Here is a 250,138-nt window from a genome sequence, read left to right on the forward strand (position 1 = left end):
GCCTTCGTACTGATCCGCACTTGCATAAACTGCACCTCGAATGTTCTCCGTTGACCGTCTTTGTTGACTGAACGCTGCATAGAAGCCTCCGTTTACGCGCTGCATTGACCGCGTATTCAGTGCCTACTGCCGCCGCTGACGTGGGCGAGGTTGCCTCCAGAGAAGTGTTGCACGTGGACAGCGCATATTTCCGAGACAAATCCCTGTCTCGGCCGAGCCCCTGTGCTCCCAGCCGTTGTGGAATATCTTCTTTTTTGAATATTGTGAATGAACTGGCTGAATACTTCGGTAAGTGTCGATTTCTTTTCTCTTCACATCTGGCAAAACTTGTGTGCTTTGTTTTATAGACAGACAATTTTCGGGTTCTTTTTTTGCGATAGCAATTGTACGGACTTTGGAGGTGCATTCATGCTGTCGGCGCCGTCGTGATGCCGCCCCGCTGTTAACAGCGATGTGGAGTGCGTCTCAAAAAAGAAAAAAAAAAAAAAAAACGCGGAGTTGCATTGAGTAGGAGAAACGACGAGACCAAGTGGGCGCACCGTTTCGCTCAATAGGCTCGGTGGTAGAGCCAGGTTCGACCGTCCGCTGTTGGCTTGAGCGCTGCGGCACACTGTAAGCAACTGACGTTCCCGTTGAGCTGCTCTGTGCATGCACTAGTGTCAGCGTAAATCACACTTGACGCATAGCTAATTTTCTCTAAAATTTCACTCGGCGTTCGCTAACGGTGGCGGGCAGACCCGTCGAGGCGCGACTATCCTCCTTGTGCCAGCATTGTCAGGCGCCTGGCAGATGCACTGTAGATGTTATTACACTGACGGAACACCTCTGCGCATTGCGTCAGTCGCGTGGGACCCATCGCTGTCGTCACTAAGAACAGCCAGCCTCGATAACGCAGGAGCTGCTTAGTTCGACCAAGGTCATGAGCCAGCAAACATAGTAGACTTCCGAACGGTGTGAGAACTCGCCGATACGCATTCGCTTTCTTTGAAAGAGAAAAGGGTCATTCACCCGTACGTAGCACGTAGCTACAAAAGAAGTCCGTATGGGTTTCTGAGAGCCCCCTTTACAGTTATGAAAAAAAAAAAAAGAAAAACATCCGGGCCCGGGGGATCAAACCCGGGACCACAGTTTTCCGGAGCGGTTGGTGTACCATTTGAGCTAACCGGGAGGCCAGCAGATCGTAACGCGAGCGCGAATAATCGACAACCTGAAACAATAACGTCCAGTCTCCATCCGGTCTCTAGAAGAAACGCCCTCGCACCACCTAAATTTATTATCTACGTGCGCAGCCATTGCCGGAGAGTTTTCATTTTTCCGGAAGGGGGGGGGGGGGGGGGGGGGGGGGGGGGCTGACCAGCTTTCCGAAACCTACCCATATATACCCTCTGCTAGCAATTTTCTATTGCTAGCTTTATGGCGAAAGCAATTATATCGACACTTCAGGCAAATTGTCGCGGTAGTCGTCACTGTGATGTTCCGCTTTAAATCCAAAAACCATATGCATGAGCGACCTATAAGCTGTGGGTGCGGGAAAAAGCACGTAACAGTGAGACGAAAAGGATGGCGGCTTGATGGCATTATTTCCCACGCGCTCAATATTCGGGTTAGTTGTAGGTCACGTCATCAAACGCAAATGGGAAGGAGAGCACGCGTCTTCTCCTGTAGTCCTGCCGTAGCTGTGAATGTCTGTGCGCGGCTCACGCTTATGGGGCTCGCGTGCCATATCTAATTGTTGGTAATCATTGGTGGGTGCAATGATAAAGGGCGACCAGGGATGGCTGCTAACTTCATGCGCGCTGTCTTCCTTGTCGGGCTCTCTTTCTGCGACCCTAGTGTTGCAGAGTTAAGAGACAGAAGTCATCGCAGATCACGCACAGAGGCCGTCAGTAGTGCACATAAGAATAAGCAAATAATGATGATGGATCTAATTTTCAGAGTTGCGGTGAATCGCGCGGCTGTACGAACCGTTCGCCTCCGCTGCCGGCGTTCTTCACAATGCTTGCGTTGTGAAAGCGAGTGCTCGAGGTTATCCAGTGAGGTATTTACAGGTTTACATGGTCCGTGCTTACTATGACCACTTTGTCCACTATGCTTACTATTTTAATTTTTGGTGAATGTTTACTACAATTCATATAATTTATATGGCCGCTATAACTAACGTATAAACTCGTGTAAGGGCCACACTGTTCTGTCGCGATTTTGACGAGCCTTTCATGGGACCGGGCCGTTTTACCTCATTTTTCCAGCTACCAGTATGAAATACGCCGTAAACCTCCGCAATCGCCTCCTCTCGACATCCAGTAGCGACGCGCGAAAGTACGCTGCGCGCGACAATTCACTGTTGAGCCCGATCAGAATCAGCGCATGGAACGCGAGTGCTTCTCGTTTGGATGTCTTTTTTTTAAATATTGGCTGTCAAGTTATGGGTGCGGCCCTTACAAGGGTGCGATCCTTACACAGATTTACACGGTAAGAATCTTCCTTCGTGTAATTGTCTTCTACTTCGCTATCACGAATACTACTTCGCCTTCCCGGCCAAACTACACTCTTTTTTATTTTTTTAGTACTTTGAGTCCGAGTATAAGCGCTGCTGCCCATGACTTCTAGACTTCTATTTATTCTTATTTTGGGTGAATCTGGCTTTGCATCATTTCGGTTACTGAGTCAATTCTACATGCAAAGTGTTTCAGCGAACAGTTTCCAAAATTTTTAAAGATGGCCTGTGGCAGATAGTACAATTCTAGTTCATGAGCTCGCTTACTCGAAGAGGCGGGCATTACTTGCACAAAAAATTGAAATGCATAATCGACTAATAAAAAAAATTAACCAATTAAGTTTCTAGCTAATTACCTTATGGCCCATGTTGCAATTTACAAATTCTAGCCGTGGAGTGCGGATCCACTTGAACTAAATCTCAGGCTGACACCAGTGTCGAGATATTAATTCTCTAACTTTGCGGATAAATACAATGGCATGCCAGTCACTTTCTCAACAAAACGTCGTTTTATGCATCAAAGCACAAAAGTATGAAACGAACAAGGTATGGGATTTTACGTCCAAAACCATGATCTGATTATGAGGCATGCCGTAGTGGAGGACTCTGGAATAATTTAGACCACCTGGGGTTCTTTAACGTGCACCTAAATCTTAGTATACGGGTGTTCTAGCATTTGGCCCCATTGAAATGCAGCCGCTGTGGCCGTGATTTGATCCCGCGACCTCATGCTTAGCAGTCCAACACCATAGCCACTAAACAACCATGGCGGGTCAGCGCAAAAGTAACTGGAACGCCAATGCATTTTTCCGCAATGTTCGGGAATTAATATCTCGAAACTGGTGCCATCCTGAGAATTGATTCTTAGTGCATCCGCCTTGTGAATTCCACGGCTAGAGTTTGTAAATTGCTACACGCACCATAAGTTAATACGTTAAAAACCTAATGAGTGATTTTTTAATTAGTCGATTATGCATTTCAATTTTTTGTGCAAGTAATGTCCACCTCTTCGAGTAGACCAGATCATGAATTAGAATTGTGCTATCTGCCAGAGGCAACCTTAAAATTTTTTTGAAAGTGTTTTCTGAATCCCCCCGTATTTATGGTCTCTGCATGCAAGAGGCGATGTCTTCATCCCTAATGCGTAAATGTTGTAAATTATTGGAAGAGCTTTTTTTTTCTTTTATTTTGTCGCCAGGCGTTAGCATTGCCTACCGGAAATAGAATAAATACTGAGACACATATCACTCACGTGCTTTTCACACGCCGTTAATAGAAGACTCTGCCGAAGGGGTCACTGAAGTCCGCAGGTTTTTTTTTTTTTTTTCAGAGTCAAAAAAGCACGCAAAGTAATTTGAAGTGAGGTGAACATACATCAACATATTCATTCTCTAGAAATAGGCTATCCATTTAGTTGGCTAGCTCCTTCTCTTTAAAAAATATAATAAACTTTCTCCTTTGTATATATTTAAATATATTCTTTCTTTGCGTGGTGCGGAAATTGTCTCAGCGGAAGTTTTAAAAAAATGTTAAAGTGAGGAAACACGGATGAGGTAACCGCCGCTGGTGCTTCTAATGCGCTTGTCCTCCTATTGTCAAGATTTGACGAAATAAAGCGAAAGTATAAATTAAAAGCCGTGCACGTCCACGCCAACAATTGTGCCGTAAGCTTTGAGCCACAACAAAATTGAAAATGTGGAGACAACGCAAGAGAATCCTCAAATTATGTGGGTAACAGAACTCCGGTAATGACATTTTAGGGGCTATGGATCTCCGGGGACTTAGCCCCCGCGGGAAAATTCCGGAGGGGGCTCGAGCCCCAGAGCCCCCCCGTAGTCGGCATCTATGTGCGCAGCGCTCTGTTGGGAAACGTAGTATGAGCAAGTGCGTTACATTTGTAACACAGCCGCAGTGCTTTCGTACAGGAAAAACGCTGTCAGCCCCCTCCAGTGCACCGAGGCGTACAGTGCAGTGAACATGTACTGCGGATGAGAAAGGGTGCGTTGAGCAGTCACCCTGCTTTGAAAACCTTTTTCGTTTGTAATACTTGGCGGCATATCCATTCATCGGAGTAGGTCGCCAGCGACGTCACTGCGATTATCAATTAGCAATGCGATTACCCTATAATGGGCAATCGGGTATGAATTGTGTTATGCGCTATGTGTGATAATTGTGATTATATTGCGATGATTATGATGATAGAAGTAACGAGACAGTGACAGAGTTGTCATATGTACAAGTGCACAGTGTTTAAAAACAGCTTGACGGGGTAGCTTTAATTGCTCTATACACATACGTACTCAGTGACCCCAAGTAGGCCAGATAGCAGCAAGTTGTCTATTCAGGCACATCCAAGGCGAGCCATGTTGTCTGCTGAGTAATACAGAGGGTAGCACATACCTAGTTTAGTAACGTCGGTCTTGTTGGTACATGACTGGAAATGGTTTTAGGCGCAATAAATGACACGGACTAGCCAGTCAGTGTCTTTTATTATTCTGTCGTTCGTGTCTTATTTATTGCGCCTAAAGTCATTTCTAGACACACTTAGTTGCCCACGCTAGTAGATAACTTGACAACCGGTTATGTGAAATAGGTCGCGTACGAATGGACAGACAAACCTAACGCAAAGCGAGTAATGTTTAGTTAAGTTAAGAATACTTTCATTAAGCTCCTCCTTATAAATAAGTTATGTGTCGCGCTGCCTAACGCTCATATTTTTAGATGAACCACGGCAATGTGCTATTTACATCAAAACACTCGGCGAAATAGCCGTTTTTTTTTCAATTTCGGGCCCGTTTAACTCATCCTATTGTCTTTGTTGTACAACGAAGCATTTTCATTCATGTATCATTTTTTACTAACTTATCTCACTTTGCGGTACGTCTGTATGCCTCTATGTATGTCCGCGCCTAACCTTTCTCGCCAACTTGGGTCACGAGGTGGTCAAGTGCCAGGCTGCTGTGCTCAAAGCGAGCCGTTCGTCAAACGTGGGTCACTGGCTGTGTGGTGCTCTTCGATTAACCACTTTCACGTCGGTAACTGGCTGTGTAACTCTGGGTATTCCGCCGCTCATCTCTGAACCACGCAGTGTTGGGACACTGGGTCTGTCCCACGGTTAAATAATCATACTTAATGACAAGCTGGGTCACTCGGTGTGTGCCGTATTTCATGAGTCATTATATAGAGCATGTCAACTATTACCCACGAACCATACGATGCATTGCTAATAGCATTAAAGTCCTCAATCACATCTAAAAGATGGATGCGCCACCAATTTTTATCCCTAATACTGCGAATATCAAATGACAAAGCGACTGTCATAATGCTAAAATATCTATAAACTCTTTACCATGACCGGGATGTGCTTCTAGATTCAAAAATAACTACAGAAAAAGTAAAAATGAAGGCTAATATAGTGGACGTATATCATGATGTAATTTCTCTAAATTACACAGGGTATGTTTTTGTATCGTAAAACTAACCGGTTTTTTTTTTCAATATTTTTCTAACACCATGTCTCGCATTGTGAAATTTCATTGACGCTGAGGCAGACAAACATTTTTTTCGCCAGAATTATTTTTGCAGCGCACATCGTAGTAGTTAGCCAGAACTTTTTAAATATGCATTGAAGTATGTCGACTTAATGTCTGCTTTAATTGACGTGAAATGACCCTTTGCGTTGATAGTTGAAAATTACAAGGAATATTCGATGTGAGATTGACGAGCGGGTTCTCATCTGATAGACCTATACGATCAGTAGTGTAGCCAGTGGGGGGCAGTGCCGCCTGCCCAGGCCCCACTTTCTCCCTCCCCGTCCCGGGTCGAAGACACCCCCCCCCCCCCCCCCCCAAAGAAAAAGAAAGAAATCAGAGCCACTACTGTGAAGATGGAAGCCAGCGAAGCTGTGACTATGGTGGGTTTGCTGTAGGCAATATTGCCTCCACGATGAGGAGGGCGTATCATCATTGGGCATCACTTAACCGCACATGTCTATCATGAACGTTTCGATGTCTTTCGTAGGCGTTGCAGGGGAACGTACACATACGCGATCACCGTACCGTCAAAGCGTTTTATTAAAGACGGCTACGCCATTCGCGGCACGCACACAAGCGCTAACGCACTCACGTGGTCGCCAGGGTGACCTACGTCACGTAATGAAGAAGCAAACGTAAGATCCTGCAAAAACCACGATATAAAACGCACACTTTCTTACAATCCTAAGTTCGAAAACGCCGCCAACCCGGCGTTTTCATACGACTCTACGAGGTGGCGTCGAGGCGGAGGGAGGCTTGGTGGCGCGATTCACCACCCCGTTTCAAAGGGGACGCTCATAGCATCCATCCTTGCATCCACTCAGCAAAGAAGAGCCTCCCAGCAGGGCTCAACTCTAGTCGGGCGCGGCTTCCAGCAGGCTTGCCGCGCTAGCCTCGCAGCCGGGCCTAACTCTACTCGGGGGAAGGCGGCATAAAAGAAGGTAGACTGGTGCAAGAGAGATAGCGGGGGCTCAGCCGGCCGGGAAGGAGGCGGGGTCGTGCGCTAAAGAAGACGACGACGCTCGAACGAATGCTGATGATGATAGTTCTTTTCTACACGCTAACACGCTAACATGATATTGCCAGCTTTGCATTTCCAAAAGTCATTACAAACTTAAGAAAGCCGCAGTTACGCCCGAAAGGCGAAGCATCGATTGCGATAGTAAATTAGTAAGCAGCTATACGAAGTAAGGATAGCAGTCTTATCAGGCATATAAACCAGTAAACATAGGCATACTAACTCAATGAACAAGTATGGTGTCACGCTCGTACAAGCAAACATGAACACATCTCACTCGATGGCCGCGTAAACTCGCTGTAAGAACGCTGGAGTGAGGAAGCGCGGCTGCGAGCGAATTCACTTTAGTGCTGCGTATCGCATCAACGCGAACTAAGCAGCGAAAACACAGCGAACTATGTCCCCGACGCAGATGGCTTGCAAGCTACAGCGTCCCGGGCGGGCGCGCGCGGCCACCCGGAGTAGTAACCCCCCAACCTCTGCCCGGAGTGTTGCGCGCGACGGAAGCCGGCGCGCATCCTTCCCGCTGCTCCCTTGCGTGTGCAAGATGAAGCCGTGATCGCGGGCCCACCCTCGCACGCTTTCACTTGCACACACACCATACAGTGCGTGGCGACGATTTTATCACCGTTTCACTTTATATAGAACTTCACGGCGACGGCGACGACGACGGCAGGAACGCGTCTACATGGAGTGTCCATATAATTGCTATCGCAATAAAACAGCTGCTGCCATATAACTCAACTTCGTTTAAGCTTTGAATGTCACAACCTGTTGCCAAACCTGTAAAGAGCGCATTGTTTTTAATGGGACCTGTCGAATCTTATACTATTAAGAACAATTTTCTAGTGAAGTCTTGCACGAAGATGAAGATGTGGAGTGGCTATGTGTACGTTACGAACTCTGCTTTCATTAGTATCAAACAAGTTTCTTTGATGTGAACTTGAAGGTTAGCCTCCGCTGCTGTCCTTGCGTTTTAGCAACTGATGGTTGATTCCTTCATTTTTTTTTTACAGGATACCAATATGCTTGCGACTATATATTTTTCATCAGACAAGCAGGAGTAACTTGGCATTTTTTGAGCTCTCGACATCCAGTTGCTTCGAAACAGGCATGATGCCGATTATAATCTGCATCCAGTGATTTGTGCCAAAACACGTTCTAAGAGAGCTAACTGCGAAAACAACATGACTTCGACCGGCTTCGACGAGTCCTTGATGACACCGTACCTCGAGCCAAGTGTGGCGAACGCCGAAGAATGCGAGGCCCTGTACCTACAGTCAGTGTACCGCCTGGACACCCTGGACCGAGCCTGCAACGAAATGCGCTATCTGCTACGCGACATGGAGGCGACAGAGCAGTGGCTGCGTGAGTTGCGCCACAAACATTCCAAACTCGCCAAGCAGATCAACAGCGCCCAGATAGACCTCGACAAGGTCGACGAGCGCCAGCGAAAATGCAACGTGGTCGTCTTCGGACTGCCGGAGACCGAAGTGGATCCGGAATGGTGCGGTGAGCTTGTGCTTAAGCTCGTCAACGACCACCTCAACTTCCCTCTCACAATGGACCAGATCGTGAGCGCGTATAGACTGAAATCTGCTTCGTGCCCCAGACCTATTCTGGTGAAGCTTACTGGGGAGCCCAAGAAATGGGAACTGCTCAGGGCAAGCGGTAGGCTTAAAGGAACGGGCATCGGGATGCGCGAGGACTTTTCCTACACTGTGCGTCAGCAACGCAGGCTGCTCGCCAAGAAGATGCACGAGGAGCGGCGCGCCGGCCGCAGGGCGTGCCTGGACTGCGACACCCTCAAAGCAGAGGGTCGTGTGTTTGTGTGCGACAAGTACTGCGAGAACGTGGTCGAGGTGTCAGCTAATGGCGTACGAGTGCAGGGCGTCGCCGGGGCTTCGGAGCTGAAGCTAGACGCGCACTGCCTGAGCCGCGACTGGCTCGAGAAGCACTCAGAGATCATATCGGAGAAAATGCGGATTCTAAATGGCAACTGTGGGTGAACGTGCCACGCCGTCGTCCTTGGACGATAAACTTGTGCTTAGTTTATTATTTCAGTGACGATCATGACGCCGGTGTTGACGCTGTGTAAGTAGATCGGATCTGCGCAATTGGCACATGTTTCAATAAATGGTTACCACACGATAGCGTCCGTACCATAGTATCACTGGTTGCAAAGAGATTCCACTCAAATAACAAATTTGTAGCCATTTATATTTTTAAATGCTACCATTAGGATCAAGAATAGATCCCAAATGGAATGAACTAAAGCCAATTGTATTTGTATGAACCAGTTGGACTGTCCAATTGGATTCACTTGAACGAATTGGAGAGCTCAGTTATTTATAAAATTTCTAGGGTGCAGCTCAGTTCCAACGGCATCCACTCGGAATGTAGTGGGACTCTAAGGCAAATATTAAGTCAAAATAAAGTATTAGGTTAATGCCTGAATACGATTGAGGCGTCTACCGAGAACGGAGCTTTAGTAAGCGAGAAATTGAGGTAAACATAACACATGATTTGTGACTCTACCGGGACAATCCACTAATAGCACGATGACGCCGCAACGCCACGTTTTAATGTTGTCACTAATGCTCAACCACTAACAATAAAAAGATCACTTGGATTATTAGATTTTAGTAGATTGCATTATGAGATGGAAGAAAACGCTGCTTCTCCACTTATGTTGCATTCTTAGAATAAAGACCTCATTGGACGATACCCTTGACCATGACTCGTGTGGTCAAAAGGTTTGTTGTCGCTCGAGGACGAGCCGCTAGCACTCTCACGTTTTGGTAAATTTGGTATAGGGCTCCCAATTACACGTTTGCCACGAGACGCCAGCACCACTCCTTCCCCTAGCGGAGAGCCGCATCACCATTTGTCAGCGCGAGTGTGACGAACAACCGACGTCCGTCCGCAGAATCAAGTAAGTAGGAATGCCAAATTTTGCCGTTTTTCTGAATGTTTTGCAATGGGGATGTTTGCCTAGCAGCACTCGATCTGGCGTTTGAACGGTAGACTGAAACAAGTCAAAAGGGAGCTATGGCGAAGCGGGTGAGCAAGCGTTGCTTGTCTTCTTCCTTCACCAGCACCATGGCCCAGTCCCTTCAGTACAATCACTCCCCACCAAAAGAGGAGCCATCCTGGCGACCTAGAGGCAGGAGAAGACAGGGTGGTCGTGGCACTGCTTTAGGCGGGAGACGTGGACAATTTCCTGGCCGCGACGACGCTGGTCGCAAGACGCGTCCATCGGCTCGATGAGGTAGTTGACTGCCGATGTTTGTCGCAGTACCCGATAGGGACCATGGTACTTGGAATGCAGCTTGGAGGAAAGGCCCGGTGGAGTAGACGGCACCCACAACCAGACCAGCGAGCCGGGATTAAAGGACGTAGCTGTAGTGGACGTGTGGTGGCGATGCTTTTGGCGCCACTGGTCCTGGGATGTGAACGAGCTAGCGAGCTGGCCACATTCTTCCGCGTATGCAGCCGCTCGGGAAACAGTCGTCGACTCCGAAGCATCCGGCCGGTAGGGTAGAATTGTGTCCATTGTGCATGAAGGTTCGTGTCCGTAAAGAAGAAAGAAACGTGAAAATCCAGTGGTGTTTTGCGTTGCAGTATTATGTGCGTACGTTACGAAAGGCAGAATCCGATTCCAGTTCGAGTGGTCAGATGGAACATACATGACCAACATGTCGCCAAGGGTGCGATTAAAACGCTCTGTTATGCCATTAGTTTGGAGATGGTATGCCGTGGTAGTGCGGTGAATGATGCGACACTCCTTTAGCAACGCTGTAATGGCGTTAGAGAGGAAAACGCGACCGCGGTCGCTCAGTAATTCTCGAGGTGCTCCATGCCGTAATACCAGGTTCTGAAGGATAAAACGAGCAACGTCTTTTGCCGTGGCAGATGACAGGGCTGAAGTTTCAGCGTACCGCGTAAGGTGGTCGATAGCAACAATAACCCAGCGGTTGCCGCTGGGAGTGCTGGGAAGCGGACCGTATAGGTCAACGCCAACGCGGTCGAACGCTCGAGCGGGGCATGGTAAAGGCTGCAAGGGGCCGGCAGCATGTTTAGGTGACGTCTTGCGGCGTTGGCACAGGGGGCATGACCGTACATACTGGCGAACGAAACGATACATACCGCACCAGTAGTACCGAGAGACGCGCCCCGCAACGCGGTCGACGGACGCAATTCTGATGGGCTGCGCCGATTTCTTGGCTTCACCCTGGACAGTGAGATCCTAGCGTACGTTCATCGATGTCGCCTGCTTCCTAACGACGAGAGGATTCTAGAGACACCAACCAGAAGTACGTGTGACGACCAGTGACCTTTTTAAGGCTAACATTCTCCTGCGACGACGCCGGATGCTTCGCTAGGCCTACCGCGTCGGGCCGAAGAGTACGGAGCTCCGTGACGCAGCTGTGCGTTCTCCAGCTGCGCCGCGTCGTCGGCCGAGTCCGCACGCCGTAGTTCACCATGAAGGTCGCAGTAGAGGGCATCCCAATTTCTCGGGAGGAATTAGCAGCCAGTGATTGGTTGACTAAAGTTAACAAGCTACGGGTAGCGCGAACACCAGGGCAAGCCGTACCCGATTTACTCGGAGACAAAGCGGGACCGGATCAACCGCCGCAAAACAACAAAGGCCAGGCCTCGGGTGCACCTGCGAGGAAGAAGGCATCTGAACCAACGCCTCGGCAGCGAGGACGCTTACTAGCCAAGAAATCTGTAGCTTCGAACCAGCCTCGCTTACCCAGCAACGCCCTCAAGCTGATAGTGCGCCCACGCGGCGGACTGCTACTCTCCAAGATCTCGACCTACCAACTACTGGAAGCGATCTGCATGGCTGCTCGCTTCACCAGGGACGCCGTGCGTCACCAAGACCTAATACAAGCTAACCTGATTCAGAACACCTTCGCGTACTGCACCCCAGACGTCCAAAGAGCTGAACAGGTCCTACGACTCAAAGCAATCACCATCGAGAACAAGAAGTATGAGGTCTCCGTCTACTGTGCTCCAGACGATAGCTCGGGCCGCGGTGTAATTCGCGGCGTCGATCTTCGATTGGACCGAGATGCAATTCAAGCAGAATTGCAAGATGACCGCAACCCAGCCATAGTGGACTTTCGGCGGCTCGGGAACACCACTGCAGTACTCATCACGTTCGCTCAGCCCCAAGTGCCGACCTGGGTCTACTTTTGCAACAGTCGACACAGATGTAACTTATTCAAGAAAAAGTACGAAGTGTGTTATCACTGTGGCCAGCTCGGTCATCGAGCCGACGTCTGCGCTAGCCCAACGACCAAATGCAGAGGCTGCGGGCTATCAAATCCGCCAAACGACCATACGTGCAAACCAACCTGTCGCCTGTGTGGGGAGGAACATTTCACGGGCGATAGTCGCTGCAAGGAAATCTACAGGATCCCCTACACGGTCAAGCGCCGGCAGTGGGAGAATTACCGACAAGCCGAGGCGAACATACTCAAGGCCCAAGAGCCTGCAAAGCAAGTCACGCTTCAGCACACCAGCCTATGGGACCGCCATCGCTCCGGCAGCCGGCAGCGGCAGCCCCGAGACCGCTCGAGCTCCTTTCCATCGCTCGAGTCTACCACTCACCGGGGGCGGTCCCGGACTCCCTCCCGGAGCCGACACGGGCCACCTGCAGTCATCCAGCAGCCCCGAGCCTCTTCTCCTCCTCCGCGGCAGCCACCTGGGCCACCGCCATCTCCGCCCATCCAACAAGAACATCAACTACCGGTGAGTACGCAGGAAGGGACTCCCAGTACTCCAGACACACACAAAGCGATTGTAGAACTGACAGCAGTCATCCAACAACTCATACTCCGAGTAGACGCTCTCGAAAAGCGAACCGCTTCACACACCCCGTCTCCGCCCGCTCCGCAGGTCCCACCTACGGCGGTACCTATGGAGATCACATCCTCCAGCAGAGCCACACACAAACGCAAAGCCCCGGCCGACAACGACCCCACGGCGGAGGATTGGCAGGCACGTCTCGACAGACTCGAGCAAAAATACGAACTCAGTCAAACTCACATCAGAGCTCTAGAAGCACACATCGAACGGTCACTCCACACAATCGGCTCACAGATCGCCCAACAAATTGAGACCCTGAGTAAAACTATAGAAGCCCAGGGAAAACCCGTAGCGGTCGCTGAACTCGCGGACTCGGCGCCGCCACTCCCTCCAACCCCAGAACTTTCCCAGGTCAGTCATGGCGGTCAGCTCGGGTAACACCACCGTCTGGCAGTGGAACTGTCGTGGGTTCGCACGTAAGCGTCCGGTCCTCCAACAGTTCCTCACCGCGAGTGATCGCCCCGAATTGATAGCCCTTCAAGAAGGTGGCAAGAACACGCAACTTGCCGGTTTCAGTACATACCTATCGGAACGAGTAAAGCCTCAAGTAGCCACTCTCGTCAAACGTAATCTCACTGTCCTCCAACACAATTTAGATCCTACTTTTCCCGAACACGTATTCTTAGAAATATTACCTCGACCCTCGCGCAAACGTCGCACTAGTCTGTTTGTGCTAAATGTTTACAGCCCTCCCCGGGCCCATAAAGACGTTTTCGGGCCCCTTTTCCTCAAAGCCCAGCAGCTAGCGCAAGGGCGGCCTCTCCTCATCATCGGTGACTTCAACGCGCATCACCGCGCTTGGGGCTACCACTACGACTCGGCCAAAGGCAGACGCCTCTGGAATGACTGGAATACGCACCAGCTCACCCTCATCACAGACGTCTCCTACCCCACTAGACTCGGTTCGGGCCTACACCGAGATACAACGCCGGATCTCGCCTTTACCAGCTCTGGAGTCAAAGCTACTTGGTGTCACACTCACGAAAATTTTGGAAGCGATCACTTCATTCTCGAGATCGTGATACAAGAGCCCACGAGGCAACGTATGCGGCCGACTCAGGTGATTGACTGGGACTCCTTTCGCACGCACAGGAAAGAGCAGGCCACACCTCCCGTTATTACCGACATCAAAGCATGGACAGCCGAAATCGTCAAACAAGTGACTGACGCCACGCAAACCGTCGAGGTTGAGGACACAGTCCCACACTGCGACCGTTAGTACGCCCATCTCTGGGAGCGCAAGAAGTCGCTTGAAGCTCTTCTCGCCACTCGAAAATGGGACCGCGATATCCGCCGTCGGCTGGCGCGCGCCCACACGAACATTGAGAACTATGCAATAAAACTCACCCGCCAGAGCTGGCACAACATTTGTGACCAGATGAACAAGACTCCGAACGCTCGTAACACGTGGAACCTGCTCCGACATCTAATGAACCCGGCCGGAGGCGATCTCCGAGCACGCCAACAGCTTGAGCGAATCTTCCATCAGTATCCTGGGACACCAGATGAGCTCAAACAAGAGCTAATTAACACCTACATCCGCCCCGAACCGGCAACCACCCTTCCCCCCTATCAGGGCTCGGCCAACCCTGGCCTAGACGCCCCGATCTCTTTAGCGGAGGTCCGTGCAGAACTCAATCGCCTCAAGACCAATTGTGCGGCCGGCCCCGACCGCATTTCTAACACGATGCTTAGGAATCTAGATGACGCCTCTATTCACGCCCTCACCGACTACCTTCAAGAGTGTTGGGCGAGCGGTACCATCCCGCAGGAATGGAAGTGCGCCAAGCTAGTCTTCATCCCCAAGCCGGGAAAACCACCCACCTTGGCCAACCTCCGTCCCATCTCTATCACGTCCTGTGTTGGGAAGTTAATGGAACACGTTATCCAGTCCAGACTTCTTCGCTACCTCGAAGACAACCACCTCCTACCAGACACGATGTTCGGTTTCCGTCCTCACTTAGCAGCCCCCGACATAATGCTTCTTCTCCATCACCAGGTAGTCATGCGTCGCACACTAGACACGAAAGTCATCGTCGGCCTCGATGTTGCCTAGGCCTTCGACAATATCCTCCATGAAGCGATTCTTCAACAACTCCAGACTCTCGGCGTCGGACATCGCACGTATGCATACGTCCGAGACTTCCAGACCGACCGCAAGATACAACTCAGCGTCGGCACGGGACATCCCTCCATCATCTCTCCTGGCAACCGCGGCACGCCGCAAGGCTCAGTGCTCTCGCCGCTGCTTTTCAACGTTGCACTGATAGGCCTGCCCAAGCTTCTGGCTGACATTCCCCACCTACACCACAGCGTTTATGCTGACGATCTTACTCTTTGGATCACACACGGCAGTGACGGCGAGATCGAAGAGACTCTCCAGACCGCCATCGATCGGGTCGGAGGCTATCTGGATACAGTTGGCCTCAGCTGCTCGGCGACTAAGTCAGAGTATATAATCATCCCGTCCCCAGGACGACGCCCACCAAAAATACTTCCTGAGATCAACCTCCAGGTGCAAGGAAACCCCATCCCTCGTACAGATCACATCAGGATTCTGGGCCTACACCTACAGGCAAACGGCAGCAACAATATATCGCTCCAACGCATCGACCAGTCGGTGCTACAGATCGGACGTCTTCTCAAGCGAGTCTCCAACAAGCACCGAGGTATGCGAGAGTGCAACCTCCTGCGCCTCGTCCAAGCCTTCATCTGCTCCCGCATCACCTACTCGGCACCTTACTTACGTCTCATCCGCGCCGAAAGCGAACGGCTAGAGGCGTCACTTCGAAAAGCATACAAGACGGCCCTGGGTCTTCCCATGTCAACAGCTACTCACAAGCTTATGGCTCTCGGCATCTCCAACACCGTGAGCGAACTGATCGAAGCTACCCTCACCGCCCAATACGAGCGGTTGTCACTCACACACGCTGGCCGCGCGGTACTGCAGCAAGTTGGGATCTCACCAACGAGGGCGGCCCCCAATTATATTGACCTTACACAGGAATATCGTCAAAATCTCCGAATACCACCCATTCCCAAACGGATGCATCCGGAACACCACGCCGAGAGACGGGCCGATCGTGCACGACAGTTCGAGAAACGCTTCAGTGGACGTCCAGATGTCACGTATACGGACGCCTCTTACCACCCCTCGAAACCAGCGATGGTGGCGGCAGCCCTCGCCCCGCACCGTAGCTGGTACACAGCCTGCAGCATTCGCAACGCAGAAACAGTCACCGCAGCAGAGGAGGTTGCCATTGCGCTTGCGCTAGCTGATCCTATTACCAAAGTCGTCATAAGTGATTCTCAACAGGCGATCCGCAACTACGATGCCGGCCGTAACTCTCGCCCGGCATCACACATTCTGCATTCTACTCCCCCCTCCTCCACATCCCGCTTACTCCTGTGGGCTCCAGCCCATGAATCGCTCAGGGGAAACGTCCAGGTGCATACACTTGCTCGAGATCTTAGCTGCCGAGCCGAGTGTAGGATCCACCGCCCCGATTCCCCTGACACCACTATATCGCGCGATTCTCTACTCACCACTTACACGGACATCCTCCAGTACTACCGACTCGGGAGATGCATATATCCTCCCGCACACCGTGATCTAACAAGGCGCGAGGCCGTCCAATGGCGCAAACTACAAACAGGTAGCTTCCCACACCCCCTCTTATACAGTAAAATCTTTCCGCAACAAATAACGCCTCGGTGCAAACACTGCTCAGCTCCGGCCACTCTCATACACATGGCGTGGACTTGTACGCACGACAACACAGACAAAACAAACACCCCAGAGTCGTGGGAGTCCCTCCTGCGTAGCTCCGAGCCAGCAGACCAACGTCGGCTCATCCAGCGTGCGGTGGAGGCCGCGGAATCCCAAGGGATCCCCGCCGACCTCCTCTAAGCCAGCGCAACCGGTCCTTGGACTGGTCCCCTCTTTTTGGGCGAAATAAAGAATTCACCACCACCAGTAGTACCGAACCTGGAGGCGAGAGTATGTCTTCAATACCCCAGCGTGGCCGTATTGTGGGTCATCGTGGAACGTGGCGCAGATGTCGGAGCGGAGATGTCGGGGAATAACAAGCAACCACTTGTGACCGCTGGAGTTGTAGTTGCGGCGGTAGAGGAGGTTATCCCGAATAATAAAGTGCGTGGCTTGGTGACGGAGCGTCCGAGAGATCGGCGCTGGTGACCGGCTAGACAGGAAGTCGAGAAGCGAACAGATCTATGGGTTCTTGCGCTGCTCTGATGGCATGTCGGAAATGTTGAGGGCGAAGGCACCGCAGGCGGAAATAGACGAGCAGATAGGATCAGGTGACAGGGGTGACCGGGAAAGAGCGTCTGCGTCTGAATGCTTGCGGCCGGAGCGATAAACAACAGGGATGTCGTAATCTTGTAGGCGTAATGCCCAACGAGCCAGCCGACCAGTTGGATCTTTGAGTGAAGACAACCAGCATAGGGCATGATGGTCGGTCACGATGTCAAAAGGGCGCCCATACACGTAAGGTCTAAATTTTGCGATAGCCCAAATAATGGCCAAACATTCCTTTTCAGTAACGGAGTAGTTCGCCTGAGGTTGGTAAGGCTGCGGCTGGCATACGCTACGACGTACTCATCGAAGCCATTCTTGCGCTGTGCAAGAACAGCACCTAGCCCGACACCACTAGCGTCCGTGTGAATCTCAGTTGGAGCAGAGGGATCGAAGTGGCGCAGTACTGGCGGTGAAGTGAGAAGACGGCGCAGTTCTTGAAATGCGTCGTCACATGCCGGGGAGCAGTCCGGTAGCTTGGAACGGCCGGTAAGAAGCGCGGTCAAGGGGGCGATTATGGAGGCAAAATTGCGGACGATCGAAGTGGCGGAAATAGGAGCATAAGCCGATGAAGCTGCGAAGCTCTTTCAGGGTAGTTGGTTTGGGGAACGCGGATACAGCACTGAGTTTCGTAGGGTCCGGGAGGATACCGTCTTTTGAGACCACATGGCCGAGGTTAGTAAGCTTGCGAGCGCCGAAGTGGCATTTCTTCAAATTTAGCTGCAGTCCTGCAGCGGTGAGGCACGCAAGGACTTGCTCGAGGCGGCTGAGGTGTGATGCAAAGTCGGTAGAAAAAACTACAATGTCATCTAAGTAGCAAAGGCACGTGTTCCACTTCAGGCCTCGGAGAATGGTGTCCATCATTCGTTCGAAAGTGGCAGGCGCATTGCAGAGGCCAAAGGGCATGACGGTGAATTCATTTAGGCCATCAGGTGTTACAAAGGCTGTCTTTTGGCGATCGGCCTCTGCCATCGGCACTTGCCAGTACCCGGAGCGCAGATCCAGTGAAGAAAAGAATTCCGCACCCTGTAGGCTGTCCAAGGCGTCGTCGATGCGCGGCAGAGGGTAGACATCTTTGCGCGTTATGCGGTTAAGGCGGCGATAGTCGACGCAGAACCTTATGGAGCCGTCTTTCTTTTTAATGAGGACAACCGGAGATGCCCAGGGACTGTTAGAGGGCTGGATGATGCCACGCTGCAGCATGTCGTCAACCTGCTGGTCGATGATCCGGCGTTCAGCGGCCGACACACGATACGGACGCTGGCGCATAGGGGTTTGTTGACCGGTGTCGATATGGTGAACGACTGCTGACGCTCGACCCAAAGACGGTTGGCCAATGTCGAAGGAGGCCCGAAAACGCTGGAGGAGCTGGATAATTTCCTCGTGCTGGACAGGTGTGAGTGCCGAGTCGACGGCATGAGCAAAGACGTCCACAGGGGCATCGGTCGCGCCAGGAGGTGTGACGGCGCAAAGCGGAAGCGGTGCCGCATCGTCAAACATGGTGGCTGGGAGGGTGCAGTCGAAATATTCAGAGCTCCCCAAGCACTCGCCGCGGAGTATGGATGAAGGGCACGCGGAGGGATCGCACACGTAAAGGGCAGCACAACCGCCGCAAAAAGTGACGATAGCAAAAGGAAGCAGAAGGTTGCGACGGCACGCACAAGAGGCTGACGGCGTAAACAAAACAGATGAGTTCGCGACAGAGTCACACGACACAGGGACCAGAGCGGCTCAGAAAGGTGCGATGTCGATGTCCGTGGCAGCAACAACTTTAGTAGAATGGTGGTCGTCAGGGTCAAAGCACGGCACTGATAGCGCAAGTTCGGCACGAGCGCAGTCGACAACAGCTTGGTTCAGAGATAGGAAATTCCATCCAAGAATGACGTCGTGCGAGGAACGGGATAGAACGACAAATTCGACAACATACAAAACGCCTTGAATGACGACCCGAGCTGTGCATGATGCTGAAGGCTGAATGCAATGCGATGTTGCCGTACGCAGCGATAGATAAGTAAGTGGGGTGGTCACTTTGTTCAAATGGCGGCAAAGCTCTTCCCTAATAACAGAAATGACGGCTCCGGTGTCAATAAGTGCGTGTACGGTGACGCCATCGACGGACAGTTCAATTTCGTTCGCAGGAGAAAAATGAGGCCTTGAAATGTTCGACGTAAACGCAGTTCTTGCCTCGGGAACTGCGACTGTTAGTTTTCCTCGCGGGCAGGACTGAGTCGACTAACCATGGGGGAAAGGGATCGACGACGTGGGGGAGGGCGACCGGCGTGAATTGAAGGGGCGGCGACTAGAAGACGAGTCCGGAGGAAGATTAGACACATCATGACGCGGAAGTCGAGCAGGCATGTAGCCGGAGGCGCTCCCACTGTCAGGGAAACGGTAGTTGCGACGGCGGCAGAATCGTGCTACGTGGCCCGGGAAACCACAGGAATAGCATATTGGCCGGTTATCAGGTGTGCGCCACGGGTTGACGACAGGTGCTCCAGCGGCCGAGTAAGGAACGGGAACCGGGCGTGAAGGTGGTGGCGGCACATGGAAAGTTCCACTGGTCCGGTAGGCGTCAGGAGCCGGAGGAACATAAGGCCGGGCGACAACGTTAGCGTACGTCAGTGGCCCAACAACGGGCTACGGATGAGGTAGCGCCTCAGCAACTTGCGTTTGAAGCACCTGACGAAGCGAAGGAGCCAAGGAAGTCACCGGCTCAGGAGGGCTAGTCGCCAGAGACAGTTGCCGCGCGACTTCCTGGCGGATGAACTGCTTTATTTGCGGCATTAAAGCAGAAATGTCGGCAGCGTCGCGGCTAAAATCCAAGGGAGCGAGATCCGCGGTATCCTGCTGAGCAGCACAACGTGTTGTGGCACGCTGCTTGCGCAGCTCGTCGTACTGCTGACAGAGCTGAATTACCTCGGCAACAGTCTGGGGACTCTTGGCGACGAGCATCTGGAAGGCGTGGTCATCGACGCCTTTCATGACGTGCTTGATCTTGTCAGCTTCGTCCATGGATGAGTTGACGCGCCGGCAGAGCGAGTGCACGTCTTCAATGTAGCTGGTAAAGCTCTCGTCAGTGCGTTGAACGCGACTACGCAATCGCTGCTCAGCACGAAGGCGGCGAACGGCTGGACGGCCGAAAACCTCAGTCAAAGTGCTTGTGAAAGCGGACCAGGTGGTAGCGTCAGCACTTTTGCTTCGCCTTGTAGCTCAGTGATGACAGTTTGCATGTGACGAATATCGCTTCAGCTTTACATCGACGTGTTTCGAGTAACGCATTGAGGGCCTGCTGTGTTGCGCGTACGACGCACAGTGCGCTTTCACGTGCTTATTTGGCAGCGCGCGCGGGATCTTTGGACAACACAGCTAGTGGGGCGAGTTGATTCAGCATTGCAGCAGGCGTGTAAATTCACCTAAGAGACAAGGACGAAAGAAAGCACAAGACACTCGTAGCGCATGCCTTGAAATTATTTATTTGAACCCCTGTCGTCATATATATATGCTCACAAATGCGACGCTTGAGCATGCGCACTGCACTCATGTAGCATCCAAAAAGCGAAGTTCTTTTCCGACAACATCATGGAAGCTACACTGACACATTATCCCCGCAAGGGCGTCTGCGTGAGCAGGCGTTTGGTGTGTTGCGACACCACGGATCATACATAGCACAAGGGGTTCGGACCTTCCGGCGTCTCGTGTGCGCGGCTGAGCCGCGGTTGGGCAAAAGGGGATCCTGGGGGTTGAGTCAAAGCCGGTTGTTTGGTCCTTTAAGGCCCCTCGGCGGGGCAACACACCAATTTCGCCTCCACTCCACGTAGATGGGAACCCCGCGGACTGACCCACCCGGGAGAAATCGATAATTGCCTTTTCCTGTCCTCCTCTCCAATCTTCGTCTTATCTCTTTAAATCCTTCCTGTCTTCTCTTTCATTTACTTTCATTTTTCCAGGCAACAAGGGTTAACATTGTGTGGGTGGCCAACCTTGGGCATAGCATATTTGGTTATAGTAGTGTCATTCAGCTGGCGTATGCTGGACTTAGCTGTCTTTGCAAGGTCCCGCAGCATCCCCTCGTTGGGCTCCATGGGGAGTGGCTGGCGCTGCTGCATAAAATTCGACGTGGAACTATGGCAAGTTCTTTCCCCCCACTTCCTGATCGCCCTCGGAAACGAGGGCACACTGAAGAAGTATTTAAGTTTTACAGCAAAGCTGTTAAGGGCTGACTCTTTGATGGTCGCGTCCGGCAATAGAAAAAAACTCTAATTGGCCGTATGCTGAATGTGTGAGTGAAAATACGCGAGGGCGAGGGACGCGCGCTTTCACGGGGAGTGAACGCATGGCGTAGAGCAAACGGCGAGGGCGAGGGATGTGCGCTTTCACGGGGAGCGAACGCACGGCAGAGAGCAAATGCGACTTATGTGCGAGTGAGAGCGCGCGAGGGCGAGGGACGAGCGCTTGCACGGGAAGCGAATGCACGGCGGAGAGCAAACGCGACTTATGTGCGAGTGAAAGCGCGCTAGGGCGAGGGACGCGCGCTTTCAGGGGGACCGAACGCATGGCGGAGAGCAAACGCGACTTATGTGCGAGTGGCGAGGGACGCGCGCTTTAAGGGGGAGCGAACGCATGGCGGAGAGCAAACGCGACTTATGTGCGAGTGGTGAGGGACGCGCGCTTTCATGAGGAGCAAACGCATGGCGAAGAGCAAACGCGAGTTATGTGCGAGTGAAGTCGCGCGAGGGCGAGGGACGCGCGCTTTCACGGGGAGCCAACGCACGGCGGAGGGCAAAGGCGACTTCCCAGTGGAAGGGGAGCGGTGGGCGAGGAGGGCACCCTAGACTGCGCGTGTGCGTGCCCGCTCTCCCACTGCGGCGCATGCTTGCAGCCCTGCCGGCCTCTGCCGCCTGTGCCGCCGACTCTCTCTGGGTACAGTGCCTAGAATACTTGAAGTGTGATTACCGCCAAGCGGCGCCTATGGGAAGCGTTGACGCCGCTTGGCGATGCTTCCGCTAGATGGCGTGCTCACCCGCATACACGTCAGGCCGCCGCGTGTAACGCATGCTTCTGTGTGCTTGCATCCCCGACGGCGTACGTGGTGAAGGCTTTTTGCGTTGTTTTTCTGTGTGTAAATGCTGCTTTGACGAGGCGCGATGAGCCGACGGCAGAGTCACTGTTTTGTACCCGGCTGCAAGAGCGGGTATAAATCATGCAAGGAAAAGTTGTCGTTGTTCGGTGTGCCGAAAGAAGAGCAAGTATTTCAACAATGGCAGCGTAATATTCCAAGAGCGGACAGGCCGCTTGAGCGCAACGCAGCCGTCTGCGAGCTGCACTTCGATAAACAGTTCGTGTCGCGCCACTTCGAACATACCATTGACGGCAAAACTGTGCGTCTTGAGCGAACGAGGCCGGTCCTTCTGCCTGGGGCCGCACCTACCATTTTTCCGAATGTGCCTTCCTACCTGTCAAAACCAGTTCCCAGGAAACCAAATCCTAAGGAGAGGTTGTGCCCACCGCTTGCTGTGCCAGAAAAGCGACAACGGATGAGTAACGTGCTGCAGCCACTGCCAGGTGAGGAGTCTGATGAGTCCGCGACAGCTACTTCAATACCTCGACTTCCTTTCAACCACAAGGACATTGCCCTCCCGTCCGACAACTGGGGAAAGCACGTGTTCAGTGGTGTACCATTGAAGGTCGCGTACAGTGTGTGCTTACCCGGACCTGACATGAGTCTCCTGTGCGCCGAGAAGCTTGTGCTGTTTACTGTAACAGGTGACACGGTGACGAATGAAGTGTTTGTGCGCGGAGTGAAACTTGTCTTAGACGAGCCTGGCGATCCAACTTCCACTCTTCAGGCTGTTGATAGTATGCATGTATGTTCAGGTGCAGGATTTGTTGAAGAGTTTCCGTTCGCATGTTCCAACTCTAACTTGACAGTGTGGAATGGGAGCCTTTATAACAAGAAGTGCATAGGAACCTTACTTGAGCGGTGTGTAGCCTGCAAGTATCTCCGGAGGATCCTAATCAATCAGAGATGCCGGAGAAAGAAAACACAGGCAAAAAGAAATGTTTCTAGAAAGGCGAAAGCAAAAACTCAAGCTGTGCGGCGCTTGAAGGCCAAAGTGAAAGCATTAGATGAGATAATTTCGCAGATGAAAGCGGAAAATGCGAAGATTGAGGAAGTAGCACTTCTGAGAAAGATTGACAACCTTCCTCCTAAACAGAAAGCTGCCATCCTTCAATGTTTCGAAGCTGCAAGCCGAAAATCACTAAAGGGAATGCGCTACAGCTCTGAGTGGGTTTTGGAATGTGTGATTATGCGTATCAAGAGCCCAAGGCTGTACGAGCATGTACGCAGAGAAAAAATTCTTATGCTTCCCAGCCGCACTTGCCTCAGGAATTTTATGAAGAAGTACGAGAGCAGCTTCGGTTTTAACTCCAGTGTTCTCTCGGGAATTGCAAAAAAAAACCGAACAAATGGATGAGTTTCAGTGCCACGGCGGTCTCATAATAGATGAAATGAAACTCGCCGAAAAGTTTGGAGTGGCACAAGGTACTGGAAAAATTGATGGCTTTGTGGACCTCGGTGTGTTCACTCCTGACCAAGAAAAGACCGTGCCTTGTGACCATGGCATGGTTGTCATGTTTCAGCCCTTGTCCGGGTCCTGGCACCAAATATTAGGTGTTTTTGCAGCTAGAGGGAACGTGAAGGCCCATTTGCTTTCCAAGATTATTTTGGAAGCGGTTGTTTTGTCAGAAAAAGCAGGGCTGAAAGTTGATTATGTCACTTGCGATGGGGCATCATGGAACCGTGCGATGTGGCATCAGTTTGGCATACATGGTACGGCTGCAGCTGTGACGCCATCAGTACAACACCCTACTGGAGATGGCAGACGCCTTTTCTTTCTGTCAGATTTTCCGCATTTGGTTAAATGCGTGAGAAATGGTTTCATAAAAGGGGGCTACAAAACGCCAGAGGGTCACGTTGACGTGCGACCAATCAAAGTTGCCCATCAATTGGACAAATGTGCAACAACGCTTAAAGCGATGCCTAAGATTACGCATGTACACTTAAACCCAAATAATTTCGAGAAGATGAAAGTAAATTATGCTTTTCACCTCTTTAGCACTGAAGTCCTGCGTGGGCTTTTTTTGTACAAAGAGGAAATTTCGAAGTCCTGCACATACAGGGCACCAACGGAACAATTTATTGCCTTTATGCAGAAACTGATTTCTGTAATGACTTCAAGAGTGCCTTCAGCAGCACTGAGAAAGAACTCTGAAGAAGAAGTAGTGCTGCAAAATGCGCTGGACTACATCAATAGGTGGGAAGCCAACACAGGGCCCATAAAGGCAGGCTTTTTGTCGCACAGCACAGCTGAAGGCCTTAGAGTCACAACAAAAGGCACACTGCAACTTCTTGAATATCTGACTGGATGTGTTGGATATAAGTATTTGCTAACCTCACGTCTCAGCCAAGACCCCATTGAAAAGTTGTTTGGAATAATTCGGCAGTTCTCCGGCTGCAATGACCATCCTACGTCATCTCAGTTCCTAACAGCAGTTAACTGTTTAAGTTTTTATAACTTGGTGAAAGCACTGGACACGGGAAACTGTGCAGGAGGTGCTCTCACGTCCCTAGTCGGAGTGGATGAAGCCACCAACAATGTAGACACTCTAATTGACAAGGGAAAGCTCGATGAGGCTTCAAGTGTCCTCGATAAGTCCGAACATGGTGACCATGTCTACCCACAGCAGACCAGCGATGCCAGGTTAACATATTACCTGGCTGGATATGTTGCTCGAAAGAGGGTGATGGTTACGAAGTGTCGGGAATGTTTCGATCAGCTTTTAACATCTTCTGAAGACGCAGATGAGGGTCTCTCCTCCTTTACAGCTTTTTGCGATCAAGGAGGTCTGCTGTATCCTTCAGTTCAGCTATTTGCATTTGTGGAAGCTTTAGAAGATGTGTTCACAATGTGGTTCAGTTGGAACAAGCTTCACCGAGACAGTATGATGGAAGTTCTTCACATCATGCAGAATGTGCCCCGTGTCGGGTGTCAGGCACACCAGGAGGAACTGACAAACAACATAATGAAGTTCTTTCTTCTCACTAGGCTTCATTTTTTTACCAAGTCTCTCAATAAAGATCAACCTTCAGCAAGCGAAAGAAGGAAGCACCTGAAACTAAGAAGAACAACTTGAATGGCAGTAACTCATGTTGGATGTACCCCATTTCCTTACTTGTTTGATGCAGAAAGCCAACCTTTTAAAAATAGTGTGCACTATGTTTGTTCCGATGGAAAAAACCCAAAGTGCTAGCTGCAATTTAGGATTTTGTTCTATATTTTAGTGGTCAATTATTTCTATAATAAAAATGTTTTTGTTCTTTTTAAGCAGAAATGTGTGCTTTGATCATAGAAGAAAAACAGCAAAAGCAAAAACAATTCAAGCAAATAAACATTTAAACAAATATACAACTGTCACCAGATCGTATTTCAACAGTTCGCTCTTTCCGAAACGAACTTGCCAGCTTTTCCTTCTCGTACGCCGCGTACTCGCCAAAGTGCGTCACTCTTGATAGAGCCATCGTTCGCTCTATCCGAAACGAAATTGCCAGCTTTTCCTTCTCGTACGCCGCGTACTCGCCAAAGTGCGTCACTCTTGATAGCGTCATCGTAACCCCACTTCGGCTAAACGCCACAAATTTCATTGCGCTTGCAATCGATTGCAGTTGGGCTTGGAAATTGTTCTGTATCAGCATGTTAAAGAAGCCGCGGGGTGTATATAAAGAAGCGCGAGATGCGAGAGCGATCTGCAAAAACAAAATTCACGGCGAAAAATAAGATCGCTTTACAAAAGTCTTCATTCACATTGGCACGACACATATGGTTGGCAAATAAAAATGATGTATGCATGCGCAAGTCACAGAAATAACGCAGCGGAACTAAAGACTCGTCGCCAAGCTCGGCCGATTTACTGCGCGGTGAGCAGACGATTTCGCGGCGAGCGGACGTGTAAGCGGGTGTCAGCGCCCCCTGGACCTTTCGTTTCGGCGCATCGCGGAGCGGCCTCAGAGCCAGCGGCGCGGTCTGCACACTTCCCTATTCTAGACACTGTACTCTGGGCTCTCGCCCGCCTCTCCCCTAACAGTTGTCGTGTCGACAACGGCGCTTAGCAGTTCCGTCACGTAGCCATGTTGCGCTGTGTATGTGAAGAGGGAACTCCTTCAGGCAGAGGTGAGCGTGACAGACCTTGTCAGCGGCCCCCTCGAGTGCTATGCTGTTCGAGTGCGCCTCGAGGGTGCCGACACCACCGTGGCTTGCATCTACATCAGGCCGGGCCAGCCGTGGGATCCTGCATGCGTGCGGCAGCTGGCCCACCGTCTGGGGAGGGAGCCCACCGACTGTGCGGGGACGTCAACGCCCACCACACGGCCTCGGGCAGTAGAGGGAAGGGGTTGCAGGACGTTCTCCAGCAACTGGGCCTGCAGATCCTGAACACCGGTCTACTTACCTTCCTCCGACGCACTGGCCGGGCAGTCCGCTCGGTCATTGACATCAGCATGGCCACAGAGGGCTATCGGTACTCCTGGGCACCACTCCCGGACACCTGGAGGTCTGACCAACTGGCTCTCCTGCTCTCTCCATTCCAAGGCAAGACACCTAGGAGTCGGGAGTGCCACATCGTGGACTGGCGGGCCTTGAGACGACTCTGCGATCAGGACACCTCCGGCAGAGACTTCCTCCAGCTGGTGGTCGACAGCGCCAGGGCCGCAACTGTCACCACGACAGCACAGGTGGTCCAGTCGGTTCCGGATCTGAGGCACCTGGCCCTGCGAGCGGAACGGCGCCGGACAGAACACCAGGCACTGCGCACTTCCCGGCCGGAGCTTTGGACCAAGTACCACCGCTTGGATGCCGTCTGCAGACGCCATGCACGGAGACGCCGGCGCCAAAGCTGGGAGGGTGTCTGCCCTTCTATCAGCCGCACCCAGGATGGTCCCCGTGCGTGGCGCCTGCTGAAGTGCCTGCTGATGGTTCCACAAGCCACACGCCAAGTGCTATCAGTTACCGTACACCTTGGAATCAGCGCTGCTGCCCTGGCCAAGCTCTTGGCAGATCGGTTTGCCACCAGAATACCTACCCTGCTGGCCACACCACCACCGGCTGCTGCTCTGCCATATCCTGCGTCCTGCCATCATCCAGTTGGATGGCTGGCTGCATAGATCCAGGAGCTGTATAGTGAGCCCATCCGGATTCACGAGCTGGAAGCAGCACTCAGCAGGACCAAGCGCCGGAGCACGCCTGGAGCTGATGGCATCACGTTCCAGATGCTGCGGAATCTGGAGGAGCCCGGTCCGCAACGGCTCCTGCAGTACTTCAACGACATCTGGAGCACAGGAGACATACCAGAGAGCTGGCGAGCAGCAGTGGTAGTGCCGATCCTGAAGCCTCGGAAGCCTGGAACAGCACTGTCTTCCTACAGGCCGGTCTCTCTCACCTCTGCGGCCTGCAAGGTGCTGGAGAGAGTGGCCCTGGCGCGATTGGAGTGGATTGGAGCGCACCTGCAATTCTTCCCAGAGCAACAGACGGGCTTCAGGCGCTACCGCTGCACGACTGTGTCAATCGCGGACGTCGTCGCCACTCTCGAGGATGCCAAGAGCTGCGGGGACGTGGCCATGCTGCTGCTGCTGCTAGATGTGGCGAGTGCTTTTGACGGCCTCCCTCATACAGTCGTCAAAGCTGCCATGGACGGACTCCGCATCAGCGGGTGCCTCCATGGCTTTGTCACCGCATTCCTGTCGGGAAGGACCTTCCGTGTCCGTGTTGGAAGAGAGCTGAGCGAACCCAGAGACATCACAGCTAGCAGGTGTCCCACAAGGGTCAGTGCTCAGCTCCCTCCTTTTCAACATGGCACTAGCAGGATTGCCGGCATCACTCCCAGCCGCCGCCCGATTCCCGGCCCGCTGCTCCATCTATGCGGACGATGTGGCACTTTGGGTACAAGGACCGAGGCGGTCGATCCCGGCCGCGACTTTGCAGTTCTTAGTATAGGTACAGCGGGGGCGTGCCACTGCGGGTCACGTGACTTCCGCTTAACACGTGTTGTCATGGCAATCGTGGAGCTCCTAGGTACCTAGGGACATAATCGCTTAGGGACCTTTGAGGCGCTAGCCTGCACGGCCGCGCGGCGGCTGCTAGTTACTGAGCGTGGCTCTCTTATCTTCGGGACCGGGCGCAGCGACCTTGCCGAGCACAGCTCCTACGTGCGTAGGGAGCGAATCGTTTAGGGCGCATTGAATGTCAGGCGGTGTCTGGGCCACGGCGGACGTGCTTTATTATTGTAGCGTTTGTTCTAGTGGCGGAAATCCTTGCAGTAGAGGTGGTGTGGCATGACGGCTTTTGATCTCGGTGCATTGTGGAGGTGTAAACAAGCGGATACTGCTCGCGTTTGTACCCCGGTGCTGCGGCGGAAGCCGCAGTGCCGGGCGCCGACGCGAAGCGGCGGTGGTTGAGGTGTTGCAGAGCGCAGCGTAGCAACATCCCAAATAAAAAAAATACTGCTCCAGTCAGGTAGACTTCTCCCTCCCTGATAGTGAGATTATATTTGGCTCATCAAAACAGTGATGCGTTTATTCAGGAATACCACCGTTTCTCTCTCGCAGGCGCAAGGACCAGCGGGTGTGAGAGAGAAACGATGATATTCCTAAATAAACGCATCATTGTTTTGATGATCCAAAAATAATCTCACTATCAGGAAGGGAGCAGTCTATCTGACTGGAACAGATGGAACAGTATTTTTTTATTTGGTGTGTTGCTACGCTGCACTCCGCAACACCCCAACGACCGCCGCTTCGCGTCGGCGCCCGGCACTGCGGCTTCCGCCGCAGCACCGGGGTACAAACGCGAGCAGTATCCGCTTGCTTACACCACCACAGTTCACCAAGATCAAAAGCTGTCATGCCACACCACCACTCCTGCAAGGATTTCCGCCACTAGAACAAACGCTACAATAATAAAGCGTGGCCGGCGTGGGCCAGACACCGACAGACATTCAACGCGCGCTAAACGATTCGCTCGCACGTAGGAGCTGCGCTCGGCAAGGTGGCTGCGCCCGGTCCCGGAGATAGAGAGCCACGCTCAGTGGAGACCTGTGCCTCAAAAGTCCCTAAGCGATTATGTCCCTAGGCCCCTAGGAGCTCCACGATTGCCATGACAACACGTGTTAAGCGGAAGTCTCCGCTGTACCTACTAGCAATTGTAAAATCGCATCCTGGCCATCAGGAGGTGGCTGTAGGGGGCCCTGGATGCTGCCGTCTCCTACTTCGGAGGCATTGGGCTCAGGGTCTATGCTGCCAAGACGGAGGCCCTCCTGATACACTCGCTGGCCTCGGCCCGTCTATACGTCAGGCAGCTGAAGGTTGGTGCCAAAGCACTACCATGGAAACCGGCGCTCACGTACCTGGGGCTCACCATCGACCACCGGCTTACTTGGATTCCAGCTGCCAAGGCGGCCATGACCAAAGCGCGCTGAGTCCAGTGGGCTATCAGCAAGCTTCAGCAGCATGGTCGTGGATGCACCACGAAGTGGGCACTGCGGCTCAACCAGGCCGCAGCAACATCTGCTCTCCTCTATGCCCTCTGTTGCGACACCGGTTCCTTCAAGCTCGACCGGCGTTACTGCTGGGTAGCGTGGCGTTCTCGGCAGACTCCAGGCGTCCGGTAGACCATAGCGATCAGTCAGGGGCAAGACGATTTCTTAGTGCGCAACTTGCACAGTTTATTTCATGGGTGATGAAGGTTAACGAGAAGAGAATGAGTGAATAGAAAATACATGGTGGGGCCGCTTAAATAGGCCTGCTAACCTCGTAGGTGAAACTTCGCTCACCTCAACGTCACGTACGTGACAGGCACTGAGTCCAGTCGGGGGTGCGGCAGCAGCTCCCTCTCTCCTAGGCGACGTTTCTGGGGCTTGATTCTGTCATGCATCGTTCGCTCTCTGGGCGCTCTCTGGGCTTTGTGGGCGCAAGTACGCAAAGGGTGGTAAACAATGCGACACGAGGCCTCGGTGGTACACAGTTCGGGGAACGTTCACACACACACACAAAGGGGGCCATAAATCAGTGCGACTCGCCCGCCAGATTAAGGGTCACTCGAGACAACCATAGCTAATCAGGGATTCACCTTCTGTTGGTTTAGGCATGGGCCTCCGATAGTCCCCCCTGTAGGGCGTCACATGTCAATCGTAATGAACGGGCGGTCATACGTCCATCGTAATCCTTTTTGACACGGGGTGTGACATGTCAATCGTAACACCTCCCATTGGTGAACCTGTCTCCAGCCAGGAAGCGCAATCAGGAGGGACTGCACAGGGTTGCCGTGAGGCCAACACTCGCCGAGGCCAAGGAGTGGCCTCTCTCTCTCCGAATGCACCCGCGAGCGCTGGGACACCTGGACCGGCCACACCGGACAACTTATGCCAGGGCCCTCCTAGAACGGCTTCGCAGCCTACCATCTTCACGGATGGGAGGGCTCTGCCTTCTCTACGAGCAGATGGTGACTCACCCAACAGTGGCGGTTGCCTCACCACCACCAGACCACCGGCCACCAGAGGTCCACCTCTCCCTCGATGGGGCTACAAAGCGCCGGACACCTGTGGCCGCTCTGCAGCAGGCAGTATCCTGCAAACTTCAGGAGCAACGGGAGGGTCGGCTGCAGGTGTTCACCGACGGATCTGTGATGCCGGATGGGTCAGCAGCAGCGGCGTGCATCATCCCTGCCAGAGCCATCAGCAGGCAATGCCGTCTCCCATTCTCAGCGAGTTCGACAGCGGCGGAACTGGCGGGGCTTCACCTGGCTGCTGACCTCCTGGCTGAGGACCCACCTGCACAGCTGGTCGCTGTGCTATGCGACAGTAAACCGGCGCTGCAGTCCCTTTCCAACTGCCGTCGAGTTGGACTGACGGGGTCCCTCTTGGCCGCGAAGTTCTCGGCGCTCGCCTCCTCCGGAGTGTCCGTCTCCTTTCACTGGCTGCCCTCCCATGTGGGCATAGCTGGTAACGAGGAGGCGGACACCCTCGCTAAAGCTGCCCACCATCCAGGAGTCACATTCACTCGAGCAGTGGTCGCTTCAGACTACTCGAGGCTACGACTGAAGCAGCTTCTACTAGCGATCCACCCTGACCCGAGGGTGGCAGATGGCAAGGGACCCAAGCTGCTCCCCGAGTCTGGCCTCACCAGGCGAGACAGGGCCACCCTGCTGCGACTCCGGACTGGCTGCATATGGACAGCAGCCAGGCTTCAATGCAAAGGCGGCATCGCCTCCACTTCGTGCTGACGATGCGGCGACCCCGAGACACTCGAAAACCTCCTCTGCGCCTGTCCGGCCCTAGGACAGGAACGTTCGAAGGTCATCCGAGTCCATAGACTGCAAGGACTTCCTGCTCACTCGCTCACCAACCTGATGTTCCCATCCCGCTCCCATCTCCCCGCACTACACAGCCTCGTGGAGTTCGCGGAGACGAGCGGGATAGCGGCATACCGCTGAGCGTACCTTACGTTGCCGGTCCCTGCCGCCTCTGCTGCATACCCATGTGCGGACGAGCCCCCTGAACTATCCCTCTCTCTTTCCTCTTTACCTCCTACTCCCCTACAACGTTTCGCCGTGCTCCCTGATGGGCTGCAGAATTGAGCGTGTATTCCTTATACATAATAAACACCAGGTGTAGTAGTAGTCAACGTTTTGACAGCGGTTATGTGCTGTTGTCGACGGCGGCGGCGTTTTGCCCGCGTTCGCAGCGAACGCGCGCGGCGTTGGTGACGTGTTTTTGAAGAACGTGCCAACCTTTGCCGTGCACCCTATGGCGGTGTACCGTAGCTACCATAAGGCCATGGTCCCTGTGGTCACTAAGTATATGAAAACCACCGGAACATATATATTTCTCATGCTTTAATAGTTACAATAGCCAATTACACCAGCACATCTTCGTGGTCATAATTCGAAATACATAATTCCCACCATAGCACAGCTTGGCTTGTCTTCCATCTCCACCCCTGTGGAAGGGCTGACAGTTTGGAAGGGCTGGAAGGGCGCTTCCACCCTTGTGGAAGGGCTGACACGTAATTCAAAATATTTCTGGAGCTTCGTGTTCTGTCATTCTTCTAAAGAGAGTGCCAAAGAGGTGTCTTCTTGATGAAAATGGCGAAGATGTCTTGAACACTGTTGATGCCTTTGCAGAACATTTCTGTTGTGTCTAAGGTGTAAAGGATACTTCAAGTAACCTTCCTTCTCAGCGTGGCAGATTGTTTATGCTATCAGTCAATGAAGACCTTGTTTTCAAGTGTATGAAGTGCCTCAAACCTTCCCTTTCTTGTGGTGTTGACGGTATTCCTGCCACACTGCGTAAGATGTATAGAAGCATCCCCGTTGTCCCAATCATCTTCCATAGTTCCCTAAAGCATATTTTCTAGCACTTGGAAGGTAGCATGGATATTGCCCGTGCACAAATCGGGTGCTACGAGTGCAGTTACTAACTACCGGCCTATATCTATCTGCTGCATTGAGTCAAAAGTGTTTGAATCGGTATTGCATCCCCTGGTTTCTGTTAGTGCTAAGAACATTTTAATAGATGGACAGCATGGCTTTGTATCCAGATGACTTAAGGATATTTAAGACTGTCAACAGTGTTCACGACTGCATTGACCTCCAAAAAGACATTATCTCACTCTCAAGCTGGTGCAGAAACAATAATGGTACTCTTAAATGCTTCCAAATCTATGGTATTAAGTTACACGCGCAAAACACACCATGTACAATTTTCATACGCCTTTCGGGATGCTTCACTTCCCAGGGTCGATGAAATCAATGATATTGGTGTGTACTTCAACAAAACACGAAGCTTCTGTTCACACATTAAATATGCACAACGTGCCCTTCACGCTCTCGGAATTGTATGTCGTATATTGCATGATGACCACTCACCTGTTCTGTTTCTGAAATCGTATGCTGCTGTGTGCCTTCCAACTAGAGTATGACTCTCTAGATTGAGGTGCAACCTGCAAATCTAGACCTCACTGAATGCGTCCAGAATAAATTGATATCTGCCTTCAAGCACCACTTTTGCCATTTTGGCGACCATAGTCCAGCACTCTCAAATGTACGTCAACTCGCACCTCTAGACTCCGTTAAATCTCACCCCTTCGATTAATAAAGTTGTTAGTCACTCATTCAAGACTTATTAAATCAGACCTTTTCGTTCCTGTATAAGGTGGTCCATGGCATTATACTTTCCCAAAGCTGTGCAATTTTTCGCGCTGCAACAGTATACCAGGTAACATTCCTCATTCTCTGCTTTGGCCTTGTTCCATTAAAGAGTGTCCTATATATGGCTCTACTCCAAAAAAACGCAATAAGAATTGTGCCTGCATTGACATATTTCAGAGTTCCTTTCCTATCTATTGTATATAGTTAGATAATCATGTTGTATGATTAACTGCAGCTTACGCTTCCTTGTTCTTTTTCCTTATTTGTTTCTCTATATCGCATTGTTTTGTCTTCCACATTTCTGTTCTCTGTACATTTTGTCTCGCATATTGCTTTTTAAGTGCACCAGTACGAAGGCTCTCTAGCTGTTCCTGGTCCCTATAATAAACATTCGATTGATTGGTTATTGTTATTGTAGTATTAAATTGATCTTTACTTATGTACTCGTATATTAGTTTAGTTCAGTAGCTTTTGTGCAATGTTGTTATAGTGTGACAGTTTTTTAAAGCATCAATTAAGTGTAATAAAACTTTAATCATATGCATTGTGCCATTAATTTCTTCTGAGGTTTAATAACGGTTGGCTACCATGTCCAGTGTTGTGCAATAAAATAATATGGCACAGCAATTGTTACTTGCCTCACACAATTGAATGTCTTTCTCAATCAAAACATCATTGTAGGCTGAAAACAATAAAAAACTGGTATTTTGTTTTGTGTGGTGACTTGAAGTGCATAAATTTTACAAATAACCTGTTTACATATATTTTTCTTATTGTGCAAATGAGCTGCCCCATACATTTGAATAAGTGCTTCAAGAGTACGACTTGCCAAAGGGCAACAAAAGACACCTATTAGAACCCTGCAATTCTCTGTTAATAGTATTTGACGGTATGTTATTTCGTTAATGTCGAGAAAGACAGACTTCACATGTTGAAACCGCGCGCTGAAGCGTGCCGACAAGCGAACGCGCCGCTTCGCGTCGGCTGGAGGAAAAGGGCGCGCAACCACAGGATACTAGCTCTGACGCGTGCCGGCGCTCGCTCCTCGGCTGCGGTGCACTGTTGCTTGACCATTTTGTCTTCAACTGTCCAAGTGCGGCCTAAAACAGCCTTCTGTAAACTGAGCTTGAAACAATAAGTCAGTGATCTGTATGCTATTTTAGATATAAAAAAACACGTTTGATTAATGAATGTACGCCTGCCGCAACGGTTTCCTTGAACATAACTGCACAAGCTATCGACATCAGCGATTGCGTTCGCGTTGTCGTCTGCAAGATCACTTTGCAAACACCTGCACGAGCATGGCATGTCACATCAATAGCTCTCGTACGATCTTTTTTTTTTTTTTGTAGTTCGTTGCACAGCCAACTATGTAAGAATTACCTAAGAACTACGTAGGAACTACGCAAAGTATCAGTGAAAAATCTGTATTATAAATATAATTATGCTTGTTGGTGCATGAATGACACGCGTAAGTGGGTTCTGAGAAAATCAGCAAAAAAATAAATAAATAAATAATTTAAACACTTGTGGCGCTCACAAAGAGACATTTCGAACAGCCAAAATTTACCAGTTTCGTAGCTTGTCTCCTGATTCTTGTTTGTCTAATCTTTCCCATGGAACCTTTAATTTTTCTAGGTTGTTTTGAAGCATCAACACCGCATCGGGAGGCCTTGAAGCACTTATTCAAATGTATGGGCAGCTCATTTGCATAATATGAAAAAAATAAATGTAAACAGGTTATTTTTTTTTAAAATTTATACACTTCAAGTCCCCACAAAAAAAACGGAAAGAAATACCAGTTTGTTTATTGTTTTCAGCCTACAATGATGTTTCGAATGAGAAAGACATTGAATTTGTTATGTGAGGCATGTAACAATTGCTGTGCCATATATTGCACAACACTGGACATGGCAGCCAACCATTATTAAACCCCAGAAGAAATTAATGGCACAATGCATATGATCAAGCAAACAGCGTTTTATTACACTTAATGGATGCTTTAAAAAACTGTCACACTATAATAATATTGCACAAAAGCTACTGAACTAAACTAATATACTAGTACATATTTAAAGATCAATTTCATATTACAGTAACAATAACCAATCAATCAAATGTTTATTATAGGGCCCTGAAACAGCTAGAGGGCCTCTGACTGGTGCACTTAAAAAGCAATATGCGAGACAAAATGTACAGAGAACACAAATGTGGAAGAGAAAACAATGCGAGATAGAGAAACATATAAGGGAAAAGAAAACAGGGAAGCGTAAACTGCAGTTAATCATACAACATGGTTATCTACATATATACAATACATAGGAAATGAACTCTGAAATATGTCAATGCAGGCACAATTCTTATTATGTTTTTGGCGTCGAGCCATATATAGGACAGTCTTTATTGGAACAAGGCCAGGCAGAGAATGCGGAATGTTACCTGGTATACTGTTGCAGCACAACAAATTGCGCAGTTTTAGGAACGAAAAGGCATGATTTAATAAGTCTTGGATCAGTGACTAACAACTTCATTAATCGAAGGGGTAAGGTGTAAGGGAGTCTAGAGGTGTGAGTTGAGGTGAATTTGAGAGTGCTGGACTATGGTCGCCAGAATGGCAAAAGTGGTGTTGGAAGACAGATATCAATTTATTCTGGATGCATGCAGTGATGTCAGAATTAGATTTGCATGTTGTACCTCAATCTACAGAGACATACTCTAGTAGTGGAAGGCACACAGCAGCATACGATTTCAGAAATAGAACAGGTGAGTGGTCATCATGCAATATACGACATACAATTCCAAGAGCGTGAAGGGCACTTTGTGCATATTTAATGTGTGAACAGAAGCTTAGTGTTTTGTCGAAGTACACACCAAGATCTTTGATTTAATCGACACTGGACAGTGGAGCATCCCGAAGGGCGTATGAAAATTGTACATGGTATGTTTTGCGCGTGTAACTTAATGCCATAGTTTTGGAAGCTTTTAAGCGTACATACCATTATTGTTTCTGCACCAGCTTGAGAGTGAGAAAATGTCTTTTTGGAGGTCAATGTAGTCGTGAACACTGTTGCAGTCTTAAATATCCTTAAGTCATCTGGATACAAAGCCATGCTGTCCATCTATTAAAATGTTCTTAGCACTAACAGAAAGCGGGGAATGCAACACTGATTCAAACACTTTTGACTCAATGCAGCAGATAGATATAGGCCGGTAGTTAGTAACTGCACTCGCAGCACCCGATTTGTGCACGGGCAACATCCATGCTACCTTCCAAGTGCTAGAAAATATGCTTTAGGGAACTATGGAAGATGATTGGGACAACGGGGATGCTTCTATACGTCTTACGCAGTGTGGCAGGAATACCATCAACACCACAAGAAAGGGAAGGTTTGAGGCACTTCATACACTTGAAAACAAGGTCTTCATTGACTGATAGCATAAACACTGTGCCAGGCTGAGAAGGAAGGTTACTTGAAGCATCCTTTACACAATAGACACAACAGAAATGTTCTGCAAAGGCATCACCAGTGTTCAAGACATCATCACCATTTTCATCAAGAAGACACCTCTTTGGTGCTCTCTTTGGGAGAATGACAGCGCACGAAGCTCCAAAAATATTTTGAATTATGTGTCATGCTGGCTTCAACACCGTCAATGTGGTTGTAGGGATCATTATAACTATAATAATAACAATAATAATAATAATAAAAATAATAATAATAATAACAATAATAATAATAATAGTAATAACCTTAGCAGTACCATGGCACTATAGACAGCTCGCAAGGCTTTTTTAAAAAAGTAAGGCTCATGCCTGCACGCTAGAGCGTCTGATAGTCAGCCATCTAGAGCAGGAATTTGCTCTAGATGACGCGCTCGCTCGCTCACACACACACACACACACAAACACGCTTGTTCACTTGCAGAACACATCACACGCACATACAAGCCAATAACTGGGAAGTCGACGGTGCACAATGCACAGGAGTGCCGTTTCACTATGGTCGCAAGGAATGGGAGTCCTAATGGAGAGAAAGCTCTGTATAAGAATGGAGTTGCGGCGTTGGACTGTACAGGTGTGATGGGGCTCAGGCTGTCCTGATGGCTTGTTCAGACGGACAGAACAAGAAATATAAGTGTTTCCAGAGAGCCACACAGCGCCCTGCAGAATAGACGGACAAGTGCAATTTTGCGCTGGTATTGCAGGGTGCGCCACTTAAGAGCTTTGAGGTGATCCTTGTAGGCTGGCATGAGCGAGGGTGTGCATTGCCCGGCGCTGAACAAGCTCAAGTTTGTCAGCGAGATGAGTTTGGTAAGGGGACTAAACTGATGAAAAATTAAAAATGATGAGCAGTACTCAAGCTGTGGTGGTACGAGAGAAGTGTAGAGTGCTCTGAAAACCTCAGGTCCCCAGGGAAGGGAGAGACAGGTCACAAATCCCAGAATGCGACGAGCCTAGTGACTTGTGTGGAAAAGTCGAGAGAAGGGCTGAATATTACACCCAGGGTGGGAAGGGTCCGAACGGTCTTCATGGGGGTGCCACTGAGGAAGTAGGTTGGGTGCACAGAGGTTGTGGTGTGGCTGATATACATGGCAGCACTTATTTCAGTGCTAACACAAAGTTTGTTATTGTAGGCCGAGTCGTCCACCTTTACAAAATGTATTCATTTCATGCGCATATGCTGCACTGCATATTGGCATAATGTTGCAGTGCAAGTGTTAACTAGTGAATTAAACACATTCTGCGAAGATGCATTAGGAACTTGGTTTTGAGTTAATCTTTTTCCCGACTACAGTTTATAGTATCACAGCGAGATGCATATTAGTGCAAGCTGAAGAGGTTTGGGCAGCTTAAGCATACAGACTGCGAAATGCACTGATGACACCTTTACCCCTTCCCTGCAATGCATGCACTCACACCACCTGCTCTTTCCATAAACAAAACAAAAAATATATCAAAAGCCAATTGCAGTTTCACTGACTCAGTACGTGCTGCTTGTCAAGCAGGCATCGAAGCAATCCTGCTATACGCAGTAGCATGCATAAGGTCCTCCTATGCATTGCACACGGTGCACATAGTGCAAACAGATTTTTTTTTTCCAAGTGCTCAACTACAAGAACACATGACAGTGTTGTATCACGTTTCCTTCAGTGTGTCAGCGTTCTTGAGCGCTGCACGAGCGATTTATCGCCAACTAGCCCATAAGACACCTGCACTTGAAAGAAGTGAGTGAAGGAGTACTGTGAACTTGTACTGAACTAGATTTCACACGCCGAATCGAAGAGTGCACTTTCAACTAAACGGATGGCATGGCTGAAGATGTACGCGTATTTCCCATTGTTCGGCTACTAGTGTCTTTCGCTTTCGCAAGTTATCTTTGCCGCTGGAAACAGCGCAGAGCTCGCCCGTTAAACCCGAGTCCCGAGACCACATAATTCACACACGAAACACGCCGCGGTTCACCACCTGAAGTTCCACACGGTTCATTTACACCACACCACACACAGCACGAAGTCAGGAGAGCCATATTTCAAATCACAGCAGCGCAAAACGTAACTGAAATTTCATTTCTATCGGTAGAGTTTCTCAGCTGGGCTCGTTCACCGCCGGTCGAACTCGACGGACGCGCTAGGCCTACGCGTAATGTAAACAACATCAGCGGTAGATGAGTGCTGATTATCCAGACTTCGCACTTCGAAAGCAAGTTTCCATTCGTTTCGAGCACAAGAAAATATACATACAACAAGCACAGGCGTTGCCGCAATCGTCTGCAATCGTGATTAGGTTGGATGTTTTAGCAGACGATCGCACTGAGATCAGCGGAATCCAGCGGGCCGGCAGGTTGGGTTCGGCGGCGTCGTTCGAACGCGGCACGAATTCTCGTCGCACTTCCACCACCCACGGTCGTGGGTCGTGTCGGCCTAGTATCACAACACTGTCTTTCAGAAACACTGTCGCGCGCGTCGAGCGTCCGAGGCACTCGGACGCTCGTTGGTGTCGGCCACGACCTACTGGAACTCGTGGTGTCGGCGCCTTCGCATCGGCGGCCATCATCAGGCGTAGCAGCCAGAGGCTTCGCGGACTCTGATTGGTGGACGCCGGCGACGGTTTGCAGGCTCTGATTGGTGGACGCCGGCGTCGCGTCGGCTCGCGCCGCTGGTTTTCTAGCATCGGCAGCTGGCAAAATCTCCGCGCGCCCGCACGCGCCACCCCGTTCGCGACTGACGCTTTTGACGCATTTGACGCATTTGCGCGTGCCGGCGCGTGGTGAAGCTTGCCTGTGGTTGGGCCTTTAAGGTCGGCGCTCGCGGCCGGCGCTTTGGGGCCGGCTGGGGATGGCGAGGAGAATAAAGTTGGGCGGCGCGTGCTAGCGGCGGCACAAGCACGGCACGCGCCAGTCCGTTCTAAAAACCTGGTCTGCTTGTACACTGGCGCTCCGCTGTGACACCTCGGTTCCCGACAAATTAGTGAAATTATGTAAAATCGATTATCAAATATTTGCAAAAGTACTTACAAATAGGTTACAGACAGTCATTGCTAAATTAGTAGGTGACCATCAAACATGCGGAATTCGAGGACGCTCTATACAAATAAATATTCATATCGCACGTTCAGTCTTTGAGTGCTTAGAACGCAGCATGGATCAAGTAGCTCTTCTTCAGAATGACCTCACCAAAGCCTTTGATAAGGTTCAGCACAGTTTTTTGTTCCGATTACTACGACATCTGCAGCTATAGGTGATGCATTATATAATGGTATAGCACTTTGTTATAAAGAGTGCACTACAAAGTTAATTGTGAACCGTACCCTCTCAGGTAAAATACAAGTACAGTCATCCGTCCGTCAGGGTTGTCCGCTCTCGCCTTTACTTTTCGCAATATACTTGGAACCTCTTTGCTTAAGCGTGCTTTATAACTCAAGCATATGCAGATGAAGAAATTCTAATTTATGCGGATCGCATTGCCTTCTTTTGCGTCGATAAGCCCACTATTACTGAGACACTGCCTGGCGTTTCTGTGAAACGGCAGGTGTAAATTTTGCTAAATTTAGGGGGTTTTGGCTATAGGCATGTGGGCTCTACCTCCCTGTGTGTTCTCGAATATTCATTGGAATCAGTCTTCGCTGCGATATCTTGGTGTGCCTCTCGATAACTTCCGTAATAGTGGACCTCATTGGACATCCGCGATAACCACTACCCGTCGAAAGGTGACAACCTGGCAGGGATGTGACTTCTCCATTTTCGCAAGAGCTAAGGCGTGTAATATAGTCCTTGTTTCTAAGCTTCTTTATGTTCTGCAGGTCTTGCACTGTTTCGCATCCGTGTTCAGGCATTTCACAGAATATTTGCATGTTTTATTTGGCATTCATCACGGGAAGCCATGAGAAGGGACAATCTTTTTTCTTCCACTTCAGAAGGGAGGTCTCAGTGTTGTGCATTTGTTTGTGAGACAATTAGTCATGCGATTATTTTAGCTTAAAAATGTCCGTCATTCTTTCCTTCTTGCAGTTAATAGAACACATCTTGCTTCACACCTCCCTTTTCTTTTACTCACGACAAACTCTGCTCAAGAATTGCCTTTATGGGGCTTCCTAAAAGAACTCGTGGATACTATTTCTCTTTATTGCGATAGCAATTATATGGACACTACAAAGCGGATTTCTGCCGTCGGCGACATCTTCGCCGTTGCCGATGCCGTGAGGTTCCGTATGACGTCAAGGGCGATGAAATCGTCGCCGCGCTCCGGATGTCGTATGTGCGAGTGAAAGGGCGCGAGGGACGCGCGCTTTCATGGGGAGCGAACGCACGTCGGAGAGCAAACGCGCGTTCTGCGCCATGCTCCCTGAAGGGCTGCGTCTCTTTCCTCCGTTACTATCGAGAGCAAACTCGACTTCTTCCCTGGTGCGAAATGCCGTGGGGGGACGGGAGGGAGGGAGGGAGGGGAGGTGACGTTTAGCTGCCGCACCAAATGCGTAATTATATAAAAACGTTGCGAGGCGAGAAGGTAGGCAAGATTTCCGATGCTGCTCGACGAGTGTCCCATTCTGATCTCGCCGAAAACCTCCGAGCCGCCCCCAGAGGCACCGGAAGAAGTCACCAACGCCACGCGATTCGGTGCGAACGCGGATAAAACGCCGACGGCGTCGACAACAGTTCTGCGCGTTGCTGCTGCTGCTGCGTGTCCAAGTTTATACAGCTGATAAAACTGCTATCCTTACTCCGTATAGCTCTCTACTAATTTGCTATCGTAATTGATGCTTTGCCTTTCGGGTGAAACTGCGACAATTTTTTAATAGCCAGGTTCACGTTAGAATATTAATTTAGCGTTGATCGAACATCGCTAAATATAGCACTTGTAAATAACCTTTTCCCTGCACCTGTGTATCGAAAGCCGTATCTGTCTCTATTTGGTCAAGATGTTCTTTGCCATGTCCGTCGAATGTAGTAGCGGAAACATTTTTCTTTAAGCTGCACACTTGCACCCTGCCAGTTAAAACATGGCTTCGTCAAAAAGGATTATGTGTAGCCGGGAATGCAAATTGTATACTTTGCAGCCAACCTGAGACAATAGAACATTGCTTTATTCTTTGTCGTGATGCATTTTATTTTTGGGACATTTTACAAAGAACTATAAAAAAAGAATTTCCTCTCACACCTGCACTTCGCAAGCTTAACGGTCGTTCTGCTCCAGGCCCAGACGGGGTCACTAACAAAACCCTTCGCAATCTCGATGACGAGTCCGTGTCCCATCTAACTGACTACATCAACGATTGCTGGCGCAATGGCGCCATCCCAGCTGCCTGGAAGACTGCCAACGTTATCCTATTCCCAAAGCCTGGCAAACCATCTAGCCTGAACAACCTAAGGCCTATCTCACTCACTTCATGCGTAGGCAAAGTGATGGAACACGCCTTCTTAGCATGCATCAACACACACCTCGAAGACAACTCTATCTATCCCCACACCATCATTGGATTTCGCCCTCACCTTTCTACTCAAGACGCTATGTTGCAGCTCAAACATCAAGTACTAAACGACCGTTCCCGTAACGCGAAAGCCATCCACGGACTCGACCTCACTCAAGCCTTTGACAGCATTTCCCATGAAGCTATCCTTGACCAGGTCTCCCACCTCCACCTGGGAGAGCGATCCTACAATTACATCCGTGACTTCCTCTGCAATCGCACAGCCACCCTCTCGGCCGGAGATTTACGATCAGACCAGATTCCCCTTGGCAGCAAAGGCACCCCGCAAGGTTCAGTTATCTCTCCCATGCTTTTTAACTTAGTCATGATTGGTCTTGCCCAGCAACTACAACGAGTCGACAATATCAACCATACCATCTACGCCGATGACATCACCATCTGGGCGTACCGAGGCAGCGATGGTCAAGTGGAGTTGAAGCCTATCTCCGGTTGAAGCCTATCTCCAAGGGACCGGACTGCGCTGTTCGCCGGCTAAATCGGAGCTTCTTCTCTACAAGCCCATTCAACGGGGACGCCCTCCAAAACACCAGTCTGAGCACCGACCCTGTGACTATATCGCCTTACGCCTTCAAGATGGCAGTCCTATACCACACGTCCCTAGTATCCGGGTCCTCGGTCTCACCATCTCTACCAACGGCTCCAATGCCTTGGCTCTCAACAAGATCTGCGCCCAATCTCAAAACACCCTACGGCTTCTTAAACGCATCTCCAACCGACGAGGGGGACTCAAAGAAGAAAGCCTTCTCCGCCTCGTGCAGTCCTTTGTCATATGCCACATCACCTACGTTGCTGCGTACCTCAACTGGTACCGGGCTGAACAAAACAAGCTCGACACCCTCATACGAGGGGTCTAAAAGCACGCACTTGGCCTCCCGCATTACACCAGTACTGAACTCTTCAACCAACTAGGAGTTCACAAACACCCTTGCCGAACTCATTGAAGCGCAACGCTCTCAGCTTGAACGGCTCACCCTTACTGAAACGGGGCGCTTTATTCTATCTACGCTTGGCTTTACTTACCATCAGCAGTAGGGCCCCAAACAATCGATCCCGACTGACATCCGTAGCTGGATCCACACAAACCCTATTCCTAGAAATATGCACCCTGAATATAACAGGGCCTGGCGCCAAGCTCGGGCCGAAGCAATCATAAAAGCCTTCGCTCGTGTACCTGGCGTTACATTTGTTGATGCAGCCCAATATTACCATGGCACACGATTTGTGGCCGCCGCCACACGCGATGGAGTCCTACACCACGCCTCCAGCGTCATTACCCCCACTGCCGAAACGGCTGAAGAAGTGGCCATCGCCCTGGCCACTCTAGATCCCACCTGTCACACCATCGTGTGACAGCCGTCGCTCAGCCGTCACTAACTTCAGCAAAGGCCGTATTTCTCCTCAAGCTATTCGTATCCTCCGCCAGGCACCACACTCTAAAGAAAGCATGATCTCCCTGACATGGATCCCGGCCCACGCGGGCACTGTCCACCCACACCTCCCCAACCTCAACGAGGTCACCCACTCCATTGCGCGAGGACTAGTCAACCGCGCCGGAGACACTGGAGACGAGTTGGACACCAGGGACAGTCTGACTACTTACAACGATCTCGTTAAGGCATTTTACCTTAGTCGCCGAACCTTCCCCCCACCTCACCCCAAGTTCAGCCGGGCGCAGGCTACCACCCTGCGTCTGCTACAAACAAATACGTACCCTTCACCCGCCCGCCTCCACCTTATATTCCCTGAAGTTCACAATACCCCCAACTGCCGGTGCTGTGGCACTCACCCGGCTACGCTTTCGCATATGCTGTGGGGGAGTGCCCAGCACAGTACACACACATTAACACCACAACCCTCTCGTCGAGTTTCCGTCGAGTTTCCGCCGCCTCACGGGCGTGCTGGGTCGCCCTCGACGACCAAACCTGGGCGACCCAGCACGCCCGTGAGGCGGCGGCGAGGCAAGCCCTCGACGTCCCCTCATGGGAGGCTTAGGCCCGGCCATCTTAGAGTGCTGGTTCCGCAATAAATGTTTATTCCTCTTCCTCACACCTTTCGGTATTCGGCTCCTTCCTTTCAGAAAGACAATCAATAATGCACCATAGGATTTGTTTATGTTATTAGGACTGTATTTATTATGCAGAAGCCGAATGATCGACAGACATGCCGAGCCACCTCCCTCGGCAAGGTTTGTCTTTCGAGAAGAGGCTGCTCAAGTGTGATCCCGTTCCTGAATGGATTTGGTATCTGGACGCTTGTGTTTGTTTGCCCGAATTGAGAACTTTCGTTGGACTGCCTAGCGCGTGTGAACTTGTTTTAGATGCGAAGCATCTTATGCACGGGGCTATGTCCCTCCCTGAATCCGCCATGCGGCGTCCACACCCACACTGCGCATGCGCATCCTCCTCCCGCTCCTCTCCTCTCCGGATTGCTCAACGAATGGCAACACCTGCGGCTCCGTGCGCGATAATGCGAAGCAGCTTAGGTTAGAGGCGCGACGGTAGGCGCCCCAGAGGCACCGGCAACAGTCACCAGCGCCGCGCGCGTTCGGTGCGAACGCGGGCAAAACGCCGATGACGTCGACAACAGTTATGCGCGTTGCTGGTGCTGCTGCATGTCCAAGTTTATAGAGCTGATAAAACTACCTTGAGTCGACCCCATGGCTGCTTTGCATACTACTTAGGGTTCCCCTACGGGAAGATGGTGTAATTTTTTTCATGTGTGTATAAATGTAACGCAACTAATTTTCGCATGTAACTACTAATAATTCCATGCAATAAGGAAAACAGAAGTGGCTGTATAGCCTAGTGGTTACGACGCTCGCTTTGGGAACGGGGGTACGCGGGTTCGAATCCCGCCTCGGCAAGAAAGTTTCTTTCTTGCCAAATTACCTCTGGCTTAAACAGCTTCCATGTTAAAGAAATTCCGAAGAATTTTTTGTACCACACTTTCTGAACCGCTATTGGGAACTTTGTTTTTGCACGCATCCGTTGTTAGTCGTGTCCCCACTTCCACCAATAAACCAATCGCCTCTTACTAATCTCTATTGCGGACATGTTCACTTTCCCCACGCTATCCCTGAACCCAAGGAGGCCAATGGTTCCTAAATCTACCGCTGCGCAGATATCTCCACATACTAATAAAACGTGATCCATCGTTTCCCTAGCTTTACCGCAGCAAGCACATGCTTCTTCTTCAATGTCGTATCTCGCTTTATAAGTGGCGTTCTAACCATCCCGATCTCACTTCGAAAAGTAAAGAGCTTCCCTTTGAGTTTTCATAAATTGTTTCTTTCCTGATTTCGTTATTTCCTCTTAACTAGTTACTCATAGAAATTTTCTTTTCCATGCCGCCACCCATGAAACTGTCTCAGCCACTCTGACTTTGTGCTTGACATTCTTTGTTAGCACGTTACTTACTATACCGGTGGCATACTTGCTGGTAAGTTTCGTAGTTCTTTTCCTCCACTGCGAATCAATGTTCTTCCTGTACAAATACCTGAATACACTCTTGCACCCCATCTACTTTCTTCCATATTCCTCAGTCGTTGTTCATAATAAAAAAAAAATTACTCTGAATTTCCGCCACTTCAAAACTTGTCCAGCCCATATCACCCTGCACAGTTTCATTAGTAGTCTTCCGGTGAGCGCCAAATGCGAGGCGTCCCCCTGACCTTCGGTTGCCATCGAGTCCTGATCGTACCCCTGACTTCAAGCAAACAACCGCATTTCCAAATGTAAGTCTGGAACCAGCATACCCTTACCCCGTCCCTATTGTATCCCCATAGGGTTTCATTATGACCGCATTTCTCTTCGCCTTAGCTGGTATTATTTTTTCTTTGTTTACATATATCTATTGCCTTCGTTTATCCATATACAAATATATTTATATTCTTTTACCCGAGGTATTTCGTGGCCCTGTATTTACACTGTCTGTTGACTGTTTTCATTGAATACCCTAAAACCTGATTTTTAACGCCAAATTTCAGACCTATATTATTGCCGTCCTGCCCACAGATATTAGCCACACGTTGTATATTAGACTGCTTATTTGCTAGCAATACAATGTCGTCCGTATAAAACAAACCTCGAATTTGCTGCTCTAGTATTACTGTATCCGCCTTTTTGATTTGATTTGATTTACTTTATTTGTCTTTCCAAGAAAGAAAGGAGCAGTCACAAAAAGCTGCTACAATGAGTAGCTTGACGGGGTGACAGCCCCCTTAGAATGACAGCAAGGGACAGTGCGTAGGAGAAAAAAAAATATAAAAAATGAATAAGATCGGAGAAAACGAAAAACAATATATACACAGGAATAATTATACTTGTTGGTAGAAGATTGTTAAACATTGGGTTAACAGGAACCTGATATAAACAGTTTTAGCTACATTAAGAAAATTATGAAATAAGGCAACATAGAGAAAAAGCGGGAACGTGGGAAGGATTGGTGCAAATACACAGTCGAATGAACTCAAGTAATGTTATAGAAAATTTACAAGAACAAGTCACGCAGCTCTTTCCATGTTATGTTTGCTATTTCGACACCATTTTTTTAACCGGTTCAACAGTGAAGGTAGCTGGTATTGAAGCATCTGTTTACCATAGTCAGTACGATTTCGTGCTACCTCCCACTGTTCCGGATTACGTGTGTTATATGCAACTGCGTTGACCTTAAGATTGGCTATGTTTTGCAAAGCGTTGTCCTGTTTTTTTTTTTTTTGTACATAATTTGCAGTGGCGGAAAAGCCTGTATTCGAAAAGTGATGGAACCCTTACTATGCGTAATTTCGCAAACAATTCAGCTGTATGGGACAAGCAGGGCATCTTACAAGTTAATCTAATAATTCGCTTTTGCAGTAAAAACAATTTCATAATATTAGCATTTGTGGTTGTGCCCCACACAAGAGCTCCATAGTTTAGAGTGGAAGAGAATAGCGCGTTTTAAAGAAGGAGAAGGAGATTTTTATTAACCGGAAACACTGCACAATTTCGCTGCAGGAATCCAATAGTACGTGAAAGTTTTTTGAACAGGAAATCAACGTGTGCATACCATGACATGGTGGCAGAAAAAAAAGACGCCTAGAGTTTTGAAGGACTGAACGTATTCAAGCGATATACAATTAATAAATAGCGGATGCATGGGGCACACCTTATGACGCAGATGAAACATCAAAGCTTTCATTTTTACGACATTTAAACCCAGGTGGTTTTGTAGGGACCATTCGTGAATTGATGCATGATTTACTAAATAAACAGCGAAGCGACCAGACAAGAAAATGCTCGTGTCGTCAGCGTAGATAACGTACTTTACCGTCTCATGAACGCTGACGATGTCGTTGATGTATAAAAGAAATAAAAATGGCCCCAGGATGCTGCCTTGTGGAACACCTAAATTAATCTGTGTTGAGGAAGATGCGTGCTCGATAATTTCTACATATTGTGAGCGGTGTCGTAGGTACGATGATATTAAGGAGTGTGCGTTACCCCTAATACCATAGTGATTAAGCTTCTGGAGAAGAATGTGATGACTGAGGCATCAAGAGCCTTTGTGAAGTCTAAAAACACACCTAGAACTACGTTGTGATTTTCGAAGTTTTCAAGTATGTACTCTTTTTGTGCAAGAAGTGCTAGTTCTCTTGATTGATTGTTTTGGAAACCATATTGCACTGGGTTTAGAATGTTATATCTGTTAACGAAGGATGCGAGTCGTTTAAGTATTATTTTCTCTAACCCTTTTGAGAAAATTTCCAGGATGGAAATAGGACGATAATTGCAAAAATCGTTTCTGTCACCTTTCTTGTATATAACAGTAACTTTCGCACAATGCATCTTACGTGGGAACACTCCGGTTGTTAGGCACATATTAAAAATATGAATTAGACAGTTCGCTATGATATCGATAACGTATTTAGCTGGTGTAATTTGTATTCCTGATGGATCGAGGGACTTGCTGTTATTTAACTTAATAAAAGACGAAACAACCACGCTTTCACTGACCGGATCTAGGAAAATGGTGTGCTCGTTAGGATATTTGAATGTTGGGATATAATTATTCGTCGACAAAGAGGTGAAAGAGACAAAAAAGTTATTAAATGCGTTAGAAAGCTCCGAGCCTTCTAACTCCATTCCGTCCTTTACTAGTTTCGTAAGCGGTTCAGGAACATGACCAATTACCGATCTTAATTTTTTCCAAAGCTGTTCAGAACTTCCTTGAGAAGAGCTGAACAGATCGCGTAATATTCCTTTTTGGCTAAGCGAATATTGTTGTTGACGCGGTTTCTGAATGCTTCATAAATTTTCAGTGCTTCGGCAGACCTTACTTGAACAAACTATCTGTAAAGTTGTTCGCGTTTTCGTGTTTGGCTGAGCAGTTCATGATTCATCCACGGTTTTCTACACTTTCTAGACCTACCAGATGCTTTGTAGGGGAAACATTCAGCATAAATTCGCGTGAATTTGCGTAAAATCTTTTCATAGGCTGCATCTGGGTCGCTTTCTTTTAAAACATCGTATGCGTGTACGTTAGACAAGCAGTCCCAGAATTTTAACAGTGTGACAGGGTTTATTTCACGGTACACGTAAGACTGCTTCTGCTTTTGTAAAGTGTTAGTTTGAGAGAGTGAAATGTAAACAGGCAAGTGATCACTTATAACATAACTAATAACGCCTGCCTTAATGTAAGAGCTGTTATAATTGGTTTTGAAGACATCTAATGTTCTGGCTGTGTTTTCAGTAATGCGTGTAGGTACAGTTATTACATTGTGACATAAGTGAACGTTTAATAATAATTCCAAGTCTAGTTTCATGGCGCTATCAGCATAGATATTAAAGTTCAAATCCCCTCCGGTGATTACTGTACACTTGTAGTCATCAACAAATTGCAAAAGTGCATCCAAGAAGGAAAAGAAATTGGATATGTTTCGTCCCGGTGGGCTGTAGCAGACGCAATACACAATGGAACCACATTTTAGGGTAATCACTTCGTAATCGGGCGTGACACATGTAAACACTGAAAGAATTTCACAATTCATTTCCCTAAGCGTTAAGATGCACACTCCACCTCCTCGCCTACTATCACGGTTTAGGCAGTGACAATTATACGCTGGCAAATAAAAAGCATCCGCATCATTACGAAACCAAGTTTCCGTAAACATAAGAACATGAAATGGGAAACGTATATCACTAAAAAAATATTCTATGTCGTCATATTTGTTCCTTCCAGATCGCATGTTTAAGTGAAAGCAGTTTATACTCTTGTTGAACTTCGCTATAACCATGATTTCGAAGCTCAGCCGGGTCAATAAGATAAGGGGCAATAAAGAAACCATTTTAAGCGGGGGCTCTATGGATGCAGCAGAGAACTATCAAGCAGCTACCTCCAATAGGTCATCTTTACTTCTGATTACAACAGCACGTGCGCCCTCTGCTTTCCGAACTAGAACTTTCCCATTCGAGTGCCAGGTGAAACGATAGTCGTTTTCAGCCGCCCATGTACGCGTGCTGTGTAAGAGGTCCCTCTGTTGTTTGGTCATATTTTCAACAATAGTCACTGTTGATTTCACGTTATTTAGGACTTTTCTAGCAACAAGCCATGCGTCACGTTGCGATTGCCGCACAAATCGAACTTTGATGCCAGGCTCTTTCCCTGTTTTAGCAGGGAGCCTGTGAACAGCGTCGACGTCGTTTACACTCAATTCAGGAAGATTAGCGGACTTCGCAATGCCATTTAGTTTTAAGAGCAGGTTTTCATTCGGAGTCCTGGGAACACCATGCACTTCAATATTATGGTTCCTGCTTTGCATCTCGACATTATTTAGGGATGATTCTAGTTCTTTGACTTGTGCATTGTCACAGCAGGGTTTCTTTTCCAGAGTTTAGACGCGCTGTCTTAAGCTGCCGATTTCCCTATCTTGCTGCACCTGCTTATTCAGAATTTCATAATATTTGTCAGACATTAACTGTATCGATGCTTTAATCTGTTCTACCTGCCCTGGCAGACCCGCCAGAGCGTCAAGCCTCCTGGCAATGTCAGCCAGACTAGCAGCAAGCTCAGGTTCAATACCCTGCCTTCCGGCGCCTTTCGGTTTCGTATTGCGACATTTAGTGCACCGCCAAGTACTGCGCCCTGTCTCTCCCTTGCTCTTACACGTGCTCTCTGACCATCTCGAGCCGTTTCCCAAGTGGTAGGCGTACTCACATTCGATGCACTTCAACAGACGCCCATCAGTTGACAAGGCCTCGCTTCAGGCGGGACACGCACCGCTCATACGCATTGTGGCAGATAAAGGCACGTACGCGCAATATACGTACGCACAAACAAGAAAACAAAAACACGGCGACACAGAAAACACCAGCGGTAGGAAACGGCAAGGCAGCAGCGGTGGCAGTGTAACGAAATAAACTGATTAAAAGTTAACTTCGAGATAGCGATATCACCAACCTGGGAAAGGAAGATAAACAGAGTTGGTACCATGGGTCCTTCCGCCACCGCCGCCGCTGCCGTATTGCCCCGATTGCCAGGTAGCCGCCAGGAGCGCAAACAGAGTCCAGTTCATGCAATGTGTGACGTCAGATCAGATGGCTTCGGCGGTATCTGGGAAAGGAAGTTAACAGAGTTAGGACCATGCGTCCTTCCGCCACCGCCGCCGCTGCCGTATTGCCCCGATTGCCAGGTAGCCGCCAGGAGCGCAAACAGAGTCCAGTTCACGCAATGTGTGACGTCAGATCAGATGGCTTCGGCGGTATCTGGGAAACGAAGTTAACAGAGTTAGGACCATGCGTCCTTCCGCCACCGCCGCCGCTGCCGTATTGCCCCGATTGCCAGGTAGCCGCCAGGAGCGCAAACAGAGTCCAGTTCACGCAATGTGTGACGTCAGATCAGATGGCTTCCGCGGTATCTGGGAAAGGAAGTTAACAGAGTTAGGACCATGCGTCCTTCCGCCACCGCCGCCGCTGCCGTATTGCCCCGATTACCAGGTAGCCGCCAGGAGCGCAAACAGAGTCCAGTTCACGCAATGTGTGACGTCAGATCAGATGGCTTCGGCGGTATCTGGGAAAGGAAGTTAACAGAGTTAGGACCATGCGTCCTTCCGCCACCGCCGCCGCTGCCGTATTGCCCCGATTGCCAGGTAGCCGCCAGGAGCGCAAACAGAGTCCCGTTCACGCAATGTGTGACGTCAGATCAGATGGATTCGGCGGTATCTGGGAAAGGAAGTTAACAGAGTTAGGACCATGCGTCCTTCCGCCACCGCCACCGCTGCCGTATTGCCCCGATTGCCAGGTAGCCGCCAGGAGCGCAAACAGAGTCCAGTTCACGCAATGTGTGACGTCAGATCAGATGGCTTCGGCGGTATCTGGGAAAGGAAGTTAACAGAGTTAGGACCATGCGTCCTTCCGCCACCGCCGCCGCTGCCGTATTGCCCCGATTGCCAGGTAGCCGCCAGGAGCGCAAACAGAGTCCAGTTCACGCAATGTGTGACGTCAGATCAGATGGCTTCGGCGGTATCTGGGAAAGGAAGTTAACAGAGTTAGGACCATGCGTCCTTCCGCCACCGCCGCCGCTGCCGTATTGCCCCGATTGCCAGGTAGCCGCCAGGAGCGCAAACAGAGTCCAGTTCACGCAATGTGTGGCGTCAGATCAGATGCTTCGGCGGTATCTGGGAAAGGAAGATAAACAGAGTTAGGACCATGCGTCCTTCCGCCACCGCCACCGCTGCCGTATTGCCCCGATTGCCAGGTAGCCGCCAGGAGCGCAAACAGAGTCCAGTTCACGCAATGTGTGACGTCAGATCAGATGGCTTCGGCGGTATCTGGGAAAGGAAGATAAACAGAGTTAGGACCATGCGTCCTTCCGCCACCGCCACCGCTGCCGTATTGCCCCGATTGCCAGGTAGCCGCCAGGAGCGCAAACAGAGTCCAGTTCACGCAATGTGTGACGTCAGATCAGATGGCTTCGGCGGTATCTGGGAAAGGAAGATAAACAGAGTTAGGACCATGCGTCCTTCCGCCACCGCCACCGCTGCCGTATTGCCCCGATTGCCAGGTAGCCGCCAGGAGCGCGAACAGAGTCCAGTTCACGCAATGTGTGACGTCAGATCAGATGGCTTCGGCGGTATCTGGGAAAGGAAGATAAACAGAGTTAGGACCATGCGTCCTTCCGCCACCGCCACCGCTGCCGTATTGCCCCGATTGCCAGGTAGCCGCCAGGAGCGCGAACAGAGTCCAGTTCACGCAATGTGTGCCGTCAGATCAGATGGCTTCGGCGGTATCTGGGAAAGGAAGATAAACAGAGTTAGGACCATGCGTCCTTCCGCCACCGCCACCGCTGCCGTATTGCCCCGATTGCCAGGTAGCCGCCAGGAGCGCGAACAGAGTCCCGTTCACGCAATGTGTGACGTCAGATCCGATGGCTTCGGCGGTATCTGGGAAAGGAAGTTAACAGAGTTAGGACCATGCGTCCTTCCGCCACCGCCGCCGTATTAAACCCGAGTATGCGATATTAAACCTGACAGCGCTTCCCTCTAGTGCCCTTTCCATCCTTACCATGTATGTACATCATAAACAGCAGCGGGGATAGAGGGCATCCCTGTCTCCCTCCCTTGTTGGAATCAACTTGCTCCTCGCTCCTCATCCCTTCCCATTCAACGCAAACTGTATGTTCTAGGCAGATCTCTCTCAAAAGCTGTATACAGTCGTTGCCTATGCCTTCCTCTTCCGAATATCGCACAATATGTGGCATTTTACGTTGTCATACGCTCCGGTAAGGTGTAAAAAAAACATATAGCGGTCTCCTTTCTTCTCTGGGTATTTCAATGCACTGAGTAAGGACAACTAAGTCATCATCCAGACGATTATCGATTCTGAAGCCTTTCTGAAGTTCTCCCAATATGCCATTATTATTTGTCCATGCTTGCAGCTTCAATTTAATCGCCTGCATCGCTAACCTGTATATCACCGATGTAATGGTCAACATGAGTGAATCTATCTTATTCCCTCCCTTACCTTTATAAGTTAAATTCATTCTACTTTGTCGCCAACTGTCTATCTTTTAAGTTTTTTTCTACTGCTTTCATGAGAGCTTCCTTGCTTTTTGGTCCTATTTTTCAGCCTAGTGGGAACCTCGTCACGGGAACCCGTGGCTCTGCGCTTAGTATTTTTCTCTTCAGCTTTCTTCCATTGAAATTTGTCAGAACCAGCTCCTTTTAACAGCGGAGCTGTTTAAGGTCGAGGTTGATCCCTACGGAGCAATGGTATGCAGTTTCGAGCGAAGTGGGGAGAGTGTGAAATGAGGAGAGGAGGTGCAGACAGACAAAGTCGAGAGACAAACAGAGAGAATTAAACAAATAAAATGAGCTTCATTGGTGAGGTGGGATGCGAACCCGGGTACCCACGGTCCGAAGGCAAGCGTCATAACCACTAGGGTATACAGCCACGCTTGCAGAACATATATTTATGGGGTTGCGTTTTACGGATGATTGTGACACAAGTTGCTATAGGAAAGAGAAAACGAGAGAGAGGGGGGCTCACGGTCCGAAGGCGCTAGACACCCACGCTTGCAGAGCTCCGCTGTTTCATCACGAGCGTGGAACTGGCTTAATTTTTTCATCTGGTTTTCTTTGATGCTGTTTTTTTTCCTCAAATACAACCTCGTCATTGCCTTCGAAATATTCGGCTGTTATTTTTCGGGTGTAATTTAATGCCGCGCGCCCCTTACAGTTCGTTTCCATCTTCGTCTAGAATATGTTGTTGTATTGCTCCAGACTTCCTGCCTAATACGTTTATGTGGTTTATGTGTAGCAGGCCAGATGCTCCATATTCCGGCCGACCTCTCTACATTTTCAAATCAATAAACTACTTCTTATGTGGTTCAAAAATATTCTAGGTGCGGCCGTTTTTTTCCCGGACGTATTTCTGACAACCAACGTTCACTTTCACCTTTAATCTTTGCTTGGACTAATATTTGAACCATGTTTTTTTTTTCCGCAGTATATTTCCCATTTTCTGTCTATTTCATCCTGCGGCAACTGTGAATTTTTTGCCTGTCCGTGTTCTCGTGACGCTTTCTTTCGTTCGTCGATCGCCTCCCGTATGTCCCTGTTCCACCAGCTTTTCGGCTTCCTTTTTTCTTTTCAACAAGCATGTTGCTTCTCTTTCCTCATTTCTTTCGTCATTACACATACAAGCTCACCATAATCCCACTCCTTGCTTGGCCATTTGTCAAATTCTTTCTCGACTCTTCTGGATATATTTGCTATTTGTTCATCGTTCAAATTTGGACTGGTCATCCTTCGTTCCTTGCTCTCTTTCCCAACTACATATCCCATTTTCAAAATGATGCGTTTATGGTCACTCCCTATGCTGCTATCCCCTGCCTCGTCAATGACCATTTCTCTCAACTTATCATAAATTCATTCTGCCATCAGACAGTGATCAATGGCCGATTGTCTATTTCCGCCTTCCCACGTGGTCTGTCCACCACACTTAGCCCTGTATTCACGATAACGAGGTTATGTTGCTCACAGAGATCTAGCATTGACTTTCCGTTGTTGTCGGTATGGCTATCTAGATCCTGTGTGTGGGCATACAATTTTATGGGCTATTTTTCAGCAGTCATTGTCATCAGGAGTGGTGCCGGAAGACTGGAGAGTAGGCAAGATTGTTCCAGTTCCCCCCCCCCCCCCCCAAAAAAAAAAAAAAAAAAAAAAAAACTTACACCATCTCCCGCTAAAGGGAACCATGTGTGGATGCGAAGCAGCGGGGAGATGGTTAGCTTGAGTGGGAGATGGTTTCCCGTCCCATGTCAAGGTATATGTACTCGCCACAGAGTCAACGAGAGTACTGCCGCCGTCGTGGCGGCTCTAAGTTTTATCTCCTCGGTGACGTCACGGCCAAGCTGTGGCTGGTCGAAACCTGCCGAGACGACGCCAGAGGCGCCTGCTGCATTCACGGACAGCGCGAGCGTTCGGCGCGAACGCGGGGACACGAAGAGAGAGAGAATAACATTTTATTGATTGGATTGGAAAGAGGTGTTGGGAGCGGGTGGGTGGGTCCCTATTTTGAGACTCCACTGGCCAGAGCTCCTCGCCGGGCCTGGTCGAGTAGACCCCTCTGGGTCTCCAGGTCCGCGCCGGCGAGGATGGTCTCCCACTGCGCTCTATTAGTGAATTTGGACCCCAACAGGGGGGAATTGAATTTTGGGGGCCTACTCGTGCATTCCCACGTTACGTGGGCGAGAGTTGGCTTCCCCCAGCACCATGGACAGTGGCTTGGATAGGCCGTAGGCCAAATGGCATGCCACAGCCCGAGGTGCGGGTAGGTATTTGTCTGAATTAGTCTCAAATCCCGGGCATCCGCTCCGCTCAGACTCGGATGGGGCCCCGAGTATGTTCTGCGTTCCGGACGCTGATGCTCAAGGATGTCGCGTGGAGATGTCAAATGATCGAATCGGGGTTTCTCGGGCTGCACTCCCGCTCGGCAAGCCAATTCTCGAGCGAGAGCATCTGCCCTTTCATTGCCCGCAACCCCCGCGTGGCCCGGGCACCAGATGACACTGTGCGTTTCCCGGAGCGTGTGACCTAGTATGCGTAGGGCACATGCCAGTACTCTGCCTTGCATGAACAGGCGACAAGCCACCTGTGAGTCCGTGAGGATCACAGAGGGCTGGCCGGCTGCATCTTTGGCCTTAATTGCCATTGCAACGGCGGCTGTCTCCGCCGTGCCTATGGATTTGTTCCTAATTGTCGCGCTAATTTGGAATTTCGATCGATCCATCGAGCTTGTGGCCACTATTACATGGCCACCTGGCACCGGAGCTGCATCTGTGTACAGCGCTTCAGAACAATTTCCAAATATTTTTTGAAGTTGGTGTGCCCGAGCCTTGCGCCGGCCCTGGTGGTAAAAGGGGCTCATGTTTTTGGTAACTGGGGCCACTATGAGGTTTTCGCGTATCGCTCGAGGTAGAGCCACTAAGTCTTCCTCGCAGTAGTGCGGTCGTACGGGGTAGCCTAATGTTTCTAGCAGCTTTCTCCCGGTTGGGGATAAGTTTAGGCGCTCTCATTGCGATATTAATACCGCTGCCTTAAGTTCTTCGAAGGTGTTGTACAACCCTAGTGCACATAGTTTAGCCGTGGAGGTGCTCATAGGGAGTCCGATGGCAGCTTTGTAGGCCGTTCGTATAAGGGCATCTGTCTGCTCCAGATCCGTTTTACACAACTCCTGGTAAGGGAGGCTGTATGTAATGCGGCTGATGACGAAGGCGTGAACAAGTCTCAAAGTTTCGGCCTCGCTAAAGCCGCTACGATGCTTCGTCACTCTTCGTATAATTCTAGAGATTTGTTTGACTGTCGTTCGGAGAGTTCTGATTGTTTTATCTGCGCGCCTGTTACTTTCAAGGCGAAGGCCGAGTACGCGCATTGTTTGTGCCTCTTTGAGCTCTTCGCCATCGAGCCGGAGCGAGAAATGTGGTTTGCGGTACCCTCTGCCGTGAATTCTGATGAATTCAGATTTCTCCGGCGCGCAAGCCATACCGCCCTTTACTGCAAAGTGGTGAACTGTCTGTATTGCTTCTTGTAGCACGCTTTCTTTGTGCCCCAGGGATCCTTCTGTTACCCAAAGCGTGATATCGTCTGCGTATAGCGCGAATTTTAGGTCCGGTATTTTTTCCAGTTCTTTAGCTAGCCTGTTCATGCCCATATTGAAGAGCAAAGGGGATAATATTGAACCCTGTGGGGTTCCACGATTGGGCATCTCGAGAGTTTCAGATCGGACTTCTATACCTATTGTGGCTTTTCGGCCCGTTAGGAAGGATCGAATGTAGTTATAGGTTTTTTCTCCGCACGCCGTTCTTGCAGAATTAGGTCGTGTGCTATGGTGTCGAAGGCGCTTTTCAAATCTAATGCCACCACTACGTGTTCTGCCCCTGTTGGGATGTTGGTGATAACCTCGTCATGCAGTCTTAGGAATATGTCTTGCGTGGATAAATGCTGCCTAAAACCGTACATGCTGTCAGATAGGTAGTCGTTTTCTTCTAGGTGGTTAGTTAATCTATTTAGTATGACTTTTTCAAATAGTTTTCCTAGACATGAAGTGAGAGATATGGGCCGAAGGTTATACAGGCTGCGGGCTTTCCCGGCTTTTGGTATAAGAACTATGGACGCTTCCTTCCATTGCGTCGGTAGTGTTCCCCTGTCCCAAACCTGCCGGTTAAAGTAGTCTGTAAGCTTTTCTAGATGCTCGTCGCTAAGGTTTCGTAGCATTGCGTAAGTTAGTTTGTCTGGACCGGGGGCGGTGTTCCGTCGTGCGGATTGCGCCGCTGCGAATAGTTCGGCCTTTGATATCGGAGCGTCTAGCGTCCCATTTGCGGGGCCATTGTACTTCCGTATGACTGGAGCCATGGTTACCGTGCCGATGTACTTTTCCCGAAGTAAGCTTATGAGGGCTTCGTTCGAGCCCTTGAACTCCTCGGCGAGTGTTATTAGGGTCCTGTTAGTGAGCGTTTTTGTATTCTCCGGCTCCAGCATGCTTCGCAGTATTGCCCATGTTTTGGCTGTCGTTAGTGTGCCTCTCATGGAGTCGCAAAACCGGACCCAGTTTTCGGCTTCCAGTTTCCTAGCATAGTCGTTCGCGTTTTCAGTAATTTCACCTATTTTTATTCTCAGTTTCCGATTTAATCTCTGCCTTTTCCACCGTCTGGTGAGGCCCCTCCTGCAATCCCATAGGTGCAGGAGATGGGTATCAATTACGGGGTTTTCCGTGGTAAGGGTGATTTGTTTAGAGGTGCGGCCGTGAGCCTCCCGAATGTGAGCAACCCACTCTTCCGCGTTATCTAGCCCGTTGTCGGGGAAGGGAATGTTTCGATAAACCGACCAATCCGTGATTGTTACTTTCCCGATGGTGCGTCTGATTTTTGCCGAGTCCATTGATAGGCTGATAATGTAGTGGTCGCTCCCTAAGGTTTCGTCGAGCTTTTGCCAAATCACATTGTCCGAGTTGAGGGTAAATGTCAAATCGGGGAAAGTATCTCTGCTGACGCTATTTCCAATGCGTGGTGGAGCCACTGGAAGCGTTTCTAACTGCAAACCGTATCTCTCTGTCACCTGTAATAGTAGCGCTCCCTTGGTAGTGTCCCGTTTATAACCCCAGGTTGTGTGAGGGGCGTTGAAGTCACCTAAAAAGACTAGTCGGTCTTTCCGTTCTAGTGAGGAGATCGTTTCTGTGAGGATATTTTCAAAATCCCCTCCTTTCTCTTTTGGCGGGCTATATATGTTTACTATGATGGTTGTGGCCCTACCTCGTTTGTTGGCATGTATTTTTATAATTTGGTGCTGCATGGCACAGTTTTGTGCGTAGTGGGTACTCGTTGTGACGCCCCTGGCCACCAGTGTTGCCACACGTGGATAATAGGGGTTAAAAATCGTATAGTATCCTCGTAACTTAACTGGTCTGGTACCGATTTCTTGTAAGCATATGATATCTGGTTTGATCAAAGCCGCGTTTGTAAACTGTTGCATGGCCGCCGCTTTTTTGTTGAAAGTGCGGCAATTCCAGTGCCATAGTTCGAGTCGGTCTGATGTGCATGTTAGGCTACTCGCCATTGTTCTCGCTTTCTGTTGTATTCAGTTGACGCGGCCGTCTGCTCGATGGGGCGCCCGGGCTTCCACTCGTACGTTTACGCACTGTTTGTTTGAAGCTTGAGATTGATTCGTCTACATAGCTTTTAAGGTTTTGGAATTCTGCGTATAACTGCTGTTGGAAATTCTGCATACTTCGCATTTGTTGCGAGATTTGCGCCAGCACGTTTTCGATCGGAGTCTGAGCTTTTGATGCCGGTGCCGGGGATGTCGTTGCCGTGCCCGCTTTTGCGGTGCTTTGAGAAGTGGCAGAATGTTGTTGCTTTAGGGACGCCAACTCTCGTTTGATTTCCTGCAGGCTCTCTCTTAGGAGTTTGTTCTCGGCTATAATTTTTTGATATTCTGGATTATCTGTTATGGGAACAGCAGGGGTTACCACTCTCGCCCAGCTTACCTTCGATTTGTCGAATTTCTGCGAGTCCTCCACCCTGTGTCCGGGAGTCTCGGGTTTCGGGGCCCTAGAGGATTGGAAGGTGGGAGGATCTGGGTTTTGTCTTCTTCTTGACCTAGATCTGGACCTGGAACTGGATCGTGATCGGGATCTGGACCTGAGTCGATGTCTTGTCTGGGAGTCGGGTTGTGTGTCGGTGAGGGTCGGCCATGAGTTTCGTTCGGCATCTTCGGAGCTGAACCACCTTGGTGGCGCGGGCAGTTTTTGCTTTGCTGCGTCTATTCTGGATTGTCGTTGCTTTCCGGTCTTGAGTGAGCGGTTGCTTGTCGGTTTTAGCCTTTTCTTGCATTCGCGGTCTCCCATCAAATGTCCTTCTCTGCATGCTTTGCATATGGGGGCGCATTCGTGATCAGGTGCTGGGTTCTGCGTTCCGCACGTGTGGCACACCACTATGTCCGGTTGAGGGCATACGTCCGAGCGATGACCTATCTCGTGACATATCTTACATACTTGTGTGGTATTCTTGTAAGGATAGCATGCGAGCTCCCCACCTTTGTAGTAGACGTATCTCGGAGTGATATCTCCGTAAAAGGTGATCACGGCTGTCTTCGTGTCGCCCAGCATTCGCGCGTGAAGTATTTCTACTCCTTGCGTGCGTATTCGGAGATTGGCCTTGAGGGTATCGGGGGGCGTACGTGGTTCGAGGCCATGTATGACCCCCTTATTCGTTCCTTCGCTGGTCACCACGTATGTGTTTACTGCGTACGCGCGGTCATTCAAGTTCAGTTCAGCGATTCGGCGAATTTTGTCCGCCACTTCTTGGCTTGGCGTTGACACAATAAAAATGTTCGACCCGGGTTTGATTCGGAGTAGGAACTCGTCTCCGCTTACTTGACCATTGCAGGCCGCAGTCACTGCATCCGCTAGTTGCGGGCTGGTGAAGTTTTTGACGGGCAGTCCTTGGTGTGGACGCATAACGATCTTGAAGTCATCTCTGGGAAGAGGGGGCAGTCGCCGATAGTTAGATTTCCGTTTGGGCTTTCCGGGGGCCGGTGTGCTCGACGTGTGGTGAGCCGTCGATGTTCCGGCGTTTTCCGAGTAGCGTTTCTGGTTTTTTGCTTGTGCTAGGGCTTTCTTCTGCCTGAGCGTGAGCACTGTTTGCCAGTCCCCATCCGTCTGCTTGGCGTTTTCCGTCCTGTGGGTTTGCGTCCGAGGCTCGTGCGAGCCGGGAGGGTCGTGCGCATCAATTTCCTGGCATTCCATGCTGTCCCGGCTGTTATCCGGAAGCTCAGAAAGCCTGGTGAGTATCGGTGTCGTTTCGGGAGCCGCCGAAGTCGACATGTGCACGCGCGAGCACCGCACACTCGCCGGCGCGTCGATGGCCGCGTTCCCGGCGGCGTTTGGGTTAGCGAGGCGCGCACGTTGGTGAACTGCGTTAGCGCTCGGAAAATAAAAAGTTTCAGTCACTCACAGGTCTGGTTGGTATCGTCTTATACTGGTGAACTTCACGGATCCATTGGGAATGGTGAAAATGGTCGTACTTGCAGAATTCCGCTTGAAAAGCTGAAAAGGTGAGGAGCTCATCTGAGCGCGTCCGCGCTCTCCCGCAAGCGACAGCGTTCTCTCGACGAAGAAACGCGGGCGGCGTCGGCAGCAGCTCTGCGCTTTGCCTCGTTGGTGCTGCTGCAAGTTCTTTCTCGCCATTCGTTGTGCAATCCGGAGAGGAGAGGAGCGTCGGAGAGGAGAGGAGATGAGACAAGGAGAGGAGAGGGGGGGAGGAGGATGCGCATGAATGCCGAGAGGAGAGGAGATGAGACAAGGAGAGTAGAGGAGGGGGAGGAGGATGCGCATGCGCAGTAGGGGTGTGGACGCACGGCGGTTGGATGGATGGAGGGAGGTAGGGAGGGAGGGAGTGACATAGCCCCGAGCATAAGATGCTTCGCATCTAAAAGGTCCTCCATCATTGTGCACTAGTTATCGTCCCATTTCACTCACAGGTGTCTGTTGCAAACTAATGGAACACGTTATTTACTCTCACATCGTAAACATTATAGTATCCAATAACCTATTTCATCCAGCTCAACATGACTTCCGTAAAGGTCTTTCATGCTCAACTAGCTTTATTTCTTCATGATCTAAGTTCTAACCTCGACTGCAACATACATGTAGATGCAATTTTCTTAGACTTGGAAAATGCATTTGACAAAGTTCCACACCAACGGCTACTCCTAAAACTTTCCCGTCTCAACATTAATCCATTTGTACTAGTCTAGATACGTAGCTTTCTCACTAACCGGCAGCAGTTCGTATTTGCTAACACGCAGTCATTTTAAACGATCTTCTGTACTTTCGGATGTACCACAAGGCACAGTTCTCGGACCAATACTCTTTGTAATTTACATTAATGACCTTCGTACTGATATATCTTCTAATATTCTATTGTTCGCAGGCGATTGTGCAGTTTATCGACGCATAACTAACACTTCCGACATAGATTTGCTTCAACCTGACCTAACACGCATTGAATTATGGTGTAACGAATGGTTGATGTCGTTAAATACTAAAAAAAACCTCACTAGTTTCTTTCCATCGCAGACAGCATCACCAGTCAGGGAACTACACCATATACGGCTCCGAAATATCATCCCTTGACTCATACAAATACCACGGCACCAACTACCCTAACTTGGTCACATCATGTCACTAACACAGCCGCGAATCGAGCCCTCGCTTTTCTCCGCTGCAAACTAAGACCCATCAGTAAAATGATTAGCTTACGTTACATATGTCCGCCCTAAGTTAGAGAGAGAGAGAGAAACGTGGTGGGAAAGGCAGGGAGGTTAACTGGAAAAGATTCTGGTTTGCTACCCTGCACTGGCGGAAGGGGAAGGGGAAATGAAAGGCGGAAAGAATAGGGAAGAGAAAAAGCAGTCACGAAAAAAAATTCAAGGAACTAAAAAAAAAAGAAAAAGAAAAGGAGGAGGTTGGAAACGTCTGTGAGAACTATAGTCTGTCAGATAGTCCACTCGATCGCAAAAACTTCAGGAGTGCCTTGACTGAGTTAGAATATGCAAGCTCTGTCTGGGATCCTCATCAATATAACCTATCTAATACACTCGAATCAGTTCAAAATCGTGCAGCCCGGTTAATTTACTCTGAATATTCTTATCATGAATGCGTGTCTGAACTAAAGACCTGTGCTGGCCTTACTAATCTAGAATCACGACGTCATATTTCTCGACTGCGTCTTTTTCACAAATTCTATCATTCACCACTCCAGATTTCAGCTATATTACCAGCTCATCGTCAGTCCAGCCACATTAACCACAGAAAAGCAGTGTATCCTCCCCCGGCGCAGACTACGTCCCATCTACGATCATTTTTTTGTGAAAACTGCAAGGGACTGGAACAGTCTGCCGACGTCACGCACCACTCCGACGAACATCACTTAAAGGCTGCTCTCGAATCACTATTTTGTTAAACTAAGCCCATCCCTCATGTAATACCCTATCTCTGGGGCCTTTGAGGTATAATAAATAAATAAATAAATAAATAAAAAATGTCGCAGTTTCGCCCGAAAGGCGGAGCATCGATTGCAATAGCAAATTAGTAGAGAGCTATTCGGAGTAGGGAGAGTATTTTATCGGCTGCATAAACTTGGACACATTGGCTTACTAACTGAATTAACAATCGCGGTGTCAGCGCGCACAAGCAAACATGAATAGATCACACTGAAACACCGCAGCCAACGACTGTCAAAACGCTGGCAGCAAGCGCAGGTTCGCGCGGTCTATCGCTTTAACGGAAACTGAGCGGCGAATGCACAGCGCATACAAAGGTCAGAGCCGTGTGGAGATAAGAGACGGTGCGGACGACCGGCATCCCCGGGCAAAGCGCAAAGGAAAGTTGTTGGCAGAGGAGAAGCTGCCCCCCCCTCCCCCCTCCCGCCCTCTTCCCGCGTTGTTGCTTTCGCGTGGGAGATTGAGTGGCAAGATACGCCTTTGGTGCCGGAGCACAGCGCCGCCCCTCCTCCCTCCCTCCCATGCCCCCGCGGTGTTTCGCGCGATGGTCACGTTTGCTTTCCGCCGAGCGCTCGCTCTCCGTGATAGCGCGGAAGGGGGGGGGGGGGGGGGGGTCGCCCTCCATGATAGCGCGCGTCCCCAGCGCGTTTTCGCTCGCGCATACGGCGCGCGGCGACGATTTTATCGCCCTTGGAATCTATACGGAACCTCACGGCGACGGCGACGCCGACGGCAGACATCCGGTTGAAGTGTCTATATAATTGCTATCGCAATAAAATAAATTCATGTCACCTAAAAGGATAATTTGGGCGTCATTCACGATTTTCCCTAATATCAGCGCTTAGGCATTTCACTAATTCATCATTCGTCTCTTTGCAATAATTTTCGGTCCACAAATATGTTACGCCCAGTCAAGTTCTTTTTTTCCACTTATTGTGCATGATAACGAAAGATGCTCTTGACATGTTGAATTTACTCTTTCTCATTCGGCTCCCTGATGCATGAGCATTCCGGCTCCCCCACCCTTTCTTTCCGATTTAGTTCTGTTACACCCTTCCCAAACCTAATTTTCAATCACTGCCGGCTGTTCCGCGTCTCTAAGGTGCGTTTCTGTAAACATACACGGCTATTTGCTCTCAATTTAACTGCTCTTCAATCTATACCCACTTTTCCTTTCTTCTATCGCACTGCGTGTTTATGTAGCCTATTGCATGGCGAGCTCTCTTTCTTTCTTTCCTCCTTTTTGTCTTATTGACTGCGATGCTATTCTGAGCTTCCCCTAAGGGACCTTCTTCATTACTAGTACCCTGGCCTACTGAGCGCACGTGGGTCCCCCCAAAAAGCAACTGCGCGACCAGTAAGTCACCAGCCCACTTCTCGTCCATCCCTGTGGTCGAAGTGGATCCCGTCTCCCTGAAAACCACCATACCTGCTCACTTACCTGTTTACTTCTACGACCTCGTAACCTTTTTTTTCGGCTCAATCTCCATATAGCCTCATTTGCAGCCACAACAGGTCTTTGTACGTTGCTGTTACGTAAAGGCACCTCCTTCACCGTGCAAACCCCAATCTGCACCTGAGGGGACATCTCGCGCAAGTCGTATACCCTCTTAGCCAAGCGCTGAGGTAGTCCTGCCCCTTTTTCCAGCGAAGCTTCTATACGCTAGCCTTCGCCGGCGATGTAACGCAAAAAAAAAAAAAAAAAAAACTGGCTGCTCTCAGAGCTGCACGGGTGGCTTGTGCTCGGCACGTGCTCGTGCCACTGCTCCCGCGTTCGAAGTTCTGCTTCCACAGCTGGCTGGGTTGCCGCTAATCATAACAGCGTAGAACTTCACTTCTGTCGTCGTAATGGGGAAGCCGCGTTTACGGGGATATGAGCCAGTCACTGGCTTACGTAATGGACAGATTTAACTTTAAAGAAATTTCATGAAAATCCATCCAGAATGAGCGCGCTCGGGAAAGGGCTCGTTGTCGACGTGCCGATTATAGCATGAGGGCTTCCGAAGCCGAGGCGAAACGTCAGCGAAGAGCCGCGGACCCCGAGTGATGAGAAAGGCGTAAAAGGCTTTCATGAGGTTGTCTTCTTTCAGACCGTCCCTTGTGCTGGCGACCCGTTATATGACGCTGGTGAAGTTGAGGGTGCTCTTTTCGATGCGTTTTACTGCCTCCGGGTTGTCATTGCTGTAAGCCCCAATGACCATGCCCAGGACCTTGATTGTGTTACACCTGGGGATGTTTCCTCCGTCCCTGGTATGTAGGTGAATGGGGAGGGGGCTAAGGGGCAGTCTCTGCCTGGGGCCTTGTTTGCACAGGAGGAGCTCTGATTTGCTGGGGGAGAGCTTCAGCCCCGTGTTTGTAAGGAAATCCTCCGTGGTGTCCAGTGCTTGCTGTAGGTTGTGCTCCAGAGTGCCAGCGGGCCGCTCGCGGACCAAACGGGGATGTCGTCCGCGTAAATCGCGGGCCCTACCCCAGGGAATTTCGACAGTTTGTTGGAGAGTTGAGGAAATTTACTCCGAAATCTAAAGAGGAGATTTCGTTGAGGATGTGTTCGTGCCTGACGGTGTCGAAGGCCTTGGTTAGGTCGAGCGCCAGGATGCCTTTTACATCCCTGGATTTGTTGTCTATGACGGCGCTCCTGACGAGTAGCATGACGTCTTGGGTGGTTAGTGATTTTGTGAAGCCTATGAGATTGTAGCGGAATAGGCCGTTTGTTCAATGTGCTCTCCAATTCTATTGTGGGTGGCATGTTCCGCGACCTTCCCGAGGCACGACGTAAGGGAGATGGGTCTCAGATTCTCTGCATGAAGCGGTTTTCCGGGTTTGGGAATAAGGACTACATTGCCAGTTCGCCGTTGGTCCGGCACCCGGCCTTCAGCCCGTACCTCTTTAATTTTGCTCGTAATGATTTGTATGGCTTTGTCATCTAGATTTTTGAGTAGTTTGTGAGTCCATCTGGGCCGGGGGCCGTGCGTCTGTTTAGGTCGTGAAGGGCGTGCACAATCGCCGAGACTTCAAAAGGACGATCGAGCGAGAGTTGAGGTTTCCCCTTGTACTCGCGTGTCGGGTCGTCTCACGGGACAGATTTGCGCTCTACCGGCAGGTAGATGTCTGCCAGGTAGTCAGAAAAGTCCAACGGATTGCTGCCTTCTTTCGTGTGAAGATGAACGAGCCTTTCGATCGTTAGTCGGGCATTACTCTTGGTCGGTTCGTTGCTGTCGGCGAATACGTTCTTGAGAAGGCCCCACTTGCTGCCCCTTCTCATTTTACCATCCGCCTCATTACGCACCTCGTACCATTGCCACGCACTCAACTTTCTGGAGTGTTGTTCTTCAATCTCTTTGTTAATTTCCGTTAATTTAGACCTCAGCCTCCTGTTTAGCTTCTGCTGTTTTCATCTTTATCTTAGCGCGTTCTTGGCCTCCAGGAGGTGTACGAGTCTGAAGACCACGGCTGGCACCTCCAGATCTGTGCTTATTGCTTTAGTGGTGCGGGCCGCCGTAATTTTTAGATTTTCCAGAAGCTTTTCGAAGGTTTTTCCTTGTCTGTTCTCATTACCCCTCATTCTTTTGAAGAGGTCCCAGTCGACGTAGGTGTACGTCTTGGTAGAAGTGGGTGTGATGCGGACGTTGATTTCGAGGATAAAATGGTCACTGCCAAGGTCCTCTTGCAGGTTGTCCCACGACCCGTCCGCGTTTCCGAGGAACGTCAGGTCCGGGGTGGTATTCTTCTGAACCGAGTTGCCTCTGCGCGACGGGAACCTTGAGTCCGTGATGAGTTTCATGCCTATGGTGTCCGCGCACTCGGCAAGGTTAATCCCTTTCCTGTCATTGGTAGCGTAGCCCCAGACGGTGTTGTGCGCGGTGAAGTCTCCGGCAACGATCAGCGACCTGTCCTTGGCTTATGACGCGGCCGATGTGAGAAGTTTGTTAAAGTTCCTGAGTCTGTCAATCGGGGAACTGTAGACGTTTAGTATGTAAAGGTTGGTCTTTAGGGCCCGACTGGGAATGATTTCTGTGAGCATGGATTCCAGGCCTTTCTTGTATGCCGGGTTGCCCCTTTCCAGAAAGCTGACGTCTTTGCGGATGCCTCTGGCTTGTTTGAACTCGGGGTCCAAGGTCGGCCTGGAAACCCTGTACCCCGAGAAGGACATGTTTTACTACTATTTAAAGGAATTACTATTTAAGCACTCAGAGCTCGCGCATCAGCATGGGGATGTGATGTGTGCGCAAAACGAGCGCTTTATAAAGAGTTGAGCGGAGCCGGCTGGTGAAGACATTTTCATGGGCCATAGGCTTACCATTTTTTTTTTCAGCGAGATCCCATTTTCACATATTTGTGTACTCATGGTGTTAATCGACAAGAGCTCGCGCATCAGCTTGGGGATGTGATGTTTGCGCCAACCAGCGCTTTATAGAGAGTTGAGCGGACCCGGCTGGTGACGATATTTTCATGGGCTATATAGGCTTACCGTTTTTTCAGCGAGATCCAATTTTCACATATTTGTGTACTCAAGGTGTTAATCGACAAGGGCTCGCGAATCAGCATGGTGATGTGATGTTTGCGCCAACCAGCGCTTTATAGAGAGCTGAGCGGTCCCGACTGGTGACGACATTTTAATGGGCTATATAGGCTTACCGTTTTTTTAACGAGATCCAATTTTAACATATTTGTGTACTCAAGGTGTTAATCGACAAGAGCTCGCGCATCAGCAGGGTGATGTGATGTTTGCGCCAACCAACGCTTTATAGAGAGCTGAGCGGACCCAGCTGGTGACGACATTTTCATGGGCTATATATATAGGCTTACCGTTTTTTAGCGAGATCCAATTTTCACATATTTGTGTACTCATGGTGTTAATGGACAAGAGCTCGCGCATCAGCATGGTGATGTGATGTTTGCGCCAACCAGCGCTTTATAGAGAGCTGAGCGGACCCGACTGGTGACGGCATTTTCATGGGCTATATAGGCTTACCGTTTTTTTCAGCGAGATCCAATTTTCATCTATTTGTGTACTCATGGTGTTAATCGAGAAGAGCTCATGCATCAGCATGGTGATGTGATGTTTGCGCCAACCAGCACTTTATAGTAGAGCACTGCACGGGCCTAATTTTTCGGCCCGAGCCCGGCCCGGGCGCGCTTTGCGATGCCCGAGCCCAGCCCGGGCCCGTTATACAAAGCCCGAGCCCGGCCCCAGGCGTACATGACCGAGACCAGCCCGGGCCCGGCCCGGGCCCGTGGTTCCAAGCTCGGGCCCTTGTTACTGAGCCCGGGCCCGGGTGGTCATTACTAAGCTTAGCTAGGGCCCGCGTGTGCATGACCAGGCCCGGCCTGTAAGAAAAGAATTATTTTTTTTTATTTACAGATTGTACCGTATCTGTCAGCCTCACCTTATCGAGGTTTAATCAGCTGCAGTATATAAGCAATAAAAGGCCGAAATCTTTGTTTCTCCCACGGGAACATCAGTAATCCGGCCCATTCATTGCCTGTGCTACTATTTTTCTGGTGGTGCGCATGCACTTACCTTGATTTGCACGATATGGTTTTATGATGTCATTTAGCATGCAAATATACAGGGCATTTCATTTTAGCTGAACCAAATTTTTAAAGATTGCCTGTGGCAGATAGCACAGTTATAATCCTTGATCTAAACAACTCGATGAGGCGGCCATTACTTCCACGAGAAATCAAAACGCCTAATTGAAGAATTAACATAATTATGCTAATTAACGTTTTAAATAATTATTTTATAGCATATCTTTCCGCTCTACGAATTATAGCGGCCGAGTTCGCAAGGCGTATCCACTTGGAACGAATTCTCAGGACTAAACCAGTTTCGAGATAATAGTTTTCAATGTGTCCGACGAAATCAATCAAATCAAATCAATTTATTGTCCAGTTTACATGCTGGACGGTCATTTTGGACTAAAAGCTACATATCTAGCTTGACGTGACCCAAAAGACCAGGTGAGCCAATAGTACAGCAAACAGTGTGCACACATGCACAATAATTCACATATATGTCCACCTATCGCTGGAATTCCTCATAGACGAAATAGCTATGAACTGAAAGACAAAGAATATTTGCGTCAGGGCGAGTTAACAGAATTGGAAAAAGTTTTAACAGAATGCATTTTAAACAACACTACAATAACAATACTAGCTATACAAAACCATGCAACACCAGCTATACGACATAGCATGAGACTGAATTTTACAAGATCAACATTTCCTAAGAAAACGAAACAGGATTTACATTATATACTTAGAACCATACACAAAGACCGAATAATAATCACATCAGATACATTACAAGCGACCAAAATGCCAGCTGAGTTCTTTCTTACTGAAATTACCGCCATTTTTGTATCTGTTCAAAGTGAATGGTAGGTAATGTATTAACGACTGATGCTTATAGAGTGTTCTGAAGTATGGAATTGACCATATCTCAGCATTTCTTGTGTTCGCATTAATGCGACGACGCTCTAAGGAAGCTAATTGTTTTATGTAGTTCCAAGCTAATTCTGACATGGATGGCCTAATGGATGGTCAAAACGCCTAATTGAATATTTAACATAATTACGCGAATTAACTTCTTAATTAATTATTTTACGGAACATCTTTCAATCTACGAATTATAGCCGCTGAGTTCGCAAGGCGTATCCACTTGGAGCGAATTCTCAGGACTGAACTAGTTTCGAGATATTAGTTTTTAAAGTGTCCGACGAAATGCATGGGCGTTCCAGTTAGCTTTTTGAGGAAAACGCTGTTTTATGCATTAAGCACAAAAGTAACTTGCCTTAGCGCAAAAATAATGCCATAGTATTGACACTGATAATAGTGCGATCGCAAAAGCGGTAACATGGAAATGGTTTGAGGAGTGGTGCTTTGTATATAATTTATTTTTCCTTACGCGGAAACAATGTTCGTTTTTGCGGAAAAGAAAAAAAAATTATCGTACATTGCACTGGCGGCGCAATGCTAAAGAGACAGCGGAGATGACGGGCACCTAGCTAGTCCTGGCTTTTGGGCTAGACTAAGCACTACCAAGTCATCCCCAGCATTTCCAGGAATTTATTTATTATTGATTGATTATCGATTAGCTATTGATTGGCCATCGATTGTCTATTACAAGATATTGGCCACGTACTTGGGATAGGCTAAGCACTACCAAGTTATCCGAATTTATTGATTATTGATCCATTACCCATTAGCTATTATTGGTTGGCTGTCGATTGGCTATCGTAAGGTATTGGTCACGTATTTGGGCTAGGCTAAGCACTACCAAGTAATCCCCAGCATTTTCGGGAATTTATTGATTATTGTTTGATCATCGACTAGCTATTGATTGGCTATCGATTGCCTATCGATAGGCAATTAGTCCCCACCATTCTTAGCTAGACATATCCAGGCTCAGCTTTGATAGTTCACAGGTGTATGTGCCATTGCTCTTGGACCCGAAATTTCGGCACTGCTGCCAGGATCGGCGCACATTTTAGGGGCGAAGCTCCTTAGGGTGTGGGTCGTTCCCTCCTCTGTAGTAGTAGTATGTAGCCACCTGTAGTTTTATGAAGTGTTCACTAGATGGCGTTCCGGTTCCGCTTCCACTTTCGGTTCCACTTCCGGTTCCGGTTACACTTAGCGCGTTCGGTGCGAACGCGGGCAAAACGCCGACGGCGTCGACAACAGTTCTGCGCGTTGCTGGTGCTGCTGCATGTCCAAGTTTATACTGCTGATAAAACTACCTTGAGTCGACCCCATGGCTGCTTCGCATACTACTCGGGGTTCCCCTACGGGAAGATGTAATTTTCTCTCTCGTTCCAGACGCGCGCTCTCTTTATCTCTCGTCCGTAGCTGTGGTTTACCCGAATGATCCCCCGGTGCTTCGCCCACTCACCATCATTCACTACGTGGATATGCTGTGACTTTTTAGGGGCGAAGCTCCTTAGGGTGTGGGTCGTTCCCTCCTCTGTAGTAGTAGTAGTAGTATTATGTAGCCACCTCTAGTTTATGAATTGCTCAATAGATGGCGTTGTGTGTCCGTATATGTATGTATACGCATATATGCATATATATGTATATGTATAGTATAACCGGAAGCCAACTTCCGCTTCTGTTTCCACTTCCGGTTCCGGTTCCGGAAGCCAGCTTCCGGCTTCCGGAGAACGCTTCCGGCGTTTTTCTCTCTCGTCCGTAGCTAGCTAGGGGCGCTGCGGTGCACAAGGGCGTTCGTTCCCGACGCGCGCTCTCTTTCTCGTTCCAGACGCGCGCTCTCTTTATCTCTCGTCCGTAGCTGTGGTTTACCCGAATGATCCCCCGGTGCTTCGCCACACTCATCATCATTCACCCCGTGGATATGCTGTGAATTTTTTTGCATTCAGCGGACACATGAGGCTCGGCTGAAACAGCTCCGCTGTTAAAAATGAGCACTTCATCTGTTTTACTATTTTCTTTGATGAGATATAGTCATCTGATAAGATATTCAGTCAAGAGAGCGGTGTGGTTCTGAAAACAAACGGGGATAACCGATATTCTAGTTGCCATTAAGCGGAAAAAATGGATCTGGGCAGGCCATGTAATGCGTAGGATGGATAACCGATGGACCATTAGAGCTACAGAATGGATACCAAGAGAAGGGAAGCGCAGTAGAGAACGGCAGAAAACTAGGTAGGGTGATGAAGTTAGGAAATTCGCAGGCGCAAATTGGAATCAGCTAGCGCCAGACAGATATAATTGGAGATCGCAGGGAGAGGCCTTCGTCCTGCAGTGGACATAAATATAGGTTGATGATGATGATGACAGTCATCTTGCACGTGTCACTTCAGCTTGGCACAGAATGCATTGAACTATGCAATGCATAATGATCGCGTGTGCTCGAAGGCCTACTTAGGCCCTTCAATGAGCGGGCAATGAGGTGGCTTCAAGCCCGAGTCCAGCCCGGGCCCGCCGATTTAAGCCCGGGCCCGGCCCGAGCCCGCCGACAAACGCTTCGGACGGCCTGGTCCGGGCCCGTGCAGTGCTCTACGTTATAAAGAGCTAACTGAGCGCACCCGATCGACTGGTGACCACATTTTCATGCACTACATAGGCTTACAGTTTTTTTTTATCGAGATCCAATTTTCCCATATTACTGTACTCATGGTGGTTATCGACAAGAGCTCGCGCATCAACATGGTGATGTGCTGTTTTTACCAACCAGCGCTTTATATAGAGTTGAGCGGACCCAGCTGATGACGACATTTTCATGGACCATATGCTTACCGCTTTTTTTTTTCAGCGATATCCAATTTCCACATGCCTTTTTATTCATGTTGTTAATCGACAAGAGCTGGTGCATCAGCATGGTGATGTGATGTTTGCGCAAACCAGCGCTTTATAGAGAGCTGAGCGGACCCGACTGGTGACATTTTCATGGGTTATATAGGCTTACCGTTTTTTTAGCGAGATCCAATTTTCACGTATTTGTGTACTCATGGTGGTTATCGACAAGAGTTCGCGCATCAGCATGGTGATCTGATGTTTGCGCCAACCAGCGCCTTATAGAGAGTTGAGCGGACCCGGTTGGTGACATTTGCATGGGCTTATAGGCTTACCGTTTTGTCAGCGAGATCCAATTTTCACATACCATTTTAATTCATGTTGTTAATCGACAAGAACTCGTGAATTCGTATGGGCAATGATGTATGCGCCAAACCATGCACTTTCCAGGCAAGTGGTGAACCCAGCTAGCGGCTACATTTTCATAGGATATAGACTTACCTTTTTTTTCGGTGATAATCAATCTTGATATATTCGTTTATTCATGGCGAGAATTGACGATAGTTCGTGCATTAACATGAAGAGTGATGTTTGCGCCAAACCATCGCTGGGCAGAGATGTCAGTGGACCTGGCTAATCGTGGTTAAGACTTCCGACGCTGCTCGACGAGTGTCCCGTCCTGATCTCGTCGAAAGCCTCCCAGCCACCCGCAGCGGCACCGGCAACAGTCACCAACGCCACGCGCGTTCGGTGCGAACGCGGGCAAAACGCCGAGGGCGTCGACAACAGTTCTGCGCGTTACTGGTGCTGCTGCCTGTCCAAGTTTTACAGCTGATAAAACTACTATCCTTACTCCGTATAGCTCTCTATTAATTTGCTATCGCAATTGATGCTTCGCCTTTCGGGTGAAACTGCGACATTTATTTATATGAATACGCATTTGGTGCCGCACCTAAATGTCACCTCCTGTCCCCCCCCCTCAGCACTCCCTTTCGCGCGACGGAAGAAGGCACCGTTTGCTCTCCTCCGTGCCTTCGCTCCCCGTGAAAGCGCGTGTCCCTCGCGCGCTTTCACTCGCACATACAGCATACGGCGCGCGGCGACGATTTCATCGCCGTTGGACTCTATACGCAACCTCAAGGCGACGGCGACGACGACGCAGACGGCAGAAATCCGCTTGGAGTGTCTATATAATTGCTATCGCAATAAAAGAAACGACAAAGCATGAAAGTGTCACACTCAGGAAATCAGATAGAATAGGCTGAACTGTCAAAACTGATCAACACGAAAAACGTAAGGGATATTCGAAAGTATAACGTGGGAAAGATTGTGGAAGCCGTAAAATGTGGACGCAGCTATAAACCTGTGAGAAGAAATCTTGGCATAGGACAAGGCGAGATGTATGCACTGTAATATAAGTAGTGTAATATTATCAGCAATTTCGATGACATAATAAAATCAGCAGAATTATTCTATACTGACCTGTACAGTAACCCAGAGTAGCCAAGCTACTTTCATTCGAAGTAGTGATGACCAGGGTACAGAGGTTCCTTCTATAACTAGCGATGAAGTTAGCAGAGCCTTGCAAGACATGACCAGGGGAAATGCGGCTGGAGAAGATGGAATAACAGTGATTTATTGAAGGATGGATCATGCTTGAAGAAACTTGCGGCCCTTTACACACAATGCATCGTGACTTCAAGTGCACCAGACAACTGGAAGAATGCCAACATTAAACTGACCCATAAGAAGGGAGCAGTTAGAGAATTGAAAAATTATAGGCCCATTAGCTTGATTTCAGTACTGTATAAAATAATCACCAAGTTAATTTCTAATAGAATCAGGGCAACACTTGACTTCAATCAACCAGAGAACTGGCTCGCTTCAGGCAGGGATATAATGGATCAAATAAATTCAATTTTTGTCAATTTATTTCAGCATTTCTTTTGTACAAAATCAGAAGAATGCTAGGACAAGCACAAATACTGCTAAGCTGCAGCTTGACTACGTGCTTGGACGATATTGATTAATTGGCAGAAACAAGAGACAGAAAAATACATTTGAGTGAAAAAAAAATTTTACACATTGCAGATGGTCACGTGAAAAAGAAAAAAGAAAAATAAACACAAAGCACATTATATAAAATACTCAAAATCTGCAGCCACTGCTCTGTTATAGTATGTCACTGTATAATATAAAATGAACAGTAGCCCACAGAACAGCAGCCTACAGAAAACGGAAAGCACATGACGTCATCAATCAGGTAATCGAAAAATCTGCGGAGTACAATAAACATCTCTATATGAATTTCATAGATTATGAAAAGGCATTTGGTTAAGGTGGGGTACCAGTTGTCATAGAGGCCTTTCGTAATCAAGGAGTTCAGGGGGCATACATGAATATCTTGGAAAATATCTACAAGGATTGCACAGCAACCTTGGTTCTCCACAAGAAAGTAGAGAGATGCCAATCAAGAAATGAGTCAGGCAAGGATGCAGAATCTTTCCAATGCTATTCACTTCATACTTAGAAGAAGTGTTCAAGCTCTAAGACTGGGAAGGCTTAGGAGTGAGGATCAACGCTGAATATCTCAGCAACCTTCGGTTTGCAGATGACATTGTCCTATTCAGCAACAATGGAGACGAATTACAGCAAATGATTGAGGACCTTAACTGAGAAAGTGTAAGCGTGGGGTTAAAGATTAATATGCAGAAGACAAAGATAATGTTTAATAGCCTGGCAAGCCTCTAAGTCAGCCTCTAGAGTCTGTAAGGGAGTACGTTATCTAGATCAATTACTCACAGGGGACCCTGATCATGATAAGGAAATTTACAGAAGAATAAAATTGGGTTGGAGTGCACACAGCAGGTATTGCCAAATAATAACTGGGAGCTTACCACTGTCGTTGAAAATAAAAGTGTACTATCATTGCATTCTACCGGTGCTAACACATGGGGCAGAAACTTCGAGGTTAACAGAGAATCTCGAGAACAAGTTAAGGACCGCACAATGAGCGATGGAACGAAAAATGTTAGGGCTAACATTAAGAGACAGGAAGAGAGCGGTGTGGATCAGAAAGCAAATGGGGATAGCCGATATTCTAATTGACATTAGGAGAAAAAGACATGGAGCTGGGCAGGTCATGTAATGCATTGGATGAATAACCGGTGGATCATTAGAGTTACAGAATAGAAGGGAAGCGCAGTCGAGGACGGCAGAAAACTAGGTGGGGTGATGAAGTTAGGAAGTTGCAGATCCAAGTTGGAATCAGCTAGCGCAAGACAGGGGTAATTGGAGATCGCAGGGTGAGGCCTTCGTCCTGCAGTGGACATAAATATTGGCTGATGTTCATGATGATGACAATGAATGAAAGAACAAGCTAGAGTAAGGTGACTTCAGGTGGAGTAAAGTGAATTAGGGTGAAGTAAAGTGAATGAAAGTGAAATAAAGTAGATTAAGGTGGATTAAGGTTGGTACACATTATAGCAAGGTGGATTAAGGTGGAATAAAATGAATTAAAGTGGTTTAAGGTTAGTAAAAATTATAATAAGGTAGCCTTAAAGTGGATTAAGGTACATTAAGGTAGAGTTGTGAAGGACACGTGACAGCGTATGACGTCACGTAAGGATACTTAAGTGATAGTCAATTTTTTAGCTGAAATAGTCGCATTATTGAAAGCGTTCTTTAGGTGCGAAGCACCTTACGCGCTCGGGCTGTCGGCGTCTCTCGTCATCGTCGTCACGGTAAAGCACGCGGCTCGTGGTCGCGCTCGGCAGGTGCTCGCGCAACTGCTCCCGTGTTCGTCGTCGTCTTCCACAGCTGGCTGTGTTGCCGCTCATCATTCCAGCGTAGAATTTCACTTCTCTTCTGTCGTCGTAATGGAGAGGCCGCGTTTACGGGGTTATGAGCTTCAGGCTGTATGAGCCCATTAGCGTTGCATCACTGTATGCTTCACACGTCCCCAGGTTTCAGGTTAGTGGAGCTGCATTGCGCTCAATGGCTCAATCTGAAACATAAAATTTAATTCCCCGCTCAAACCGAGCCTATGACTTCATTCGTGCTAACTGTAATAACTAATAAAAACTAAAACAGTGCCCCAGATAGACTCCTGGCGCGCTGCAGTCGCCCGCGGTCTGCTCCGTGCGCTCGTGGCGCGCCGTCGCAGCCAACGGCAATGGGAGGTGCTGCTACAGACGACAGGCGCGAGGCCGTTTCACTAAATGGGCCATTTGACGCGTCAATAAATCGCCATGTGTACCGAGTCGCAGGAGAAGGTTGCAATGGTGGAAACGGCTTGAAACTTTTGACGGGTGGGTGTGCAGCGAAACGCCTATTCTGGCGGACGCAGGAGCAAAGAGGCACAACTACAGCCAGCCCTTTGTTGCGGAGCTGCAGGGTGCAGCGCCTTGCACCACTGAGTCCAGCAGTGGAGTCTCGCTGATGCGCTCCGCTGTCACAGCGAGCTTGTCTGCCTCGCCAGCCTCGTGCACAGTCGGCAAGGGGGGCGCATCGCCGTTGTCCTCAATCTCGGTGCTCACCTGGTGCTCGAGTTTCTCCCTGCACAAACAACAGTTGGTCAATTTCCGCGTGTTGCCTCTCTTATACGCAACTCAAATCAACTGCACGGGGCGCTGCGAAAACTGGCCGCGTCTGGCTACACTGTGCAACAAGGCGGCTACACGGAGGTCCCCGCGTCGCCGCAACCGCTGTGTTTGATGTACAGTACACTGTAGTTTGATGATTTTCGTGCAGTGTGGTGCCAGTTTGCACTTTTTGTGGAAGGAAAGCGAGTAGCTAGCTTACGCCGACCAAATCAGCCGATCTGAGAGGGGCACAGTGGGTAATGAGGCTCAAGTGGTCGCACGGTGTGTGCAAACATCTGGCGTGACAGCGCACCCACACGAGATTCTGATGAAAATCACCGATGTATTCTTGAACCCATTGGTCCTGGAACCGAAGTACTGGTACACTGTTGGAATGTCGGAAAAGTACAAGCAAGTTTCTGCTGCTTTGATTCACTGTTAAGGCACGGATAGATATTCCGGCGTTTCGAGCGTGCGAGACAGCGGTCGGCGAGGTTGGATACGTCACGCTGGCCTCGCCAGGATTGCCGAAATCTTACAACTTGCTCAGTTTGGCACGTTTAACGTGGCCCACAGCAGCGCACCGACTTGCTCGATCAGCTGTTTCCGCTGTACATGCGGATAAATTCGCAGCCAGCCCACACTTTCTCATTGTCGTTGCCTTAACCCATTTTCGCTCGGCGAAGGCGCAAAATCTGCACGCTCTTTTCAGTCCAGAGAGCAAGCTAACCTAAAATCAAGCTTTGCATTTTCTCGATAGCTTGCACTAGAAATCGGTGGCGAACCTTTCCCGCTACTTTTGTGTTCCTGTTATCTATTTTACATTCAAAATTTGCGCTACGTGACTGCTGCTTCACTTAGGTGTAGTTATTGTAGTAGTTGGAGCATTGTTTCTCTCGTAGAGAACAAAACAATAAATAAGAAACCGAAAGATCTGCTTACTACAATAAAAACACATTTGCACACCATGTACAGGTATGGCTTGTGCTGCGTGGCCTGACCATGACTGATTACTCCCCGCTGTCTACGAACAGGTCGCTAATGGCTGCTGTGTAAACTAATGAAATAAAACAAATGTTTCTGTCTAAATTAATGTTAACTAAGCTATACTGCATTATGAATCCAATTAACTTAATTAACTCATTTTATTATATAATTGACGTATCCTGCACTTTCAGTGGCCAAAACTGTGTTCTCCTCTGAACTGCCAATTTTCTTCATACACTGATAAGGGATACAATTGTGTTGCTAATTACGCACTTTCAAATAAGTGCTTACTAATTTGCACTAGTTACACGGGTAGCGTGTCCAGGACGCAAGGAAGGCATTTTGCACGCTGACGCGTACATGTTGTGCATACATAGAATGATTTACTGATGTTACCCGGGAGCACCTGAAACTCAGATGTACCGATTTTCACTGATGTACCATACGCGGTAGTTCCACGTTGTGCGCGGCATGTATCCGATATAACAGCTTTCATCAAGAAAAGCTTGAGTACCGCTGCGACATTCGCATCATAAACTGCATTACCACATGTTTTACCTGTTTACATGTTTTACCACATTAACACGCATTTCATGTGCATTATCACATCAAACTGCATGTTGCAGCACGCATACGCTGAACGTTATCATGATGGCAGTAACAACCTCAACGCCAACTTCCTGAAGTTCGCTGTAGCGCTTTACTGCAAACGTAGTCCAAGCAACAGGATCACGTTCTCTTCACACAAACAACAAACCGACCCTCGCCTGAAAAAAAAGAAAACTTCTTCGAGCAAGATGTTGAGAACACAACTAACGCCGTTGTCACAGCTTATGATAAGATTCGCAATCCATGTGGCTCTTCGGCGCCGCAAAACTGCAAAACGCAGCATAATTGCCCGGCTGTGCGGAGTTTCGTAGATGGTGGCTCCATCGTATCGTTCTAGAAGCGCACCCGATCGCAGCACGAAGGCTACGGACGGAGCGTCTGCTCCGACGCTCCGACCCCCGTGTGAGGTTTTAGGCGCTCCCCGCTAGGTGTCGCATGAACTGCTGGAGTCGCGAATAGAAGAAGTCGCAGTTTCGCCCGAAAGGCGAAGTATCGATTGCTATAGTAAATTAGTGGACAGCCATACGAAGTAAGGGTAGTAGATTTATCGGCCGTATAAACTTGTAAACATAGGCATACTAACTGAATGAACAAGCATGGTGCCACGCGCGCACAAGCAAACATGAAAACATCTCACTCGATGAACGCGGAAATTTGCTGCCGTAGTAAGGAAGCACGGCAGCGAGCGAATTGAACTTTGCGCTGCGTCTCGCATCAGCGCGAACTAAGCCGCGAAAACACAACACACGGCGGACTGTGTCCACGACGCAGATGGATTTCCAGATACATGGCCCCGGCGGCCGCCCATTCCTCCCAACCCTCCCCCCAGAGCGTTGCGCGAGACAGAAGGCGGCGCGCTTCCTTCCCGCTTCCCTCCCTTGCGTGCGCGAGATTGAGCCGCGATTGCGGGCTCACCCTCGTGCGCTTTCACTCGTACACACAGCATACGGCGCACGGCGACGATTTTATCACTGTTGTACTTTATACGGAACCTCACGGCGACGGCGACGACGAAGGCAAAGATGCGCCTCAAGTGACCATATAATTGCTATCGTAATAAAACAAACGCCACGTTAGAGTTGACGAATATCAAGTAATGCTGATCTTTGTGTCACTGTTATGATTTTCTCTTTGAGTGTAGCCACGCCTAATATATTCCGCAACTCATGCGCTAGATGGCTGGCCACTTGGGCGCAACATTTGACCGCGTCCATCGACGCTTTCTTTCTGGGTCCCTTGCGATCTGCAAACACTGCAAACGCCGCAAGAATCCTTCGTTGATTCCAGCGGGACGCCCTTTGACACCGCTGCGTTTTTCCGGGGCCTTGATTTTGGTTGATTTTGGCCGTGATTTTGTTTTTCGCGACGTTCATCATGGTACGTAGTTTAAACTGGGCTTGCTTGCTCAATAAGTTTATTTTGCTTTTTCGATACAATCGCCTTTTGACACGATCGTTAATCATATGGATGAAAGGGGGTAGGTTGTAAGAACTAGGGGCCTTTAGATATCGTGAGCTAAGTAGCAAATGCGTACATACAGAAGCACGCTCTCCAAGAATGCTTCTTGAATGTCAGGACTCTAGGGGGGCATTTAGTTCATTGTTGACACAGAGGGTGATGCAGCGCAATAAAGACGGAGACGGAGGGGTTGGTGCAAATTAGAGCAAGGTGGGTTCAAGTGGATTAAGGAACTTTTGTAAAGGACACGTGACAATGTATGACATCACGTATCATGGACGTGACCAGTTGATTAGAGAAGTCATAATGCTTTCACATTCAAATCACGTAAGGATACATCAGTGACTGGTAATTTTTCTCACTCTATATTGCCCTTCGTCCCTTCTGCTCACGACTCCTTGCGCAATGCCGATTACACATTTTCACACTTCTTGAATGGTCGTCTTGCTTCTACCTGATGACTACTTGACGCTCCTGGTGTCATTGCTCGCTCTGACACTCCGTATAGTACATAATCGTCGAATGCTTTATGTCGGGCGTTTTTACGAAGTATCATTTAAATGTAGCCTTTCTGAAATAAAAGGTCGGTTCCTTCGGACGACCCGTCACCCCGTGGTCGCTGCCACCACTTACGGAATGTCTCCGAAGTAACCGTTCTTTTATTTTAGAAGGGCTATTTTTAAACAATACTTAGTCATCGTAGAAACACGCGCTATACTCGAAGAACGATTGCCGCCACCGAGACGCCCACTTGCACACTGCGCCCGTCTCGCCGCGTGGACCAGGTCGGCATACATACGACATCTCGGCTCCCTCCTCCTCCTTGTCTGCAGCCGGAGCTTGTTCACGTCGTCAAGCTCGATCACTTGTCCCGCACACTGTGCCTTAGGCATCTACGGGACGCCACATCTATGGAGAGATTTATGTCACCGTGTGGTCTAAGCCATGACACCGAAGACGAGAAAAATCGGCTTGGCTTAAATGGTGGCCGCGTGCAACGCTTGACATTTTGGCGATTCTAGATACTGCCGTGCGCTCCGCACTTGTACCTGGCGTTAAAAATTGGAAAAAACCCAGGTGGTGAAAAAAAAAAAACTGCGTACAGCGCGGTGTGCCCCAATGTCTGTACGTTGCTTCGGGAAACTCTACAGTTTGGTTGTTGTCTCTCTCTCTTTACACAGCGTATTCTGCGCCTAACGTGATTCCTGTGCGTAGCCACTGGCTCACCTGAGCAGCGAGGTGCGTGCGGGCGCGGCCAGGTTCTTGCTGGTGCCGATGGGCGACACCTGCAGCGCCTTGACCAGGTCCCTCCAGCGCTGCAGCGCCCGGCTGTAGCTGGGCCGAGACTCTTCCTCCTCGTGCCTGCTCACGTCGGCACTGCTCGAGTGGCGCGACAGCAGGTCCGGGTCGGAGGCGTCCATCAGCGTGATGCTGAAGTCCTTGAGCAGCCGCCGCTCACGCACACGAACCTTCTTGTTCGGGATGGCTGCACCAACGCGTGGCGCACCGTTCGGCCTCTCGAACAGAGCGGGCACTTCATTGCACGAGATCGCACTTCCGAAGTCGCACTTTTGCCCAGACCGTCCCGCAAAAGTGGATGCACCAATAACCTTCTGTGCCAGTTACTCAATCAGAATTTTTGTACGCTGTCATTACAATAATAATAATAATAATAATAATAATAATAATAATAATAATAATAATAATAATAATAATAATAATAATAATAATAATAATAATAATAATAATAATAGCTTTCTTCGTCTTAGTTGGTTAGGGTATAGCTGTATATATTAGACTTCAGACAAACAGCTACAAAAAAATGGTTTAAGGACATCTGGGGCCCAGAGGACAAGCACAGTTCTACATCAGTCAGCGGCGGCACGTAGGCACCGCGTCAGCATGCAATGACGCTGTAACATTTTATCTCTTAAGGACGCAAAATGACATTTGAAACAGCAGGGGATGAAAAAATTACAGCAATATTAGACACAAAAAATAATTTAAAGAAATCGAATGGTACAAAACAGAATTATTGAATACCTTTAATAAAATACAGGGTGTGTCAGCGAACACTTTCAAAAATATTTGAAGGTTTGAAGGTTTGAAGTTCGTGAGCAGGTCTACTCGAAGAGGTACACAATACTTCTCAGCATGTCACCAGCTTCGAGATATTAATTCCCGAACTTTGCGGAGACTCCACGGCTAGAATTTGTAAATTGGAATATGGGCCGTAAGGTAATTAGTTAAAACTTTATTTAGTGAAATTTTGTTGATTACCCGATTATGCTTTTAAATTTTGGTTTGCAAGTCATGTCCGCCTCTTCAAGTAGACCAGCTCATGAGCTAGAATTGTGCTATCTGCCACAGGCAACACTTAAGCAGTTGGACGAAACCCCGGCTGGACGAGGAAGCGGCATAATTGAAATAAAACATACACTCGCCAATTAGAAATAAAGTAATGTCGATTGACGTTTCGGGGCCCATGTTCACAATGCAGATGCAGATTCTGTAATCGCCACCGAAAAAATGCTCATCGGCGTGCCTGCTATTATTTATTATTTGGTTTGCACACATAAAATCAATCACCGACAAGAGAAAGAGAGCTAGCTGCCACCGGGAGTGGCACTGCCGGCTCTGAAAGAGAAATAACAGTGAAAGAAGAACAGATCAGGAAAGGGCCGAGAGAAAGACAACACATGCATGTGCGTCACACACTCATCGGGAGGTACAGAGGTCAACACTCATGCCTAGAACGACGGAACGTCGCGCTCGGGGATCTGCAGTTTGAAATAGGTCACATCTGAGCATGCGCGGCGCCAATGACGCGCCTGTCTTGCATTTTCTCTCCTCGTTTATCTCCGCGGCTGCAACAACTGATTTGGCCGTCAAAAGTGCTGTTAACGGTGTAGCTCAAAAACAAACAAGGAAAAAAAAAACGCAGCGAATAGTTCTCCTGGGCGCCCGATGGAAGCCAGGCTGCAAGCTGTGTTCGCGGTCTCCATTTTGCGGCAGCAGATTTGCACCCTCGCATCAGCTGAATAAAGTTTTCTGTGGTTTTTCGCGCCAGGCTGCTGCTCGGAAGAGGATATGCTTGACCACTCCTGAATTTAGCGTTCGGGGCGTACGGGAGTGAGGCAGCTGCTGCAGCAATGGCTATATATTCTTTATGCGACTTTACTGGTGCTGCATTAGAACTTCAACAATGGCACTCGCTGAAAGAAAAGCCATCACGGTAATGGGACGTACGATGACTCAAAGAGCGATATCGGCGGCTACAAGACGTCCATTGGCAACTGTTAACAGAGTGCTCCAAGCTTTTTACAATGAAGGTCGGCTTGCTGATGCTGCCCGTCGTCGCCCAGAAAGAGCTACAACCAATGAAGAGGACCGACTGATCGTAGCAGCGTCTGTTGAAGACCCCTTTCTCAGCGCCCGGTAAATTCGGGATATTTTGGGATTGGAGGTTTCCACCCAAACCATACGTCGGAGGCTTCATTCAGCCGCGATAAAAAGCAGAATTGCTGCTCAGAGGACCCGGCTTGAAAAAACGCACAGGGATCAGCCCATGGACTTCGCTTCCGTTGTCGAAAACTGGACTCCAGACAACTGGTGGGCTGTTGTGTTCAGCGACGAAGCCACCTTCTATACACGCTGGGACCACAGACAACGTGTGTGGCGTCCAGAGAGCAGCCGGTAATATTGGTTTTCTAGCGCGTGTTATGCTGCAAATATTCCATTGGCGCGCAAAAATGGTCCGCATAATGTTCTAGACACAGAGAGAGAGAGAGAGAGAGAGAGAGAGAGAGAGTATGTTCTTTTATACTCACTCCTTATACTCACTCTTTTTCAATGTATTGCTCACTCCTGCCTAAAGTCTGGCATTCAGACTGGCAGTATTTTCTTAAATAAATAAATAAATAAATAAATAAATAAATAAATAAATAAATAAATAAATAAATAAATAAATAAATAAAATACAAAGATTACAGCCATGCTAGCAGCGACACTTAGTCTTAGTACTAACTAGGGCAACTAATTGATATTTCACAATAATGACAGTATATGTGTTTATGTTGTATTTGGGTTTGGGGATGGGGAATTCTCATGTGTACGCCTCTGGACAAGAGTATTGTAGCAACGTTAATTTAATGCTTGGCATTCGAGCTCCTTCCAATGCCGCGCAGAGGCTTATCAGTGCAAGTTTTTTTTTTATTGTTCGTCTTCTTAGGCATGTGCGGTTTTATCACGCAGGTATGACGAAAAATACATCTGGAATGTTCGCTCCAGTGGGCGCACGTTAGCCACCGTGTGGGGCGCAGTGAGCTATCAAGGCCGCTCCACAGGTTTAAAGGACGGATGACGGCAGCAGCCTACACGGACGTAAAAGAAACGGTTCTTTTATCTTACGTACTGGACGACCCCTTTCCAAACGGACTCTACCACTTTCAGCAGGATGGGGCGTCCGTCCCCACAGCAACTAAAGTTCGAGAGCTTCTTGACAGCCTCGGCGTAATGATCTTAGACTGGCCTGGCAGACGCCCGGACCTCAATATTATTGAAAATGTAAGGGGTCTGATGAAAAAAAAAAAATCTCGCCAAACAGCCCGGCCTGACAAGATGCAGTTCCGACGATCTGTGGGGCGCTGTTGAACGACCCCGCTCTTGTGGACCACCTTTAAGAGTCTCTCCCTGCGAGAATTCAGGCGGAGCTGCAACGCGATATTAGTTTGCCTCACTGCAATCTCCTGCGGCACCACGACGAGGGTTCTGCAGTGGCTAAGTCGCCTCTTCCTCAAACTTTGCAGTACTGTCAGCATTTACAATGTTCGCTCCCGAAACGCACGAGGAAATGCTTCCGCTTGCCACTCATGAATGATGTGCTTACATTTGACAGCGTTTTTGAGGTACCTACTTTTGTTGATTTCTATGAATCTCATAAGTTCAGGATATCTAGGCAGCATTTTTCGGTGTGTGATCTAAACCTACAATTATTCGCAATTAACGCATCATTGGCAGGTTGACGACCAATAAACTATGAAAGTAGGTTTGTAAAAACCCGCCATGGTTGCTCAGTGGCTATGGTGTTGGGCTGCTGAGCACGAGGTCGCGGGATCGAATCTCGGCCACGGAGGGCCACATTTCGATGGGGGCGAAATGCGAAAACACCCGTGTACTTAGATTTAGGTGCATGTTAAAGAACCCCAGGTGGTCCAAATTTCCGGAGTCCCCCACTACGGCGTGCCTCATAATCAGATCGTGGTTTTGGCGCGTAAAACCCCATAATTTTAGGTTTGTAAAATTCACTCCTAGCAGACGGCATAAACGCAATGCGCTATGCAAAATTCACGGCGCGATACGCGAGATACATGTGCGACGGAATGGCGGTATGATGATACCTCGAACTGAGAATAAGCCTGCAGTATAAGGGCGCGAAGATGGAATAACAGTAGATTTAATCAAAGATGGAGGAGATATCATGCTTGAAAAGCTTGCGGCCCTTTATACGCAATGCCTCACAACTTCAAGTGTACCAGAGAGCTGGAAGACCGCCAACATTATACTTATCTATAAGAAGGGAGACGTTAAAGAATTGAAGAATTATAGACCCATTAACTTGCTTTCAGTATTGTATAAAATATTCACCAAGATAATTTCCAATAGAATCAGGGCAACACTTGACTTCAGCCAACCAAGAGAACAGGCTGCGGCTTCAGGAAGGGGTATTCTACGATGGATCATATCCATGTCATCAATCAGGTAATCGAGAAATCTGCGGAGTACAATCAACCTCTCTATATGGCTTTCATAGATTATGAAAAAGGCATTTGATTCAGTAGAGATACCAGCAGTCATAGAGGCATTGCGTAATCAAGGAGTACAGGAGGCATACGTGAATATCTTAGCAAACATCTACAAGGATTCCACAGCTACCTTGGTTCTCCACGAGAAAAGCTGAAAGTTACCTATCAAGAACGGTTGCTATTCAAGTCAAGAACGAATGCTATTCACCGCATTGTTGCGTCCCGAATCGGCCGGGTGCAATCTTTGATTGTTTCCCTAGCATTCTTTGAATGCTATTCACTGCATGCTTAGAAGAAGTATTCAAGCTCTTAGACTGGGAAGGCTTAGGAGTGAGCATCAACGGCGAATATCTCAGCAACCTTCGGTTTGCAGATGACATTGTCCTATTCAGCAACAATGGAGACGAATTACAGCAAATGATTGAGGACATTAATTGAGAAAGTGTAAGAATTGGGCTGAAGATGAATATGCAGAAGACAAAGATAATGTTCAATAGCCTGGCAAAGGAACAATAATAATAATAGAAACTTTATTGTGGACCATTAGGGTTACAGAATGGATACCAAGAGAAGGGAAGCGCAGTCGAGGACGGCAGAAAGTCAGGTGGGATGATGAGGTTAGAAAATTCGCAGGCGCAAGTTGGAATACGCTAGCGCAAGACAGGGGTAATTGGAGATCGCAGGGAGAGGCCTTCGTCCTGCAGTGGACATAAATATAGGCTGATGATGATGATGATGATGAAACTTTATTGTAATGGAAAAGATATTAAGGAGGGGTGGTCGGAGCCTCTCAGTCCAGGGCCCCACTGGCCTCTGCCGCCTGCCTGACCTGGCTAATTAAAGACTTTTGTCTTGCCAGGTCGGAGCGGGCGAGCTGTGCCTCCCACTGCTCCATTGTGTCACTGGTATTTGGTGGCAACGGAACAAGAATTCAGGATCGCCAGTCAGCCTCTAGAGTCTGTAAAGGAGTACGTTTATCTAGGTCAATTACTCACAGGAGACCCTGATCACGAGAAAGAAATTTACAGAAGAATAAAATTGGGTTGGAGTGCATACGGCAGGCATTGCCAAATCCTGACTGGGAGCTTACCACTGTCGTTGAAAAGAAAAGTGTACGTCTCACAGTACAATCATTGCATTCTACCGGTGATAACATATGGGGCAGAAACTTGGAGGTTCACAAAGAAGCTCGAGAACAAGTTAAGGACCGCACAAAGAGCTATGGAACGAAAAATCTTAGGACTAGCTCTAAGAGACAGGAAGAGAGCGGTGTGGATCAGAGAACAAACGGGGACATCCGATATTCTAGTTGACATTAGGCGGAAGAAATGGAGCTGGGCAGGCCATGTAATGCGTAGGATGGTTAACCAGTGGACCATTAGGGTTACAGAATGGATACCAAGAGAAGGGAAGCGCAGTCGAGGTGGGCAGAAAACCAGATGGGATGATGAAGTTAGGAAATTTGCAGGCGCAAGTTGGAATACGCTAGCGCAAGACAGGGGTAATTGGAGATCGCAGGGCGAGGCCTTCGTCCTGCAGTGGACATAAAATATAGGCTGATGATGATGATGAAATTTAAGTACATGGGACGGGTGTTTTCGCATTTCGCCCCCATCGAAATGCGGCCGCCGTAGCCGGCATTCGATCCCGCGACCTCGTGCTCAGCAGCCCAACACCATAGCCACTGAGCAACCACGGCGGGTTTATACATACATACATACATACATACATACATACATACATACATACATACATACATACATACATACATACATACATACATACATACATACATACATACATACATACATACATACATACATACATACATACATACATACATACATACATACATACATACATACATACATACATACATACATACATACATACATATACTGTACATGTGTACAGTAAATACAGCGCTTATATAGCCCTTGTGCACAGCAGCGCCCCTAGCGGTCTCCATGCAAACCAGAGCTACGGACAACGGGCAACGAGGGACAACGCTCGGCCCTAATTAAGGTGCTTCGCCCCTAAAAATACCCCATTGTGCTACTCGGAGCCGGCACCGAAGCCTATTTTTCGACTACGTAGCGAAGGGGTCGGTTTATCCTTTTGCAGCTAAATTCAACATAGCAAATCCCCATATAGCTAAGTCCCAACACAGAAAATCCTACCAGAGCGCCAGCTTCGCTGGACTTCCCTCTTCACAGGGTGGAAGGGCTCCGACGATATATATATATATATATATATATATATATATATATATATATATATATACGTGACTGGTTTTCCACACTTCATACACATGCACTGTTTCCCGCTTTCACACTCCTAAGGTTAACGCATTAATAATAATGATGACACTCTTAGCCATTCATGTTAAAGGCTGCCAATGTGATCCGCTATTTAGTGACGTTATACAGCCCTGGGCCGGAGAAACACTGGAGCCGTTTTGTATTATACTGAAGAATGTATCGTATGCTTCTTGTAAGCTGCTCAATGTGTAATTTTAGAATGAAATTTGTAATACTCGGGTGCGCCCCGTCGCGTCCCTTGAGGTACCCGCTTCATACATAAAATATTCTACTGGTCTAAATAAAGTTCACTTCGTAGCGGAGTCTGTTTGTATGGGAGTGTGTTTGCATGCGAGTGTATGCATGTGTTGGTGTGTCTGTTGCTTGTGTGCAGTTTTCACGCCCGTTCTACCATGGGCTCCATACAGATCCAATACATAGAAAAGCGCATGCCCTGTTAGTTTTACTATGGCACGAGTTATTCCGCACAATATTGGCTGCATTACTTGGCGCGTGTCCACTGCGGGAGCGTATACCTTCGCCTCGCTTGCGTTGCACTTTGTTGATCTTCATGCCGTTGTCCTTGAGCACGTCGAGCAGGTCGTACCGGAACGAGGTGATCTGCTGCTTGAGCTCATTCACGTCGTCCTCCGTAACGGGCGCCTGCTCGTTCTTGCTCTGCTCGCTGGTGACGTAACGCCACACGAGGCTCTTCATCACGTCCTGCAACATACCAACATGCACCTAATACAATTTCAATTCCGAGATGCACTACGGAAGTCTTGTTATGGCCATGTCGTTAACCGACTCAACAATAACAGCAGGTCATCCTCTGGCGTTTTCCTTCACGATTCTCATCTTACACGACCTGTCCAGCTCAGTCCGATTGTTCTCATACACTCTGGTTGCAAGGGTTTCTTCGCAAGTTATCCTCCAAGCCCTATAGGTTAGCGATGGTTGAATGCACAGGTTTTCGGTAGTTGGCCTCTTGTGATTTCTCGAAAAGAGGTTATCAAACACAATCCTCGTGTAAGCATAACATTATTGCTAACTAACCAGCTTTAATGAACCATGGACTGGTGAGGCAACGTTGTGCAGATCGAGTCTACAGACACGATCACTGGCACTAATCGCCTATAAAGAACGATCTTAAGGGTCTCTGAAACGGTTCAGACAAATTTTGTAGACGCGTAGGGTAGAGCTGCAGTAAAATATTCGCACAATAATTTGTGTGAAGCGTCTCATACTAAGATACCTACGGACGATTACAGGTTACCCTCCTCCATAGCTATGCTTTTTCTCCTCAACTCGTTCGACGAGTGACCGGGGCTAAGCTCCGCCTTCACTGGCTCTACGTCATGATATAACATCGTGTTACCTACTTCCGGTTATCTTGGAGCCAGCGTCCGAAGCCTATACAACCTCTCAGCCAGCCGCCAGGCACTCGATCCCAAGCGAGAGCGTCTAAGTAGCGTGCGTTGCGAACATTCTGTCACAGCGCCGACGCGTCTGGTATTCCGGTAATCACAGTCGCGCTGGCAATTTTGACGGATGGGTGGAAGCGTAAACTAAAGCTCCTCCATAGTACTATTGCTGTGATGACGGAGCTTCAATCAGAGCAGACGTAAGTGAGCCGAGTGAGCAGCCTGATCGGTCTAAAGTCGATCTGCATGGTCCAGTCACCTGGTGGAGCAGAGCTTAACCGACCAAACAAATAGCTAATATTGCTGTAACCATGGCTTGCACTGACGTCAATTCCGCCAACGCTCGGTTAGGTTTTCGCCATATCGGAGCACCACCATATGACACCCCGCTGTTAGTCGTATGCGAATGGCACTGTTTTGCAATGGCTATTTGCGCAGTTGTTGGATGTTGTAATCGCAGTAAAAGCAGCTCGAGGAAGAAGTCGGCAAACACGAAGCTTTTTCGGCGTCCGAAGGTTGTGGAATGGCAAGACGAACGAACGAAAGCACTTAGCTCGAAGCGGCGCAGCCTGTGGCTTGCGCGTATCAAGCGTGCTGATCTCAAGGGCGATCTCCCAAACACTCGAGCGTGCGGCGCCCACTTCATAGCAGGTAAGCCTGCGCAATACTACATAAGGCGCACTTAACCCTGCGCTAGAATCACATTTGTTTGCATTTGTAGGGAGACCGTCCAAGCTCTGTGAAGAAACGAAGCCGGACTGGGCGCCAACGCTTTTGCTAGGCTACAAGGCAAATAATGAAGGCACTGCGCGCTACGAGCGTGCTGAAAGGCGATGGTTCAAGCGAAAGACTCCCGAGGTCGACGCGGTGACCGCTGCACCGGCAAGAGCTTTTGGAGTCGCCGCAACGCCACGCGAGAATCCCTACGATGGCGGTGACGACGACCGCACATACGCAGACAGCCCGTGACTGCCGCGAGCCGAATGTGAAGGCCAGGCTGCCGAAAATGAATCAGGTCAGTATCTTCATTGCTCCTTTGTTTAAGTCTGAAATGTACATCTCGTTATATAAATTTTTGTTGGTTTGTTTACATCGCTGTTATGAAATGTCTGCATGCTGGTGAACCGCTCTGCTTTGGTTCCTAGGTTTGCATTGTCAATTTCAGGAGCTGCTGTACAGGCAGAGACGACCATGACAGGCATTGCAGCATTGGAGCAACAGTGCACTGCACTAAATGATAACCTGTATGCCCTGCGTGCTCAGATTGACCAACTGGAGTAGACTGAAGCAGCGTTCAGAGAGAGTAAAGCCAAGGTCGTCTTCTACACAGGGATGGCAAACTTTGATATTCTGTATGGCATACTTAAAGTTGTGGAATGCTATGTCCCACACGGCGTGAAGAACGGTATACCAAAATTTCAAGAGTATTCTGTTTATAATGAAGATGAAGCTGAATTTGCACAACACTGACCTTGACTTCAGATTTGGAGTTTCAGAGGCTACAGTGTCGCGCATTTTTGATAAGTGGCTGTGTGTTGCAGATTGTCGATTGAAACCATACATTTCATGGCCAGACCAAGTCTCACTGCAGCAGACCATGCCGCAAGCTTTCTTTGATTCCTTTGGTGCGAATGTGGCCACAGTAATTGACTGTTTTGAAATAAAAATAGAGCGGCCATCATCGTATGAGGCAAGAAGTGAGACATGGTCGCAATACAAAACACTGCTAAGTTCCTCACTGGCATTGCTCCTCAAGATGTTGTCACCTTCATCTCAGAAGGTTGTGGAGGGCGCTGCAGTCATAAGCATATCACAGAGCATTGTGGCACTCTCGATAACCTGCGTCCTGCTGATGTTGTGCTTGCTGACAGAGGCTTCAATATCTGTGAGAGTGTTGGCTTCTATTGCGCGCGTTTGCATGTTCTAGCGTACACAAAATGCAAAAAACAACTGTCGGCAGAAGAAGTCTTGAGCACCAGAAAACTTGCTAACGTGCGTATTCATGTGGAGCGAGTGATTGGGCTCATAAGAAAAAAGTTTACCATCTTGAAAAGCACTCTCCCCATTGAGTATGTTGCCCGCCGAGAAGATGATGATAGGCCGCCACTGGATAAAATTGTCACTGTATGCTGTGCTTTATCTAATCTGTGCCCATCAATTGTTGCAGAGCTAAGGGAAGCCAATGGTGAAGTGACTTCACCTACCCCAGAGCTTCATTAGTGTGTAATGCTTTCACAAGTTTTGCCCGTATTATACTATCGAATACTATTGTGATTTGTTTTCATGCAGTTTTTTTAGTTTAAACATTAATTTCACTCTATCGACACGTATGCCGGAGGTGGAACATTTGTTATGAATAAAGAAATGTGGCTACATTATTATGTAACGCTACAATCTCTCAAGTGCCTTGCTGGTTTTCGAATTGATAGCAGAGTGCCTCAGTAATTAAAACATGCTTGTATTGGAGCTTGTACGTTTGTTTATTTACTAATTGAATTGATTGCTGGTTATTCAACAGATCAGTCTAACAGAATAACACATGAATTTCAAGCGAACTAGTTCTCTTTGTCTTGCTTGTATTGTGGACAACGCCACTTCTTTGCCTTTGGTGCCCGTGTGATTCCCACACACGAAAAATGAAGCCATTTAAATGTGCACGATGGGTTGTCACACGCAATCATCTTTCCCGTCTCGGGTCCTTTACAGAAGCAGTAAACGTTTGTTGGTGGCAATGCCTTTTCTGGAGCCGTGTGAAAAACTTGCTGAAGAGCTCAGAAAGAATTGCTCTTACGAAAAATTCCCTTGCAGTTACAAACATCTGATTGCAGAAATGTTCGTCTCTTAATTTTTTGTACACGGAAGAGGTTTGGAGCCCAGACAATGAAGTCGCAATAGTCAACTTTGCATATAGTCATCTGGGCTTGAACTTGGTAATAATACTCGTGTTGCTTAGGAAGCTGCAGAGTTCCATTAATGCCTGTCAAACATGACCTAGCCTCAGTAAATGAGGTGGCATTACACAGCAAATAGGGGCATTTCACTTCAGCTACGCCTCTGCCACAGTATGAGAATGAAATCAGTGCATCTGGTGTCGCTCCAGCAAATAGATACGAGACACTGAGGTGAAGACCAGATCTGGAACACTTGAAATCATCGTGCTTTTGCTTGTGATGATCTTCATAGGTCTTGAGTGCATCACGTTCATGCTCCAAACCCCATGCAATGGTAGGAGTCTTAAACAATTTTTCTGGGTAACATATCAATTTCAGTAACGACAGGCTAGGGTTATCCAGAGCTGTTCGGCAGACTCTTTTAATTACAGATGCTGTCACTCTACCAGCGCGGTAAAGGTACCAGTCAGGTGAATTGTTCTGGTTTTTTGTTTTAGATTCAATCAACTTCACTGTTTCGTCAGTGACATGAAGTGTGCTCAAAAATTGGTTGGCCGTGTCAACGAGGGTGTCGAGTCTATCTGCCAAAGCATCATTCGTATATAAATTTTGTAGGTGTACTTGCTGTTTGGGCACTGGTTTCTTGAAGGCACTGGAATGGCCATGCAGCATGGAAAAAATCGCAGGAACACCACCACTTCTCATGAAGACACTGCATACGTGTTCCATCTTTGCTGGTGATGCTGGTGGCACATGAAATCTCTGTTTTATCACTTTCTTGTTTGTGGGCGTGCTCTCAATCCTATCATCAAGCTGCCGTTTTTTCCCTTTGGCAGATGCAAAATCAATCTCTTTCAATCTTTTGAATTGAACCTTTTCCACATAGGTAGGGAGTCAAATGTTTTTTTGAGTGCAGCTAACCGAGTTCCTCATTCTCACGCCTGTGTTAAAAGCAAACAAACAGGCACCGACGTGTGAGCAAGCTTCTCCCGCACCTGCCACGCGGGTACAGTGTGCAGTCAACACGGTACCACTGTCCTTACAAAGAATCCACACTTTCAGTGGACGTTCACCCAGTCGTTGCGAGTGGTTCACCTGCAAAGGGCAATCAAGGGAAAATTAAACTGTTGAGATCATGGACACAATGCAGAGATATATACAAAAAAAAAAAAAACCGCATGGCAAGCACACACACTGTAAAGCCAATAAAGGAAAAAATTAACTGTTGAAATCAAAACATACACGATGTAAAGAATGCAGAAATATCCAAATAAAGCATAGAAAGTACGCACATAATTCTCCCGGCCACAAAACACTCGCGCAAGCTGCATATCTTGTTCAAAATTTTTCAGACCCTAGCACATGAACTCTGTTTTGCGTGATTGTTAAACGAACAGTATCAGTTCGTTTCTTCTCTGCACCTAGCTCCAATCTTGCGTGTCTCCTGCACGCACCACTGACTAACCAGGGAATGTCTCTGAATGTTCTACACAAAATGCGGCATGGAAAATGGCGGCTGCAGCTTACCTCTCCTAGTAGGAGCACCTTTTCTCCTTGCAGCCGCTTCGCCGGCAGTGTTTTCACCCAACCGCCTGTGAAGTAGTTGTGGGATTCAAGCGATTTATAAGCCTTCATTTCCTCCAGTGTCGCGAAGCTTGAAGAGAAAACTAGGTAGTTTACAATGTCTGCGTGCGAGACCTCGGGGAAAGCGCTAACGTCCATCGTCGTATCCGCACCCGGTCGGTCGCAACGTGTACGGGTCCACATCGTCGCACAGTTTCACTTTTTCTTGATATCGTGAACGCGCTGACCCGATCAGTCCTGCGTAATAAGCCTCGTTAAACGCAGGCATATTGTAAACGGGTGGCTGTTCTCGTGAGGAGCGGTGAAATCCACTTAAAAACGCAGTGAGACCGCAACATAAGCGCACGCGATCAGATGCGAAGGCGGTGCGCGCGGTACACCAGCATCACGCGGACGCAACGGCGCGGGCGGGCTTGACGTCACGTGCAAGCCACGTATAAAACATTTTGAACATCCAGAAAAGCAACCTGTTCACGATTACGCTCCTTCCAAAATTTACACCAGCATCAAAGTAGAATACACTTGATTACTGCTATATTAGTTTTGTGTTTGGTTGAGCTCTGTGCCACCAGGTAGCTGCACCACCCAGGCTGTTCACATTTGCGTCTCCGCTCATCCCGTAAAACGCGCGGCTAGAGTGACCTAGAATACTAGCCCGGCGGCGTATATTGCTTTCCGCGGATGATTGCACACGTGAGAGAGAAAAAAAAAGGAGGAGGATGGCAGGACCTTTTTTTTTTCGACGACGACGACGATGCTCGAACGCAATCATGTGGTTCGTATGAATGCATACTTTTGAAGCGTGGCTGTATTAGTAAACACTACCTTGCGTTTCTGTGAAATGGCAGGAGCTAGTAAAAAGTAGTTTGATAAAAGTAGGGGGTTTTGATTAGGCATGTGGGCTCTAACTCCCTCTGTGTTCTCAAATATTCATTGGAATCAGTCTTCGCTGCGATATCTTGGTGTGCCTCTCGATAACTTCCGTAGTAGTGGACCTCATTGGACATCCGCGATAACCACTATCCGTCGAAAGGTGGCAACCTGGCAGGAACGCGACTTCATTTTCGCAAGAGCTAAGGCGTGCAATATATTCCTTGCTTCTAAGCTTCTTTATGTTCTGCAGGTCTTGCACTGCTCTCACATCTATGTTCAGGCATTCCACAGAATATTTGCATGTTTTATTTCGCAGTCATCATGGGAAGCCATGAGAAGGTCATGCGATTATTTTACCTTAAAAATGTCCGTCATCCTTTCCTCCTTGCAGTTAATAGAACACGTCTTGCTTCACACCTCCCTTTCCTTTTTGTCACGACAAACTCTGCTCAAGAACTGCCGTTATGGGGCTTCCTAAAAGAACTCGTGGATACTATCTTATTTTTAAAAGCCAGATTCACGTTAGAATATTTATTTAGCGTTGATCGAACATCGCTAAATATAGCACTTGTAAATAACCTTTTTCCTGCACCTATGTATCGAAAGCCATATCTGTCTTTATTTGGTCAAGATGTTCTTTGCCGTGCTCGTCGAATGTGTATAACGCCAGCAGCGAAACATTTTTCTTTAAGCTGCACACATCCACCCTGCCAGTTAAAACATGGCTTCATGAGAAAGGATTATATGTACCGCACGTGGAATGCAAATTGTAGACTTTGCAGCCAACCTGAGACAATAGAACATTGCTTTATTCTTTGTCGTGATGCATTTTATTTTTGGGACATTTTACAACGAACTATAAAAAAAGAATTTCCTCTCACACCTTTCGGTATTCGGTTCCTTCCTTTCAAAAAGACAATCAGTAATGCACCATATGATTTGTTTATGTTATTAGGACTGTATTCATTATGGAGAAGCCGAATGATCGACAGACATGCCGAGCCACCCCGCTCGACAAAGTTTGTCTTTCGAGAAGAGGCTGCTCATGCGCAAGTGTGGTTGCAATCCCGTTTCTCAATGGATTTCGTATCTGGACGCTTGTGTTTGTTTACCCGATTTTTGAACTTTCATTGGACTGCCTAGCGTTTATGAAATTGTTTTTCATCTGTGTATATATATATATATATATAACACAACTAATTTTCGCATATAACTACTAATTTTTCCATGCAATAAAGAAAAAAAAGTGGCTGTATGCCCTAGTGGTTACGACGCTCGTTTTGGGATGGGGGTTCGCGGGTTGAAATCCCCCCTCGGCAAGGAGTTTTTTTGGTATCACCATTTTCTTTTTTTTCCCTCTCTGACGGCGCGGACGGTTGTGCCGCGGTGCCGGGCGCCGACGCGAAGCGGCGGTCGTTGGGGTGTTGCGGAGCGCAGCGTAGCAACACGCCAAATAAAGAAATACTGCTCCAGTCAGGTAGACTGCTCCCTCCCTAATAGTGATTATATTTGGATCATCAAAACAGTGATGCGTTTATAATACCACCGATCCCAACAGCAGGCTAGTCACCACCATCCCAGCGTTTTCTCCATCAACGCCTCCTCCGTTCCAACGGCGGCGGCTAGAAACATGGTACGCGCGAGCGGCGCAGCGTGGCGCCAGTGGTCGAGCGCTGTATCTACTAGCAATTGGAAATACGCGCCCTGGGCAGCCAATCGGATAGCTGGCCCTACTGGCGTGATATGGTCAAATTGCGTGAAATGGTCAGGGGCGGCTTAATGTTTATCCGAGTCGCGAGCTGCGATCGGTAGTGATGTGCCTTTTTAAAACCTTGTAATACATTACACGCTTTACGCAGAGCACTTAGATGCGTCAATTAATGAACAGATGGGCCTACCCTAACGACTTAGTAACTTTGTACAAAATCGTCAAAATCGTCTAAGGGTCTCTTTAATGGCAGGTCTTACTGATCTTCCTATTCTTTGGAAAATCTCTGACGACATGTGCTTTGGACACTGCTTAACCGGTTCTAGCCGGTTTTTTGCAACCATGGAGAAACGGCCCATATTCTTGTAGTGGAAAGTGACGTTTGAGAAGTGTGGTGCTTTTTAAGACATAAAGGTCGCAGAAGTTTCTCTTTATGTTCTTCGGGTTTTATGCCAGCCGCCAACTGTCACACACCACCACGATACCCAAAAGCAGCCTCTAAATTCGTACGAATTCTGCTAGATCCCCCACGTCCTAATGCTGCACATTTGCGCGCATGTCCAGTTTGTTGCATCATTTACATGTATGCCTTGAAGCAGCATGCTCTCAACCTTCGTTGCCACAGTCATACCACACTGGTAACAATACAGACAAAGCTTGTGCGGGGCAGCAGGCACGCACGAACGCATTCACATACAGACGCAAGGGCCGACATAAAGAAGAAAGGGGGCGGCTTATGCGAATAATCACTTATACACATTCTTTCATGTAGAGACAGTCCACGTGCGCTTCACGCATTAAATGTCCGCGCTTTTTTATATTCTGGGGTATTACGTGCCAAAACCACCATCTCATTATGAGGCACACCGTAGTGGAGGACTCCGGTATAATTTTGACTACCTGGGGTTCTTTGAAGGGGCCCTGAACCACTTTTTATCGAAGTGGAGAAAGGCATTTGAAGTAAAGATAGGCTATTTCAGAAACACTTTGCCGCAAAAAGTACTTCAATGTGTTCAGCAGAAGCGGAGTCAGTGGCAATCAAGCACGGCTTCCGCTGTGCTCCCGTGCCTTGTTTACTGCGAAGGCTACGGCGGAGTGGGGCGTGGCCAGAACGCCCGTCTTCCAAATGTCACCGTGGCACGCAGTTCAAATTTTGTTTTGAATGTTAACGTACACGCCAAGACTTCCGATTTTTAATGCATACGACCATGGAGGAAGGAAAAAACTAGAAGCGAGCATCACATGACAATCTTGAAGCCTAGTCATAAAAATTTTGAGAAATGGGATGATGGGAGTTAGGCCCTCACGTGATAGCAAACGGTATATCTAGTCGGCTGGCTTTCGTTGCGTTTGCTGCGGTTGTTTCGGAATATGTGCACATTGTAGGCATGGCAAACGCACGCAGAAGTTGAGTGAAGGAATTCGAGTGTGTAAAGAAGTCGAGTCTGTGTTATGTAATCAGGTAACGCACCGAACCAGCACGCGGCTCGCTGCTTAAGCAGCAGACAGGCGCCAAGGCTGTAGCGAACGAAGACGTCGGGCAATTAACCGGTATTGTGCCCAACAACTCGCGAGGGCCACCTCAAGGATGACTGGTCGCCTTTCGGGGCGGTTTCAGGGAAACGAGAAAACATTTCGCCCTGCGAACGTATGAAGGCAACCAAGCCGACAGCGATTCGTCGCGTTTCGGGGCATCTTCTGGGAAACAATGATGTCTTTCGCCCCCACAAACATGTGCAGGCGATCAAGCGAGCATCTAGGATCCGCAGTGACTGCTTTCCCGTGTGAAAAAAAGATCGTCCCATCTTGTGCCCAACGATGGACACTGTCGACAGTCGACACTGTCGTTCTGCTCAAAGGCTTCTGCCTCTCATCAGACCCGCGAGAACTCAATAGGCGCGTCTCAACAGCGCAGCGACGCCGCAACACACAATGCTACAAAATAGTGTACGTAAATCTCAAGGAAAGGCGACGACTTCGGCGTTTAGAGTGAAGGCTAATGCTATTTATTTCTTTCAGGACGAAAGACGCAAATCAGATCATTTTAAATAATCAAATACGCGACAAGTAACTATGCCGCAAAACATCTAGTTTCATCCTATAGATATATAGGTGCAAGACAGCGCAACAAAAATTTGCAAGAAAATACGCACCGCGGCTTAAGGTACACAACAGGTGATATGACGAAACAATCGACCACGCTCGTGCGTACTCTGGACGGGTTTCGAGGTGAGAGCGCTGACTAGCGGAAGTGATGCTTTGAAAATTATGTCGTCGTGGGTCTGGCTCCCCAGTCTTTCTCCACGTTTCAAGGCAATGCATTTGAAGCGAAGAACGATGCTCGTGGTAGCAGAAACCCACGCGTTATACTTACTAATCGTTACCACCTACCAAACAATCACAAATGGTCCGGCAACCATGTGGGCCTATTCCTACCCAAAAGACACCGCGCACAAGGCCCCGGAGAGCGGGAGGGGCGACTTCATAGTGCCACGCGTTAGTAACGCTAGAGGACGAGGACGAAGAAGTGTTGTTGGCTGCTGCGGCCGAAACAGTAAACAGCTGTGTCCCAGACCGAGGAGGTTCAAAATTTCGACATCTGAATTTGTAGAAGTTACCATGACAGAATTATTCGATGTCATCTTATCTGCACATCAATCGGCTCCTGGACCGGACCGTATCACCATTACTATGATTAAATTATTGTTTAACTCTTTCCCAGATGAGCTCTTGAATATAGTTAACTGTTCACTCCAATATACATGGATTCCGACCTCTTGGAAAATTGCAAAAATTGTGCTTTTGCTTAAAAAAGAAAACCTCGGATATATCTTGGACAACATTCGGCCAATTGCACTTACATCGAATCTAGTCAAAATTGTAGAAAAAGTAATTCATGTGCGGCTCCTTGAATTTACTTCTTCTCGTGGTATTCTGTGCTCGAGACAAATAGGATTTAGGCCTCATTGTTCCATTTGGTCAGCTCACGTTGATTTAGAAAGCCGCATTCGACTCGCAGGACAATCAGGAGATATATCGGCATTGGTAACTTTAGATATTGCAAAAGCATATGACAGTGTCGAACATGAAATTTTAATTTCTCGATTAGTTAGCTGTTCTGTTCCAGACTATTTAGTAGCCTGGATACAAGAGTTCCTTTTCGATAGAGAATTTTTTTGTGTCAAGGATGGGGTGACATCGGATACGTATAAACAGACGAGAGGCGTACCACAGGGATCAGTTCTTTCGCCACTTTTGTTCAATATTTTGTTATCTTCTGTGCCAATCCATCAGGATGTACAACTCTATCTCTATGCTGATGACATTGCATTTTTCTCATCAGCAAGGGATATTAATACGTTATACCAAATTTTGCAATCTTATTTGTCTGAACTCGAGTCCTGGCTGGACGGCCTGTCTTTTTCGCTTAACGTAAAGAAATGCGCTCTACTGGTGTTTCCATTGTCAAATCCTGTCTCCATTTCTCTTCATTATCGTAATCAGCCGATTCCGCAAGTTGCAACATTGAAGTACTTAGGGATAACTTATGATCGTAAGCTAAACTTGCAGCAGCAAATAGAAGCAAATGCTAATAAAGGAGAACGTGCAATGGCGTTGTTGCGCCGGTTCAGCAATAAAAACACAGGGATGCGTAGATCTACGTTGCTGATGATTTATAAGCTTTACGTCCGCCCCATTCTAGAATTTGGTTGTGCTCTTTTTTCAGGATGTGCAGCATACAAGCTAAGACCTTTAATTCTACTGGAAAGGCAAGCGCTGCGTCTCTGCCTCGGGCTGCCAAGTTTTGTGGCTAATAATGTTCTTTATCTGGAGTCTGGAATTATTCCGCTTGATTCCAGATTTAAGCAACTTACTGCGCTGACTTTCCTGAAGCTTTATGATACACCCCTTTCCAATTTGCAACCCGTTTTCATCAATTCACCAGAACCATTTTTCAGAACAGGATGGCGGCGTTACCGACAGCCACAAGTTATTTTTGTTCAATCACTGTTATCAAAACTTCAAGTTAGCCTACCGCGCCTGATTTCTCCAAAATCTAATTCATTCAAAATAAAAGTCACTTTTGATGATATTTTTCCAAAACACGCAAAACTTCTTCCTGCGCGCATACTTGAAGGTCTCCTTCAAGACCATTTTAGTCAATTTCCTTCTGATTTGGTTATTTCTACGGACGCATCACAAAATTTAGAGAAGGCTGGTGTTGGCATCTTTTCGAATCAACTCAACTGGTCTTTTGCTCTCCGTCTCGCTGATTACACTCCAATATTTCTTGCAGAATTTCTGGCAGTTATTCTTGCCATCCGAAAATTGGGTCCACAGAATTCTAAGGTAATAGTTGTTACAGATGCGCTTTCGGTCTGTACACATTTAACTTGCAATAATCAGTCACACCTACTGAGTACATTTTCGACTCTTGCCCCAGAAAATTTATCCAAAGTCCGCTTTGTCTGGGTCCCCGGACATAGTGGAATCTAATGAGGGCAGCATTGCGGGCAAGTTGGTAGTCCATTACTAAGGTGTTATTGCGCAACAAAAGGACAAGGACGGCAGAGAAAAATACACACACCAAGCGCAAACTTTCAACTAAATTTATTGTGCCACTGAATCAGTTTATATGTGTAAGGCAGAATAGACTGCGCATGCACTTACATGAACTAAAAGGATTGCGTATTCGTGTAACATAGTTACGAGTCAAGTGATGCCGCCTCCAAGAAACTTAGTTCTTTTTCTGTGAGAGCCAGTGAAGGGAAACTGACACACTTATCACCCAGTTTTTCAATCATCTGCGCTTCAGTTATTTCCCGGATAAGCTGCGTCCTACCACGGGACACAATCATGCACTCGTCCTCGATAGGCTTGAAGCCATGATCGCGACAATGAATCGCCAAGAACCCACCGGTGCCATTTTTTACATTATTGCGGTGTTCGCGGAGCCGATCATTGAGACAACGCCCAGTTTGCCCGATGTATTGCTTTCCACATGAAAGCGGCACGTTGTACACCACGCGGTGAGCACACTCTACGAACTTTTTCCGGTGGTGCTTCGTGCACTTATCGGGCGGGGGGGCGGCATTTGGATCCGTCAACTTGCAAAGCTTGCCGAGCTTGTTGGGAGCAGAAAAAACCACTCTTACATTTGCCCTTTGGGCCATCTTTTTCAAGTTGTGGGATATCCCGTGCATGTAAGGTACAACACTTACTTTGGGCCGTTTGCCGGGAGAGACATCGGCAACAGGTTTCGGCGTGCTGGGTTCTCGTAAAATGCGTTCCGCGACAGACACCTGCATCTGCTTGGGATATCCAGCCAGGGACAAACGTCGAGTTTGCTTCTCAAAACTTGCGTCCACTACATGGCAGCAAGATTTGCTAAGGGTATTCTTGAAGCACAAACTGATAATGGCCCGCTTAACAAGCTTAGAATGTGCGGACGTATATGGCAGAAGTGGCTTGTTTGCTCGCGGCTCATACGACCAACACGTGTGGCTATCCTGAAAGCTCAGGCGGAGATCAAGAAAGCGAATAGACCTCTCCACGGGCAACTCATGAGTGGTTTGAAGGGTAACTAGGCACTTTTGAAACGTTTCTAACGCTTTCTTTGTTTCCAGGATGAAGGCATCAGAAGAGCAGTCAATAAAAATGAGAAAATCATCAACATATCTAAATATCTCAAAAACTGCAGTGCCTTGCACTTTTAACGAAATGTAACGGTCTAAATAGGATAAAAACAGGTCACTAAGGATGGGAGCAATGCAGGAGCCAATACAAACTCCGCTCTTCTGCAAAAAACATTGGTTATCCCAAGTGATGAAAGTGGAATTAAGATAAACCTGTAAAAGTTCTAAAAATTGACTAGAAGAAATGCCGGCCTCGTTCTGGAAGGGCAAAACACCATACTCATCAATACATTGTTGAACACAGGCCAGTACGCTACTATGCGGCAAAGAATAATAGAGGTCCTTAACATCAATAGAGAACGCATGAAGGCCACGGCCAGAATGTAACTTCAAAAAATCAATCACAGCAGATGCAGGTGTCTGTCGCGGAACGCATTTTACGAGAACCCAGCACGCCGAAACCTGTTGCCGATGTCTCTCCCGGCAAACGGCCCAAAGTAAGTGTTGTACCTTACATGCACGGGATATCCCACAACTTGAAAAAGATGGCCCAAAGGGCAAATGTAAGAGTGGTTTTTTCTGCTCCCAACAAGCTCGGCAAGCTTTGCAAGTTGACGGATCCAAATGCCGCCCCCCGCCCGATAAGTGCACTAAGCATCACCGGAAAAAGTTCGTCGAGTGTGCTCACCGCGTGGTGTGTACAATCAGCCGCTTTCATGTGGGAAGCAATATATCGGGCAAACTGGGCGTTGCCTCAATGATCGGCTCCGCGAACACCGCAATAATGTAAAAAATGGCACCGGTGGGTTCTTGGCGATTCATTGTCGCGATCACGGCTGCAAACCTATCGAGGACGAGTGCATGATTGTGTCCCGTGGTAGGACGCAGCTTATCCGGGAAATAACTGAAGCGCAGATGATTGAAAAACTGGGTGATAAGTGTGTCAGTTTCCCTTCACTGGCTCTCACAGAAAAAGAACTAAGTTTCTTGGAGGCGGCATCACTTGACTCGTAACTATGTTACACGAATACGCAATCCTTTTAGTTCATGTAAGTGCATGCGCAGTCTATACTGCCTGATACATATAAACTGATTCAAAAAAATTAATTAAATTATGGGGTTTTACGTGCCAAAACCAGTTCTGATTATGAGGCACGCCGTAGTGGGGGACTCCGGAAATTTGGACCACCTGGGGTTCTTTAACGAGCACTTAAATATAAGTACACGGGTGTTTTCGCATTTCGCCCCCATCGAAATGCGGCCGCCATGGCCGGGATTCGATCCCGCGACCTCGTGCTCAGCAGCCCAACACCATAGCCACTGAGCAACCACGGCGGGTATAAACTGATTCAGTGGCACAATAAATTTAGTTGAAAGTTTGCGCTTGGTGTGTGTATTTTTCTCTGCCGTCCTTGTCCTTTTGTTGCGCAATAACACCTTAATAGTGGAATCTTTTTAAAATGAATCAGCTGACTCGCTCGCTTCGACATCACTAAATGGTCCGGTCATAAATATTCTTCCTGATTTCTCTTTTATAACAGGAGCTAGATTTAAACGCCTTTTATTGCTGAGTTGCCATGACTCGTCCATACTTTCTTCAGACGATTTTCAACATTTAAAATTTCGGTGGAACACGAGCAAGTGCCTTTCACGCCAATGTGAGGTGACGCCGTCAACTTTACGCTGCAGAGTTCCCCGCCTAAATTTTTATCTCCATAGACCCGGTTTATCAATCCCTGACCTCTGCTCGTTCTGTAATCAACCGGAGACTATTGACCATTTCTTTCTTTCTTGCCACCGCTTCTCCTCCCTCCGTAGAATGTTTCTGTTATTTCCAAGCAGTAACCTGGGTTTGGCACTTACAACGCCAAACATTTTGTCTTTTGGGGCCTGTCAATTAGGCACAAGTCAGGGTTCTATGATCACTGCTGTTCACAAATTTATTGAAGCATCCGGAAGGTTACGCTGCTAGGGCACCGACCGTGGGACATGTTATTTTATGTTTATTTTTGTAGTTAGTTTTCTCTTAATTTTTATTTAGTTAATTTATGTATAGGACATCTTAAAATGTGTGTTAAGGAGTTGCCAAAATCTTAATTTTGATTATTCACCTTTACCATTTTGTTCGTTGTTAGGTGTATGTTTTATTTTATCCAGTGTGGCCAATCTCCCTTCGTGGGTACGAGCCATGTTTTGAGGCAACAACAACAACAACAACAACAACAACAAACAGCCGTTCGCTCGGAACTGACTGCCTGCCATTTCCTCTGGCGACAAACTGGTGGAGTTGCTGGGTACACATACGCCCTATGCCTGCTGGTCCTGAACCAGAAGCTACCAACGCCAGTACCTCAGAGACTGCAGAAATCCATCGAAGCAGCCATCGCCTCTAAGGTCTTCCACCGCAGTACAGTCCCGTGGCAAACTCTGCGAGTAAAATGGCAACTACAACCGCAAGCCAAACCCAGGAGATCACAAATGCTGCTGTACCTTGCATTGTCAACGCGCCTCGCACGCCTAACCCGTTCCACGGCGACGCCTTTGAGGACGTAGAGGACTGGTTAGACCATTTCGACCAGGTCGCCACCTTTAATGACTAGGATGCTCGCCGTAAGTTGAAGAACGTCTACTTTTCCCTTTTAGACGCGGCAAGGTTATGGTACGAGAACCACGAAGCTTCGTTTACCAGCTGGCAGGAGTTTTACCGCCTGCTTCGTGACGCCTTCAGTACCCCCGAAAGGAAAGAAAGAGCCGAACAGGCACTATCTTCCAGGTTCCAAATGCCGAACGAAAACGTCGCCATGTTCGTGGAAGACATGACACGATTGTTCCGTCGGGCCGACCCACTAATGCCAGAAGACAAGAAGGTGCGCATGTTAATGCGAGGCGTAAAAGAACAGCTTTTCGCGGGCCTCGTGCGCAATCCTCCTACAACAGTGTCTCAGTTCGTCCGTGAGGCAACAGTCATGGAGCGCATGCTTCGGCAGCGGCTATCGCAGTATGAATGCCAGACCACCATGACTGCGGCATGCTCGCTTGTACCTGCAAGGGATGACAGGGAGTCCCTTACCGAACTAATACGGCAGGTTGTTCGAGAAGAACTCCAGAAGTATTATGGATCGGCACCTCCGAGTGCCGCGGCCCTTACGGACGTCATTCGGGACGAAATCAGGCAGGTGGTTCATCCCTCGCCACCAACGCGAACCGAACCTCCGACGCTCTCGTACGCCGATGCTCTTCGGGTTTCTACGCCGTCGACGGCCCGTTTCCCGCATCCACCTACAGAGCCTCCTCAACGCTTCCCAAGCCCAAGCCACCGCACGACTCTCCAGTCAGGCTTTCGTCCTGGTCCGCGGAAGTCAACGGTATGGTGCGCTCCCGACAACAGTCCGTTGTGTTATCACTGTGGGGAGGCTGGACACTTCTATCGCGACTGCCATTACCGACGGATTGGTTTGCGGGGATACCATTCGGATGTCCGTTGCCCACGCTATGGCGAACGCCCACACGAAATCGAGGAGTACTTGGAAAGCAACCGTCTTCCTCCTGTCCCTCAGCGAAGGCAGTCGCGGTCGCCGTCATCTCGTCGGCACACATCACCAAACCGCGCTCGACCCGCCTTTGATTCCACTGGAGTGACCGGCGGAAGCCTGCGCCGGGGAAAGTGAAAACGGCGACCTCCGGGTAGAGCACTGCACGGGCCGATTTTTGCGGCCCGGGCCCGGCCCGGGCCCGTTTTTACTTTGGGCGGCCCGCCCGAGCCCGATCAAAACATTTATGGCGAGACCCGGGCCCGGCCCGGGCCCGGAAATAATATACGTTACCCGCCCGGCCCGGCCCGCCACCCCTTTACCTTAAGCCCGAGCCCGGCCCGAGCCCGACTCGAAACCGGCCCGAGACCGAAAAATACATGTTTTTCAGAGTTGAGAAGCCCGAGAATAACTCGCAGAAAGCCCGAGCCCAGCCCGGGCCCGCGTCAAAAAACCCGAGCCCGGCCCGGGCCCGGGTCAAAAAGCACACGCCGTGCCCGAGCCCGGCCCGAGCCCGTGAAAAAACTGCTCTACCAGGCCCGGCCCAGCCCACGGGCCGGGCCGGGCCCGGGCTTTCGGGTAAGCCCGAGCTCGTGCAGTGCTCTACCTCCGGGGGTGAGGCTGCTGTCATGCGAACCGTCAAATATCCTCCGCCGACGCCACCCCCTCGCGACGTACCGCTGATGCCTTCCTTCGAAACCGCCAAAAGAGCTTCTGCTGCTATTACTGTTTCCGTCGACTGCATGTTATCCGGTAACTGCACTTGTAGATACGGGAGCTGATTACTCGGTTATGTGTGCCTCACTGGCCAATCGGTTACGCAAAGTGCTGACAGCGTGGGACGGCCCACATCTGATCACGGCTCGTGTCACCCATTGGACGATGCACCGCCAGACTTACAATTTATACTTCGACCTTCGTAGCGTCTTTCCTTGTGCTGCCCAAGTGTTCTCGACTGGTTAAATTGGGCATGGATTTTCTTCAGGAATATGGGGTGATCATTAATCTGCGTGACTTGTTCGTGACTTTTTCGAACAATGTTTCTTCGGATTCTGCTGTTAAGGATGAACATCATCGCGCGGCTTTACGCGTGGTCGATGACTGCGTAACGTTACCACCTCGAAGTAGCATCTTCGTCCTTGTTGAGTGCCCTCAAGACCACCTAGATATGGGCATCGCCGAAGGTAACCTCACCATTTTGCTGGATCGAGAAGTCGGCGTCGCACGAGGTCTCGTAGAGCTTTAAAATAGGCAAACCACGATCCTAGTTACTACCTTCAGCGGCGAATACAAGCACTTTGCGAAGCATACCACCATTGCCTACTTTGAAACAGTGGACGAGTCCAATGCGTGTGCTTCGGTAACGACAATCTCGATGCAGGAAAACAGCAATGTGGACTTGACCAGTCACATCAACGTCAATCCACAGCTGAAACAACCCGAACAGGAGAGGCTCCTCAGCCTACTATCATCATTTACCGACTGTTTTGCCACCACGTCGAAGGTCAAGCAGACTCCTCTAACCAAGCACAGAATCATCACTGAACCGACCGTCCAACCTGTTCGCCAACACGCTTACCGCATGTCACGGAGAGAACAGGATGCTATTCGTCATCAAGTTAAGTAAATGCTGGATGATGATGTCATTCGACCATCGACAAGTCCTTGGGCATCACCTGTTGTACTAGTAAGAAGAAAGACGGTTCACTACGATTCTGTGTCGATTATCGCAAACTGAACAAGATCACGAAAAAGGACGTTTATCCACTTCCTCGGATTGACGACTCCTTGGATCGTCTGCGGCATGCCCGTTACTTTTCTTCAATGGATCTACGTTGCGGGTACTGGCAGATTGAAGTTGACGAACGGGACCGGGAAAAAACGGCATTTATAACACCGGACGGCCTCTATGAATTTAAGGTCCTCCCTTTTGGACTGTGCTCCGCTCCGGCCACATTTCAACGCATCATGGATACAGTTTTATCTGACCTCAAGTGGCACTCGTGTTTAGTCTACTTAGACGATGTAGTTGTTTTTTCAACCACGTTTGAGCAACACATCGAGAGGCTTGAGGCTGTTCTTCAGGCCATCCGCACCGCCGGCCTGTCTCTGAAGCCCGAAAAATGTCACTTCGGATACGAGGAGCTTAAATTTCTGGGTCATATTGTCAGCAGCACCGGTATTCGCCCTGACCCTGACAAAGCCACGGCAGTTGGTTTGTTCCCGATACCGAAGACAAAGCACGATGTACGCCGATTTCTGGGGCTTTGTGCTTATTACCGCCGTTTTGTGTCAAATTTTTCTGAGATTGCCGAACCTTTGCAGCGACTCATCAAGAACGACGTGTCATTTATTTGGGGCCCGGCTCAATCCGCCGCTTTCCACGACCTTCAGCGACGTCTAGAGACACCACCGATCCTTGGGCACTTTGACACAGAGGCCGACACAGAAGTGCATACTGATGCTAGCAACGTTGGACTGTGAGCCACACTCGTACAATTTCAAGCTGGTGTTGAGCGCGTTATTGCCTATGCCAGCCGCACGCTGTCTGCTGTTAAAAAGCTACTCAGCAAATGAAAAGAATGTCTCGCGGTCGTGTGGGCTATCCAGAAGTTCCAGCCATACTTGTACGGACGCCACTTCCGAGTCGTCAGCGATCACCACTCTCTCTGTTAGCTGGCGAATCTCAAGGATTCTTCGGGACGTCTCGCAAGATGATAGCTACAGGAATTTGACATGACAATTGTCTATAAGTCTGGTCAGAAACACACCGACGCCGATTGTCTCTCCCGCGCCCCCGTCGAACCCGCACCAACAGATACTATCGAGGACTGCGGTTTTCTTTGTAGTCTTCCATCTCTAAACCTAGCTCAACAGCAACGCCAGGATTCAGAGCTGCAACCCCTGATTGAATACCTTGAACGACGCCGCCAACAACCCCCGCGGCAGTTCGCGCGTCACGTGTCCTCTTTCTGCCTACGCAGCGACATACTCTACAAGCGGAACTTTCATCCCACGGAAACCGTTTTTCTACTCGTTGTTCCCGCTTCTCTCCGCGACGACATTTTACGTGCATGCCACGACGAACCCACGTCCGGGCATCTTAGTTTCACGCGTACTCTGGCAAGGATCAAGAAGAAGTACTACTGGCTAAAACTCACAAAAAGCGTGAAGCAGTACGTCCGAACTTGTCGTGATTGCCAACGTCGCAAAGTTCCACTAATGAAACCAGCCGGTCTGCTTCAGCCTGTCCTACCTCCTTGCTCACCTTTTGAACAGGTCGGGATGGATTTACTCGGCCCGTTTCCCAAGCCTTCAGCTGATAACCGCTGAATTGTTGTCGCCACCGATTACTTGACCAGATATTGCGAAACCCAAGCCGTTCAGCGAGCTACTGCTTCGGATGTGGCCAACTTCTTCGTCAAAAATATCGTCCTGCGACATGGTGTTCCAGCTGTCGTCATCACAGACCGTGGTACGGCCTTCACCGCGCAGTTGGTCAGAGATATCCTGCAGCTGAGTGGTACAACGCACCGTACGGCAACTGCATATCACCCACAGACTAATGGGTTAACTGAGCGTCTCAACAAAACGATTGCAGATACGCTTTCCATGTATGTCGCCACGGTCACAAGAATTGGGACGAACTGCTCCCGTATGTGACATTTGCGTATAACACTGCGCTTCAAGAAACCACCGGCTTTCCTCCTTTTCGTCTGGTCTACGGACGCGACGTCATCACTATGCTCGACGTGATGCTTCTACCAACTTCGTTTGATACGACCGCCCCAGATACAGACGCTTTTGTTCAGCGTGCCGAAGCAGCGCGGCAGCTTGCACGGCAACGAATTCTATCTCGGCCAAGTCAAGACGCTCGTCGATACAACATACGCCACCGAGTCGTAACATACAAGCCAGGAGATCTCGTGTGGATTTGGGCCCCTATACGTCTACGAGGCCGCTCAGAAAAATTATTGCGGTGTTACTTTGGGCCCTACATAGTTCTTCATCGCATAAGTCAAGTCAACTACGAAGTTGTTCCAGCAGAATCATCGCACCAATCGCGTAGACCACGGTCCTCCGACATTGTTCACGTCTCCAGGATGAAGCCCTACCACTCGCGCTGACGCCAGTTCACAAACTTTGTGGTGCGCTGCCTGTCCTCACGTCCGTTGTCTTTTTCATTTCTTTTATTTTCTCCCTGTGCCCACTTACACCACTTTCACCCGTCACCCACTTACGTGGCTTAACTTTCACTGTTCTTTCGTGCAGTGTCATCGAGACGATGCCTCTTTTTTCTGGAGGGAGGGGTAATGCTACGCGTTAGTAACGCTAGAGGACGAGGACGAAGAAGTGTTGTTGGCTGCTGCGGCCGAAACAGTAAACAGCCGTTCGCTCGGAACTGACTGCCTGCCTTTTCCTCTCGCGACAATAGGAAGCTGGCTTGCCGAGGCTGGCGGAAGCACATGACGCTCCCTCCTTGTTTTTTTTTTTCTTCCTTCATGCCTAAGACACGCTAAACGTAAGCCAAACGCGGTTGTCCTCAGCGAGCCGCGGTGCGCTTAGCCAGTGGACTCGTGGCACCTCCCCGCGACGGCAGCGGTATCTACGCTGCGTAGCCGACCGCAGCTACCAATAGCAGCCGCGTATGGGAATCCGCGTTATTACGAAATGAAGCATCAAGCGGCACGGAGAAATTTTTCCAGGGCCAAAATTCACATAGGCACATCGCATTCTGAGTGGAGCGCACCAGCTCCCACCATACATACAAATCGTGTGGACTCCGAGGCATGAGTCTGTAGCGCCCCTTGCCTAGGGCCCCGGCCACAGGCCACAACTCGCTCCGCGTGCAGCGCCCGTCAACGAAGAGGAAGTTAGCTCCCGGCCGCGCAGTATGTGCGGCACGATATTAATTTTTTTAATTTAGAGCCCTTCCACTACTGTGGAGATGGAAGCTGTGACTATGGTGGGTCTGCTACAGTGAATATTGTTATAATGAATTTATGTTATCATTATTGACTATATTGAGCATCCTCGGCATGTTCGTCAAAGAGCAAAGACACCGGCGTCTTGTTTTCGCATGGCGCGATGGCCAAGTATTGCGTTTGCTGCGCCAAGTCCGCCCTATCGTCATTAGACTAGCGTATGAGCCACAGCGTTCATAGCCGCGGCACATTGCACGGCATTGTCAGGATCCTGACGGCAGGATTCTTGAAGATGTGGTGAAACGAACGTCCGTCCCTTAGCGAGTCCAGAGGGCAACTGCTGATAACAGCGCTAGCGCGATCTCTACGTCACGAGACAAAGGGGCACAATGATTGATGGGACGTGCCACCGCCGAGTATCGCGACACTTGTGAAAGAGGCATCGGCGGTGGCGAGGGGTATAACAATGTGCCATCCACCATCCATTTAAGTCCATATTATTTAACTAATATTTCAACGATTTATCTAATGTAGTGAACGTCAACTTATATCAGTATGCTGATGACACTGTCCTTGTTTCATACGCTCGAAGTTACTCTGACGCCATCTCTTCTTTACAAAGGGCAACAACAAAAGTTATGGACTGGTTTCGGAATAATGTAGTCGATGTCAATGCGTCCAAAACTCAACTAATCTCTTTCCACAACCCTGTGAGGCAAGTTACCCTATCGTCCCCATTATATTTGCACACATCACATTGCAATCCCTGTTCATGTGACCCTGTGCAATACACTCGTTCAATTAAATACCTTGGCGTTGTTGTTTCTTTTTACAGCGATTTATCCTGGAATTCTCATTTCGCACATATTTGTCAAAAACTTCGCGCAGTGTCTTGTGTTTTGTATAATATCAAATTTTTTGCATGCCAATGTCTGTCCGAAAGCTTGTAGTACATGCCTTATGCTACAGTGTAATCCGGTATGGCATATCTACATATGGTCATGGCGCTCAACATTAGGTAAACCGGATCAACTCCGTCCTTCGTGGTATTCTGAAGCATGTTGCATATGATGTCTCCCCCAAATCTGATGTGTTTAAAAGTTTGTCTTTACCTGATTTCAATTCTGTGCTTAAATTCTTAAAGCATTTTTGGAGAAGCCAGTATAAAATTCCTTATGTTCCTGTTCGTTGCCTCAGACCGAAGAATCCGTATGTTACACCCCGCTGTAAGACGAGATACGGTCGAAGACTCCGTAACTATTACGTCCCCGCAATGCTTAATTCAATTCCGCAAAGCATACAAGACATGAAGACGAAATGTGGTCTCAGAAAGGCTCTTAGACACATTAATGCGTGATAAGAAGCCTGTGGTGCTTTTTTTTTTTTTGCCTGTCTGTTTTTTTTTTTGTTTTTTTTCACTGTTGTCTATAACCTAACAACTTGTTACTGATGGCTCTGTCGCTGTCTTCCAGGCACTAGAGCACTGCACGGGCCGATTTTTTCAGCCCGGGCCCGCCCCGGGCCCGTTTTTACGTTGGGCTGCCCGCCCGAGCCCGATCAAAACTTTTATGGCGAGACCCGGGCCTGGCCCGGGTCCGGAAATAATGTACGTTACCCGCCGGCCCGGCCCGCCACCCCTTTACCTTAGGCCCGAGCCCGGCCCGAGCCCAGCTCGAAACTGGCCCGAACCCGGCCCGAGACCGAAAAAAATCACAGCATATCCACGAGGTGAATGATGGCGAGGTGTGCGAAGCTCCGGAGGTTATGGGTGATACCGTTAATCCTCCGAGAAGTTCGCCCGATAAAATCATCATGCAAACACGTGAGGTACGGTGAAGAAAACTTTTATTGGGATTTCAAGTTACCTTTATATATTACGCACTTGTGGTCGGAGAAGTGCACAGCTAGGGGTTCGAGTACCGGTTTAAGGGGAATGTGCGCCTTCTCGCCACCGGGAAACTCGCGGCGGAGAACGGCGATGGCGGCGGCCCGACTCTGCTCGTTCCTGATGCCAGAAACCGCGGTGAGGTTATTATTGAACCAAAGTAGATCACACACGTCACAACTGTGGCCAAACGAATGAGCGAGAAATTCCCGCTCGAACCGCGCGTCGGCTCCTTGAATGTGAGACCGCTGCCGCCGCTTGGTCACCATTTCGCGCTCACGAGCACCATCCGGGTCTGCCCGGCGCCGCGCTCGCTTAGCCGCCGCTTCCCGCTCTCGCCTTTCGGGGTCCGCTGCTCGCAGTGCACGTTTCGTTGCGGCGTCATTGGCGCGCTCCGTCTCGGGATCCGCCAGGCGCCGCGCTCCCTTGGCGGCAGCTTCTTGAGCTCGCACCGCGGGATCCTGCCGACGAGCACGAGCCGCAGCGGCCATCCGCGCCCGCCGCTGCGCATCGTCCATGCTCCACCAACGATCCGACACGTACGGCGACGATCCAAGAAATGAGAGAGGCGCTCGCTCCCCGCGCATCCCCGCGCAGCAGCCAATCGGAGAGCAGCGGCACTTCCAGCGCCATCTAGTGTCGATTCACACAAGCGCCATATTGCACACAATTCTATTGGACCAACGCCATCTAGGAAATGAGACTAGAAATGGTGATGACGACACAGATTGTGTACAGCGCCATCTAGAATATCGTCCCTGAACTGCAGTTTGTATGTACTCCTATGAGACAGCGCCATCTATTGCATTATACGGGAGATACTGCCGTTTACTGCCGGGAGATACGCCGGACAACGGAGACGTGACAAGGTTAGACTAAGAGGAGCTACGCCCCTAAAATACATGTTTTTCGGAGTTGAGACGCCCGAGAATAACTCGCTGCACGTTACGTGCACACCACCAGAAAGCCCGAGCCCGGCCCGGGCCCGGGTCAAAAAGCACACGCCGTGCACGAGCCTGGCCCGAGCCCGTGAAAAAACTGCTCTACCCAACCCGGCCCGGCCCGTGGGCGGGCCGGGCCCAGGCTTTCGTGTAAGCCCAAGCCCGTGCAGTGCTCTACCAGGCACTGCCGTTCAAGCCCACTGCGGCTTTGGCAGGCCCGATTCTTGTATTGTACCATACTCAAGTCATCAATAAAGTATTATTATTATTATTATTATTATTATTATTATTATTATTATTATTATTATTATTATTATTATTATTATTATTATTATTATTATTATTATTATTATTATTATTATTATTCGTTTTGACACCTGTGCTAACGCGCAGCTGGCGGGAAAGCGCCACGCACATGGAGCCGAAAATTCTCTACCTCTGGTCTATCTGTCTACTTACAATGCCGGACGCGATCTCCTGGAACCTAGCCTATAAGAGCTTCACTGTAAAAAAAGATAAGAAGAACAGATCGAAACTCAACGCTGTCGGAGCTGGGTCTTCCTCGCATTAGATTCGACAGTTTTCGCGACCCGGAAAAGAACACGCAGCTGCAACCCTCCGACATGGATCCTGCCGGTGCCGACACCCACCCAGGCAGCATGGGGCCAACTAGAACCGATGGTGGTTTTCAGCCGGCACTGGCTGGGCCGCGAAGGCCCGCCGTTGCCTCCGTAATGCCAGTGCTGGCAAAGCCACTGTAACAGACATCCAGAGCTGGCCCTACCGTGCCGGTGAATGCCCGTTAATGGCTAGGCCGGGCGATGCAACTGGCTATCCCGGACCTGCTTTGCCGTTAGAGTGCCCTCATTGGCTGTACATCTCCAAACATTGGTTAACAACGTCCGTTCAAAGCTATAGGCATAGCCACATTGTTTAGCAGTAATATAGGCATAGCCACATTGTTTAGCAGCAGGGACATTGTTTAGCAGTTTAGCCCGTCAAACAGAAAGGCATTTCAATATTATTGTTCACGCAGCATTCGCTGGCTATTCCCGATTATATATGTTTACAGCACGCAATATTTATTTGAATTTTTCACCGCTCACGCCAACTGCAACAAGATCACTCTGGTAATTTTTTTTTTGTTTCTCACTAAGTTATTATGCATGTTCTGCATATTTTTTTCGTTTAATTACAAAGGCTGTTAACTTTCGCGTAATTGTATTTATTGTGTTGAATCATTCGATCGGAGATTATTTACAAGTGGCACAAGGGCACTCCATTATAACGCAGCAATGGGCGCTTGCCGTGTGCATCCTCGATAGGCGCAATAACAAATTCAAGGGGGTACGTATATAATTAAAAAGCATGTGCGCTTACATTTGCGTCGTTTATAAGTAGTGTTGCGGGTAGTGAATTTCAAAATACTGCATAAATTTATGGTGCAATCATCTGTACCACTTGCCAGTAATGCCGTGGCTAGCTGAACTTCTGTAGCGGCTGTAAATTTTATTGCTAGTACAATACAAGTCGTTTTGGATGACTGCTCCCTATATTATTTGTCTGCATAGAGAGCATATCAAACCAGGTAGTAGTTTCTCCTGCGGCCCGCTTCATTATAATCTTAGGTGCCTTTCCCGGAAAGCCCTGTCGTGCGTGTTTTTTTTGTTCAGATTTTTTTTTTTTGATGCCAGATGATTTTTTCTGACCAACGGGCACAGTAGGCATAAATTCCTCCCCGCAGCAAGAATCCGGGACAAAAAGAAGTGGTGCCATGTTGAAGAAGAGGTTTCTGCTGGGCTATTGGTGCATATTTCTAAAACAAAAATAAAACAGCAAATAGAAAGGACAAGGATGTCAGACAAGCCCAACGCTACCTTACAATGAAATGCTTATGTTGCACGACGCGAAATATATCTGCACTGAAGAGAAAGGGGAAGGCGGAGAACAGAGACAACGCCACAACAGATAGACGGGGGTGGGGGAGTGAAGAGAAAAGGTTTGGTCAGACGACCAAGACGACTATACACAAGGCGCTCTCCGTTGGAAGGGAACAGAAAATGAAGAAAAATAAAAAAGAACAGGAAGATGGCTGAAAGAGTTGAAGTTACCGACCTACTACTGAGAACGAAGAGCGAGGCTAATATTAAGGAGAATACAGGAAAATAGAATGGGAAAAGAAAGAAAATGAACGCTACTGGATAAAAATGTAAGTTACTGAATAAAATTAATTTCTGATTAAAAAGTGGAACAAGCATAACGAAAAAAACTACTAAAATATATATACATTTATCAAGTAGGTGAACTCTTTTTGTGAGAGCAACACAGATTTGAATAAATTGTTCGCTGACGTTTGCATCTTATATCAGCTAATCAATAAACCTATCGTTGTTTTGACTTTTCAAAGAGGGATACATAAGCTTCCTTATTCCTTATTAAACTCCCACCTACACCTCTTCTTCCTCTTGTAGATATGTCGGGATACACTCCACACGCAACATTTTTGAAATATGTATGTTGACTTTTCAATTTACCAATGCCAACCACATGTTTGGTTTTTTGCTCCGAAATTTTCTTCATGGGAAGCTTTTATTTTATAAATCCATGATGGGGTCAATCTTCGAGTGCACCAGTTCTGTCTGGAATCCATCAACTGCTATACCTTATCGCAAGCTCTCGAAAGTGTCCAAAACCTTGCCGTCCGTGTTTTGATACATACAATTACTCACGTGTAGCCAGTGCGCCTTCTATAAAATCATCGCTTGGTTTAGCTTGTCGCCGTATGCGATCTCGCTTGAGTTTGTTTACGTTGGCAAACTGCATTTACTGCGAAATAAACTCGATTATCGCAAGGTAAGTACAATTGCCTTATTTTTATTCTCAAGTATAATGTTTGAACTAAGTGCATTGCCTAATACGTGTATTTTTTTTTTTTTTACAGAAATAATGTACGGCCACTTTTTATTACGTACGTAGACGGTGTTGCACCGCTTCAGCGTCAGCTGAAACGCACTCTTTGAAAACGCGCAGCACGGCACATTTCGGCTGGTACACTCTAGAAGACCAAAGTTGGAAGAACAAAGTTGGAATGTACTTCCCTACTGAAGAAGTACATTCTGCGAGCTGACTGGCGTTCAGAACTTCCTGCAAAACTATAATCTATTGAGTTGTAGCTTGCTTAGCTGTTTATCATGAAATAATGCACCCTTTCTTTCCTACCTTTGTTCTAAAAGCTTACGCATTGCCAAAGGCTAAGTACAGCTACCTACAAGCACTTAGGAGAAGTCTTGTGATGAAGGCATAATGTATCATAATTGGCTAGTTAGAACAAAAATTGCATATTTTGATGAAGCGGAATTTCCTACCCAATTTCTGTGTATTTCAGCTTCTGTTTTTCAGCTTGAACAACTTGTTTGAATGGAGGAATCATGTCTGTGGGAGGTTGCCTTCAATATAATGAACGCCATCATGGGCCACGCAGTTCAACTGCCGTACAGCCTGCATGGAAAGAAAAGCAAGAGACTGTTTAACATGCGGCTATGCAGAGTGGGAACAGGTGATACGCGTTTAATTTCTGTTTTGTGCCTCTTGCTTATATTATGCACTGCTGGTAGTGTTGGGATAATATAGGTGTATGCATTGTATGCAGATGGTGCCTGTGAGACGCAGAGATCGACATCAATCAAGCGCAAGACTTCATAAGAATGCTGCCAGGCGCCGTCGACTGTGTTGATAGCAGACGGCGGCGTTACGCCGAAGCGGCTCAACCCGTTCAGCATCTTCAAGTGCCCCTTTTGCGAGCCCAGCCTCAACCCCCCGTAGCATCATAAACGAAGCTTTCGTAGGTGGCCCGCAGGATTGGGGATACGACCGACAATCTGTATCAACCTTTTTCAGACCAATAAAGAAATTATGTATCATTATTTGGTGATTTTATAGCAGATCATGGCATGTTGCATCGAGCTACCGTGCAACATTTGCGCAATTTAAAATCGTAGGAAATAACGGCATCGCCCACATACATCACAATATGGCCATGCCAGTGGGTAATGAGGGACAATAAATTGACTAAAAGTGGCAGAGCCGGCTATTGACCAATACCGGCGCTGCCAGTAGGCAATGTACTGGAATGGCAATGAACGGCAGAGCCGACTGCCTGCCTGTATTGGCGCTGCCATACGATGGCCGAAATAGGCCCTTTAGTGGCACGGGCACTCTGGGTCATTCCTGACGCGGGTAGCGCTGCCGGTTTCGGGCCTATATTTGTGCCGGTGTTTGCCGTGATATTACCGTGCTGGGGCCAGCCTGGCTGTGCTGCCTGGGCAGGGGGACGCCCGACCTAGCGGTACTGCGGTGGTCGCGTTCCAACACAGCAACCTGCCGCCATTTTTGCCCAACAGCCCCAGCACCTAGCTTCTGCTCGTCGAGGCGCACTTTCGTCTACGTTAAATCACGAGCCAATAGACCAAGTTCTAACACCTTACCTCCGGACGTCGCTGAGGACTTAGCGGATGTTATCACCTCGCCGGACCCGACCCATCCCTTCGACACGCTGACGGCGGCTATCATTTCCCGCAAGTAAGAGTCCAAGCACAGCAGACTCCAGCAGCTCCTCACAGCTACAGAGCTCGGTGACAGTCACCCTTCGCATCTCCTTCGACGCATGCGGCAGCTTCTTGGCGGAGTCTCCGCCTTTCAGCAGGGCAAGGTGCTGCGTGATTTGTTCCTCTAGCGCCTCCCGCAGAACATGGTCCCACTCCTCGCGGCTGCGGGTCATGTGCCGTTAGACGAGTTCGCTGAACAGGCTGACCGAGTTGCGGAATACTGGCGGGCCCTTAGTCTCAGCGCCGTTACCACTCCGCCTCCGGCTACAGCCGCAGCCCCTACGTTAGCGAGCATAGAAGACCATCTGGACGCCCTTGTCAGACGTCTCGATGACCTCGCGCCCTTGTCACGCCGATCTTCGTCGAGGTTCCAGTCGCGCAGGTGCTCCCCGACGCCCCCGCGCTCTCCGGAGCTTCAACCATACGACGAGCGAAGATAGAGCTCGTCTTCGGCTGTGTGCTAGTACCACCGCGCATTGGGCACCTCTGCTCGCAAGTGCACCCGTCCGTGCTCCTGGTCGGCAAATGCTGCTTCCGGCCAATGAGGGCGGCAAGTGGTACTGGTCGAAGGACATGACGCCTATTTCTGACAGGATCAGTGGCGCTTGCTTCCTTGTCGACACGCCCAGTTAAGCGTGATACCGGCCTCGTGTGCAGATCGCCGTCGCAATGAGCAGACCTGCCCGCACCAAGCGATAAACAACTCGGCTATCCGCTCATATGGCCAACGGTCTCTTACACTTAACCTTAGATTGCGCCGTACGTTTCGCTAGATTTTCATCCTTGCTGATGTCTCGCAAGCTGTTCTCGGCGCTGACTTCCTCAGTTTCTTCAACCTTGCGATAGACATGCATGCTCATCACCTCATTGATCTCAGCACGCGCCTCTACATCAACGGCGTACTCTCCACCATCTCGCCGACGGGACTTCGAGCTCTGGCACCCGCTTCGCCGTACGCAAAAATCCTCGATGATTTTCCCAATTTTACGAAACCGCATACCAGAGAGTCACCGGTGAAGCACTCAATCACTCGCCACATCGTAACCACTGGACCTCCCGTCCTTACTCGGACGCATCGACTGTCTGGAGACCGCCTCGCCATCGCTAATCGCGAGTTTGAACACATGCTTGAGCTCGGCATTGTGCGACCTTCCTGAAGCAACTGGGCATCGCCACTCCACATGGTGCCAAAGAAAGATCCTGGTGACTGGAGACCATGTGGGGATTATCGCACTCTCAACGCCCACACCTTACCAGACTGATATCCACTTCCTCACATACAAAACGTCATATCGAATTCGGCTGGGTGCACGATCTTCTCTAAGATTGATTTAGGGAAAGCTTATCATCAAATTCCTGTGGAGCCGGCTGACGTTCCGAAGACGGGCACTACCACCCCTTTCGGCCTCTTCGAGTATGTGAGAATGTCTTTTGCTTGCGCAACTTTGCACAGACTTTTCAGCGCACTATCAATGCGGTCTCGACATCGTGTTCGCCTACCTTAATGATCTCCTCGTCGCAAGCTCATCCGGCTCCGAGCATGAAGCTCACCTGCGCGCCCTTTTCCACCGACTTGATGATTACGGTCTCGTCATTAATCTGAACAAGTGCCTCTTTGGCGACGCTACCCTCGAGTTCTTAGGCCACCTTGTCACCCCAAAAGGTATCCGGCCTCTCGCCAGCCAAGTGAAGGCAATTCAAGACTTTCCACCTCCAACTTCACTAAAGAGACTCAGAGAATTCCTGGGCTTACTGAACTTTCATCGCCGCTTTCTGCCGAAGTGTACCACTTTCCTGAAGCCTCTGACCGGCCTACTGGCATTAAAAAAAGATCCGGCTATGCCACTTGAGTGGACTGAGGACGCTACATCTGCCTTCGCTACTGCCAAGGAGGCGCTGGAAAACGCCACCGTGCTCATACATTCCGTTCCTGATGCCCCAATTCGTCTCATCACCGATGCATCGAGCGTGGCAGTCGGCGCAGTTCTGGAGCAGCGCGTATCTGGTTGCCAGATTCTTGTTTTTTTTCTCGCAAACTGAAGCCACCTGAAGCAAAATACAGCACATTCGGTCGAGAACTCCTTGCGGTGTACCTCGGCATCAAACATTTTCGCCACTTTCTGGAGGGCCGGGACTTTCACGTCGTCACAGACCATAAACCCCTGACGTTTGCCTTCCATCGGATTCCCAGCAACTATACTGCACGGGAGATTCGCCCGCTGCGCTTTATCTCCGAGTTCGCAGTGGATCTCCGTCACGTGCATGGGCCGGGAAATGCTGCCGCTGATGCACTCTCCCGCGTCGATGCCCTGGCGGCCCAACCACCAGTAGACATGGAGGAGCAAGCAGCCGCCCAGCGCAATGAGCCTGAGCTGCATCGCTTTCGTTCCTCATCCACGTCCTTGTCCTTCACTGAGTGCCCGCTTGCGTTTTCTTCCTCGTTGATGACGTGCGAGTCATCCACTGGTGTTCCTCGACCCTTCGTGCCTTTGGCTTCTCGTTGCGCAATTTTTGATCAACTGCACAGCATGAGCCACCCTGGTACTCGTGCGACCGAGAAGCTAGTCACCGCTCGCTTCCTTTGGCCAAGCATCGATGCAGACATCCGGCGCTGGGTGCGAACCTGCCTTCAATGCCAGCGTGTTAAAGTTCACCGCCATACCGTCACGTCAAACTCCCCATTTCTACCTCCAGACGCGAGGTTCTCCCCCATCCACCTCGATATTGTCGACCCTCTCCCGTTATCACGTGGGGCCTGTTACCGGCTCACATGTGTGGATCGCTTAACCCGATGGCCAGAGGGGTTTCCCATTACTGACACTACGGCAAAGACAGTTGCTACGGCTTTCGTAAGCGGCTGGGTGTCCTGTTTCGGATGCCCTTCTGTCGTCACCACCGACCGACGCCACCAGTTTCAATCAGCCCTATTCACCATGCTTGCCAACATTCTATGCGTTCGAAATATTCATACGACCACCTACCATCCTTCCGCGAATAGCATGGTGGAACGACTTCATTGACAACTGCAGGCAGCCCTCACCATTAATCAGCCAAGGGAACGTTGGCTCGTCCACCTTGCCTTCGTCCTTCTAGGCATCCGATGAGCACTGAAGGCTTACCTAGGTTGCTCTTCGGCTGAACTCGCCTATGGCGTTCCCCTGCGCCTTCATGGAGAATTCTTCGCGCCGTCGTCACCACCTTGCATTCATGATGCTTCCACCTATATCTGGGAGCTGCGCACCATGTTTCGTGACCTTGCTCCTGTAATTCCTGTTGCCAAACACCCCCGTTCTGTATTTGTCAGCCAGGATATGGATTACTGCAGCCATGTCTTCGTTCGGCGTGACCGCGTGCGTCCACTCCTCCCCCCGGCTTACGATGAATCTTTCCGCGTACTCCATCGTAAGCCTAATTTCACGCTGGACTTCACGCGAAGACGTCGTGGCTGCCGATCGACTGAAATCGGTCTATGCCGCCGCTCTTGCATCCGCGGTGCCTCCACTCAACCTAGCCTCCATCCCTTCATCATTCTGGGTGGTCGGATCTAAGCACGTTCACTGGGCGCCTCCTCTGGCTTCCACTCTGTGGGGAGGGGGGGTAATGCGTTCAGTTTAGCGCTGTGCACACATGTGGGGCATTTCCTTGTTCTCATTCTGCTGATGTGTCAAGTGCTTTACTTGGAGCCACTCTTCCACATCATGGCTGTCAATGCCGCTGAATACAACACAGTGTCGCTGCCTTGACACGCCAGAACAGGTGATATCTGGGGGTGAGCTAGCATCTCAATTGCTGTCCCTTGTCGTCAGGCATAGTCAAGGCTGCAGGTGGAGTCCGCATACAATGTTCCAGTTTGTACCCCAAATGTGAGCACAAATTTAGCGCTAAGCGTGATTTAACCAAGTAATAAAGATTCACGAAAGGGGCTCGGTCAATGGCCAAGTAGATTAAGCACGAGCACCAACAATTGCTTTCTTTCACATAATTTCTGGCACTAGGCTTCGTCGCTACATAGAAATTAATTAGTAATTAGTTTGCTAAGCTATCCACAACTGAGAACTCGCTCGAGCATAGAAAAAGCACGACTATAGGCATCTGTGTTTCTCATATTTAAATCACAATTTTGAGGTATCAAACACAGCGTAGCATAAATGATACATTGGGATTTCCAACCCTGTAATGTGCACATGGAGTGCCTTTTCGCTTCTTCGGAGGGCCGCGGCTGCCGCATTTCGATGGAGGCGAAATGCAAAAACGCCCGTGCGCTTGCGTTGTAGTGCACGTTAAAGAACCCCAGGTGGTCAGAATTAATTCGGAGCCCTCGAATACGGTGTTTTTTTTTTGTTTTTTTTTTTTTGATTATGAGGCACGCCGTAGTGGAGGGCTCCTGATTATTTTTGACCATCGAGGGTTCTTTAACGTGCGCTACAACGGAAGCACACGGGCGTTTTTGCATTTCGCCTCCATCGAAACGCGGCCGCCGCGGCCGGAATTTGATCCCGCGACCTCTTGCTCAGCAGCCCAACGCCTTAGCCACTGAGTCACCGCGGTGGGTTCTTCTGAGGGTGCTCGATATTTCTGGTTGGGTTGGCTTAAATGTGTTAGCGCATTAAAGGTATTCAAAGAGGCTCCTTAGATGCCTCTTTGTTAAAGTCAAGCCGCTATAGACGTGTCCTCATTGTTCAGGCTACGTCTGACGATGGTGAACATTCTTGTGGCTATGACATTAACACGTGTACTTGTGTATCTTCCTCCGGTGTACGGCGTTTCACTCTCTAACAAGTGTTATCGCTCAGACGCGCCTGCACGTATCGAAAGTTTCTCGAATGTTATCGATGGTTCCATCCCCTGTCTCTTGTCACCGAACCTTGTGTCATGTGATTGAATGTTTGCGCGACGCCGGCACCAGCGATTACTCTGGAACCTTCGATGTACAAAAGCCGACGCGCTCGACCCGCTCATCAGATTTTCGACCACATTCGAATATGTTTGCCGCTATCGTTGTTCTTTGAGCGTAGCCTATTTTTGTGGGCAAAAGTTCGCCCAATAAAAAGCTAGCTTCGTCATTCACAGTATTGCTGCTGTTTTCTTCATCGTCACTACTACGTGACAATATGATGCTTTCGGACACACATACATCTATATATTCATGGTGTTTAATTGTTAATTATTCTTGGCATTCTTTTCCACGAATGGTTTTAGTAACATAACTGCCTAGGTGATGCAAAATGAGGCGTAGCATATGCTTCACCTCCGACATGTTCATATTCACCGATGGTGTAGAAAACAGTGATGCAGACCAAGCATCACAAATAACGAATGTTGTCTCTTTCTTACAGGCTGCTGTATTTCAGCTAAATATGATTTTCCTCTGTCCAGTGGCCATGTCGCTCAATCAGTGCTTGCCAGTTTCCGTTACAATGCAACCCATTAAAAATATGAAATGTTAAAACATGATGCCTCCCCTCTCTTTCCTTGTCCTTCGGACCTTTCACTCTGCTGCAAGCTTTTAGATTTCATTGCTGAATCATTAATACAAAAATCGATGCTACCATATTATCTGATGGCTATCATGACGGCATTAATTTAGGTGGACCTGAAAATATTGAGAAAACAAAATAGGCATGTGTGAGTAGGAATGACTGTTTCCGGTGACCAAACTAGCTCAATGCTAAACTAGAGGTCTTTGCCTGAAGGAAATGGTTCTGAGGGTCACGTACCCTTTTCGTGATATCGTGACTGGTTTGATAGACAGGCACGGAAGTTGCACGAAAAGGAGCGCCTTTCTCTTGGGGAACTGTTTTTATCACAAATGTCCTAGACGGCGCCAGTTTTGCTATCAGCAGGCGGGTACAAACTTAGCCTCTACTTTAAAATAATTTCGAATCTATTTGTGAACTTCCCAGGGCACTCCACAACTGCAAGCTGAATCTGATGTAGGCTGTCTCGGGATCATGACCCATGTTTTTGGTGAACACTCAAAACGCATCCTGTGACTGAAATTTCAGCATTTTGAGCACACCTTTTGGAAATGCTTTTCATGTGCACCCAGTAAGAGGCAGTTCTCCAAGCTTCTTGACATGATTTGTATTGATACTAGAAGCAACACGTATTGAGTTGAGTTATTATGCTAATTTTTCATATTTTCACTAATTTACTGTGGTCATCATTACACCGCACTGTTTAAAAAGTGTTGAGAACAAAAAGCTACTAATTTGTCCTGATATAGAGTAGAAATGGGCATCCCCCAGTTTGCAGAGTAAAAAAAAAAAAAAAAAACCATTATGGTCGAACATTCACAACCACTTTAGGTGCTTATAAAATCATTGAAGTGTATGCAAACAGCCTCTACGTTTTGTCGGAAAAACATCGCTCCATCGTGCTGCAGCATTATGCACCTTAGCTTTGTGTAGAAGCCACGGCCATTGTAACGTGCTGCATGGCTATGCACCTAGGGTATGTGGAAAAGCCGCCGTTGTGGCATTGCTCTGTAGTGTTACGCGCTAGAGACTTGTGGGAATGAATGCTTACTGAATATTGCATGTGCTGGATTTGGGCATTTTTAAGGCAATAAATTATTTCTTTCCACCAGACACTTTGCAGTAAGCAGCTTTATGTCCCGGCTCATTTCGGTCTTCTCCATATGTCTGACAGTGAGCCCGAACCTGTCTCTCAACATAACAACCCGACGCTCTAAACGTTATGTCGCGCACATACTTTTCGCTCGCCAATGCGTAGCTCAGTGCATGAGACGTGCATTACGGTGCACAATATGTGTCAGAGCATGTGTGCAAGTTGCTTATCGAAGTGAGAGAATGTCAGTCTCTCTTCTTTTGTAGCAAACCCGCCGTGGTTGCTCAGTGGCTATGGTGTTGGGCTGCTGAGCACGAGGTCGCGGGATCGAATCCCGGCCACGGCAGCCGCATTTCGATGGGGGCGAAATGCGAAAACACCCGTGTACTTAGATTTAGGTGCACGTTAAAGAACCCCAGGTGGTCCAAATTTCCGGAATCCCCCACTACGGCGTGCCTCAAAATCAGAACTGGTTTTGGCACGTAAAACCCCATAATTTAATTTAATTTTAATTTTTCTTTTGTAGCAGGACTTTGAGGTGCGTAAACTGCACCACCTTTGGGATTCGCCCACATTTCCCAGTCACTTCATTGAAGCAGCTAGCACAGCATGTGCGACATTGTACTACCTTTAGGGTCAGCGTAGGTTGTAAGGTTTCTTCACTGGAGTAGAAAAAGGAATGCCGATCCGACCTATATGTTAGAATCTTGCATGTTGGAATATTGCGATCTAAATGATGGAAAGCTTGTTTGCCTTAGCGAGCTAGCAGTAGCGAATGTCACAAGCATGTTATGTGGGGAAGCCGTCTCACCACCTGTTGCCTGTGCAATGAGGATATATGCTTGTTGAGTGAAGAATGCATGGAGAAGTACGACACGTAATAGAAGGCGCCTATACTCCTTGTGTCACAGTGACACACACCCATTCTAGGAGACGGGCCAAGAATGGGCACATTTGTGTATACCGCATTAGCCATGTTGTCCACTTGGCAAAACAGCAGCCACCACAGTGTAGGCGGGAAGAGGAAACCTGCAGACTCACTTTCGCACTTGCGTTTGTTTAACGCATTCACAGTCCCCTAGACGCTGCCACTAAAAAGGGGTCGTTACTGGCGTCTGGTCAAGTTCGGATTATCCGGCGAATGCCAAATTTTGGATCGAAATAATGAACGTTTTGGCCCATAGAAACGCATGCGTGCCGGCCAGTACCTCCAGTTGGGATCGAATTAAACGAAAAATTTAATTAACTGGAGTCGGATTAACGGAAGTCTACTGTATACACTTTTCTGTTCAACAAGGAGTTGTCATTTCAATATGTAGTTTTCTTCTATGAATGTGGCAGTTGTGCTAAGTTTAGCCTTTGTTCACGTTATCTATTGTTCAAATCAAAATGACAAGTTACAAAGCAGGGGCACACTGAGACTTCCACATATACAGGCAGGACACATTAACAGCTGTCCAATAACGTAAGTTGGCTGTATTATGTGCATAGCGTGTGCGGCTTTTTGGAATGTGGTCATTGTGCGAAATAAAGCTGCACCTGTTTCAAATAAATTGCTGAATCTACTACTTGTGTGTTTTCTGTGCTCTCTGTTCTGATTGTGCTTTTGAAAGCGAAGTGAGTGACTGTAGTCTGAATGGCACAAGGCTTCGCTTTATCATGCCAAGAAGCATTTTGGCTTTATAAAGGAGCCTTAACCCCTTCCACGCACACACACGTTTTAACAGCGGAGCTATTTAAGCAGGGAGTAATGTGTCTGCTGAATACAAAAATTTGGGCCGATCTTGGCGGTAGTGCAGAAATGGTGCAAGCGCAATGACACATACACCTGTGAACTAGCGAAGCTGAGCCTGGCTAAGTCTAGCTAAGCATGGTTGGGACTACTTAAGCTTAGTCAGTCATCAATAGTCAATCGATAGCCAATCAATAGCTAATCAGTAGTCGATCACTAATCTATAAATTCCGGAAAATGCTGAAGATGACTTGGTAGTGCTTAGCCTAGCCCAAAAGCCAGGACTAGCTAGGTGCCCATCAGCTCCACTGTCTTCTAAGCATTGCGCCTCCAGTGCAAGCTACGCTAATTTTGTTTGGTGTATTAACAAGTCAAACGAAAGAGACCGAGCTTTTCTTGTGGATTTTAAAACCTGGTAGTGTTAAAAACTAAGTGAAGCTGCAGAAATGCCTTTTACTCTATGTATTGCAGCTAAAGCCTATTGCGTGGGCATAATATGTGCATGCAGTGCTGGCTATGCCCTGAAATAGCTCTCACCCTACTGTTTGCTACAGCATATTGCTGTGTTTTTCATCCTGAGAGCGGAACTAAATTCATCTCTAGAACTTCAGCAGCATGGTCGACAGCTACATGTTTGATGCGTACGCCTGGCCTTTTGTCCTGTTGGCAGAACAGATGGCCGCCTCGGGAACAGCCTACTTCGAAAGCACCTCGCACTGCTTCGCCAGCTGGTTTTGCCAGCGAGACGGCTACAATAAGTTGACACTGTATGGTGCGGCATACAATGCCTTGCAACGCTGCTGCTTCTGGGATCCATTTACAATGCCATGCTTGTGGACATCAACATGGAGCAACCCAATTTTACTACCATTTACTTGTGAATTATTTTACAAACATGGTGTGGCGTGGCTATCTGTGGTCGCTGTATAAAGCCATTGCACGTCTAAAAAGTACATAATTGTAATGAGTGTTCTGCAGTCATCCGAAATGTGCACAATCAAAAGAATGGGTCAAGCTCATTTAAAAAATTGTAGAGTTTAGGTAGTCCTGGCAAAAATTTTTCTTAAGCGTGTGTCAGCTGTGGCTTTCAATGAGTTAATTACGCTATGAAGCTTTAAATTGATTCTGTGCACAACAAATGTAGTATCCTTAACTCAAACATTTAAAAATGTGCCAAAGGTAGTGTTGGCTCCATGGTCTGGTGATATCATGGCATGGTAGATCACAAGCAAATGATGCATGTTCCAGTTGTTCACGAGTAATTCATGCAATTCATGCTAGTAAAAGGCCGTTGAAAACCGAGCGTGTTAGGCCATCGCTGCACCACAACATCGGTCTTTCCTTTCTGTCTTGGTGCAGAAACCCCTACACCAATACAAAATTAGCTCACCAAGAAGTACGCCAATGCAGAAAGTGGTGAAGTAGCTCCTCCCATCGCAGGTCAAATGTGCCTTGGTGCAAATATGACATGTGATGGGAGGAGCTACTTGGAAGGTAAGAGAGATGCTCCCTGAGAAGTGGCGGTAGAAACGTTGCCGAATGCGGGAGATGGAAATTCAAGACGATGAGCAATACGAGAACAAGGGGAAAGCAGGAGCCAACGTTTCCACAAGTGGCGCATTATACTTCTTTTCAATTCCACACCCTGTTCGTTACCTCACCCACCCGCCTTACCCTCTTTAGAAGAACCGTACCCCTATAGACACTGTACCGAAGAGAGTCGTCTTGAAAAAGACCAGTCCACTCGTCGAAACGTTGGCTCCTGCTTTCACCTTATTCTCGTGTTGCTCATCGTAGAAAAGTTTGTAATAGCACGTATCGTGTGCTAAATGCAAAGAGAAGCAAGGTCGCGGGTTCGATCCTGGCCGCGGCGGTCGCATTCGGATGGGGGCGGAATACAAGCACGCTTGTGTACTGGTGCACATCAAGTGTTCAGAATTAAGCTGGAGTCCTCAACTATGGCAAGCCTCGTAATCGTATCGTGGTTATGACTTATAGAACATCAGAATTAACATAACTTTAATTTTGATGTTTGAGAATGTTCCATGTTTGAGACGGGCCATGTACGCTTGAGCGTAAAAATAAAAACTACGGCTACATACAATCGTTTCTGCAACATCACACGACGTCTGCTTATAGTTGCGATTGGTCATGTGCCAGCATGGTGATTTATTTTTAGGTCTAAACAAATGACCGCCACCCACGTCGTCGTACAGGGTTGCGGCCATAGTTCTTCTGCAAACACCAACTACGTCAAGTAGCAATTCTAATGAAGAGCATTTCATTAATGTTAGCTTAGCCCCACTAATACAATAAATGAAAATACGGTTACCGCTTAGTACAATAGAAAATCGCTGTGTAAAATATTTCATCTTATCGCATTTCACCACCGTTCGGTGATGCTATAAATCGAATCAACGAAAGAAGTCGTCTAAAAAAATCGTGTCGCAGTAAACCTTTGCCCGCACAAACCTGATATGTCATCTCTTCTCTCTTCGTACGCAGACCATTCTCTTCCAAATAAATCTGCAAAAGTAAAAGATACCATTTAGACAGGGCACAATAACGACGACGTCGCTGGAATCAGCTGTCTCAAAACACAACCCGCTAATCAGTTTCTCGCGGAACCATTCTTTAAAGTCGTAAGCATAAATGCTTTTGGCTCCCATTGTCAGCGACCTTCGAGTGGCCTTGAGCCAAAAGCCAGAGCCGTTATTCGGGCACTCAAACGAGAACATCCGGGCATTCAAACGAGATCATTCGGGCACTCAAACGTGAACATACACGCATCGTTGCGAGAACAAAACGAGATCATCCGCGCAACCAGTCAAAAGTTAAGAAAATGTGGTCTCTGGCCCCCAACGTTTTGTATAGGACCGTATTACATACGGTAGATACTTCCCAAACAAGTCACAAAAAAACATTGATTTCTTCTTAATATTTGTTCACAATATCACTCAAGCTGTAACTTCTAGTATGCTGAAGTTTTATTTGTCATTTCCAATCGCGACGTTCCAAAGGCAGAAAGTGCCAGTGGTAATTTGAACGCCAGCGGTCCGCGACACGAAGTAGCGACAGACGCTGAGCGCGCTGCACTGTTGAAAGAAAAGCGGTAGAAGGCGGCGACACCACAGGCAGCAAAACACGCCATATTGTAGTCATTTCATGCTTACATCTACTCTCGGTTACGGGATAGCCAATATGTTTTTATTTTATAAATAAGTGCACAATTTCATCAATTTCTAACTAAAGACATAGCGCAGTGATGCCGCGACCACAATTCAGGAAACATTGATCGATTGGCTCAATGATTTGTTTGAGTGAAGAGACGCCATGTGGAAAGCAAATTGTGGCAAATGTTTGAAAGGTATTTCGCACGGCCGCATTTTTTTGCAACATCGAAGAGGAAAGTGACAGATAACGGAAGAAAAGAAAAGTAGAAAAGCGGGCTATCTCGACGTCTATGTGAAATATTTAATTCTTAACGCCGGCGTACATAGTCGCACAGCGTGGACAATCCTCAGGTTCGTGTTTTACCTTGTCCTTCCTTTTGGGCCTCTTGCAGCCGATTAGCTTGGTGACGTGGCGAATGAAGTCCAACAAGTTGAATGGAGGTGGCAGTGTCTGACCTGGCTGGAAGTACTTGAGAATCAGTTTGGCCCGACCAAATTTCCATTCCGTGTCTGCGCGTTCCTGCACGGCAACATCAAAGGAATTGGCTAACGGTCACTTTTAAAAATACTGGAACAAGCGCACTGGACGAGGGCTGAGGGACGTTTTACGGCGAAGCTGTTAAGGGCTCAGTCTCCGATGGTCGCGTCCGCGTGTACAAAAAAAAAAAAAAAAAAAAAAAACTCTCATTGGCCGTATGCTGCAAGTGCGAGTGAAAGCGCGCGAGGGACATGCGCTTTCACGGGGAGCGAACGCACGGCCGAGAGCAAACGCGACTACTTCCGTCGCGCCCCCATAGACCAAATACCAGTAACACAATGGAGCAGTGGGAGGCACAGCTCGCCCCATCCAACCTGGCAGGACAAAAGTCCTTAATTAGACAAGTCAGGCGGGCGGCAGAGGCCTGTGGGGCCCTGGACTGAGAGGCTCCAACCACCCCTCCTTAATATCTTTCCGTCGCGCGAAAGGCCGTTGGAGGACGAGAAGGGGGGAGGGGAGGCGACATTTAGCTTAGGCACCAAATGCGTATCTTGCGACTGGGCGCAAGGGGAGCCTGGCGACTCGATCACACTCTGAGAAGATTTAACATAAAAGGCATGCGCTGCCGGTGTTTTGTTTCATGACATTTGTTTATGGGCTGTCATTCTGAAAATTCTGAGTAACTGTATAAACTTGGACATGTAGGAGCACCAGCAACGCGCAGAACAGCCCGGCGTTCTGCGTGTGTTCGCACCGAACTCGCGAGGTGTTGGTGACGTGTTTATGAAGAACGTGCCAACCTCTGCCGTACACCCCATGGCGGTATATACTGTAGCGACCATAAGGCCATGGTCCCTGTGGTCACCAAATAAAGGAAAACCACCGGATCATATATATATATTTCTCACTCTTTAATAGTTCTAATAACCAATTACACCATCACATCTGAATAGTCTTAATTGGAAATACACAATTCCCACCATAGTACAGCTTTGATGGTCCTCCATCTCCACCCCAGTGGAAGGGCTGACAGTTTTGTATGTTGAAAAACAGCAAATGAATACCAGGAAGCCACAGGCGCATAAATGCAAGCAGCGGCAGCACTTTCGAGCAAATATATTTTGTTACATATATACGAAGAAGGTTGGTCCATCGCTCAGGTTCCTCCTCAAATCCACGCATTAATCCTTCGCCTTTTTTTTAAGCCGAAACGTTAGCAAAATATACTGTGCAAATCCAACGTACGTCGTACTCTCTTTGCCTGCGTGATTCTCCTCTCCCTCTCTCTCTCACACACACACACACACACACACACACACACACACACACACACACACACACACACACACACACGGGTCCCGCTTAAGTGTGAAGGAACGGGAAACGGAGGATGAGCAAGAAGAAGAGTAAAACAGAGCTTTAACAGGCAACGGCGCTCCGTCTCGTTGCATCATTACATTACACGCAGCCTCAAGCCCAAACCGCATGAGAGCGATCTTGTGCGCGATGTTGACGAGCGACGACGGCGAGCTACGGCTTTGAGCGACGAAACGGGCCGTCGCGCGAACAAATCGCTCGTTCTTTTCGCTCGGTTCTGGAAATCTAGAATTCGTCGCTCCTCGCCTGGAAGTGCTATGAGCGACTAGCCAATAGCGCGAAGCCGGAATGACACGTACATTAGTCATGTACTACCAATTGTCGCACGGAACGAGCACACGCCAAAATTTTGATACGTGCAAGGATAAGAACCTAGTGCAAGACCTTTAGAAATATTTATGCGGCTCTTTACACACAAACACGTCAACTTGAATTAATAAAGCACGCGTCGCGCCAGTTTCGGCGCTTATTTGATGTCCTCATACCGGCAACACCGGGGAGGCATCGCTCAAGGTCGTCGCTCGCGTGTGGTACGACTAGTAGGCGACGAGCGAACGCGACAGCCCTCTCCATCGCGTCGCTTGTCGCTGTCACGCGCAAGATCACTTGCACGCGATTTATACTTTAAGCACACAGCTTCGGAAGCGTCTTCCCACTCCATCGCCAGGACTTCAGGGACCACACAGTGGTTCCACGGATTCAAGTAGCGCCCGCTGTCCTGACCATGGGTTCCCAGACGAATGCTAGTGCCCGGCTTGCGGGCGTTGTCGGTGATTCGCAAGTGGGCGAGTGATCCACCACTCGCATCCATCGCCGGAACCCGTAACAGCGCCCGGGGATGGCCTCCAGTCCTACACGGCAGCTGTCGGTTCGAGCAATAGTGGACACATTATAACAGCTGCAAGATATGGCCAGCTGTTTTACTTCAGCCGTCGGTCGGCCAACTATTACAACTCCTGCTGAGACAACAGTTCCCAAATTACACGGATTCCAGGAGAACCCTACGTTGTGTATATGGACTGTTGTCTCCTTAGGTGAGCATTATGCTTCCTCCGAGGACGTCAAAAGATTGGTTTCCGAACAGAAACTTCGGGATGCCGCTAAAGCCTGGTGAGCAGTGGCACTTAAGCAGTGGTACGAGGCTAACACCTACTGTTCGTTGGCAGAATGAAGTACAGCTCTAGTAAGTGATTTCGGCGGCCTTCCTTCCCACTATGACGATGACTTCACACGCATGCGATCTCGACGTCAAATCCCAAACGAATAACATAACTGCATACGTTTACGACAAACTGCGACTCCTAGACGAATGCAACCTGTCATAGCCCGCACAAGCTGCTAGGCAGTACGTCGTGGATGGATTGCTGGATTCTGTTCACGCTGCCGGCATCCCATTCTGCAGAAGCAACATCCGACGCCTTTGGCCGTAAAGCCGCAGAGCTAGGGCGCAACGCAAGTCGCCGTCTGATGACCACTGTGCCAACAGCTGGTTCGTTGCAAAAGCACCAAAGGGGACTCGCCAGCTCCTAGTGCGACAGTCACCCGCGCCGCTACATCGACTACATGCGTTCGCAACAACACAGAAAACACAGAACAGACTCGTTTCCATTGCTACCAGATTATGCTACTGGAATCGGTGACCTTTCTGCCCTTGTGGACACAGGCGCAGAACGGTCCGCAATAATTTGCTACCGTGCCCCATCCCACTTGAATTTTGGACACAGCCTGCATCGCACTCTATCAGATACAGGGCTCTATTAGTCGGTACGTTAGACAACGATACGTACAACAACTGGCAGCAGGTTCCTCCCTGCTGTGCCAGTCTTCGAAAATCTTCCTGCTGACTCACCTTGGGGAACTACAATTTGCTACACGATGATGTGTGATCACCATTTCACAGGGCCGTATATAAGTCAGCCGTCCCGACTTCAGCGCTGCTTCAACTAAGAGCCCGGAGGGCGAGCATTCTGATTGCCACCAAGTTGAAGATATCAATCATACTGCCAAAGCTTGGTAACACAATACTCATGGCCACATCTCACAAAACCGCGGGCCCTGGAACTTATTCTCTAAACAGAGCGTGTCCAAAGTCAAACGAGAAGACGGGGACTTGGTGTTATTTTTTGCACTCCTTGACAAAGGAGGCAAGCACTCCAAATTTGCTCAAGAAGAGATTTTGTTCTGAGGCCACTGGAGCAAGTACAAACATGAGGAAAGTCACCTTCTCGTAATTCCCGCTCTTGAGGCTCCTGTGTTTTAAATAGCACCCACGAGTCTCAATATGGGGGACACATCAGTCGGCGAGCCACGCTTCTAAACACAGAGCTGCGATTTCGGTGGCCGAAAATACAGTCACATCCGTTATAACGTCGCCCATTGCGACGTGTGTCGGCCGTGCGAACAACTGCACGGGGATGGCCGGGCAGACAGCCAATACTGTGTACTGCATCCTACTGAGAGCAACTGGTCTCAGACAAGTTGGCCGAAGTTTCAGATTCCAAGGTGTGGTATCGTCGCTTCTGGAACGCTGAAACGGGGTACAAAAATCGACACATTCACAACAACAAAGAGATTTAGACTTCCGAGAGAGCACAACAAGAAAGCAGATGCTCAATGTCCTGACCGAAACCTTCGTGGTAAGTTCGAGGGCCCCTTCGTCGTAGCCTTCCGCCTCATGAAGAACACATTAACAGTCGGGAGGCATCGTACATAAGCCTAGACGAGACGAAGATTACCAATTTCGTGGAGGAAGAGCAAAACGGAGCTCTAAGAGGGAACGGTGCTCCATCTTGTTGCTTCATTACAATATATATATATATATATATATATATATATATATATATATATATATATTGTAAGGTAGATCCAAGACGGAGTCTTGAAAAAATAGACGCTTCTCTTTAATGGCGGGCCAGGAGAAGAGCGTGCAGTTTTTTCTGGTGGAGATGCTGGGTACATGCTATGCTACCGCTTCGAGATCAAACCCGACTTCGGTGAGGCGACTTCTGGCCTCACCGCACGCCATTCATGGCTGAAGCACGACCACCCCGCAAGAGCGACGTATGGCGCACTGCAGACCGGAGGCCCTTGTGTTTTCATTGCAGTGAAGCCGACCACCTCTACAGGGCATGTCCTTACCGCCGAGCTGGGCTCCGTGGATTTTCACTGAATGCGCCGTGCCCGCGCAATAGCGAACGCCCCCTGGAGATTGAAGCCTACCTCGCGGACGCCAGGACCTCGTTCCCGTTACACCCGGTCACCGTCACCCACCCGACACAGGTCTGGTCACGCCTAGTGCAACAAGTCGTCGCTCACGCAGCCCTGCTTCCCGGGAAAACTGAGTCCAGCGACCTGCGGAGGTGAGGTCGCTGACGTTGCGAACGCTGGAGAACCTCCACTACGAGGACCGCGATGTGACGCAATATAGACGCAGAGAAATCAGTGCAGTTTGGTGTCAGTATCTTGCGACGTACCAGTTACCATAGATGACCACGAAGTCACGGCGTTGATCGACACGGTGCGGACACGTCTGTTATGAGCCAGAATCTCGCACGTATACTGAACAAAGTTTCGATGCAATGGGCCGGAACTCAGATTCGTACTGCAGGAGGGCACCTCATAACTCCAATGGGCCGGTGCACGGCACGAGTGAACTTACGGGGCTTCACGTACATCGGCGACTTCGTCATTCTTCCTGAATGTTTTAAGGACATTATACTCGGCATAGATTTCCTTCAGGCGAACGGTGCCATCATCGACCTGCAAGAGTCTAGAGTCAGCTTTGCTACTACACAAGCCATAGCGAGCAGTAATCACAACGACCGTGACATCGCGCTTCACGTTGCCGACGATCACATCACGTTGCCACCCAAGAGCAGCGTGCTTACCCTTGTCGGACGCGACATGGAGGACGACGCCGAAGGAATTGCTGAGGCAAACATCACCCTGCTTCTTGAGCGCCACATTTGCATAGCCAGAGGGCTTCTTCAGGTGCGAAACAGATGTTCAGCCGTGTTGCTAACAAACTTTAGCAACGAGTATCGGCATGTACCACGAGGAACGACAATCGCACTTCGCGAAATCATTGATGTTACTTACATTGGCACATTGGAAATCGCATCGTCTCAACAATGTGAGTTACCCAGCCTGAAAGAACGGATTCACGTTAACGCTGCTCTGCCAGACCATCAGAAAGACCGTCTACTGAGTCTCGTGAATGAATTTGCCGAGTGTTTTTCAACGTCGTCCAGAGTACGGCGCACGTCCATCACAAAGCACCATATTATTACGGACGAATCCGCACGTCCTGTTCGCCAGCATTCTTACAGAGTGTCTCCAGTGGAAAGGGAAGCGATCACGCAGCAGGTGAAAGAGATGCTCCAAGACGACGTGATCCAGCCGTCCACAAGCCCGTTGGCCTCCCCTGTAGTGTTAGTCAGAAAGAAAGACAACACACTACGTTTCTGTGTAGATTACGGAAAGTGGAACCGTGTCACCAAGCGCGATGTTTAACCATTGCCACGCATCCACGACGCATTGGATCGTCTACAACATGCCAAGTTTTTTTCTTCGTTGGATCTTAAATCCGGGTATTGGCAAATCGAAGTTGATAGCAGGATCGTGAAAAAACAGCGTTTGTGACACCTGACGGGCTTTATGAGTTCAAAGTTTTCCCCTTCAGTCTGTTCCACACCTGCCACCTTTCAGCGGATGATGGATACCGTGCTTGCTGAACTCAAATGGCAAACCTGCCTCGTATACTTGGACGACGTCGTCTTGTTCTCGAGAACGTTCGACGAGCACCTCGCACGACTCGAGAGCGTCCTCGCTGCGATCCGTACTGCCGACCTCACCATCAGGGATGAAAAATGCTACTTCGGGCTCCAAGAGCTCAAATTTCTTGGCCATGTCATTGGTCCTAAAGGCATCCAACCAGACCCCGTTAAGTTAGCTGCCGTTGCCGAGTTTTCACCACCAACAGACAAGAAGGCTGTCCAACGCTTCCTTGGTTTGTGCGCCTATTATAGACGCTTCGTCGAGGCATTCTCGAGAATTGCTGAGCCTCTCACACGGCTTACGCGCGACGATGTGCCTTTCATTTGGGCGGACGAGCAGCAGCAGTCGTTCAATGAATTGCGCCAGCGCTTGCAAGCTGCCCCAATACTTGCTCATTTCGACGAAGACGCAGACCCATAAATCCATACTGACGCCAGCAATGCGGGTCTCGGTGCAACGTTGCACGGAAGAAAACAGCCGGGGCCAGTAATATTTCTGTCATATCCTTGCTAATGTCTTAGCAAATCCCAGGTGTCCCGCGCATGGCTCATCATGGCAGGCTTGCAAAATGTCTTGTCGCAGCGCCGACGGCACGACAAGGAGGTACGTATTTGGACTGCTTCTGCAGTTTTTCCTGTAAAGGACCTTCTTGTGCAAACAGTGCGATGATAAGCCGTGCAAGAGCGAGCGAAGTAAAACACCTTTAACTCCTTGAAGGTACTCGATCAGCGGCAGCACCTCAGGGTCAGCGCACTGGTGCTCAGCCACCTTTACCGCGTCGACAACGCCGACAAATGGCAAGTCATCGTCAGGGTCCGATGATGTCGTAGGGAGCGGTGCGCGTGACAGACAGTCAGCGTCGCTGTGCTGTCTTCCAGATCGGCAGACAACGGTAATGTCGTACTCTTGTAAGCGTAGGCTCCAACGGGCTAGTCTGCCTGAAGGATCCTTGAAGTTGGCAAGCCAGCACAGGGCGTGGTGATCACTGACAGCCTTAAAGGGTCTACCGTACAAGTAGGATCGGAATTTACTAATTGCCCACACAACCGCTAAGCATTCTTTTTCAGTGGTTGAGTAGTTTTTCTCAGCCTTGGTGAGACTGCGTCTTGTATAAGCACTGGTACGTTCCCCACCATCTTGCCACTGCACAAGAACGTACGGTACGTAAAGACCTGCCGCGATTGTCAGTGTCGCAAGAAACCGCCCTTTAAACCGGCTGGCTTATTTCACCCTGTGGACCCTCCTGAAGCACCGCTCCAACAATGTATATATATATATATATATATACTGTAACGACGTGGGATCGACGAGGACGCGGAGCAGCACCAACAAGGACACGTTATCAGTCGTCAACAAAATCAACAACGTCGTCGTCTCTACGCTTAACCTAAAAGTCCGCGCTACTTCAACCTCGTCCCCACTGGCACATACCCGCGGCAATACAGGGTGTTTCAGCGAACACTTTCAAAATTTATTTAAGGTTGCCTGTGGCAGATAGCCCAATTCTAGTTAATGAGCTGGTCTACTCAAAGAGGCGGACATTACTTGCACAAAAAATTGAAATGCATAATCGACTAATTAGCGAAAATTCACTAATTAAGTTTTTAACTAATTACCTGATGGCCTATATTGCAATTTACAAATTGTAGCCGTGGAGTTCGCAAGGCGGGTCCACTTAGAATTAATTCTCAGGATGACACCAGTTTCGAGATATTAATTCCCGAACTTTGCGGAGAAATGCATTGGCGTTCCAGTTAGGTTCTTAACAAAACGTCGTTTTATGCATTGAAGCACAAAATTAACTGGAACGCCCATGCATTTCTCTGCAAAGTTCGGCAATTAATATCTCGAAACTGGTGTCATCCTGAGAATTAATTCTAAGTGGACCCGCCTTGCGAACTCCACGGCTACAATTTGTAAATTGCAATATGGGCCAACAGGTAATTAGTTAAAAACTTAATTAGTGAATTTCTGTTAATGATTCGATTATGCATTTCATTTTCTTGTGCAAGTAATGTCTGCCTCTTCGAGTAGACCAGCTCATGAACTAGAATTGTGCTATCTGCCACAGGCAACCTTTAAGAATTTTTGAAAGTGTTCGCTGAAACACCCTGTATAGTTGTTCCATTGGCTCCCCCCATAGAAAAAAAAATCATCGTCCCGATGACAGAGGCTTGGCAAACTGCGATAAAGAAAAAAAAACTGCGCAATCTTGTCAGTCTTCATAGTACGGCTTCATACGAAGCACATGAACGACCTCGGGTAAATGCCGTCGGCGCTTTGAACAGTGAGAGGCGTCCGAAACGACTTCGTAGGTGACGTCACTGATGCATCGAAGAACTATGTAGGGCCCGAATTATCTGCGCAGGAACTTTTCAGAGAGCCCACGCTGACGAATAGGTGTCCAGACCCACACTTTGTCGCCGATGTTGTATGTTACGGATCTCTGCCGAACATTGTAGCATCTGGCGTCACAGTCCTGTTGTTCGTGGATTCGCCAACGCGCAAGCTGCCTAGCTGCTTCTGCTCGCTGTGTGATCTCTTCAGCACCCGTCTCGTTGTCATCAAATTCATGAGGGAGCATTGCGTCTAATGTTGTCGTAACCTCACGGCCGTACACGAGGCTGAAGGGTGTCTTGCGAGTGGTCTCTTGACGAGCCGTATTGTACGTGAAGGTGACATAGGGTAAAACTTCGTCCGAGTTCTTGTGCTCTACATCGACGTACATGCTTATCATGTCAGCCATTGTCCTGTAGAGTCGTTCCGTCAGCCCGTTTGTTTGAGGGTGATAGGCCGTGGTCTTCCGGTGGGTGGTACCACTTAAACGGAGAACGATGTCCAAAAACTTGGCCATGAACGCAGTACCTCTGTCCGTGATGACTATTGCGGGAGCGCCATGTCTTCATGTCTTCAAAAGATGGATTCAAGAAAAAATTACGCCGCTTCATCTGCTGTTCCCCGTCGCAGAGCACCTGTCTCGGCAAATCTAGTGAGATAATCCGTGGCGATGATTAACCACCTATTGCCGGTAGTAGACGTTGGGAAGGGGCCCAGAAAATCCATGCCTACTTGTGTAAATGGTGTGGCAGGTACTTGAACAGGGTGCAGAAGGCCGGCTGGCTTGACGGAAGGCGGTTTGCGGCGCTGGCAATCCAGACATGTCTAAACATAATGTTTAACGACCGCAGCAAGTCTCGGCCAGTAGTAATTCTGCCGAATCCATGCCAATGTGCGAGTGTAGCCCAAGTGCCCAGCGGCCGGCTCGTTGTGGCAGGCGTGTAAGATTTCACGTCGAAGCGATGAGGGAACAACGAGTAAGTAGTTGCTGCCACTAGGGGAGAAGTTATTCTTGTAGAGTACATTGCGGCGCAAGCAGTATGACGCCAGCCCTCTTGAACATAGCCTCGGCACGCTGTTGGTTCGTCCTTCCAGGTAATCAATCGGCGGCAGCAATTCAACGTCATCCCGTTCCTGACGTGAAAGATCGGCAGTGTTCACGAGTCCTCGAAAGACCGTGTCGTCATCTTCTTGTGCTGCCGTCTCAACAGGAGACCGAGAAAGGCAGTCGGCGTCTGCGTGCCGTTTTCCTCACTTGTATGCGACAGTAAAGTCGAACTCTTGGAGTCGAAGACTCCAACGTGTGAGCCGGCCGGAAGGATCTTTCAAATTAATGAGCCAGCAGAGCGAATGGTGATCGATAATAACGGTGAAAGACCGACCGTACAAATACGGACAAAATTTCAGAACTGCCCATACCATTGCGAGGCATTTTTTTTCAGTGGTGGAATAGTTAGCCTCCGCTTGGGACAGTGTCCTACTGGCGTAAGCGATCACCTTTTCGCTGTCATCCTGCCATTGTACGAGCACCGCCCCTAGACCGACATTACTAGCGTCTGTATGCAATATCGTCGGGGCGTCTTCATCGAAGTGCGCAAGCACGGGAGGCGCTTGCATGCGTTGCCGGAGCTCGTGAAATGCCCGCTGCTGGTCTTCGCCCCAAGTGAAAGGGATATCTTCTCTGGTGAACTGTGTTAACGGCCACGCGATGCGCGAAAAATTTGCAATAAATCGCTGGTAATATGCACATAGTCTCAGAAAACGTCGCACGGCCTTTTTGTCTGATGGGGTCGGGAAATTAGCGACGGCAGGAATTTTATCCGGATCAGGTCGGACTCCTTGGTTACTGACGACGTTACCGAGGAATTGGAGCTCTTGAAAACCAAAATCGCACTTTTCAGGCTTCAACGTGAGACCGGCAGATCGTATTGCTTCAAAAACAGTTTTCAGCCTTCGTAAGTGTTCGTCGAACATTGCGGAAGAGACAATCACGTCATCCAGGTACACCAGGCATGTTTGCCATTTGAGTCCACAGAGCACAGTGTCCATTAGACGCTGAAATGTTGCTGGCGCGGAACACAAACCGAAGAGAAGGACCTGAAATTCACAAAGTCCGTCAGGCGTCACAAAGGCGGTTTTCTCATGGTCTTTCTCATCCACTTCGATCTGCCAATAACCGCTTTTGCAGTCCATTGAGGAAAAGTAGCACGCGCTTCGCAACCTGTCCAAGGAATCATCAGTACGTGGCAGTGGATAAACGTCCTTCTTTGTGACCTGATTGAGCTTCCGATAGTCGACGCAGAAGTGCAGGCTACCGTCCTTCTTTTTCACTAAAACTGTAGGTGACGCCCAAGGACTATTAGATGGTCGAATAACGCCATCTTCAAGCATCGTCTTCACTTGTCTTTGGATTACCTTGCGTTCCTTTGGGGCCACGCGATAAGGGTTTTGTCGAATAGATCGGGCGTCGACATCAGTAATGATGCGATGTTTGGTAAGTGGCGTTTAACCAACTCTTGACGCAGATGAGAAACAGCCCTGGTACTGGTTGATGATCTCAAGAAGACGGTCTCGCCCTACAGCCGTTAACGTCGAACCAACATCTACAATAGGCTCAGCTGTGGGGGTCGTAGATGTCGTCTCCTGCGCTAAGTGACAGTCTTCTATCGATATTACTTCGTCGAAATAAGCGACACCAGTGCCTCTCACGATGTGTCGACGCTCCTTACTAAAATTCGTCAGCAAGAGTTAGGCGCTTCCGTCGATTACATTGATAAATGCTTTGGCAATGGAGATGCCGCAATTCAGTGCTAGTGCCTTGATGTGTTCAGCGACTCCAGTCCCATTCTGCAGGCTGTCACAGCGCACGGGTACGAGAGAGCAACTCCGCGGCAAAAGTATCACGTCGTCTGCAGCTATACCTAAGCGACGTTGTGGATGCTCCTCATGGGAGGAGCGCTCCTCATGGGAGGCGATTAAGAGTCGGGCTGTGCATTTCCCGGCAGGTTTCATCTACTGACCTTTGGCGGCTCTTATGTTGGGTCCGTGCCATGGCGTCTTCACCTTCCTTAGTTTGTCGGCGACCTGTAAGCTTATGATTGAAAAATGGGAGCCAGTGTAAACAAGAGCGGCTACTTGGTGGCCGCCAATGCGAACGATGAGGTCGGCGCTGACGACGTCAGTTACGTCATTCGTAGTTGAGTCCGTCGTATTCGACGTTGCATTCGCCATGTTCGTGGTATTCGTCGTTGCATTCGTCGGAGTCTTTACGTCGTCGTATGTCGATAATGGCGGAAATGGAGAACTTCGAGTACTGGCAACCTCACCCCGGAGGTCGCTGCGTCTAGTTTCCCCGTCGCGGGCTGGGATACCTGCCCCTAGTGACGTCGGCAAAACTGCGACGATTCGGTGAATTGTAGCGCGCAGGAGATGGCGAAGGAGAACGTGATCGGGGCGTCGTCGTATTTTGCGGCTGGACGTTCACAGGAGCGTCGTAGGCGCGTCGACCGTCATACGGAGAATAGGCGCAGTTGGCAGGAAAGCTTGGGTATTGGGCGGCGCGATAGTTATTCCATTTCTGGCAAACTCGATAGACGTGTCCAGCTTCGGCACAATGGTATCACACTGGTCGGCGGTCAACTGTGCGCCACAAATGGGTTTTCCGACGCTGATAGTTCGGTGGCCACTCTTCATGGAGCCAAGGATTCGCGTGCGTGTGTCGAAGATATGGCATATTGTTTGTGGTGGCGTGATCGGCGAGGTCGGTAGAGTCGACGGGGGTGACGATATCGACTCTGTTTGTAGCGTAGGTGATGGTCTAGTTGTGGGTGTCAACGGCGGTGAAGTTACGTTGACTGGACGGCGAACAGCCTCCGCATAAGTAAGGCGCCGCAGCGCGTTACCACAGTCTGGCGATGAAAAAAGCTTGCCGGACGTCTTCCCGGACCACATCAGCTACAAAAGATACCGCTGGCGCCGGTTCCGTACCCGTACTAACGAATCCAAGCTGCCGAAGCTCTTCTCGCACAACCTCTCGGATAACTTCTCGCAGAGGCTTGTCGTTACCCGTAGCCAGTACATTAGTGTTCGCCGCCGAGTTACATGTCTTGCTGGCGGTATCGTTGCTGCAGGGCCCGTTCGATGGCTGTGGCCTCTTCTGAACTCCGCCACTGTTGTCGGTGATTTTCGCACAAGGCCGGCAAACAGTTGTTCTTTCACTCCCCGCAAGAGATACCGCAGCTTTCGCTCCTCTGGCATGTCAGGCTCTGCTCTACGGAAAAGACGGGCCATATCTTCTGAGAACATAGCAACGCTCTCATTGGGTTTTTGAATGCGGATTTCAAGGCGACGCTGCGCATTTTTCTTCCTGTCGATGCTTGTAAATGTACCGAGCACCTCCACCAGTGTAACGACGTGGGATCGACGAGGACGCGGAGCAGCACCAACAAGGACACCTTATCAGTCATCAACAAAACCTACAACGTCTTATTCGTCTCTACGCTTAACCTAAAAGCACGCGCTACTTCAACCTCGTCCCCACTGGCAAATACCCGCGGCATTATAGTTGTTCAATTATATATATATATATATATATGCTGATAAGGGGCTTTATTGAGGGGCGTGTGAAAACCAAGCACAGCATCAAGAAAGCACCATCTTGGTGCCAACAGCTTGTGATATGTGCTCGTGCCCCATATGTCGATGGCAGTGCCCCAGTGCTACATGCTTCTGTCTCTTCTTCACTACAATATCCCCGGCGGGGAAGGGGAACCATCCTGGTGACTGAAGGCGATGAGAGAATGAGAGGACTGCGATATGGCTTTAGGCGGCTGACGTGGACCGTGTCACAACCAAGCCGGCGCTTGTCTGAGGACGGCCTGACCGGCTCAGTGACATAGGTGATGGGACACCAGCACTCGATGACGTGGTAGGGGCCATGATACTTGACAGTAAACTTCGGAATGAAGCCTTCGGAGTTAAACGGTAGTCGGAGCCAGACGCGGCAGCCAACGGCGAAACTCTGCACAGACTCATCGCTGTTGCGGCGATCGTTCTGGAGGCCTTGATTGTCGGACGTGAATGAGCGGGCCAGCTGACGGCACTCTTCAGCATGCTCTTCAACTTCAGAAACTGGGTTGAATTCGGAAGCATCCAGTTGGTACGGTAATATGGTGTCAAGAGTGGAGTATGGTTCAAGGCCATATAAAAATGGTGAAACGCCTGTTGTAGGCTGTGCCTTGGTGTTATATGCGTACGTCACAAAGGGGAGAACGGCGTCCCCAATCGGAAGGGTCAGAATCAACTTACATCGCGAACATGGCTATCAGCGTTCGGTTGAAGCATTCCTATAGGGTGGTAGGGTGAGGGTGGTAGGCAGTAGATGTGCGATGAACAGCACGGTACGAGCGGAGAAGCTCTTAAATGACGTCGGACAAAATCACGCGGCCTCTGTCACTCACAAGTTCCCGTGGTGCCCTATGGCGGAGAATGGAATGGCGTGAGATGAAGCAAACGACGTCAGGAGCAGCAGTCGCAGTGAGTGTAGCTGTTTCTTCGCATCCCGTTAGATGGTCCATCGTGACAACTATCCAGCGATTGCAGCAACAACATGGTCAAAAGGAAACACTTAAGCACATATTTTGGTCATGCCCAGCGTACGCGCCAGAACAGTTGAGCCTCATTTCTACTATTCGACGAGTGACTAAAAGACCAATATCTGACGAGATTGTATTAGGTCCTTGGCCTGACGCCAACAGCGCAGCTGTGGTCATCGAAGCGACTATAGCTTTCCTTCAAGCCACTGGACTCGATGCACGACTCTAGTATGACCTCAACGTGATGGACATGTATATACGCACCTCCTTATCGTATCATCATTCATCGCTCTTTTTATCCCCCTCCCCCCTCCCCCAGTGTAGAGTAGCAGGCCAGAGCAAACTAACGATCAAGCCGACCTCTCTGCCTTTCTTCAAATAAACATCTCTCTGAGCCAGTGTATGCACACACATCGCATCACAAGTAGCTGGATATGATTAGCGGCCACTTTTGTACATCAGCCTGACAGTTGCGGTTGTATAAGAGTGCATCTCATATTGCGAAAGGTATGGCATGGCGGCGAAGGTCACGGGGGTATGCTATGTTGAAGAGACAGAGATAACTTTGAGGAGGAATGCGATCCACGTGTATTTGTGCTGAAGGCATGTATTTAACCGTGAGAGTAGCCAGGAGTAAGTCGGCCATGGAAGGTGATTCGTTGTCTGACTTCAGAGTTGATCGAGAGAACGGATCCGTGTCAGAATGCTTCCGCCCGGATCGTTAAACAACGCGAATGTCGAATTCTTGTAGACGATAAGCTGAATCACCGAGGCGAGCATAGATATTTATAAGGAAAGCCAACGAACGTGGTTGCCCGTCAGCACGTCGAAAATCTGGCCGTATAAATATTAAATTTGCCTAACGCCCCCACCTGCGAGACACTCTTCTTCGGTGATCGATGAATTCGCTTCCGCCTTGTTGAGGGTGTGGCTCGCATGGGCAATAACATATTCGAAGAAGACGGGCTTGCTCGAGCGAGAACGGCACCAAGACAGACGCCGCTGGCGTCCGTATGTATTTGGTGGCGCAGTCGGGTCATAACGGCAAAGCACGGGTGGCGAAGTAAGTATAGACGGCGAAATGTCGCATCATCGCAGGCTTGTGTCCAGTTAGATAGGTCGCCAGGGCCAGCCAGTAGCTTTGTTAGCGCTGCTAGGATGGGAGCAACATCTCTGCAACATCTGCCAAATCGATGAAAATATCAGCACAGTCCCACAAAGCTCCGAATTTCTTCGACGGTAGACAGCACGGAGTTTGTCAGGTTCAGGCAGAATTCCGTCTCTTGAGACGACGGGACCAAGTATGGTGAGCCGACGAGCCCCGAAGTGACATTACTTTAGGTTAACTTGAAGGCGTGCGCCTGTAAGGCAGTGAACAATCGTGTGTAGACGGGTAAGATATGTACTGAAATCGGGGGAGAACACGACGACATCGGCCAGATCACAGAGACATATCTTCCTTTTCAGGCCACGCAAAATGACGTCCATCATTCGGTCGAATGTTGCGGGCAGATTGCAAAGCCTGAATGGTGTGACTGCGAATTCGTGCAGGCCATCTGGTGTGACTAACCCTGTCTTTAGACGATCACAATCCGCCTTTGGGACTTGCCAATAGCCCGACCACAATTGCAGGAAAGAAAAGCATTCGACACCTTGGAGACAATGGACGGCGTCGTCTATTCGGAGAACAGGATAAACGTCTTTTCTGGTAATATTGTTTAGGCGACGCAGAATCAAATCAAGCCGTCTATCTTCCTAACCAGTACAAAAGGAGAGGACCGATGACTGCAAGAAGGTTTGATGACCTCCTGCTGGAGCATGTCGTCAACTTGCTCCGTAATTACACGACGCTCCGCAGGTGACACACGGTAGAGGCGCTACCTTAGTTCGGCCTAATGACGCCTGAGGGAAGTCGAACGAAGTGCGAAACCCGTGCAGAACAGCAGGAATCAGCACCCGTTCGAACGCATCGAGGTCGCTGTCGATGGAACGTTCAAAGAAATCTGAAGGCACGAGGTCGGATGCAAGGTGAGGAATCAGTGCGTTCAGCTGGGGCATTGCGTATGCTTCGGAGGGATCACGGGGCGCGATCAAGGAGGTTGAAAATTTTCGACCTCCTTGGGCACGATAACCTCACTGTCGACAGGCTGCACGTGGCCAAGTGTCTCATTACGGTACAAAGCCAGAGGGCAGGCACAGGGCAGATATACAGTGAACCAGCGCAACAAGTACATAGCATGTGGAAAGGGAATTGTGTACGTCGTTCCTCGGTCGTATGGTAAGGAATATGTTGGACATACAAAGCGCTGTGTTAACGTTCGTCTTACAGCTGTTGCGATGCCGGTTACTTCAACCTCGACCGGCGTTACTACTCGGTAGCGTGGCGTTGTCGGCAGCCTGCAGGTGTCCGGTAGACAGGCAGGGGCGAGACGATTTCTCGTGTGAAACTTGCACGATTTATTACATGGTTGGTGAATGATAAAAAGAAGAGAATAATGATAAATACATTGCTGGGCCGCTTAAATAGGCCCGCGTAGGCAGGATTTTGCTCACGTCATGTGACATGTACTGAGTCCGGTCGGGGATTGGCGGCTGCCCCCTCTCTCCTAGGTGACGTGGCGGCAACCCGTGGGTCCCGTTTGCTTTGGGGAAAAGAGTGTCCCCTTGAGTCGCACAGTTCGCGGAAGGCGGCCCTCCCTCCTGTCACGCACACACACAAAGGGGCCCGTAATCACTGCGGGGCGCCCGCCAGACCGGCAACCACTCAAGACACGCATAGCAAATTAGGGATCCATCCTCCGTTTCGATTAGGCATGGCGTTTCGATTAGGCATGGTCTTTCGATCCTCCTTTTTGCATGGGGTGTTACACGCCATTCGTAACACAGCGCATGAGTTGTCTCTACAAAGGGCTGTACCGCTACACATCCTTCTCCATTGCAAATCATGTGGCTATGTTCCTATCCTTAATAAAATCTATGTTATCTACAATACGCAAGCCAGATGGCAAGATAAGTAGCAGACGCATGCAATATTAAGATTAGGGGTGGGCACATGCATAAGTTAACCATCGGTCATTCTTCACGGAAAGAATTTCGCTATTTTTATTAGTCTTGATGCTTGCATTATTGAACCGTCCCATGTGTCCTGCGCATGTCCGGGTTCTTTTGGTCTTCGGGTCCAATATGCGTGTGAACTTCCTGAAAAAGTTATCAGTAGTGAGTCAGCGCCGTGTTGTCGTGCTTTTCTTCCTTTTATCCGTGTTGCTTTCACGCTGTTACCAAAAGTACGACGAATCCTAATTCGCTCACCTTGCTATTTGTTTAGCATTGTCATCGCCTGACATTGTACATCGTATCGTTGCAGAAGGGGGAAACTTTAATTGAATTATGACACTGTACTTGCCAAAACCACAATCAGATAATGAGGAGCTCCGGGTTAATTTTGACACCCTGGGCTGCTTTGACGTGCACAAAAATCTGAGTGCACGAGCGTGTTTTTATTTCGCACATGTCCAAATGCCGCGGCCGGGATCTTGCCTGCGACCTCGACCAATGCCATAGCCGCAAAGCTACAGTGGCGGACACACAAGTGTGGCGTGGGACCGCTTTCTTATAGTGTCGCCGAGACGCTACGGTGCGGCTTTGCGTCTGCATGCCCGGGGTCAGTTGTCCGTTTGACAAACTTGCAAGGTGTTTATTTTTCATAAATGGCAGAAACGTATCGTACTGTACCTTCAGTTTGCCCACAACCGCTCTCGTCTCTAGCAGTAGCGTTTCCTTGCCTTCTTACGTAGTCTTTTCCATCTCCCACCCTCTCCCATGTGTGGTACCTGCGAGAACTTGTTTTGTGACTGCGTCGATTCTATCCTTCCTCTACCTCCTCTCCTCCCTTCTCTCAACCATTCTATCTACCGGCCCTCTGGACTTGCGCCTTAGTATAAAGGTAAGCGCTGCAGTTTGTGCAATGCTATTGCGGGGGTCAAGGATAATTACAGCTGTCAAGAGGGTATTGTGGGGATGTACAGGGAGCTCCAAAGGACATTGTTCACATGCGACGCGATGATAACTTATTCAATACATTATTTCAAAGATGACTTATTTCTCCTTACTCATTGTATCGAAATATCCAGAGATAAAAGGAGATCGCTACATGTGGCTTTTTTTAGACATTACCGGAGCCTATCACAACGTAAACCGCAACATATTGTGGGATATTCTGGAAAGGGAAGGCATAGGCAACGACTGTATACAGCTATTGAGAGAGATTTACCTAGAAAATACAGTTTGCGTTGAATGAGAAGGGATGAGAAGCGAGGTGCAAGTTGCATCCACAATGACTGACTCTTTATTCTATTTATTCTCTTTCCTTCTTATGTATTGTTAACCCTTTCCACTTCCCAAGTTTAGGATAGCCGACCGGGAACGTCCTCGGTTACCCTCCCTACCTTTCCCTCTTTGTTTCTCTTTCGCTATCTGCAAGCAAGCTGCCAGAAGTCGGTTTCAATGTCACGTGACAAACAAAAGTATCAGTTTCGTCCGAAAGGCGAAGCATTGAAAGCGATAGCAAATCATTAGGCAGCTACATCAAGTAACGTTTATAGTTTTAAATTACTGACCATGATGTCAAGCGCTCACAGAAAGACGTGAACATATCTCACTCGATAACCACGAACACTCGCTGGCCACGAGCACTCGGTGATCACAATGCTGGCGTCACGAAAAGCGCCGGCCGCGGTAATCGTACGCTTCGCGCTGCCTTTCGCACAGCTGGCTGCGTTGCCGCTCATCATTCCAGCGTAGAATTTCACTTCTCTTCTGTCGTCGTAATGGGGATCGACAGGCCGCGTTTACGGGGTTATGAGTCATTGCTTAAGGCAGTATGAGCCCATTAGCGGTGCATTACTTCATGCTTCGCACCTCCCCAGCTTTCACGTTAGTGGAGCTGCATTTCGCTGAATGGGTCATTTGACACTTACGCATAAAATTTAATTCACCGCTCAAACCGAACCTATGACTTAACTCGTGCTAACTGTAATAACTAATAAAAACTAAAGAAGTAAGACACGGGTACATAATGGTCATATTGCTGAGGGAGTTAAATAAAAAAAATAATGTGGTTGATCCCTCTTATATAGGAATCGGTATAGAACACGAAAGTGAAACGTGTCTTCACAGAAGTAGTGTAATGTTTATTGCACATTGATATATAATGTCTATTGGTGTTTTGTGGCTAAAGCGCCCTTAGGCGTTGATGCACCCACGCTGACGCCTGGTGGCACGTCTCCTCCATCACGACTACCAACGTCGATGACCATGAGCAACCGTCGTGCATATGGAAGCTGCACTACGCTGCACACGCTAGCACAACGCGAAAGACGAAGCACGTAACTGACACACTAATACAACGCGCAAGACAAAGCACGTAACTGAATCGTCACCGAGTCAAATCAGCGCGTACAGCGCGTCGTAATTGCAGCCTCCGCGATCAACTTCAGAAACATTTTCAGAGCTAATTGCGGAGGCCACGCTCCGCTGTGCTGAGTACGGTGAACGCCACCTAGGTGGCGTTGGTAGTGCTTCTTGATGCCAGCGTCCCTTCGAATGCTGGCATCGAGGCGTCGTAGTGCTGAGACCACCGAAGCGTTCACTGTCGGTGCGCGTTAGTGTCATAATGCAGTACTTCTCTTTTCTGCTCGTAGGCGGCGGCACCGCCCCGAGCAAGAGCGCGGGTACACGGAGGAGTGTTAGATATATAAGGCGCGTCTGTGTAGCTCGCTGCAAATGCGTTTGTGGCGCAATGGGTTAAACGCTCGGCGATCTATCGTCGCGGACCGAGAGGTCGTGGGTTCGATTTCCAAATTTTGCATGCTTGTGGAACTTTTTCTTCTGGTTTCTTTCTTTGTATTATGTTCGTGTACATTGTAAGCTGACGTATTTCCGTGACGGAAATACGTCAGTGAAGTCCTGGTGGACCCCGGCATAAAACACTTTGGTGTTAAAAAAAATCACAGCATATCCACGGGGTGAATGATGATGAGTGGGCGAAGCTCCGGAGGGAATCATCGGATCTCCCGCCTAAGGGGACGCTAGCACAAACGCGTTAGAAACGTGCAGTACTCTCTAGTAAGGGGGAGCGGCCACAGCATCTTACGCAGCCATTTACACATGCCGGAACGTGCACCGCGTTTGCCGACGCGGTGCATCGCCTCCGCACACCACGCAACGGGTGGCACCTTGGGAACCAAACGTCGACGTGGTTCCCACGGGAATGCTCGACGCTGGAGGGCGGCGGCTGTTGTCGTGTCGAAAGGAGGCTCCTGGTTTGCGCGCCAACTTCGGCGCCGGGCCTCATCGTAGTTCGGGCGGGCTCTGGTGCTTCACGGAAACACACCAAGAGCGACGTTGCCGGTTTAGCGACGGCCGAGGCCGATGACCCTTTGCAGCCTGGGGACTAATTGTTCGTCCATCAGTCCCAGGTGACGGTGACGCGCCCCGGCCGCGAGAAACGACAAGCGTGAACAGCACTCCACAGCTGCACGTCTGTCGGTGAGGCCTCCTTTGTCCATAAGGACCGCCAGGCACAACACCTCGTTTTCCCCAAACGAGGCATGTTTGCCGCACTCCTACCATGTTGTTACGAGCGAAAGCAGACGACGCTTGGTGCGTACGTGTCTTGCGCCTTCGCGCCGAGAAAACAAAAAAGGTCAGCGCCAAGCTGGCGCTCGCGAGAGGGGCTCGAGCAATAAAGAAGGATCAGGCAGTCCCTTCCTGGTCTCCACCGTGTCTGGATGCGTCTTACGCCACCCTGGAACCCATAGAAACCGACGGCCACAACGGCACGTCACATTTGACGCCCAACGGCTCGGGGTGAGCTATAAAGACGTTTATTTCTTTTTGATGTGGAGTCGTCGCTCGCTGCGCGTTCCTTTGGTCGAACCACTGACTTCAGGACAGCGTCGACTCCGTAAACCCAACATGGCGACCGCCCAGTGTTCCATCGATGTGTTCGAACAGTTGGATGACACCGCCCGGGTGGAAGCCTACAGGGCAGCAGTGTCCAAAGCAGGTGCCCTAAGAACCGAAGTGGATCAGCTCCGGCGCGAATTGGAAGGACTGAAAATAATGTTTTCGGAGGGACACGACACCGCCAAAGAAGTCCACGCAGCAAAGCCACCTCTTCACCCGCAGTTGCAGGCAAGTCACGACTTCTTTTGCAACTTACTCGCTCTGATTGTGGAACGCATCGAGTGCTTGGAGTCGAAAACGCGTGAGGACTCGGACGCCGAATTTTGCCAGAGTACGGAGACGAGCGCTGCGTCGATAAATCTTCAACGCGGCTCGGGAAACCAATGCGGCAAAGCTAAAGACGAAGCTACATTATGCATCTCAAACAGCTTGGGTGAAGATGCTCGCGACCGACTTTCAAGTTTCGCGTCTAGCTCCTTACCGCATCTTGGGAAAGATGTCATTGCTTGGTTTCATCAAGTTTATTTTTGGTTTAGAACCTTCAGCCTTCATGAAGAGGTCGCGATATCCTTCACTAACTCCAGGCTCCCAGCTAAGAATTTCACATGGATGCGCCACCACGCAAAGATGGCCAATATTGCTACTTGAGCTGATTTGAAGGCAGCGCTCCGTCGCCGTTACAACATTGATTGTGATGTAACCTCTAAGCAGCGAATGTTAGGGGCTATACAACGAGCTGGAGAGTCATGTACAGACTTCGCTTACCGCAAGTTGAACCTCATGGACCAATGTAATTATCCAGTATTGCAAAAGGAGAAGTGTCAGGTCATCATGGCTACACTTTGAGAGAAGGCGAAGAAACACTTCTTTGACAAGATCGAGAGGGAAACAGCGCGAAAAAACACGACAAGAAGACAAGAAGCGAGACACACACCAGCGCAAGCTCTACGGTCTTGCAATTTAGTTCTTTGACAAGAATTTTGAGAAATTAAGTGACATGAGAGACTCTTTTCTGCACTTTGACCAGATCACCAATTCCGAGGAAAACGTTCAAGTTCTGATGACGGTTGAACCTCCCACACCGCAGCCCGCGCAACGCCTCGTTTTGGCAAAGCGTTCGTCTCGGAAGTCTATGCGGAATCGTCAGCGCAAGGAGAGCATAGAATCAAGTGGTTCCTCAGAAAATGAGCTACTACAGAAAAACCTACCTCAAAGGGAACATGCAAACGTGCAGCCGCCTCCGAGGAATCCGACTTATTATACACCGTGTGTTTTTGACAGATCTCTAGAGAATACCTCCAGGATTCGTAAACTATGCTCGAACTGCTCTAGAAGCGGACATTTTGTCACATAGTGTCGTCTGCCATTAACTGCAGAATTTTTTAAGTGTCCGGAGGAATTTGAGTCCACCAACCCAAAAGAGCAGGGATCGAAACGATCAACTGGTGACGTCAATGCCCGCGAGCAGTCATCAGTGATTGAGCAGGTGTCTTGTTATAAAGAAGCGGGTATTTTTTCCGTTCCTGTCATCATCAACGGACAAACGTTTAAAGGCATATTGGACGCAGGTGCTGTGAAAATTTTGATTACAGCACCACTGGTTGAGAGATTCAAGCTAATCATTGGGCCTTCGTCCCAGCGTTTAGTAGGAGCAAGCGGCCATCACTTAGAAAACTTGGGTCAACTCAAAACTGTTGTAACAGTCGACGGCCAAACATTGCAGCATGAATTTGTCGTGGTTTAGCGGTTACCCCATGACGGAGTGCTTCTAGGCGACGACTTCCTACGGGCCTCAAGCGCCATCATTGACTGGGGTTCGCAAAGCTTTGCCGTGTCTCATCCTCAGGTGTTACAAAAGGTCCACCTCATTAGGGAGCAAACACTACCTGCTTTATAGCGGAAGTTAGTTCCAGTGGACTGGCATCGCATGTCTAGAGATAAAGGTTGTGTGATGGTCATCACAGAGACAAAGCTCTTGTACGACCGCTATTCGGTCATTGTGGAGCCCATGGTTGCAGATGCATCCGAAAAAATAGTCAAGGGTTTGCTGACGGACTGTTCATCCCAGGCCATCGTGCGTCCATCTCAGATGACAGTTGGAGTCGTAGGGGAAGCAAGGGGAATAGAGGACATTGAACTCTCTGTGGAAGACTCTCAACAGATCCTCCAAATTTCATGCCTGCCTTCTCCTGAGGATTTTGATGAACCACCAGCCTATGCAGTTGTTGACCCGCAGCATCGCTCACTCCAAATTGGTGACGTGAACTTGAACGCTGGCACAACATTATCCTCAAGTGAGCTGCAGGTCGTGAAGGAGTTGTTGGCGCAGCATGCTGCTTCCTTCGCACAATCAAGTACGGATGTAAGCTCATGCAAAGTTGAGCAACATTGCATTTCAACTGGGAATGCAAAGCCTATCTCCCAACGACCTCGCAGATTGTCTCCTGCGCAACGTGACCTCGTCAAGAGTCTGATCAAGGACCTCGTCGATGCCAACATAGTCCGGCCTTCATAGTCCGGCCAACATAGTCCGGACGCATTCTGCGCTAAAGTCCTGGATCTGCTTAATGGTGCATTGGGCACAAAGAAGCAACAGAAACGGGCTCAAAAGAAATTTTTTATGCACAATGATGTGTTTTACAGGAAAGATCAAGGTCCGGTCAGCAGTCGATTTCTCCTCTGCCTTCCTTCTCAGCGACAGGCCGAGGCACTTCGAGAAATGCATGAAGGAAGGTGTGGTGGCCACATGGGCATCAGAATAACATTCGAAGCGCTGAGATCCAAGTACTACTAGCGAAAGCTCTATACGGATGCCTAACGGTATGCGAGTCACTGCGACCTTTGTCACAGGATGAAAATGTCGACATCGCTGCCTTATGAATTACTACAACCAATAGAAGTCCACAGCCCTTTTCATACAGTTGGAATGCACATAGTAGGACCATTCAAGAACTCTACAGGATATAAATATATCATCGTAGCTATTGACTACCTCACAAAGTTTGTTGAGGCAAAACCCTTGAGGAATATAGAAGCCACGACAGTTCAAAAGTTCATTGAGCGCAGAATTGTCTTGAAGCACGGATGCCCAGCCACGATTATAACAGACCGCGGCACTCAAATGATGGCACGATCTACTGAAGCTTACCTCAAACATCGTGGCATTACACATGTTGCCACTACCCCATATCATCCTGCAGCAAATGGCTTGTGCGAAAGGGCTAACAAGACTATCAATCAGATGATTGCCATGATCGACTACCCTCGGGGGAAAAAAGTGGGCTGATCAACTCCCATATGTTGTATTTTGCTACAACACTGGGTACCAGGACACGGTTCCCCAAACTTCATTTTTCTTAGTTTATGGTAAAGATCCAGTGCTTCCACTAGACGTTGTTTACAGCCACCGAGAACTTCAAGAACTGAAAGAAGATTCCAGTTATGGCGCGGTAGTGAGCGAAAGACTGCAAAAAGCTAGAGAACTTGCGGCCGCGTACATCAGACTGGCACAAAAAAAACAAAAAAAAAAAACAGAAGGACTACTTCAACAAGCACCGCAAGGACGTTGTGTTCGAAAGAGGACAACTAGTGCTTCTTAAGGCTCCACCGTCCGGTGTTAAATCAACCACATGGTACAACGACCCTCAAAAGGTAGTGAACAGACTGTCTCCCGTGAACTACAAGATCGAACTCGCCGATAACATGGGAACGGACATTGTGCATGTGGAGAAATTGAAGCCCTACCAGAGCCCAATTGCCGAGATGGAACAACCTCGTGCATCGGACTAAGCCGTACATGTGTCTGACACCGTTTGGATGCAGTGAAGTGTGTGGTGCAGTATAGTGCCAGTGATTTCATTTATTTTCGTGTGTAAAAATGGGACGACAAAGCTTGCCCTTGTAAATAGTTACTGTTGTATGATTTCTGTTTAAGTTTGCTTATGTTTTAGCTAATTCCTGTTGTACCATTGCGAATGTTATGTGTTGTGTTTTTAGCGTTGTATGCAGTCGGGACGACTTGTCTCAAAACCCGGCCATGTCACAAGCAAAATTAGACGACGCTTGGTGCTTACGTGTCTTGCGCCTTGGCGCAGAGAAAACAACAAAGATCGGCGCCGAGCTCGCGCTCGCGAGAGGGGCTCGAGCAAAAAAGGAGAAGGGTCAAGCAGTCCCTTCCTGGCCTCCACTGTGTCTGGATGCGTCTTACGCCGCCACGGAACCCATAGAAACCGACGGCCACAACGGCACGTCACACGTGTGGTCTGAACCACCTCTCGACGTGGCGCGCAAGATAGCGACAGCAGTAGCAGCTGTGCAGCAGTAGAAACGTCGAAGGAAGATACAAAAGAAAGCTTCACTTTAAAAAATGGAGTCACGGATAATTACGCAATTGTTGGTTTTCGCTTGGGAAAGCCAATGGGCCATTGTCTCTCCATTTCGTATTCAACGTGATGACTACCATTGACATAGAAACGGTAGAAATATTTGCGTCGGTCACACTGTAAGCAGGCATACTTACCGATATTCGTTGGTAGGAGTTGCTCATCATGGCAATGAGCAGGTTCAGGAGGACGACAATGTTGATGACGCTGTACGATCCGAACATGAGAAGGCCCCAGAATCGCGTATAGCTCTTGATGCCCGTGAGCTCGAAGTTCGAAAGGTCCACCAGACCGAAGCTGGCCCAGAAGAGGGACTGCGACGATTCGAACAGGCTGCACAAAGGGGGATTTCAGGTTACGTAAGTTATTTTCACAGGCCACAGGAATGACGAGAGCGAGTGCAGGTGTACACAGAAGGAAGAGAGGCTCACAGCATCAATGTCACCAAGGACAAAGAAAGACATAGGCTTAGAGGGAATACGAAGGAAAAGAACACGGCACTGACATATCCCCGCCGTCTGCTCGCGGATGAATCGCTCACTTGGAGAAGCGACGCCACGTGAGACAGGAGGAATCCCTGATGTTGTTCGGGTCGCAGTTGGTCTGCTCCAGGTCGGCATAGTACCAGAGCAGTTGGTTGAGGCCGCAGGCGAACGAGAACAGCACCAATGTGTAGATGAAGAAAAACTGGACGATGTCAATCACCATCCTGCCCAGCGATATCTGCAGGGGCCCCAGGTGGGGGTTCATGGAGAACAGATGCACCAGGCGCAGGGCTCTGCAATGTGAACCGCACGCAGTAGAAAGGCGCCATTTCACTTCTAGGCCCTTAATTATGACTGTATAGCGCGTTGCTATGCAACCCTCTTAAAGACATACGCATAAATAATTAGTGCGCCGACTGAGGCGACCGGTCTCTCGCACGGCAAGCACTTACGAGAAGACGTTTCCTGCAGCGAATAGGCCATCTGCGATCAGCATGGGATCAAATGGGTCCCATTCTTCCCTCGGGAGGAACGCAAGCAGGGGCTGCTCCCCTATTTCTTGCGTCTCCTGTGGAACCAAGAGAAAAAGAGAAGCCGTTCAGGCGGCATGCACATACAGCGTGTGCAGACGGGAAAGCTATGCAATGACGTCAATACGCGTGTCGCGAACCATTTTTGTAGAAGACGAGGAGCCAGGCTTCACAGCGGGAACTCGGTAAATGTTGCTAAACAGCGTAGGTACCATCTTGGGGTGTTGTGCCGGAAAGCCCGAGTTTAGCAAAGTATACGGGATCTCCAAGAGCTCTGGTGACATCCTCAGATGAATGAGGTCGAGTGGTATGAATACATAAAATTAAACCCTCAGCACGCCTGCAGCTTCATTCGCTTATGCAGCTCTCGGGTTATCACTTCGGTGTTATCTCATGGGCGACCGAAAAAGGAGTCACGTGGTCACACCGTCGGTGCCTTCTGTCATTTGTTTATCGTTCCACCAAGTGCATTGCGTGTAGAAGAAAGTTATAGAAAACATGTTATATTTTAATGTATTCGAAAGAAAAGAAAAGGTTCACGTGAGATTGCGCCTCGTCTGCACTGTTTGCATTCGATGGTAGATAGATAGATAAGGTCCGAAAAAAGTCGCAGTTTCTCCCGAAAGGCGAAGCATCGATTGCGATAGCAAATTAGCAGAGAGCCATATGAATTAAGGATAGTACTTTTATCTGCCGTATCGACTTGTAAACGTTCGCTTGCTAACTAAATTAATAAGCATGGTGTCAGCGCGCACAGCAAACATGAACAGGTAACACTCGATGACCGCGGACACTCGCTGTCAAAACGCTGGCGTGAGGAAACGTGGCGGCAGCAGCGAGCAAAGTAACCTTCGTGCGGCCATATCGCTTCAACGCAAACTGAGCGCCAAGAATACACAGCACGTATAAAGCTACGAGCTGCCGACGCACCTAGACTGCGCCTCCAACGCAGTTTGTCGCAAGATACGGACCACACGCAGTTGCGGTATTAAGTTGTAGCCAGTCACGGGCACGTTACCAGTAAAAAGTACCAGTATTAGAGTTAGCTAAGCCAAAAACTAACTTGTTAGAGTTGCTGTGAAAAAGTAACGTCGTTACTTTTCCGTTACTACTAAAAACTTATGTAATTGATAGCAAACCAAATGATAGAGTTTATTTAATAGAAACGTGCGTCAAAATTGCACTTGGTAAAGCCCTAGACGAAGGGAACCTAAAAGGGGGCACACTCAAGCCAAACACCGACAATTTGACAATTGTTGTGTACGCCTCATTTTGTAGTCCGTGTTGTGGAAAGGTGAAAGGTGGAGAGAATATGGGAAAGAAGAAAGTCCGAAAGAGTGGAAAGCGCAAACTGTACGTCGGTCTTTAACTAGCGTTGCTGTTGGATAATTTATTATAAAAAATGAAGTAACTGTTACGGTATTTCTAGTTACAGTTTATGTGTAATAAAGCAACAGTGATGCAGTTACAAGTTACTCTAACTTAAAACCTAGTTACAGTTACTGAAAAAAGTAACTAGTTACCGGTAACGCGTTACTAGTTGTTCCAGCTGCAACTTGCTGCTGGAGTAAAACGTCGCCCCCTTCTCTGCCCTCCCCCCCGGTTACAGCGTACTGTACCCCGGTGCCTCGCAACGATGGGAGCGTGCGACGGCTCATTTGCTGCCCTCCCTTTGAGCTACGATCGCCGGCTAACCCTCGCACAGTTCGCGCATACGGCACGCGGCGACGATGTTACCGCCGTTGTACTTTATACGGTGCCTCACGGCTGAGAGTCCGCGCTGGTCGCTAGGAGGAGAGGCGATGGTTATCAGAAAAGGTGTTGCTGTGCGGCGCGCCGTTTCGGATAACGCGCAACGCGCAGATCTGCTGCCGACGCCGTCCAAGACGCCGTCCGCGCCGTCCGCGTTCGCGCCGAACGCGCGCAGGGTAATACAAATCAGCTGGCGCACAAGTTAAGGGACTAATACTTCTGCTCCACCCGGGACTCCCGCGGATCGGCGTATTCCTATGCAGGTTTGGAGAACGTTCAACTAGATCGATCGTTCCAGCTTTTCGATCTGCGGAAGGCCTTGGCTAAAATGAAACGTGGCACCGCTCTGGGTCGGGACAAAATTACTGTCAAAATGTTAGCTAACTTTCTCGATCCGGCATATGAAACACTATTTTCTTACATTAATTCAATTTGGTCAGGGGAAGTGCCACTCCCCTTAGAATGGACGACCGCCCTGGTCACATTTATTCCAAAACCTGGCAAGGCCGTGAACACGGACAACCTTCGCCCCATTTCTCTCACATCATGTGCGGGCAATATGATGGAGACGATGGTGCAGATCGGTTGTCTGAGTTCATGGAAAACCAATCTATTTTCTCAGAATCAATGCACGGGTTTCACCCGCACAGATCCGCGCAGGACATTCTGCTTCAATTCAATCGGGACATCCTTGACCCCGTCGAATGCCCTCACAACGACAAGGTCGTACTCGCCTGGACTTAAAGGGGGCATTTGACAATGTAACTCATGAGGTAATTCTAACACACCTATCACAAACTGGCTGTGGCTTGAGGGCGTTCGAATACATTCGGCAGTTCTTAACCGATAAACAATCTTACATCTGCATACAGGACAAGGAACATGGCCCTTTCTCCTTAGGAACTAGAGGTACACCACAAGGTGCAGTGCTGTCTCCTCTATTATTCAATCTGGCTGTGATGCACCTGCCGGCTCAGCTGGCTGATGTCCCCGATATAGAACACGCGTTGTATGCTGATGACCTCACCATCTGGGCCCCGCAGGGCTCACTCGGTGACATTGAGGCAAACCTGCAGTGAGCCGCGAGCATAGTCGACCGCTATGCCCGCCAGTGCGGCCTCCAATGCTCACCCTCCAAACCAGAATTTGTGCACGTACGCCCTTCGCCAAAGTGCACGGCCAAAATTGAACTCTTACTGGAGACGGGTTCAATCCTTGAACAAAACGAAGTCCGGGTACTGGGGCTCGTTATTAATCAAAACAGACGGTCTGACACTACATTTCAACTTCAACTTTATTTTCGCATTTTTCCTCCCTTTCTTACAAAGAAGAAAAAAAAAAGGACAAACTCCATAAGGTAGGAGACCAGGTGGGCCGCATGGTCCGCCGGGTCTCTAACAAACGCGGGGGGTTATGGTGCAAGGACGCCTTGCGGCTGGCACATGCATTTGTAACCAGTAGAATTTTGTATTCTACTCCATTCCTCCACCTGCAGAAGCAAGACGAGGATGCACTTGAAGTCACCCTTCGTAAAATTGTAAAGCGGGCCCTCGACCTCCCCGTGAACACCTAGAATCAGCGCCTTCTGGGCCTGGGCATGGTGAACACGTTTTGAGAGCTTCGAGAGGCCCACGTCACAAATCAGTACACTCGTCTCTCCAAGACGGTAGCGGGTCGCCGCCTTTTAGCCCGCTTACACATCCAACACAACATCACGGAAGATCGCGTACAACTTCCATTCCAGTTGAGATGCGCCCTCCACGTGCGTCCTCTTCCAAGCAACATGACAAAAGAAGACCATAATGGTCGGTGCCTGGCGCGGGTGGAAGCCCTGGCCCACCACTATGGACCGAAAGCCCGCATGTTTTACGTAGACGCCTCCAGGTCACACCATGGGGGATGGTATACGGCCGCTGTCGTCCACGAGAACCGAACAGTTAACGGGCTCACTTTCCGAGCCCGGAACATAACACATGCGGAGGAAGTTGCCATTGCATTGGCAGCTTGCCATCCAACATCGCAAACTATCATTTCCGACTCGAGAGAAGCCTGTCGGAATGTCGAACACGGCTGGGTCGCGTACCTAGCCTATCGATTATTGAAACATGCCGACTATCAGGGGAACCCCGCAACCCACAGTACAGTCTGGGCTCCTGCTCACGTGCGACTAGAAGGGAATGAGGCAGCCGACGCCACCGCCCGCGCGATCTCTTACCGGGCATTCCCACTCGACTCCCTCGATCAGGCTGACCTAGAATTCAAACCGGTATATTCTTTCCGCGAAATTGTTCACCATTACCAATCTGACCACAGCCATTATCCACGCCCGTGTAAAGGCTTAGGTAAAGCGGAGGAGCCGCTTCTACTCCGACTTTACACAAACACTATGCTGTGCCCGGCAGCTCTGCAACACTTCGATCCCGCCTTCTCCGGCAGTTGCTCGCACTGTGGGGAGAAGACTTCGGACCTCTACCACATGGTGTGGGCCTGCCCCTCCAATCCTGCTATGCCACCTATCCCCAACCCAACCCGGGAGGACGCACGCTGTATGTGCATGCCGCCTGAACGGCTTCTCTTTTTCTCTTGGTTCCACAGGAGACGCAAGAAATAGGGGAGCAGCCCCTGCTTGCGTTCCTCCCGAGGGAAGAATGGGACCCATTTGATCCCATGCTGATCGCAGATGGCCTATTCGCTGCAGGAAACGTCTTCTCGTAAGTGCTTGCCGTGCGAGAGACCGGTCGCCTCAGTCGGCGCACTAATTATTTATGCGTATGTCTTTAAGAGGGTTGCATAGCAACGCGCTATACAGTCATAATTAAGGGCCTAGAAGTCAAATGGCGCCTTTCTACTGCGTGCGGTTCACATTGCAGAGCCCTGCGCCTGGTGCATCTGTTCTCCATGAACCCCACCTGGGGCCCCTGCAGATATCGCTGGGCAGGATGGTGATTGACATCGTCCAGTTTTTCTTCATCTACACATTGGTGCTGTTCTCGTTCGCCTGCGGCCTCAACCAACTGCTCTGGTACTACGCCGACCTGGAGAAGACCAACTGCGACCCGAACAACATCAGGGATTCCTCCTGTCTCACGTGGCGTCGCTACTCCAAGTGAGCGATTCATCCGCGAGCAGACGGCGGGGATATGTCAGTGCCGTGTTCTTTTCCTTCGTATTCCCTCGAAGCCTATGTCTTTCTTTGTCCTTGGTGACATTGATGCTGCTTGGCTGCTCTGACCTTGAGACCCAAACGGCCTTGGTCGGACGAGCCCAGGCAGCGTCCGACGCCAATGGGGTCCCGTACTAGACATCCCGACCTAGTATTTGTAGAGGGCGTCCTCTTAAGGGGTGGTCCCTGCATACCTCCTGTATTCTCATTAATGGTACCTTCGGCTGACGGCACTCGTGCCGTTTTCAGTGCACTCGCGTGGGGTCGCACGTTAATCTGGGCGCCACGCGTGTGGTGGCGCACGTTCGGCTGGGGCGAACACGACACGGGTGCACGCCACCGTGCCACCACGCAGATCGACGGTGGAGCGCGGTGCGATACCGTCGCGCAGCGCGCGGCAGCAGACGACCAAAAGCGAGCCGTTCAGTTCAGGCGCCATTTTGTAGCAGGCGGTTACGATGTAAGCCGTGTATCTGCGTGTCTCGCACAAAACTATTTTCTTTGCTAGAATCGAGTAGCTCATCGGTCAACGAAGACCACGCAATTGATCTGCGCTGCTAATCAGAAGCTCTCACGAGAGCAGCCGTCGAAGGCGAACCGCGCGTCATACCGATGTAGCGGTGTCATACGATAATGAGGTACATGAAGCTGCAGCATCATTTTCTACGTTTGATGCTGTAACTTTCGTTTCCGTTGTTGCTTTTCAGTTCCGAAACACTTAAGGATAAGTTGGAGTACATGCAAGGGGCTGCCAGCGCAGTTTGCAGGTTCGTCCCAGTACCCCCAAAATCATTCGAATGGCAAGAGTCATTCGTCACTTCATATTTCAAGCATCTGTTGACCTTGTTCACGTCTGCAAATCGCGGCGAGACCAAGGGATAAGTGGCCTGTGTAATAGAGCGTCGTCTGCTTAACTTCACATTCGGCATGTATCTCGCAGAGGGCGCTACAGTCGCAAACTCCCGTTTGGTGGCTCGCACGTTCGTCTGGCAGGAGCGAAACGTGAAACTCAGGCGGTGTTTGGCGTAATTTCCGTTGGACTGCCGCGGTGCCAGGATGGCTCAGCTGAACGTACCATAAGAGACTCAAAAAGCGTTTTTACCACCACCACCACCACCACAGAACTCGCGCTGTGTCCGCGACTGCAGCCGATGCCTCTGGCGGCGGCTCCGCAGGTTTCGACCAGAGAACTGGACACTCGGCGAGTGGCGTCGGAAGTCGCTGCCTCTTCTCGTCTCCAAACGTTTCAATATAAATTTCTTTTGTAGATCTATGCTTACTTGTGTTTACGCAATTGCATGCATCACGTGCAACACATGCACATGTAACACTCGTAACACTGGGTGTAACTAACACAGCTTCGCTGTTCGACCATCTTCACGGAGTGGAAGGGAGGTATAATTTTTAACACTTGCCCTTCGTAGCAGAGAATAACAGTATGAAAGTGCCACAATTCACTTGCAAGGAGCAATGATAAGGTGATAAATGATGAAAGCTAACATGTACCAAGTGACAGTCATGAAATTATACGCTTATCATTGACTACATCCTGCGATAACTATATGAGCGCTTGAGATTTTTTTTTTAACAGCGAAGCTGTTTAAGCCAGCCGTAATTTGTTGTGCGTAGCAATGAAACTACCAAAAAAGAAAACAAAACTTCTTGCAGAGCCGCGGGATCCGAACCCGCGTACGCCCGGTCCCAAAGCAAGCGTCGTAACCACTAGGCTATAGAGACACTTATTTTTTCTTTAATGCATGGAAAATAAAACTGAAGGTATATTACAGTGCAAACATAGCTACAGACTTAAAACTCGGGCAAACACACACATGCGTCCAACAAGTGCATCCAGTCAGGCGGAGGTTCCTGCGCAGCGTATATAGCAATGAAACTACCAAAAAAGAAAACAAAACTTCTTGCAGAGCCGCGGGATCCGAACCCGCGTACGCCCGGTCCCAAAGCAAGCGTCGTAACCACTAGGCTATAGAGAGTACTTATTTTTTCTTTAATGCATGGAAAATAAAACTGAAGGTATATTACAGTGCAAACATAGCTACAGACTTAAAACTCGGGCAAACACACACATGCGTCCAACAAGTGCATCCAGTCAGGCGGAGGTTCCTGCGCAGCGTATACACTTCTTATACAAGCTGAACTTTCTTGAAAGAATGATGTTGTAGATCGGGGACTTTCGGCATGGCGATAACACATTCTAGCTCTCATAGGCTGTACAAACCCAGTACTATGAACATGTCATAGGGAGGACCCCCAGTAATCTTAAACGGTAGGAACCTAATTGCGTATGGAGTGATGTCAATGTCCTTTTTAAGCGTCCGTTGGAGAATGTCCCAGCAAAATATAGCATCCGTACCTAGGCTATAGAGCCACGCCTTCAGAACACGCATTTATGCGAACCATATGACTGCGTTCGAGCGCCGTCGTCTTCGTCCACAGCTGGCGCGTTCGTGCGCTCGTGCTCTGGGAGGTGAAGAGGTTTTTGCGCGCTATGAGAGCGAGAGAGAGGCATTCGTGGAGCGGGTTTCCTCGGCATTGGAACGCGGTGTCGGTGTTGCAAGCTGTGCTATGCAACGCGCAGTGACGGCCGAGAAGCACGAAAAAAGTTGTCGCAGTTTCACCTGAAAGGCGAAGCATCAATTGCGATAGCAAATTTGTAGAGAGCTATACGGAGTAATGATATTAGCTTTATCAGCTGTATAAACTTGGACATGCAGCAGCACCGGCAACACGCAGAACTATTGTCGACGCCTTCGGCGTTTTGCCCGCGTTCGCTCAAAATGCGTGCGGCGTTGGTGACTGTTGCCGGAGCCTCTGATATAAATAGGCACTTGGTGCCGCAGCTAAACGTCGCCTCCCTTCCCTCCCCCTCCCCCCCTGCCCCTCCCCCTCGGCCTCTCGCGCGTCGGAAGAAGGCGCGTTTGCTCTACATATATGGTGATTGTAAAGGAGGAAAGAGACGCTTACTTCTGCAGCCCTTAAGCGAGCACGGCGCAGAACGCGCGTTTGTTCTCCGCCGTGCGTTCACTCCCCGTGAAAGCGCGCGTCCCTCGCGCCCTTTCACTCGCACATACAGCGTTCGGCGCACGGCGACGATTTCATCTCCATTGACGTCATACGGAACCTCACGGCGACGGCGACGCCGACGGCAGAAATCTGCTTTTGAGTGTCCATATAATTGCTATCGCAATAAAAAAAATTATCATCATGATGAGTAATAAGATGAAAAGTTCGCGTACAGTGCCTGAATATACGTACATTCTAGGCACTGTAGTTCGCGCGTACTTTTTCCTATTGGTGAGTGATCGTCACGCCGCCTCGTTTACATTTCGTCGATTGTACAACTGATATATCAGATATTGCGGAAGAATCAACACATCGCGACAAGGAATCGCTAAAGCGCTATTTTTTTTTTCTAGCAACGACCACTTTTTGTGTTGTGCTCGAAACACAATGCGGCAATCAAATTTGGGAGACGCTTAAGCTTCGCCTTTAAGAGTAGAATGCGATATCGTTCAAAGATCTCTACTGCTTCGCACGCTTCCCAGCAACTGCAGCTTATGTATGCGTAATGTTTACCGGGAAACACTGGCGGCGAGCGCTATAAACGAAGGCGAGCGTTCTGGTTCTTTTTACGGCAAATCTGTTTACCTCTAGCCCCCGTATGCATCCCCCGCATGCGCTCCCAGGGGGGTTGTACCCTGGGCGGCTTGCGTCCGTATCGTGGACAGGAATGGAGACGATAAGATTGGACAGGAATTGAATCCATTGAACACGTGGCCTGCGCTTCTGTGGTTATAACGTCACGCGCGTTCGGGGGGAGAGGGGAGAGCGTGAAGAGCGAAGCGACAGCGCTGCAGCAATGGAGACTGGTAGGGAGAGAGGGGAAAGAGTGTGGCGACGGCACCTGTGCACGTGGCCTGCGCTTCTGTGGTTATGCCACGCTCGTCGGAGGTACCGACGCGGCTGCAGCAGCGGTTACGGCCGATGCATGGGACGTGCGGTGACCGCGGCGGCGCTTGTGTCGGCGTAGTGTGGTGCCGTAGGAGAAAAAAAATGTATGATTTCATAATGTATGCAGCTCGTGTATGCAGCCTAAACAGCTTCGCTGGTAATTCGTCCCCATATGAATGTTGCGGCACCACAGATTGGTGCCACAACGACTGGGTTACAACCTAGGACAAACTGTCGTTGAAGGATATGCACGTCACACGCGCACATCTAAACACATAGCGGCCAGCAGACGACGCGACCCGCCATCCACACTATGCGTCGTTCAGTCAGTGTCCGCCAGGCGGCGACTCCGCTAGATCTCGCGGCCAATACCAGGAAGTGGCGCTACTCGCTTTGCGACCGTGTAACGAGCGATACTCACTTTTACCGACGTTCCGTGGTTGAAATCCCCTTCGGAGTTTAGCGATACAACGCTGGCGGATGAGTGAACTTTTTATTGCGATAGCAATTATATGGACACTCCAAGCGCATTTATGCCGTCACCGTCGCCATCGCAGTGATGTTGCGCATAAAGTCCAAACACGATAACATGGTCGCGACGTGCCGTACTCTGTATGTGCGATTGAAAGCTTGCGAGGGTCAGCCGACGATCGCGGCTCAATCTCGCGCGCGCAAGGAAGAAAACCGGGCGGATGCACGCCGTCTTCTGTCACGCGCGATGCACGGCGGAGGGGGTGTAAGTAAGGGGAGGTGGGGGGGAGGGGGGGAGCGTTCTACTCCGGCGGCGGATGCTGCTTACGGCGCGGCTGCGTGGGCGCCGTATCTTTAGAGCGATCTGCGACGTGCACAAAGTGCGCACCCGCGCGGGGCTCATCTTCAAAGCGATTTGCGATGTAGACGAAGTCCGCCTAGTGCCGGTAGCTTCGTATGCACTGTGATTTTGATTTTGTGTTTGGTTGCGTTGAAGCGAGAGACAATTCGCTCGCTGCTGCTGCCGAGTTTCCTGACTGCACCGTTTTGAAAGCGAGTTTCCGTGGTCATCGAGCGAGATCTGTTCTTGTTTACCTGTTAGCGCGTGACACCGTGCTTAATAATTTAGTTAGTAAGCGAATATTTGCAAGTTTATACGGCCGATAAAACTAATAGCCTTACTTCGTATAGCTGTCTAGTAGTTTGCTAGCGCAGTCGATGCTTCATCTGTCGGGCGAAACTGCGACGTTTTTTTTTAATCACCGACGAAAGCCGTCCATCACGAAAGGCCAGCAGAACGCCTTGTACAGCAGTGGTCCGTAAACTTGATCACACACATTCATTCCACTCCTCAAGTGCCAGTCACTATTTTTTCGGCCAACTCCTGCTCACGTCTTCCCTCTACCGTCCCACATTTGGCAGCATGAATGCACACTCCGTTTGCGATCACCCAGCTGCATTTACGACAGCTGATTGTACAGTAGTAACCAGGCAAAAGCGAAAATGCTTTCGCATTTGTCCACTTTCGTTTGAGGCAAAGTGCGGTGCATCGCCGAAAGCGCCATCTACTCCACGTGTCAGACACGTGTCTACGCTGATGAAGGGAAACGCAAGCGCGCCGAGGTCACGTGTGTTCGACGGGCCAATGAGACGTGTGTTAAGTGCGCGCCTGTCACGCCAAGGAGGCTGCCGAAGCTCGCGGGGCCTGCCTAGTCTAAACGTTCGATTCATTTCGTGCCCGCCAGGAGCCGCATGAAGTCAAGCAACGTGTAAGAGAGTCGCCCAAGACAGACGCATTGCTGGTGATACTTCCGACGAATACATCGAGCGTCTCCTACGTTGCAGGACAGCCGATACCGTAGTTGCGCGTGAAATATAATACGATTAAGATACGAATTAAGTAAGTAGCAAACATGGAAGCGAGATAGAAAAGACATAATCAGCATTTAAACAACGAATCATTTGAACAATCAAGTAGGTCGACCTTTTCTTCTTCAGCGTCGATACTTGGTTGACACTTTCCTTTTTTCGTCGCATGCGTACAGGCGAAAAAAAATACTTGCAGGGTAGTCATTGTTCGATTATCGGCAGTTCATGCGGGCTCGGAATCCCTCAGGCACTTTTTCTTTCTACTCAAATTTTTGCTCTGATGAGACGTAGATGAAGCCGCAAGCGGAAAGTGTATACAAACCAGTGAAAGGCGCGCACCTTAATGTAGGCCACCACGCGCAGCAAAGCGGCAGTGACGTACATGGTATTCCGTATTGCATCCAAAATATTCCAGCTGTCCTTGAGGTAACGGGCCATCCCTATCGACCAGATCTCGGTTGCCTCTTCCCATATGTGAGCTGCAAAATGCAAACAATGTGAAGCATTGCATTTAGCACCGTCGGCACTTTGGTCGACAATATGCCTACATGTGGTTGCGTACGGCTTTTCAACAAACCAGCGATGCTCAGTGTGTTTGCAAGTTTTCACTTGCCACGCCCATAGATGGTACATTGTAAATATTTGTAGGACAAACGGGAACACAGAAAATCAGGAATAGGTTCAGCGTACACAGAAGGCATATGTGGTCACAATTATCGACCAGAAAGTAAATCTCACTTGACGTAAGATTGAAGGTAGACCCAGGAGGTCCAGAACCATTCTTCCTTGATTTGAATCTTTTCTGTCTTACTTTTCTGCGGAGTCTCATAGTAGTTGTCTAGACTTGGTTTTGCAATGCGTTGCAAGCTTTGCAAGCTGTGTCGGATGGTTTGCTGTATTGCAGCTTACCTTACTATTAATGACCTACGCAAAACAGCATGCCTAATATTTCTTAGGTGAAAATTTTGTAGTCATCGGATGAAGTGAGCTGACGAATGGCAGCGATAATTGGACATCGTCCTGCAAGGCGACACTTTCGCCCGAAGCGCGATGCTTTGGCAGCAATAGCAAAGTATTGGAATATTACACGAAATAAGGTTTGTGGTTTTATGGGCCATGTAAAATGCGGTGTACATTCGCTTATAAATAAACACACGTGGTGACAGGTGCATAATGCACACAAGTGTTGATCCGATGAACGCGAGCACTCATGGTCAGAACGACGGCGTGATGATTGCCGGCTGCAGGGGGCGATCGCGCTTGTCCCAAAAGCGTATGGTCAATCCGTGTTGCCGTTCCTTTTAGCCAATTGGCACTGGAAGACAGCGCGCAATGTCCTTTTCGGCATAAAAGCAGTGCTAGGCAGCTTAAATTTAGCCTGAAGCATCGCACTAAGTTAAGCACTGCACTTGGACTCGTCGGACAGTGTTTTAACGAGAGGTTTCAACTATACGCCGGTGGGGACGCGAGGAAACTCCCGCTTTACCATGGCAGCTTCCAGGCGTCTCACAACGCTGGCCTCATCAGGCGCGTTGCATGCGCCGCACTTGGATGGTGAGACCAACGGGACACGTTCGGCTGCACCCAGTTAAATAACGAATAGCGTTGGCTTTTACAGCCCGTCTGTTCTGGCGTTTATCTCAAAATAAGGTGAAAAGATAACCCGCTCATGTGCGAATCGATTTAAGCGAACCTTTCGTTGGTGTTTGTGAAGAACGCTGTTCCTGCTTTGCGTATATTTGCAAGTAGAGACCACATGACCTATTTGGACACATTTTCACTGGGAACTATTTTATGACGACGCTGTAATTACGACGAAGGTATGGCGACTGCAGCGTGACGACAACATGATGCCGATGCTGGATTGGTGCCCATGACGTGACGACGAGGGTCTGATGAAGGCAATAACGGAGCTGGAATGAAGACGATGGCATTACAAAAACAAAATGCTACAGAAATTCTGAAAATTGTCTACTAACGCGTAAGCATTCTTTGGCACAGGAAGAGCGATGGGTAGACATTCATAAGCTAGAAAAAGCAAGCAAGCCAAAGCGAAGTAACAGCCGAGCCACAGAATGCTTACGCAGTTGTAGATCATTCTCAGAATTTCTGTAGCATTTGCGTTGCTTATCATGTCTATCCTGCTTAGACCGTGTCATAACGTTTCAAGTACAATTATATTCCATGCAATCACAGGATTACAATCTTCTTTTATTGCTGCGTTCTGTCAAATTTTATTTTTGTAATTCTTTTCTTATTCATTCCTTACGACCTGAGGCGGCGACGTGACCAATTTGTGTCTTTTTTTAAGGCTCCCAACCATCTGCTATTACACTTATCAAATCAAAAATGTGCTATTCTATCAATTTTTATACTCCGCCATCCCCAAAGCAGGCTTCTTTGCATGCACACCAGTAACGCGGGAAAGTAAGCCTCCAGGGAAAGTAAGCTTTCAAAGGGGTATGAGGACAACGGTTATCTCTTATTTTATTGCGATGGTAACTATACGGACACCCCAAACGCATTTGTCCGTCGCCGTGTAACACAGCTAATCGTCAAAGAACAGGAGCCGGCAAGGATTGGTAAGACAGCCCGATGACAAGAGCATTTTCAGTATGACTCACGTATTCGGCCAGAGGTATTCGGCATGACAGCAGCAGCTGGAAACCTTCACTCTAATTGAGTCGTGGTGAATAGCTGTGGAACCGTCTTTGATGACAGCTGCTCGAGTGCGCCTTACCAATCACGAAGGTCAGGATGGCCACTTCGACGAAGGAAGGCGGCAGGCCTCGTTGTTTTTGTTTCGTGACTACGCCACCTTGGAAATGTGAGTGCAGGTCTTCCAAGTTCACCCTTTGAGACGCAAGGATGAGAAGAACTGAAACGAGACATGGTCGTTTTTCAAGTCACTCGCACGGGGACAGTCAATGCAATTGAAGCCACTGCGACTAACAGTATTCACACCTCTGGTATTTCGTGCTTCCGGTTAATTCAAGCTGCAACAGTGCAGTGTATCATAAGTGGTGGAAGACGAGCAAGCGGTATAAATGAAATATGGCTCAAAGCTTCTACTGAAGACACCAGTTGTCGGTGCAGTGACAATTAACACAAAAATCCATTAACACAAAAATCCAGAGCTCTTCCACTACTGTGAAGATGGAAGCCAGCGAAGCTGTGACTATGTGGGTCTGCTGTAGTGAATATTGCTAAAGCGAATTTATATATTACCATTATTGATTATATTGAGCGTCTTCGGCATGTTCGTCAAAGAGCAAGGACGCCGGCGCCTTGTTTTCGCCCGGCGCGATGGTCAAGTAGTGCGTTTGCTGCGCCAAGTCTGCCCCATCGTCATACGCCTATAGCGTATGAGCCCCAGCGTTCATAGCCGCGGCACACTGCACGGCAGCGTCAGGATCCTGTGAGATCTCTCCCGCCCCTGCTCTCGACGGCTCATAGACGAGAAAACGATCGCCAAAAGTCGCTACTGCACCTCCTGACAGCGCCCCCAATGTGAAAATGTCAAGCCGCGCGGTCGCGCCGTGGTGCAGTCTCCGTTTTGTTTACGTTGTTTCGCCCGCGCTTTCGTTCGCTGCTCGTGCTCACGGCGCTCCGTTTTCGACAGCGGCAGATCGCGTGCTTGCTGAATAGCGATGCAAAGACTGCAGTGCGGTTTCAAGAAGGTTGCCGACGCCGACAGCTTTTTTCGTGGCGGCAACCTCAAGAAAGGGGGCGTCTGCTTCCACGCGTGTATGGCGTTGAACAAATTGTGGGCGGTGATTTGACAGTGAAAGCCAAGTGCGCGTCGGAGGTGTCCAACATGATTGTATAAGACATCGAGTTAGAGGTACACACGGAGTTCAGTAATTAAGTCACTTTTATTTCTTTATGGTGCAATCACAAAGCGGTCATGCATGCTTGAAGAGATGTGCAGAGATAGTGACGATTTCCCTCCATCGAAATGCAGCCGCCGTGGCCGGGAATCGAGGTCGCGTTGTCGAGCTTAGCGGCGCAACACGTATGTATTTACCGCTAAGCTAACACGGCGGATGTCACTGTACGATTCAACTACACGACACGTCTAAACATACGGTCATGCGCTAAATACAGGCATATTACTATTGCGTTTTCATTGAGTGGCCGTGATATCGCACGCGAATGCGAAAGTACGTGACTTACTTGACTCGGCGCACTGCACTTATCCACGCTTGTCGTCTGTCCTTCTCCTACCACCTCCCCGGAATTCTGTAGGACTTCACGGGTGGCTTTCGACATTTCGAGGCTGTTGTGGCAATCAACAACACAGCAGTATTGCGTGCCACCTTTCCTAGTTCATGAGTTCGCGCTCGCCGTCGCGAAAAGAACGCGCACGATCGCTCGTGCCGTAGAGAACACGGGCACGCGGTGGCCCAGTGACGACCTTCAACACGTCCATCCTTCCGCCAGGGGAGTATTCGGCGCTGGTGGCGCGCGGGCAAACTTTAAGTTGGCTCGTCTTTACCCACATATCCAACGCGGGTATGAGCCACACGTGATTTCTTTCTTACCCTCCTGTCATTCTCTCTTTCTTTCCTTCCTTCCCTGGCTCCTATCCGCATATCCCTGGGTCATATTCGCATATCCAATGCGGGTATGCGCCACACGTGATTTTATTATTCTTAATCGTGACGTAACTGACGAGCATGTGACCTAATTAATGTCATGAAATATCAGTCATGTTGGTCATCCGTTTTGACACCTGTGCTAAAGCACAACTGGTGAGAACCGCCACGCGCATGGAGCCGAAATGCTGACTATAGTTATTGCGATAGCAATGATATGGGCACAGCAAGCGCATTTCTGCCGTCGGCATCATCGTCGCCGTGAGGTTCCGTGTAAAGTCCAACGGTGATAAAATCTTCGCCGCGCACCGTACCCTGTGTGTGCCAGTTAAAGCCCCTTGAAAACTTTAAAGTACCGCCAATCTTTGTACTCAGCCGCCGGCGCGCGACCTCCTCGCCTCCTCCTCGCCCCTCGCGAGTCCCCTCCGCGGCAGACGGTCTTGCACCCGTTTTCCTGCACGATGATTGGTCGCCATGCCGTTGCCCTTGGAAACGAGCGGAGCTTGCGTTTTGCTTGTGTTTTGCTTTTTCGTTCGCGCCATTTTGCGCCTTAGCTCAGTTGGCTCGGCGTATATAGGCGTATAGAGAAAGTCGCACGCTAACATTGCACGCTGTTTCGTGCACTGTCTGCTAGCGCTAGCGCATATAACTGCAGCAAGAAGCGGGATGATGGTTATGCAGTTTTTACGATACCGCAAGGAAAGCGTGATGGCTTGCGCAAGAAGCAGTGACTGCACAACATTGGCCGAAAGAACTTTGTTCCGACAAGGAGCAGTATTGTTTGCGAGGTAAGGTGCCTTTCTTATTGCTCATATCAAAGCATCCTCTAATGCTGCATTTTTTCGATTCTTCCGGCTTGCTCATTAGCGTTTTTGTTGCGGAAATTTGTACTTTGCATAAAAATGTGGTTGATCCCTCTTATATAGGAATCGGTATAGAACACGAAAGTGAAACGTGTCTTCACAGAAGTAGTGTAATGTTTATTGCACATTGATATATAATGTCTATTGGTGTTTTGTGGCTAAAGCGCCCTTAGGCGTTGATGCACCCACGCTGACGCCTGGTGGCACGTCTCCTCCATCACGACTACCAACGTCGATGACCATGAGCAACCGTCGTGCATATGGAAGCTGCACTACGCTGCACACGCTAGCACAACGCGAAAGACGAAGCACGTAACTGACACACTAATACAACGCGCAAGACAAAGCACGTAACTGAATCGTCACCGAGTCAAATCAGCGCGTACAGCGCGTCGTAATTGCAGCCTCCGCGATCAACTTCAGATACATTTTCAGAGCTAATTGCGGAGGCCACGCTCCAGCTGTGCTGAGTACGGTGAACGCCACCTAGGTGGCGTTGGTAGTGCTTCTTGATGCCAGCGTCCCTTCGAATGCTGGCATCGAGGCGTCGTAGTGCTGAGACCACCGAAGCGTTCACTGTCGGTGCGCGTTAGTGTCATAATGCAGTACTTCTCTTTTCTGCTCGTAGGCGGCGTCACCGCCCCGAGCAAGAGCGCGGGTACACGGAGGAGTGTTAGATATATAAGGCGCGTCTGTGTAGCTCGCTGCAAATGCGTTTGTGGCGCAATGGGTTAAACGCTCGGCGATCTATCGTCGCGGACCGAGAGGTCGTGGGTTCGATTTCCAAATTTTGCATGCTTGTGGAACTTTTTCTTCTGGTTTCTTTCTTTGTATTATGTTCGTGTACATTGTAAGCTGACGTATTTCCGTGACGGAAATACGTCAGTGAAGTCTTGGTGGACCCCGGCATAAAACACTTTCGTGTTAAAATGGGGTTCTCCTCAGAATGCTGAATATTCTGCTGGGACTCCATCACCTCGCACGTCGTCAACTGTTATTCAATCGGAAATGCAGCATTATAGATTCTGCTTTCCACTGAACAAATATACGCGAAGATACAGCCTCTCGATCGCACTTTTCGTGATTGTTAGGATCCGTTGCCTGTTTTACTAAAAATCGGTATAGCAGCTTGTATTAGAGCTATTTACAGCTTCGATGTGTGTGTCAGTCACTTAAATACAATGAATGCAGGGCCTGAAAAAAAATAGTGGGATGTATACCCACGGTATTGCAGGTGATGAGGGCCAGTTAGTCCACATTTTAAGGCGAGACCCGTAGTTGGATATGTTTAAGGTGAGCGTTTGAGTTACAGAAAGTAACGTGACCTAATGAAGGCCAGAAGCGAGCCAAATCATGTCCAGCCGTGTCTAGTAGATTATTAATGATTAGCAACGTAAATTCATGACTTATTAATGATTGGATTCAGGTGGTTCAAGGTCGATTAAGGTGGATTAGTGTTAAATAAGGAGGGCTAGGGTCGATTAAAGAGGATTAAGTTGGATTAGGGTGGTTTAGGCTAGATCAAGATATAATAAGGAGGATTAGGGTGGATTAACGCCGATTAACGTGCATAAAGGAGGATTAAGATGGATTAAGGTCGACTAAAGTGTATTAATTAGGATTAGGGGGATTAAGATCGAATAAGGTGAATTAAGGAAGATTAAGGTCTATTAAAGTATATTAAAGAGGATTAGAGTGGATTAAGCTCGAATAAGGTGCGTGAAGGTGGATTAGTGTGGATTGAGGTGAATTACAGTATATTTTACAAGACTCGCATTCGTGTCTCTTAGGCGATAGCTAAGGACACCTGGTAATCTTTTTCAGATCTTGAATCTGCTTTGAACTGGGCTGCCATGCACGCGTGAGTGGGTGGCGATTATTATTTGTTTTTTTTTTCCGGATACAGGCAATGTGCAGGAGGCGATCGCGCACCCTTGTTGTTGACTTCTAGGCGGAGGCCGGGAATCTTCGCTTTAGTAGCGAATGCCTTACAATCACCTTTCTTCGGTTTTGTTCTGTGGGTAAACCTTTTCCATCCATGTAACACGAACCGATGTCATTGTATCAATCCGCTTTGATTACGAAGGTTAAGCAATAAATAATGATTATGGTTATGATGTAGCAATGTAGGGAATATTATGCAGACAATAATGTTTGGCACTGCAGCGTATTAGCCCCTTGTACTTGTATAAAGGACGTTTTATTCATCCTGCCTGAGTGAATAACTCTTCGATAAATGTTCTAGCTACATTTCACTGAAGACCAGTTTGATTCGCGCATATTACAAGAACTTGGGGAAAGAAATCTGAAGCCCAACGCAGTTCCAACAATTTTCTCCCACCGACCTGGCGTGAAGCATGGAAGCCCCTCGACAGCGGCATGAACCTCGAACTGACAGTAGTAAGTGATTGCTGCTGCTTGCTCCTTGTCCCGCATCTAATAATTTCAGCAATAATGATCTCGGTCGCTTAAAGACGCAGCCAACGACACTATGATAATTTATGCAGAGCCTGTCGCCACCGCATGCTTGCCCGCAATCTAAAATGCGTCGGCAATAGCGATCCCCGCTAATCAAAATCACAATTTTAACTATCCTACTACATAATTTAACAGTATGTTGGTGTGAACTATCAAAATACCATATCCAGAGGCGTTTCTCTTACCTAAAAATATAGAATGCCTTCTCCCATAGGTATACCGAGTATTTTTAAGCTTCATTGACACCGACGCCTAGAGAATAGTCTGTAAATACCTTTCCTCAGATTCTGTTATTGTGGGTGATGAGTGGCTGCCGGCACCGTTTCATCGCACTGAAATTGCGCAACCGTCCTATTCAATGCAGAAACCACAGCGCAAAAGCTACTTTGGCATTGAGACAAACACATGGACGGACGATGCACTCGCCAGTAATTCATTATAAGAAGGCACGCTGAATATAATACCTGCGGTGCACATGCATGCAAGAAAAAACTGCGAAACACAGAGCGATTTGCCACAAGCAATACTAGATCAGATGCACAAAGTAAAGCAGCGTATCATGTGGCACAAAAAATAACTGTAGTATAGAACTCGCCTCAAAGCTCCTACATCAGTGTGTGTCATTCATACGGCTTCAAGATGAAACCAACCTCCTCATAAACGTTGCCTTCAGCATTCTCCATGCATTTCTCACCATTTTTCAGAATTTTCTACGCCACTGGGCCGCACAACTGGCCCAAAATCATGCGCCTCTATCGAATTCTGCGGCCCGTCCGCGGGAGCCCAGACGCAATAGCGTGCCGTGCGCAGCGCGCGCATCTGGCGGGCGAGGCGATTAGAGGAGGAAAGCGCGGCGGGGAGGAGAGTGTCGCTACTTTCAAATTATCAAGGGGTTTTAGTGCGAGTGAAAGCGTACGAGGGTGAGCCGGCCATCGCGGCTCAATGTAGCGCACGCGAGGGAGGAAGGCACGCCAGAAGCGCGCGGTGTCTCGCGCGCGAGGCACGGGGGCGAGGCGACGGAGGGGGAGGGTAACTTATGCTCCGTCGGCGGCTGCTCAAAGTAGCTCATGCGCCCCTATCTTGAAAGCGATCTGCGACGTGGGCAAAGTACCCGCCCGCGCGGGCCTCATCTTCAAAGCGATCTGCGATCGGGAAAAGTGCATTCGCCGAGGTTTTTTTTTTTCTTTATTCTGAGGGTTTTACGTGCCACAACCAGTTCTGATTATGAGGCATGCCGTAGTGGAGGGCTCCGGATCAGTTTTGACCACCGGGGGTTCTTTTACTTGCACTACAACGCAAGCACACGGGCGCTTTTGCAATTCGCCTCCATCGAAATGCGGCCGCAGCAGCCGGGGTTCGATCCCGTGCTCTGCAGCGCAACGATTTAGCTAACTCAGCCACCGCAGCGGGAGCATTCGCCGAGTCCCAGTAGCCTCGTATGCGCTGTGCTTTCGACGTTCGCGTTGAAGCGAGACGAGAGGCAGCGCGAAGGTCAATTTGCCAGCTGCTACTGGCGCACCAAGAGAAGGGAAGCGCAGTCGAGGTCGGCATAAAACCAGATGGGATGATGAAGTTAGGAAATTTGCAGGCGCAAGTTGGAATACGCTAGCGCAATACAGGGGTAATTGGAGATCGCAGGGAGAGGCCTTCGTCCTACAGTGGACATAAAATAGGCTGATGATGATGATGATGACTGGCGCGCTTTGTCACTCCGGCGTTTTCCACAGCGATTTTCCGCGGTCATCGAGCGAGATGTGCTCTTGTTTACCTGTGCGCGCGTGACACCGTGCTTGTCTGTTTAGTTAGTAAGCGAATGTTCGCAACTTTATACGGCCCATTAACGTGCTATCCTTGCTTCACATAGCTCTCTACTAATTTGCTATCGCAATCGATGCTTTGCCTTTCGGGCGAAACTGCAACTTTTTTATTTCTACGCGCGGACATGATCCTGAGGGACCAAGCCTTTAAGAGCTTTGCTGTAACATTTTGATTTCGCCTTTACTTTGATAAAGCAGACTGCGCATCCCAGCAGACCGCAGTCCAGTATAATTCACCTACGCGAAGTAATTATTCGCAGCAAGGCTGCGACCAACGCAGTTTCCGAAGCGGTCGAAACTGGTGATAGTGGAGCTACAAGAATACGAGGCGAAAAAGATTAGTCACCTGTGACCCGCACGAGACAGGCGCGTTTTGATGTCTGTCTCGCAGGGGGGAAGGCTGTATGCCTCCCCCCGTCAATAGGTGTATTTGATTGGGGCGCCACATAGGCAACGGCCGACATTGGAGCGACCCAAACATCACGTTGCTTTTGCGTTTTTTTTTTTTTAAGGGTGAGCTCACGAGGGTTTCGATGGGAATTTAGGGTACATGCTTCCTTCCCAAGCGAATGGCACCTGTGGAAAGCCGAGCGCTAGGCCGAGGTACCTGTCTGGACGCGACTATATTGTGATAAGTGTGGGTCACGACTTCCTGCGTACGAGACGGAGCTGACAATTAACGCCTAATGTCAGCATTTTCATGGGTGGGTTTGGTACACACACAAAAATACTACTACAGGTGTTCGAATGACGAAAGTTTCGAATACACGTAGAATCGAATACCCGAAACAGATATGCATAAAACCATTTCGATTCGATAAAAACCAAACGACCTTAAAGTATTCAATCAAATACCGAACATTTTCTAATTTCTAGAGTGGTGTAATAAGCTTAGAACGACCGACAGTTGAGCTAGTTGGTAGGAATTCTTGTTAGAAAAATTTATGCAAATCCAACACACATGCCTTATGACATGGACAAAAACTTTGAAAAAAATCTTTCGTGACATGGTAATGAAATTCTCTAAATTTGCCCATTTTATCCTGCGTCTTTGGCGCAAAGAAAGCTGGCGCGCTCATGAGCTCTCCCGCCCCCCTGCGACGCAGTGTCACAATGGGCTGGTAATTAGTGATTTACACGAAATGTGCCGCCCACTTCTTGGCCTACCTACCGTTGTGGATATGTGCATAGAAATGATCAGTAATCCTCGTGATATGGGGTTTATTGGCGTTTAATCCCGTTATGTCCAGCGCAAAGAGCACAAGGGCAGTTCCAGCCAAACGCCAGCGCGAGGCAAAACCAGCGACACCGATCCTTTCATCTTTCTCTTCCTCACTTCAGGAGCCATGCGACCACAGCGACGCTTGTGCTAACTTCGTCATTACAATGGCCCCACGAGAGAAGACTAGCCATCCTGGCGACTCACGGTGACGACACGATAGAGGGATCGTAATACGGTTTAAGCCGGCTGACGTGCACAGTCTCGCGACCACGACGCCGCAGATGATCAGACAGCGTGAGAGGTTCGACCACATAGTTTACAGCAGATGTACAGGCGACGATCCGGCAGGGTCCGTGGTATTGAGCCAGCAGCTTAGACGAAAGACCGGGAACGTGAGGCGGAATCCACAACCAGACGAGGGAGCCGACACGGAAAGGCTCAGGTCGGTGTCATGTCGATTCCGCTGGTGGGCTTGACCTTCCGTCGTGAAGGTACGGGCAAGTTGGCGGCATTCTTCAGCGTACCTGGCTACTTCTGATATGGGTCGATATTCCGAGGCGTCAGGTTGGTATGGCAATACTGTATCGAGCGTGCACGAGGGTTCTCGTCCATACAATAAAAAGAATGGTGAAAAACCTGTGGTCGCTTGAGTCGCGGTAGTGTAAGCGTAGGTGACAAAGGGGAGAACCATGTCCCAGTTGGAGTGGTCCGACGCGACGTATGCAGTGAGCATGTCGCCAAGAGTGCGATTGAAGCGCTCAGTTAATCCATTGGTTTGCGGATGGTACGCGGTTGATGTACGATGGACGACGTGGCACTCGGCAAGCAGAGCTTCGACCACTTGGAAAAGAAAGACACATCCTCTGTCACTGAGGAGTTCTCGAGGAGCGCCATGTCGAAGCACGAAATTGCGCAGGATGAAGAAAGCAACCTCACGTGCTGTAGCGGCAGGAACGGCCGCAGTCTCAGCATATCGGGTGAGATGGTCAACACCAACGATTATCCACCGGCTTCCAGACGTAGTGCATGGGAGTGGGCCGTAAAGGTCGATGCCGACCCGATCGAAAGGCCGCGCAGGGCAAGGTAAAGGCTGAAGAGCGCCGGTCGACCGTTGCGGAGGAATCTTGCGTTGTTGGCATGCTTCGCAAGCACGGATATACTTTAGGACAAAGCTGTACATACCGCGCCAGTAGAAGCGTTGGCGCAACCTTGCGTAAGTTTTCAGCACGCCTGCGTGAGCACTCTGTGGGTCGGCATGAAAAGCAGCGCAGATGTCGGAGCGCATGTGACGAGGTATTACGAGAAGCCACTTGAGACCACCCGGTATATAGTTGCGGCGGTAGAGCAGGTTGTCTCGCACGGTAAAATGAGAGGCTTGACGGCGGAGCGCGCGGGCGGATTGGCGGTGGAATCCGACAGAAGGTCGAGAAGGGCAACGATCCACGGATCCTTCTGTTGCTCCGAATGCATGGACTCGACGTTGAGCGCTGAGATAGCGGTGTACTGTGCCGAGAGAGACGCTGTATCGGGGGGTAGAGGAGAGCGAGAAAGGGCGTCCGCGTCAGAATGCTTGCGGCCAGACCTGTACGCCACTTGGATATCATACTCTTGAAGCCGGAGGGCCCACCGACCGAGGCGGCCCGAGGGATCTTTCAAAGTCGACAACCAGCAAAGAGCGTGGTGGTCCGTGACGACATAAAACGGGCGGCCATAAAGGTAGGGTCGGAACTTGGCAAGAGCCCAGACTATAGCCAGGTACTCTTTCTCAGTGGTTGAATAGTTGGTCTCGGCCGTTGTGAGGGTTCGGCTCGCGTAGGCGACAACATAGTCGTGATAGCCAGGCTTCCGTTGCGCGAGCACCGCACCAAGGCCCACGCCGCTTGAATCAGTGTGCACCTCTGTAGGCGCCCGGGGATCGTAGTGCCGGAGAATCGGAGGAGCTGTGAGCAGCTGGCGTAGCGTCTGGAATGCGTCATCACATTCACGGGACCAATGAGACATGTCGGTGCCAACGGTGAGAAGTGGCGTCAAAGGTGCGATAACGGTCGCGAAATTGCGCACAAAGCGACGAAAATAAGAACAAAGGCCGATGAAGCTCCGGAGTGTCTTCAGTGACGTCGGCTTAGGGAAGTCGGCGACGGCTCGAAGTTTCGCAGGATCAGGGAGGACGCCGTCTTTGGACACAACGTGGCCCAAGATAGTCAAGGTGCTAGCTGCAAAGCCACACTTTTTGATATTCAGCTGAAGACCAGCGTTCTTAAGACATGTCAAAACTTGGTGGAGACGTGAGAGGTGCGTACGAGAAGTCTGAAGAAAACACGACGATGTCATCAAGGTAGAATAGGCATATGTTCCATTTGAGACCGCGAAGTATGTTATCCATCATGCGCTCGAAAGTTGCGGGCGCATTACAGAGCCTGAATGGCATGACGGTAAATTCATATAGTCCATCAGGGGTGACAAACGCTGTCTTCGGTCGATCGCATTCGGCCATAGGAACCTGCCAGTAGCCAGATCGTAGGTCCAATGACGAGCAGTACTCAGCGCCTTGTAAACAATCGAGCGCATCGTCAATTCGGGGTAAACGGTAGACGTCCTTCCATGTGACTTTGTTTCGGCGGCGGTAATCGACACAGAAACGAATAGAACCATCTTTTTTCGCACTAGCACAACTGGAGAAAACCACGGACTCTGGGATGGTTGAACGACGCCACGCTCGAGCATGTCATTCACTTGGTCGTTGATTATAGGACGCTCCGCCGCTGAAACGCGATAGGGGCGTTGTCTGAGGGGAGAGTGGGACCCGGTGTCGATGTGGTGGGAAACGCTGTTCGTACGACCCAAGGCGTGTTCCGTACAGTCGAACGAAGAACAGAAAGTATCTAGGAGAGACAGGAGTTGCTCGCGGTGCTCGAGGGAAAGGTTGACGTCAACGCATGAATCAAAGACTTCGGTAGCCAATCGGGAGCTTTTCGGAAATGGTGTCATGGCGTCGAGCGAAAGGCCAGAAGAGGAGCCAGGCACGTCCAAACGCTCAGACATCTCAATAGGTTCGACACAGCCGAGGCACTCGTCGCGAAGCAGAGTCAGCGGGTATTGGAACGGGTTGTCCACTAGCATAATTGTTGTACCAGCGGCTACGTCAAGAACGGTGAATGGAAGTGGTAGAGATTTGCGGTGAAGAAAAACAGATGAAGGCGTGAACAGTACCGAGGCGTCGGGCGCCGATGGACAGAACAAAGCGACTGGTGTTGAAGTGCTTGGTGGCAGATCATTATCGGCGGCAACAATAATCTTTAAGGGGGCGGGAGAGGCTGCAGGCAGAGTGGTGTTAACGACAGACAGAGCAACTTCGGCACGGGCGCAGTCAATGACGGCACGGTGGCGCGACAGCAAGTCCCATCCCAGGATGACATCATGGGAGCAGGAAGGCAGAACAAGGAACTCAATTGTGTAAACTACGTCCTGAATAACGATCCCAGCGGTGCATACGGCTGAAGGTTCGATGGGCTCCGTGGTAGCAGTACCAAGTACAAGGCCAGAAAGTGATGTGGTGACCTTCCTAATCTTACGGCAAAGAGTCTCACGTATGACGGAAACTGCAGCGCCCGTGTCGATGAGTGCGAATGTAGCGGCTCCTTCAACCTGTATTTCTAGAATGTTTTGCGGCGATAGCGGAGGTCTTGGGCATTTCGACAAGCGTGCAGCTCTTGCCTCCGAATCTGCAGCATTTAGTTTCTCTCGTTGGAAGGCGGGCGACGACGCATCGGCGATATCGAACGGCGACGCGGTGATGGTGAACGATGGGGGCTGAAGTTCTGACGACCGGTCCAGAAGTTCGGCGATGGGTTCGAATCAGCATGCTGGTGATCGGATGCAGGTACCTGTGATATCCTGACGCGGCAGGCGACGGCGACAAAAGCGCGCCACATGTCCCGCGATACCGCACGAGAAGCTTATCGGCCAATTGTCCCGCGTGCGCCATGGATCTTGCGGCCGGAAGTACCGAGGGGGCATTTGAGGGACAGGGAGAAGCGCTGGGCGCGGTGGCGGCACCGAGTAGGGGAGTGTCGTTGGTCTAGGACGCGACACGACTTCAGCGTACGTCAAAGGTGCAGCAATCTGAGCTGGTGCAGCAATCTGTTGGAGTGGTGGAAGGGCCTCTGCAACCTGCTCGCGGATGGCCTGCTGCACGGCCGAGGACAAAGGTTGGACATGCTCCTGGGTGAGAGGGAGCAGTGAGAGCTGGCGGTCCACCTCTTCACGAATGAAGGCTTTGATCTGAGGCAGCAGAGACCCGTCATCAGCCTGTCCGTGAGCAGTCACCAAACTGGAAAGGGAGGCCACTTGAACAGTTTGGCGGGATAGTTGGCGCTGAGCCGTGCTCCCTCAAGGGCTGCAGAAGATAGCGCCAACCTTTCCCTTTCCCTCAAGAACCACTTATCATCATCATCATCGAGCGCTCGTTGTCGGCGTAATTCATCGAAGCTTTAGCAATATGTGACTACGGCTGCAACGGTGGTAGGATTCTTGGCCATGACCATCTGAAAAGCGTCGTCATCAATGCCCTTGAGGTTTCATTAATCTTATCTTCTTCAGCCATCGTTCGGCTCACGTGGTTGTAGAGATCTATGACGTCCTCGATGTAACTAGTGAAAGTCTCGCACGGCTGTTGCGCTCGGTGGCAAAGGCGCTGTTCAGCGAGAAGCGTTCGCACCGCACGACGGCCAAATACCTCCGCGAATGCAGTCTTAAAGTCATTCCATGTCGCAATGGTTGCTTCATGGTTTCGGAACCAGAGGTGGGCGACACCCGCAAGATAAAAAAAAAATGTGGTTGATCCCTCTTATATAGGAATCGGTATAGAACACGAAAGTGAAACGTGTCTTCACAGAAGTAGTGTAATGTTTATTGCACATTGATATATAATGTCTATTGGTGTTTTGTGGCTAAAGCGCCCTTAGGCGTTGATGCACCCACGCTGACGCCTGGTGGCACGTCTCCTCCATCACGACTACCAACGTCGATGACCATGAGCAACCGTCGTGCATATGGAAGCTGCACTACGCTGCACACGCTAGCACAACGCGAAAGACGAAGCACGTAACTGACACACTAATACAACGCGCAAGACAAAGCACGTAACTGAATCGTCACCGAGTCAAATCAGCGCGTACAGCGCGTCGTAATTGCAGCCTCCGCGATCAACTTCAGAAACATTTTCAGAGGCTAATTGCGGAGGCCACGCTCCGCTGTGCTGAGTACGGTGAACGCCACCTAGGTGGCGTTGGTAGTGCTTCTTGATGCCAGCGTCCCTTCGAATGCTGGCATCGAGGCGTCGTAGTGCTGAGACCACCGAAGCGTTCACTGTCGGTGCGCGTTAGTGTCATAATGCAGTACTTCTCTTTTCTGCTCGTAGGCGGCGGCACCGCCCCGAGCAAGAGCGCGGGTACACGGAGGAGTGTTAGATATATAAGGCGCGTCTGTGTAGCTCGCTGCAAATGCGTTTGTGGCGCAATGGGTTAAACGCTCGGCGATCTATCGTCGCGGACCGAGAGGTCGTGGGTTCGATTTCCAAATTTTGCATGCTTGTGGAACTTTTTCTTCTGGTTTCTTTCTTTGTATTATGTTCGTGTACATTGTAAGCTGACGTATTTCCGTGACGGAAATACGTCAGTGAAGTCTTGGTGGACCCCGGCATAAAACACTTTGGTGTTAAAAAAAATCACAGCATATCCACGGGGTGAATGATGATGAGTGGGCGAAGCTCCGGAGGGAATCATCGGATCTCCCGCCTAAGGGGACGCTAGCACAAACGCGTTAGAAACGTGCAGTACTCTCTAGTAAGGGGGAGCGGCCACAGCATCTTACGCAGCCATTTACACATGCCGGAACGTGCACCGCGTTTGCCGACGCCATCACATGACTGCTGAGAGAGTATACCCCCCGTATTCATAAACGCTCCTCGACTTGAACTTGACTTGCCACCGCCTTGGGCAGCGCGTTCGAAACGCGTTGAAGGTAAGGCGGAGAGGCCACAGCGTCTTACACCAGCTGTGTAATCGTCAAATTGTTCCCCGGCCTGATTTTCCCCACTTTTGCATTAAAGTCGCGTATGGGTACAGAATACCGACTTTGCACCTTTCTTATTGCTAATTTAACATCTTCATAGGGCTGTTCTATTTCTTCACCATCATGACTGGAGGTTGGAGCATAGGCTTTTACTACCTTTATTCTATATATCCTCTTTCGCTTTATTACAACAATTGCCACCCCCTTATTATTGGTGTAGAATTCATCAATGTTGCCCGCCATGTCCTTATGAATTAGAAATCCTACCCCATACTCTCTCTTATGTGGAAGACCTCTGCAGCAGAGGACGTGGCCTTTAGTCAGCACTGTATAAGCCTCACCAGTTGTCACTTCACTAAGGACAATGAAATATCAGGGAATGTATGATAATTTCTAAGAAAAGCCATGGTAAGCTAGCTTCGTTCGAGAGGGTTCGCGCGTAAAACGTTGCCAGGCTAAGTTTCCAGCGGCGGCCTGGCCGGATCGAGAGGTTATTAGCACCCTCTGCCACGTCGCAAGTCTGACCGCCACCTTGTTCAGGTGCGCCGCAGCCGCTGGGGAGAGAGGGCCACGGTTTAATTGTAGGAGTCATGAGGATAGTAGTGGCCGAATACTGCACCAGGCCGGCCAATTCCTCTTCTAGTGAGAGAATGCCTCTGTCGAAACTCAGTGGGCCTTCCTAATTTGGTTGTACCTGGACTAGCATAGTCCTACTGGTTGGTGATGGAGAGGAGAGGTAGAACACCGGTTTTCTAATCAGAAGGACGTCAGTTCGAGTGCTTGTCGAATCGGCTACAACTTTCAGTCTAGGAGTGGCGCCTGACACCGGGGAAAAAATGCCTAGAGCCCAGGCACCATAACCGCGATATACATATATGTCGCCTTGCTCAGGTGCTGGGCGGAATGAGACCCGCATCATCATAACATATTCATACAAACTTGACACACACGCGCCAACTTGGCGGCGGCGAGGGCGCAGCGTCGCCAGAGAGGCCGCCTCTCTGCTACGTTGCTTCAATGTTGATCGCGTCGACATTCATCGTGACTCTGCGGGAATGTTTTTCGTTGATTTGGCCATTGGGTAAATCCGCCTCTAGATGCGCCGCCATTCTTGACCCATCCTACAGAATGGGTATAATTAAGGGACTTCGACACAAGAGGAAGAGAATCCTAAAATGTACAGAACGCGTGCTTACATGTATCGTACTTGTATCGTGCCCGTCTCATCACTATTCTTCTCTCGACAAGCATTACAATTGCCGTCGTCGTCCTGACATGACTGCGCACACGTGGAACACGGTACATTACCCTGGTTCGATGTTTTCACTTCGGCATAACTTGTGAACGGTGTAGCGAATAAATATAAAAATTGAACGTGAATTTAGTTTTTTTCGTGGCATTGAAGTTGTGACTTTTGCCAGGTACAAACAAAGATTCGATAAGATTACGCATTGCTTAGGATAGAAATAGGAATTGTACGCATCGCCGTTGGTTGTACCGCGTTTATAGTGACCACTTCACGTAGGCTTAACACCACATAGATCCCATATGTAGGTTGGATCGGCATACCTTTTTCCCAAAATATAATAGTGCTTTTTCAGTACCTTGCGCAATTGGAAGGCACTGTGTTACCCACAGACCTTAAAGTTTTCCGGCTGGCATTTGCTTCGTAGATGCCACTTGCTCACAGCGGGATTTTTTCGCAACAGACGAGGCGATTAGCGGTGACTCACGCAGGAAAAGGAGGTACGAGAAGGCGTTAGAGATGAACTTGACGAATGGCTTCTTTACGACCCTGCCCATCCGGCTGCGCGGGAAGAATATGTACATGGCCGAATAGAAGGGAAAAGCCACACCAATCTTGACAATCTGCAGGCACTGGCCGAAGATGCTCTTTCTCCGGAATCCGGGCAGGCCATCGTACCACAGTGTGCTCATCTGTTGCTGCACGTTCGGGTGCGCCACGAACTGCGTGCGGAAAGGATTGAATGTGAGGATAGGAGGCTCGCAGGTTAACCAAGATACAAGCAATATCCACAATGACTGACTCTTTATTGTATTCTCTTTCCTTCTTATGTATTGTTAACCCTTTCCACTTCCCAAGTTTAGGTTAGCCGACCGGGAACGTCCTTGGTTACCCTCCCTACCTTTCCCTCTATGTTTCTCTTTCGCTATCTGCAAGCTAGCTGCCAGAAGTCGGTTTCAATGTCACGTGACAAACAAAATTATCAGTTTCGTTCGAAAAGCGAAGCATTGAAAGCGATAGCAAATCATTAGGCAGCTACATCAAGTAACGTTCATAGTTTTAAATTACTGAGCATGATGTCAAGCGCGCACAAAAAGACATGAACATATCTCACTCTATAACCACGAACACTCACTGGCCACGAGCACTCGGTGATCACAATGCTGGCGTCACGAAAAGCGCCGGCCGCGGTAATCGTACGCTTAGCGCTGCCTTTCGCTTTGCCGCGTCTCGAAGACAACGCAGCGCGCATGAAGGGTCGCCCTTAGGCTTTGCACCCGCCATATAGTATCTTAGATACGGCATGTGGGGCTCGTGTGCGCTCACCCGCACGGTCAGCCATGCGCAGCCGCGGCCATGCAAAATGAGGAGACCGGCGCTCACCTGCCACCACTTGATCACGTGATCTCGATTGACTAACGCGGCAAAACGGCGCACATCAAGCCACCACCCCTCTATACTCGCCCCCAGCTCATGGAAGACAGCTTGAGTAATTGACATTCTAAAGTCGGGAAAGGCACCTTTGTGTGTAGACTCGTTCCGCCCATTATTCTGACCAGCTATACATGTCCGAGCAACGAAAACGATGGCAGACACCAGGCTTCAATGGTGGTGTGATGAAACAGGTGGACTGCCTAAATCCATTACTTTTCCGCAAACAACGCTATACAGTAAATGCTATCCTAGTAGACATTGTAACGCGCATGCAACATGAACGTGTCTGCGGAAATATAGCGATATCAGCCTTTTTAGATATTAAGCGAGTGTTTGATACGGATTATCACATTCACATCTGGCTTTGTCTATTGGATGTTGGTGTGCATGGAATGTCACTGCGATGGATTTCGGAGTCGTAAAGAGATAAGAAATTCACCGACCATTGCGATATTCCCTAATGCGCGAAATTTGGGCGCAGCTCTACACATGTTTTCATTTCACGGCTGGCGCGGACAGTCGGTCTCGTGCGGCACGTTGTCAAAGTGTGGCACGACTGCCTCGCTAATCGAGATATCGCGAGAACCAGTGCGTGGCTGACCCATGGGAGCAATTCACAGCAGCGGCCACCAACATGCGCTACTCTGGCGCCGTCTTGTAGCCATCATCGCCGCCCTACGCTTTCGCCATACCCTCCTGCGCTTTCCGCATCATGATTGCGCTTTTCGTCATCGGTCTCGCCGCTTTTTATTCCGATAGCAATTATATGGACACTTCAACCGGATTTCTACCGTCGGCGTCGCCGTGAGCTTCCGTATAGATTCCAAGGGCGATAAAATCGTCGCCGCACGCCGTATGCGCGAGCGAAAGCGCGCGGGGGACGCGTGCTATTACGGAGGGCGAACTCCCCCGCGCGCTATCACGGAGAGCGAACGCACGCACGGCGGAAAAGAAACGCGACCGTCGCGCGATAGGCTGTGGGGGTTATGGGAGGGAGGGAGGGAGGCAGGGCGGCACTGTTCTCCGGCACCAAAGGCGTATCTTGCCACTCAATCTCCCACGCGAAAGCAACAAAACGGGAAGGCAGTGCGGGAAGGAAGGGGGGGGGAGGGGGGCAGCTTCTCCTCTGCCAACAACTTCTCATCTGCACAACTTGCCCTGCGTTGGCGGTCGCCCGCACCGTCTCTTATCTTCACACAGCTCTGACCTTTGTATGCGCTGTGCATTTCCGTTGTTTCCTCAGTTTCCGTTGAAGCGATAGACCGCGCGAGCCTTCGCCCGCTGCGTTTTGACAGTCGTTGTCTGCGGTCATTCAGTGTGATCTATTCATGTTTGCTTGTGCGCGCTGACACCACGATAGTTAATTCAGTTAGTAAGCGAATGTGTCCAAGTTTATGCAGCCGATAAAACCACTATCCCTACTCCGAATAGCTCTCTACTAATTTGCTATCGCGATCGATGCTTCGCCTTTCCGGCGAAACTGCGACATTTTTCATCCCACGCTGCGCGCCGCGCTGGCTCTCATCTGTTACAAGTGACGCAGACGCTCGCCGCAGGAACGAACGCCTAACAGTTGCACTCTGAGATGTATTTATGGAGAAGGAAATTCTGCAGAGCATGAGGTCCCTTTTTTTTAGCTGCTTGGTGCCGGATTTAACTCGACCATCGGGGTCGTACATATTTTACTCTTTGCGCAGATAACGTCTACACTTGGGCCTCTAGCACGAACATAACTGACCTCGAAAATATTTTACTGGAAGGTTTAGATTATTTCGATTTTACCATTTTTTAAGGAAAAGGGGTCGCTATTGTCCCATGCGAAAACTGCAGTTGTGCCTTCACGCGGAATACATTGAGGAGCTTTTACCTTCATTTCAAAGGAGAATACTTAAATCATTGAAAAGTCACATCAGCTTCTTCGCGTAACACTAGACAAGCAATTATCGTAGGCTACGCATATAAGATCACTTGAAGACCACGCAAGCTATACATTTATTATTCTGTACACCGACTTGCAGGTACAGCATGGGGTGGCTCAGTGTCATCAATGCAGCAAGCTCACATAGCTCTCGTAAAAGAGAAAAAAAGACGGCAAATCCCTGTGGGAATCGATGTTAGGCGAAGCAGTGTGCCAGGAGCCTACTAAGTTAACGAAACGACCATGAGAGCACCAAGACATAGGCGGCTGCTTCATGACCTATATGACACCATGTCATGAGTCCTCAGGAGTACCTTTAGCGCTAAAGGGCCTTAAGGCAGAAACCTTAGTCATGCTCATGCCTATGACCTCGACCATCAACCTTTAGCAGCACATCCGAAACCATTCCATTGGTTTCTGAATGTTAATCTTTTTTCGATGAGTCATTGTCATTTTTGCTGAATCATTCTCTGGAACTATGACTTCTACCATCACCCGTTAGTGTTTTCTTAGTGCCCACGTCCTGAACCTATTCCATTAGTTTTTGAATGTTAATCTTTTTTTCACTGTCATTGTCATTTCTGCTGAGTCATGCTCATGACTATGACTTCTAACATCATGCTTTAGTGTTTGCTTCGCTTAGTACCCACGTCCGAACACATTCCATTGGTTTTTTAGTGGTAATCCTTTTTCGCTGGGTCATTGTCATTTTAGTCGGCCGTTTCATGCCCGACATGATACGTATGTCATGACATGCATTGTCATGACCTATCATTTTTAAGTTCGTCATGCACTCTTGTCATACTATGCCAATTTTGGTACCTACCAAATTAACGAAACGACCACGAGGGCACCAAGATGTAGGCGGCTAGACAGACAGACAGACAGACAGACAGACAGACAGACAGACAGACAGACAGACAGACAGACAGACAGACAGACAGACAGACAGACAGACAGACAGACAGACAGACAGACAGACAGACAGACAGACAGACAGACAGACAGACAGACAGACAGACAGACAGACAGACAGACAGACAGACAGACAGACAGACAGACAGACAGACAGACAGACAGACAGACAGACAGACAGACAGACAGACAGACAGACAGACAGACAGACAGACAGACAGACAGACAGACAGACAGACAGACAGACAGACAGACAGACAGACAGACAGACAGACAGACAGACAGACAGACAGACAGACAGACAGACAGACAGACAGACAGACAGACAGACAGACAGACAGACAGACAGACAGACAGACAGACAGACAGACAGACAGACAGACAGACAGACAGACAGACAGACAGACAGACAGACAGACAGACAGACAGACAGACAGACAGACAGACAGACAGACAGACAGACAGACAGACAGACAGACAGACAGACAGACAGACAGACAGACAGACAGACAGACAGACAGACAGACAGACAGACAGACAGACAGACAGACAGACAGACAGACAGACAGACAGACAGACAGACAGACAGACAGACAGACAGACAGACAGACAGACAGACAGACAGACAGACAGACAGACAGACAGACAGACAGACAGACAGACAGACAGACAGACAGACAGACAGACAGACAGACAGACAGACAGACAGACAGACAGACAGACAGACAGACAGACAGACAGACAGACAGACAGACAGACAGACAGACAGACAGACAGACAGACAGACAGACAGACAGACAGACAGACAGACAGACAGACAGACAGACAGACAGACAGACAGACAGACAGACAGACAGACAGACAGACAGACAGACAGACAGACAGACAGACAGACAGACAGACAGACAGACAGACAGACAGACAGACAGACAGACAGACAGACAGACAGACAGACAGACAGACAGACAGACAGACAGACAGACAGACAGACAGACAGACAGACAGACAGACAGACAGACAGACAGACAGACAGACAGACAGACAGACAGACAGACAGACAGAAGACAGACAGACAGACAGACAGACAGACAGACAGACAGACAGACAGACAGACAGACAGACAGACAGACAGACAGACAGACAGTGTCACTGACTTCGACACTGTCAAAGTGGCAAATGATTGCCGACAAATGCTTCGCATTTCAAATGCCATTCTGCTCCCATTCTACACAGCCTTTCACATACCGCAAAGGAGCCACTCCAGAGATCGCCAGCAAGAAGTCTACGAGTGCAACCTTCAGTGCTCTTGTCATTGCAGACACACGTCAGCCCCCCTTTCCGGAACTACTGAATAGTGCAGGCATGTGTTTCACCGAATTACTCAACACGACAAACATACTGTAATATTAAAATGATTATTGGAGAGAGAAATGTACCATTCACAGTATTATACAAGAGCCTATTAATAAACTGCCGACTAATGAGTATTGGAAAATATATACCACGTATCCACCATGGGTGCTTGCGATTGAAAATATTGGGTTGTCTGTGGAAGGAATAACTAAAATATAACCAGCCCTTCCCTTGTCGAGAAAATGGAGGTGAGCGAAGCTTGTGCGTGTACCCGACCTACTACTTTTCCTTCCCCTCCGTGCAACTTTTCCTTCCGTGGCGTTATACGATTATCTGCTCGTCACTGTTGTCGCTTACGTTCGATGTCGCGAGTTTGCTCGGCGGCGTGGTTAGCAGCATTCGCCCGCAATTGGCGCTTCCGATTCTTCGAAATGAAATTTCTTCAAATAATCACTGCCCTTGCACGCCGTACAGATGGTAAACCAGCGAAGCTAAAATGTGCGGCCCCAGTATGAGCCACACGTGATTTCCTTCTTTCTTATCCACGGTCCATACCCGCATGTCCAATGTGGCTATGCGCCACACGTGATTTTATTAAGGAGAAAGCCTTATGTCTCATCGTTCAGTCGACCTTCAACGTCCTTGAGCGTAAACCGTGTCGTCGAAAAGAAAATTTGTGGCGAAGTTTATTTCGATATTGCCTTCCCTGTGATCGCTTCCCATGGAATATTCATATAATGGTAGCACGCATGCAAACAGCGCGCACGTGCAGAGTGCATCGCATGTAGGTGAATCTAATAAGATTAGGCTTGCTGGAAGTCCTTTGCTGCGGACTTATTTGCATGTCAGTCTTTGTGCGTCCAACTAGTTTCCAGCAGCGATGACGGTAAGAAAATCGAAGTCTTACATCCCCGCCTGCAATGTCGCTCGGGCCGACTCAGCAGAAATAGAAGTTACAGCGTCTGTAGCACTTAATGCGAGCAACATCTCTAGATGACCGCGGACTTTTGGAGCTTGACGAGATTAAATGTGGACTCAGCTAACAAACTGGTGGCTCGTAGTGGCGCACTGTTGGCACAAGTGCACAAGCCCCATACCTTTTTCTGCTGGTGCTCTATTGCGAGCTCGAGCCTTGCGAGGGACATGTTGTCTTCCTCCTCGTCTTCTTTTGCCTTGGCTCGATGATTCATTATGCAGGCAAGTTCTGCTGACGTGCGGATGTGGTCCAGGAGGGACGTAGCAAAGTCCTGGCATTGGCGCTGAAGCTTCTGCGGTAGAGACTACCGTTGAGCTTGCAGCAATGTAAACACTTAACACCGCGTAAACACAACTTGATGAGAAGTCATGGCAACAATACTCGCCGTGGATAGATGAGGTGAAGCCTCAAACTTGCGGACACGGCACCACTGTTGCTATATGGAAAGGCTTTAACAACTTTGGTTTGCTCCAAGACTACGACTCGTCTATCCATCTCCTAAACGTCTGTTTACATACACAGGGGTGCAAACTGTAGTTTGCCGAGCCAATTGTACATGCCAAGTTATCAGTTTTGTTAGAATTCAAAGCCTCGCTTACGAGGATGACTAAAATTGGACGAGAACAGCGATATGTGGATGTGGGCTCGTCCTGTTAGCAAAAGACTTTTATAACGCACGAGGACACCAGAAGAACAGGCAGACACATAGAGCTTTAATGACAATTTACAGTAAAGAGAACACAGGCACCACACCCGTTACACAGGCACCACCACCGAAAACGACGTATGTTATGCGCACGTATGCGGAAGTCCAGCGCACATCCTCATTCTTCCAGGCCGTCCGCCAAGCGCCTTATTGAACTAAATGAATGTTTAAAAGTAAATCGCGTCAGAAAATGTGCAAAGTACACACAAGCTGCAGCCACGATAGCTTCAGATAGTTATTCGAATATACGAGAAAACAAATCTGTTACGCGGGAAGCCCGTTTCCAGCCGCCATTTGAGGTCGCTCTGAGTGGCCGCTATGTGGCGGCACCGTTGCACGTCCTCATTATTGTAGGCCTAGCGCAAGTGTGTCATTCAACGAATTTCTCAAAGTAAAATGCGTCAGAAAATTCGTAAAGTACAACTTAAACGCCACCTACAGACATGACAGCATCATCATCAGCCTATGTGTATGTCCACTGCAAGACGAAGGCCTCTCCCTCCGATTACCCATGTCTTGCGATAGCTCATTCGAACTTGCGCCTGCGAATTTCCTAACTTCATCACTCCACCTAGTTTTCTGTCGTCCTCGACTGCGCTTCCCTTCTCTTGGTATCCATTCTGTAACCTGAATGGTCCACCGGTTATCCATCCTACGCATTACGTGACCTGCCCAGCTCCACTTTTTCCGCTTAATGTTAACTAGAATATCGGCTATATCCGTTTCTTCTCTGATCCACACCGCTCTCTTCCTGTCTCCTAACGTTAGGCGTAACATTTTTTGTTTCATCGCTCTTTGTGCGGCCCTTAACTTGTTCTCGAGCTTTTGTTAACCTCCTCGTTTCCGCCCCATATGTTAGCACCGGTAGAATGCCATGATTGTACACTTTTCTTTTCAATGACATTGGTAATCTCCCAGTCAGGATTTGGTAATGCATGCCGTATGCACTCCAGCCCAATTTTATTCTTCAATAAATTTCTTTCTCATAATCAGGGTCCTTTGTGAGTAATTGACCTAAATAAACGTACTCCTTTACAGACTAGAGGCTGACTGGCGATCCTGAATTCTTGTTCCCTTGCCAGGCTATTGAACTGTACCTTTGTCTTCTGCATATTAATCTTCAACCCCACTCTTACACTTTCTGGGTTAAGGTCCTCAATCATTTGCTGTAATTCGTGCCCATTGTTGCTTAATAGGACAGGGTCATCTGCAAACCGAAGGTTGCTGAGATATTCGCCTTTGATCATCACTCCTAAGCCTTCCAAGTCTAAGAGCTTGAATACTTCTTCTAATCATGCAGTGAACAGCATTGGAGAGATTGTGTCTCCTTGCCTGACCCCTTTACTGACAGGTAACTTTCTACTTTTCTTGTGAAGCACCAAGGTTGCTGTGCAACCCTTGTAGATATTTGCCAAGATATTCACGTATGCCTCCTGTACTCCTTGATTACGCAATGCCTCGATGACGGCTGGTATCTCTACTGAATCAAATGCTTTTTCATTATCTATGAAAGCCATATAGAGAGGTTGATTGTACTCCGCAGATTTCTCCATTACCTGATTTATGACATATATATGATCCATCGTTGAATATCCCTTCCTGAAGCCAGCCTGTTCTCTTGGTTGGCTGAAGTCAAGTGTTGCCCTGATTCTATTGGAAATTATCTTGGTGAATATTTTATACAATACCGAACGCAAGCTAACGGGCCTATAATTCTTCAATTCTTTAACGTCTGCCTTCTTATGAATGAGTATAAGGTTGGCGTTCTTCCAGCTTTCTGGTACACTTCAAGTCGTGAGGCATTGCGTATAAAGGGCCGCAAGCTTTTCAAGTATGATATCTCCTCCATCCTGGATTAAATCTACTGTTATTCCATCTTCTCCAGCAGCTTTTCCCCTGGTCATGTCTTGCAATGCCCTTCTAACTTTATTGCTAGTTATAGAAGGGACCTCTGTACCCTGTTCATCACTACTTCGAATGAAAGTAGCTTGGCTACTCTGGGAACTGTACAGGTCAGTATAGAATTCTTCCGCTGCTTTTACTATGTCATCGAAATTGCTGATGATATTACTCAGCTTATCTTTCAGTGCATAGACTTTGCCTTGTCCTATGCCTAGTTTTCTTCTCACTGATTTCATGCTGCGTCCATATTTTACTGCTTCCTCAATATGTTCCGCGTTATAATTTCGGATCCTTTAACCTTTACCGTCTTCTTGTTGATCAGTTTCGACAGTTCAGCGAATTCTATCTGACCTCTCCAGTTGGACACTCATGTTTTCCCGTTTCTTTATTAGGTCCTTTGTTACTTGGGAGAGCTTACCTACTGGTTGCCTTCGTGCCTTACCTCTCACTTCAACTGCTGCTTCGGAGATCAACCTAGTTGCGGTTTCATTCATTACCTCTATGCTGTCTTTATGTTCCTGTTCTCAAGCTGCATACTTGTTTGCGAGCACCAGCCTGAATTGGTCGGCATTTACTCTTACTGCGTCTAGGTTCGCCTGTTTCTTCATGACTAATTTCACTCTCTCTCTCTCTCTCTCTCTTCAAATTGAGAGAAATCCTAGACCTCACTAACCTATGGTCACTGCACTTAACCTTACCTAACACTTCAACATCCTGCACTATGCTTGTATCGGCAGAGAGTATGAAATCTATTTCATTCCTTGTTTCTCCATTAGGGCTTTTCCAGGTCCACTTCCTGTTACTGCGCTTCCTGAAGCAGGTATTCACTATTAGGAGCGTATTCCTTTCCGTGAATCCTACCAACATCTCGCCTCTAGTGTTCCTAGAATCGATGCCGTAGTTCCCAATTGCTTGCTCACCAACCTGCTTTTTCCCCATTTTTGTATTGAAGTCGCCCATGACTACAGTGTACTGAGTTTGCACCTTTCTCATTGCTAATTCAACATCTTTATAAAACTGTGCTATTCCTTCATCATCGTGACTGGAGGTTGGGGCTTAGGCTTGTACAACCTTCATTCTATACCTGCTATTCACCTTTATTACGACGACTGCTACCCTCTCATTAATGCTGTAGAATTCATCAATGTTGCCCGCTATGTCCTTATGGACTAGAATTCCTACCCGAATTCTCTCTTATCTGGAAGACTTCTGTAGCAGAGGACGTGGCCGTTAGTCAGCACTGTATAAGCCTCATCAGTTCTCACCTCACTAAGGAAAATAATATCCCAGGCAATACCTTATAATTCTTCAAGTAGCCATGCTAAGCTAGCCTCACTCGATAGGGTGCGCCTGTTGAACGTTGCCAGGTTCAGTTTCCAGTAGCTGCCTGTCCGGACCCAGAGATTCTTTGCACCCGCTGCCGCGTCGCAGGTCTGACCGCCGCCTTGGTCAGTTGCTCCGCAGCCGCTGGGGACTGAGGGCCATGGGTTAATTGTAGGAGTCATTAGGGAGATAGCGGCCGAATACTGCACCAGGGAGGCCAATTATAAGCATCGGATTGTAATTCGAATATACGAAAAAATATAATCCTGTTACTCAACCCCTTTTCCAGCTGCCGTATTTTGGGTGACCACGCCACGGGAAATGCCGCCCAACTACAGGCTAACAGCTTTGCTCTAAAATAGGCTGATGATAATGAGGAGGTGTTGGGTTGCCCGCCTTATCATAGAGATTGATCATCTACAACGTATTCTTATATACTGTCCTTGTTATAGCACTGAACGAGAGAAATCCGTGCCGCTTTATGCCTAATTACTGACAGGGCATTCACAGTAGAAAAAATTCCGAGGAATAGCTTTGCCAAGAATGCAAGACAAGGTATGAGCAACATTAATGATAGAATGGTGTGGCATACGTAAATATATATATAGGGCCTGTGTGGTTGGGGTGATTTTCTCGTCCGCGGGCACCAACGCCAACGCCGGATTTTCAGTGACATGGGGCCCTTAACGCTATCTCGTTAAAATACAGGGACCATGGCCTGAACCATCATCCGCGATGCAGGCCTGAAGAGCACTACTGCGCTGTTTAAGACGACTGAGTTCTGCGACTGCTTTTGTATGCGCAGTGAACGCTGTTGCTCGGGCGCGCCAATCACTTGTTATCATTTTCCTTTTTCTATTCTGCTCTCTTCCCCTTTCTCCAGTATAGGGTAGCAAACCAAGTGGAACATGGTTAACCTTCTTCCTTTCTCTCCCTCTCCGTCTCATGAATTTTGGTGACGTTTTGTTACAGCACGTAGGCTTGGTTTACCTGACTTTTGTTCTTGGTTTTTATTCTGTCAGATGGGGCACGCAGACTGCGACAAGGCTCGTGAAAGACGTTCATTTCGGCTAAGCGTTGGAACTGTCGTTTAAAGTAGCACTATATGTGTTCAATGTAACTTGCAGTGGGGGCCAGCCATCTGCTGCCGGGAAGGAGCGAATGGCCCCGCTCAGCCTGTTTTCCTCCTGGCATGCGTTCACGTGACTTTGTCGCACCAACAACAGCCATTCAGTTCCTTACCAAAGCTACTAGCGGTTCGGTGGCGGCCCAAATGATTTGATGTGGTTGTGAATTGAGTGAGAGGAGTAGTGTAGGGTGGTGAGGAATGCCGCACCTCCAGCTGCGGCCGATGTACACATCCATGGCTACCTCTGAAGAGCTCGGCCCTCAACGGAATATTGCCTTGAAACAACGAATGATACCTGAACAACCTCCTCACTGTAACAAATGTCACTTCCTTGCCTTCCTCTCATAGTTTCATCGCGTCTGTTCGGTCGGCTTCTCCCCAACTCAAGGGGATCGATCCCGGAGATGGGCTAGCCCGATCCCGCAGATGTGAAAACTGGGCTCATCCCATGCAGACTGATTATAGGGTGATGTGGTAAGGGGGTTGGGAAGAGGAGAATGTGGAGAAGGGGTGGCGAGGTAGCGTTGCGCGCTGAAACGCTGTTTTGACAATCGTTATCGATGGTCTTTAGAGTAGTTTTTTCTTGTTCTCATTTATAACTCGTTTTTCACAAAACCAAAAGAGGCGTGAAATGAGAGTCGCATACCTTGTATTCCACCTTGAACTCGTTCTCGACATAGCTGAGCCGCTTGAGCTCGAGGCTGAGCTCGAACGCGGTGAGGATCGGGTCCACGCTGGACAGGCAGATGAGCGAGGGCGAGGAGAGCGCGCGGAAGGCGTTGATGCGCGAGCGCGAATGGCGCAGACAGTCGCGGCGCACCGCCTCGGCGCACTCGTCGCAGCCACAGCGCACGTCGTGTGGCATGGGAAGCGTGGCGCCGCGGTCCAGCAGCAGCTTCAGGATCTCGTAGTTGTTGCGGTGCGCCGCCAGGATGAGCGGCGTGATCTCCGGGTTGAAAGTGGACGTGGCCGAGTTCACTTTCTCCCAGTTCTGCGCAGGTGAAGCACCAACTTATGCGGCTAATTTTAGTTTTCCGACTAAAAATAAGGGGGACAGGACAGGACAACGCGCCCATCGAGCGCGTTTCCGCGTTTAAATACTTAGGGGTTCTAATAGATGAAAACCTGAATTGGAAAAATGAGGTCAATTACATATCCAGAAAGCTTGCTTTCGCATGCTTCACGCTCATTAAAGCCAAATGTTACTTTCCATATAACGTACTTCGATCATAATACTTCTCTATATTTCACACTCAACTCAGTTATTGTAGCGAGATATGGGGCTTTACTTATCTAACGTATACAGAACCGATCAAATGATTGCAAAAACGCGCCTTAAGAATTATTACGGCATCGTACTCTTCTTGCCCAAGCTCAGATTTGTTTTCATCTACTCGGATACTGCCTTTCACGTCTCAGCGAAACTATAAAACCGCGGTGTTGATAAATTCTATCATTAACACCAACTTTCCACTACCTGTGAGTACGTTTTCAACACCGACCCGTAACACAAGGCATGCAGGCAATGGCAACTTCAACCTTCCTACTTGTAGGAATGTATATGGCGAACGGTTAATACAATTCACTGGCGCTAAAATCTGGAACACAATTCCACTTGAAATTAAACTTGCCCGCAACTTTAAATTCACTTGTAAAATGCATTTTATAAGTCTTTCATGTTCTTAACCAAAGTTAAGCTCACGTCCACACATTTTACGACTCATCTGGCATAATTAATTTTTGTGCTAATTATTAATTATTCTTAATTATTAAATTTTGCTAATTATTTCGTGGTATCACTATCTTCTGTATTGTTACATTGTATGCCCTTAGTTCTTTATTACTTGTGTACTTAAAATATTTGCAGCAATTCAGCTTTTTGTCATGTGTATTTAATTAGATAAAATATACCTTAAAGGCCACCCTTTCATTGAATTTGTGTATAGATTCATAATCATATTAACTGCACCTCTGCTCCTGACATGTAAAAAAAAATAAACATGTAATAGATTGGACCACTAACTAGCCACACAGGCTAATGGTCCAAATACTTTTGTAACCATGTTTTTGTATTAAGTTGACTGAATAAACTGAAACTGAAAACTGAAACTGAAACGAAGGTTCAAGTTGCAGCCGCTTGGCTACCTTGCACTTTGAAGAAGACGGCTCAAAGGTACCAAGGAAGAAAGGGTCAACCAAGCGTCGAAGAAGACAAAGTCGACGTACATGGTGGTTGAATTTATTGGATGACTAAATGTTCATTACATCTCTTTATTCTTTTTCATGTTCATTATGCACAAATTTCATATCGTATATGTGACGCGTGATTACGTCGACCTTGCCTTTTCTAGCGTCGACACTTGGTTGAGCCTTTTTCTTTTTTTCTTTTTTTTTCAGCGTTTGCACTCTGCAATATGCCCCTCGCCACGGCTTTCTTGTTGCTCCTGCACGCTACCGCATGGTTAGACCGCGAGTGTTTACGGCTTCTTCAAAAATTTGGAGGACGCTTAAGCTTCGCCTTTAAGAGTGAAACGAGATAGCATTCAAAGATCCCTGGCTGCTTATCAGGCTTCCTGGCAACTGAAGCTTTTTTATTGCGATAGCGATTATATGGACACTCCAAGCGCATTTTTGCCGTCGTCGTAGTCGCCGTGATGTTCCGTATAAAGTCCAACGATGATCGTCGCCACGCGCCGTGTGTGCGAGTGAAGATGTGCGAGGGTGAGCCGGCAACCGCAGCTTAATCTCGTGCGCGCCACAGATCCTTATGAAAATGAACAATGAGTTTCTGATTTGGACGTGATGCATTCCTAATGTGCCATCAGAAAGGCATCAGAATTGCATTGTCGAATGTTGTTTAGTATCACAAGTACATCAGAGACTCAAATGGCAATGCATCTTGAGGTTTCTGATGAAAGCAGTAGACAACTTTTTTTTCTGTTGTTATTGCTAATGTTAAAGCACATCACATAAAAATGTATGACGCCAACTCGTGCATTTTTTTTTTTTACAGCGAAGCTGTCTGTGGTTTGGATCTAGAAAAAAGTATGTCCGGGATGTTAACAAAAAACAAGTGGGCCGAGCCTGGTGATAGCGCAGAAAAGGTCCAAGCTGAATGGCACATAGCAAGTGATTAGAGCAAAGAAAATCCCCGTTGGATGGCGTGAAAGCAAGATGAATCTCATCTACAAAGGCAAAGGAGATAAGGATAAGACGAGCTCGTACAGGCCAGTTACAGTAACGTCGGTGATATATAGAATGGCAATGCAAGCCATAAAATTAGAACTGTCGAAGTAGATGGAGAAAAAAACGATGTATTGGGGGAACTACAGAATGGGTTCAGGCCAGGCAGACGCTTAGAAGACAATATGTTTGTACTAACTCAGTGCATAGAGATTTCAGTAGATCAGAAAAGACCTTTATGGATAGCATTTCTAGATATTAAAGGAGCTTATGACAACGTAGACAGGGAATTGTTGTGGGATATTCTTCAATACGAAGGCATAGATGACGGTTTCGTGGAGCTGCTGAGGGAGATATACAGGGTGTTTCAGCGAACACTTTCAAAAATTCTTAAAGGTTGCCTACGGCAGATAGCACAATTCTAGTTCATGAGCTGGTCTACTCGAAGAGGCGGACATTACTTCCACAAGAAATTGAAATGCATAATCAAACAATTAACAGAAATTCACTAAGTTTTTAACTAATTACCTGATGGACCATATTGCAATTTACAAATTGTAGCCAAGGAGTTCTCAATGCAGATACACTTGGAATGAATTCTCAGGATGACACCAGATTCGAGATAATAATTCCCGAACTTTGCGGAGAAATGCATTGGCGTTCCAGTTAATTGTGTGCTTCAATGTATAAAGCGACGCATTGTTAAGAAACTAACTGGAACGCCAATGCATTTCTCCGCAAAGTTCGGGAATTAATATCTCGAATCTGGTGCCATCCTGAGATTTCATTCCAAGTGTATCTGCATTGAGAACTCCTTGGCTACAATTTGTAATTTGCAATATGGTCCATCAGGTAATTAGTTAAAAACTTAGTGAATTTCTGTTAATTGTTTGATTATGCATTTCAATTTCTCGTGGAAGTAATGTCCGCCTCTTCGAGTAGACCAGCTCATGAACTAGAATTGTCCTATCGGCCACAGGCAACCTTTAAGAATTTTTTAAAGTGTTCGCTGAAACACCCTGTATAGAGACAACCAAGTACAAGTGGTATGGGAAGGTCGAAAAGGAAATGAAATGGTGGGAATTCACCAAGGATTGAAGCAAGCATGCCCTCTGTCACCATTGTTGTTCACGCTATTACGTTAAGGGTATAGAAAGACGACTGGAAAACAGCGAATTAGGTTTTGATTTATCCTACATGCGTAATGGACAAATGGTGCAACCCCCAGGGGCGGATCCCGGTTTTTTTCTGAGGGGGGGGGGGGGGGGGTCAGCTTCTGTCAATGATGATGATGATGATGATAGTAGCCTTTCTTATTTATCGAAATTCACCGTTTCTGCTCACGATAAACCCGCGTTTTTATACGTCTAGAGCAACACCTGTAGGCAGTGGCGCACCAACGGGGGGGGGGGGGGTTCGGGGGTTGTAACCCGCCCCCCTGAGGCCGACTTAACCCCCCTCTTTTGTTTTACCCCTTTTCTTTCCTTGCGCATTTGAGTACTGCAACTAAGATGTAAGACGCGCAATCGTCTGCACACTCACAAAAAGCGCATTTTTTGACAATTTCCCGTGAAGAAATTGAAATTAGTGCTATTTAGATGGTATTGGCAAACTGTCAACCCCCTCCCTCCTGGCAGAGATCCCGGGTACGCTACTGCCTGTAGCCCACCATGGTGGCTCAGTCAGCTCAGGCGTTGCGCTGCTGAGCACGAGATCGCGGGATCGAATCGCGGCCGCGGCGGCCGCATTTCGATGGAGGTTGAAATGCAAAAACGCCCATGTGCTTGCGTTGTAGTGCACGTTAAAGAACCCTAGGTGGTAAAAATTATTCCGGAGCCTTCCACTACGGCGTGCCTCATAATCAAAACTGGTTTTGGCACGTAAAACCCCAGAAGGAGGAAGAAGACCTGTAGCGAAGCCAGATATCGGTTTCTCCGAGCTTATAGGAAAAGGACGTTACCCAATACAGCCATGTGCTTGGCGGCTGTGCCTGATAATACAGGGCGTTCAAAACTAAGCTTTATGCTTTTCTTAAAATTAGGCACTGGGAGGCACGCGAAGACCACCCGTGCAGATAAGTTATGTAGCCAGAGGGGTCACAAAGTGAGATGATAATAGTCGCTGTGAACAGTCTAATTAACTAAAATTGAACAATCTTTTTTGTCGACTGCAGTAAGTGGGTATGTTTGTATTGAAAACTTAGAGGCAGTCGTGTTTCTTACTGCAGTCAATAAAATGTTAGTTATTCAATTTTACTCAATTCGGCTGCTGACAGAGATAATTATCACCTCACTTTGTGTCCCCCTGGCCAGATAACTTATTTGCGCAGGTGCTCTTCACGTGCCTCCCAGTGCCTAACTTTAAGAAAACCATAATGCTTAACTTTGAACACCTGGTATATCTAGCCTGTATTGTTTCTTAAAATAAAATTTAGGATGATCTGTTGCAGGTTTGTTATAAATGCGTAAGCACGGGCCCATCTTTGGAGTTCTGTTGGGACACATTGATTTCCTTAAGGATATTCTTTGTGTTCGGCTGAGACACCTTCGTTTGCTTTGGAGCTCCAATGCAGCAAGTACTACGCTTGTTGTTTACGATATGCGAATCACCGCGTATGAAGACTCACGACGCCACCTACAAGAAGAACGATGTGTTCTAGTAGCCGAGAGCGCGAGCCAGCATCTTCATGTTTTGTTTCCCGCGCGACGTCATCCTTTTACACAAGCCGCGCATCTGCTCCCGTTTCTCTAACCACGCGACGCCATGCCTGGCCCGCGCGCTGGCGTTGACCGCTGACGTCACGCTCCCCCACTTCGCAGCCGCTGCTCGAGACTTCGCCCCGCTCCGCGAGAACGCCCACTCAGATAAACGGATGCAGCGGCTTTGGCCCTACTATGCCTAATGTACGGCAATAAAACTGCGAAGTTACAATGAAAAACTTGTAGCGTACGAACGGTACTGTGCTCGTACTGGATATTGTCAACGTGTAACTGTGATCACAATGAGTGCTACAGTTAAAAAAGTTACCCATGCGTAGTTCTTAGTTTAGCTGTTAGTTATTATTTATACAGGGTTTGTCCGAAAAGTAATGTCAGTGAGTCGAATAAAAAGAAATTATTGATCAGATTGGTACAACACAATAAAATGTTTCAAAATAGGCTCCTCCTGCGTCGTTACATTGCTTCTAGCGAGATTTCCAACCATCGAAGGCGTCACGGTAGGCCTCCTCAGGAATGTCCTCTAGAGCCTTGGTGCAAGCCTCTTCGACTTTGCCAACTGTCGCGAAATGATGTCCTTTCATGGGAACTGTGCAGAAAGAAGAAGAAGCCTGGGAGAGCCACGTCGGGACTGTAGGGCGGCTGGGGAACTGTTGACATCTTTCAATCGGCCAGGAAGCGGGTCACGAGGAAGGCGGTGCAGGCTGCATGGTGCGTTGTCATGGTGAAGTTTCCAATCGCCCCCGATATCAGGCCGGGTGGGATGAATCCTTCGTTTGAGTCGCTTGAGCACTTTCACGTAGAATTTGGCGTTCACGGTTGTGCCATGGGGTACAAACTCATGGTGCACAAGGCCACTGATGGCAAAAAACACAATCAGCATGGTCTTGAACTTTGACTTGCTAACTCTGGCCTTCTTGGGGCGAGGGGACGCCAAGCTGTGCCACTTGGCACTTTGCATTTTTGTTTCGGGGTCGTATTCAAACACCAAAGTCTTGTCACCTGTGATGACATTGTCCAAAACGTGGGGGTCACTTTCGCACAAGTCCCAAACCTCCTGTCATGTTTCAACTCGGCTTGATTGTTGGTCATCCATTAATATTTTGGGCAAGATCTTCGCGCACACTTTTCGCATTTTAAAATTATTCGTCAAAATCTCGTGAACGGTGCTTTTTGGAATTTTTACTGTCTGTGCCACTAAACGGACGCTCAAACGAGGGTCTGAGTACAAAAGATCTCTCGCGCGCGTCACATTTTCGCCGCTGATGGTCGTTCATGGCGGTACAGCGTGGGCTTCATCGCTGACCTCTTCACAACTTTCTAAAAAGGCGTTGTGCCCCCGGTAAACTTGACGTTTTGACAAACAATTATCACCAAAAGCTGTCTTTATCATTGGAAAAGTTTCCACTCCAGACTTGCCGAGTTTCACACACAACTCGATGGCAATCCTTTGTTCCAACGAGCGCTGCATTACGGCTTGCACGGTAAATAAAAATTAGTTGACGAAAAACCTTGTCCTTACTCTCCAGATTGTCGCAGACGACTGAGCGACCACGCGTGCGTATGCTAACTTCCCCTTCCACCAATCCGAACTGGTCTTAGCGCGCTGCGACGTTTAGTCGCTTCACAATATAATCACTGACATTTCTTTTCGGACAAACACTGTATATGAACACTTCAGCAAGTGATCTCTTTCATTAAGCAGGTTGGTCGCGGAACCGATGACAGCCCATGAGGCAACCGATGACACCCCAAGGGGCAACTAAGTTGATCAGGCGCGAAGGCGCTCGCGCGGACATCGGCGTGCTTGGCAACCTCGTTCATTCGACGCCACCGACGGGACGAGTAAGGCACCGCCGGCGCCAGGAGGTCCAAGGTGTTCATGAGAAAAAATAACTACGGCAACTTCGCGACACCACACTCCGACGGAATACAACTAAGCTTGTGAGCGCGCTAGCTTTACTTCTATACATGGCTGATATCACTGGTACTCGCGAAAAAGGCTTTTCAAGAATGCTGGTGGCCATATTTTTTTGCGACAGGGCCATCCCCCTGTCAGCGAGGGGGCGATGCAGAAATCTGAGGGCGGGGGGGGGGGGGGGGGGTCAGGACATCCGGACATCCCCCCTGGATCCGCGCCTGGGTGCCACAGAAGGTCCCTGGACTGATGTACGCAGACGAGATTGTGCTACTAGCGGACAATAAAAAAGATTTACAGATACTTGCGAATATCTGTGGGAATGCAGCGACAAATCTAGGCCTTAAGTTTTGCACAGAGAAATCAGGAATTATGATCTTTAATGAAGAGACGAGTAACTTCGTTGTGTCAATTCAACAGCAAGTAATACCCATAGTGAAGCAATACAAGTATCTCGGCGTACACATAAACTAAGGAAAGAATTACTCAAGCAACTACTAAGATAATCTGAAAATAAGGAGGAAGCGGAATGCAGCAATAATGAAACACAGAGCACTGTGGGGCCAGAATAAGTATGAGGTGGTGCGTGGAATCTGGAAAGGAGTAATAGTGCCAGCGCTAACATTCGCAAATGCCATTCTATGCTTAAAATCGGATATCTTGTCGGGTTTGGAAGTTAACCAAAGATCAGTAGACCGGTTGGCTTTGGGAGCCCATGGTAATACCACAAATGAGGCAGTGCAGGGTGACATGGGTTGGGCCTATTTTGAAGTCAGAGAAGCCCAGAGCAAAATTAGTTTTGAGGAAAGGCTCAGGAGCATGGATGAAAATAAATGGGCGGCTAAAGTGCGCAAGTATGTCTACATGAAAAGCGCGGACACAGAATGGAGGAAAAGGTGAAGGAAGTTGGCAACCAAGTACAGGATAATCGAAACTGTAAGTTGCCAACCAGGAGTCATCCGAAAGAAAGACTTAGGCTTCCACAAGACCTACGACCGCATCAAGACCCGATGCTTCTGGCCTGGATTGTCCACAACGGTAGCCAAATACGTTGCCTTATGCGCGTCGTGTCAGCACCGTAAACGCTCCACATCCACTCCTGCCGGTTTTCTTCAGTCTCTGCCATGTCAGACCGAGTCTTTCGAGTTCTTTGGAATTGACTTATATGGCTCCTTGCCGTTGACGCCCTCCGGTCACCGCTGGATCGTCACTGCGGTGGACCATCTAGCAAGATACGCCGAGACTGCGCCTCTTCGATGTGGTGCTGCTTCCGAGGTTGCTGACTTTTTCTTGCAGTCTTGCGCCATGGTGCTGCTCGAGTTCTTTTGCCCGATCGTGGCAAAGCCTTCATGTCCCACGTCCTCGAGGAAGTCTTGCGGGAGACTAATACGAAGCATAAAACAACTTCTACATATCACCCGAGAACGAACGGCCTTATTGAACGCTTCCACCGAACACTACCTGACATGATTTCTATGTACTTACGTCCTGACCACACAAACTGGACATTCTTCCTTTTGTTATATTCGCTTATAATACTGTGACACAACGGACTACCGGCTACAGCTCTTTCTTCCTCGTGAATAGACGATCTGCGTCCACCGTCTTCGACACCGAATTCTATTTCTCTCCTGCTTTGCCTAACACTTAGGGCCCAGAAGAGTTTGCAGCTCGACTTGCGCATTGCCGTGAAATTGCTCGTCGCAATACCGAAGCTACCCAAAAGAAAATAAACGTCGCTGCGACAGTAAACGCCACGACATCGCCTTCCATCCTGGAGACCGAGTCCTCCTACGGACGCCGGTTCGAACCCCTGGACTTTGCGAGAAATTCCATCACCGGTACATTGGACCCTACACAGTCCTACAACAAACTTACGCAGTGAAACATCCAGTCACTCCGCTTCATTCCGTCGCGGACCGCCGTCGTCGCAGTGCAGAAATTGTTCACGTCTCCCGCATGAAGCACTTTAGTCCCCGTTCAGCCGATCTTTAGATAGGTAGACCGCTTCCACGAGGGGGGATTAGTGTAAGCACATTTAACGTACTTCATCGTTCTCATTTGTATATAGCCATCATCATCCCTGTACTTCTTCGTGTTGGAGCCTGGGCCGTGCCTGCGTAATAAACGGGTCTGCCAGTGCTGCCTGTCCTGGTCGTCTTCCGTCTTTCCACATTATATATATATATATATATATATATATATATGGTAATGAAGAAGAGCACAAGGACAAGGCCAGCCAGATCGTCTGTTCAATGCCTCCAGTGCAACCAGTGGGTCAGCCGGATAGCCAGTGCTTAGCACGAGTGTGAGCCGTTCGGGCAACCAGTCGTTTCTGCTTTGCGTCATCTGCCTTCTCGGCTACGAACAGACGCTACCATCTGAACTTTTAAATACACCCCTTTACAATTGATGGAAGTGCTGGGTATTCAAGAACATCTACACCCTGGAACTGTGTTTACGCCACGGAATTTTCCGACCAACGAGAGGTATACAGCTTCGATCGCTGTAAAATTAAAGTAAGAAAAATTCGCACAAAAACGCGACCCTACGCGCTACAACATTCAAAGTCGGTCGCACAATTCGCAAGACCTTAAAAACTTCAGCAGAGCCTTTAAGGGCTTGAGTGTCGAAACCCGTCTGGACCAGTGTCGTAAAACTTTTTCCTCTGTGAAGGGGCGATCGTCCAGTTTTTCGAGCGCAGTCGCGAGTAGTTTTCTTGCTCCATTGGACAGTTAGAGAGGGGTGCGTGATCGTCTCTTCGTAGCCGCAGTTGTCGCAAGCAGGGCTGTCGGCCATTCCAATCAGGAATGAATAGGCATTCGTCAATGCCACGTCGAGACACAGGCGACACAGAAGTTTTGCTTCCGTTTGTGGTAACCCTGGTGGAAGACGGAGTTGCAGACGTAGATACAATCTGTGGAGGCATGCGTAGCTGAATTCACTGGCGTTCCACAGAGTCTGCGTAAGCTCGTGTGTGAGGGAACGAAGCTTTGTGGTTGCATCTGTTCTCGACAGTAGTATTGATATTGCCACCTCTAGGTAGTGGGTCGAGGGCAAGAGTGGGTCGAGCGCAAGAGAACATAGAAGACCACGCGCCTCCTCCCTGTTCAAGAGCCAGCCCCGACTGACGCCTTTTTCATGCGCCAGCTGCTGTACGGTTTAATAAACCTACAATACTACTTCTGAAGGCCCGTCACAAACTGTTGGAGGTGCTCGGTACACGTCCTCACGAATGTTGCAGATCCCTCCAAGGATCCGTGCTACGAATCCACTGCCTGTCGACACTCCCGCGCATCGGGCCAGCAGCAGGATCAGGAGACTGTCCCCAGATGTCGTCGACGCTACGGTTCCCACCACATCAACCGGTATGACCATCGCTTCCATGCAAACCGCCCCAACCGGTACGGGGAGCACGATGTCGAACCGGTACACACTTGAGAGCCCACGAGTCCCGACGACGTTTCATGGCACAGTGTTCGAAGACGTCGAAGCCTGGATGGTCGACTTCGAGCACGTGGCCTCCGTGAACGAATGAAACGACGCGGAAAAACTCTGACACGAAAACTCAGACTCGCCATCCTTCTACCTGGAGTGTTGTATAGTACATAATACTCAATGGAGACATTACTCCGTCCCTGGCCGTTTATTCCATCTTCATCCTCTTTTCTCCGGCGGCTCGAAGCACGCGCTTTCTAATGGCGCTGCAGTCGGCAGCGATGCCTTACATATGATATCCCCTCTTGCAATAATAAAAAAAAAAGTTGTTGCAGTTTCACCTGAAAGTCGAACCATCAATTGCGATAGAAAATTTGTAGAGAGCTATACGGAGTAATGATAGCAGCTTTATCAGCTGTATAAACTTGGACATGCAGCAGCACCGGCCACACGCAGAACTTGTCGACTGCCGTCGGCGTTTTGCCCGCGTTCGCACAAAATGCGTGCGGCGTTGGTGACTGTTGCCGGAGCCTCTGATATAAATAGGCACTTGGTGCCGCAGCTAAACGTCGCCTCCCTTCCCTCCCCCTCCCCCCACGGCTTTTCGCGCGTCGGAAGAAGGCGCGTTTGCTCTACATATATGGTGATTGTAAAGGAGGAAGGAGACGCCTACTTCTGCAGCCCTTAAGGGAGCACGGCGCAGAACGCGCGTTGGTTCTCCGCCGTGGGTTCACTCCCCGTGAAAGCGCGCGTCCCTCGCGCCCTTTCACTCGCACATACAGCGTTCGGCGGCGCGCGGCGACGATTTCATCTCCATTGACGTCATACGGAACCTCACGGCGACGACGACGCCGACGGCAGAAATCTGCTTTGGAGTGTCCATATAATTGATATCGCAATGAAAAATACAAAACAAGAAAAGAACGGCTGTTTGTCCATTACTGCCTAACGTAAGTCCTGCGTGAGTCCTGCAGTCTCTTCGGCGTGTTCTTGTTACGGGCGCTTCTCACGCGTGCTTCGCATCCCGGCAGATTAAATGAAGCTTGTTGCGTGCAATCTGCAGCAGGTGGTTCAGGTGCATTCTCATAGTTATACGCGCTTGACGTGCCAGGTTGTGAAGGATGACTTACAGCTGCAATAGCGGAATAATCGGATGCCGGTGACCAGTTCATGACATCAGAGGTACCGAACTTCATTTTGCTGATGGCTTCACGGTGAACGGCCGCAAATTTGGAAGCATTCCACACACGTACGCCCATCTTCCAAGAGGTAAGAGGTGGGCCCACGCTTTTAAGTAATTTTCTTGGGCGCAGAAAACTGGAGATAGCTTCCCATGAACTGCAGGTAATTTAACCCGCACGTAATCACCAACGACGAAGTTGGGTTCCTTTGCACCGCGCTTTTCATTGGTGTAACTCTGACTTGATTTGCTTGTTCTTGATGCGCTCTCGCAACTCCTGCAGTGCCTTTGAAGGGTCCGTGCTGAAACATTTGTCAGGCAATCCCACAATGTCGAGTCTGGTTCGAGGCTGGCGTCCATGAAGAACAGCGGGCGCAACACCAGTAGTCGCATGAGGCGTACAGCGATATGTTTGCAGGTAATCAAGCATCGCTGTTCTTATATCATGGCGTTCTAACAGGGCCAATTGAATATATGACTTTAATACCCTGTTAAATATTTCAACCAAACCATTAGCTTGCGGGTAATACACTGAAGAGTTGTAATGCATGATTCCGCGCTCTGGGAGAAATTCTTCAAAATTCGCTGAAGAAAATTGTGTTCCATGATCGGATACGATACCAAGTGGATATCCTTCTCTTGCAACAAGTTCAAGTAGAAATTTTCTCAGTGTAGACGTCGCATCTCGTACGAAAGCCACCTCTCGCCACTTGCTGTAATAGTCAATAATTGTAACCCACAATGTCGATAGCGACTTTTTCCCAGTGTTACGATTGACCTGTCATGCCCCCTGTCAAAAAGGATTACGATTGACGTATGACAGCCCGGTAGTTACGATTAACATGTGAGGCCCCGTGCAAGGGGAATTATCCAAGGCCCATGCCTAAACCAACAGAGGGTGAATCCCTGATTTGCTATGGTTGTCTCGAGTGGTCCTTAATCTGGCGGGCGAGTCGCAGTGATTTACGGCCCCCTTTGTGTGTGTGTGCGCCCTGCAGGCGAGGGGTTCCGCCTTCCCCGAACTGTGTGCCACCGGGGCCTCGTGTCGCATTGTTTACCAGGCCCTTTGCGTATGTGCACCCAGAGAGCGAACGATGCACGACAGAAGCCTCAAGTCACCGCTATCGGAGGCAAGCCCCCGAAACGTCACCTAGGAGAGAGGGAGCAGCTGCCGCAACCCCGACTGGACTCAGTACCTGTCACGTGACGTTGACGTGAGCGAAATCCCGCCTACGATGTTAGCGGGCCTATTTAAGCGGCCCCACCATGTATTTTCGATTAATTCATTCTCTTCTTTTCTAACCTTCATCTATCATGAAATAAACTGTGCAAGTTTCGCACTAAGAAATCGTCTTGTCCCTGCCTGGTCGCCATGGTCTACCGGACGCCTGCAGTCTGCCGAGAACGCCACGCTACCCAGAAGTAACGCCGGTCGAGCTTGAAGGAACCGGCGTCGCAACGATTGGTTGGCAGCTAATGGGATCGACCACGCTTCATCCTGGAAAGAAGGTCTCTGGATAGCAACTTCGGGACGATCGTCGCAGGATTCATGATTGCAGCTGGTGAGTGCACGGCCTTTCTTCACTAAGATATCACCAGGCTTTTCGTAATTTGGGGGGAAGTATACAAAAGCAGTGATAGTAGTAACCCTTGACGAGTGTTTTTAGAGTACGTCACGGTCGTGTAGAAGTGAAGAAATAGAAGCACTAAGGACAGCCATGAACCCGAAGGTGTTAAAGAAGCCTGAATTGCTAGAGTTGGCCAATGAGCTCAACATAGAAATTTCAGAGCGACAGAGAAAGCCAGAGATAATTGAGGCGATTGAGGCACTTGGGGCAGACGACGAGGAACTAGAAGAATGCTTAATTAGCATTAAGAAAAAAGACCGAATAGCACGTGAGGCCAAAGAGGAACGCGAAAGACGCGATGCGCTCAAGATGAAGCGCCTTGAGCTTGAGATTTTGAGGGCTCAGAATACCGGAGAAGTGACTCCCATGTCGAGAGAACGCGAGAAAAAAAATGAAGGACTTGATACAGTCATACCGAGTCGGGCAGGATGTGAGCCCCTTTTTGGTGAACTTTGAGCCTGCATGTGAGAAGGCTGGATTTCTGAAAGACACGTGGCCGCAGCGTCCGCTGACGTTGCTGCCGTGTGAGGTTGCAGACGTGATAGCTCGCATGGAAAAAGAAGAATCAGAAGACTATGACAAAGTAAAGTCTAGTCTTCTGAAAAAGTAGAGGTTATCGGCGGAAGCATTCCGAAGAAAGTTCAGGGAGGCCGAAAATGCCAGAAACGATTCCTATGTCGATTTCGCGTACTCGTTGATGGCCACCATGAAGGAGTGGCTAAAGGAATCCGGAGCTTTTGGTGACCACGACAAAGTGGTAGAGTGTTTTGGGCTGGAACAATTCTTCCGCCGACTGCCTGAAAACATAAGGTATTGGGTTCAGGATAGGCCAGGCGTAGAGACAGTCGCAAGGGCGGCAGAGCTTGCTGAGGAATACGTATCGCGCCCCGAAAGCAAAGAGACGCTCAGGAAAGAGAATAGAATAGCTCAGGAAGGAATAGACAAGCAGGAGCGTTGGCCAAGATCGAGACCGTATAAAGGAAAGGAGACCACGGAGTCAGCGACCAGTAATGACGAGAAGAACAGAGAGGGAAAGGAGGAGCCACCAGAACTCAAGGCGCAGGCGCACACTGAGCCTGCGCGAAACTTGTTGCAGCCACCGGCCTGTGGTGGCACCGAGCGGACGCCACGTGCTCCGGTGTTCCCTTTAGCAGTGGACCCCTCTGTACGGATTGATGGAGTGGTCATACGCAATGGCTATTGTTGCTGCCGTGAATGAAAACCTGGGAAGGCCAAGACATGTTCGCAGAGCTTGGACAGACTGGAGGGCACGGAGGTTGGTCTTACCGGTCCCACTCAGTACAGGTAACGCTATAGCGTAGGAGACCCAGGAACAGTGCGTTATAGAGTTGGAACATCGCCCTCACACCCCATGAATTTCCTGAGAGAAATCTGAGGACGTGGGTTACCAGGGTTCGCTCTTTTACAGCGGAGCTGTTAAAACCTTGCTATAATGATCATCCCGTCGTCCGTAGCTTTGCCGAGCTGCGGCAGCATGGGTAACCAGCGATGCCCAGGGGGCGCTCGTGAAAAACGGCTCTCAGCGCTGTAAGCGAGAAAGTGGCGCAACTTTCAGTCTCCCAAATGAACGCGGGGCCGCAGGGAGCACGTTGTTTTTACGTGTTACGAAACTAACCTTAACGAGTTTGGCTTCTTTGTCGTTCATTTCAGCGTGAATATTGAAAACAGTGAAGAGGCTCCGGTAATCGCGGACTAATTTCCCTGTGAAAAACGCCCTAGAAGTGTCTTGCGCAGAAAATTGCATCAGAGCCATGCATACACCAGCAGCTGCAAGCGTGCCCCGCCGTTCGCGTTGCGGCACGGTTTAGAGACTGTCGGCTGACTGTAAGAGCTTTTGATGCAAAATAAGTCGAGAAGGGCGAGGATTGCATACAGTAAATTGTTTTCTAGGTTGAGAAAAGAATACCTGTCAACGACGGTTCAGGGTTTCAGCGAAATACAATTTACGATCGAGTGAAGAAGCTCTCTATGTGCTGGAATTCAAGTAAGCGATCACCATGTTCCATTTCTGCATATTCCAGACGCACATAGAGGCAGTTCCTTCGTAAGCAGAGTGAAGTTGATTTCCTTGGAGTCACTTATGGAGTCCATGGCGTCGCAATTGAAGGTGCATCCACGTTAGCGACACGGCAATTCGCCACACGCCGTTAGCAGTTCACGGACAGCCGGCCGACGGCGGTCTTGCCCGAAAACTGTGAGATCTCCCTGTCACGCAGAGGATCTTTCTGCTAGATCTCCCTGCGGCAGGAGCGACGGGAGCGGTCGCGAACCACGTCGGCACCGTGAAAGATCGTAATTATTTGCGGTAAGTTAACTCTTGCCCGTGCAATTGTCTTTTACCATCTTCTCCAGGAACCTCTGCGGCTTCCGTAGACACCACGTTTGTGAGAGTGGGCCAACTTTTGGCCATTTTTTTTCCGGCTATTTCAAGCTTTCGCCACGCCGCCGCGGAGCTGAGCCTAACGGCGGCAAGGCCCGTGCTGGCCCCGCTCGGGGATCCCCCGGCTATGGCGGCTGCAAATCAAGTCACGGGATACGACCCGGATGGAAGCAAGGATACGGCTCAAACTGAGACACCTCTACCAACCGAGGAAGAATACCTCTGGGCATGTAATCAAAATTGGAGGCATGGGAGACTGCCCTCCTCAAATGCTCCTCTCTGGAGTCTCAACGGGCTCTGGTGAAACGGGCGCAAGACGGGGCCTCGTCATGCGGTGTCCCGGACTAGGGACGCCGACCATGTAGCGGGGCACTCTGTGGTCCCCAAACTCCCTCTATTAGAGAAATAAAAGTTTTTAACCACCCCCACCCTGCGGCCTGGCCATTCAGCGACAGAGGAGTGGTCGCGGCTACGCTGAGCGTCGCCGTCAGCATCGCCGTCGCTGATCGCTCGCCACCGATATGTTCGCTAGGCCTTTTAATGTTCACTTCGAATCTGTAGCTGGTGGCGCTTGAAAACGAACGACCGACGCGCCCAAGCAGCAATGTTTGGTTGGCGTTGTTGCCGCTTTACCCTCTCCTCGCAATAATTTCGCACGAAGAAAAGACGATGATATATGCAGTGCGAGCACGGCCGAGCCGGTTCGCATCGAGCCATCGGTATAGCCGTGCACTGCAGCTGAACGTGACTTGTATCGGAACTCTCGCTTATACGTTTGATCATGGACATGATTTCTTTTTTGCATAAAATGAACAATACACACGCGTCACTTTACTCTAGCGGACATCATTTTGCCTGGAATAGAAGCTGCATAACCAATGTTTGTGTCGCCGGTAGCGGCGTCGCGCCCATGCAGCACGAAATGTTCACCGTATATGTTCGCTGTGAGCATTAGCATTCTCATTTGCTACCTTTTCATTTTGTCACAAGGCACCACGCACCGCTGGAAACCCAGTGGGAATTGACAGGCCGGCTGGCACTGTTATTACTCTTAGCACCCCCGAAAAAATGCCGGCTGTATGTATGGGATCTCGTACTAAGAACATGCATATATCTTTGGACTAGAAGCATTACCATTTTCGCTTTCAATAAAATAAAATCCACACAGACATTATGCCGGAGAAGCTGTAGAAATTGTTGAATAATAAACAGCGTGCGGTCGCGCCTGCCTGAATCCGACGACGCAGTTGCTCATGATCGTAGTTTTCACGAAAAATAATAGAATGATAGGGCAATATGACCGCTTTTCTAGTTGTAGCAATTAACCACGCAGGAATAACGTGGTTAACTTTTTACAGAGAAGCTGTTAAGGGCTCCGTCTTCGATGGTCGCGTCTGGATGTAGAAAAAAAAACTCTCATTGGCCGTATGCTGTATGTGCGAGTGAAAGCGCGCGCCACGGGGAGCGAACGCCACTTTTGTCGCGCGAAAGGCCGTCGGGGGACGGGATTGAGGGAGGGGAGGCGATGTTTAGCTGCGGCACCAAATGCGTATCTTGCGACCGGGCGCAAGGGCAACTGGTGACTTAATCACACAGACAAAAGGAGGACAGCGGGAAGGCAGCACGGGTGGGAGGGGGTGTGGCTTCTGCTCTGCGAGCAACTTGCACTTTGCGCGGCGCCGGGCGGTCGCGCACACCGTATCTTGAAAGCGATCTGCAACACGCCTCCTACCTTGGTATGCGCTGTGCTTCCGTTGAAGTTTCCGTTGAAGCGATAGACCGCATGAACCTTCGCTCGCTGCTGCTGGCGCGCTTGTTCTCACCAACGTTCTGACAGCGGTTGTGTGCGGTCACACAAACAAGGCGCACAATTAACTATTGTCGACTGCGGCGGCGTTTTGCCCGCGTTCGCACCGAACGAGCGCGGCGTTGGTGACGTGTTTATGAAGAACGTGCAAACCTTTGCCGTACACCCTACGGCGGTGTACCATAGCGACCATAAGGCCATGGTCCCTGTGGTCACTAAATAAATAAAAACCACTGGATCATATATTTTTCTCATTCTTTAATAGTTCAAAAAACAAATACCATCGCATCCTAATAGTCATAATTGGAAATACATAATTCCCACCATAGTACAGCGTCGCTGGTCTTCCATCTCCACCCCAGTTGGAGGGCTGAGTTTTTCCCTTTCCCTCCCCGCCACACAACAAACGACCCTGATTGGTCGCGCGCGTCACGTGATCCGGCGCAGCTTTCCCCGCACCTACTCTCTCGTCTTCTTTCTCTTTCCCTTTTTCTTTATTTCTTGTTCCTGGCTCATAGCCGAATATCCAATGCGGGTATGCGCCACACTTCATTTTATTATCGTTAATCGTGGCGTAACTGACGAGCATGGGATGTTATTGATGTTATGACCAATCAGTCTTGTTAGTCACTCATTCGTACCCTTCCATGCCAATTTTGGTATACACCAAGTGAACGAGACGCGAGTTTTCGATAGGTTTTCGATAGGGATTTAGGGTGACACCACCACCACGCCGGCCGCCGCCTACAATTGTGAGGCCTCGCTTGAAAAATCCGCCTCCATTCCACCCTGTGAAAGTGAATGTACAGCGAAGCTGGTGCGAACGTTAGACGACGTTGCAAGCGACGTGTGCGGAAGTGCAGCATACATCTTCATTCTTGTAGGACCTGCCACCTGGCATGGCAGTGCGTCAATTTCTCAAAATAAACTGTGACACAAAATTCGCAAAGTACGTCTTGCAGACAACCTATACACGATAGCATCGGATTATAATTCAAATATATGATAAAACACAATTCTGTTACGCGGAAACTCGAACGCCTTTTCCGGCGGAGCACGCCACGAAAACTCGCGACCTAAAAGAGCGTCGCTGCAAAACGCGATGCACGACAGCCTGTGTATATTAAGGAGCACACGCGGCCGGTATAGAGTGCGTCTTTTATACCCGTGCCACACGGGCAAAGTGCACTTTGAGCGAGTGCACTTCGCGGCTCGCAGGCTGCCACACGGGAACGCTTAGTGACACTGCAGAGCGCACTCGCCGGCGAGTGTGGTCGGCGAACTCACTTCGCAGCGGCGAAATGTGTAGCCTCGTTAGCAATGGGTAAAATAAAGTAAGTAAAGTATTATTGAAAGACAAGTCACGAACATTTTTAGAGGCGAAGCTCCTTAGGGTGTGGGTCTGTCCCTTCTCTGTAGTATGTAGTAGTAGTAGTCGTCGTCGTCGTCGTCGTCGTAGTAGGTAGCCACGTCTACTTTTATGAAAAAAAAAATCCGAAAGTTGTGTCCGTAGCGCGGAATCGAACCAGGGACCCTTCGCTTCCGAACGCGCGGCGCTAGCCACTACGCCACGAAGCGCACATGGACACACGCATCACGATGACAATAAATACCCAACATTAACGAATGACTGCGCGTTTCTAACGCGTTTGTGCTAGCGCGTTACGGCCCGCGTAAAGCCCAAACCACACGCACGCTTGCAAACGCGCGCAAGCTCGCGTCCGCGCGCCCACGCATGCGCAGACGGTGCGGCACGACTCGTACGCGTCGAAACGCGGCGCGATCTCGGTGATCAGCTCCTCTCAGTTATCGCGCGCCTGGGCTGCCTCGCGTCGGCGCGCCTGGCTACGCAGCGACGGCGCGGTACATTCAACTCTCAGTGAAGCAGAATTATACCATGCAAGAAAGTGCTTCACTTTTTGTGCTAATCTAACAGCTGCAAAAAGATAACAATTACGTTTATAAATACCGAAGCATTTTGAAGCACTGCCAACAACGAAATACAAAGTGGCGTCTGCCAAGGTGTAAACAAGTGAGGCCAGTGAGCGCGCGCTGTCGTGCGTATTTGTGGATGCAAACCGCACTTCCTCGCTAGGCGCGGCAACCGCAAGGCGCGTAGACGCGAGCTTACGCGCGTCCGCAAGCGTACGTGTGGTCAAGAAGCTGGTGTAAGACGCTGTGGCCTCTCCGCCTTACCCCCGTATTCATAAACGCTCCTCGACTTGACTTGCCACCGCCTTGGGCAGCGCGTTCGAAACGCGTTGAAGGCGGTGGCAAGTCAAGTTCAAGTCGAGGAGCGTTTATGAATACGGGGGTTATACTCTCTCAGCAGTCATGTGATGGCGTCGGCAAGCGCGGTGCACGTTCCGGCATGTGTAAACGTCTGCGTAAGACGCTGTGGCCTCTCCCCCTTACTAGAGAGTACTGCATGTTTCTAACGCGTTTGTGCTAGCGTCCCCTTAAGCGGGAGATGGTGCAATTATAATGAAGGGCGCTGTTATAAAATAGGAATGACGTCACATATGGCGCGTGTCATTGGTGGAAGTCAATCGTTCGATTTAGTGCTGCGAGACTGGGCGAATTACACGGAAGATTCACGGTTTACCGATGATTCCCTCCGGAGCTTCGCCCACTCATCATCATTCACCCCGTGGATATGCGGTGTTTTTTTAATAACATTGTTTTAAATTGCTAACGTTACAAGATAATAGAATGTGCCACACCGCAAAAAAAAAAAAAAGAAGAGCAAAAAACTACTCTCACCCTCGGGCTGTTCACGAACACGCCGGGTAATTGCTGCGCAGTTGTTAGGCGGATCGAGTCGTTTTGACTGTTGCTGGTCAAGTTGCCCTCGTTGCCGGCGCTTGTAAAGGTGGATTGTAAATGTTGTTTCTAACAATAATAAACTGTTTTTCGTGCACACATTTTTTATATTAACAAATATATGCTTTCCCGTCTGACTCCCAATCGCCGTGGCCATAAATTTGAAAGAACACTTTCTTTCTCGTATAGCAGCGCACCGCCAAAGTGACACTCAGCGCGCTCAAGTGCACTCGCTCAAAGTGCACTTTACTTTGCCCGTGTGGCACGGGTATTACGTGCCTCCTTCTGCACTACGTGAGGTTATTTTCGCAAGCCGTGCTGATTGCCTTTTTTTCACGCACCGAGGTGGCATGTTACATGCTCTGAGCTCCTGTAATTGGACTCGCATGCCCCCTTGCTCGTGAAATCAATTCGGCTCAGCATACACACAGTCATGACGTCGTTTTCCAAAGGCTTTTAAAGCCCCAAAAAGTTTAAATCGGTGTAGGTGATAATTCAGTATAAACGAGGACAAAATAATAAAGGACGCGTGTAGCACTGACTTTCAGTTGTTCCTTTATTAAAGTGAACCTAGAAATGGCGTGCTGTATCGTCAGCATACGGTTAATTTATTCACACACCATGCTCTCGGGAGAAAAACGTAGTTGGAGGTTAGGGCTGCGTTGGCCCTTCTCACCGCTTTTCGTCGTATATATGCTCGGTTCCCTAACCACAACCTGAATTACAGAGTCACCCAAGCCAATTAACTTGCGCGCTACTCGCGCACTTGCTAGTAACTAAATAAATACACGAAAGCTGTTGGTCAGTGTCTATCACACATTTACTCCCGTCTGTCGCCGCCGTTTAAAGAAAGATTGAGGCCCTTTCACGGCCGTATTTTTGAAAAGATTTTCGCATTCTAAGCTTGTGCTCTGCACTGCATGTACCACACAAGATAAGAAATATATATTTTTCTTTTTATTTGAAACACGTAAGCGCAGTGCGTTTACTAGCTAACTGTGTCGGTACTTTTTTATCAAACTTCTTATAACAGCCCGCCATTTATAGCATTTATCGTGGAAATAATTACGCTCATGTATAAATACAATGCCAAGTATAATATAGTATGGGCAAGAACAAACGAGTATACCAAAATTTGCTGAATTCGTTGTTGCAGTTCTTGCTATGTAATAAGGGGTGCTTGAAGATAGAAGTTAAGTCCTAAATAACAGCTCCCTTAAGCGTAGAGCAGAACTTGGTTAAGAGAGAAAAACATGCCGCAGACACGACCGCAACACCTACGTGTCTCCGTCAGGGACGATGCAGGCACGCATCCACCGGCTGTGAGCGACACGGAGCGTGCTGCCAACAGAGCGGGCGACTGTCGTTCGCATTGGCACGCAGACAACGCGATGGCCAAAACAAAACGCTCAATGCAGGCTTGCGCTGTCAGTGTCCCGAGAGAAAAGCACAGAGAGGCACATTGTGAAAAACAAGGGGTTGGCCTCGAGCAGATGATCGGCGACTCGGAAGAGCGCACCCCGCGAGAGGCACACAGCCGAGCTGGGAGTGGAAGAGCCAGAACAAAAGATTGGTTTCGCCCTCTTTCAGAAGAAATGTTCATAACAGGAAAGTGAAAAATGCATTCTAAGAAGCAATGGCAACGTCAATGCGCATTCATAAATACAAGGCCGTAAATGTGCACAGTCATTCATTAATGAGAGTTTTGATCGATGGGAAAAGCAATGACAGCGATAGATAACACGCAAGGCCAATGAGCCGGAAACGTCATATCAGACGCGACGGTGAGTTTGTTTGAGGCGAAGCTGTGTCGTTAGCGCGCTTTCAGCGAGCGAAAGCGCGACGCGCACCAAATGCCTGCGCCGCCGTGGACGCACGTGGTAGCACTCGCACGAAAGAAATGAAAAGCTTGAGCACGTGACTTCCTATAAATATCCCGGAATCCAGCTAAACAGTAACCTTTCGTGGCATGCGCACATCGAACACATCACTAACAATGCAAACAAATCGCTTGGCTACATTCGCAGGAATGTTTCTAAAGCCCCACCCCATTTGAAATTACTGTTCTACAAGGCACTAATTAGACCAAAGCTAGAGCAAGCGTCATCTATCTGGGACCCTGCTCAAAAAACATTAGCAGACATCATTGAGTCAGTGGTCAGCACGTTTCATCCTTTCAAATTATTCCCGCACAGCTAGCGTTTCTCTAATGAAGTCAAACATTGGCCTTATTAATTTGCAGCTTCGATTTCCCGTCTTTGCCTTTGTCAAAAGATCCTTTACCAAAATAACTCACTTAAACAAGAATTCATTTCAGAACCTTCGTACATGTCGTCACGTCTTAATCATCGTTTTAAACTGTTCATTCCTTTCTGTCGCACAAATATTTTCTCAGATTTATTTCTGCCAGAAACCAGTGCCGAGTGGAACCGCCTTCCACAGCCTGTATCGAGGAGGCATCTTTCAAGACTGCAATAACTGAATATATTTTGGGTTTTCACTCTTGTCGGGATATGGGGGGTTGCCCACGGCCCTTTGCCTCGGCACACCGAGTCCCGCGGTTGGCGCATGCCTGCCCATCAACCGCGGTCCGGTACAAAGCTCGAGGAAACAATAGACGACAACCACGTGTACACTCGGAAAGCATTTATTACGACTGCAACTAACACTTCGAGCAGGCCAGCTAGCTATAGTTGACATTGCTGAGGGTTCCCTCGAAGAGAATAATACCCTAGGTAAAGAATGGCTTCCGACTTACCAACTGGGGAATACGGGCGGCCGCGGCGATTGCCGAGGTAAGAACGCGGTTGACTAACCACTGCGGGATTACGGGAGCGGCAGCGGAGACTTCCGCTATCACCGTTTGCTGGGGACCAAGGAGACCCGGGTAGGGTTGCCAGATGACCCCAACAAAAAATAGCCAAATGATCTCAAAATGTAGCCCAAAGATAGCCAGACGCAAATGTTTTGTGACCCAAAAGTAGCCCATGCTTAGTTTTGAGAACGGTTTTCTCACTGACCCACGCTTGAAGCGGCAGCAGATGGCGCCGAAACCAAAACAAAAAGAGAGCTGTCTGGAAAGACACGGCAGCGATGACTTGACGCCATGCACTCAGTGCCGACATTGCCTAAAGACACAGCCTTCGAGATTGCCTACATAACTTTATCAGCAATGAGCTTTGGGTTTTCATAAACCGGCGTTCCCAAATTTTGTCAGTGCTGCCGTGGTCCCCGGGACCAGGAAGTCCTTAATACAAAAATAGCCCAAATATAGCCATGTAGCCAACTCGGAATTTTCGACGCCAAGCCGCGTAAAAAGTAGCCCAATTTGGCTATTAATAGCCCAATCTGGCAACCCTAGTCACCCGGGCGATGTCAGCGGGATCTCACGTGACAAACCCGGTGGCGCTGATAGCGCTTGCGATTCCCACGCGCCGCCCGCGGAAGAAAAGTTTCCCCTCTCCCAACTCTACCTAGCACGCATGCGCCTGACGCGACATTCGCTGCGCGTGCGGCGGTCATGGTACCCGAGGATTCCCACACTCTAAACACTAAGAATTGTTTGAACATGTATTTTTAACACGAAAGTGTTTTATTCCGGGGTCCACCAAGACTTCACTGACGTATTTCCGTCACGGAAATACGTCATAGAACATAATACAAAGAAAGAAACCAGAAGAAAAAGTTCCACAAACATGCAAAATTTGGGAATCGAACCCACGACCTCTCGGTCCGCGACGATAGATCGCCGAGCGTTTAACCCATTGCGCCACAAACGCATTCGCAGAGAGCTACACAGACGCGCCTTATATATCTAACACTCCTCCGTGTACCCGCGCTCTTGCTCGGGGCGGTGCCGCCGCCTATGAGCAGAAAAGAGAAGTACTGCATTATGACACTAAAGCCCGGGATACATGGAGCGAACTTTCTCGACGAACTTCACGCGTCAAGTAACGACGCGGCGACACGACGCAGGATGTTTGCTGTGTTGCAATACATGCGGCGAACGCCGCCGCGCGTTGGCCGCCGTGTTGGCGGCGGTCCCGGCCGCCCGCTTCGAACTGAATTTGGCGTTGTCCTTGTAGAATTCACTTAGTTGGAAGCAAATGACTGCGTAAACGGCTTTCGCTTAGTCTCAGGCCGCTTCGACGACAGAGTATTATGGATAACCTTGAGTAGTTTTCGAGATCGCTTCTCGTTTCGAACGCGTCTAAGCCTAGCGAAAGAAATATCCGATGCCAACGCCATCTATCGGGGAAGTCGGGAGATAGGCATGACGACAGCATGTGGCCTCTGAGATCAGAAGATTTCTGTTGAAGGTTGTTGTAGAGAGCTTGCACTGCTTGTCTGTTTCCTCGCAGATCAGCGGATATGGGATGTACAAATACAACGCGATTCCTGAGAGATCATACTAGGAACTACTCAATCGGTGCAGAGACATGCAGACACGGCAACACCAACGCGATTGCAGACGACGCGAAAAGGCGCGCGCGCGCGAAACACCAGCATGCATTGCGACCGGAACTAGTGCCTCCTGATTGGCTGTCGTCCACCGCTGCGCGCTAGACGCTTCCGGCGGCGGCGTTCGCCCGACGAAAATGTTTGGACAGGCAGATCGGCTGCGGACGGCAAATTTCTTGACGCCGGCCGTCGGACGTTCGCCGCCCGACGAAGTTCTTCGCTCGGACGCCGGTTATTCGCTCCATGTATTCCGGCCTTAACGCGCACCGACAGTGAACGCTTCGGTGGTCTCAGTACTACGACGCCTCGATGCCAGCATTCGAAGGGACGCTGGCATCAAGAAGCACTACCAACGCCACCTAGGTGGCGTTCACCGTACTCAGCACAGCGGAGCGTGGCCTCCGCAATTAGCTCTGAAAATGTTTCTGAAGTTGATCGCGGAGGCTGCAATTACGACGCGCTGTACGCGCTGATTTGACTCGGTGACGATTCAGTTACGTGCTTTGTCTTGCGCGTTGTATTAGTGTGTCAGTTACGTGCTTCGTCTTTCGCGTTGTGCTAGCGTGTGCAGCGTAGTGCAGCTTCCATATGCACGACGGTTGCTCATGGTCATCGACGTTGGTAGTCGTGATGGAGGAGACGTGCCACCAGGTTATTGTTTATTGTACCCACCCACTCTATAACGCCCTTCTGCTCCCTGATGGTACTGTAAATAAGTAAATAAAACGCGGCGCGTACTCGCCGTGCAGCTTCATGCCTGATCATATTTTACAGCAAAGCTGCTTCTGCGAACCCTGTGCCGTCGGCCGTTCGCTAAAACCCACGTGACCTAGCGGGAGAGGAAAAGAAGAGCTTAACCATGTGAGAATGCTGTAGATGAAAAGGAGAACGGGGTGGGGGGTTGACGTAAGTCGCGCCGTCCAATACTCGCGCGTTGGAGGGGGCATGAGGCGCGCCAACGAACGGCGTTGTACGAGAAAAGTAGGTCAGCGGAGGAGTGGGGTGTGAGCAGTTCGCGTTATCGTTGGTTGTATATACTGAGCTTTGGTCAAGCACTTGTCTGGGAACGTCATAGAAAACCGTGTGGAACGCGTTAGGAACGCCATCGCCCATGGATGCCGACGTGTCCCATCCGCCCCCGCAACGCGCTAGGAACGCTGTCGCCCGAGGACGCCGATGCGTCCCATCCCCCGCAAGTAACGCCGTTCACAGTTTCAATGTTCGACCATCTTCACGAAGTGGAAGGAGCTGTGATTTTTTTACAGCAAAGCTGTTATTTATTTATGCTTATTTATTTACAGAATGCTGCAGTCCCGAAAGAGGGCCCCAGCAATACGGGAAAAGCACATAAAAATATATCCAAGCAACACGTACAAATATTATATAACAAGTTCATATACCTAACACCAAAGAGACTTAATAAATGTAAAAGCAGAAAATGATAAGGAAAAAGGCATGAACCGTACAAATTTTAGCAAACAACATCAAGTGCAGGGCAATTAGGCTTAGCAACTCAATGATATATAAAGTTGTTTACGCACTTGAAACAGAACCAAATTGTCAAAAGCGTGTCACACACGCAGATACACAAAAAAAAGAAAAAAAATCAATTTACGAGGCCGTTACTGCAGCTAACGAGACACAGGAGAAAACGGCTAAGTGTAGGTATAAATTCGCTGTACATTAATGCCAGTTACGTCAAAGACTGATATGGTCTAAAATATCAGCATTAGATAACTGAAAAAGGAAGGTTGTTCCAATCTGTTATGGTGCGTGGAAAGAAAGAATATTTGAAAAGGTTAGTGCGGGTGTTCTAAGCTGTTTGAGAGTGAGCATGACGATGCCGTGTTCGACGTGCCGTAAGAGGTTTTAAATAAGGATCTGGGTTTATATAGACAAGATATTATTCTTGAGCGAAAACAAACATTTTAGTATTTGTATTTTTCTTCGTAATTGCAAAGCCTGAAGGTTATGCTGTGTCATTAGACTAGAGGGAGGGTCACTTGTACGATATTTAGAATAAATGAACATGACAGCTATACGCTGCCTCATTTTAAAGGCATCGATGTTAGTTTTTGTGCAGGGATCCCAGACAATGCTGGCGTGTTTTAGGTCAAATTAGAGATGTATAAGCCGTTAACCGAGTACTAGGAGGTGTATGTTTTAGCCTGAGAAAGCAAAGTTTCCGGAATGAAGAGTTGCATATTGATACATGCATATTGCGTGCTTCTTGTGGTGCACCGACGAAGAACTGCTTCCCTCTCTCGAGCTGTCAACTGAACTGGCCAGCGCTGCAGTTATCCTTTGTAAATATACTTTGTAAATAGCCTCCAGTTACTAATCCTTCCTTCGTGTAACAATATGTTAGAGATGTGAGTGCTCCAGCTGAGGTTGTTGGCTATTGTGATTCCCAAGTACTTGTACTCGCTGACTTCCGCCAGCATTTCGGAACCTAGTTTGTAGACAAACGACAGCTCTTTAATTTTCTTTTTTAATTATTGTCATGTAGACTGTTTTACTGGTATTTAATACCATGCTCCACTGGTGACACTACGAAAGAATGCTTTGGAGATGAGAGTTTAGTACTAATTGATCTTCACGGCAGTTAATTTTCGTATACCAGTACACAATCGTCCGCAAATAATCTAATTTGAACAGGGGAATTAATTTCATTTGTAATGTCATTAATGTATGCTAACTCACCGCGGTGGCTCAGTCAGCTAAGGCGCTGGGCTGCTGAGCACGAGATCGCGGTATCGAATCCCGGTGGCGGTGGTCGCATTTCGATGGAGGCGAAATGCAAAAACTCCCTTGTTCTTGCGTTGTAGTACACGTCAAAGAACCCCAGGGGGTCAAAATTGATCCGGAGCCCTTCCCTACGGCGTGCCTCATAATCAGAACTGGTTTTGCGACGTAAAACCCCAGAAAGAAGAAGAGAATGTATATCATTAAAAATAAAGGGTCCAATACACTGCCCTGGGACACTCCAGATGATATTGGAAGTTGTTTGGATGAGTGATTATTAATTGAAACAAACTGCATGCGGTTAATCAGATAAGCAGCCACCCAATTCACTAAGTAGGTTGCAAGGTTAAGGATTCTAGTTTATTATTAAGCTTGCAATGTGATAGGAGACTGAACGCTTTTCTAAAAGCTACAGATATTACATCAATTTGGCCGGTCCTATCAAGAACACAAGCAAAATTGAGAATAACTGTTGTTAACTGTGTAACAGTAGAAAAACCCTTGCGAAAACCGTGTTGGCAAAGAGAAAGCATGTTGTTATCCCCTCTAAACTTATTAATTTCCTTGACTATGATATCTTCAAGCAGTTTGCAACATGGTGAAGTTAGTGATATCGGATGATAACGTGTTACTAGTGTGGCGTCACCTTTTTTCAGTATAGGTACAACACGTGCCAAGAGCCAATCTCAAGGCAGGGTTGCTGAAGACAAGTACACTTGAAATATAACAACCATAAAAGGTGCTAATGCTTCGGCATACCTCCTCCTCAAAAAAAAAAAAAAAAAAAAAAAAACCGCTGGGTGTATCATCTGGACCTGGGAACGATTTAGTTTTAAGGTTGAGTAGCATTGAAACAACAGCAGGCAGTGACAAAATATCAGTTGCAGAGTTGCATGGCGTACAGTTATGAAGTGTAGTAGTATCATAGTGAGAAAAAACACTATGGAAGCATTGATTAAAATATTGCGCAATATTGTGCTTTTCATTGATGATATTCCCCTCGTGTACAATATGGCTCACTGCCTTGTTCTTTTTTCTTAGAAAGGCCCAAAATTCTTGCGGTGCGAAGCGAATAAAATTTGGCAGTTTATGCTGGAAGTACCAACGCTTAGCATACCCCAACTTTTGGTTTAAGTTATTCTGGATTTCTTGGATTGCGTCACGTGAACCACATCGCCGTCTTAAGCGCTTAACTCTTCTTTTAAAGTGTAAGATTTCTCTTGTTATCCAGGGAGTAACTTTAGATGATCGTTTAGTTTTGCTCGGATTAAACGTGTTGAGGCAATGATTAATATTGTTTTAAATATGTCCTAAAGTACAGTTATATCATGCCCTCGGAAATTGTCAAGGCGTATTTCATGGTAATCTAGAACGCTTTCATCATTTGCTCGAGAGAAGTTTTTAATAGTAATTGTCTTGTTTTTACTGACATGACACGAGTTCACCGAGCATGTGAAATACACGAGTTCATGGTCAGAAAAGCCAGGTTCAATGGAGAGAGAAAATTTTTCAATGGATCGACTTACAAAAACAAGATCAAGGACCATTGCCGACGTGCCGTGAATGTGCGTCGGATGTTTAACAACCTGTTGCAAGTTATGTCAAAGCAAATATTGCGTAAGTAGTTCATGTGCAACTTGGACTCGGTAAAGGAAGAAACATTCTCCCAATTAATGTGTGGGAGATTAAAATCGCCTATAAACAGCACATTATCACTTGTAAACGATGCAATCTGTTCACAAAGATCACAAAGGAATTGCGCAGGCGAGTCAGGGGTTCGATAAACGGCAAACAATAAAATGTTTTACCCCAGCAAGAAAGTTTCAATGTAACAGCTTCTAGGTTACTGGCTTGACGTAAAAGAACAGCATAGCAGTTTTATGTTTTTAACCAAAATTGCTACCCCGCCGCCGCTCGATGACCTATCACGACGATAGGCCTGATAAGACGGGGGAAAACAACTGTGTCATCAATAACGTCATGCAGCCACGTTTATTTTAACACATCTACATGGGGATTGTAACTCAGGATAACCAATTCAAGTTTCTCAAATTTATTAACAATGCTGTGAGCATTAATGTTTAGAACCCGTAATTCTTTACCTGCAACCATAATGCTTCAGTCATTCTTTGGATCGAGTACCTTGGTTACCACGAATTTGCGTTCTCGAGTTTTTCGTTCATTCCAAATGAAGAACTTATTATCCACTCACAGATTGTCATTAATTAGGCTGACTCTTTCCCTGCTCCATCTCATCTTGGCGCTCTTCCATAGAAGTCTTCGCTTACTGAGAGTACATCGCGAACAGACATTCTGGAACGATCGTCTGGTGCCTTTTAATTTGTAAGCGTTTTTCAAAACAAGTTGATTTTCATAAAAATCCTGGAAATAAATTATGACCAGTCTTTGTTTGCCCAGCCTTCCAAGGCGATGTATTCTACCAACAGGTTTACATTGAATGTCGAGCTTTGCAGCGAAAATTTCGTCAGAACTTTATTTTTTAGGACCAATTCTGTCTAATCCGGATCTTCAGGAATACAAAATACCACCATCTGTGAGTGCCTACTCCTATCTTCTGGGTCAGTTAATTTTGCTTATAAAGATTTTACTCTCCGTTAAAAGTGGTCGACGCGCGAAACTTCTTTTCCAACTAAAAAAAACCTGGTTCCGAGATCAGCCACGAGTTTTTCCATGTTAGTCTGTTGTTTCCTAAGCGCTGTTACATCCTTTACCAGTTTATTTTGACCTGCCGCTAATTCCTTGAGCATGGATTCAATGGAAGAGTTTCTGTCGTCAGAGGGGCCGGGATTTAACTCAACGTGCCCGCATAGCATGAGGAAGCACACACAACACACATTTTTGCCAATAGAGATGCACTGTTGGGGGCATGGCAAGACCACAAGACCACGATAATAACTCTTACAGGCTAGGTTCCAGGAGATCGCGTCCGGCAACGGAAGTAGATAGACCGGAAGTAGATCAACAATTCGGGCTCCATGTGCGTGGTGGCTTCTCGCCAGCTGTGCTAAGGCACAGCTGGCAAAACGGATGATGGATGGCCCATTGTTGCACCCCTTGCCACCGCCGATGCCTTTTGCACAAGTGTCGCGATACTCGGCGGCGGCACGTTCCACCAATCATGGTAACCCTTTGACTCGTGACGTAGAGAACGCGCTAGCGCTGTTATCAGCAGTTGCCCTCCTAGGCGTATCTAGCGGAGGGGGGGGGGGGGGGGGGCAAGCGGGGCCACCTGCCCTCCCCCCCCCTCCTCCCTTTGGAAGGCAGGCACTTTCGGCTGCACGCTGGAATGTCCAACCAAACTACAGCTGAAGCTAAATTTTCTCGCTTAATGAAGTGGCCACGTAAGTAATGCTTTTCTTTACTACGTATAGCGTGCTTGGGCAGCGAGTATTCTCTTTTGTACCTTCTCGACAACGCGCTGTAGCGGACGACGCGCGGGATTTGTCAGACACGCTCGCGTTGCGCAGATGGTTTGGCGCTGCGCAGGTCCGCCCTAACGAATATCAGCTTGCGCTACTTGCATCATGCCCAGTTTATTTGGGACCACTATATCCGCATTTGAAAACTCGATCAGCTTGCTATATTTACCTGCGGGCGATGGGGCGGTCCGGATAAAATATGACAATCAGCCGCGCCCAACAACAACTCTGCCTAAAGCATAAAATCGTTCGATTATCAAATGCTGGAACTACTTAATCTCTGTCCAGAGATAGTCCACATCGCTTTGCAGTCTGAGTATCTTATCACCATCAAAAATCTAATGAAACCTTTTACAGGTACAACTGTCGAATTTCATTGTGTAATCAATACTTATCGTAGATATTTTCGTGAAAATGACCTTGGTCGAGTGTGCAGAGCCATTTTGATACCAGTGACTTGAATTTTTTATTAAGGCATGTATCGATTCCGACTTTGTCGATTTCACCTTCAGGCTGTTTCTAAGTAAGGCTAGACTTATTTTTTTTACCGGCAGGAGCAAGACCAGCAGATATTTCATATTTTGAAATAATGGAAGCTACTTTTTGGTGACGTGTACCAAAAGATTGCGCTGTGTAGGTTGCTTAGGTGCTCTGGAAAAAAATTACTGAGTAGTCGCTTTCTCTCAATTTTTAAGCGTTATACACAGCGTCATTGTTTTCTCCCGGTACCCTTGGTAAACTATGCGAGGCACTGTGTTTATTTATTCGAAGTACGAAGCAATGTTCTGGCTGACGCGTGATAAATGTTTAATATGTGTAGGTTTACGGCAGCCTTTGTAGAAAGTTACTCATTGAAGCGTTCCAGGTTGCCGTACTGCCACTAATCGAAATGTTTTCCAGTCTCCTAATATACCAGCATCAGATACGGTCGAAATTACGTGAAAATAGTGAGAAGTTTAGGCGCAATGCGTTGAGAAACTTTCACTTTCCTGCTTTAAATGCAAGTGTTCCAGATAATATAATAACCTGTCGTTCTTACACGTGTTTCCGCGCTTCATACGAGATTCGTAGGTTGTTTGTAGGTGTTCTCGGTGAGCTTACCCACCGGGGTGGCTCAGTCAGCTAAGGCATTGCGGTGCTGAGCACGAGGTCGCGGGATCGAATCCCGGCCCCGGCGGCCGCATTTCGATGGACGCGAAATGCAAAAGCGCCCGTGTGCTTGCGTTATAGTGCACGTTAAAGAACCCCAGGCGGTCAAACTTAATCCGGAGCCCTCCACTACGGCGTGCCTCATAATCAGAACTGGTTTTGGCACGTAAAACCCCAGAAGAAAGAAGTTCTCGGTGAGCTAAAGAAGGCATCTTGTTCATATCTGGGGACAATTAGGGGCATGGTATGGGTATTGTGTTGGCAATGTTCCAAATGCGCCTGTTAAATGCACATTTCCCAATAGAATACGTATACAAATGGTCCATAGCGTTATTTGTCTGTTTTGCGAGCGGTGTAAAACTTAGACGGCTGCGCTGGCATAATTACAACTACGAGTACAACTGAGGTCAAATTTTGCGAACATAGGTGGATGCGCAAAGCTTATGTGCCATGGTAAATGCGGGTTTTATGCTTGGAAAAGAATTGTATTAGTTTTAGAAAGTATCACGCTGCTGCTATTAGCTAGGTTTCCCAATGTCCCAAGACAACTCTGCGTTTCAGACATTTTATACTTTGAAGGAATAAGTAGCGTTCAATTGCAATGTGTCGCGTAGTTTTAAGGTTTCTGGCTTATTTAGAAGCGTTACGAAGAATTATTGAGCCCTCGTCTTCTTTTCATCCACGTGATCCGGTGGTCAATGGCGAGCGCCAGCTAAGTGACCATTTGCTGCCAAGGTAGGGCACGGCCAGCAATCTTCAGCTGCTTTGTGTAGCGTCGATCTGAGGCCAGTGGATGAATCAGCACGGCTTCGGTCTTGGCTGTGGAGACGGTGAGGCCTATGCTACCAAGGAATGCGGTCACCGCATCTAGTGCCCGTTGTAGCGAGCACCGAATGGATGGCATGAACTTCCTCGGCTCCCGGGTCCAGAGTGCCACGTCGTCGGCATAAATGGAGCAGCGAACAGGGAACCGTGGGTCCGCCGGCAGAGATGCGGGTAGGCCCGCGAAGGCCAATTATATCCCAGTCAATGCCTGATAATTCCTCAAACAGCCCTGCTAAGCCTGCCTCACTCGAGAGGGTGCGCGTGTTGAACGTTGCCGGGTTCAGTTTCCAGTGGCGGCCTGTCCGCACCCAGAGATTCTTAGCTCCCTCTGCCGCGTCACTGGTCTGACCGTCGCCTTGGTCAGGTGCTCCGCAGTCGCTGGCGACTGAGGGCCATAGGTTAATTGTAGGAGTGATGAGGGAGGTAGTGGCCGAATACTGCACCAGGGAGGCCAATTCCTGTCCTGGTGAGGGAGTGACATTGTTGAAGCTTAGTGGGCCTTCCTAATTTGGTTGCACCTAGACTAGTATAGCCCCACTAGCTATCGGCAATATTGTTTTTTTTTTGTGTGTGTGTGTCAGACGTAGTGCATTTTTGTGCCTGAAAATGTAGTGGACTGGAGGAGAATTCGAACTTACCACCTTCAGATTAGAAGGCCGGTGTTCTACATCTGCTCCATGCCAGTCACGCTTTTTACGCACTGCTTATTGTGAATCTTAACCAGCTCGTGCGGTCGCTCAAGCTGCCGAACGAGCCTCACTTCGATACAAGTCCAATATTAGCTCCCGTAACACAAGGTGTGGCTTTGCAACTTGTGAAGAAAGCCCTTCCGTAGCCAAGTGGCATCATAACAGGCTGCAGTTTGTATGTTGTTGTTGTTGTTGTTGCCTCAAAACATGGCTCGTACCCACGAGGGGGATTGGCCACACTGGATAAAATAAAACATGCACCTAACAACGAACAAAATGGTAAAGGTGAATAATCAAAATGAAGATTTTGGTAACTCCTTAACACAGATTTTAAGATGTCCTATACTGAAATTAACTTAATAAAAATTAAGAGAAAACTAACTACAAAAATAACAAGGTAACATGTCCCACGGTCGGTGCCCTAGCAGCGTAACCTTCCGGATGCTTCAATAAATTTGTGAACAGCAGTGATCATAGAACCCTGACTTGTGCCTAATTGACAGGCCCCAAAAGACAAAATGTTTGGCGTTGTAAGTGACAAACCCAGATTACTGCTTGGAAATAACAGAAACATTCTACGGAGGGAGGAGAAGCGGTGGCAAGAAAGAAAGAAATGGTCAATAGTCTCCGGTTGATTACAAAACGAGCAGAGATCAGTGATTGATAAACCGGATCTATGAAGATAAAAATTTAGGCGGGGAACTCTGCAGCGAAAAGTTGACAGCGTCACCTCACATTGGCGTGAAAGGCACTTGCTCGTGTTCCACCGAAATTTTAAATGTTGAAAATCGTCTGAAGAAAGTATGGACGAGTCATGGCAACTCAGCAATAAAAGGCGTTTAAATCTAGCTCCTGTTATAAAAGAGAAATCAGGAAGAATATTTATGACCGGACCATTTAGTGATGTCGAAGCGAGCGAGTCAGCTGATTCATTTAAAAAGATTCCACTATGTCCGGGGACCCAGACAAAGCGGACTTCGGATAAATTTTCTGGGGCAAGAGTCGAAAAGATACTCAGTAGGTGTGACTGATTATTGGAAGTTAAATGTGTACAGACCGAAAGCGCATCTGTAACAACTATTACCTTAGAATTATGTGGACCCAATTTTCGGATGGCAAGAATAACTGCCAGAAATTCTGCAAGAAATATTGGAGTGTAATCAGCGAGACGGAGAGCAAAAGACCAGTTGAGTTGATTCGAAAAGATGCCAACACCAGCCTTCTCTGAATTTTGTGATGCGTCCGTAGAAATAACCAAATGAGACGGAAATTGACTAAGATGGTCTTGAAGGAGACCTTCAAGTATGCGCGCAGGAAGAAGTTTTGCGTGTTTTGGAAAAATATCATCAAAAGTTAGTTTTATCTTGAATGAATTAGATTTTGGAGAAATCAGGCGCGGAAGGCTAACTTGAAGTTTAGATAACGTATGTCTCTCTGAGTATGATACGTTAACCCCTCATTGTCTTCCTTTTTTAACACGAAAGTGTTTTATTCCGGGGTCCACCAAGACTTCACTGACGTATTTCCGTCACGGAAATACGTCATAGAACATAATACAAAGAAAGAAACCAGAAGAAAAAGTTCCACAAACATGCAAAATTTGGGAATCGAACCCACGACCTCTCGGTCCGCGACGATAGATCGCCGAGCGTTTAACCCATTGCGCCACAAACTCATTCGCAGAGAGCTACACAGACGCGCCTTATATATCTAACACTCCTCCGTGTACCCGCGCTCTTGCTCGGGGCGGTGCCGCCGCCTATGAGCAGAAAAGAGAAGTACTGCATTATGACACTAAAGCCCGGGATACATGGAGCGAACTTTCTCGACGAACTTCACGCGTCAAGTAACGACGCGGCGACACGACGCAGGATGTTTGCTGTGTTGCAATACATGCGGCGAACGCCGCCGCGCGTTGGCCGCCGTGTTGGCGGCGGTCCCGGCCGCCCGCTTCGAACTGAATTTGGCGTTGTCCTTGTAGAATTCACTTAGTTGGAAGCAAATGACTGCGTAAACGGCTTTCGCTTAGTCTCAGGCCGCTTCGACGACAGAGTATTATGGATAACCTTGAGTAGTTTTCGAGATCGCTTCTCGTTTCGAACGCGTCTAAGCCTAGCGAAAGAAATATCCGATGCCAACGCCATCTATCGGGGAAGTCGGGAGATAGGCATGACGACAGCATGTGGCCTCTGAGATCAGAAGATTTCTGTTGAAGGTTGTTGTAGAGAGCTTGCACTGCTTGTCTGTTTCCTCGCAGATCAGCGGATATGGGATGTACAAATACAACGCGATTCCTGAGAGATCATACTAGGAACTACTCAATCGGTGCAGAGACATGCAGACACGGCAACACCAACGCGATTGCAGACGACGCGAAAAGGCGCGCGCGCGCGAAACACCAGCATGCATTGCGACCGGAACTAGTGCCTCCTGATTGGCTGTCGTCCACCGCTGCGCGCTAGACGCTTCCGGCGGCGGCGTTCGCCCGACGAAAATGTTTGGACAGGCAGATCGGCTGCGGACGGCAAATTTCTTGACGCCGGCCGTCGGACGTTCGCCGCCCGACGAAGTTCTTCGCTCGGACGCCGGTTATTCGCTCCATGTATTCCGGCCTTAACGCGCACCGACAGTGAACGCTTCGGTGGTCTCAGTACTACGACGCCTCGATGCCAGCATTCGAAGGGACGCTGGCATCAAGAAGCACTACCAACGCCACCTAGGTGGCGTTCACCGTACTCAGCACAGCGGAGCGTGGCCTCCGCAATTAGCTCTGAAAATGTTTCTGAAGTTGATCGCGGAGGCTGCAATTACGACGCGCTGTACGCGCTGATTTGACTCGGTGACGATTCAGTTACGTGCTTTGTCTTGCGCGTTGTATTAGTGTGTCAGTTACGTGCTTCGTCTTTCGCGTTGTGCTAGCGTGTGCAGCGTAGTGCAGCTTCCATATGCACGACGGTTGCTCATGGTCATCGACGTTGGTAGTCGTGATGGAGGAGACGTGCCACCAGGCGTCAGCGTGGGTGCATCAACGCCTAAGGGCGCTTTAGCCACAAAACACCAATAGACATTATATATCAATGTGCAATAAACATTACACTACTTCTGTGAAGACACGTTTCACTTTCGTGTTCTATACCGATTCCTATATAAGAGGGATCAACCACATTTTTTTAAAGGTACTGTGCGTCGCAACTGGATCGCAAAAACTGCGTCGCAACTGGATCGCGAAAACTGCGTCGCAACTGGATCGCGAAAACTGCGTCGCAACTGGATCGCGAAAAGCAGGCTGGTGAGCAAGCAATTGGCAACTACGGTATCGATTCTAGGAACAATAGAGGAGAGATGTTGGTAGAATTCGCGGAAAGGAATAGGCTCCGAATAATGATTATCTTCTTCAGGAAGCGCAGCAACAGGACGTGGATCTAGAAACGCCCTAACGGAGAAACAAGGAATTAAATAATTTCATACTCTCTGCCGATCCCAGCATAGTGCAGGATGTAGAAGTATTAGAGTAAAGTGCAGTTACCATAGGTTAGTCAGGTCTAGGATTTCTCTCAATTTGAAGAGAGAAATAATAAAATTAGTCAAGAAGAAAGACACAGTAAGGGTAAAAGCAAACCAATTCAGGCTGGTGCTCGCAAACAAGTATGCAGCTTTAGAACAGGAACATGGAGACAACAGAGGTAATGAATGAAACCGTAGCTAGGTTGATCTAAGAAGCAGCAATTGAAGTGGGAGGTAAGGCACCAAGGCAACCAGTAGGTAAGCTCTCCAAAGAAACAATGGACCTAATAAAGAAACGACAAAGCATGAGAGTGTCCAACTCAAGGGATCAGATGGAATTCGCTGAACTGTCAAAACTGATCAACAAGAAGAAAGTAAGGGATATCCGAAATTACAACATGGAAAAGATTGAGGAAGCAGTAAAAATGGACGCAGCATGAAATTAGTGAGAATAAAACTTGGCATAGGACAAGGCAAGATGTATGCACTGAAATATAAGCAGGGTAATATCAGTAATTTCGATGACATAGTAAAAGCAGTGGAAGAATTCTATACTGACCTGTACAGTGCTCAGAGGAACCAAGCTACGTTCATTCGAAGTAGTGATGAACAGGATACAGAGACTCCTTCTATACCTAGCGATGATATTAGGAGGGCCTTGCAAGAAATGGCCAGGAGAAAAGCTGCTGGAGAAGATGGAATAACAGTCCATTAAATCAAAGATGGAGATATCATGCTTCAAAAGCTTGCGGTCCTGTATAGGCAATGCCTCACGTCTTCAAGTGTACCGGAAAGCTGGAAGAACGCCAACATTATACTCATCCATAAGAAGGGAGGCGTTAAAGAATTGTAGAATTATAGACCCATTAGCTTGCTTTCAATATTGTATAAAATATTCACCAAGATAATTTCCAATAGAATAAGGGCAACACTTGACTTCAGCCAACCAAGAGAACAGGCTGAGGCTTCAGGAAGGGGTATTCTACGATGGATCATATCCATGTCATCAATCAGGTAATCGAGAAATCTGCGGAGTGCAATCCACCTCTCTATAAGGCTTTCATAGATTATGAAAAGACATTTGATTAAATAAAGATACCAGCAGTCATAGAGTCATTGTGTAATCAAAGAGTCCAGGAGGCATTCGAGAAAATCTTGGCAAATGTCTACAAAAATCCACAGCTACCTTGGTTCTCCACAAGAAAAGTAGAAAATTACCTATCAAGAAAGGGGTCAGACAAGGAGACAATCTCTCCAAAGCTTTTCACTATTCACAATGTCATCTGCAAACCCAAGGTTTGCAGATGACATTGTCCTATTTAGCAACAGTGGGGACAAATTACAAGAAATGATTCAGGAGTTTAACCGAGATAGTGTAAGATTAGGGTTGAAAATTAATATGCAGGAGATAAAGATAATGTTCAATAGCCTGGAAAGAGAACAAGAATTCATAAGCGCTAGTCAGCCTCTAGAGTCTGTAAAGGAGTGCGTTTATCTAGGTCAATAATTACTCAGAGAATCTTGATGAGAAAGAAATTTACAGAAGAATAAAATTGGGTTGGAGTGAATACGGCAGGAATTGCCAAATCCTGACTGAGAGGTTACCACTGTCGTTGAAGGGCAAAGTGTAAAATCATTGCATTCTACCGGTGCCAACATATGCGTTGCTAAAACTTGGAGGTCAACAAAGAAGCTCGAGAACAAGTTAAGGACCGCACAAAGAGCGATGGAACAAAAATGTTAGGCCTAACGTTAAGAGACAGGAAGAGAGCGGTGTGGTTCAGAGAGCAAGCGGGGATAGCCGATATTGTAACTGACATTAAAAGAAAAAAAATGGTGTCAAGCCCTTTCGTACCTGCACTGTTGGAGGTGTGTACAAAATACCCCTCAGTTGCGTTAGTGCCTACATCGGCCAAGCTGGCCGATGTATTAATGACGGATTAAGGGAACATGATGCTTCTATAGAGAGTGGATCAGGCTCACATTTGGTCATCCACTGTAGCTCATGCGCATGTGCACCGCGGATTGCGGACACTAGATTACTTGGAAAAAGCTGCGACCAAGCGGCCAGAGAATTGATCGAGGAGTTTCATGTCAAGAAGAGAGCGCCGTGTGTTAGTGTTCCTTTGTTGTAACTCTTTCACAATAAGCAACAGTTTTTAGATACGGCAATTCAAATGATATTGGTCCTTCTTGGCTGCTTCTTGCGCTGAATTTTATCTGTGTACGCATGCGCCTGATGTTTACTTCGGCCTGCGTTTTCTTGAATAAATCAGTTGTAAGTTGGCACTCGCGCCGTCCTTAACGTCCGTGTATTTTGTGTCGTACCGTTCTTAAGCTTGACCTATGTACCAACTAGCTATCCAACAGAGAACATTAGTCTTGATAAGGTTCATGATTTAATTTATAGGTCGAGTTGGTGCAACCATACATTAAGCGGTGTGCTTGACGACAAATAAGAAAATTTGGAAACCACGGAGCAACTCGTGACCGAGTTCGGTGAAAGTAAGGGACAAATGCTGTGTACCCATTTTGACTTCGTCCGTGGCTGTAATTTTTCGCTTTTTGTAAAACAGGCTATCTGGACAGACGAGCTTTGGTCGAACTCAGTACTGAATTTGTCTGGGGTACGAACGGTTTTGTGAATACGATTGCTCATGCAAAAGCGGAGTTGCGTAGCGCACCCCTATTGCAAAAACCAGCGTCTCCCAGTGCCTTCCAGTGTGAAACCAGTGCGTTTTTTGACACTGGGTGGCACTGGGAGTCACTGCGACACTGGTGAGATCGCTGGAGAAGTGCTGGGTCACACTGGACGAGACGCTGGTTTCACTGCTATGACGCTGGGGCGCACTGGTGTGCGCTGTACACACGCTGGTTGTCGCTGGCTCGTACTGCGCTGGTTTCGTTTGTGCCGCACTGCCGGAGTATAGGCGCTGTTGAATATTAAATGCTTGATACAATTTTATGGGCATCTGCTGTCCAAAAAACAGACTCCTGTCCTAAATATAGCGCTATAAGGTGGGATCAGAAATGTCTATTTCGTGTTGGCGGTGCTGCAGCTTGAAATAAAGGTGCGTGATGCTAGCCCTTGCATATGCGACACTTCAGATCACTTTCGCTTTGTACATTTCCCTTTTGACTGTGCGGATAGCTGTATTCGTGAACGAAATATTCGCAAACGCAGATAACGCCTTCGTTTTCTAATAGTTTGCACGCAATCGATGACTAAGTTGTCGCAGCGTTGTACAGTCGACACTAAACAGAGCAGACGTTCAGATTTGTTCGAACGGACCTCATAAAGCCTGCTGCTGATTGATATTATCGCACCGACAACAATACTGCGGTGATGCGTGCGCGTCCACTTTCCCTGCTGTACTAAAAATAATAGTTAAAAGGTTCTGAATCACAAACATTTTCCCATCCGCCCGGTACCCACACCGAGATCGTTCGCTTCAACCAAAGGTTAAGCCTACCGTACGTACCCGCCGAGTTCGTCTACACTATTGGCCCGTCTGGGCTGAGGAATCAACAAGTCTAACGAGGATAAATCACTCCGTAGTTCACCTTTCCCATCGGTGTTTTTAAACAGACCATTCTTTCGTGTGTACAGTGTCAGCATAACAAGCGATGAGCGCCGATTTGACGTGTTATAAACATATGTGCTGTCGCCGAAGGCTGTCAGCCGCAGTAACCGACCTCTTGTCTTACAGAGATATGTGCCTAACATAAGTGTCGATTGAAAAGCATTGTCGAGCTATGGAAATGTTGCATTACCTTTGCGCGAAGAATAAGAGACGGCTGTCAAAATCGGCAGTAACAGCCCGTACAACATTCCGGGTCGGCTGTTCATTTGAGGCTTTCTTCGTAGTTAATATACCAATCGCAAAAGCAAATCAGTGTTGCAGCACTTCCAGGCATACTATGCAATACGGACAATAACTTTTTTGTTCTGATAGAGGCGTAAGCTTTAGTTGAAGGCGATATCACATCTACCATGTCTGTGTGAGACGTCTGGGCAACGCTACAACTGTGTCTGCGCGTTGACATGGCAAAATATGACCCGGTAATCACGGATCGGTGTGGCGTAGTGGCGGAGGTTCGTAGGGCGGAGGTTCGAATCCTCGCGGATTTTTTTTTTTACTTTTTTTATTGCATTACAACGTTCTCTGTTTCTTTCTGTATTCGAAAAAATATATAAGGTAGCCAGACACCACGTACTTCTCGCTCTAAAGCTGCATTTCGCACCAGTACTCCGCGCCCAGTGCCTCCCAGTATGCCGCGCCTTGCCAGCGTCCCAGTATCCAGCGCGCGACACTGGGCCCATAATCAGGCATGACACTGGGCACTGGATACTGGGTTTTGCAATAGGGGCATGATTAAAGGTCAGTGGTTACCATATAGTAATGAGAAGGGGAAAATGCTTAAGCCTTGCCAGTCATCCTCACTAATAAAAAAAAAAAAAGACGACTTGCCGAAACGCGGACTATTTATCTACTGCAGTTCTTGCAGCCCTAAAACGCGAGTACTTGACTCGACCAACCAAAAAACACGGGGATTCGATCGCGACCCGCCGTGGTACAGCTTAGTGCCGCTTCTTTCTGGGGTTTAGCGTGCCAAAACCAGTTCTGATTATGAGGCACGCCGTAGTGGAGGGCTCCGGAGTAATTTTGACCACCTGGGGTTCTTTAACGTGCACTACAACGCAAGCACACGGGCGTTTTTGCATTTCGCCTCCATCGAAATGCGGCCGCTGCGGCCGGGATAGCTCAGTGCCGCTGTTGAGCTCGAGGTCACAGGACTGAACCCTACCACATTTCGATGGGGGCGAGGTGCAAGAACGCTCGCGTACAGTTTCAGGTGTGCGTATAAAGAACCCCAGGTGGCTGAAATTAATCCGGAGTCCCTCACTACGGCGTGCCACAGGTTTGGACACGTAAAACCCCAGAATTTAAATTTATCTACTTAAAACGTTTAGGTTGGATCGCGCTTTAAGGTGTGACCTATCCGAATTCCAGTAAGGAGACACTAAAGAGAAAAGTGATTTCATCTGCACTGGTACGTGACCATTCTACATTGCCAGAAGCACCACCGCGCGAAGAAGCTTGTTGATGAACCAGAAAAAGATAAGACGAGTGGCTACACTGTCGTGAACTTCCCGTTCCAGATAGTCGTGATTTCGATGGTGCCTGCTGGGGCCTAGTTAATGCTTTATCGGTAAAATGGACTACATTGTGCTTTAAAGGATCCACGCACTGAAGATGGCAAGTTTCAGGAGCTATTGCTGAGTCAACGCGGTCCAAATTAGGAAAAATAGTTTCAGTCCATGACGTCGAAATTGAAAAGCTTTGACTTTCATTTTCTCTTCTAATAATCAGCCTATTAGCGAACGACGACAAAGTTTTCAAACATTACTTGATCAAGCTGAACTGATTTTCTCTGTAGGGTCCCGCTATTGGTTGCGAACAGGCTCAGTAAATTACACACTTACGTATCGCTCGCCCTCGACGTGCGTGTTCTCCTCGTAGTCGAGGAGCAACTCGACAGCCTCGACGTACTCGGCGTTGATGGCGTGCAGCAGGCTGTCCTGAACCTCGACGCTGGCGGCGAGCAACGTCTCCAGCAGGGGTAAATTCTCGTTCTCGATGGCCATGTGCACCGCCGTGCGACCCAACGAGTCGGCGCAGTTGATATCCAGTTCGAGCAGATCGGCGCGCGTCTTCGCCAGGTTCACGATCCTGCGAGGCATGAAGCGTCTCCGCTCAGATAAAAAAAGAACGTTGCTCTGTACTTTTTTGATAAATCAAATGGAAACGACTATGCGTATTACGGAACCCTGACCTGGCTACAGGGGGCGGGTCCAGCAGCGACAAACTGACGGTAACACGTTGGACAGACCGCTACGCATTATGCGGCAACGCCATAAAATGTGCCTAAGACGGCTGGTATCGTTCCAAGTTCTATCGTTTAAGTAATACGGTGAAATCAAATTTAAATCCAGAACGTATTCCTACTTTTGCCACGAGTCTTATCAAATCTCTCGATTCATAGCCAGCTAACTCGAGAGTGACTGTCTGGAACAGTATACGTGTACTTGACCCGTGCGAAACAGGATCCTCGATTTAGTTGTGTCATCGGGCAACCAAATAAAAAATCATACAGATAAAAGAAGGCATGGTAGGGGCGCTATTGGCGTGTGTCTTTCGCGTACTCAATGGGCAGATAATCGGGCTGTGAGGCTGGGAAGCCTCAGTTCCAGTCCCATCATCGGACGCGTAATTTTCGCATTTTCTGAGAATCCTTGCTCAGTGAGAGCAATAGCATAATAGCATGGGAGGCGTAGGTTATTAAAATGCGTTTCTCAAAAGTCTTCCTCGTACACAAAGGGGTGGCAGCCTGTGACGTTACTATACGTACCTGTTGACGGTGGGGATGTCACCGTGCTCAGCGGCAAGCAGATACTTCTTCTCGAGCGGGGTCAGCTTTCTGCTGGCAATGCCGTGCTTCATGGAGCGCACCTTGGACGTGAAGTGGAACAAGGACGACGTGTTCTCGTCCTCGCTGCGAATGGACAGCTCGGACTCCTTCCGTCTGCTGGCCGGCAAATAGAGACCGGCGCTGTGATTCGGGCGAGTCTGCCAGCAAGTATACTACACAGTGCTCCCTGAATGAGGCGGCATTGCGCAGGCGCATGGCCGAAGTAGGCTGCATGACGAAATATAACGTCAGCCTGTTAAAGAACGGCATCATTCGGAATGAGCCATTTGTCCCCTGTTGAAGCGATGCGCATGCGCTGGAGTGGAGTCACTTGAATAATAAGATTGCCACAGGAAATACGCAGAACGTACTAGTACGTCACGCAAAGCCATTGCGATGTGACACAAACATTTCCATCACACGCAGGATTCTGGAACACGCGTAGCAGACGTGCCATTTCTCGCAAAGAACGTTTTTTTTTCTCTCTTTTTTTACGCTTTTCGTTGTTTTTCCGGAGCCAATGACTTTTTGGTAATGCCCTGCAATATGTCATCTTAACTATCTGGTGTGATGCATCAGCACGAGCTGCTGCGTCTGTTTCGCAGTGACTTGGATGCTTCCCTTCAAATAGGCCCCAAAACAACGCGCGCGCTATGAGGAACTCTGTCGAAACTGCGGATTAATTCCGACCAGCTGGGATGTCTTGAAGTACGACTACTAAGTAAAATTGTTTTTGCATCTCATGCGCCACCTGAAATCGAACCCCCAACCTCACCAGCAGAGAGCCACTGAGTCATCGCGTGGCGGGTTTGCAATTTTTTCGTTAAGCGTGTTTTTTCCAGGGCGCTGTTTTCAACGTAGCGGAGCCCACGACTGTAGTTGACAGGTGCGCGTAGAAGGAAAAAAAAATTTGCAGCTCTGGAGAGCTTTCTCGTGACTATTTCTGGTCGCTATAGATAGTGGCAACGTCACCGAGAGTGTACATCACTCGATGAATATTTCGCTTTCCACGTGGGAACAGCCAGCGCGGGGTGTAAAATACACGGTGCGCAAAATTGGAGACCTGTTGTTTACCTCGTGAACTTTTTTTTTTTTTCGTTTTGCGTTTGCTTGTGTTAATCAACACTAGGTCGAAACCCGTCCCATCATGCGCTGAAAGTGCCGAGTTCGACGGGCTCCTAAGTTCAACGAAACAGAATGAATAAGGCCCTACGTGAGGTACGTCTTTTAAAAACGAATGATCTGTGCAGACGTGCATATGTGCCCCACATAGGAAGCCGTCAGCTATGCCTGAAGTATTCGCTAGTTGCGGCAAAAACTATGGCAAGAAAAAGGGAGAGCAATAGGAAATTTAGTTAAACTTGGAGCGAGTGCACTTCCCCTCGCCGAGTGCCACTTCGGCGGCGTAGACGACAAAACGAAGTATCATTCAGGATTGATGACATTGACCATCTGTGAAACCATAGGGCGTGGCATGATTTGCAGCATTTTGAGATCTACTAGTGATTACTGCTTTATTACGAAAAAAAATGCTTGTTTACAAGAACATTCGCATTAAAAAATCGAGATATTATACTTCTCATTAACACGTCTATTCTTAATGAGCCAGTATAGGCAATGAACCAATTCAAAATCTAGAGGGTCTGCATTGCCTGCGATATGCTACAGCGATCCCAACGGTGTGTGCGGTGGAAAATCAGTGTGGCGGAAGAACTGAATTTTTCCCCTTTAGTTAAGTTTAGTTCAGTTCAGTTTTATTCCTGAAAGGCCCCTTTTTGGGGGGCATTACATAAAGGGTGGGGTTTTATTTATATTAACAAACAAGCAGTGAAACTTGTTTTAGTGTTGTAGGTGATCACTAATACAATGATGTACGTACGTTATCCTCAGTAAAGAGACTCAGCGATAGCCCTAAAGTTGCAGATATTGCATAGTTCCGCCGCTAATACTGAACTTGTTATGGTTCATCTAAATAGGTGATAGTACTTACACAGAACTGTTTATTTCTTTTTCTCTCATTCTTTTGCGAACACAGAGCAACAAGTACACTGCACTCGAAACACTAACCTTGATCCAAACTTCCGTCGCAGGTTTGCAGCCTCCGGTGGATCCATCTTTGCGCCCGTTTGTTACCTAACGTGCGAGAAGAAATGGAAGCCAGAAGGAAAACTAAGACTACTTGCAAAGGGGCAATACATGCAAGAGAATGAACTAGATCACTCACTGAAGAACGGTTAGCCGTCGCCCAGCAAGCTCCCTGCTGATTTTTCCCAACTGCGGCTACCTTTCTGTGCCAAATTGCTGGCCTTGCACGCAGCCGCAGACTGGCCATGTCACACCGGACTTGGTTGAGAAATGGAATTAGGGGAAACCGCAGAACGACCGAGCGGTCAGCCCTGGCGAGGCTTCTGCCGCGGATTGCGCTTCGCGGGCTTCTGTCTTTCTTACCCTCGCCTGTCCGCCCAGGCTTCCCAGCCGGTGGCTATCCACAGGTCTGCACACACACAGTTTGGGAGATACCGTGGTGGCGTTATAGAGACTATATAGCGATTAGAAAACTGCAGTAAAATAGTAACACGGTATGCGGCGTTCAGTTCTAGTGTCACTGCACATGTGACGATTCGCCGAGCGACAAGTCCCGGAATTGTATCCTTGTCATGGCTCCCGGAGGAGCGGTTGAAGGTCCAGAGAACGTTCTTCCGCTACATTTTTCAAAAGGCGCTTTAACTGATGTGATAAATCAAGGGTTCGATGATCCTCTGCTACCGGTACTGCAGCAGCAGCCTCCTTTTTCACTTGTGCTTCAAACTCCTCACATGTGACTTCCCGGCTTCTTCGAGAGCTTTTCTGCTGAGCTCTTCTCGCGGCGTTAATTGGTGTAATATTTGCCGACATGGTCGTCACCGCATGATGTCGCTTGTCGGCTTGCAATGGCCAGGGGTGCTTGTGTGCGCGTGCCCAGTGGCTCGCAGCGCCCGTAGCAAGTGCGGTCAACCCAGTGAAGACACTTGGTCCGTAGGACATCCGAATTATGTCTCAATGTCCGTTCACCGTTTCGGAAATAAATAGCACATCCGCCCGACGTCTACTTTTTGATATCCTACCAACGGACCTCCCGAGAATATCGCACATAGACCTCTTTCAGCTTTCCTACCACGGATGTCTCAAGGATATCACACATAGGCCTTTTTAGGCGTACACGTGAATATTTGTAATCGAAGAGGCTATGTTTTTTGAGTTTCCTCATAACATGATTATGTTTTCTCGTATGCTAGAATTACAATTCAAGGATATCATGTGTGCCGCTCGTTTGCACGTCCTAGTTTGCGAATTTTCTTAGACAGTTTACATTCAAACGTTGTTAAGTTCAATGAGTGCCGATTCAGTGGGCCAACATAGTAGCAGGAACGCCGTGTATACCACAACGATGGCTCCAGACTACTCTTATGAATTTGTCACAGTGGTGACAAAGCATCAGCCGCCTTGCGTATAAATATATACATTGTCACGAGCAATAAACGTTGAACGAGCAATAGAGACACTTTTGAGGATGTTGAAGACTGGCTGGACCACTTCGATCGGGTTGCCAGCATCAACGAGTGGGATGATGTTCGCAAGCTGCGGAGAGTTTACTTCGCGCTGGAACACTCTGCGAAGACGTGGTACGAGAACCATGAGGGTTGCTTTGCGACATGGCATGAGTTTAGCCGACAGCTCCGCGATGCGTACCGCAACGCCGAAAGAAAGGAGAGAGCTAAGCCATCTCTTCTAGGAACCAGCGGCCCAACGAGAGAGTCTCGATGCTTGTCGAGGACATGCTTCGTCTTTTCAGAAGCGCAGACGCTGCAATGTTCGAGGAAAAGAAGGTGTGACATTTAATGCGTGGAGTCAAGGAGCAGCTTTTCGCCAGACTCGTACCCAATCCACCAACGGGTGGACTCAAACACACCGACGCTGACTGTCTCTCACGTGCACCAGTCGGTATTGCCTCCGCTGACCTTGAAGAGGATGACACTCTTCTTTCTGCCGTATCAGCAACTGACTTGGCTCAACAACAGCGCGACGACTTGGAGCTCAGCCCTCTCATTGACTACCTGGAAGGGCGCACGTCAAGTCTTCCTGGAAGTTTCACACGCTCACTAGCCTCCTTTTGTTTCCGGGATGGCGTCATTTATAAGAAGCACTTTTACCATACGCAAGCTACATACCTGCTAGTTGCGCCAACGGGTGATGATATTTCACGCGCCCGTCACGACGAATCATCGTCCGGATGCCTAGGCTACACACGCACGTTGGAACAAATTCGCCGCTCTTACTGTGGGCCACGTCTCGCAAAGTCTGTTAAGCAGTGCGTTCGCACATGTCGCAACTGCCAACGACGCAAGACTCCACCTGTGTGGCCAGCAGGACTCCTACAACCAATAGCGACACCAAAAATGTCATTTCATTAGATTGGTATGGACTTGCTGGGATCATTCCCTGCGTCTTCGTCCGACAATCAGTGGCAATCCCACAGGCTACCGCAGCAGACGTCGCCCATTTTTTCGTGAACAGCATCGTCCTCTGTCACGGAGCGCCAGCGGTCGTCATTACTGATCGTGAGACAGCTTTCAACGCCGAGATGCTACAGGGAGTCTTGAGGCTAAGTGGCACTGCACATCGCAAAACGACGGCTTATCACTCCCAAACAAATGGACTGACTAAACGCCTGAACAAGACAATCGCGGATATGCTATCAATGTATTGCCCCATTGACCACAAGAAATGGGACGATATCCTTCCTTAGGTCACTTTTGCATACAATACCGCAATTGAAGAAAGTACAGCATTCACCCCTTTTCGCTTAATCCACGGTCGAGAGGTCACCACAATGCTCGACGCCATGCTCCTTCCCGACAACTTGGGAACATTTCACACGGATGCATCCATGTTCGCCCAGAGCGCCGAGGAGGACCGTCAACTCGCGCGATGCTGCAGTATTCAATGTCGCCAAACCGCAGAAGCACGCCGCTACGACCTTCGCCACCGAGAGGTTGCCTACAATCCTGGCGATGAAGTGTGGGTGTGGACCCCCATCCGATAGCTCGGCTGGTTAGAAAACTTGCTCCGTCGCTACTTAGGTCCCTACAAGGTTGCACGGCTACTCAGGGACGTTACCTACGAGCTTCTCCCAGAAGTTGATGTCTGTCTCATCTTCAGGCCAGAGGGCCTTCCTCTGGTCGGCTTCCATCCCTCCTCAGAATATACCGGTGGAGCTGTTCCTTCGAAGCGAAACCAGCAACGTTCCTGTGGCTTTGGTACCCACGAACGGGGGGATGATCCGTATGAAGAATCCTAAAGCCATTCAGACAGAACTTCGGGCAGTATCCACTCACTTGCAGCAAATCACAGAGGCTCGACAGTTTGGACGAGGGGGGATCCTCTGCTCGTCACCGGACCAGGCATGTGTGCAAGATCTGCTAAAATGCACTAATTTCGCTTCGCACCCGCTGAGCTGTTTCATCCCACTTCACTTAGCTTGCTGCAAAGGCCTAGTCCTCGGTGTAGATGTAAGTTTGAGTCCAGCAGAAATCTTAGACATTTTTTCTCCGGCAGGTGTAGTATCTGTCTACCGATGCACAAGGGTAGTCGACAACAAGAAGATTCCTACTAAAACAGTTATCGCAACGTTTGCAGGGATGGCTCGCCCATCAGAGATTAAGTCCTGGTCAATGATTTACAGGGTTGAACCCCTAGCCCCTCGAGCACTACAGTGCCTCAAGTGTTGGCGTTTCGGACATATGGTTGCCGATGAACCACTCGATGCCGTAAATGCGGGGATGAACATGGTGTCAACAACTGCACATCTCAAGATGAATCATGCTGTTTGTGTAGTGCAAATTATCCCCGCTGATGATTCCAACTGCCCCGCAAGATCAAAGGAGCTTCAAGTGGTCGAAATAATAAAAAGTGGACGTTGCTCTCGTCGTGAAGCTCTTGCTGAAATTCAGAGCAGAACACAGGGATATGCTGGAGTTACAGCCCGCCACTCACTCAGTATGGACCCACTTTTTTCCCAGACTATCACAAACGTAATAGAGAAAGCTGTTGAAAAAGCAATAGAAAAGCTTCTAGAAAATCTGACAGACTCATTGGCGTAAGTACTGTCTACGCAATTCTGAGATATCTCAGTTTATAACAAAATGTAGTGTCCAAAATCAGATCTGCACTCTTTCTCAGTCTCCTAAATTACAATTGCCGAAATCACTTCCCTCCGCCAGCGGAGATTTATCGCGAGCTTCAAGTTCGCAACAATTTGATCAAGAATTTCACTCGGAATCAGAGTCGCTAGGTAATCAGGATGTAGACATGAACCCTCGTACTCATAAACGCACCAGATCTCCTAATGGCAAACTGCCTAGTTCTCCTACTAACTGCAAAACAAAAAAGTGTGCAAAAGATTGCCTTAATACGACAGACTTTTTGAAAGAAAGTATTTTGGAGCAAGCAGTGGCTGTTGCTCATCTTTCGTCAACATAGGGTGCCTTAGAATAGTCCAATGGAATTGCCGGTCAATACTTTCTGCTACTACTGATTTATATTTAATTTCCCAACATACTCTCGATATTATACTGTTGCAAGAGACTTGGTTGACAGCTGGTCAAGATTTTCATTTAAGAAACTATCGTTGCTTTCGATTGGATAGGCATTCCCGAGGTGGAGGGTTGGCTTCGTTCGTTTCATCTAAAATTTGTCATAGAGCAAAAATTTCATATAATACTATATCTCTTGAATGTGAAATTTTAGTATCAGAAATAACACTTCCAGGCTGCGCACCGCTATCTATAGTTAATACCTACTTCCCTGCTGGGATACAAGATGTCCGTGCACTTGACGTTACCGTGGACTACTGCAAAAAGAACACGTTGTTCGTGGGTGATTTCAATTCACATCACGTGGCGTGGGGCTTCCGCACTGATGCATCCGGGAAACGTTTATGGGATTGGGCTTCTTCGAACAAATTTAATTGCTTAATTACTAAAGTTGCGACTTTTGTTCACTATCAGTCGTGCTCTGTCTTAGACTTATCATTGGCTAGCTCAAGTTTATCATTCTCTTCTTGGGCTGTCGTTGATGACGCCACAAGTAGAGATCACCGTCCTTTACTGATAGCTACTGTCTTCCCCTTAATTTCTTTATATAACGAAGTACATGTATTTGTGGACTATTTAAATTTTAAGAAAACGTTAAAGTCCATGTTAGCATCTTTGATAAGTATGGAAATAGATACTAAAGCTATGCGCCTTTGTGCGGTTTTGAAGGATACCCTAAAGAAATCTGAGTTTGCAGTATCGAAAGCAAAAGGTAGTTCTGGGTCTCCCTGGTGGAATCTTGACTGTGCACGAGATTATAGACGCCGAAAGGCTGCGTGGAAGAAACTCCTTCTTAACCAATGCCCTACAATTTGGAGTAACTATACGTATGCTACAGCTATGTTTAAACGAAGAGTTTCATTAGCAAAAAGTAATTATGATGAAAAACGTTATAATTTTCTGTCGAAGAGTCGCAATAAAAAAGCGCTTTTTAGGTTTCTTCGTTTTCGCAAGGCTATACCAACGCCAGTAAATATTGATTCAGTAATCCCATCGCCTAAAGAATTATCAGAATCCTTGGAAAAAATTTCCAGAGGATTAGAAAACCGTTTTACAGTTTAGTTACAATTGAACTTTTTCAGGATTGCATATGAGGACAGTTTTTTTAATGTGACGATTGAAGAGCTTTCGCACGTTGTGAGACTGCTACCTGCCTTAGCTCCAGGTCCAGATGGCATAGCAACGAGCATGCTAAAAATGTTTTTGACGTGTCTCCACAGGACCTACTTAATATCACCAACTACTCCCTAAAGAACAGTTGGATTCCTCCAGATTGGAGACTTGCTATGATTGTCCTCCTACTTAATAAACAAGGAGCGGAATTGCATATGGACAACATAAGGCCAATTGCATTAACATTTAACATTACGAAACTAATAGAAAGAGCGTTATACATCCGTATAATGAGCTTTTTAACTACTAACACATTACTGAGCTCATGTCAGATCGGATTTAGACCAGGATGCTCGATTTGGTGTGCGCACGTTGATTTGGAGGGACGTATTAAGCTTGCTCGTCACAGGCGACAGTTTTCAGCGCTAGTGGCTCTTGATGTAGTTTAGGCATACGACAGTGTAGAGCATATCATTCTCCTCAATATCCTAAAGAGCATGAATTTTCTCCCTTGTATAGCAAATTGGATTTATGAATTTCTGAGATGTAGAAAATTCTATTGCTCACAAGGCGGTGTTTCGGCGTCAAAATATAATCAGTCCAGGGAAGTTCCACAGGGTTCCGTTCTTTCTCCCATTTTGTTTAATATTCTAATGAACCCAATTTCACTGTGTGACGATGTACAAGTGTACGTCTACGCAGATGACGTTGCATTCTTTGCGTCAGCGAGTGATATTCACTCTCTGCAAAGAATATTACAATCATATTTAGCAATACTTGAAGATTGGCTTGATGATCTTCGTATGACATTAAATGTTAGCAAGAGTGCCTTGCTTGTATTTCCCTTAAGTATACCGGTTAATGTCTCCCTCCAATACCGTCAAGAAATGATCCCTCAGCGTGACCTTATGAAGTATCTAG

General features: G+C 48.7%; 2 protein-coding genes and 1 pseudogene across 2 annotated transcripts in view; 2 read left to right on the forward strand and 1 right to left on the reverse strand.

The window, feature by feature from the left end:
- The window catches only part of LOC119449346 (uncharacterized), a 9,836-nt gene extending 65 nt beyond the window's left edge, over positions 1-9,771 (forward strand). Inside the window, exons 1-2 of the mRNA XM_037712509.2 lie at positions 1-288; positions 8,062-9,771. The exon at positions 1-288 is cut by the window's left edge and continues 65 nt beyond it. Coding sequence (XP_037568437.1) covers positions 8,233-9,054 — 822 coding nt within the window. The 5' untranslated portion in view covers positions 1-288; positions 8,062-8,232 and the 3' untranslated portion in view covers positions 9,055-9,771. The remainder of the gene's footprint in view (positions 289-8,061) is intronic.
- Positions 9,772-14,596: 4,825 nt separating this feature from the next.
- Positions 14,597-16,893, forward strand: LOC125944638 (uncharacterized; annotated as a pseudogene).
- Positions 16,894-76,637: 59,744 nt separating this feature from the next.
- LOC119448020 (transient-receptor-potential-like protein) lies at positions 76,638-243,586 on the reverse strand. The gene is made up of 16 exons (XM_037711526.2): positions 243,540-243,586; positions 241,413-241,586; positions 240,487-240,733; positions 197,737-198,081; positions 192,152-192,322; positions 185,922-186,156; positions 169,879-170,016; positions 167,478-167,617; positions 156,338-156,453; positions 155,942-156,178; positions 155,538-155,733; positions 129,855-130,010; positions 128,790-128,843; positions 88,551-88,737; positions 81,138-81,396; positions 76,638-76,830 (listed from the first exon to the last, which is right to left on the reverse strand). The coding sequence occupies exons 1-16, from the start codon at positions 243,584-243,586 to the stop codon at positions 76,638-76,640; spliced, it is 2,895 nt and encodes a 964-aa protein (XP_037567454.2).
- Positions 243,587-250,138: the final 6,552 nt, after the last annotated feature.

The sequence above is a fragment of the Dermacentor silvarum genome, chromosome 4 (assembly GCF_013339745.2).
Source record: "Dermacentor silvarum isolate Dsil-2018 chromosome 4, BIME_Dsil_1.4, whole genome shotgun sequence".
NCBI lineage: Eukaryota > Metazoa > Arthropoda > Arachnida > Ixodida > Ixodidae > Dermacentor > Dermacentor silvarum.

Bases quoted from the DNA above. Each gene is read 5' to 3' on its own strand.
- LOC119448020 (XM_037711526.2), bottom strand. From the start codon at position 243,586: ATGGATCCACCGGAGGCTGCAAACCTGCGACGGAAGTTTGGATCAAG. The intron at 192,323-197,736 runs GTATGCGACTCT...TCTCTACCGCAG, and splicing joins AGTTCAAGGTGGAATACAAG to AAGCTTCAGCGCCAATGCCA. The intron at 81,397-88,550 runs GTATACGCTCCC...GCGTTGGTGCAG, and splicing joins GCAACGCAAGCGAGGCGAAG to CCATCCCGAACAAGAAGGTT.